Consider the following 256,978-nt stretch of genomic DNA (forward strand, 5'->3'; position numbering starts at 1 on the left):
CTCGGGGCAGTCACCCCCAAACTGGAGCAGTGGCTACAACAGATCCCAGGAACAACATCAGACATCTCAGTCCAGAAATGTGCAGTTCTAGGCACAGCCAAGATACTGGAGGAGAACCTCAAGCTCCCAGGCCTCTGGTAGAGGACCCGAGCTCAGAGGATGAAAGAGACCACCCGCGGAGGGTGAGAAGGGAATTTTTTTATTTATGGAAAATCAGTCCATATATTAAATGTTTCTTAGCCATTTTATTGCTGACATACAGACAGGAGGAGCATGCTCTCATAGAAGCATGCTCCTCCTATTTATATATATATATAAAAATTCAGCACTTCAACACTAAAAAAGTTCTTGATGCTCAATAATGATTCACCAAATCGGAACAATTGCAGTAAACACTCCTGGTTTGGGAACTAATAGTTCACAGTGTAGCATAAAGACGAAGTACACAAACAAAATGGAATTAATGAAACACATTTATCTTTATTCTCGTGAGCACAGAGCTTTATAAAAGCCACAGAGCTGTGAAATGTGAAGCTACAGGTATATTTTTCCTTTTTGTTTGACATAAAATACAACATGAGATAATTCATGAAAACACTGAGCTCCTCCACCTCCTCCCATTGGTTCTGCTGCCATCTGGAGAAACACAACGCTCCAAGTCAGAAACAACCAAACAGAGCCAGGAGGAGGGTTTTAGTGCTGCCAATCAGACTGGTGTATACACTGCTGCTGCTCAATGTGCTAAGGTCGGAGATACAACGTACCATTACAGAAAAAGCTTTATCTGCCATCATCAGTGGCTATGCTAACTAGCATTAGCATTCATGTGGGGAACTAGCTGTAAAGTTGTCAAGTTCAAGTTACCAAACCAGTTTTTTTCTCTCTGTAAATGTCAGGCCACAGAACAAAAGACAGTATATGCATTGTTCCCACAATGACTGAGGTGTTCTGTATTCACAACTGTTAGTTATTTTTAAGCAATTTGAGTGTTTAGTTTCCAAATGACTAAAGACAGATTTCCCTGCTTCCCAGTCATGTTATTCTGATCAGAGTCTCAGCTTTGAGGGAATATACATGTTGTGTCAGAAGTTATTTTGTTTTGAGTGTGAAAAACATGATGCAAGACAAAGCAGCTGGATGGACAATAGAATTTGTTCTCTGTCGTAATTAGCAGCAATTATTAAGTTGCATAATCCAATTGCTCTGTTTCTTAACGTATGTGATGTCAATAAAAAAGCTCCACAGGATACAAACTTGTACAAACCTGCTGGCACCATTCTAAAACAAGTGAGTGGAGAAAAATCCTCGACTTTCTATTCAACTAAACTAATTTACCTGATTTGCTTGATAACCTGATTTGCTGAGTTATGATGCAGCGTGGAACCAACAACCCCAAAATGATCTTTAACAACAAGAAGAAGAATCCAGGTAAGTATCTCATATCTAATCCTCTCTGAGATCACAGAAGTGTGTAGAATATGCAGAATATGCAGCCAGACAAAGACACAGACTGCTATAGTGCTTTTCTAGATCAAATAATCCATCCAAGTGAGTCAATGACTCAAAAGATGGACTGGCACCACTTTCTACATCTACAGATTTTATACATAATGGCCAAATTATGGTTTTTAGAAAACCATTCTGTGGTAAAATCTATATAAAACAATCAGAAGCAGATTTACTTTAGTAACATTTTGGGAAAAATATACTTTTAGGAATAGTTTTACTACACCATATTCTTTACTTGAACTTAAATAATGTTTTGTAAAATATACTGCTTGAGTAATATTTGCAAATATTCTAACCCTGTCATGCATGAATTATGATCCTTTATGTCAGGATTTTCTCCAAATGGAAAGTTATTCGGAAAATACATCAGTAGAGTTAGTCTACAGGGGTTTCTTGATGTCACAATATTTTTATTTTTATTTTTTTTACCTGCAAAAGCTTCTACAGTAGAGGGAGGGTGGGATCATGCCAGCATGATTTTTCGGCTGTCTGCCATGTTAGATTTAACAAATATTTTCTTGCACTAGCAGTGGACGACCAGAAGTTAATAGTGTATGATGCACTAGTGTCCACTTCAGAGGTCTGTGTGCATTTATAACAGAAAAATCAACAAGAAACACAATAAAATGGTTTTTGATAGCCGTCCACTGCAGTGACCACTATGCAGGAAAGGGCTAAATACTGTGAGTAATTTTAAAAATGAAGAAACAAGCAAAAAATGATTGGGATACAGTCCTACCTACAGGTTATGTTGAAGTGAGACTTCTTGTTTCTGCACAAGCTTTGTTATTCTAAAGTTATTTTGTACCTCCTGAGCCTGACGTGGCATTAGAAATGTTCGTCAGGTGATGAAAGGCTGATTTTGTAACTGTCTTTATGTTTCTCTGAGGGTTCAGGTCAGAGTTCATCACTGCTCCCAGATTTCAGCCTGATCTCTGGTTTCTATCTGTAATTGAAGCTGTGTGCTGACTCTAGATCATTTCTCTTCATGCCCAAAGATTATAACTTCAGTTTTGCTTAAAGTTATGACACACTAACCATAACTACGTATGGATCCAGATCAGGTCAACTAATCACTGACCTGATCTGGTGTGTGATTAGCTGCAGCAATTCTGGCTCAGGTTCAGAGACTTTTGCTGGATTTTGTTTTCCACACAGCGTCTGCCTCCTTTTTATTACCAAGTTGAACATGATAGACATTATTTAACCCACATTAGCATCATTTGGGTGATGCTAACATTTTTCTCACTTGAAGCAGTTTTCACACCGTGGCGACTGGAACTCATCATCATGTTACCTCTAATCGCTTCCACCCTTTTCTATTGATAATCCTCCATAAAGTAAACCGCTAAAAAGAAAAAAGGAAAATGTGGTAATATAATCCATTATGCTATAGCTGACTTTGCAGATTTTAAGACTTGTGTTACATCTACCCACGGTGTTGAACAAAAGAACCTCCCCTGATAAAAATCAGACTATGAGACTGAGTGGAATGATTAAACCTGTTGAGTCAGTACCTGTACAGTTTGTGGCTGATAGTTGTTGAGGAAACTTTTTTTTTTAAAACTTTTTTCCCCCCTGTGCTTCTTGGATTTTAATGCTTTGACATTCTTTTGCCAGCATTCAGCATGTTGCTCTAACACTGATGGCAGGAGAGTTGTGGTAAGACGGCCAATTATTTTCTGCTCAAGGCGACGTTTTTGTTCTTTGTCAAACTGCTTTTCTTCACTCTGTCTGACCTATTTTTTTTTCTTTTTGTATTGCGGGTGATGGTATACTTCTCAGAAAAGTGAATCTTTATCTTTTCTCTATCACTTGTTTGTCATGTTACCAAGTGTATTCTGTGAACTTTTCTTAGATCATAAGCGCACAGATCGTTTTGAAATCAAATTAATTTACCTTTAGCTGTAATGCACCTGCAAACCGAACCAATCTATGCGGCTAGAAGGGGATGACTTGAGAATTTAAGCCTTTTTAATATTAAAAAAATATAAAGATATGTCATTAATATCTTCACTGACAGCATCAGGGGGATAACTAAGACAACCTGTGAAGGTTTGGGTGACATAAGCAAATAAGCTTGTTGTTGAGCCTGTTACAAATAAAATTGTAAACTAGGATGAGATTCCATGACGTAAATATTACATTTTGTTAGGAATTGATTCATGATAGACACCTGTTGTCTCAGCTCAGATCATCTTTGGGATCTTTGTTTATTTTTGTTGCTAAAAATGCAAGAAAATGTGAATTGAAAACATCCACGCCGTTGTTTCTGGCATGGATGACACAAACAGCCATTTTTGTGGGCCTGTTTAAAATTTGATTAATGGAATTCAAACTGGAAACTGATGAAAACCATTTTTCACAACTGCTTTGGGTCTGGTTTCTGTATTTATACGGCTTTTGGTAGAAAGTTAGAAAAACGTTTAGATCTTTTTTATGTTTGTTTTTTTGTCAAGGTACTCTTAACCCAAATTGACTTTTCTAGAAAATTGAATAAACCCATTATCTTAAATTGTTCCAGCTTCCACATGATGATGAAACTAAGCAGGTTTAGTTGTGTTAACTTAGTATGTCGGTACTGGTTCTTCTTTTCTTGGAGCAGCTTTGAGCAGAAGTGGTTCAAATATGATTTGATGTTTGCATTTTGTCAAACATCAAGTCCCGTCTCTTACATAAAAGTCTTACAATGAGAATGTTCTGATGACACAATCCAGCTGACCTCAATCCACTGCACAAGTCCGTCTGCTTACATTGATGAAATGAAGAACTTAGTCCAGTTGTTTGTTAATAACTTGATTTTAAATGTCTGTCCTCACATCTACAACAGAGATTTTACAGTTTAAGCAGATTTACAGTCTTAGGTGTGGATCAGAGGGTAATATTTTAATTTTTCCAGCTGCACTCCAGAGCAGTTAGATTTGTTCTTGCAACAGCAGCTTCACAATTACAGAGAGATTTAAACAGGCTCTACTGGTGCAGACAGACAGTCATTCAGGCCAGCTTAAAGGCAGACAGAACGTGCAATACTTCCAAAGTTTGTGCAGTGAATGTTAGAGAGATGTTCTTTTAAAATAATCCCTAAACCCCTAATTCACATGCTAAATATGTTTATTTTATAGCTCCCAAAATAAATATTTTGATAGTTAATTTCTTAGTTTGCAAACGAAATATTTAGATCCAAATTAGATATTTTTCAAGATAAATATTTACCTAAGACTTTATTTAGCTTACTAAATAAAGACATAGCTAGCAGGATAGGTGTTTAGGTCGCCAGCTAAATATTAAGCTAGCTAACTAAATATTTAGGTCCAATATTAATATTAATATTATCACTAATTAGCAAATTAGCTAATATGAAAAACTATGAAATCTATAAATGTGTGAATAACATGGTGAAAATATGACTGAAAAATGAACACATTTTTTCTTTCTCTGACAGGATAAATCAAAACATTGCTCTTAATTGTTTACTGTGTAACTTTACAAGTGGAACGCCATATAGCAGGAGGGACTGGTGGGCTTCATGAAAATATGGAAAAAAATATGTGGCAATGCTGAAGTAACCTTTGGCCCAAATGGGTCATTTAAACACAGAATGACTCCATGTACATCACTAAACTAGTGATGTGTTCAGAGGTGGTCATCACAAATGTCTGATCTCAGTCCCACAGGAAATATGAGCAAATAAGGTGTGTGACCCAGGTGACCTAGAAAACCCACTGGCTTACAGGAGTTCCCTCTGGAGGATTTGGACAAAATTCCCAGCAAGCTGTTTGAAGAAGATTCTGGAAGGTAACCTGAAATGTTTGATCCAATTCATGAGCTTAAAGAGCTTTTGTCCCAAATGCTAAAGGAAACATACAGTAGATGACTTTTGATATGCACTGTAATTTTTGTTTCTTTCTTCTTATACTTATACTTAGCCAAATACAAAAATTCCGGTTAATCCAAATGACCTGAAACAAGAAATGCTTAACATATATTAATATCAGTCAGTGAATCTTTTTTTTCCTCTTCACCCCATGTAATGCAAATGAAGAACAGATAGGATAAAAATCAGCCAATGTGTCAGAGCACACGTATGTTGGAATGTGGCACACATTTGATAAACCCAATCAGTAATCTGTTTCCATCTGAAACCAGTTTATATGTCCAGCAACAGAGATCAAAACGATAAAACAAATGAAATGCTCATGAGAATTCTTAGGTTTTGCTTTCTTTATTACACTGTCCGACATTTGATTCTTATAATTAATCTGTAAACTCTATTTTTTTATTTTTTTATTTTTTAACAGAAGTTGTTCAGAGTTGTATATCTCTTTGTCCAGAGATATAAATGCTCATTAGAAAACTTTGGCCCGGCATTATACATCTTTATTTGATTTAGTTCAGGGATTCCCAGATTTTTCCACACCATGGCTCCCAAACCTCTGGCATTATTTTCTAGCCGGAGACAACTTTTACAAACTCACAGAGGATGCTATAAAATAGGTCAACAAAAATAAAAAGACTTTTATGGGGGATTTTTCTTGCACTTTTATTCACTATCCAATAATTTGTTTAGTTTTGTCACACATTTTGGTTTTAGTTGGCCATGAGGTCTTATTGTTTCCTCCACAGCTGTTCAGGTCCTTTGGTATTTTTGTTGACAGAAACTTTTCCAATTCACACTTGCCAAGCTAACTTAAGGAGCAAAACAGCTAACAGTGCTCATCAGAAAAATTAGCTTTAAAAATACAATCTTAAAAAGTTGTTTTAATTTAGATTTTATCATAATGAATGAAAAACAGATTAGATTTTATAGTAAAAAAATGTGAGTAAAAAAATTATTAGATTCGTTTCTTTCCTCCTACTTTGAGGCCACTCTGACGCCCCCTGGTGGCCACCCCGTTGAAAAAACGTGCTTTGTTAAATATGGCCAGTTTCAGGCTCATATAGCTTCGAACATCCTGAGTGATTAAATTTAAATAACCTGTTACACATGCAAAGAAAACAACAACAAAAAACAACAACATTAAAATCAGTTGTAAAATTCATAATATAATTGTTTTTTATGAGTCAAAAATTTTGACAAACTCAGTTATATTTCGAACTACGGATCTCTGCAGCTCTTACATAGTGTGTTCTGTGTTCCTGGGCCTTTATGATTCTATTTGTTCTCTACTGTTCTTCAGAGAACAGCTGGACTCGGACAGAGATTAGCTCACACACATCCGGACTCTTTATTTCTGATTTGGTGACTACTGAAGTGCAGAGGTGATCAGAGTAAATGTCACACATTTAAAACCAACCAAAACTCCATGAGATGATAACATGACTTCATAATGAAAGTTAAGATCCTGGACCTTTTTTGTGAGGTTTCTTTCAAAGGTTTCTTTATGAGATATCTTGAAGGAAGTACATTGAGTTATTTCTGTTCATGTTGGAGAAAGGTTGCTGCTTAACTTGTTGGACTTATGTAACCATCTCAAAGAAGGGTATATTTTTTACAGTGCAAAGTCCTCTAAGTGTAACACAAAACCAATATTTCTACTATTTACCTAACGGAGGGAACTGAACAAATGTGTTGCAGGCAGGACAAAAGGCAAAAATAAAGAGATTTACATGCACTTGTCCACCTATACCTTGTCAGATGTTGACTGAGTCATTGAAGGTTTAGTCCTGTTCTGTCAGGTGTAACACTGGAACCGGTTTGGTGGGGATTCCTCGCAGACTCTCAGGGACTTAGAGTTACCATCAACTCTTGACATGCGAGTGTGTAGAGAGGAAAGCTGAGAACTTGTGGGTTTTCCCATGACTCCGGTGTGTAAACTCCACCCTGGAAGGTCTCACTTTCCAGCTGGAGCTGATCTCAAAACTGTTATGTTTTATTTCATAGGTTAGAAATTATGCAACCTATTTCAACAGAGACTATGTTATACAATAAATAGCCACAACAATATCACATCTAAAGTCGAATCTGTCTGAATCACAGATGTACTAGACTTCAGCAAAATCCAAAGTGTCAGTTCATCTCTGTGTTAAATTTAACACTTTTCCTGAGTTAAAATATTTCTAACAACTTTTGAGTTACAATAAAATTTTGAAAAGTGACCTACATTGTTAATTTATGGTACATTACTGTGCATTTTTAATGCTAAACTACGGTGGCCCTGAGGTGCAAAACACTACAACATTAACGAAGCACAATTACAAATACAAAAACACTTCAACATTACGGAAAACACAACAACATTTAGGAAAACACAACACATTAAGAAAAACACAACACATTTAGGAAAACACAACACATTTAGGAAAACACAACACATTTAGGAAAACACAACGACATTGAGAAAAACACAACCTGTAGCCCCTGCAACTATAAACGTGTTACATTTTACGACGAGCTAATTAAAAGTGATGCTTAGCTATGGAAAGTAAAGCTAAAAACTATGCTTGTAAGAGATACTGACAATTATGTCTATGGATGTTGCTGCCATGTTGAATCCCGACTTCTTTTGAATGCCGTTGTCTCGGTTCTGACGTTAAACTAAGCTCCGAGTTCCGAGGTAACTGGAACGCAGCATAAATCACAGGTGTTACCATTTAACTCGCTTGATTGAAAACGCTCGCAGAGATTTTTTGATAACTGTAAGTGTTAAAACAACTCCAAAATTAGCACCCACAAACTCAAAAAATATTAACTTTGAAACACCAACATTACAGACCTGTGTAGTTAGAAAACAAACCGAGGTAGGTGTGTGAGCAAAAATACGTGACCATCTGACTCTGTAATTGGTAAAGTCAAAGTGTGGCGGAGACCCCAGTATTAGGTGAGCTTTTCTCAAGTGTATTCTTACTCCAAACTTCGTTCATAATTCCATTACACAGTAACTGCTTCAACACGGAGCTTTTAAGGTGATTTAGAAACAACTAACCATCATTTTTTTCAAAGTTACAGCACCAGCTTAGACTTTTTCTGAGGTTTTGTGTAGCTAATATTAGTTCTGGTTATTCAAGGTCATATCACCTTAAAAACGTGAATAAATCATCATACAGGTGGAAGCAAACCGTTTTAGCTGACCCTATAATTTCTAAGTTTAAATTCAGATGTTTGTATCAGTGGAATCCAAGTTTATGTTGGAGGATATTTTTAGTCTAAAATGTTAGTTTTATTTTTATAACATATAGGAAATTGTATAATTAGATTACTATTATGTGTAAGTTGTTTTTTTTTTTTATGAAATGAAAAACATTAAAAATTAAAAAAAGGTCCACTCAAAAGTTATTGATATATTACGAAGATTAAACTATTTTTGGCTATGGAGTTCATCTAAGTAGTAAAACAAAACAATGCATATTTTTGCGGTCTTAAGAATGAGGTGAAATGCAAAGTTTATGCATTTCTAGGATTTATAACATTTTTCAACATTATTATAACATTATCATTTTAGTTTTCACATCTGAAGGTTTCAGAAATCAAGTACTATGTTTTTAGGAATCTGTAGCATGTGATTCCAGTCCATGCCATAATTGGAAAGTTGTTTCAATAATGCTGAAATAGCTTCTTAGGATTCATGTTACATTTTTAATTAGAGGTGACTAGTTAAAAATGTAACTAGTCCTCTCTGTTGATGAGTCTGTTCAGCCCAGATTCATGAACACATTTTCACAAACAAATTGAAATGTTTTGATTGCACAAAAAACTGAAGAAGTTACATGTCTGATAGTTAAAATTATTTATTATTTATAGATAATAAAAGAAAAAATATGACACATTTTAAATTTTAAAGTAAAAGTTGTTAGATTCTGCTACAACAATTGTATTTTAGAAAACTACCAAAAATAATAACATATCATATAATCTCACCACAATGCTTTAATTTTAGATTCAGGAACTCATTTGAAGAAAATTACATCTAAACTAAAAATGTCAGTGTATCATAAAACAGGATATGTTTCTGTCTGATTAAAACCTAGATGGCTTTCTGAAGTTGTATTTGTTTGTTGTTTTTTTATTGATTGTCCTCCTGTAATTTTCTCTGAAGGAATGGCAATAACCAAGAGAACCTTGGCCATCTTTGTGCTTCTAGCAACACTGCTGGCTTTGGAAAAAAGAAACTTCAACTTTCAGTTTCACTTTACTGTTCAGGATTTTCTAGTAAGGCAACTTCATTTATTTATGACCCCAAACACATAATATGGGACTTGTTGATGACTGCAGAGTTTCCATGTTATATATAAACACCTTGTGTATTTTTTTCTTCTTAGGAACCACATGGTGAACACTTTCTTCCTCACACAAGGGAGAAAAGAGATGGTTAGTTTGTTTCTATTAAATGACCAAAGTCTGATCTTGAAGACGTTAATAAATAAGTCTCAAATTGTGGCATTTAGCAGATATACAGGTGCTGGTCATAAAATTAGAATATTGTGATAAAGTTCATTATTTTCCATAATGTCATGATAAAAATTAAATTGTCATATATTTTAGATTCATTGCACACCAACTGAAATATTTCAGGTCTTTTATTGTTTTAATTTTGATGATTTTGGCAAACAGCTCATGAAAACCCAAAATCCCTGTCTCAAAAAATTAGAATATTATGAAAAGGTTCTCTGAACGAGCAATAAAAATAATCATCTGAATCAACAAAGTAACTCTAAACACCTGAAAAAGATTCCTGAGGCCTTTAAAAACTCCCAGCCTGGTTCATTACTCAAAACCGCAATCATGGGTCAGATTGCTGACCTGACTGCTGTCCAGAAGGCCATCACTGACATCCTCAAGCAAGAGGGTGAGAAACGGAAAGAAATTTCTGAACAAATCGGCTGTTTGCAGAGTGTTATATCAAGGCACCTCAGTGGGAAGTCAGTAGGAAGGAAAAAGTGTGGCAGAAAACGCTACACAACGAGAAGAGGTGACCGGACCCTGAGGAAGATTGTGGAGAAGGGCCGATTCCAGACCAAATTAAATTTTCATCTCCATAAAACTTTTCAGCAGATGGAAGCATGAAGTGCTCCAAAATCTTGTGATAGCTGCTGCATTGATCCTGCCCTTGATAAAACCCAGTGGACCAACACCAGCAGCTGACATGGCACCCAGACCATCACTGACTGTGGGTACTTGACACTGGACTTCTGGCATTTTGGCATTTCCTTCTCCCCAGTCTTCCTCCAGAGTCTGGCACTTTGGTTTCCGAATGACATGCAAAGTTTGCTTTCATCCGAAAAAAGTACTTTGGACCACTGAACAACAGTGGTCCAAAGTGCTGCTTCTCTGTAGCCCAGGTCAGGCGCTTCTGCCGCTGTTTCTGGTTCAAAAGTGGCTTGACCTTTGACCTGGGGAATGCGGCACCTGTAGCCCATTTCCTGCACACGCCTGTGCACAGTGGCTCTGGATGTTTCTACTCCAGACTCAGTCCACTGCTTCCCCCAAGGTCTGGAATCGGCCCTTCTCCACAATCTTCCTCAGGGTCCGGTCACCTCTTCTCGTTGTGCAGCGTTTTCTGCCACACTTTTTCCTTCCTACTGACTTCCCACTGAGGTGCCTTGATATAACACTCTGCAAACAGCCGATTCGTTCAGAAATTTCTTTCCGTTTCTCACCCTCTTGCTTGAGGATGTCAGTGATGGCCTTCTGGACAGCAGTCAGGTCAGCAGTCTGACCCATGATTGCGGTTTTGAGTAATGAACCAGGCTGGGAGTTTTTAAAGGCCTCAGGAATCTTTTTCAGGTGTTTAGAGTTACTTTGTTGATTCAGATGATTATTTGTATTGCTCGTTCAGAGAACCTTTTCATAATATTCTAATTTTTTGAGACAGGGATTTTGGGTTTTCAAGAGCTGTTTGCCAAAATCATCAAAATTAAAACAATAAAAGACCTGAAATATTTCAGTTGGTGTGCAATGAATCTAAAATATATGACAATTTAATTTTTATCATGACATTATGGAAAATAATGAACTTTATCACAATATTCTAATTTTATGACCAGCACCTGTAAATAATTCTGGTCTGATTTATCTTTAGAAAGTGAGATAAGTCAAGCATATTTATCTCTTTACACAGTGCAGGTAAACGTTTGATTTCAAGTGTTATATTTTGCACAAAAAAAACAACAAAAAAAACTGCAAAATTATGTTGTCATCTCTGAAATATCAGGTCAGTATGTTAATATGGGAAAATTGACACTATTCCCTTTCAAATGTTAATCTTCGCAGTGCTTTCAGACTCCGAGATTTACTCAGCAAACATTTTATTAAATGCATCGAACGTGGAAACCTATGAGCAGCTGCTGTCAACCCTGAACACCACCAGTTATCCTCTCCAGCTTGATAACACCACAGAGATCCAGGATATTACTGTTACAACAGGTGAGTGACGGCTGTAACACAAACAGCAGCAGTAACAACATTACATAGTCATCTTCTTCTCATCTCTCCTCACACAGTTTGTGTCTCCACTGAAACTGGTTTCCAGTGTGAGTGTGAAGAGCAGTTTGCTTGGCCGTACAGCACCTGCATCGCATATGGAGCTTGTGATTCCATATCCAGCGGCATCTGCAAATGCATCTCAGCGATCCCAGCTGATGGCTCTTCCTGTCAGCTGATCTCAGGTAATCACAGCTCGGTTAGTGGATAAGAAGGAATCATCGTATTTAATAAAAAAGTTGATTTGTTGCAATATAAGTTGAAAATGCAAATGACTTTGAACTAAACATGTTAAAGTGTGTTGTGCAAGAAAGGACTTGGTTTGACTATAATTAACCCTTGATAAGTGCCAAAGACAATTATTAACACGATTAGTAATTTAGATCAAAATTACCACCTGATTATTGGGTAATAATAGCCAAATAACTTTCTGCATGTTGTTTTTCTATGGTTGCCTGGTGAGGTGTAGTTTTAATGAACAATAGATGGAGTCAGATTGTGCACTAGTGTTATCAAACGGTAAACCCTGCACTACAGAATGAACAGACAACTTCTCAATAAAACATAAAAATTTATGAATACAATACTCCAACCTCATGTTAAATTGTGTCAATTGCTTTAGGTAGCCAAGAATATAAAACTGAACGGCAATGTAAAACTAAGAATAAAGACGACTAATTGTGATGATGTCGCACATTGAATTAGTTGCTAAACTTACCAATAAGGAAATTAGCACTGTTGTGCTATTTAGTAATCCATTTAAGTCCCACATGTACCTTTAAGCACCATTTTGTGTGTTTATTTATGATGGTGGTTATGTTTTAATAAGTGTAACAGAACCATTAGTGGCTAACTTAGCTTGAGCATGAGCAGAATCTTTACCTCTAGCATTCACAACTGAGACAATATTATGCAGGTTAGTGAGAGGAAAGGAAAAGAAAACTCTGATGTATCTCGTTTAAGATCTTGGCCATTAGAAGTAAGTTTATCTAGACAAATTCTACAGCGGTGTGGAACAGGAATGTTTTGTGGCGGAAAGACAGTAAGCTAAAACAAACATGAGGTGTTGCATACACGGTGGTACACCCTCCTTGATTTCCTATTTTTATTACATGTTCATCACACTTTAGTGTTTTCACTTTATCACACCACTGTGTTTTCATGTGATTGACCAGCTCCCTTATCTGATCTAAAGTTACAAAATAGAGAAACTGGTTGTCCAACTTTACATTATCTAAAGACTGCTATTACTCTGATGACTGCTCAAGACTAAAGGGCATATAATCGTTTAATAATAATAATTTGGCACAGACAAATTCTGTGTTATTTTTATTTATGACTTCTTATTTTGTGTATCTGGAAATCACCCACCAAGAAAAAGGAAAAATGTTTTCTTTTTTCATTATCTTGCAGAGCTGCTTGTTCAGTCTGAATATGAGGTTGAAGTGGAGCTGAACCTAACGGATGCTGAAACAGTGGAATTCCTCAGGAGCCTTCTGAACAATGGCAGCTTCTTTACCTTAAACCCCACAGTGAATGTCACACAAATCGACCTCACCACAGGTAAGAACTCACTGCTTGAAGTCCAGGTAAACCAAATACTGGAGAGAATTTATTCAAGGACATCCTTAGGGGATGTTGGTAATGGACTTCCTTAATTGTCTGTTTTGTCTGCAGTCTGTTCTCCAATCAGTGGTGATTACCAGTGCAGATGTGAGGATCAGTATCGTTGGCCATGTGACCAGTGTGTAACATATGGATCATGTGACAACATCACTGGTGACACATGTGGATGCATCAGTGGCATTCCTGCTGATGGACAGTACTGCCAGGCTGAGGATCAATACAGTGAGTATCAGATGGATTCATGTGAATCTGAAATGTAACCATCAACATTCCTCACATACTGTCTCTGATTTTATAAAAGCTCAACTATTACACACATTTTTCACAATCAACCCTAGATGTCATACTGGTAGCATTGGATAAACACTAGCACACACTAAAATTTGTGTATACAATGTATTATGGCCCTTAATTGGAGGTCCATGTATTGCTAAAAACTCTGTATTTTACATCCGTATGATTTTCTATTGTGAGCCTAATTTGACACACACAACAGTGGACACTTGGCAAAGAAACAGCACTTTCATTCAGAATAAAAGCAACATTCTTGAATTTCCCTCCCCAGTTACTCCTAAATTACTGGATTTTCTATTAAGCACAGCAGTTTCCCCCCCCCCATCATCCTTCTGCAATGTTAGATCTTTTTTTAAATGAGCTAGTAAACTGATCAATCAATGCCTTCTTAGTGTCTATATTTCATTTACTAAAGGCTTTTCTTCATCTTTACAGACTTTACAGCCTGCCCTCCAACAACAGCAATAACTCTAACACGTACAAGTAAGACTCAAAAGATGCTTAATGCAATAAAAAGAAAGCATTTAATGGTATTATTCTGGTGATAAGCATAGGTTCACGTTTTCCTTTCTTCTTTAATTGCAGTCTCCACAGCACCAGCAGTCATCCATCGATTCATTATTTCTGTTGAGCTGATGACCACAGATGCTGGAGTCGTAGAGCAGCTGAGAAACATCAGCTACCCCATCAGCCTCAGTGAAAGCGTCCAGCTCTCTACTGTGAACATTTCTACAGGTAAAACTGTGTGCCCCATTACAGCATTGGAAGCAATGTTGTGAACGTTAACAGCCTGTCTCGTTTTCAGTGTGCTCCCCCTACAATACCAGCTACCAGTGCAGATGTGAGGATCAGTACGGTTGGCCTTGTGACATGTGCTCCACTTATGGCCAATGCAACAATGTTCTGGACAGTACCTGTGGATGCATCAATGCACTTCTTCCAAACAATACTTACTGCCAGCCACTGTCAGGTAGGTGGAGCACATCTCTCAGAATCTTAAATCATTTTTTCAATGTATTTACTTGATCTTATTTGTTATTTTTCTTAAAATTTCCCTCCATCTCATTTGAACAGATCTTGATGGTTGTCCAACACCAACTCCTAGTGGTATGAAAAACTACAACACTTCTACAATCAGTATATTTGATGACTGTGCTAGTCGATTATGTGAAAGCAGTTGGGGGGGGGGGAGTGTGGGGGGGGGCGGGGGGGGGGAGTGTGGGGGGGTTGGGTTGGATTACTGCCGACGACATATTCGCGTTTGTAGATAGATTTTTATCCAGAATGCAAATGGAAAAAAACTGTGAGCGAAACGGTGACTGGGGGGGGGAGTGTGGGGGGGTTGGGTTGGATTACTGCCGACGACATATTCGCGTTTGTAGATAGATTTTTATCCAGAATGCAAATGGAAAAAAACTGTGAGCGAAACGGTGACTGGTACTGACTAGTATATATTCCATTGAGGGAAACTAAGTTTCATATCTGCTCAAGAGCCCCCCTGGTGGTTGAAGAAAAATCCACATATATATGGAAAAAAACCACAGAATGCTCTCTGGTATTGTTCAGGGGGCCAGACCAAATGAGGAGGCGGGCCGGATCCGGCCCGCGGGCCGTAGTTTGGGGACCCCTGAACTAAACTGACGAGTGCTAAAATGCTGTTGATAGCATGTGAGTAGTAACTAGCATATTGATTAGTATTGACTTTCTCCATTCATACATTAGTGTATCAGCTAAAATGCTATGTGTGCCATCACATGTTGACTAATATTGATTTACTCCATCCAGCATGTGAGGTAGAGTTCATATCAAAGTGAGCGAAAATGGTAATGTTAACATTACGCTAACATTAGCATCAGTAGAGACTTGACAAAAATGTGTGATGTCCAAAATATTGACACCTAAAAACAATCCAAGTAATCTAAGGAATAAGTGTATCCTCCTTAAATGTTGCATTTTAAAATTCATTTTGAGTATCTTAAAGAGTCTGCAGAACAATAAGAAACTTTCTTCTGGGATATAATAAATTAATCTAGTTTTTGTAAACCTGCGAGGTTAAAAGGATACACATCCAGTTTTTTTCTGATTTAATACCAGAATGTGCAGTAGTTGGATTGCTGGGACAAGAGCATGTCTTATTGAGCAGCACTAATCCTAAAATTCTCAACCAAAATGCAGATTAAAATAAATGTAGCTGGAGCTAAGGGATGTGTCAGCGTAACCAGTCAGAAGTTGATCACGCCGAAGCATGAACAGTCTGGACTTTAAAAATACAGTGATGTGTTTTTTCATTCTGTTTTTTAGATTCAGTACCAGCTGCCTCAACATCCGCAAACATTACCACGACTGTACCAACAAGTAAGGCTTTCTAAGCTACTGGAAGAATTAGAATTTAATCAAAATTGGCTTTTTAATGCTGTAACTCAGTTATTCAATTACAGAAAATTATTTTTATTCAACTCTGCTTCCTAAAACAGCCTTAACCAAACCCAAGAAACTCATTTAATTAATGCTTGGCTGTTAATTAAATTAATAAATAAAATGTGATTTATGTAATCTGCAACTTTAATACCTTTAACACAATTTGTTTTAAAATGATAAACCCACTTAATAAGGTAATGCAAATCTGGAGAATATTGATATCAGTGTCTTTTGCAGCTAATGAGACGGCTCCGACTCCATCTGCTCCTACTACAACCTCAACACTTGTAACAAGTAAGTCTTTAACTTTAACTAAAAGACTAATTAGCTACACTGTTAATTCTTATAAATTTGAATGTGTTCCACTGTATTCTAGCACACCAGGTTTAACATTTCTTTCTTTCCTATAGATTCAACACAAGCCACCACTAATGCAACAACACCATCTATGACAACGGCTATGACAAGTAAGGTTTTCTACAAAATGTCACTCTATAGCCTCTGAATTTAGGCTACAGATGATAACTTAAAGTATTTGCTCTGTGAGAGTTGGGGTTAATAACATGTTAATCTATCTACACTGAACAGCCATTGCTGCAATAGACCAGTCGTTATCTGTCATCTGCCAGGTTTTTGCTGCAGTTTAATTCATTTAGGGTGGCGAAGGCCTTTTTATTGTCTCAGACACTTTTGAAACTGGAGAACGTAATCTTGGCTGCACTTCGTTTCCTTCAGATTCAGCTTTTACCAATGGAACAACAAATACAACAGCTCCAGAGACACCACTTATTGCAAGTAGGGGATTCTGTATTACGATACTTTTTTCTAACACAGATTCAGCACCCATTGTCACAAATTCAACACCTGTTACAAGTAAGGGCCTCTATGTCAGTGTGGCTCTTTGTTCTCTGGTTCATAGAAGGCTGCAACTTAAAAATGGGAATCTGTAGATTTATGGTTTTTGAGACACTTTTATTATGACTGTGCTGCTTGTGGGGAGGTTTTTTGAATTTCTGGTAATCCGCTCAACACAGCAAATTTGGAAGTGTTCCATCTAGGCCTGTCGCGATAAACGATATATCAATTAATCGCACGATAAATTAAACCTATCAACCTCATTTTAATTATCGGCTTTATCGCCTCTTCGTGCCTTTTTTTCTTTCTGTTGATGACACTGAATGAAAGGCTCAGCTCCGGATGCTCTCTACTGACCCTCCCTTCCTATTTCCTTAGTGTAATGTCTAGTGCACACTACACGAGTTGTCAGCCGACTGTCGGCCCATTTTCAAAACCTGAGAGACACATTAGCCGACAGATATCCTAGGTATAACGGTTCGATTGGGTTCGTTGTGCTGTGTGGTTTCCAGCCACGTGGGCACAAAATAATGGCTACAAGTCCAGTTAACTAATTTTAAAACCAGGCATTAATCAATGCTTTACTAGAATCTACCTGTGATGCATGTGGCTAGAGTCAGCGTAAAATCCTGACTGAATGAAAATCATTGTAACCTACTTATGTCACGTTAACGAAGAACCGCTGAAAACCTACCGGGTTTATCAACTGTGGTAGCAATTTGGCTCCGACTCCTCCCTTTGGCATTTCTATATTCTTGTTGAATAAATATTAATGTCGTTTCCACATATCATCTCCGATGTCTGCTGGACTTCGGGTTGCGCCATGTCAGCTGTTTGGGATTCCCCTCCGTAATTTCCCCTCAGAAAGCAGGAGGAGAATCCGCACTTTCTGATTGACTACCTGTCACATTCAGCATTAAGCTCCCAGTCGGGGAAAACCCCTGATTTAGATCGGACTGGCCATGACGATCTACCGTAACACATCACACACTGCAGGATGATCGGTTACGAAATCACCAGCGACCATCTTGGAACGCCCAACGTTCTAAGATTATCATAAGGGCAAAATGGGGACAAAAAATCGTGTAGTGTGAACTACTGCATTAGGTAGTCGGATGTGCCCATCTTCTCTATTTAAATCTAGTGATTACTGAAGGGCAATATGGTATTCAGACTTTATAATCTGCACTCTTTTGGTTGACTGCAGTATTTATTTCCACTTTGACTTTATGTTGTTTAGTTTAGTTTTTATTTAAGTAAGTTCTTTGTTAATGGAGACTGAGAATTTTATTTTTATTTGTGATTGTTTTCGTTATTTAGTTTATCAGTTCCAGTGTTATGTGTTCTTTTGAAAATAAAGTGTATCTATCTATGGCAGGAAATCGCATGCATTATTAGTCAATATTATCGTTTATCGCAATAATTTTTTAGACAATTGCTCAGCAAAATTTATTATCGTGACAGGCCTAGTTCCATCAACTCCTACAGAGTTAAATTCAACACTTTGAAAGTGTCTATATTGGTCCACTCTGGATGGTGTAAAAGTTACACTTTTGAAAGTGTTATTTATGATAGAGTTGAATCAACACTCACAGTAGTTGAAATCAAACACACTTCAGTGTTAATCTACCCAATACTAGTGTATATTGTCAAAAGTTAACACTATTAACGTGCTAATCTAACACAGAACGGTGTAAAGCAGTGTTTCTCAACCTTTTATGGGCCAGCGCCCCCCTAGCCTTTTTCCAGGTCCCTCACTGCCCCCCACCAAAGAATTTGTTGGCTACTTTGCACTGACCATTATTTTATCATTAATATTACTATCACTATTGTAGATGTTTTGATTTATGCTTATTTCTGTATTTATCATCAAAAATAATTTCCCAGAGAACAAAAAAATCTTGGGAATAGAAATTATTTTCACAGACGTCTATGAAAAATGCAATGAACATCCAAGTTAAAATTGGTAGGCCTAACAGTAGCCAATCAATGGAAAAAATATTCTTATTTTGTGCCATTTTCTAGTTGTTAAATCTTGCACAAAGTGACCAGATAAAAGATGTTCAACATGCCAGTTTAAACTTTGAACTATTTGCAAAACGACTGAGCTCTGCAACATTAAAACATGGATAGAACTGTAACTACATTAATCATAGCTCTTCTTGTAGATTTCTGGTGGTGCAGCTCTGTGCTGCCTTCAGGAGAATGGGACATCAGAGTATCATCCATAAAATTTCACCCACATGGCATTTAATGTGTAAACCAGAGCTGCCAGTGGAAAAACAAAAGTTCCAGGTCCTTTTAATGCCATACAATTATGAGACAGAAACATGAATTATATCTTTATATAGACCTGTCTCTTGATTTATAGATTAATAGTTTTACTGGACAGAAATTACAAAAAACAAATCTGGTTCTTGATCAAATCCTAATGAGTCAAATTGAAAGTGTCATGGAGTCATCAGCCTCATGACATTTACACTGACATGAAAAATAATATTGAAGAAATAAATATATCAAATCTAATAAATAACATAAATAAGTGATAAGTTATTTACTGTTATGGTAAGTAAGATATATTTATTCTCAGTACTAGATATGGTCTTAACAAACCCATGGCACTTCAACAATATTATTTTACCTTTTATCTGGAAATGGTATCCGTTTATTCTTGCCATACACTCTCTGTATTAATTATTGCTCTAAAGGTCTTGCCATACCAGTTTATTCCTCTGTATTTACTTTAGTTTCTTAGTTTATTCTTGCATTTTGTTTTTCATTCATTTCCATTTAGTTTCCTTAGATTAGTATTATCCTCTCTTGGTTTATTGCTATGTCCACTTTAGTTTCTTTCCTGTTGCTAGATTTATTTTATCGTTTACCATCGCTCACCATCTTCACTCATCACCTGCTGCTCCGTCTAATCGTCATGTTTCACATCATGTGTTGATTTTTTCACTGTTCAACGTTGGATTCTTTGTTTTTATGCCATAATTCACATCTAGTTCGTCGCTCCATTTTATGTCCCGTTTTCTCCTGTTTCAGAGTTTTGCGCAATGTGTGCGTCTTTTTTTTATTTTTTTTTTACCCCCTAAAGTGCAGGGCGGTCGGGAAATGTGTCGATGGGGAAAAGGCAGACTGACATAAGCCTTTTAAAACAACGGAAACAATTTCTGCATTCTGATTATTGAAATTTAAAAGTGCTGTGTTGTTCTATCACCCACGTTTCATACCAGATCACTTACAGCACCAGTGTTAACGCTGTAAAATGAACACTCTCTATCGTGCTATCACCCATGGAGGGATTTCTTTATTTCTTTATTTAAATGGGTTCATTTTTCAGAGGGATACACAGTGAGGGTATCGTGATTTTAGCTACCAGTAGCAGAAGAACAGAACTGGGCCAAGAAGCTAACAGAAGCTAACAAACACTGAATAGAAGAGCTGCCATCGATACAGTTGCAGCCAAGCATGATTTAATGTTACACAATACAGTTTTACCAAGTTGCTCAAAGTCTAAACTGGCATTGTTGTCCATTTAAGGTGTAAAGTTTACCTTCGACCAAATGCCCCCCCAAAGCCATTCCAGCGCCCCCCTTTTGTAAAAATGTCCGCCAGCGCCCCCTGCCATCCTCTGAACGCCCCCTGTGGGGCGGTACCACCCACGTTGAGAACCGCTAAGTGTAAAGTATATATTAACATAGAAATCTGAGTTTTGAAGTACTACTGGCAGGGTGTGCAGAGGTTAAGCACAACCCACATATGGAGGCTCTAGTTTTCAATGCGACTGCCGTGGGTTCGCTTCCCGGTCTTCCCCTTCTCTCATTACTCACTTTTTTTTGTCAATTTACTACCAAATAAAAGCCACTATAGCATTTAAAACCTTTTTTTTTCAGCAGAAACTATTGACCATCAATAATCCCCAAATTAATTTTAAAAGACATTAGATGACGCATTAGATGCTATAAAAACACCAGCACCAGTTGCAGTATGTAATCTACTTTTATTTCAAAACATCAAACAGCACTGACAGCAATATACAACAAAGGTCATACATTCATGGTACTTTGCACTGAAGGTGAAGTGTGCTTTGGAAGTTCATTGGAAGCGACCATGAGTGGTCCTGTGATCACTGATGGTGAAGTGTCTTTGGTGCTGATCTTGTTTTCACCAACATGAAAGAGGAAGACTTCCAGCCTGGAAGGAAAAACAAGAAATATAGCAGAAACATTAGGATAATAAATAAATATTTTAAAAAGTAGTGTGAGCAAAACTAATCAGATTCACCTGTGTGTGTCACCATCATATTCATTCAAATTACTCTGCCCACCTGGTTTACAAGATAAAGCATAAAAAAGTCAGAAATAATTACTAAAGAAATTAGTCAAATGATAGAAAAAAAATTGGACAGCATTAAAAGTCGTGCCAACCTGTCTGAAGAAATATGCTGAAGTCATCATAACAGGCTTCAGTCACCAACATGACATATTGACAAAAAAACAACAACATTTTGGCAGTTTTTAGATGTGCCACAGGTACAAAACACCAGAGTCAAATGGCTTAATTGCCTTCTTATTGTGTAGATAAGTTCTCCAGAGTCCTGCTAATCACCTAATTATTGTATTTAGGTGTGATACAGCAGTGGCACATCTAAATGTTGCAGGACAGTGGCCCTCCAGGTCTGGAGTTTGACACCTGTGGCATAGATCAAGCCAATGGTCCAGCACAGCCACTCCCCCATTTTGCAGGCTACAGCCAAAAACTTAAAGAAAATGACCCCGCAGCTAAATAATGTTAACTCAAATGGCCTCCAGATTGTCCTGACAGTTTTAATGCTCGGTTAAAATGATAAACAGTCGTATATATCGTGATATCCAAACAAATGAAACAACACATTCAAAACATGTTAATGTAGTCCTTAGAAATGCTCTAGCTAGTTTGCCATTTGTTGCCAAGTGACTGATGATGACGTTGGTGACAAGCTTTACCCAGAATGCACCTGGAGACAATAAGGATGATTCATTTGTAGTTTTGTGTGTCATAAAGTTAAATATAAGAGCAAGTCATGTGGCACAACATTTTATTCAATATTTTACACTCACTATGTCACTAAAAATAGTCATTCTGGTAAGGTTTTTAGCAACCGTGAGTCAACAATGGGGCACCCTACTATATAACCTACTGGGGTATCATACACAGTTTTCAACGGGAGAGGGTTCTTGTTTTACAGTTTTTGTCAGATGTAATTAAAAAAAATGTATTCCTGAAGACATGTTCTGCCTCCCATGTGGGCCCCCTGTAGGTCCAGGCCAGGGTTCTGCTGCAACCCCTACCGTATCTGTTCCTCCTTCCCTATCTGTTCCTCCTTCCCTGATGTGATGTCAAAAATATGTTACAATTGTGGGAGGAACTGTCTGATGTTGATTTCTAAATCAACACCAAACTGAGTGTTGATTTAGACTGTTGGAGTTAATTTAGAAATCAACACTGGACTGGATTGCTTTTTGTTTAACTCTTTGGAACTCTTTAGTGAGTGTTAGAGAAACTAACACTCACTAACACTCATGTTGTTGAATTAACGCTGTATTTTTAACATACAACACTTACACTGGAAATCTGACACTTCCGAATTTGCTGTCAAGTAGTTGTTTCATTCAACAACATCATACACAATAAAAAAAAACTAATATTTATTCTTTTTTAGATTTAGCTTCTACTAATGCAACAACAACTACAACTTCTATGTTTTTGCTTGTCATTTTAGTAATGTGTAATACATGAATTTCAAACCGGGTCCCAAATTCAGTTCAAACTCAATATAATGCTACTGAACTGCTATTTTCACTGTTTATAATTGTAAACATTTGATTTTCGGAGTTCAGCACATGAAACTACAAATTTCTATTGTAAATGTTTCAATGTTGTGCGGTCCGAACTTTGTATGATACACAACTTATTATCTTAAACATAATGAACTATTATCTGTAAATCTTAAGTGTATGCTTGATACATAAAAGAGAAGGGAACACAATGATTTTCTATTGTCAACATTATGGCAACTAGAAAACAAGGTCCAAGGGTATCATATTTCCACAGACAGTGGAAAAAATGGGTACCCTAACACTGACTCTTACAGATTATTAGTAGAACAGGTGTGTAAAATTTAGCTAATCAACCAAAGCTGTGTTCAAGTAATCACTTATTAATAATTAATATAAACCTCAAGCCTGAAAACACATAACTGTAACAATCTGAATGTTCTAGATTCAATATCAGGGACTATCAGTGCTATTAATGCAGTGATGCCATCAGCAACACCAAGAGTTCACATGAAACTAATTGCAATTGTTTCTTTTTCAGCTTCAACTCTACCTCTTCCAACTTCAACAGCTGTAACAAGTAAGTCTCTAAGAAGTAGCTAAAAGATTATCTGTTAATGCCTATAAGAGCTATAGGCATTAAAACTATATGTTAAAACTGAGAAAAGTGTCAGTTTTAACACTTTTCTCCTCTAGATTCAACACAAGCCACCACTAATACAACAACACATCCGACAACAGCAGTGACAAGTGAGGTTTTCTACAAAGCAGTTACAGAGTAGCCTGTAGATTAGTTGAATAGATTAGACCTGAGCTCAATAAATAAATCAAGTTTATTTGTATAGCACATTCAGCAAGAAGGCAGTGCGAAGTACTTTAGATCATAAAAATACAAAATACACAGTTATAGAAGAGACCATAGTACATTTTACATTACATTACATTTTGCCAAGTCCCATCATTACACATCAAAATGTTGGTCAGTGTTTCACTTTATTGTTCAAAAGCAACTCTAAGCAGGTGAGTCAGTCAAGATTTAAAGCAGGGGTCACCAACTCCAGTCCTCAAGGGCTACCATCCTGCAACTTTTAGATTCACCTCTGCTCCAAAATGTCTGAATTCCCTCACCAACATTCATTCCTCTCTGCAATAGGCTGGAAACGAGCAGTTCATTTGATCCAGGTGTGTTTGAGCAGAGACATATGGAAAGCCATTTGCGCCAAAATTGAATAAATAAATAAATGGGTTAAATAAATAAAAAATGAGTAAAATAAATCAAAAAATGAAGTAAATGAGTGAAATAAATAAAAAATTTGTTAAATAAATAGTTTAGCTTTTTCATTAAACCAATTTTTAATTTATTTATTTTTCATATTATCAATTTCCCAATTTCTCTTTTTCATTTATCTATTTGTCATTTATCCCTTTATCCATTTACCCATTTTTCATTAATCTATTTTTCATTTGTCCATTTTTCATTTATCCCTTTATCTATTTACCCATTTTTCATTAATCTATTTTTTAATTTAACCGTTTTTCCATTTCCTATTTCCATTAACCCGATTTGCTATTTCCCACTTTCATTAATCAATTTCTCATATATCCCTTTTCTTACTTACCCATTTTCTTTTATCTATTTTTCATTTACCCATTTTTCATTAATCTCTTTATCTATTTACCCATTTTACATTAATCTATCTTTTAATTTAACCATTTTTCCATTTCCTTTTTCCATTAACCCGATTTTCCTATTTCCCACTTTCATTAATCAATTTCTCATATATCCCTTTTTTTATTTACCCATTTTCTTTTATCTATTTTTCATTTACCCATTTTTCATTAATCTCTTTATCTATTTACCCATTTTTCATTAATCTATCTTTTAATTTAACCATTTTTCCATTTCCTTTTTTCCATTAACCCGATTTTCCTATTTCCCACTTTCATTAATCAATTTCTCATATATCCCTTTTTTTATTTACCCATTTTCTTTTATCTATTTTTCATTTACCCATTTTTCATTAATCTCTTTATCTATTTACCCATTTTTCATTAATCTATCTTTTAATTTAACCATTTTCCATTTCCTTTTTCCATTAACCCGATTTTCTATTTCCCACTTTCATTAATCAATTTCTCATATATCCCTTCTTTATGTACCCATTTTTCTTTAACCTATTTTTCATTTAACTTTTGTTTGAAAAACTTTTAATTTTCCCATTTTCCAATTTCCCTTATTCATTTAGTATTTCCTTATTTTCTTATTTATCACATTCTATTTTCCCCGCTAAACTTAGGGGGGAAAATAAATGCAAATGAGGAGTGGCACGTCATCAGGCTACAACTTCCCCAATTGGTTGGTTAGCGTCACACCTACTTTGCTTTCAAGAAAGATGGCGACCTACTAACGGGTTATCTATAAGCATAAGCTCATTAACTTCATTAGAAAATAGTGTTATTACTCCTGACTTTATTTTTGTGTGGCCGCTCAGACAGAACGTGTTTCAGCTGGCGGCTCTGATGGACTCAGAGCTTCACCGTCGGGGGTTTTTATAGTTTGGACGAAGCGGCCGCTGAAGTTGGCTTACGATTGAAGGTTCAGGACGCCTTCGTAGCTACCAGCTGCGATTCAACTATAAGGAGCAGACTTGACTGTACATCGTAAGTGAACTGCAATATCCAGTGGCAGCTCTACGGAGCATCGAGCTGAAAGAATGACGGTGCCAAGCCTTGGAGATCTGCATCGGAGGCCATCTTTCAGACATGCACCGCTGCTGTCCGTCCAGGATCCTCCGGTTGCCCAGACGGTAAGCTAACGCTGATGTTTTCCAACTATAGTCATATTTGTAACCAAACTTGAGGCCAACAGGTGTACTTTTGACCGCCACCAGGTCAAAAGTACAGCTTGTTTTTGCAGCACATTCATTAATGTTTCTATCGTGTTTTTTTTCAGATGCTAAGCTGTCACAGCAGATCATCCTGCAGGCCTCTGGTCTCTGTTTCCAGTGGGCTCACAGCTTCAGGGTGACCAGAGACCTTCACCTTTCTGGAGCAGGAACACCCGGCCAAATGCACTGGTGACACATTTAATTTAAAAAATGTGGCTGTTCTTATAGCATTGATATGCAAGAACCATCTACTGTTTTTAATAATAAAAATATATATATTATGAAATCTGTGTTCCTTCTCATCTGTGTAGTTCTAATTTAATCAAATCTCATGTTTTCACATCCCAGAGACAATAAGATGGATAGTTTGTTTGTGGCTTTAACCCATTCATTCCAAATTTTTCCCAAACATGTAAATATGAAAATCCGATGTCATTGATAGCCCTTTGAACTAATCAGGGAAATAATTTTAAAAATTGTGGAAAAGTATGTAAAAAAGTGTGTTTTATGTTCGGTCACAATTGTGACCGGTGGGATAATATGGTGTTCTAATACTAAGATGAGCTAAAAGTGCTTTTTCCAAATAGACATGATCATAATATGTGAACATTGTTTCTTTAGTAGAATATATCTTGCCACAGCATTACTTTAGTGCAACATTTGCTCTGTAAAGTACAAATTTGACTATCAATATATTCTAAACCAAGGTAAATTTGAGTGCTTGAGTGTTTATGCATAATTATATTGAACTTCAGTCAGTTGTAGTGTCATCACAGTAACATAGATCATAAAGATAACATCTACAGTAGAGGCTTTCATTTATATTTCTGAAAATTATGAACATTTGTCACACTGTCATAAAGTAAAACTCAATAGACTTAGTCCAGGGGTCTCCGTCTCCAGGATTTAGGGCCTGTGTCATGCATCTTTTCCATCCGCCTCTGCTTCAGCACACCTGAATCAGGTGATAAGCAGGACTCTGGAGAACTGGACTGCATACTGAAAGGGTGATCCATTTAATTCAGGTGTGTTGGACCAGGAACACACCTGAAAGTTGCAGGATACCGGACCCCAAGGCCTGGAATCAAAGGAGAGTAGTATGGCTCCTTCTCACCATTTGGTGACTTTGGTTTTCTTCAATTTTAGGTTATTTCATCTCTTTCTTACTTTCCATGTTCTTTCTTGAAGCACTCAGTGTGCAATAAAACCTTGAATTTCTCCAACACATGGGTGGTGCAAAAGCAACAACTGGAACAACATCTCTGGAAACGACTCTTGCATTGACTGACCAGAAAGTGTCTTGGTTACATCTCGTCATAACTTGAAGAGAAGTGTCCATTTGAGATCTATTTCCATGACCTGCTGGCCTTATACCAAACCTTTGCATAAGATAATAAGCCATGATGAGCAAATCAGTTGCTCCTCCTACGACACATTTGTAAAATAATATCTGAAAGGTAAATGGCCTGTACTTGTGTAGTTCTTTATCAAGTCCAAATGACCTGAAAATGTTTTCACCACATTTAGTCATTCACCCATTCACACACACATTCACACACCGACAGCAGTAAGCTACTATATTGTAGCTACAGCTTGCCTGCCACAGTTTGACAGAAGTAAGGCAGTCATACACCGGCTCGTCCACCAGGGTCCTCTGAATACCACCGGCTGGCATGGTGGCTGAATTGTCCTCTTGATCAAGGTCACAACTACTGACACAAACAAAGTGGGGGTTCCAGCAGGCAACCCACCAGGTACAAGATAAACTCCAACCTCCTAGGCTACCGGCACCGTTTCAGGTGTGCTTTTGGTATGGACCATGTTGAGAACGAGAATCTCAATCGATGAATCATAATTTGTATTGACACACGGAGCATAAAATCAGCCAAGAAAAGCATTCAGACTTTACTTATTTTATTAACTTTCAGCGCTGAAAGGAGACGCTTTACCATTACATTAGAAGAGTTTCTAAAAAAGTCTGTGCAGCGTCTGAGGAGAAGGAGGAGGGTAGCTGATTATATGGACTGAAGACACTGCCTGAAATCACACCATGTCTCTGTGGCCTGATAAGTTTCTGTTTCTCGTGAGAAATGGACCTTAGTGTCTAACAGAATCAAAAATGTAACTCTTTACTATGGGCCCTTTGTCTAACAGCGTGTGACTCTTTCTCGGCCTTGGTAAAGCATCTCAACAACCACCATCACTTCTTGGACCTGACCATGACATTGAACCTTGAGGGGGTTTGGTCATAAAGGTCTACACCTCTCATGTGCTCATTGATCTAGTTGACATCAGTCTCTATATAATTCTTCATCTTTGTTTCCATTAGGAAAATATTGTTGTTTTTCTAGTGGATCAGCAGTTTCTCATCTTGTGTTGGAACCTCATTTGGATCCTCTTTAAAGGGTACATCAAAGAGACAGCTGTCCCTTCGTCATAAACTTTTGCAGGTGGTAACAGAGTACCACATGCCTGATGAAGGGTCAGATTATCCTCTTTTCCCATGAACTGATCATATGCATTCAAAATCAGGCATGGAAAATGGCCCATCTTCCCCTTATAGTCCATGTCTAAGCCATCACTATCAAAATCAGTAAGGGTTCCATTTTTCTCACAACTACATTGTTGTATGCTTTGTCTGGCTATAACAAAGTCCAACAAATCAAGAACCAAACTCAAAATTAATCTTAAAAAGGAAGAAGTTAGGAATTGGAAGAATATGGTATGTATTTAAATAAGTGGACCTATTGGTCAAACGTATTCTCCCACCTGTCACTATTATGACCGTCAACATGTTTACACATCCTGCTCACACACCTAACAAATTTTTATAAATGCAAAGGTGAATATCCTAACTAGACACTTTAAAGATGATGTGCACCAAAAATCTTTGTTGTATGTTTATTTAAACACACATTGCTATCCTCTTCTTTGGGAGGTTTGTGGCACTCTTTTTCTCGCCGAGGTGCAACCAAGATTTAATCAGCTCTAGTCATGTGATAATTTAGTCTAAACATGTGATACTGCATAAGTATTATCCAAACACTAAACTTTGAATGTTTGCTGAACATTAACTGAAAATTTAATCAGCAAGCTTTTTAGAGTCCTTGAAAGTGAAAAAAAAATTCATTTTTCCTCTGATGTTTGGGTGAACTCTTCTCTGCGGAGGTCGGCCATCTCTCTGGTTCTTCCTGAAGGAGATCCATCAGGAGTTCTGGTGCTGCTCACAGTGCAGACGGTTCTCCTCCCTGTTTGCCGTTGTCCCTCTCTCAGCCAGAATCTCCAGTCATTTTTCTTGATCCTTGAATAAACATAACAGAATATGTTCTGGGTGTTATTTATGATTCGTTTGTTAATTAAAACAATGTTTAATATAAAAATAAGATTAATTTATTTCCTTAACAATTCCTTCTCCTGTTCCCTCAGAAGGAAAGAGTTTAGGACTCACTAATTACATTTACTCAAATATAGTTGAGTAACTTTTTGAAACTCAAATGAAGTTTTAGGAGTACCGTTACTATGCTGAACTTTTTACTTTTACTCAGGTCATTTTATTATGAAGCATCACTATTCTTATTTAAACAAATTTTTTATTTTGTCTTTAAAAAACTAAAAATTCCGCTGAACTTTATATTTTGAGCCCTCTAATTGTGTAATTTTTTAAGATATGAAATAATTGATAACTTGATCAGTTACTCAGTACTTGTATACTTTTTACCAAATGCTTCTTTACTCATGTGTAATTTCTTATTCAGCTACTTTTTACTTAAACATGTAAGTAAGAGATAAACATGAGTAAAAACATGTTTGGAGTACAAATTATGGAACAGTAACCAAATGTTGAGGCACATATGTTGAACAAAAACAGGGAAACTAAGGTGGCCAAGTTATACATCCACAAAGAACTACTGAAATGAATAGTCATAATTACTTTATATGAATACGACATGTATGCATGTGGGCCACACTTGGCACATTTCAGGGATGTAACCAATAGGGACAGATTTTAGCAGGAGTTCAGCTTTTATCCATTCTGCATTCTGTACCCTCACTAAGGTCACTGTATTCAGGTAGTCTGTTTACAAACATCAGCGTTAATTTACCCCCATATTTTTTAAATTTTCACTGATTTCAGGCAGTGTCTTCAGTCCATATAATCAGCTACCCTCCTCCTTCTCCTCAGACGCTGCACAGACTTTTTTAGAAACTCTTCTAATGTAATGGTAAAGCGTCTCCTTTCAGCGCTGAAAGTTAATAAAATAAGTAAAGTCTGAATGCTTTTCTTGGCTGATTTTATGCTCCGTGTGTCAATACAAATTATGATTCATCGATTGAGATTCTCGTTCTCAACATGGTCCATACCAAAAGCACACCTGAAACGGTGCCGGTAGCCTAGGAGGTTGGAGTTTATCTTGTACCTGGTGGGTTGCCTGCTGGAACCCCCACTTTGTTTGTGTCAGTAGTTGTGACCTTGATCAAGAGGACAATTCAGCCACCATGCCAGCCGGTGGTATTCAGAGGACCCTGGTGGACGAGCCGGTGTATGACTGCCTTACTTCTGTCAAACTGTGGCAGGCAAGCTGTAGCTACAATATAGTAGCTTACTGCTGTCGGTGTGTGAATGTGTGTGTGAATGGGTGAATGACTAAATGTGGTGAAAACATTTTCAGGTCATTTGGACTTGATAAAGAACTACACAAGTACAGGCCATTTACCTTTCAGATATTATTTTACAAATGTGTCGTAGGAGGAGCAACTGATTTGCTCATCATGGCTTATTATCTTATGCAAAGGTTTGGTATAAGGCCAGCAGGTCATGGAAATAGATCTCAAATGGACACTTCTCTTCAAGTTATGACGAGATGTAACCAAGACACTTTCTGGTCAGTCAATGCAAGAGTCGTTTCCAGAGATGTTGTTCCAGTTGTTGCTTTTGCACCACCCATGTGTTGGAGAAATTCAAGGTTTTATTGCACACTGAGTGCTTCAAGAAAGAACATGGAAAGTAAGAAAGAGATGAAATAACCTAAAATTGAAGAAAACCAAAGTCACCAAATGGTGAGAAGGAGCCATACTACTCTCCTTTGATTCCAGGCCTTGGGGTCCGGTATCCTGCAACTTTCAGGTGTGTTCCTGGTCCAACACACCTGAATTAAATGGATCACCCTTTCAGTATGCAGTCCAGTTCTCCAGAGTCCTGCTTATCACCTGATTCAGGTGTGCTGAAGCAGAGGCGGATGGAAAAGATGCATGACACAGGCCCTAAATCCTGGAGACGGAGACCCCTGGACTAAGTCTATTGAGTTTTACTTTATGACAGTGTGACAAATGTTCATAATTTTCAGAAATATAAATGAAAGCCTCTACTGTAGATGTTATCTTTATGATCTATGTTACTGTGATGACACTACAACTGACTGAAGTTCAATATAATTATGCATAAACACTCAAGCACTCAAATTTACCTTGGTTTAGAATATATTGATAGTCAAATTTGTACTTTACAGAGCAAATGTTGCACTAAAGTAATGCTGTGGCAAGATATATTCTACTAAAGAAACAATGTTCACATATTATGATCATGTCTATTTGGAAAAAGCACTTTTAGCTCATCTTAGTATTAGAACACCATATTATCCCACCGGTCACAATTGTGACCGAACATAAAACACACTTTTTTACATACTTTTCCACAATTTTTAAAATTATTTCCCTGATTAGTTCAAAGGGCTATCAATGACATCGGATTTTCATATTTACATGTTTGGGAAAAATTTGGAATGAATGGGTTAAAGCCACAAACAAACTATCCATCTTATTGTCTCTGGGATGTGAAAACATGAGATTTGATTAAATTAGAACTACACAGATGAGAAGGAACACAGATTTCATAATATATATATTTTTATTATTAAAAACAGTAGATGGTTCTTGCATATCAATGCTATAAGAACAGCCACATTTTTTAAATTAAATGTGTCACCAGTGCATTTGGCCGGGTGTTCCTGCTCCAGAAAGGTGAAGGTCTCTGGTCACCCTGAAGCTGTGAGCCCACTGGAAACAGAGACCAGAGGCCTGCAGGATGATCTGCTGTGACAGCTTAGCATCTGAAAAAAAACACGATAGAAACATTAATGAATGTGCTGCAAAAACAAGCTGTACTTTTGACCTGGTGGCGGTCAAAAGTACACCTGTTGGCCTCAAGTTTGGTTACAAATATGACTATAGTTGGAAAACATCAGCGTTAGCTTACCGTCTGGGCAACCGGAGGATCCTGGACGGACAGCAGCGGTGCATGTCTGAAAGATGGCCTCCGATGCAGATCTCCAAGGCTTGGCACCGTCATTCTTTCAGCTCGATGCTCCGTAGAGCTGCCACTGGATATTGCAGTTCACTTACGATGTACAGTCAAGTCTGCTCCTTATAGTTGAATCGCAGCTGGTAGCTACGAAGGCGTCCTGAACCTTCAATCGTAAGCCAACTTCAGCGGCCGCTTCGTCCAAACTATAAAAACCCCCGACGGTGAAGCTCTGAGTCCATCAGAGCCGCCAGCTGAAACACGTTCTGTCTGAGCGGCCACACAAAAATAAAGTCAGGAGTAATAACACTATTTTCTAATGAAGTTAATGAGCTTATGCTTATAGATAACCCGTTAGTAGGTCGCCATCTTTCTTGAAAGCAAAGTAGGTGTGACGCTAACCAACCAATTGGGGAAGTTGTAGCCTGATGACGTGCCACTCCTCATTTGCATTTATTTTCCCCCCTAAGTTTAGCGGGGAAAATAGAATGTGATAAATAAGAAAATAAGGAAATACTAAATGAATAAGGGAAATTGGAAAATGGGAAAATTAAAAGTTTTTCAAACAAAAGTTAAATGAAAAATAGGTTAAAGAAAAATGGGTACATAAAGAAGGGATATATGAGAAATTGATTAATGAAAGTGGGAAATAGAAAATCGGGTTAATGGAAAAAGGAAATGGAAAATGGTTAAATTAAAAGATAGATTAATGAAAAATGGGTAAATAGATAAAGAGATTAATGAAAAATGGGTAAATGAAAAATAGATAAAAGAAAATGGGTAAATAAAAAAAGGGATATATGAGAAATTGATTAATGAAAGTGGGAAATAGGAAAATCGGGTTAATGGAAAAAAGGAAATGGAAAAATGGTTAAATTAAAAGATAGATTAATGAAAAATGGGTAAATAGATAAAGAGATTAATGAAAAATGGGTAAATGAAAAATAGATAAAAGAAAATGGGTAAATAAAAAAAGGGATATATGAGAAATTGATTAATGAAAGTGGGAAATAGGAAAATCGGGTTAATGGAAAAAGGAAATGGAAAAATGGTTAAATTAAAAGATAGATTAATGTAAAATGGGTAAATAGATAAAGAGATTAATGAAAAATGGGTAAATGAAAAATAGATAAAAGAAAATGGGTAAGTAAGAAAAGGGATATATGAGAAATTGATTAATGAAAGTGGGAAATAGCAAATCGGGTTAATGGAAATAGGAAATGGAAAAACGGTTAAATTAAAAAATAGATTAATGAAAAATGGGTAAATAGATAAAGGGATAAATGAAAAATGGACAAATGAAAAATAGATTAATGAAAAATGGGTAAATGGATAAAGGGATAAATGACAAATAGATAAATGAAAAAGAGAAATTGGGAAATTGATAATATGAAAAATAAATAAATTAAAAATTGGTTTAATGAAAAAGCTAAACTATTTATTTAACAAATTTTTTATTTATTTCACTCATTTACTTCATTTTTTGATTTATTTTACTCATTTTTTATTTATTTAACCCATTTATTTATTTATTCAATTTTGGCGCAAATGGCTTTCCATAGAGACACATCTAAAAGTTACAGGATGGTATCCCTCAAGGACTAGAGTTGGTGACCCCTGATTTAAAGGAACACTGTTTCAGCTGTTTTGCAGTTTTCCAAAAGTTTCACAGGGAAACACTGACACCAAATATTCTCACCTATAATGCAAATTAAATTAAATTCAATTAGCTGGATGAAAGAGATACTTCAACTTGACCAATCAGAAGATGCCATATACTCAGTGTCCATACCTATATTTTTCTGCTCTTTCTCATAAGTTAATCAGAAATTAAGTGAGTGCCTGACTGTACCTGAAAGCTGTGAGAATAAACACTCGCCACACAATCATAATTCTTGCATTTCTCAAAGCTGGATATAGTCACTAGCTAGTTAAATTGGAGAGGATAATCTTGGTTCTAACATTTTTTCTCCTCTAGATTCAACAGCAACTTCTACTAATGCAACAACTACTACAACTCCTGTGACTTCACTGTTTACAAGTAAGGGATTAGGTGTTACTTTTGCTTGTTGTTGTAGTAATATGTAATACATGTAAAACTGGATTCAGTTCAATCTTAATATACAATTCTACTAAATAGCTCTTTTCACTGTACAATTGTAACAGTGAATAGATTTGATTGTCAGAGTTCTGCACATCAAACTACACACTTCTAATGTCAGTGCTTTAATGCTCGTGTTAGTCAGTTCTAATACTTTTTTTCTAATAAAGATTCAACAACCCCTGTTACTAATGCAACAACTACACCACCTGGTACCACACCTGCCAGAACATCTGCTACCACGCCTGCAATAACACCTGCAACTACAACACCTCCTACCACAACACCTCCTACCACAACACCTCCTACCACAACACCTGCAACTACAACACCTCCCACCACAACACCTGCAACTACAACACCTGCAACTACAACACCTCCCACCACAACACCTCCCACCACAACAACTCCCACCACAACAACTCCCACCACAACACATCCCACCACAACACCTGGAACTACAACACCTGGAACTACAACACCTGGAACTACAACACCTGGAACTACAACACCTGGAACTACAACACCTGGAACTACAACACCTAGAACCACAACACCTGGAACCACAACACCTGGAACCACAACACATCCCACTACAACACCTGGAACTACAACACCTGGAACTACAACACCTGGAACTACAACACCTGGAACTACAACACCTGGAACTACAACACATCCCACCACAACACATCCCACCACAACACCTGGAACTACAACACCTGGAACTACAACACCTCCTGCCACAACACCTGCAATAACATCTGCTGCCACACCTGCTGGAACACCTCCTACAACAACACCTCCTACCACACCTGAAACAACACCTGCTACAAGTAAGGGTCTCTATATTAATGTGGCTCTTTGTTCTCTGGTTGATAGTGGGCTGCAACTTAAAAATGGGGTTTAGTAAGGTGGTGGAGCAGTTCTTTCTGAAAATCCTGTACATTTGTCTTCAAACATAGTGCCAATGTCAGTTTGCAGTATTAACTCTTTGTTTTGCAGTTTTAACAACCGAGTCCACAACAAGACCTAACACAACAATCCCCTCAACAACTACAGAGATAAGTAAGGCCTGCTTTCCAACCTCCAAACTTGTTACAAGAATGGAGCTTTAATTGGCATTATCTGAATTATGTTTGCTTCTTCAGTACTTGTGGTAAACTTGCAATAATGAAAATTCTAACATACCATTCTTATTCTTGTGCTTAAATGGGACAAGATTGTTGAGAGGACATCAAATATGTCCCGATAGGCAGGCAGAACAACAGCAGTTACACATGCCTGTAAGATTCTGAGCATATAAACCAGCAAATCTGAGAAACAAATCTGACCTGTGCTTTGAGAAAAATTTATGTTTTTAAAATCTATTTTGTATGGGTCAGATTCTGGGGGTTCTCCATTCTCTACATTCTTCTTCCTTTAGACAGAAACCTGAAAGTGGTAACTGTTTTCAGGTTCAAAATGTGATAACTGCTACAGTTATCACATTGTCCCTCCTGTTTTTTCATTTCTTTTATTTCTCTCTTTGCAGTTCCAGTCTTGCAGTACCAGCTTTCCTTTGTGCTGACAACCACAGATTTTACAGCTGTAGAAGAACTGAGAAACATGACCTACCCCATTGTCGCCTCCAGTCTTATACAAATCGATGATGTAGAAATCTCTACAGGTACACAGCTTAGCATCAGCACTGTTGATAGATCTCATTAGATGATATTGTTTTACTGATGAAACAGCCTGTCTCGTTTTCAGTGTGCTCTCCCAATAATACCAGCTACCAGTGCAGATGTGAGGATCAGTATGGCTGGCCTTGTGACATGTGCTCCACTTACGGCCAGTGCAGCAACGTTCAAGGCAATACTTGTGGATGCATCAATGCACTTCTTCCAAATAATACTTACTGCCAGCCACTATCAGGTGGGAGTAGCAAGTTTTATTTTACTTGGTTATTTAATTATTTGATCAGTTTTACTTGATTAAAAAAATTCTCTTTCAACAGATCTTGGTTCCTGCCCGACACAATCACCAACAACTGGTGAGAAATACTATACTCTTCTTTATACAATATTGTTTTCAACCTGTATGTTAGAACTAATTGGAAACTTTATTGGATATTGTCTATTTTAACTAATTTAATATAACATAGTACTGATATATTCTTTGTTGTGTAAATGTTCCAACAAGAAAATATTTTTGACAGATATTCACATATGCAGTTTGTAGAGTAAGTTTTTCAACTGAAATATATTTCTTCGTGTATATTTCAATAATATTAATTTTATTATCATAATATAATAATATTAATTATAATAAAAGCAATATTATTATTAATGATAATAAAATAACATTATTATTTATTATTACTGTTATTATTATTATTATTATTATTATTATTATTATTACTATTATTATAAACAATAATATTTAGGCAGTATTACTATTACGTTTTTGAGGAGTTATTTAGCAAAACCATCAAGTTGATCAATATCTCTAATGTATCTATTTTTGTAGCAATAATAATGACTCCAAATACATCTTAAAATTATTTGAGGTACACTTTATTGACAATGGGAATGTCAACTGAACTTCTGTTTGTTATAAACAAATACATGAATATTTCAGTCCATTATTTGTTCCAAATGCAGAGCTGAGTGTTGCATTAACAATCATCACATATGCAACCAAGGAATGTCTTTTTTTGCATATATACTCTGCAAAATTCTATTGATGCAAAATTAGTCACAACATTTACATTAAAATATTTTTTATATTCAACATCAGCTGCAACAACAATGATAGATACAACAACAGCTGGAACAACGTTGCCGAATACAACAGCTGGAACAACGTTGCCGAATACAACAGCTGCAACAACGTTGCCGAATACAACAGCTGGAACAACGTTGCCGAATACAACAGCTGGAACAACGTTGCCGAATACAACAGCTGCAACAACGTTGCCGAATACAACAGCTGCAACAACGTTGCCGAATACAACAGCTGGAACAACGTTGCCGAATACAACAGCTGGAACAACGTTGCCGAATACAACAGCTGGAACAACGTCGCCGAATACAACAACAGCTGGAACAACGTCGCCGAATACAACAACAGCTGGAACAACGTCGCCGAATACAACAACAGCTGGAACAACGTCGCCGAATACAACAACAGCTGGAACAACGTCGCCGAATACAACAACAGCTGGAACAACGTCGCCGAATACAACAACAGCTGGAACAACGACGTTGAATACAACAGCTGGAACAACGACGTTGAATACAACAGCTGGAACAACGACGTTGAATACAACAGCTGGAACAACGACGTTGAATACAACAACAGCTGGAACAACGTCGCCGAATACAACAACAGCTGGAACAACGTCGCCGAATACAACAACAGCTGGAACAACGTCGCCGAATACAACAACAGCTGGAACAACGACGTTGAATACAACAACAGCTGGGACATCGACGTTGAATACAACAACAGCTGGAACATCGACGTTGAATACAACAACAGCTGGAACAACGGCGTTGAATACAACAACAGCTGGAACAACGGCGTTGAATACAACAGCTGGAACAACGGCGTTGAATACAACAACAGCTGGAACAACGGCGTTGAATACAACAACAGCTGGAACAACGGCGTTGAATACAACAACAGCTGGAACAACGGCGTTGAATACAACAACAGCTGGACCAACGGCGTTGAATACTACAACAGCTGGACCAACGTCGCCGAATACAACAACAGCTGGACCAACGTCGCCGAATACAACAACAGCTGGACCAACGTCGCCGAATACAACAACAGCTGGACCAACGTCGCCGAATACAACAACAGCTGGACCAACGTCGCCGAATACAACAATAGTTGTATTAGGTAAGGGACTTTTATTAATCAATAGATAAGTTTTCTTAAAATGCATTTGTTTTATGAAATTTTAAATCAGGGTCGAAGGAGATCTTCGGCAATAACGAAACCAAACGCTGTTTCTGCTAGAATTAAATGTGCTCGATTTATTCCCCACAGAATACAGTACAAAACACTCTATGACTAAACACGTGATGCTCGATTCATTCAGGTTACCAGCGCTTACGTCGTGAAACTTGCCGTTAGGTCCAAAGATAACTTCAGTTTTGTTTCTGTTCAGCTCGACAAAGTTTTGGCACATCAACACATTTATCTGCATCTGTTCAGTGATTGGATGGGTTCAGTCACCTGGTGACATCGTAATGTAGAGCTGTGTAGCATCTCCTTAGCTATGGTAGCTAATCGTCTTCCCTTTTATAACCTGAGCAAGTGGGAGCATAGAGATATTAAATAAGGATCTTAAGATTCTCATCGAAGTTCTCTTTGATGAGAAGGTTCCTATTGAAACAAAGAAATCTCTGTTCCATATGTAAAATTCGAATCAGTTGAGTACTGAAGTACTGAACCAGAGAATCCTACCCAACTCTCCAGTCGTTCCAATATAATGTCATGGTTAACAGTGTCAAAGCTGCACTGAAGTCCAACAGAACCAGCACTCTGGTTCTTTCACAGTGTGGGTTCATATGAATGTCCTTAAACACTTTGACGAGGGCAGCCTCAGAACTTACGTCAGTGTTTGGGTTAGTAATTATTAGTACGTGTAATGAATAATTCATTAAAGATTGAACTATTAATAAATTTATAATTCTTTAGTTAAATCATGGCACCAATTCCAGCACATCTGCAATCAATAAGCTGAAACAATGAATTCAGATCGTCGGCAGAAGAAACTCTTCATAGAACAGGGAATGATGCAGTAATTAAGAAAATCCCCTCTATCTGGTAATACATAAACCCATTGCTCAACTGTGTCTATGAAGGCTGTGCTGTGGTGGCGCAGGGGCAAAGCCACGAGGCCTTAGTCCTCATGGCAGTGGTCGCAGGTTTGATTCCCGGCCTGGCAACATTTGTCGCATGTCTTCCCCCTTCTCTCATTACCCACTTTCCTGTCAGACTACTTTCAAATAAAGGCCACTAGACCCGACAAAGCTTTTTTGAAAAAAAAAAAAACAAAAAAAAAAACAAACAAAACAAAACTGTGCCTATGGACTCAGATTTATAGAAATGTCTAAAATGTCTTTGTATCCAAAAAAAGTTAAAGTTCCTTTTAATGTTTGTTTTTAGCCACACAAATTAGCATAGATGGAATCAAGACAAGTACTCCAGATACCAAGACCAAAACCAAGACTGAAAGTTCAACTTCGACAAATATTTCAGGACATTACCTTTTGTATACCACAAAATGCAAAGATTAATCGAAAAACGTTAATTGCTCAACCAAAAACTACTTATTGATATTGGTCATAATAAACTGTTTTAAGTTAAGAGCAACAAATTGTTGATACATATTATCTAAGCCAAATTACTTGCATTGCACAATGGTTGCATGATAAATGTAAAAAACTGAAAATATTTAAAGTTGTCTTATTGTATATGATCATAGATGTTAAAAAGCGTATTGTTCCTAAAACACATATCCTGTACTTAGCAATAAACTATCAGGCACTTTAATATTATTAAAATATTAATATTATTATTTAGGGCTGTGTAATAATATCAATATTGCGATACATATCAATATTTTCTTTCCTAGAAAAAAATCGATATTCATCCGCAAGTATCGTAACATCCAACTGCCATCTTGCTCACTCACTGCTTGCTTCACCAGGAGAGTGATTAGGTCATCAGGCTTGGAGTGATTCCTTCAGATGTTAACTGTCAAGGTTAAAAAGGTATCAAACTATTCAGAGCAGGGTACTTGGTGCACTTTCTTTACTTTACAAATACATGTAAGCTACAGTTTGTACTGTTTCAATTAAAAGAAACATGTTTTCTCACCACTTCTTTGATTTTGTCCAGCTGTCGACTTTAAGTCTGTGTCCATGTCCAACCAGAGCCAGGTGTATTGTGTAGTTGGTGCTTTTAATCAGTTTTCTGTTAAATTAATTCAATCCAACTCTACAACAGTCACAATATGTCACCAAAATCACTCTGTCCCTCTAAAATCTTTCAGAAAATCGCAAAAGTGTATAGAATTGTATCATTTGCTGAATATGCAATATATATCGTACCGTGGGCAGAATATCGTGTATCGTATCGTGAGATTATTTTATCCTATTATTATTACTCCACGCAGTTACGTAAATTGCCTCACAGGGTGAATTTACCAAACCATCAAATCCGTGGGACCTAGGTCACTAAAAGGGGCGATACAGACCACAGATTACAGAAGCCTGGTGGAACCATTTTTGCTATCTGGTATTTTGACCATAAAATAGAACTCAAGATTGAACGTATGTTTTTGGCTTGATAAAATTAGCCTTAGTTTTCCTCTTCGTCAGCTGCTGGTTAAATGAGTTTTGTATGGAGCACCCAAGAGGACATGCAAATTTCTAAAAATATTGCATTCACTAGCAATTTAGCAAACACAACCTGGTCTATTTTTATACAGTCACAGTGATGATGTCAATTTTGTAAAATGACAAATACCTTAAAGAACCTTACTGAAAACTTGTTTACACATACTTAACTTTGGTGCAAAAAAACTGATTGATTACTGCATGTAATCTCAAACAAATATCTGATGTTTGTTTGAGATGGGACTTAGGCATGTCATAACAAATTTTGCTGAACAAAAAACTGTTCCACAACTTCTTGCAATAAGAATAATGTTATTATTCAACATTATTGAATAATAACAATGTTATTATTGTTATTAATAACATTATTGTTATTGTTAATAACATTATTGTTATTATTGTTATGTAATGGCTACATTACTGCTACATTATTAGCAGTAATGGCAAATTATCATGCAAGAGCACATTCTAAAAGATCTGTAAATTTAAAATTATAATGAACATTTAATGCTGGAACTGGAAGAAGTTTTAAATATTCAAAATAAATAAAAAAAACAACAAATAAATTTAATTTTCAACTTTTTGTAAACAAAATTGGCCTTCAAAATAAGGGCTAGTTGAGACCACAGCACCAAACTGAAGACTTTTATCATCCAGTTTTTGGAAGAAAGACAGAAAAAGAGAGGAGCGATAAATCATACCAATGGAAATTATTGAGCTTGTTTTAATTTATCATGAAATTGATTTATTGATTATTGTGACAGGCCTAGTGGGACTGTGCATGAAAACTGAACTTTATTAACTAGACTACCACCACAAAAAAAGACATAATCAAAGCTGTCAGATGACTCTTAGCCCATGAAAATAACTCAATAAAAGCAATTGGGAACAATAGCACAGCCCTCCAAACTTCATGTGTTTTCAGATTAGCCAAACAGCTGCATCCAAATCTCTCATCACCAAGAGTAAACCAAAGCAACAGCTGTTACAGTTCTGGAGCACAGTTTTTCTCTGAAATGACTGATAACGCTTCCCTAAATGGTGATAAAATAGCTTTGTAATAGCCAGAAGAAAGACACTTGCCTGACTGCATTGTGTTGTGTAAAGTTTGCTGCAAAGGGGTTTATTTTGGGACTATGTATTTCCCCTTAGAGTGGTAGCCTGTGGTGATGGTAGCTAAAGACTGTGTTACAAATATATATGGATCACACTTCTGAGCCTTCTTGGGAAATTCTACTTTGGGGCTTTTAAGGGGAAGCTGACCAATCATGCAAATTCATATTCAGGAGCAGTGTGGTTTTAGTCTTAGGCCAGTGGTCTCGAACTGCAGTCCTCCAGGGCGAGAGTCCTGCAACTTTGATGTGTGTCCATAGTGGACAGATGGAACAGTGGATCAGATCTTTGCCCTTGCTAAGTTAATGATGGGGGTCATGAGACTTTGGTTGTCCAATCTACATGTGTTTTGTCAATCTGGAAAAGGTTTTCTCTGACGCAATTTGTGAGGAGTGCTACAGGGGTGGAGGGCGAGTCAAAAAGCAAAGCTGTTTTACTTTTTCATCTATGACCCAACCCTCATTTATGGTCATGGCATATAGGTCATAACTAAGAGAAGAATGTTCCAGAAATAAGAAGCTAAACTAATCTTGCTCCATAGAGTGAGATGGGGTGAGGTGATTGATCTTTCCAATGATCTTCCCCATCAAAAGTACCCTATAAAAGTGGTTCAGGCATCTGATCAAGATGCCTCCTGGTTGGAGGTTTTCCAAGAATGTAAATTGGAAGGATATTGGAAAGGGCATTGGGCCTCATTATATTTCAAGGTTTCAGTAACATATCTAAGATCAGAGCCTTTATGCTAGGAGGGAACCAGATAGAACGTTCCAGGAGCTTGAAGTTGATTCCAAGTGGTCGGCTGTAGGCCACCGGCGTGCTGTTAAAAAAATGATAGCATAAACTTACATAAATGGTTTATAAGTATGTTTATATTATTATATGAGTTCATTATAAGTTTAGCCCTGTTAGGAGTCTGAATTCATGACAGTGAATAGACAGATGAATTAATGTATGAATTAATGTTTTATTAGAAAATGGTCTTGGTCCCTCACTGTTTAATTGTATAATAACACACCTGGTATAAATTAAATTTTTAGCTATACATCAAGTTATATCATAAATATGTGTGTATCCATTCCATCTTAGATCCAGTGCATACTAGTTTCTTTACTGCTTTTACTACCATTATGCTACACACATATAGCATATAATGTAAACAGAACTGTCAGGGATGCAATGAGTTTATAGTTGGTGTGTGAATGATCTAATCATCTGCTTGGTGACCACAGCAATTCACATTAACATAAATAGAGGCCCCCAAAACCAAATTTTGCTTAGGGCCCAGGGAGGCTTAGGCCAGCCCTGGTTGTCAATTACATTCATGTACGCTGCTTACACCCTTCCAACACACAGGGCATGCAGTCATTCAGGTTCAAGATGGCTGGTGTGCTTCAGCTGTATAGAGAAACAACCTAATGTTACAGGACAACTGCCAATTTCTCAAGTTCTCAGTTTTCTGTGTTGTGGCATAGGAGTTATGGAGGGCTATAGCGCAGCAGAGATCAAGGAGGAGGGTCCTGTAATGTGTGCTTGTTTAAGTCTGGCAAGGTCCACTGTTTTGTGAGAACCCCCTAAAGTAGCTTTAATTCTCAGGATCGGCTTTAACATCTGAGGTTATGCTATGTATCAGTCTTTCTCAAGCTGTAGTTCAGTGGTCCCCAAACTTTTTCCTGTGAGGGCCACATAACTTTTCCCTTCTCTGGTGGGGGGCTGGAAATTGTTGAGGGGGGTGGGGGGGGTTGCATATCTCGATTGATTTTTTTACCTAGAAAGCACATGGGCAAAACCCATGAGTGAAACGGTCACTGGGACTAACTAGTATATATTCCATTGAGGGAATGTAACTATAATATATTAATTTCTAAATATGTTAACATAAAGGCTTGTTTTGAAGTATAAGTTGCTACTTACAGGCATTGCTTCGAAGAATTCAACCTGGAATGCGGGGTTCATAACAGACACGTGTGTTCATCTGCTCTACCGCTAGCAAACAACCGTACTGATTAAATAACATAAAAGTCAAGCAGTTCCCTAAAAGTCCAACAGATGGCAGCAATACGCCATGCAAAACAAAACACCCACAGTCTACAGGACACACTTCCTGCTAAAGAGCCCCCTGGTGGTTGAAGAAAAATCCACATATAAACCGGAAAATACAATAAATGAAAAAAAAAAATCTGAATGCTCTCTGTTATTGTTCAGGGGGCCGGACCAAATGTGGAGGCGGGCCGGATCCGGCCCGCGGGCCGTAGTTTGGGGATCCCTGCTGTAGTTCCTGGACCACTGGTGGTCTGTGGGCACCCCCTAGTGGTCCACAAGGTACTGCATGTAAGCGACTATTTTAAAAATAATAATGGGGTAAGTGACTTAAAACCAGGTCACTCAAAAGAAAAATTGAAGATACTGGTGGAAAGAAAACACCAGGACTATGTGATCAGATGGTAAACTTCACGGTAAACTGTCGTTTACATGCAGTACCTCATGGACCACTAGGGGGCACCTGCGGCCCACCACTGGTCTGGGGACCACAGTTTAAGAAAGACTGAGTTAAGAGACTAATATTTTCATTTCAGATTTTGCATATTAATATGTTGTATTATTCGAGTTAGGTGGTCTATGAGTGTTTGTTAAATGGGTTTTTAGGCCTGAAAAGTTTGAGAAACACTGCTACACATTTATGTCTCAACTGTCTCCTTTTCAGGTACAAGTGTGACGCCACAAAACACAACAATGACTCCACCTACTCCAGTCCCGTCAACTGTTCTCCCGACAACAACCAGTGCTACAATTACTACCATCCCCACTACTACTATCCTTATTACAAATCATACCACCACTGTTCCCACCACACACCAGACAACAACTACCCCATCTCTCCCTATGAGTGCAACAAACATGACTACTGCCATCACAAAAACACAAAGTACTTCTGCTCAACCCACTACAACTGTTATATTTGATACAAATACTACCATGAACTTGACCAATATTATTACTACCAAGGCCCCCACACCTGCTACCAGTGTTGCTGTTACCACAGTTGCTTCATCTACTGTCTCGACCACCACTGTCACCTTACCTCCTTCACCTACACCAACAGGTAACATTGCTGTGACAAATTCTGCTTGTTCTTTGATTATTTACCTGGGGAATTTCCTGCGATTGCATTTTTTATAGTCATGGATAGCTGACTTGCTAATGCTTTAAAATAACTGAATAAATAATAATTATAAGTGATTCTTTATAAATATTTATAAATTGTGATAAATTTATAAATAATTAAACATTTTTGTCCCCAGAAATACAAAAAGATCAATAATTTCTGTGTAAAGTATTCTCTGTGAACTATTTGTCTTTAAAGAGAATGATGTGACTTGTTCTACTGTTTTTATATTTTTATCCATGAAGTGTTGTTTTTTTGTTTGTTTTTACTAAATTGCATTCAGCGAGCAACCAATTATCTAATTTTTGTTAATTTGTTAATGCAGAGATCTATCACAGTTGACAGTTTTTCTTCCTAGACCTGAGACTGCTTGATGCCTTTCTAGTAAATACTCTTTACCATGTGTGTGTGTTTTGAATGGATGCTCATGTTTCTATGGTGCCCAAATAAGTAACTTTCCGTTTTCCACAAACAGCAACTGATATTAAAAGGTCAATGAGATTAGAGAAGGATTTTATACAGGACTATAATAATAAGAGCAGTTCTAAATACAAAGAACTTGAAGAACAATTTAATGGCCTGGTAAGTACATTCTTTGCTCAATATGATTTCATATTTTCAGCTGTTTGTGTTTTGATGCTTATAATTTCACCCACATCTATTTCCACAGCTTTCACAACAGTATAACATCAAAAATGGAGTCATTGCTGCTTTTGTGACTGACATCAGGTAATTAGCTTTAACAGTTGTCTCAAGTAAAATGTGTTACTCTGAACATGCTTCTGATCATAGTTTTGGGTTTCATTTGTTTTACAGACAAGGAAGTGTTATTGTGGACTTTACTATCAGGACATTTGAATATAACACTCAGATGGCTGAGGCAAATGATAAACTCATTACCGCCATTGAAAGGGAAATTGCTCCTGTTCTGGATGGAAAAGTTCCAGAAGTCCAAAGTGAGTGCCCAGTGCTTTCTTCATTCTGTATTTAACAGGAAACCCCAAAAGGTTTGATCCAAGTCATGCCGTTTAGAAAATATTTATCCCAGATACTGAACAAATGTATGTGAACCTTTGAATTCAATGAAAGTTACAAAAATGTTCTCACTAAGTTTTCTGGCGTGAGAAAACAGAAATTATTTTATGTAACTACCTGGTTTCAGCTGTATTTGACTCTCTCTGTAGGTGACACACCATTGACCTTAAGCCCTGAGGTCATCTATACTGATGAAACCATGACACTGACATGTGCCCCCCCTGGTTTTAATTTAGAAGACGGGTTTAGTGTTAAATGGAAATTTAAAGGGTTGGTACTTTCACCATCACGGAGACATACAATTTCTTCCAAATATCCATTCACACTGGTTATTGCCCAAGTGATTCCTTCTGATGCAGGTAAGTTAAAGCCAACTTTATTTTAAAAAGCAATAAGTGAAAAGTTCTTGTACATTTTAAATATTGCAGTATGACATTTAGGCAAGTTTATAACTTAAACTTGCATGTGGTCCTTTATTTTTTCCACACACATTTTCGTTCATTAGAATATTAAGAATACTTGATCACATTTTCTAATTTCAAATGTGCTTGTAGGTGTGTAGAACAAATTCATCTGAATTTGAGAACTGAAAAAAAAAAACTTAAAGTGATGCATCACCTACAACTGTGCAAAAATAGAAATATTTGCTATATTAATCTATGAGACAGGAACACTATCACACTGTGACATGGCTGTATTAAATTAGTTCTTTTAAAGTGTTTTAACTTGTTTCACTTATGACCTCATGAAGACACAACAAGAGCAACACTGCAGAATTAATTGTTGGTACAAGTAAATTAAGGGATTACAGGCATACCACAACATTCTTGTAAAAATTCATAATCAGTGATATTATCCTGGAAGAATAGTCAGTTATATGTTGTTGTTAGGATGCAATTTACAGTTATAATCAAAACTGAGTTCAATAAGACACCAAAATTTGTTTCCTTTTATGGCTTTTATGGCTCTAATAAATACATACATCTTTTACATACAACAAACTTTCAGTTTATATAAGACTTTTGGTTCATGCATGTAATTACTAATTATGATTTCCTTCATTTTAGGGACTTATGAATGCACATCAACACGAAATGATATTATTGTCCATCAGAATAGGACTGTGTTGCCTAGTAACATCAGATCTGCTCCCATTATCAGTGTCAGTCGTACAGTTCTTGCTAAATGTGACCAAGGGAAGAGTGTACCACTCAAGTGCTGTGTCCAGTCCCCTTTCAAACTTAAGTGGTATGAAGGAAATACACCATTACAATCAGGTATGCAGTAAATGATGAAATACACAAATTCCAAATACTCAGAAGCTTAGGACTGTCTTAATAATGTTAATCACAATTCAAAACGTTTGCAGGTTCAACCCTGAACTGCATCACTTATCAATATCCGATGCAAAGCTGCACTCAAGAACAGAAAGCAACATTCACCTGCAAAGTTGACAATCTGCCGGGTTATGAAGAAAAAACAGTGTTGACTGTTTTTCTCAGTCGTAAGAGCAGAGTGAAATTTTGTTAAATTCATGCTGTTTTATTAGCATTTTGACTTGCATGTTTTTAAATTTTTAGCTATTATCTGTAAGGATGCTGAGTATGGAGAAGGAAGAGAAAATGACATAAAGGAAGGAAACTGTGAAGAAGGACAAACAGGAACCAAGACTGCAGTTTGTTTGGCTTCAGGAACCTGGAAACTTGTGAAAGACACCTGCATTATAACCATAATCAAAGATTTGCTAACTGAGTCAGTGGTAGGTAGTTTCCATTTTACAAATGTTGTGGATCCCAGAATCTAGTGATGACTTAGAATCATGTCTGTTTCATTTACATTTATAGTATGTGGAGACCTCATATATTCATGCATATTGACCAAGATGCTTTCCAGAGTAAAAACAAATACAGAACACAATGAAACAGAAACAGAAGCAGTGCTCATAAAAACACTAAAAAAATACAACAAGGTTAAAAGTGGTCAAACTTCAAAAGCCTGTTTAAAGGCATGGGTTTTGTTTGACCTTGAACAAAAACAGATCAGAGAATGTCTTGCAACTCATAGGGAAGACTATGCTAGACTGTTGGGCCAGCAACTGAAAAGGACTAATGGCTTCCACCTATGGAGGCCCCTCCAGCAGATATTTACTAGCTGACCATAAAGTTCTGCTGGGCTGAAGGGTTTTCTAAAGTGGTGCGAGAACATTCAGTGCTTTAAAAACAAGTTCCAACAATTTAAGTTGTATCCTGAGCTGAACTGGTGGATAGGAGTTATATATTTTTGTTTACACAAGTTAGTCAACAAGCTAACGGCAGAGTTTTGGACAAGCAGATGGAAAACTGCTTGATACAGTCATATAAAATATTACAATAATCAAACATCGAGCTAACAAAGGCGTGGAGGACCTTCTGCAGGTTACTGTGGCTAAAGAATGTCTTTACTTTAAAAAAAAATTGAAAAACGGTTATTTTCCCAACACAATCAACCTCTTTGTCAAATTTGAAGTTACGGTCGAGTTTCACTACTAGTTTGTTTTACCACTCTGTTGAAGTGGAGGGTGAAAGATCCAGACTGAGTGGAATGACAACTTACCGGAAGCATCAAACAAAGTCCTTCTGGTTTTGCCTCTCTCTCTCTCTCTCTCTCTCTCTCTATTTATCAAACATGGTATACAAAGCATGGAATCAGACTATAATACATCATATGATACCTGTGTGTTGAGGTCTATGGTTGTGCCATTTTTGCAATATGTACATGTTTTTTATAGACCTTATGAAGTTTTAATTTTAAGTCTAAGACTAAGACCAGTACAACCAGACAGTTGTCTTTGTCTAAGCTTAGTGCATGCATATGTGTGTTTTTGCATGTAAGCAAAAAATAGCACAAGTATAAACTTAAACTCAGAGATATCTTCATTTGATGTATTTTAGTCTGATTTTATGATTTGCAGTGGAGGACCTGAACTTGACCTAGTTTCAGGAGGTTTTCCACTGGAGGACCTCTAACTGGTTCTGCTTTAGTCCACCCCTGCCACATTTATCTCCATTAGCAGATCTGGCGCTGCTCTATGTGGCTGTTCTCAGTTTTTCATACCTATTTCAGGAGTAGTACTAGCCCCACCCAGCCAAGTAATGTACAGAAGCCATTTGATTGACACCTGACCATTTGATTGACAAGTTGATTGGCTTGTGATTACCTTACTGGAAACCCCAAACAACATTACTCGTATAGTTTAGTTGTGGGCAGGTGAACATGCTGTCTACTATCGCAGAGCTCCTCAGTCTGGAGGAACAATTATGAGTTTAATCATAAGCAGAGCCAAAAACGCGTGTTAAGTTTTGTAGCTGAATGACGTGATATAGCAGCTCTGCTAGCAGTTCATCGCTTTGAAAAGCTGACTTAAATAAAAAAGGCAAACGCTGTGGTCAGCTTTCTGACGGAGCTGCAGTTTTGTCCCAACAGTGCAAAACAGCAGAACTACATAATACCAACTTGGTGTGATGTGACCCTGAACCTCAAGGTTTTTCAATGCTGAATGTCACTCCAAACATTAGTGGAGAGTTGACCCCAGCTGCTGTGCTCACTTCTCACCTATAATCTGTCAAACGTTTCCAGCTCTCTTTTTATAACTCAATTTTGTTTTACCAGTAATTAATACAAAGCAGCTTACTGTAGTTCATGGTTGCTCCTCTCAGTTCACACATCTGCCTCTATGTTCATACAAAAACATAAGACGTGAGACCACAGACGATGACCTGGTTACAAAATCGATCCCTATCTTTCAATCTTTTACCACATACATTTCTATAAAACTTATTAACAGTAACCTGTGCTTAGCAACAAAGTCCAACAACCAAACTAACCAACCTAACCAGACTATTCCAGGTGATTCCATCTTTGCTCACATGGGCTGTGGCACTTGAGTACAGACAACAGTGAAAATCTTTCTTTTTGCACCTCAAAGCCACAAAAATGTGACTTTTTGCCTTTCTAGGATAGAACCAATGTTCTCAGCTGGTAGCTTGTAAATGTCTCAGCATTCACATGGTACCTCTTTGCCTTTTCAAATCTGAAGTGGGAGAAGGTCAAGCCTCTTTTCCTCATTCTTGTCATCTTGGTCAGATGGACCTAACAGTGATCTATCTTCCAGGCACTGAACAGTTAATTTTCCCTCCCATGACTGGCTTAACTATCCATTTGGTTAACATTTAAAGGCTTAAGATAATAATTTATCAGACTTTAGGTGACTGGTCAGTTACTACAAATCTGGTTTGCTTCTGCTGAAAAGGAGCTTATCTGATTCTTAATATTTTTGCAGTCTTTGTTTATATTCTCCTCACATTTATTCAGGATCTGAAAAATGAAGAAGTTCCAGAATTTACAGGGAATTTAACTAAAGCTGTCAACGAGAAACAACAACAAGTCACTCAATCACCTGCAACAATCTCTGCCATTGTCAATATATTAAATACCATTGCACAAGTTTCAAATGATGTAGAAGAAGATGTCATGCAGGTACGGTGAATATGCTACATTTTATATATAACAACTTTGTAGCCAAGGTTTGAGGATGTTGTGGATTTTTATAACATATCTCTTCATCTACAGGATGTACTGGAAACTGTTGATGTCCTCATTAGTGACAATGCAAAAGAATCTTGGAGCTTTCTGAATACAGGTGAAAACCAAAATTCCAGCTCACTATTGCTGTTTTCAATGGAGACAATTTCTGAAAGACTGAATGGTTCATTTACAATAACTACTCAACGGATTCAGCTCAAGAGAACCAAATTTACAGACTCGTTCAATGATGAACTGAACTCCACGGTTACCATAGAAATTCCAGAAACAGGTTTCGACAATACATTTATCACCACTATTCTTTTCTCCTCCTTGAATAATGTTATGCCACCACGGACCTCTGCATTTAACTTGAGCCTTTTTAATGAAACCAGCAATGAAACTTACCCCGAGAATGTCATCAATGCTGCTGTTCTGCTTGTCAAAATAAATGAAGCAGTTCACAATGTCAGCTTAAGCTACAACAAGCTCAATACCACTCTGGAACTGAACCCTCAGTGCGTCTTCTGGAATTTTACTCTCTTAGATAATCTTGGTGCCTGGGATGACAAGGGCTGTAAGTTTGTTTCTGATATAAACGATACCGTGACCTGCACCTGCAACCATCTCACATCGTTCTCAATTCTGATGTCAACTGGCATCCCTGAAAAACTAAGAACATTACTGGATATAATGACATATATCGGAGTTGGAATATCAATGGTCAGCTTAGTTATTTGTCTCATCATTGAAGGAATTGTATGGCGACCCCTTACCAAAAACAGCACTGCCTTTATGCGCCATGTTGCCATTGTTAACACAGCCCTGTCCTTGCTGATTGCTGACATCTGTTTCATCATTGGGGCCGCTATTTCAAAGAACCCCAAAGAAAACCCAGACGAGGACTACACAGTTCCAGTTGGACCATGCAGTGCAGCAACCTTTTTCATGCACTTTTTCTATCTCGCCATGTTCTTTTGGATGCTCGTTTCAAGCCTGCTGCTCTTGTACCGGTCAGTCATGGTCTTCTCCCAAATGTCCAAATGGACCATGTTCGCCATTGGCTTGACTGTGGGATATGTTTGCCCTCTGATCATTGCTGTTACTACAGTAGCTGCCACTGCACCTGGACGTGGATATGTAAGGGAAGATCAAGCTTGTTGGCTAAACTGGACAAAGACCAAGGCCCTCCTGGCCTTAGTGATCCCTGCCTTGGCCATAGTTGTGTTCAATATTTTGGTCATTCTGGTGGTTTTGTACAAGATGCTCAGAAGACGAAGCACTGGAAACCAAGCCCAGGCAGATGAGAAAAATGCCCTGCTAGTCATTTTAAGATGTGTGGCTATACTGACTCCATTATTCGGACTGACCTGGTGTTTGGGAATTGGAACCATGGTGGACCCAACAAATGGAGGGATTCATGTTGCTTTTGCTTTCTTCAACTCATTGCAGGTACTTGAATTTAATCAGAAAATGGATTGCAATTTGTTGCTGGCATTTCAGTATTTTTATGTTTTGTTTTTTTTTTTTTTTCATTTTTCCTGTACTCTGTTAATGAGGTAATTTTTGACCTTCCTCAGGGTTTCTTCATTTTAGTGTTTGGGACATTATTCGATGCCAAGGTAGGATGATTTCTTAAAAGTTTTACAATAATTATTTCCTTTGCGTTTTTTTTTTTACTATGGATATGCATGTACTAGTATTTTCTCCAAATGAAGGGGCAGACAGGTTTTCACACTAATAGCTGTCATGAACACAGAAAAAGAAAAATCTAAATTAGTCATATTTGAATTTAAACTTCATATTAAATGTAAGGATAAGCAGTTTGGATGTGAAGGTGCCTGTCTGAAACATTCATTAATTTTTGATTGTAGAGCTTAGTAAGGCAAGTTGACACTCATCTTACAGTACTCAATACGCGATAGAAGTTTCTAGTGGCCGTTTTTGGTGAAATGAAGTAGACCTTCCAGATGGTCCTTCTCCACAAACTACCACAAACATTTGTGTTTAACTTCCATAAATTAAACTTAGATGTCACATTTTTTAAACTGTTTTTTAAACTGGTTTTGTCTCTCATCCAAACTATGTGACTAGTAAATACAAGTTGCTCAAATTTCTACAAAATCTAAGTCACCACAGAAAAGGGAATTAGCTTAGCTTAACAAAAATATCAAAATTAGTTATGTTGTATGCTGGACAGTTCACACACCATTTCCCCCAAACTTATAAGTTTTTTCTTTAACAAATGTATTTATTTTCAGATCCGCTCTCTTGTTTTGCGACAAGTCCCTGCATTAAGCACTACTTCTAATCGCACAAGGGTAAGTTCTAATTTGAAAACTAAAGAACACCAAAATTATAAAAAATCTATAATTTGCTCAGTTTTACATTTTGGATTACTGATATGTCAAAGAGCCTACAATAGACCTGTGATTTAATTAAATATACACAAAGCAAACTTTTAATTTCCACCTATTTCCTGCTGTAGAGCACTAGTGCAGGAACTTCCTCCAGTGGTGCAGAAAACGTCATAAACCGAATTTTTCGGAGAAGGGGTAAGTTGTTCTCATGTTCATTGTGATCCTTTTTGAAATTGAGTTCACTATCATGATTGACATGTTGTTGTTTGTCTTCCAGGGGTGTACCGTGTATCACCAGTTCCAAACACAAGCAGCAACACTGACTCCTCACAGTCATACAGCAACATCTAAATCAGTTCAAATCATGTCTGCAGATTTACACACAAAATTCTTCATTTTTTGTTGTTAATTTATTTGCAAACGCTGTTTTTAAAGATAGAAAATGTTATGATGCTGCAAATAGTCCATGCTCAGTTCCACAAACTTATGAAGGAAACTGAATTAGTATTTTAACCCAGTGGTACATCTCTTGTTTTTACTACATGTCCCTTTACTGCTGTTTCTGTCTTGATATTGTGAAGCCTACAGTTTCACAGTCAGTGTATGAGAGTTTTTACAGTGCAATGCAGAGAGATGAAAAGAAGGAAAATAATAATTTCCACCCCCCTGAACTTTTCCATTAATGTTACACAAGATCATTTCATGGATGATTGAAATAAAAGTTATATAAAATATGACGACATAAAAACAGTCACATTAGGGATTGCACTTAAAACTAAAGCAAAGATACAATGGTGCCCCTTTAGAACATGGAGCTAAAAATAGTATTTTAAAAAAATGTTGAAGGCTAATTCAAAAGCTGAGTAAAATTTTAATCTCTACAGAAATTCACATGAAATATGGATATTGGTTTGATTCCTATGCAAAGATGTGGACATTAGATGAGTTTGACTTGGGTGATGATTAAGAACATTTTATCAGAAAAGCTGCATATCCCAAAGGGTTGAAAATAAAACAGTTAATGAAGTGAAAGCTTAATGAACAAAAAACTTGTTCTCTTTTATCCCACACTGAATGCACACAGTATGATCTACTGGGCAGTTGTAGCAAATGTTTGACTCAGTGGCTGCAGTAAATAAAGTTACTTTTCTTGCTTTCAGTTGGATCAGAGTATTTTCCTCAACCTCTTTTTTTATGAAAACTATATAGCGCCTTTTTCTATAATGCAACTTTTATGAGAAAACTTGCAGAAGAACTTTTCCCATAATATATTAACATGTCCTAATGAAAATTTGTTACAGTTGCATCTGCTTAAAATATTATGTATTTTTTGTGGAATCATAAATTAAACACTTTGAAACAACATTTTTAAGTGTGTGTTTTCTGTCATGTCACACAGAAAGGCATCTTTAAAGCTGATATTTCTGTTAGAACTAACAACCCAAGGCACAACTAACCAACTAATCAAAACTATACTATAAATTAGGCCCATCAATTTAATAAGTACTAAAATAACTATTAAATTATGACAGTTTGAACATAATTTTGTTATTTAAAATATCTCTCAAGCGTGTGGGGAAAAATATTCTAACTGAGGTTTAAAAGTTAGTTGCTAGTAATTTGTATCCCAAATTTAAAACTGTGTCTTTCACCTGTTAACCTCATTTTTTAATTACCTATGTTGGTAAAAATTGCTCAATTGTTTTGCTGCAGTAGTTTTTTTTTTTTTTTTGCTGTTGTGTAAATAGTTCACTCCTACATGACCAAATGAATGTTGGCGCTTTCATTACATCAACACAAAGTTATTTACTTATTTTAAGCTTTTGAAGAAAAGTGCCCAAGTTTTACAGACATTCATACTCGGGTTGTTTCCACTCACACATATTTCCGTGATTGTTTCTGTCAGTTTTGGAAAAAGTTGTTTTCATTTTCAACATAAAGCCTGTAAGTGATTCAATCTTTGGCTGATGCTTGTTCTTCATTAATTTTGAGGTCATTTTCTGCTGCAGACTTTTCAGCAATCAACAGAAATCTGTCTTCCAGCAATATATGCAATGGACTGCTTTTGGATGGTGTTATTTGACTAGAGAACTTACCCTGTCAGGTTTGATGGAGTGTTTTGATTCAGTACTGCAGACTCCTCCTGGCTTTTTAAGATAGATTTTTTCTTTTTGCAACTAAAGTAAACATCAGCTGTTAGAAGGGTTTAATTGCTTTAATGCTGTTAACATTTTTTTATTATTGGGAAGAGTATTTCACCTTCCTAAACAGGTAACACACCTATTTAGGAATAGGTATTTCACCTATACAAATAGGTGAACAAAGGGTAAATGAAAAAAAATAAAATGTAAATTAAAAACTGAAAAAATTATTTTCCAAACTAATACTGATTCTACATAGTTTCAGAGCCTTTTCTTTGTCAAATGAAAATGATTTTATTTCTAAATCCAAGTGAGGTTATGCATAAATTTGGTCAGAACTGTAGAAAGTTACGCATTGTCCCCCTCGGCATGCGGAGAATGAACAAAAGCCGTCACCATCAGGACCTCAACTTGTTGTTGTGTCCGTCTGATTTGCTGAGTCATCATGAGAGCTGTGATTGCTTGTAAAGCCAAATCAGTAACAATGTGTTTTGGTCAAAGAGATGTTCCTCTGAAATGTCTGTTTGATGCTCGTGTTCAAAGGTAAAGTGAAAGGGATCGCTTTTAGGAAGGCAAATAACTTTAAAAGGGAGGTCAAAAACAAAAAAAACAAAACAATGTAACCTTTCAACCAAAGCATACCTATTTTCACTTCCACATTGAATAACACTTAAAGTTGCATTATCTAACTTTTTGTAAAAAGCAAATACTGTTTTATTTTTTACATATTTGTTAAAACTATCGTGACAGTATAATATGAGAAAGACCCAGAGCAGGTTGAAAGAGAGCGATTGGGGACAGAGAATACTTCTGTCCCCAAGCTCTCCTCTACAGGTACAATTCCAATTTGAGATTCTTATCCTATACGAGATAAAAAGATGAAGCTCAAGACGGCTGCAGTTAAGATGGTGATGCTGTGGTAGATAAGGACTCGCATTATTTGATAAAATGTCACAAATATAAGAGGCTAATTCAAGGAACTTCCTGTTAGGCCATGACGAACCTTCTCAGTAACTCAGTAACTCAGAGGCGGGGCTTGAGCATGACATGCCAGTCAACTGGAATTACTGGAACATTGGAAAGACTTTAATACAGCAATGAGAAAAAAAAATCTTTGGCATCTGTAAAAAGAAGCATAAAGAAAAGAAACTTGGCAGATCTCAAAGCTCTATAGCAGCAGAAACATAGGAACAGCTGGAGCGAAGCAAGCACGGCAGCATGCTTTAATGAGGTTAGATGACAGGATGACATTTGAAACCAGATATTTACACACACTCAATAAAAAGATAAGCAAGCATTTTTTTTCTCATGGTCTGAAGTTGAATCAGACCAAACTTCTTTTTAGGTCTGTTAGATTTACCAAACTTATTTCTGTTTGCTAAATACCAGAAAACTTGGTGAGAACATTTTTAGAGATGGTTTATAAACTTTCCTTAAATTCAGAAGTTTACATATATTTGGTCAGTATTTAATCAGGGTTAGCTGTCTTTTAGGCTGTGTTGTGGGAAGCTTGTTAAGTGAAATCTAAAAGGTTTGACCCAAGTCATAGTTTACTCAAGTTCTGGTCCATTCCTCTTGAGAGAACTGGTATAGCGTAGCCAGGTTTGTAGGCCACCTCAGATTTCATATCTTCCCACAGCTTCTCCACAGGACTGGGGTCAAACTGCCATTTGGCTTTTTATTTTTCTGTTGAAGTAAGAGCTTCTGCCTCGCTGAGTGGCCTTTCAGCCCATGTTGGTACAGGACCATTTGACTGCAGATATGACTGTTTTACCAACTACAGCAGCATCTACACCTGGTCTGTGGGTTTTGTTCTGGGTTCAGTCTGCTCATTTGAGGCCAGAACATATTCCTCTTTGGGACACAGAACTCATCTCCTTTTTGAGCGTTATGATGGTTGTACGTTCCCATCATATCTATTCTTGCAGATAATTTTTTGAACAGATGAATGCCTTCAAGCATCGGCAAATTGTTCTCATGGATGAACAAGATTTGTCTTCCTGATATCTTGGCTGATTTCTTTTGACTTTCACATCGTGTCAAACAAGAAAGCAGTGTGTTTAAGGTCTGGCCTTAAAATGCATCGTCGTTCTAACTAACCTAAAACAAAATAAGGTTGATCTGATTTAACTTCAGAGAGTGAGAAAGAATGCATGAGCTTTTTTTATTCAGTGTATGTAAACATCTGGTTTCAGCTGTATACTTTAAGCCGATTGTGCAAGTCTCAATCAATGTGGAATATTGATGACCCAGTCTCCCCTCTGCAATTCTGCCTAGGCTTGAACCCCCTTTTCCAACTAATCAAAATGGCTGCCTATGAATATTGACTTTAATGGAGCCACCATTAGTCACCACTCTCTGATCCCCCAAATCCACACCACCAGGATCCACAGCAGGGACATCAGTGTTGAGGAGAGCTGCAAAGAACAGGGAAACAAGGAAAGCGGAAACAGCCAGACACTTACAGTTATTAAGGCAAGTTCTGAAAAGTCAGCTTAGTGGCAAGAACAACATAATTAATCTATTTGTGTTTCACTTGGTGAAGTTCCTGAAATAAATTGATTTTTTAATATTCTGATTTATTGAGTAAATCAGAATATTAACTACAAATCTGTAGTTAAGCATTCCAAACCTTCTAAGTTCTTCATCTCAATTTAAGCTCTCAGTCATTCTATGCTGTCTTCAAAGGAGAAAAAAGTATTTAGGAAGGCATGTATAAAAATTAACCTCAGATGGATTTTTTTGCGATAATTTTCTACTTGCAGGTAATTAAAAAAAACATGACAGTTTAATACAAACATGTAGTTTAATACAAAAATGTAGTAAAATGTATGAAAAGTATGTTTAACACCTGGTTAAAGGTTAAATTTGTAAAGGTATTTTCAATCTGACAAAACAAGACTAATGGTAATAACTGCAGAGGCCCAGATCTGGCATAGCAGGCTGGAGAGGCCCAAGAAATAACCCAGCTTCTCTGCAGGCTGGAAGATACTAGCAAGAAAGGGATACATGGAACGCCACCTCAAAGTAGCCAGTCTAGTGTACAGAAACGTCTCTGTGGAATATGAACTGGAAACTCCAGGGTCAAAGTGGGAAAAACTAACCAAAAAAATTCTCACTATGTTTTCTGGCATTTAGCAAATAGAATAATTTTGGGAATTCTAACTAACCTAAAACAAGAGAATTGATCAGATTTAACTTCAGACAGTGAGAATAAAAATGATGTGCCTTTTTTCCACCATTTCCCAAGGTGATGGAAAATAACTGGACTCAAACGGACAAAATGGTAATGGGCAACCAACTCAGGGCCTCGTAGTTGTCATCCTTTCAGAGGAATGTTAATCTACAAATGGAATAGCATTCAGCAGAGACTGTAGGCCTTTAAATCACTTTTTAGCAGATTACCGTGCTAACTTACCTCATTTCACGGTTGACATTAGCAAACCATGTGGAGCGATGGAACCTGTTGTGTCACTGTCAGTGCACTGACTCTTCCTGGCTGTATTCCAGGAAGCTCTTTGTTGGCTGTTATTTAATGTTTTTATTGCTCTACTCTGCTGTCATTCACAGTGTTGCCTCAACAAACAGTACAGGCTGTAAGACCGAGAGAAGAATTATGGTAAGTAGGCTGATTATTTTCTGCTGTTTGATTCAGTCTGGAAGGTCTTTATGCATAATGTGGTTTATGTGAAAAATATTTTCTTTATGCTTTCCTTTATATATGACTGACACTGGAACAAAGAAAATCCATTTAATTTGTTTTAGGAGATTTACTTCTGCAAACAGGATTAAACTGAAGAGCTTCATGGCAGTTTTTCTTACTAACCTCTTTTCAGTTAACTCAGTTTATGAGTGTTTTGTTTGCTTAGGTGATATTTTACACTGATGTGTGTGAAAATGTAACAGAAAAACAAAAAATAAGGTTAGAGCTTGTTGGAAAGTAATTAATTTTGCTACATTACATGAAACTTTATGAAGGGAAAGAGAAATGGGCATGTCTGCATCTCTTTGGAAGGATATTCTTTTTCTGGACATTTTCTGCTGTTAGTAGCTGCTGCTAACAAATATGTTGCTGCTTTAATATAAATTAAAAAAAATAAAATATTCATCTCTACTAAATCAAAGTAAATAGATTTTATTAAAAGTCGTAGGATAATGGAATTTATTCCTAAAATATGCCTGGAATCCTTAAATGTGAATGAAACTAAACCATCTAAATGTTGTTTCTTTTTCAGCATTTGGTGTAATGTTCTCACTAGGACCCCTTATTGCTTCGTTTGTTCTTATAACCTAAGTTGCTCGTAAAAGAGTGAAGTGTCAGTTCGATCGTGAACAGAGTTTTTATACGGCATCTTCAGTTTAACTGTCAATTCTAGATGTTCCAACATTACAGATTTCCCACACAAGGTCCTGAATTGATTAGGTCTTAATGTCTCACAGTCATTTATTACTTTATTATATATTATTTGTAACTTGTCTTTTGCTCATCTCATGTTTTATAGTTTTGGCTCAATAATTTAGGCAATATCAAGCTTAAACCAAACTATAAAACTGCTTGTCCTGATGTTTTTTTTTTTTGTTTTTTTCAAAACATCATCTTGAAGTCATTGTTATCTGTAGCTGATCAATACTAGGAACTATTGCTGTTCTATGTTGTGCTGGTTTCATCAGATAAAATTGATCCCACTATCAGCCCTTTGGTGACTTGCTAGATAAGTTTTTTCGTTTTTATATTTTTGTGTTCAGCTTTGTTTTCCCAGCACTTTGCTTAAATAAGCAAAAGTGGCTTGTCCTTATAAAAAACCGAAACAGAAAAAAAATATTTTTATAATTTACACTTTCATTTCTGACAAGATCAAAATCCCCCGTGAGATTAATTTAGGATGTGAAGTGAAAATAAATGCAAGATTTGATGAGATGTTATGACTGGATCAAGAAAATTTCCGTCATGTTTTGGTAATCCATCACTTCTGCCTTGTGATGATCATAACATGACTGGTTTAGCCCGTCTAAACCCAGAAGCTCAGTTGTCTTCAATACATTTTCTCAGAAATATCTTTTACTTCTTCCTTAGAATTTTACTGATCCTTTTTCTGACTGTAATCAAGAAAAATCATTTTGTGTCTGAAGTTAGACACAAAACATACATTTAAATAAAAATGTAATCAAAATGTAAATTTATTTCAGTAATTAAATTTTAAGGTATTTCCTTCATACATTTTAGTTAATTTCATTCATTATGCCTTTGAGCTACATAAAACTTTTGAGTATTATGTACTTATTGGCTTGCTTATTATCTTTAGTCTTACCAGCTCTTTGTTTTTGATTTACAAGTTTTGTGCTTTTTCACCTCCATTGTTTGAAGCAGTGAAATTTAGTTCCACACCCTATAATTAAATATTAATCATTGTTAGTGTTTTCATTGTGACTCTCTATTAAATGAATTGCCCATTGAGACATGAATCAAGATTTGATTCTGGATCTGAAGGACCTGCTGTGGTTGATGAAGCCTTGGATTCTGCTCTCCGCCTGAAATCCTGAAGGAATTTGTCCAGCAGTTTATAACTTCTTTACACAGGAATTCATAATCTGAAAACTGCATTTTAGTTATTTTTTTATTTACTCTTTACCTGTATGACATACTAAGCAGTAAAACAGTAGTTGGTCTTTGTCAGTATGGGAATCTGATGTGACGGTGTCTGTAGTGTGACATTGGGTCCCCTTCGTGAAAATGCATTGTTGCTTTTGGGAAAAGATTGCCAAGCTTGACAGTCTGGTACATTCATTCTAAGGCATCCTGTGACATTTAAACACAATGACAAGCAGGTATGTAAACCACAATCTGTCAAAGTTTGACAGGCTGAAGAAATATTAGACCAAAGTACATTGAGGATTTCTGCCCATGTAAAAAGGCATGTTGAGGTCAAACCGGTTGGAACAGGTTGACGGGTAATCATGTAAGATTCTTGTTAACTTCACACTGATATTCTTTCAGTGGAATGAATTTCAGGTCAGGGAGTTTTAATAAAAAGTAAGCTATTTGGTCATCTGAGAATTTAATGTGAAGAGGTTTTTAAAAAGCTCCTGAGTATGTCCACATTTCTCTGTTATACTGGAGCAAATCCTGGCTAATAACAAATATGGAGTTATTATTGTATATTTTTAACTTAAGCAACCTAGGGCAATCCAAAACAAATGTAAATGATTGAATGTTAAAGAATTAAGGGGGAAAATCTATAATTGGGAATATTCACTGAAAGGCGTTAAGTTTAAGTTGTTTTTGTAAAATAATGTGGATGTAGATCAGCATGTCATCATAAAGTAGGAATGTTTACCTGCAACTTCATAAAATATGAATAAAAGCTTAGCTTCAATTCCAGGCTTAGTTTCATTATGTGGAACAATATTCACATTCATACATAATATGCAACAAATTAGCATTCATCACTGTGGACCCTGGTTCCTTTGGGTATTTTGTTAAGAATTTAGACCATTAGCCTAACCCTGAGCTTTCCTACAGGACTAAAGGCTGACAGTTAAAAGATAACTGGAGAAACTTTGTTTTTAATTTCTTTATAAAGTAGTAGCTTTTATGAATAGCAGACATATTAAAAAATAATTTCTTTATTTTTTTCTTCCACCTTTTATGCTTGCTCTGACTCTGATAGTATAACTTCTTTAACACCTTTCATACTCGAGACTGTTGCTGCTAGCAAAACTACCTTTTTTCAGAGCAGACAGAAACCCAGAGAAGGGTGAAAAACACTTTTATGAATGCAAAACTCTGGTTACACGTTAATTGGTCAGAGCTACTCTTTAAACATAACATAAATGTATGTATTTTTTACCCACTTCCTCTCAGGTTTCATTCTGACAGCAGAAGGATAATATTCTCAGACCCAACATGCTGTTCAGCAACACTGAATTTACTGGAAACACTGCGTGGCATCTTCAGCTGAAGTCATTTTGAAGAGTACAAGTCACTGAAGGTGTGTATAATAATAAAACACTGTGAAGTTGTCTGAAAATGTACCAGCAACCATTTGGATTGTCAGTTTTCATAAGACTTACTATTCAAACCTGATGTATTTCATAGATATAGAAGAAACAAAATCTAAAAGGACATTTTAAACAGTGATGTGGTGGTCACTTGCTGTTTTAATGTTTTTAATCCTGAATATGGGTCAGAATTGATCCTAAAATTTCCAAACATAACTTAAATTTAAGCATCTTTTCAGCGGTGGGTAGCTGGTTGAATTAATTTTAAGAGCCAATGTATTGCATTTTTCAAATCTCCCTGTCGCATATCCTGGATCTGCCTAGGAACCTATTAATAAATGACTAATCAGATAGGGTTAGGGTAGGAAAAGCACTAAAACATCTTATACAGTGACCATCATAGATCAGAGCTCTCCACTTCCAAAAGTATGTGTACCCTTAGGAGTGAGCTTATTTCTATTTATTTTGTCAGAATAATTACTCCTATGTTAATCAATGACAATACTAGCGTTTGGAAAGTGTATTCACAAAACCTAAATGGATGTCCTTTTTCCCCCCTTTGTCCTTCTCTCATTTCCTTGGAAGGAATGGCCTTAAGCCTGAAAACCTTGACCGTCTTTGCCCTTGGAGTGACTGTGCTTATTTTGGAAACAAGGAACCGTAACTTTCAGTTGCACTTTCCTGCCCTAGATTATCTGGTAAGACCACTTTATTTATTTATTTCACTAAACAGAAAACATGGGATTTGAGCGTTTCTATTTTTAGATAAATAACAGTTATTTATACTTTTCATCTGCCCTAGGTGCAGGAAGGAGAACACATTCTTCCTCACATACGGCAGGAAAGAAGTGGTTAGTGCGATGAGAACATGAATTAGTTGCTCATACTCAAAAAAAAAAAGATCCAACATTGACATGAATCCTTTCAAATGTTAATCTTCGCAGTGCTTTCAGACTCCGAGATTTACTCAGCAAACATTTTATTAAATGCATCGAACGTGGAAACCTATGAGCAGCTGCTGTCAACCCTGAACACCACCAGTTATCCTCTCCAGCTTGATAACACCACAGAGATCCAGGATATTACTGTTACAACAGGTGAGTGACGGCTGTAACACAAACAGCAGCAGTAACAACATTACATAGTCATCTTCTTCTCATCTCTCCTCACACAGTTTGTGTCTCCACTGAAACTGGTTTCCAGTGTGAGTGTGAAGAGCAGTTTGCTTGGCCGTACAGCACCTGCATCGCATATGGAGCTTGTGATTCCATATCCAGCGGCATCTGCAAATGCATCTCAGCGATCCCAGCTGATGGCTCTTCCTGTCAGCTGATCTCAGGTAATCACAGCTAAAGAAATGCAGTGGCATACGTGGTGTGTATTATAATGCATTTTATAATTTATCCTGCATGAGTGAACAATTAATAGCCCTGTGAGCAGTTAGTTGTCATTATTCGCCACCAACTGACTCTTAAAAGTCAAAATTACTCATCTGTCAGAAGAGTGCAGTACTCTTGAAGTTGCAAATAACATTTCAATAAAAAAAGGAAATAAAGAGAAAGATTTGAAAAGAATCAAATGTGAGAATCCCACTAGGAAAATGATTGAGAAACTGTGGTGCTACTATTTGTTGTTTGTCATGTTTATCCAGACAGACTGACTTATGTACGGAAGCCGAGAGCTTTATGTTCTCTGCGTAATTTTTTTCCGAAAGGTTTTCTCAAGATAATGAGCTTATCTCAAGAAAACAAACTTTGTTTTTGCAAGATGATTGGTTTGTGTGTGTGCGTGTGTGTTAAGCTTGATTCCATCCTACAAATGCATACGACAGCAGAGGGATAGGACTAATACATGTAAGTCATGGCATGTTTGTTTATCAGTGTCAGGTGCGCCATGATCTGACATTTTCAGCTTGAGTCCCTTCTTAGCCAGGCTTTAAGAACACTGAGAAACCGATCATGTTCATTCAAGAGAAGATAATCATCTCATTATTTCAAGTAAGCAGTCAGAGTTATTGTGTGATAACATAAATATGTTATATCGATTAAAAATGAGTGTGACTGCTCTCAGTGATTCTTGAGAATAGGGACAAAATGGGTTTTAATTTTCCCATATTTTTTTTTAATTATTTCTCAACCTTATGTATGCAAATATGACAAATAATGTTTAGAAAATATGAAGATGCTAAGGTACAGGCTCCCAGTTGCGAATTTTTTTTTTTTAAAAATTACATTTTTAATCGACCTGACCCAAAACTTTGTCATCACCATCTGACAAAAATAAATCTAAAATGATTTTTAAAATACCCCATTAGTGATATTTTTACTCAATTTACAAACAAATGCTTCTCAAGAAATAAAATAAATATTATTTAAAACAAAAAACAAGAAAAAGTCCATCTGATGGAGTTGACAGTGCATGACAGAGTTGACACAGAACTGAAGGTGGTGACAAACTAGTGAATAAAATGAAAAACTTGGTACATGTGAAGTAATGCAATTCATGTACAATACATTAAAATGAATTAGTTGCACAATTAAGTGAGATTTGACAACAATTTCACTGAAAGAGTCAGAAAAACTCTGACGGAGTTGACATCTGACGGAGTTGACGAAATGCCAAACTACCTCAATTTATATGATGTTATTCTGAAGGAGGCCATATTGTAGCTCGTCAGGTCCAAGAAATCTTTACAGTTTACCAAAATTAAGCTTTTATTTCGCAAAATTTAATCAAAGTTTTGTAAATTGTCAGTTATGGAGTTGACACATCATGGTTGTGACAAACAACTTAGGAATAAAACAGAAGAAAAAACTAAAGAATAACTTAAGCTAACCAGAGCTAACTAGCCCTCCTAGCAAAGGAAAAGACAACGTCATGGGGTCCTCAGAAGTTCTGGTGCCCCCCAATAATGCCTGATTTTTTTACATTTTTTCATTTCTGACGGTGTTGACAAAAACTAAGGACAAATTTTAACGGAGTTGGAAAATATCTAAAAATTATTTTTAATTCAATTTACCGATACTTTTATAATTATTTATATGACTACTTATATAATATATAATTTTAGTATTTCTTTAATTGTTTTAAACTATAAGAATGTATTGAGTTCTGCTCCTGGACAAGGGCTTTTACAGGCATCATCCACCGACTACAATGTTTAAAATAAAAAAAATATTCAGCAAAAAAAAAGAAAAATATACATTGTTGTGCTCACATGACCCAGGTTAGTTTAGTTAGATATTTGAAAAAAATATATTTTGTGTATATTTTATTCAAATTTCATGCTTTATCCATAGGACCTGTTTTGTCCCTATTCTCAAGAATCACTGGTTGGAAAAGTGGCTAAAAAATTGTGTCTAGATGTACATACAATCACCATCAGACTTCAGACTAATAGCATCACCATGCATGCTGCACTTTTTAGACTGTTTTGGTGAAAGACTCAATAATCAAGAATAAGTATGCTGTCAGTTTGCAATTATGCCATATTGTGTTGTTCTATAAGTGAACGTAACATTTTACTGTCGCAATGCAAACAAAGGCAGGTCTTAGTCATAACATGGCCCTTTACAATGCACAGCCATTTGAAATTTGCATAAGTTACACTTTACTGTATTTAGTGACGTAAAAGACTTCCAGACACTGATCGATATCTTTACTGCAATTCTTGTGCTAAAGTGCAAACTTAAACAGAACAAACGTAAAAAAAATTCTGTAAACAATATAATCCGAGAAATTTGAGGTTCAGCTCCGTCTTATTTTAGTTTCCTAATTTTAATGCTACTCAGACAAACAAAACCCAAATCACACATAACTCCTGTTTCCACTGCCTTCCAGAGCTGCTGGTTCAAACTGAATATGTGATCGATCTGGAGCTGAATCTAACGGACATCACAACAGTGGACTTCCTTAGACGTATCCTGAGCAATGGCAGCAATTTTCTAACCCAGAGTCCGACAGTGAATGTCACACAGCTTTACCTCTCTACAGGTAACAGAGGAGCATCATGGGAAACCCTGGAAAGTCCCCCATTGGAATCTTGATTCATTAAATGTTTGTTTCCTGCAGTGTGTTCTCCAATCAGTGGTGATTACCAGTGCAGATGTGAGGATCAGTTTCGTTGGCCATGTGACCAGTGTGTAACATATGGATCATGTGACAACATCACTGGTGACGCATGTGGCTGCATCAGTGGCATTCCTGCTGATGGACAGTACTGCCAGTCTGAGGATCAATACAGTGAGTTGTTCAATACAACCTTCAAATCTCTTTATTTGTTTTTACTGTGTTGATCTGCTAAAGAAAAGCTCGCTCATTTTTATTTCGCTGCTTCATGAGGTTCATTCATAATGTGCATTTGAATTATTTTCTTTACAGACTTTACATCATGTCCTGCTACAACACACACTCCAGGTAAGATTGAAATGCAGCACAGCCACAAACAAAAACAAAAACACATAATGGACAGGAAAAGTGTGGGATTGTCAATATGTGTTCATTTAAATTAACTGAAGAATGCATTTAAAAATGTCATCTCAAATTTTAGGTCTATCTAAAATGTCTTTGTCTTTGCATAAATCATATTTCCTAAACAAACTAGTTTCAGCAATGTTGCAGAGAATTTAAGGAATGTCTGTATCTGAATGGGTGCCAGTAGAAAGCAGAAATGAAAAAAATAAAGAACAATAAAATGTTTTACTGAAACTGGCCTCACGTAGGCCAATATCAGCAAAAATGAAGATGTGGGGAAGGTTTTTATCAGAAAATCTTGGACGCATTTTCTCATTGTTTAAGTTGGCCAGCATGCACCAGTACCAGCACTTTTCAGTGCGTAGGCCTTCTGGGAGTGTTTCCAGTGTTGTAACAGGTGTTACATTAGATCAAGGGAGGTTTCCCTTACACTAATCTAAGGAAACTCAATAGAAATGCACACAGAGCAAAATACAGGAATAAACTAATAAAATAAATACAAAGGGATAGACTGATATGGGAAGATGGTCATAATAATTACTCGACATGGCAAGACCTGAAATGAAATAAAAACACAGATCATGATATATATTTAGGTAAAAAATTATATATTTTATTTTTCAGAAGAAAGACAAGATATTGTTGCCAAAGTGCCACGGGTTTGTTGAAACCAGGCCAAATACTGAGAAGAATTTTCTTTTACACTGAATGCATTTGATAAATCCATGAATGCCAATGTGTCAGACAGTTCATATACTTGTAGCTAAACAGGTTTCTCATGAGATCATGTGATGCTTCCCAGCCAATGGCATGCAGACATTATTGGTAAAAATGTGTTTGCTTCCTTTCATTAGAACTTAATGACTTTTCCAAATGTGTTACTTTTTTTAAATTCTAGATACCTTTGGTTAAACAAGAGCGAATGTGTAATGCATCAAGTTTGTTCTTTTGAGGTCTATTAACGAGCATAAAAAAACAAACATAACTCCTGTTTCCACTGCCTTCCAGAGCTGCTGGTTCAAACTGAATATGTGATCGATCTGGAGCTGAATCTAACGGACATCACAACAGTGGACTTCCTTAGAAACCTCCTGAGCAATGGCAGCAATTTTCTAACCCAGAGTCCAACAGTGAATGTCACACAACTTGACCTGTCTACAGGTAACAGAGGAGCATCATGGGAAATCCTTTAAAGTCCCCTGTTGGAATATTGATTCATTAAATGTTTGTTTCCTGCAGTTTGTTCTCCAATCAGTGGTGATTACCAGTGCAGATGTGAGGATCAGTTTCGTTGGCCATGTGACCAGTGTGTAACATATGGATCATGTGACAACATCACTGGTGACGCATGTGGCTGCATCAGTGGCATTCCTGCTGATGGACAGTACTGCCAGGCTGAGGATCAATACAGTGAGTTTATCTGGAGTTTCTTGGATTGAAAATTTAGGATAAATCTTTAGATTCAGGTTATTTATGGGAGGCCTTGTTCTAACAAGATGTAGCAATTTAAGCTAATTGAAGTGTTTTGTTTCAGAGTTTTGTGTTTTTAACTTTGCACAGCTATGTTTATTTGTTGACTGATTTAAAGGCATACAAACAATAACTGGTGCCAAAAGCATGTCGTTGTGTATGGCAGCCATATTGGATTTTGATAATTGGTTTGATCAGCTACTTGGTGGTTTTTAAATAGGAATTCTGACACTGGGTGCCTTTCTCCTAATACTTATAACTTGGAACGTTGAAACTCAGGTTATTGATGGGAGGCCTTGTTCTACTGGAGCTAACTGAGAGTGAGAGCAAAACCATTTCCCTCAGGAATGTCAGAGAATGGATTCGTGTCAAGCACTTACTCCTTTACTGTCTTCATCTTTACAGACTTTACAGCATGTCCAATCACCACAACAACTCCAGAACCAACAAGTAAGACTGAAAGCATGGTTCATGTTGATCAACCACTCAGCAGTACATATTTGAAAGGGTTACATTGGTATTCATCCTATTCTTATTCATTTCTTCTTTCATTTGTGCCTCTACAGGTCCACCAGTCTTCCGTCAGTACCTGCTTTCCATTGAGCTGAACTCCACAGATGTTACAGCTGTAGAAAAGCTGAGGAACATCAACAACACCATCAGCATCAACAGGAACTTACGAATCTCTGATGTTAACATTACGACAGGTTGGACTAAACAGATTTCAGTGGATTCTGAGGCTTAAACAGAAACATTTGAACCAATTTCAATAAAACAAACTGCTGCATGTTCTGAAACTGATCACATATTTCCTTTGTTTTGTCGGCAGTGTGTTCTCCAATCAGTGGTGATTACCAGTGCAGATGTGAGGATCAGTTTCGTTGGCCATGTGACCAGTGTGTAACATATGGATCATGTGACAACATCACTGGTGACACATGTGGCTGCATCAGTGGCATTCCTGCTGATGGACAGTACTGCCAGGCTGAGGACCAATACAGTGAGTTTATCTGGAGTTTGTTGGATTGACAATTTAGGACAAATCTTTCTGTATCATGTAATGTCCAGGAATGAAGAAACAGGTCAGATGTGCATGAAACAAAGCACAAAGTGATAATTTTTACACATTTAACACCAATGAGGAAAATCTAATCTTTGAAGTATTTGAAGAAGTAAAATGGTGGTATCCTGACTGTTGTCAGCACCTTTCCTTGAAGCTTGGTCTGTGTCTGATGGTTTACCCACCATCAGACTGGTTTGCTGTCTAGACATCAAACTTATTGAAACTTTAGCTTCAATTATGCATTTGAGTTCTTGATAAATACTATTCTGTATCATCATTTCATTTTTCTTAGTGAATGAGCATTTTTAGTTCTTTAGGGTACAATAACTTGTTGCATCTTTAGTTGTTTGGTGTACAATGACTTGATGCCAAATCAAACTACATTTCTGCATCAGTACCTCTTAAATTTCATGGTTAGATAAGCACATACATCTAAAAACAGCGCCACCTCTTATTAAAGTCTTGCAGTACTATTGGATAATAAAAAATACTTGTAGATAAAAGGATAGGCTTCAACTAATTAAACAGCTAGCTTAAAGGCCAGATGGAAAACTGGCTACTTACCATAGTAACCATCTAACCAGAAGTTGTAATTTAAGCTAATGGCAGTGTTTTTTTCTGATTGTACATTAAATTTGCACAGCTATATATATGTCTTTGACTGATTAAATGGCATACGTACAATAACTGGTGCTAACAAAACATAACTGCAATTCTTCCAGTCGTTGTGTATGGCAGCCATATTGGACTTTGACAATTGGTTTGATCAGCTACTTGGTGGTTTTTAAATAGGAATTCTGACACTGGGTGCCTTTCTCCTAATACTTATAACTTGGAACGTTGAAACTCAGGTTATTGATGGGAGGCCTTGTTCTACTGGAGCTAACTGAGAGTGAGAGCAAAACCATTTCCCTCAGGAATGTCAGAGAATGGATTTGTGTCAAGCACTTACTCCTTTACTGTCTTCATCTTTACAGACTTTACAGCATGTCCAATCACCACAACAACTCCAGAACCAACAAGTAAGACTGAAAGCATGGTTCATGTTGATCAACCACTCAGCAGTACATATTTGAAAGGGTTACATTGGTATTCATCCTATTCTTATTCATTTCTTCTTTCATTTGTGCCTCTACAGGTCCACCAGTCTTCCGTCAGTACCTGCTTTCCATTGAGCTGAACTCCACAGATGTTACTGCTGTAGAAAAGCTGAGGAACATCAACAACACCATCAGCATCAACAGGAACTTACGAATCTCTGATGTTAACATTACGACAGGTTGGACTAAACAGATTTCAATGGATTCTGAGGCTTAAACAGAAACATTTTAACCAATTTCAATAAAACAAACTGCTGCATGTTCTGAAACTGATCACATATTTCCTTTGTTTTGTCGGCAGTGTGTTCTCCAATCAGTGGTGATTACCAGTGCAGATGTGAGGATCAGTTTCGTTGGCCATGTGACCAGTGTGTAACATATGGATCATGTGACAACATCACTGGTGACACATGTGGCTGCATCAGTGGCATTCCTGCTGATGGACAGTACTGCCAGTCTGAGGACCAATACAGTGAGTTTATCTGGAGTTTGTTGGATTGACAATTTAAGACAAATCTTTCTGTATCATGTAATGTCCAGGAATGAAGAAACAGGTCAGACTTGGACAACAAAACAAATTGTGATCATTTTAATACATTTAACAAATGTGGAGAGGAATGACTGTTGTTTTCTTTCAACCTTGTCTGGATATGGTTATTTTGTCTGTCATAGACTGGCTTCCTGTCCAGTTCTGTCTCTTAATTAGTAACAAACAGAGGAAGAGTTGGTGTCTTTTATTACGTGAAATAAGTGATTTTTTGCTATTCACTTTTATTTATTTGAAATCCTCCTCAAAATCATACTCTATCATCATTTCATTATTTTTCTTAATTCTTCTTAAACTTTGATTTCCACGAATTTAATGCCTAATCAAACTACATTTCTGCATCAGTATCTCTTATGTTTGACAGATAAGTGCATATATTTAAAAACTGCTCCACCAGCTATTATAGTATTGCAATAAAATTGGATAATACAAATACCTGTACATTAAAAGAATACGCTTCAACTAATTAAACATCTAGCTTAAAAGCCAGGTGGATAACCAGCAGGGTTTACTATGTTAAACAAGGCTAACAAGATGTAGCAATTTAAGCTAATTGAAGTGTTTTGTTTCAGAGTTTTGTGTTTTTAACTTTGCACAGCTATGTTTATTTGTTGACTGATTTAAAGGCATACAAACAATAACTGGTGCCAAAAGCATGTCGTTGTGTATGGCAGCCATATTGGATTTTGATAATTGGTTTGATCAGCTACTTGGTGGTTTTTAAATAGGAATTCTGACACTGGGTGCCTTTCTCCTAATACTTATAACTTGGAACGTTGAAACTCAGGTTATTGATGGGAGGCCTTGTTCTACTGGAGCTAACTGAGAGTGAGAGCAAAACCATTTCCCTCAGGAATGTCAGAGAATGGATTTGTGTCAAGCACTTACTCCTTTACTGTCTTCATCTTTACAGACTTTACAGCATGTCCAATCACCACAACAACTCCAGAACCAACAAGTAAGACTGAAAGCATGGTTCATGTTGATCAACCACTCAGCAGTACATATTTGAAAGTGTTACATTGGTATTCATCCTATTCTTATTCATTTCTTCTTTCATTTGTGCCTCTACAGGTCCACCAGTCTTCCGTCAGTACCTGCTTTCCATTGAGCTGAACTCCACAGATGTTACAGCTGTAGAAAAGCTGAGGAACATCAACAACACCATCAGCATCAACAGGAACTTACGAATCTCTGATGTTAACATTACGACAGGTTGGACTAAACAGATTTCAGTGGATTCTGAGGCTTAAACAGAAACATTTGAACCAATTTCAATAAAACAAACTGCTGCATGTTCTGAAACTGATCACATATTTCCTTTGTTTTGTCGGCAGTGTGTTCTCCAATCAGTGGTGATTACCAGTGCAGATGTGAGGATCAGTTTCGTTGGCCATGTGACCAGTGTGTAACATATGGATCATGTGACAACATCACTGGTGACACATGTGGCTGCATCAGTGGCATTCCTGCTGATGGACAGTACTGCCAGGCTGAGGACCAATACAGTGAGTTTATCTGGAGTTTGTTGGATTGACAATTTAGGACAAATCTTTCTGTATCATGTAATGTCCAGGAATGAAGAAACAGGTCAGATGTGCATGAAACAAAGCACAAAGTGATAATTTTTACACATTTAACACCAATGAGGAAAATCTAATCTTTGAAGTATTTGAAGAAGTAAAATGGTGGTATCCTGACTGTTGTCAGCACCTTTCCTTGAAGCTTGGTCTGTGTCTGATGGTTTACCCACCATCAGACTGGTTTGCTGTCTAGACATCAAACTTATTGAAACTTTAGCTTCAATTATGCATTTGAGTTCTTGATAAATACTATTCTGTATCATCATTTCATTTTTCTTAGCGAATGAGCATTTTTAGTTCTTTAGGGTACAATAACTTGTTGCATCTTTAGTTGTTTGGTGTACAATGACTTGATGCCAAATCAAACTACATTTCTGCATCAGTACCTCTTAAATTTCATGGTTAGATAAGCACATACATCTAAAAACAGCGCCACCTCTTATTAAAGTCTTGCAGTACTATTGGATAATAAAAAATACTTGTAGATAAAAGGATAGGCTTCAACTAATTAAACAGCTAGCTTAAAGGCCAGATGGAAAACTGGCTACTTACCATAGTAACCATCTAACCAGAAGTTGTAATTTATGCTAATGGCAGTGTTTTTTCTGATTGTACATTAAATTTGCACAGCTATATATATGTCTTTGACTGATTAAATGGCATACGTACAATAACTGGTGCTAACAAAACATAACTGCAATTCTTGCAGTCGTTGTGTATGGCAGCCATATTGGACTTTGACAATTGGTTTGATCAGCTACTTGGTGGTTTTTAAATAGGAATTCTGACACTGGGTGCCTTTCTCCTAATACTTATAACTTGGAACGTTGAAACTCAGGTTATTGATGGGAGGCCTTGTTCTACTGGAGCTAACTGAGAGTGAGAGCAAAACCATTTTCCTCAGGAATGTCAGAGAATGGATTTGTGTCAAGCACTTACTCCTTTACTGTCTCCATCTTTACAGACTTTACAGCATGTCCAATCACCACAACAACTCCAGAACCAACAAGTAAGACTGAAAGCATGGTTCATGTTGATCAACCACTCAGCAGTACATATTTGAAAGGGTTACATTGGTATTCATCCTATTCTTATTCATTTCTTCTTTCATTTGTGCCTCTACAGGTCCACCAGTCTTCCGTCAGTACCTGCTTTCCATTGAGCTGAACTCCACAGATGTTACAGCTGTAGAAAAGCTGAGGAACATCAACAACACCATCAGCATCAACAGGAACTTAAGAATCTCTGATGTTAACATTACGACAGGTTGGACTAAATAGATTTCAGTGGATTCTGAGGCTTAAACAGAAACATTTGAACCAATTTCAATAAAACAAACTGCTGCATGTTCTGAAACTGATCACATATTTCCTTTGTTTTGTCGGCAGTGTGTTCTCCAATCAGTGGTGATTACCAGTGCAGATGTGAGGATCAGTTTCGTTGGCCATGTGACCAGTGTGTAACATATGGATCATGTGACAACATCACTGGTGACACATGTGGCTGCATCAGTGGCATTCCTGCTGATGGACAGTACTGCCAGGCTGAGGATCAATACAGTGAGTCCTTCTCTAATGTTTTTTTGTTTCAGTCTTCAGTTTGTGTGTATATTTATACACATATTTCTTTCTATCGTTTTTGTGAAGTTTATATCTCCATTCCCAAGACAGTGAGATTTTGCCATTACCTGTGTAATGATATCCATTAAATATATTAATGGATATTTTAAATCGCTGGGCATGTGACCAGTGTGTAATATATTTGTCATATGACAGGCCCACCAGTCTTCCGTCATCACCGTTTATTCCACCAGCTTTCAGGGTTTATATTTACTTAATCTGATTAACATTTTCTGTATATCAGTCCCTTAACATATCTTTACCTTTTTTTCATTTTTTCCTTCATAAATCTTTAATTATTTTTTTTAAAGTATTTTGAGATGAGTTTGCTTTACGCTAACTCTCTGTGGTCTTGCTCTTCATATGTATGGGGCATTGTTACTGTGCCGATCTACAAACACACCCTGATCATAAGTGCTTGAACTGAAGCCACAGGAGCTTCTCTTCAGTTGCCCTGGCTTCTGTTCAAGAATGTAGGAATTCCTCTTTCAGAATGACAGGAAACCTTTTAAAACACACTGAAGAATTAGCAATAATGACAGCACTGTTTGCCGGTAATGAGGTGTGTGACATACCATCACCCTGCCTACTCATGCCCTTATTCCTGAGTAACAAGTTTGCTAGTCACACCTGTTCAAATCGCTTCTCCTTAAGCCTTTTGCACTACATTAACGCAATACTCTTCTTAACTAAACACAACCAATTGTTAGATTTCACATCATTTTTTAAGACATTCTTCAATCCACATGAACATTCATATGTGCACTTGTGCTATTAAGTTGTTCTACTCTACCATACATTTATCCATCTACTGTTTTCTGCTTAAACTAGATTGGATCATGATGATTAACCGGTCCATTAGAAAAACTTATTCCTCCATTTTCCCAGTGATACGATGATGCATATTTTTGAGAATTACTAGACGAGGCCTCCAACAAGTTTTGGGTCTACCCCAGGGTTCTCTTCCAGCCAAATATGCCTGAAACCCTCTAAAGCAGTTGTCTGTAACTCCAGTTATAGTGTTCCTATCCTCAGCCTTTGGATGCTTTTTCGCTCCCACACAGGTGAATCAAAAGGATAAATAACCATATCAGCAAGTTTTGCAAAGGTGTGATCATGAAAGCCTTTCTTTGTTTCAGGTCTGTTGAAGCATCGATGCATTTAGATGTTGCAGGACAGAACTTTGGCTTATCTCAAAGTTCAGTTGCGCTATGCTTTTAAAGACTGCAGTACTTTGAAACTGCCTCCTTGGCAAATTCTAAGGAATTCACCAAGGTGGCACCGTGTTCATATACCTGTATCCTTTCAATTCCCCATTGCTGATGGGGAAGCAGTGACTTAACTTCTAAGTCTCCCACCTCATGACAGAGCTCATTGGCTTATCTCAAAGTTCAGTTGTGCTGTGCAGGAAACTTGTTTTCCTGCTTTTAACCAGGTTGTTCTTTCTGTCATAATCCATACCTGATTACCGTAGGTTAAGCTTGAAACATAAACTGGTAAATCAAGAGTTTGCTTTTCCGTTGAGCTCTTTCATGAACATGATAGATCACTTCATTAACCACCCTTTCTCCATCCAAAAAAACACCTCAAAACAAGTTGGAGAATTTGAAGTCCTCCATTAGATGGTATAACACTGGACTCGAAATATGGTTGGCTTTGTCCCAAGAATCCAGACACAGACAGCTCTTTTTATTTTGTAAGACGTGATAGTCCTGAAAATTAAGCCCCCTACCACGTAGGAGCATCCCCAACAAAACAACTCAATGACTTAACTGTTATGAGGACACCCATGTCCTCATGAACCCATTGACTAACATCTAAGTGATTCGAGGGTGAGGTATAGATCTGGCCAGGAAGAAAGCCACACTGTTCCTCCTTCATCCAAGCACTGACAATCTATCAGAGCATTATTTACAACGCCCTACTGTAAGCTTCCCTACGAGTGGTGAGGAGCAGGATTCTTGACAACTCTGCCACAAATCTTGTCCCAGTTGACAATGCAACTTTGAAGAGGCCTTTCAAACTCAAAACGTTTTAGAAGCCTGGAATGTATGTCCCCTGTACATAGACTGCAGAGTCTATGTTTTCTTTATCTGTGACGCTGTCTCCCGTTGTCCAATCCTCTGAACAAGAACCCCTTCAGAACGTTCAACATTGGGATCTGAAAAACTGCCAAACTGATGCATTATAACAAAAATGGAAATTAATTAAATGTCACTGAAATAGTTGGTGGCTTTAAATCTGAATTGAACACTTCTAACTTCAAGTTAGTTCCTTCTCAAAAACAAATGATTGGATGTTGATCCATTCTCATTCCCTTCTTTAAAAGGAAGGGAATGAGAAGGAACATTCCTTGTAAACATATTGGTTTGGTTTCAAACTTATAAATGAAAAACCGATGATTATACATTGATTATAAATGTGACAATTTTTGACAAAGTTGAGTGACTTTGAAGCAGTTTCTAAGCATTCATGTTATTGTTTTCAGCTGGTTTACCGCCACACAAAAACAGTAAAAGCACTGCCGTCTGCTGTTTTGAAAAATGTATGACAGTTATTTGCTTTTGGCTTGGATTTGAGATCGCCCTCCAGAGGACAATTTGTACTCAAATAGAAAAAAGTTTCTATTTGAGTACAAATTGTGTATATATATATATATATTTTTTTTACCTCCTTTTTTGCTATTTTTGCAATCTTTTAAGTTTGGAAATATATCTGAAATATTTTAAAATACTATTCAAAAGCATGCTACAGTTGTGGAATGTGAGGACAATAGTGCATAGATGTAAATCTAGATGCTACTCTACCACTGTACAAAAAATAACTCATAACATACTCAGGATAACTTTAACTTTTGATAATATGTTGACGTCTGTCTCTTTTTATCTGTTCAGACTTTACAGCATGTCCACGAACATCAACAACGGGGGTACCAACAAGTAAGTCTTAAACCATATTGTGTGAGGTTAACCCATGAGACCATGTGAGCTTCAAAAATATGTAAATTCTGTACGTTATTGTTATTTTCAGCTGACACAACCTCACCAGAGATCCGTCAATACCTGCTTTCCTTTGAGTTGAAAACCACAGATGTTAGAGCTGTAGAAGAGCTGAGAAACATCACCTCCCCTATCGGCTTCAGTGGCCGTCTACTGATCTCTGATATAAACATCTCTACAGGTAATAACTGTACCTTTAGCAATATGGACAAATTACATTGGATGTTTTATTAAAAACTTAAAATTAGCCTGTCTCGTTTTCAGTGTGCTCCCCCTACAATACCAGCTACCAGTGCAGATGTGAGGATCGGTATGGCTGGCCTTGTGACATGTGCTCCACTTATGGCCAATGCAGCAGCATTCTGAACACCTGTGGATGCATCAATGCACTCCCTCCAAATAATACTTACTGCCAGCTTCTGTCAGGTGGGAGTAGGAAGTTTTATTTTACTTGGTTATTTAATTGTTATTTGACCGGTTTTACTTGATAAAGAAAATGTCTTTTTCAACAGATCTTGGTTTCTGCCCGACACAATCACCAACAACTGGTAAGAAATACAATACTCTTCCTTCTACAATATTGTAACATTTTCTGTTTTCAACCTGTATGGTAGAGTTAATTGAAAACTTTACAAATACACAAATATTTTTAATTAATTTAATTTAACATAGTACTGTTACATTCTTTGTTGTGTAAATATTCCAACAAGAAGATATTTTGACAGATATTGAAATATGCAGTTTCCAGAATAAAAGTTTTTCCAACTTACATAATAATAATAATAATAATAATAATAATAATAATAATAATAATAATAATAATAATACACCCGGAACAACAGCCATGAATACTACAACACCTGGAACAACAGCCATGAATACTACAACACCTGGAACAACAGCCATGAATACTACAACACCTGGAACAACAGCCATGAATACTACAACACCTGGAACAACAGCCATGAATACTACAACACCTGGTACAACAGTCATGAATACTACAACACCTGGTACAACAGTCATGAATACTACAACACCTGGTACAACAGTCATGAATACTACAACACCTGGTACAACAGTCATGAATACTACAACACCTGGTACAACAGCCATGAGTACTACAACACCTGGTACAACAGTCATGAATACTACAACACCCGGAACAACAGCCATGAATACTACAACACCCGGAACAACAACCATGAATACTACAACACCCGGAACAACAACCATGAATACTACAACACCTGGAACAACAGCCATGAATACTACAACACCTGGAGCAACAACTATGAATACTACAACACCTGGAACAACAGCTATGAATACTACAACACCTGGAACAACAGCCATGAATACTACAACACCTGGAACAACAGCCATGAATACTACAGCACCTGGAACAACAGCCATGAATACTACAACACCTGGAACAACAGCCATGAGTACTACAACACCTGGAACAACAGCCATGAGTATTACAACACCTGGTACAACAGTCATGAATACTACAACACCCGGAACAACAGCCATGAATACTACAACACCCGGAACAACAGCCATGAATACTACAACACCTGGTACAACAGCCATGAATACTACAACACCTGGAACAACAGCCATGAGCACTACAACACCTGGTACAACAGCCATGAATACTACAACACCTGGAACAACAGCCATGAGCACTACAACACCTGGTACAACAGCCATGAGTACTACAACACCTGGTACAACAGCCATGAGTACTACAACACCTGGTACAACAGTCATGAATACTACAACACCCGGAACAACAGCCATGAATACTACAACACCCGGAACAACAACCATGAATACTACAACACCCGGAACAACAACCATGAATACTACAACACCTGGAACAACAGCCATGAATACTACAACACCTGGAGCAACAACTATGAATACTACAACACCTGGAGCAACAACTATGAATACTACAACACCTGGAACAACAGCTATGAATACTACAACACCTGGAACAACAGCCATGAATACTACAACACCTGGAACAACATCCATGAATACTACAGCACCTGGAACAACAGCCATGAATACTACAACACCTGGAACAACAGCCATGAGTACTACAACACCTGGAACAACAGCCATGAGTACTACAGCACCTGGAACAACAGCCATGAGTACTACAACACCTGGAACAACAGCCATGAGTACTACAACACCTGGGACAACAGCCATGAATACTACAACACCTGGAACAACAGCCATGAATACTACAACACCTGGAACAACAGCCATGAATACTACAACACCTGGAACAACATCCATGAGTGCTACAACACCTGGGACAACAGTCATGAATACTACAACACCTGGGACAACAGCCATGAATACTACAACACCTGGGACAACAGCCATGAATACTACAGCACCTGGGACAACAGCCATGAATACTACAGCACCTGGGACAACAGCCATGAGTACTACAACACCTGGGAAAACAGCCATGAATACTACAACACCTGGGACAACAGCCATGAATACTACAGCACCAGGGACAACAGCCATGAGTACTACAGCACCTGGAACAACAACCCTGAATACTACAGCACCTGGAACAACAGTCATGAGTACTACAACACCTGGGACAACAGCCATGAATACTACAGCACCTGGAACAACAGCCATGAGTACTACAGCACCTGGAACAACAACCCTGAATACTACAGCACCTGGAACAACAGCCATGAATACTACAACACCTGGAACAACAGCCATGAATACTACAACACCTGGGACAACAGCCATGAATACTACAGCACCTGGGACAACAGCCATGAATACTACAGCACCTGGGACAACAGCCATGAATACTACAGCACCTGGGACAACAGCCATGAATACTACAGCACCTGGGACAACAGCCATGAATACTACAGCACCTGGGACAACAGCCATGAATACTACAGCACCTGGAACAACAACCCTGAATACTACAGCACCTGGAACAACAGCCATGAGTACTACAGCACCTGGAACAACAACCCTGAATACTACAACACCTGGGACAACAGCCATGAATACTACAACACCTGGAACAACAACCATGAAGACTACAACACCTGGAACAACAACCATGAATACTACAACACCTGGAACAACAATGGTTAATGCTACAATAGTTGTATTAGGTAAGGTACTTTTATTATTCAATAGATAAGTTTCCTTAAAATAGATTAGCAGCAATAAATAATTATTCATTTTATATATATTTATATAACAATATACTATATACAATATACATGACATTGTGTCAAGATGTGGTTTGTTTTAACGCTCAGTGACACAAAAGACTGGTTTAATGATATTTAAAATAATATTTGCAACATTGGTTTGGTTTTTACACTTATGAGAGAATAATGTGCAGCTTTGTTGCTCCACCAGTTAACACATTTATCTCAGAGTTTGAAGGGCCCAATCAAATCTCAGCTGAACTTTCTGTGTGGGATTTGTATTTTCTACTTGCTGTTGGGAATCAGAATTCTGGAGACCAAAAATGTTGTACCAACCTCACAAGGTGGCATCAAAGTTGTTGAGAATCAACCAGTCAATCAAATTGTATATGTATATCACCTTTCAGCAACAAGGCACTTCAAAATGCCTTTCATAAAAACACAAAAATACAATGCGATAGAACACACAGTCAACAATTGAATCATTACATTTTGTCAAGTGCCATTGTTATACATCAGATTGTTGATTAATGTTTCATTGATTATGTTTTTAAAGTAACTGTAGGTTTTTAGTCTAGTGTTAAAGCCACTCAGTACCTGAGCTGTTTTTCAGTTTTCTGGAAGTTTGTTCCAGATTTGTGGTGCATAGAAGCTAAATCCTGCCTCTCCATGTTTGGTTCTGGTTCTGGGGATGCAGAGCAGAACCAGAAGACTGAGTGGTCTGTGAGGGTGATGCAACAACAGCACATCATTAATGATTGCTCATTTCTATCTGTAATAACTGAAGCTATGTGTTGACTTTAGATCGCTCCTCTTTAGGTCCAAAGATAACTTCAGTTTTTTTTTCTGTTCAGCTTGACAAAGTTTTGGCACAGCAACACATTTATCTGCATCTGTTCAGTGTTTGGATGGGTTCAGTCACCTGGTGACATTGTAATGTAGAGTTGTGTATCATCTGCTTGATTATGGTAGCTAATCTTATTCCCTGTTATAACCTGAGCAAGTGGGAGCATAGAGATATGAATTAGAAGGGGTCCTAGGACTGAATCTTGGGGTTCTCCACATGTGACTTCTGTCCACTTTTAGAAGTTTCCTATTGAAACAAAGAAATCCCTGTTCTTTTTGTAACATTCATACCATTTGAGTTCTGGACCGGAGAGTCCTATCCAACTCAGAACTTACATCAATGTTTGGTTTACGGGATTATTAATTGTAGTGAATAATAAATTACAGTTTGAACTATTATTAAAATTCTAAGTTTTTAATTTAATTAGGACACCACATAGGAATTTGCTAATCTACTGTGAAGGGCTGCATGGTGGTGCAGCTGGATTTCACATTTTCCCCTTGCATGTGTATGTGCTATCCAGGTATTCTGACTTCCTTCTAGAGTCCAAAAATATGGCTGTTTATTTTGTGCTTTCTTTAATTTGTTAAAGTGACGACCTGGTTTTAACCCCACCTCTGGACCCAGACCCCCTGTCTTCTCGTAGTGGGTCCGGGTCACACTTGGCAGATGTTAGAATAAAAGTTCTCAATGCTTCCTAGCTGACTTTGTTAAAACACAGCAAAGAAATGGTTGAACTAACTCAAGAAGGAAAGAAAGAAAAATACATTAAAACTATTTGGAATATTTTTGAGTTATTTGTATGGAGTAAGAGTCCTTTTGATTGTGTCTTTTTTATGTTGGTAGTCTAGATATTTATGTCTTAATTTTCTCCTTTTTAGATACAAGTGTGATGCCACAAAACACAACAATGACTCCACCTACTCCAGTCCCGTCAACTGTTCTCCCGACAACAACCAGTGCTACAATTACTACCATCCCCACTACTATCCTTATTACAAATCATACCACCACTGTTCCCACCACACACCAGGCAACAACTACCCCATCTCTCCCTATGAGTGCAACAAACATGACTACTGCCATCACAAAAACACAAAGTACTTCTGCTCAACCCACTACAACTGTTATATTCGATACAAATACTACCATGAACTTGACCAATATTATTACTACCAAGGCCCCCACACCTGCTACCAGTGTTGCTGTTACCACAGTTGCTTCATCTACTGTCTCGACCACCACTGTCACCTTACCTCCTTCACCCACACCAACAGGTAACATTGCTGTGACAAATTCTGCTTGTTCTTTGATTATTTACCTGGGGAATTTCCTGCAATTGCATTTTTTATAGTCATGGATAGCTGACTTGCTGATGCTTTAAAATAACTGAATAAATAATAATTATAAGTGATTCTTTATAAATATTTATAAATTGTGATACATTTATAAATAATTAAACATTTTTGTCCCCAGAAATACAAAAAGATCAATAATTTCTGTGTAAAGTATTCTCTGTGAACTATTTCTTTAAAGGGAATGATGTGACTTGTTCTACTGTTTTTATGTTTTTATCCATGAAGTGTTGTTTTTTTGTTTGTTTTTACTAAATTGCATTCAGCGAGCAACCAAATATCTAATTTTTGTTAATTTGTTAATGCAGAGATCTATCACAGTTGACAGTTTTTCTTCCTAGACCTGAGACTGCTTGATGCCTTTCTAGTAAATACTCTTTACCATGTGTGTGTTTTGAATGGATGCTCATGTTTCTATGGTGCCCAAATAAGTAATTTTCCGTTTTCCACAAACAGCAACTGATATTAAAAGGTCAATGAGATTAGAGAAGGATTTTATACAGGACTATAATAATAAGAGCAGTTCTAAATACAAAGAACTTGAAGAACAATTTAATGGCCTGGTAAGTACATTCTTTGCTCAATATGATTTCAAATTTTCAGCTGTTTGTGTTTTGATGCTTATAATTTCACCCACATCTATTTCCACAGCTTTCACAACAGTATAACATCAAAAATGGAGTCATTGCTGCTTTTGTGACTGACATCAGGTAATTAGCTTTAACAGTTGTCTAAAGTAAAATGTTTTAGTCTGAACATGCTTCTGATCATAGTTTTGGGTTTCATTTGTTTTACAGACAAGGAAGTGTTATTGTGGACTTTACTATCAGGACATTTAAATATGATAACACTCTGATGGCTGAGGCAAATGATAAACTCATTAAGGACATTGAAAATAAAATTGCTCCTGTTCTGGATGGAAAAGTTCAAGTCCAAAGTGAGTGCCCAGTGCTTTCTTCATTCTGTATTTAACAGGAAACCCCAAAAGGTTTGATCCAAGTCATGCCGTTTAGAAAATATTTATCCCAGATACTGAACAAATGTATGTGAACCTTTGAATTCAATGAAAGTTACAAAAATGTTCTCACTAAGTTTTCTGGCGTGAGAAAACAGAAATTATTTTATGTAAATACCTGGTTTCAGCTGTATTTGACTCTCTCTGTAGGTGACACACCATTGACCTTAAGCCCTGAGGTCATCTATACTGATGAAACCATGACACTGACATGTGCCCCCCCTGGTTTTACTCTGGAAAACAGTTTTAGTGTTGAATGGAAATTTAAAGGGTTGGTACTTTCACCATCACGGAGACATACAATTTCTTCCAAATATCCATTCACACTGGTTATTTCCCAAGTGATTCCTTCTGATGCAGGTAAGTTAAAGCCAACTTTATTTTAAAAAGCAATAAGTGAAAAGTTCTTGTACATTTTAAGTATTGCAGTATTACATTTAGGCAAGTTTATAACTTAACCTTGCATGTGGTCCTTTATTTTTTCACACACATTTTCGTTAATTCATTAGAATATTAAGAATACTTGATCACATTTTCTAATTTCAAACGTGTATAGGTTTGTAGGTGTGTAGAACAAATTCATCTGAATTTGAGAACTGAAAAAAAAAAACTTAAAGTGATGCATCACCTACAACTGTGCAAAAATAGAAATATTTGCTATATTAATCTATGAGACAGGAACACTATCACACTGTGACATGGCTGTATTAAATTAGTTCTTTTAAAGTGTTTTAACTTGTTTCACTTATGACCTCATGAAGACACAACAAGAGCAACACTGCAGAATTAATTGTTGGTACAAGTAAATTAAGGGATTACAGGCATACCACAACATTCTTGTAAAAATTCATAATCAGTGATATTATCCTGGAAGAATAGTCAGTTATATGTTGTTGTTAGGATGCAATTTACCAATGTAATCAAAACTGAGTTCAGTAAGACACCAAAATTTGTCCCTTTTTATGATTCCAATAAAACTTTTACATACAATAGTTTTCGCGAGTGCTTACAAATTTACGTAAGACTTTTTGTTCATGCCTATAATTACTAATTATGACTTTCTTCATTTTAGGGTATTATGAATGCATATTCACAGGATACACTATTATTTTCCATCAGAATAGGACTGTGTTGCCTAGTAACATCAGATCTGCTCCCATTATCAGTGTCAGTCGTACAGTTCTTGCTAAATGTGACCAAGGGAAGAGTGTACCACTCAAGTGCTGTGTCCAGTCCCCTTTCAAACTCAAGTGGTATGAAGGAAATACACCATTACAATCAGGTATGCAGTAAATGATGAAATACACAAATTCCAAATACTCAGAAGCTTAGAACTGTCTTAATAATGTTAATCACAATTCAAAACGTTTGCAGGTTCAACCCTGAACTGCATCACTTATCAATATCCGATGCAAAGCTGCACTCAAGAACAGAAAGCAACATTCACCTGCAAAGTTGACAATCCGCCGGGTTATGAAGAAAAAACAGTGTTGACTGTTTTTCTCAGTCGTAAGAGCAGAGTGAAATTTTGTTAAATTTATGCTGTTTTATTAGCATTTTGACTTGCATGTTTTTAAATTTTTAGCTATTATCTGTAAGGATGCTGAGTATGGAGAAGGAAGAGAAAATGACATAAAGGAAGGAAACTGTGAAGAAGGACAAAAAGGAACCAAGACTGCAGTTTGTTTGGCTTCAGGAACCTGGAAACCTGTGAAAGACACCTGCATTATAACCATAATCAAAGATTTGCTAACTGAGTCAGTGGTAGGTAGTTTCCATTTTACAAATGTTGTGGATCCCAGAATCTAGTGATGACTTAGAATCATGTCTGTTTCATTTACATTTATAGTATGTGGAGACCTCATATATTCATGCATATTGACCAAGATGCTTTCCAGAGTAAAAACAAATACAGAACACAATGAAACAGAAACAGAAACAGTGCTCATAAAAACACTAAAAAAATACAACAAGGTTAAAAGTGGTCAAACTTCAAAAGCCTGTTTAAAGGCATGGGTTTTGTTTGACCTTGAACAAAAACAGATCAGAGAATGTCTTGCAACTCATAGGGAAGACTATGCTAGACTGTTGGGCCAGCAACTGAAAAGGACTAATGGCTTCCACTTATGGAGGCCCCTCCAGCAGATATTTACTGGCTGACCATAAAGTTCTGCTGGGCTGAAGGAAGTTGTATCCTGAGCTGAACTGGTGGATAGGAGTTACATATATTTGTTTTTTACAAGTTAGTCAACAAGCTAATGGCAGAGTTTTGGACAAGCAGATGGAAAACTGCTTAATACTATCAAATAAAATATTACAATAATCAAACATCGAGCTAACAAAAGCGTGAAGGACCTTCTGCAGGTCACTGTAGCTAAAGAATGTCTTTATTTTAAAAAAAAATTGAAAAAGATTATTTTCCCCACAGAATCAACCTCTTTGTGAAGTTTGAAGTTTCGGTCGAGTTTCACTACTAGATTTTTTTTATCAACCAGTTGAAGTGGAGGGTGAAAGATCCAGACTGAGTAGAATGACAACTTACTGGAAGCATCAAACAAATCAATCAATCAATCAAATTTTATTTGTATAGCACATTTCAGCAGCAAGGCATTTCAAAGTGCTTTACATAATTAAAATAAAAATAGCATGTGAGAAAGAGATTTAAAAAACATCATTAAAACGCAGTGAGAAAGAGAAATAAACTGTCTCCAACCCTTTTGACTTTAGTCAAAACGCCGTTTGACAAGGACTCTAACCTCTCGGAAACAGTGAGAAAGAGAAATAAAAAGAAATGAATAAATAGATAAAAAGAAAAGATAAAAACATTAAAAACATCAGATAGAAACATTAAAAACATTAAAAACATCAAAAACATCGAAGACATCAAAACCGACACACTAATCCTAATTTAGCCATAAGCAACTCTAAACAGGTAGGTTTTAAGTTGAGATTTAAAGGCTCTCAGTGTTTCAGCTGTTTTACAGTTTTCTGGAAGTTTATTCCAAATTTGTGGTGCATAGAAACTGAATGCTGCTTCTCCTCATTTGGTTCTGGTTCTGGGGATGCAGAGCAGAACCAGAACCAGAAGATCTGAGGGGTCTAGATGGTTGGTACAGCAATAACAGATCTTTAATGTATTCTGGTGCTAAACCGTTCAGTGATTTATAAACTAACAACAGTATTTTAAAGTCTATTCTTTGAGCTACAGGGAGCCAGTGTAGGGACTTTAAAACTGGTGTTATGTCTCTATCTTCCTGGTTTTAGTGAGAACGTGAGCAGCAGCTTTCTGGATCAGCTGCAGCTGTTTGATTGATTTATTAGTCAGACCTGTGAAGACGCTGTTGCAGTAATCAATGCAACTAAAGATAAACGCATGGATGAGTTTCTCTAGATCATGCTGAGACATTAGTCCTCTAATCCTGGAGATGTTCTTCAGGTGATGGAAGACCGACTTTGTGACTGTCTTAATGTGACTCTGAAGGTTCAGGTCAGAGTCCATCACTACTCCCAGGTTTCGGGCTAATCGCTGGTTTTTAGTTGTAATAACTGAAGCTGTGCATTGATTCTAGTTCGCTCCTCTTTAGGTCCAAAGATAATAACTTCAGTTTTGTTTCTGTTCAACTGGAGAAAGTTTTGGCACATCCACACATTTATCTGTTGGCATCGTGATGTCACCAGGTGTCCTTCTGGTTTTGCCAGAAGGACTTTGGCTTAAGATAATAATGGCTTATTATCTTAAATTATTATCTTAAGCCTGTAAATGGCTTAAGATAATAATTTATCAGATTTTAGGTGACTGGTCAGTTACTACAAATCTGGTTTGCTTCTGCTGAAAAGGAGCTTATCTGATTCTTAATATTTTTGCATATTTTTGCAGTCTTTGTTTATATTCTCCTCACATTTATTCAGGATCTGAAAAATGAAGAAGTTCCAGAATTTACAGGGAATTTAACTAAAGCTGTCAACGAGAAACAACAACAAGTCACTCAATCACCTGCAACAATCTCTGCCATTGTCAATATATTAAATACCATTGCACAAGTTTCAAATGATGTAGAAGAAGATGTCATGCAGGTACGGTGAATATGCTACATTTTATATATAACAACTTTGTAGCCAAGGTTTGAGGATGTTGTGGATTTTTATAACATATCTCTTCATCTACAGGATGTACTGGAAACTGTTGATGTCCTCATTAGTGACAATGCAAAAGAATCTTGGAGCTTTCTGAATACAGGTGAAAACCAAAATTCCAGCTCACTATTGCTGTTTTCAATGGAGACAATTTCTGAAAGACTGAATGGTTCATTTACAATAACTACTCAACGGATTCAGCTCAAGAGAACCAAATTTACAGACTCGTTCAATGATGAACTGAACTCCACGGTTACCATAGAAATTCCAGAAACAGGTTTCGACAATACATTTATCACCACTATTCTTTTCTCCTCCTTGAATAATGTTATGCCACCACGGACCTCTGCATTTAACTTGAGCCTTTTTAATGAAACCAGCAATGAAACTTACCCCGAGAATGTCATCAATGCTGCTGTTCTGCTTGTCAAAATAAATGAAGCAGTTCACAATGTCAGCTTAAGCTACAACAAGCTCAATACCACTCTGGAACTGAACCCTCAGTGCGTCTTCTGGAATTTTACTCTCTTAGATAATCTTGGTGCCTGGGATGACAAGGGCTGTAAGTTTGTTTCTGATATAAACGATACCGTGACCTGCACCTGCAACCATCTCACATCGTTCTCAATTCTGATGTCAACTGGCATCCCTGAAAAACTAAGAACATTACTGGATATAATGACATATATCGGAGTTGGAATATCAATGGTCAGCTTAGTTATTTGTCTCATCATTGAAGGAATTGTATGGCGACCCCTTACCAAAAACAGCACTGCCTTTATGCGCCATGTTGCCATTGTTAACACAGCCCTGTCCTTGCTGATTGCTGACATCTGTTTCATCATTGGGGCCGCTATTTCAAAGAACCCCAAAGAAAACCCAGACGAGGACTACACAGTTCCAGTTGGACCATGCAGTGCAGCAACCTTTTTCATGCACTTTTTCTATCTCGCCATGTTCTTTTGGATGCTCGTTTCAAGCCTGCTGCTCTTGTACCGGTCAGTCATGGTCTTCTCCCAAATGTCCAAATGGACCATGTTCGCCATTGGCTTGACTGTGGGATATGTTTGCCCTCTGATCATTGCTGTTACTACAGTAGCTGCCACTGCACCTGGACGTGGATATGTAAGGGAAGATCAAGCTTGTTGGCTAAACTGGACAAAGACCAAGGCCCTCCTGGCCTTAGTGATCCCTGCCTTGGCCATAGTTGTGTTCAATATTTTGGTCATTTTGGTGGTTTTGTACAAAATGCTGAGAAGAAGAAACACAAACCAAGCAGATGAGAAACATGCCTTGCTAGTCATTTTAAGATGTGTGGCTATACTGTCTCCATTATTCGGACTGACCTGGTGTTTGGGAATTGGAACCATGGTGGACCCAACAAATGGAGGGATTCATGTTGCTTTTGCTTTCTTCAACTCATTGCAGGTACTTGCATTTGTGTTTGAGTTGGATACAAATTTAAAACTAGCATTTTAATATTTTTTTTTGTCTTCTGGACTTTTAACAAATGTTTCACTCTCTACAGGGTTTCTTTATTTTGGTGTTTGGGACTCTGTTTGATTCCAAGGTATGTTTTCTTTAAAAGACTAGCTAATACAAAAAAGAATAAATAAATAAAAAAATTAATAATAATAATAATAATAATAATAATAATAATAATAATAAAAACATTGTTATTTTGTTTTACATTACTCTATCAAAAAATATGCCTTAACCTTTTGGATAACTTGCCAAGAATCTAACAGTAGTCTGTATAATAGTTTGCTATTTTAAAAAGGTAGGAAACAAATATTACACAATTACAATTTTTGATTGAAGTGTTAGAAATGCATATTTTGTTTTATCAATTTGTAAAACTGTTTGTACTGGATTTATCACTAACATGTTTGTCTGTCTGTAGATCCGTTCCCTGATTTTAAGAAAAGTACCAGCTCTAAGCACGACCTCCAATCGAACAAGAGTAAGTTGTAATTTGCCGAAGCACTGCAAAAATGTTGCAGACAATCAACTTGACCTGGCATTAGATCAACAGATAGTGTGTTTTACTGAAGTGTTGCATCATCAAATTAAATTCAAACAATAACTTTTTTCTTCAATTGCTTTTTTTTTTTTTTTAACACGTTTATTATTTTTAGAGCACCAGTGGTGGAACTTCAGCTCTGAGTAGCGTTTTTGGTCGACTTCGCAGAGGAAGGAGTAAGTCGTTTAACTTTATCTATCTTTTTTGCTACTTTAAAACCACTTTCCTTACAATTTATTGTTTATGTTCCAGATGGCTACAATGTTTCACGGGTTGGAAACTCAAACACCAGCAGTAGTGGATCAGATTCATTTGCCAACACCTGATTCTGCACAAATAATCTGTTCACTTGTAAAGATGAAGTGTATCTTATCTTTCAGTTATTTTCATTCAGTCACATATGCAGATATGATATCTTGAATGTAAGGTTCAGTGGCAATAATTTATGAAGGACACTGTGCAGTAGAATTTTAATTAACTTGTATGTCTTTAAATACACAATGTTGCTGTTCATTTTAATTATAAGTGTAAAATCACAGTGTTATGGTTTGTATGTGCAATTCAAAGGGCATTCTAAGGGGAAACCTCACAAAAATAAGATGATTATACAAGAGTTAATTGGGAAATGTATTTACTATTCTGTGACATCACAAGAATATCAGTACTTTAAAATATTTCTGTGCAGAAATAAATGGAGTCTTGCAAGCAAAGAGATCTATGAATCTTCTATTAGGAGTAATGGGCCAAAGTTCTAGCAAACTCTTACCAGAAGATTGAGGAAGGAAACCCAAAACGCTTGACTCAAATCTTAGAGTTAAAAGAAAAGCTGCCTAATGCTAAGGAAATACACTGAACAAAAGTATAAATGCCACATGTCGAATACAAGAGTTTTATGAACATTTGGGTTATGTAATATATAGAGAAATTCAAAGTATATTTTCATTAATTATCAATCTTCATATTGGCATTAATAACACCGTGGTCTTACCATTTGTAGTGGATTGGGAGTCCTTTGAACATGATAGGGGTCGGGTTGAGGAATTTGATTTTGACCCAGTTGACTTCTCTTAGGCGGTTATGGACAGTCTGAGGTGTGATGTGTCTGTTGTGCAGATCAATAGTCTCATCAGCTGTGTGTGTTGCTGGTCTTAGCCAATTCTGCAGATGTGGCGGTCTTGTGTTGGAGTGGTCACATGGCTGTCGAGGATGAGGTCGATGTGCAGTAGTGCTGGTCTTTTGGAAACAAACTCTTAAAGGCCTATGGTCCGATAATGGACATTGAGCCATGCAGCTACTGCTCTGCTGGACATCCCTGCATCCAACATGCTGATGGCACCCTTCTACATAACTAGTGACATCTGAGGCAAAACGACTTGTGACCAAATTTGACATTTTGGGGCCTTTTATTGTCCCCAGTCCAAGGATTGTCCACTTGTTGTTCATTTTGTCTGATCACCCACTGGACATGCCCAACCCATCCACTGAGTAAAGCTCACTGACGGCAAATTGGATTAAAAATTATTCACAAATCAAGAGAAATATTACTTTTGTACAATAAAATGTTAGCCAATGCTAATTTACAGTTCTTAACTCCACATGGCAACAATATTGTACATGGGGTGTTTATATTTTTGTTCAGTATATATGTGAGCTTGTGACTTTGAAGAAAGTAATAAAAAAATTCAAAAAATGTCCCCTCTCTCTTTTATGTCTTCTATTTATGTAGCAATAGAAATGATTGTAGTAATTCTGACATGAACAGAAAAGCTTAGTCATATTAAACATCATGGTGACATGAAAAATAATCTTTTCATACACTGCATTTAAAAATCTTATTTTAGTTGTATATATTGTAAAAGAAAGGAATATCTTACTATTAAAACTAAGAAAATAGTTTAACTTAAAATATGCCTTGCAAATTTAAAATGATTAGTTACTTTAATTTCAGAATTGTCATAGATGTAGCTCAACAAAGGTCCAGATGACTGTATGCTCTAAAGATTGCTACACAAATTAAACATGCTGAAAGCCTTTACTTTCTTGTTTTTGTGGAACAAACTGTTTTAGTAGTTCTGCAAGATATGTTTTACTTGCAGAACTACTTTTGCCAGCCTGTGTTTTTTTTTGTTGTTTTTTTGTTTTTGTTTCCACTTTGTTCCGTCTCCGTTCCCGCTGGATTTGTGTTCACTTACTGTCACTGAGTAGGTTACACTCAGGATTATGATAGTGGGCCATATTAATCAGTGTGTTTCAAACACAGTGTGGCAGATTGTTTTAAATCCCCACATCCCTGGGTGTGCTGTGGTGGCACAGGGGTTAAGCACAACCTACATATGGAGGCCTTGGTCCTTGACGTGGCCGTCACAGGTTCAATTCCCTGCCTGGCAAAATTTGCCGCATGTCTTCCCCATCTCTCATTACCCACTTTCCTGTCAGTTAACTATCAAATAAAGGCCTCTAGAGCCAAAAAGACCTTTTAAAAAAATCCCCACATCCCCAAATACAACCATCAGTCTTCAAAATAAAATTATTCCACCTTTCTTTATTCAACATAGAAATAAAAAATAGTGGCTTTGACATTTTTTGCAGTACAAAAAAAATCCATATAGCTAAAGTGAAGCTGCAGTCATTCACCAATGTAGATTGTATGAAAGACAAATTGTGATTGTTTACATGATAGATTATGTGACACCAATAATTCACAGGTATTTTTCTTACGTGTGACGGTGCCTGAGAGTCATAAAGAAAAATGTTAAAAACAACTGTAGGAAAACACAGTGGCTCTTACTGAAACCGTTCTACTGTAAATAGCTGATTAATAGAATATTCATTTTAAAAGACTTTCATTCAAGCAAACCGCTGACAGTGGTTATCCACTGATTTCTCATGCAGTCAAAAATAAATGACATCACTTTCTCAAAATAATGTTTTTTCTTCTGCATTGTGAAATGATGTTTGAGATCCACACCGAGTGTCAATTTGTCTCAACTAATTCTTAATTTTGAGCTACTTGGCCTCACCAAGAAAACTTGTCAATACAATCCTTGATCTTTAATCATGCACATTCATACTGGACTGTAATATTACTTTAAATCATGTTACCATGGTTATTTCATGTTTCATTTGTTTCATATTTCTGGTATTGCTGTGTAAAGAATCAACAGGATATTTTTGCTGTAAACAAATCTGAATTAGTTCAAACTAACCAACACACTCCAAATTCCTCATGAAATGAATATAGTTTTTCAATATTCACTATTCATACTGAACTGTGACATGATTGGCTAATTTTATTGGATCCGTTTTTATTTCTTACGAATTTACTGTTTTACCTTTAGAAGATACATTGTCTTTTTATTCCATATATGTGTAGTGTGTTGCTATTGAAATGATGCCAATGCTGGACTTATTTCTTCATTTGTCACTTAAATCCTTAGTCTTACCAGGCAGGCGTTTCGAAATGATGACTGAGCTTCAACTATTTGACTGATATTTTCTTGTGAATCAAGTGGTCAGGGAGTGTCAACGGAGATAAAGCACAAGTTTAAAATGGAAGATGTACACAGTAATAAGTCAAATAGGCCTCGCACTTTGCAGAGAAAATCACTTGAATAGTAACATGAACTCAGAGACAATATTGTGCTGAAAGGTAAAACTAAAGCCCCAACCAGCAGGTCAGTCACAGCCAGAGAGAGGATGAGGTAGTTTGTTGGAGTGTGGAGCTGCTTGAAGTAAATGACAGAGATGATTACAAGAAGATTTCCACATGTTATCAGAAGTGACAAAGAAACAGCAACAACATTTAAAGCATAAGAGGTCACAGTCTGTCTGTGAGGCTCTGCTGATTCATTACAGAAATGCTGGTCTTCAACCATATCAGCTCTGTAAAAATTTCTGCATTGTTGATGAAAATTTGAAATTTCAATACAGTGTGTCCTTCATTCTCCACTAAGCAGTGACTTGGGAGTGATGTCCTTTATGGCTGAACAGTTCTCCTCCATCAGATTTATTATTCCATATATGTCTGTTCATTGGCTGCACAATAGTAAGACTGGGGCTTCCTTGGTACCCAAGGTGATGTCCTCCCTGGTGTCCCTTTGAGGAGTGATACACATACTGTTGTTGTACTCTTGCATTGAAGTGTATTTGTAATAGAATGTGATTACTTGCAAGTCAATAGATGTAGATTGTCACAATTAAGGCTGAGTACTCTTTGTATTTAGCAGTTTCTTACTGTGATTTTCCAGATGGAAAACCAACAAGAACACCCCTCGAGTTGGAATTCCATCTGAGAGAATCTGTATGTACCTGAGCCTTTTTACCACAATGTTTAATCCAGGATCAAATGAACGGCTCATTACCAGGCCTGTTCAGAGCTGCTGAGGGAATTTAGCCATTTGATCCCAGTCTGTTGGAGCAGGGATGCATCTGAAAATTGCAGGATGGTAGCTCTTGAGGACTGGACTTGAGGACCCCTGGATTAATCTGTCTTCTGTTGTGCCTCAGGGCTCTATGTTGGACCCAATTTTGTGTAGTATTTATGTGGACACACTTGGTAGAAACATACTGATTCTAAATTGTATCTCTTTGCTGATGATACAGTCTTTTACTGTTCTAAAAGCAGTCTGTAAATAGTAGTATTTACAAACTTCTTTTAATGTTGTGGAACATCAGCTTATGGATTTGAAACTTAGTTGATTTTCTTTTCTAAAGGCAAGAAAATACCTAAGATGTATCCAAGGGAAACTCGATGTAGAGCCTTGTTCTACAAGTACCATGATGTTGATTGATGATGGCTCTCCTTTTATTTCATATAGAGAATTTGATCAAAAAAATTGTGCTTCTTTTATTGCTCCAGCAGAATTTACACATAGTATGGAGAACAGTTTGAAAGGCCTGGGTGATGTCATCTGTATTTGCCCTCGTTTGAAATGCATGGGTGACATAACTGTGATGTGCAGCAGATACCAAACACAGTGCCAAACGTACTCCTCATAAAGGTGATGTTTTTAAAGAGGCAGGTCCAGCGCCGAGGTCAGATGGTGTCTGAACAAAAATACACAGTGGATCCAGATGAAATGGCTCCTGTCCACCAGTGTTGTGGTACTCGAAATTGGTCTTGGTCTCGAGACCGGTCTTAAGACCATTTTTTGATGGTCTCGGTCTTGTCTCGGACTCGACCGCATTTAGTCTCGGTCTTGTCTCGGTCTCGGGCGCTGAGGACTCAGCATTTTATTTCAAGACCAGTCGAGACCGCAACTGTGAAAATACCACTAAACGTGCAGCATACTGTCCAGTTTATTTGTTAACATCTTTGTTTTCAGTGGATGCAAAACGCACCGATTAAAATCCAACCAACTACGTGTTTCTCCCCCTTCCCCTCCCCTCCTCACCTTTCACTCGCACGCGGCGCTCTGAGACATGCGCAGTGGTTTTCTCTCAGCGGCAGAAAATGTTTGTCTAATCTATCGCTGCATAAATCATAAGAAATCCGATGGCCACAGCTAACTCAGCAGCCCTTCGCTTTCACAGACGGTGGAGACAATGTCTAACTTTTTTCGTCACTTAGAAAAGTAGCTCAAAGAAGGTAAGATCCATTGACGTGATGTTAGCAAAGCTAGCTGTATAGACACACATAAGCATTGTGATGAAAAAAAGTTGTCACTCACTGTGCTGAATTATTGTGCGGAGATGTTGACTGACTTGTCGCATACATGGGACAACGGCGCTGTGTCCAAAAGTCTGCAATATAGTGATGTGACATTCAGGAACAGTACGATTCATCTGCTCGTCTCTTTACTTATTAGATAGGACTGGAGTGTCGCTGAGAGCCGTTGTTCTATCAGATAGCCATACGCTGTCAGAATAGCATACATGCAGTGAGTACCATGCCTGCGCATGCGCATTAAGAAGTCCGACGTCAGAGGAGTTGTCAGTTCACCATACGCAGCAAGTTATGACGAAAATAAGTCATTAAATTGTTTTCAATGATAACTATATAGATATACATGTGTTGTCATGGTTTCAAAGTGTATTTAAAGCAGGTCTGGCTGCTGCTGGAGTCAGCTACAACACACACCCGTGTAAAACTCACTTAACCGCTAAGTCAGGATGCCATACAACTGTTGATAACAAAGTGTATGACGATCTACGTCATGATTCTGTGTTGCTGATTAAATGAAATCTTATGGTAATGACGTGTCTGACAGATATTGCCGGTGTTCTATCAGATTACCATACGCTGTCAGGATAGCATACATGCAGTGAGTACCATGCCAGCGCATGCGCATTAAGTCCGACCGTCAGTGGAGTTGTCAGTATACGCAACAAGTTATGACGAAAATAAGTCATTAAATTGTTTATAATATGACATAATATGATAACTAGATAGATATACATGCGTTGTCGTGGTTTCAAAGTGTGTTTAAAGCAGGCCTGGCTGCAGCTGGATGCCATACAACTGTTAACTGTTAATAATGATCTACGTCATGATTATATGTTGCTGATTAAATAAAATCATATGGTAATGACAGCGTATGCATGTCTGAGCTAAGCGTACGACTATCTGACAACGTATGCTGATCTGACAGAACACAGTGAGTTCGTGCTAAGCGTACAACGATCTGACCTGACAGAACACCCGTTCTTTGTTCTTGTAATGCTCTGTGTACACTGCATCATTATTTTATTTAATTATGTACATTGATATTTAAATGAACAAATAACTAAAACACAAGAACAAAAGAGCACGCAGAGCATGCATATTGCTCTTTGATTGTTTTTGTTCAAAGTGGCAGCTGTAATGTCTGCTATGGTGTCAGACTACCTGGCTTCATGTACTGGGATAGAGAGTGAAAACAGTCACAATGAGCGCCTTCTCTTTGGTTACTTCTTGCTTGTTGCTCCTTGGTCAGTGTTCATAGTTGAGCGTTATTTACCGTCAGGGCATTGCCTCAATTGCTATGTCTAATGGTGCAGACAGTGGTGGTTTCTTACATGAGCAATATGGGCAAATGCCCAGGGTGTTATGTTTTTAGGGATGGCACGAGACCATCACACATTGTAGCACAGAAATGGAATATTTAATATTGGTAAAATGTATTAAGTATTTAATATCTAGGTGTTTTTATGGGAATATGGATCTTTCAGATTATTTTGAGAAGCAATTTTGATCATATTTTACATTTTATTGTGTCATGTAGCGCGGGCCGCTGGTCTTGGTCTTGACTCGGTCTCGACTTCCCTCGGTCTTGGTCTTGACTTGGTCTCGGACCCTAAAAGTCGTGGTCTTGTCTTGGTCTCGGATTAGGTGGGCTTGAACACAACACTGCTGTCCACCAATGTGCGTGAGCTGAGTCGAGTCCTGAGTAAAAGCCTGTGTGGCAAGATAGAGCTGCATGTTTTCATATATACGTTATGGACGACTTTATTGGATATATTTAGTGTTTTAAGAATGTTATGCATTCTTCTGTAGCCGTTTTTTATAAAAGTATTTGGACATGAGAAGATATTCAGCATGGTAACTGGGTTTCAAAATTGCTTTTGCAAATAAAAATACTCAGAATTTACAGTAAACCAAAAATTAAGGATGGATTCGAGACCAGGCCTTCCTAGATCAAGCCAAATGTTTAGAAAAAGCTGACTGTTCCTATAAACACATATCCTGGATATATTGATAAATTAGGCATCTTAATAATAGTATTATTATTAATCACATCACCTCACAGGGGGAATTCCCAAAACCATCAGAGCCAATAGAATCTGTGGGATTTAGGACACAGGGAGAACAGATTACAGGAGACAAAGGGAAACATTTTGACACAAAATGCTGCGATTGGTGACCAGTAAGAAATGCTTCCTCCCATCACAAGACTCCACTTTGGATATATCCCAAAAAAAAAAAAAAAAATTCTCCCAGGGAATTTCATATATTCAGGTAATTTCCTGGCCCACATGTATACTCATAAGCAGGACACAGCAAGAAAAGGAAAAGGAGTTTATTTATAACAGTAAAATAATATGCACAATGGAGGCTCGGGTTTCTGAGGTCAACAGCTTTGTTTTTGAAGAGAGACGCCACAGATTCTTAGATAGGTGAATTTACCTTCACCTATCTTCAGGTGAAGGTAAATTATCTCACAGCTCTGAAATCCTCATCAGGCAATCAGATGATTGCAGGCAGGTGTGTAGGCAGCTGCAGGATAGCCACACCCTCCATCAAAGATCCTTTGTTCAAGGAAAGATCTCACACACGCACACGTGCACACACACGTGCATGCACACACCAGGATCCTAACAGGGAAATTGAACTGGACTGCAGTGAACAACTTAGTAAAAGAATCTGGCTTTAAACTTATGGAAAAATACACCACATCTTAAATGTAAACTGGAAATCTTCTAAGAAAAATATAGATGGCTACTGTATACACTATCATTGCTGTCTTGCACAGAACACTGTGCATAATGAAAGCCACAGACTAACTCAGGTATTTCTACATTTTCTAGTTTATTTTGTGGCTGGGTTATGTAGGCACCAATGTCTTAGTGAGGTGCTCCAATCATTATTATTATTATTATTATTATTATTATTATTATTATTATTAAAGCTTATAAATATCTGGGTTTATAAAATAAAGATTCATTTTAAGCATATGGATAAAGATTTCAAAAGATTTCATGGAGTGAACTTAAAATGCAATGCATGTAAGTGATTTATATGTTAATTATTTTTACTCTACATAATACACTTCTATACACATAACATCAAATACATACATGCATTGTGACCTAAATGTTTAGACAGAAATAACAGAAACAAAATATTGATAAAAACCCATTAACATAATTACACATATATCACAATAATTTTGTATTAGAAAAGTCTCCTTGAAATATTTGACCAGAAATGATCATAGTAAAAGCTCGTCTGAACCACCTGTAGAAAAAAGCATAAACCAGAGGATTTAACATAGAATTGGACCATCCTAACCACTTAAATGCTTCAATGGCTGCAACTGGTATTGTGACTATTCCCATACTGTGAAAACCTATGGATAAAAAGAAAGGAGTCCAACATATCAGGAAGACTCCCAGCACTATAGCCAGAGTTATGTTGGCCTTATTCTCCATCTTACTGAGAGCTGCTTCAGACTTCATAGTGTTCTGGATTTGTCTTGCCTGCTTCTTTGCCACCATGAAAATCTTAAGATAGATTGATAAAATTATAATAGCTGGAATGTAAAATTCAAAAATGGTTTCCGGACTGAATTGTTTTGTAGCTGTAAATAAATTACACCTCCTGCTGAGATTTTCTTGATTTATCCCACGTGCTGTGATGCTTATAGCAAGCAGAGCTGAAAGAGTCCAGCTCACCAGGATCATGGCCAGAGTAACGCGAACATTCATTTTACTTCTATATGTTAGAGGATGACACACTGCATAATATCTGTCAATGGATATACAGCACAAATTTAAAATAGACGACACACACAGTAATATATCAAACAGGCCTCGCATTTTACAGAGTAAATAATTTGAATTCCAGCATGAACTCAGAGACAATATTGTGCTGAAAGGTAAAACTAAAGCCCCAACCAGCAGGTCAGTCACAGCCAGAGAGAGGATCAGGTAGTTTGTTGGAGTGTGGAGCTGCTTGAAGTAAATGACAGAGATGATTACAAGAAGATTTCCACATGTTATCAGAAGTGACAAAGAAACGACAAAAACATTAAATGCATGAGAGGTCACAGTCTGTCCATCCAGCTCTGCTGATTCATTACAGACACGATGATCTTCAACCATGCTTTCAGTTCTGTTATAAAACAAATTAATATAGTAAACAGTGATCAACAAAAACGAATTCACTTGCTTTCATCGGTAGACATAACAGACAATTCAGTGCTCTCTGTGATTCAGTGTGTCTTTGGTGTCTTCATGACTGAAGTGCATCCATGTGTTAGATTTATTGTTCCATGTTCATGTGTTCATTGGGTTCATATTGTGGATGTTGCCAGGAGTTCTTTTGTATCCAAGGTGACATGTTCCCTGGTGTCACAATGAGGAACAATTCACATGTCAGTGCTAATGCTGTTCTGATATGCTTTGTATTTTAACTACACTTATATGAATAATCTATTACCATAAAGCAAAGATAAGCAAGTTGTCGAACTGAATTTCTATTTTATATATTTTAAATGATGTGACACACAATAAACCAGATGTATTATTTCTTTATTTCTGGATTTGATAGCATTTGCTACTTTGGAGGAAAGAGTAAGTCTCACTGAAAAGTGAAAAGGAAAAGACAGTGGTGGCATTTACTGACACAGTTCTACAGTCAAAGACTGAAGTCATTTTTTCCATTTAATGATGAGAAAATGACTGTCATTAACGATGAATAATGGGTGTTAATTATTTTTATTAAGAAAAACACAAATTGGCAATATATTTTGCCAGTTTTAATGGGGATCAGCAGTCAACAGCACTTTGCACCCACATATTTTCTATCAGTTTGAGGTCTGGACTTTGACTGGGCCATTACAGAGCATCTACCATGTTATCTTCAAACCATTTCTGTGTAGACTTAGCTGTATGCATTTGGGTTTCAGGATACTGCAACCTAGGCTTGTTGCAATAAACAATAAATCAATTAATCACATGATAAATTAAAAGAAGCTCAATAATTTTCATTTGCATGATTTATTGTTTTATCTTTTCTCTCTATATTTCTACCAAAGACTGGATGATAAAAGTCTTCAGTTTGGTTCTTTGGTCTCAACGAGTCCGTTTTTGTGAAGGACAGCTTTTTTATTTTTAACAGAGACTCTATAATTATTAACTGTATTTATTTTTGTTTTGTTCATTTATGTTGGATATTTAAAATGTCTTCCGGTTCCAGTGTTAAATGTTCATTATAATTTCAAGTTAAGTGATCTTTAAGAATGTATTCTTGTATTATAATGTCATCAGCATTATGTTACTAGAAATTGGTCTCAAAACAACATTATCGTTTATGACGATAACACCAAACATAGTGTTTTGTCTTATAGTCTTAAAGTTTAATTTTAGACTACCGTATTTTCCGCACTATAAGGCGCACCTAAAAACCTTCAATTTCCTCAACAGCTGACAGTGCACCTTATAATCCGGTGCGCCTTATATATGGACCAATATTGAGCCACAACAGGTCTAGCAACTACAGTAAGCAGCCACCGACTTCATTTTCGCCTGTAGAAGAAGAAGCTCGTGGTGCATGCTTTGTTAATAAAGTTTGACTGACCTGTCTATCTACTGACCGTCTAGAATCAGGTCATCTGCAGGTCATTTAGCATCACGTTCTCCACGAACATGCTGTGCGCGAACGGAGAAGGATGACCATCGTCCGGCCACGCCCCGGCCCAGTCGCGGAAGGCTCTCCTCGCCTACCGGAGTCGGACTGTTTTGTTGATATTCACTTTAGTGCAGCTCCATCTAGTGGATGCATAACGTAACTCCAGCCTCGACTGTAGTGTCTATTCCAGGAGTCCCCAACTCCAATCCTCAAGGGCTACCATCCTGCAACTTTTAGCTCCAAAATGTCTGAATTCCCTCACCAGCATTCATTCCTCTCTGCAATAGGCTGGAAACGAGCAGTTTATTTGATCCAGGTGTGTTTGAGCAGAGACGCATCTAAAAGTTACAGGATGGTAGCCCTTGAGGACTGGAGTTGGTGACCCCTGGTCTATTCTATGCGCCTTATAATGCGGTGTACCTTGAATACGAAAAAAGTTTTAAAATAGGCCATTCATTGAAGGTGCACCTTATAATTTGGTGTGCCTTATAGTGCGGAAAATACGGTAATCAGACCAAATACATTCCTTTCAACTGACAGTGGAGTCTCCTGCATGCTTTTTGGCAAATTGTAGTCAAATCTTGATATTAGTTTTTTTCCTCTGTCCATAAGGCCTTAACTGGTGAAGAACAGTTGTTTTAAATCAAGTCTTCCCTGTAGTCCCTTCAGCGTTGTCATGGTGACCTGATGGCCTCTCTCACTTCTTATATGTTACTCGGTTGGTGAGAACAGCCTGATCTAGGCCTAATTTACAAATTGACAGTATTCCTTTCATTTATTGATGATGCATTTAACTGAACCCCATTGGATGTTCAGTGCCTTATTCTTTTTGTATCCATCCCCTGATCTTGTCATTATCGAGGTATTTGAGCTTTAGGGTTTCTGTTATGATCATATCGTTATTTTATTTCAGGGTTCTTTGTATAGTTTCCCCTTACCTCAGCTTTGTTTTCTTCTCTCTGTCATGGACTGTGTCAGTCAGCGCTTGTGTGAGTTATTGCTTTTGGGGGGGAGAAAACTGCTCTACTTCTACTCCTTATTGTGATGCAGCTGTAGCTCCTCCTTGGGGGCAACAGGTCAAACAGATTAGTTCTTGAATTAGGTTTATTGCTCTGCTGAGGTGTGGGGTGGTGGGGTGGTGTAAATGTCCATCAGTGACGAGAGAAACCAGCCAATGATCTTCTGTGCTGCCTTTACTGCTATCTGAAACTTTTCCCTGCCTGACATGGTTCAGTTACCGTACCACGCTGTGACACAGTACGGTACCATCACGCTCTAGATGAATGAGTGGTAAGAGAATAGAAAGTTGGAGTCCAGGTTGTACTTCCTGAGGAGCCTTAGGAAGTGTAGTTTGGTGTTGCTATGATACTGTCTGTTCAGGAGACGTCAGTGGACACGGTGAGAAAATGGAATGTATCGCACTCTCCACACATTGGCCATTGGAGCAAAGGTTGCTGTGGCTAAGTTGGTACTGTGCATCCTGAAGTCAACAGTGATTCCTTGGTTTTCTTGGTATTCAGACCCAGATTGTTCTTTAAAAACCAGGCTACCAGCTTCAGGACCTTCTTTCTGTATGCTGCCTTATCTCTCTTTGGGATGGGTTACACTACTGAGATGACATCAGCATATTTGTAGGTGAGGTGGCTGTTGTGGGACGGACTGTCATCGTAGGTGTAGACACAGTACACAATGGGGCTCAGCACACAGCTCAATAGAGAACTGATGCTTGGTGTCCAAATGAAGGACAGCTGTGGTCAGGTCTCAGTCTGGTTGCCTTTCGGTCGCCTAGGATTCACAAATTGCGAGTCTCCCTCAACTCTGCAACTTGCTCTGGACTCTGAGCCAGATATTATTTGGTGACTCATATGCAGCTCCAGAGGTGTTGTTTTACTAACTTTGAGCTTAAATTAACCTTTAAAAACTAACTATGATTGTATGAACCATATAACAGAAGAATTTTACCACCACTGTAGAACTTATGATTAAAGATGACTCGAATAATCGAATGTTCGTAGTTTTTCTAAAGCTTTACATTCTTCTTTAATTAGCAATGTTTTGCAAAAACCAGTAACGGCTTTAATTTAGCAGCTGAGAACATTCAAATAATGACACATATTATCAATTTAATCTAACCTTTATTTCCCGAATGCTGAAACAGAAGGTGGAGGCTTTGGGGATGGGATAGCTTTCAGATCCTAATCTGATCAGATCTTCTTGAAAAATGACTGAGTGGGAGGCAGGCTGCAATCAGCAACTCACTTTATTGGTTATCAGCTTGGGTAGATGGTGATCTCAGCTTGTTCATGCAGTCGGCATGATGGTTGTGCATCTTTCAAATCCCATCCGTTTAGTCGTCACCATGTGCGGACAGCTCACCTTCATTTCCATAAACCTACATGATTAGTTCCTTATCGACTTATCTGTCACATTTCATTCTATTACCTTGGTAATCATACATTACACAGTTTAAATTCTCTTAAAAGTTATTGTAAAAATCTCAACTTTCTAAAGTACAACTCTTCCATTTAATAAGCAAATATTACCATGGCTGATGAAACATTCTCCTGGGATACAGTCTTCACAGTTTGGCTCACTGCAGACTTACTTCTGTAAAAGAAAACAGTAAACATCTAAATATTTGAACTCAAAGTCATAGTTACTCACTTCTGTAAGAGAAAACAATGTCAATACATGGCTTTCCCCTAAACTGTTCAAAGTGTTTTTCATATAAAGTGGCTTTATTCAACATTAAATCTTTGTCTGAAGTCATCCCTAATGAGTATTTAAGTATAGAGGATAATCTTACTGTTGTTTTTAACAGAAAAAACATAGTTGGATGAAAAGAGTGAGACACCAATACTGACAGTAAATGCCTCCATATAGAAATTTCCTAAGCGAGAGAATGAAACAAATGTGGGAAGTTGAGGATTGTGGGGAGGTTGTGGAATTTTACTCCATTTCATATTTCAGTGAACTTTACGCAAATTTAACTCTCTACAATATCTGGTCATCCAGGCAAACGGCCCAGTTCAACTCATGTTTTTAACTTATAATGTCCTTCCAACAAGAAGATTCACATTCATATATATAAAAGATGCGAAAGCAACAACATTAGTACTCTAAAGGTCTGACGTATTAAATTGAAACTTGAAATACACACAAAATAAAATAATTTGCATGTCCATAATGCCATTGGTTTTACTTCATAGGCATGTCATGCATGGTATACTAAATATTTAAGACAGAAAAACCAGAAACAAAATAGTAATCATAACACAATTATTTATATATCAACAATTTCGCATTGGAAAAATTTCCTTGACATATTTGACCAGAAAATATAATTGTGAAAGCTTGTCTGAACCATCTGTAGAAGAAAGCATAAACCAGAGGATTCAACATCGAATTGGACCATCCTAACCATTTAAATCCTTCAATAACTACAACTGGTATTGAGAATTTTCCCATACTGTACAAACCTACTGATAAAAAGTAAGGAGTCCAACACATGAGGAAGACTCCCATCACTATAGCCAGAGTTATGTTGGCCTTATTCTCCATCTTACTGAGAGCTGCTTCAGACTTCATAATGTTCTGGATTCGCCTCGCCTGCTTCTTTGCCACCACCAGAATCTTAAGATAAATTGTTAAAATTATGACAGCTGGAATGTAAAATGCAAACACAGAACCAGTTGTCGATTCCTTTGTAGCTAGAAATATCATGCACCTCCCGCTAGGACTCTCTTTTCTTATCTCACGAACTGTGATGACAATAGAAAGCAGAGCAGAGAGAGTCCAACTTACCAAAATCATGGTGAGAAAAACACAGACATTCATTTTATTTCTATATGTCAGTGGATGACAGACTGCAAGATATCTGTCAATTGATATACAAGATAAGTTTAAAATAGACGATGCACACAGTAATATATCAAACAGGCCTCGCATTTTACAGAGTAAATAACTTGAATTCCAGCATGAACTCAGAGACAATATTGTGCTGAAAGGTAAAACTAAAGCCCCAACCAGCAGGTCAGTCACAGCCAGAGAGAGGATGAGGTAGTTTGTTGGAGTGTGGAGCTGCTTGAAGTAAATGACAGAGATGATTACAAGAAGATTTCCACATGTTATCAGAAGTGACAAAGAAACAGCAACAACATTTAAAGCATAAGAGGTCACAGTCTGTCCATTACAGAGATTCTGGTCTCCTACCAAATCATTACTCCTGTTAACATATAAATCATTGGCCATCATCTTTGTAATTCTCTCTCTAGCCTTAGCAGTAAATGTGTGAGGTAGAGCGTCCGTCATGACTGAGCAACATATTCATGTTAGATTTGTTGTTTCACCATCATGTGTTCATTGGCTGAACTGGTTTGTGTCTTTCGTATCCACAGTGAGATGGTCCCTGGTGTCCTGAAGGGGCCTGATCTGCATTTGCTGCTGGGCTTTGAGTTTTACCTGTTTATGTTTTTGGAAGAAAAAAAAGAGTCCACTTGATTAAATGTATTAGAAATTATAACAAATGCCACATTAAGTGTTGAAGTATGACTCAATTGTTCTACTTTAACAGTAAACAATATTGAGCTCTATGATTTTGTAAAAATATTGAACTTAAAACTGACAGAATTGATTATAATGTCTTAAGAAATCAAATCTTAAGGCATTAAAGAGCTATATGCATGTTTCATTAAAGAGAGAGCTACCATCCTGTTAATGTTAGAACATCACTGCTACAACACAAGTAAAGCAAACAGCTGATATTTGATGGGCAGTCAGATGCTTATGAAGATGCCTGATAAATGTATTTATTTGACTTGGGTTTGTTGGAAAATAGATAAGTCTCAAAGTTGTGGGATGATTGCTCTTGAATACTGAACTCGGGCTCCTCTCCTTTACACACAAGAACAACCAAAACTAAAGTTGCAAGCACTGTGGAACAACCCTCACATTCCCCGCCTTAAGTGGGATGTGAGGACCAAAAGTCAATAGCTACAAATCCCTAGGAGGAGGTGGACATGTGTCAAAAGTCAAACTGGCCAAAAATTACTCTTTGACCCAAAGTGGCAGATTTTGTCCTGTGTTCCTTGTTCCAATACAGGGTTAACTTAGTATAACAACGTTGTTGCATTATTTGAATAACATGTTACCTAAAATATGCTTTCAGTTATTTTTTCTTTCTAAATGGCGACCTTAGTGAATGTGAGTTTGACTCTTCTGACTCACAAACGACTCTTAATTTGTTATATATATATATATATATATAAAATTCCCTTCTCACCCTCTGCGGGTGGTCTCTTTCATCCTCTGAGCTCAGGTCCTCTACCAGAGGCCTGGGAGCTTGAGGGTTCCTCCAGTATCTTGGCTGTGCCTAGAACTGCACATTTCTGGACTGAGATGTCTGATGTTGTTCCTGGGATCTGTTTGAGCCACTGCTCCAGTTTGGGGGTGACTGCCCCGAGGGCCCCGATGACCACAGGCACCACTGTGGTCTTCACCTTCCAGGTCTTTTCCATATATATATGTTTTTTTTAAGAAAGTGGGAACAAAAACAAGAACAAAGAAATGTAGACAACAAAATAGTTAGACCTTTACAACTTTGATGAAGTTAAACATATTTTATATGAATAATTTCTCTTTAATGTCATTTTTACTATAACTACATGTTGTACAAAAAATGTGGACAGAGATAAACAATATAATGACATACATCGAATCATATCATCATAAATGAATAGTTATTCATTTATCACAACAATTTCGCATTGGAAAAATCTCCTTGAAATAATTTTCCAGAAATAATCATAGTAAAAGCTCGTCTGAACCACCTGTAGAAAAAAGCATAAACCAGAGGATTTAACATAGAATTGGACCATCCTAACCATTTAAATCCTTCAATGGTTGCAACTGGTATTGTGACTATTCCCATACTGTAAAAACCTTTGGATAGAAAGTATGGAGTCCAACACATGAGGAAGACTCCCATCACTATAGCCAGAGTTATGTTGGCCTTATTCTCCATCTTACTGAGAGCTGCTTCAGACTTCATAGTGTTCTGGATTTGTCTTGCCTGCTTCTTCGCCACCATCAAAATTTTAAAATAGATTGTTAAAATTACAACAGTTGGAATGTAAAATGTAAAAATTGGTCCAGGGCTTGATTCCTTTGTAGCTATAAATATCTTGCACCTCCAGGTGGGATTCACTTTACCTATCCCACGGACTGTGATGCTTATAGCAAGTAGAGCCGACAGAGTCCAGCTCATCAGGATCATAGTCACAGTAACGCAAGCATTCATTTTACTTCTATATGCTAGAGGATGACACACTGCATAATATCTGTCAATGGATATACAGCACAAGTTTAAAATGGACGATGTACATAGTAATATATCAAACATATCCCTTATTTTACACAGCAAATAACTTGAATTCCAGCATGAACTCAGAGACAATATTGTGCTGAAAGGTAAAACTAAACTGCCAAGAAGCAGGTCAGTCACAGCCAGAGAGAGGATCAGGTAGTTTGTTGGAGTGTGAAGCTGCTTGAAGTAAATGACAGAGATGATTACAAGAAGATTTCCACATGTTATCAGAAGTGACAAAGAAACAGCAACAACATTTAAAGCATAAGAGGTCACAGTCTGTTCATGCAGCTCTGCTGACTCATTACAGACACGCTGATCTTCAACCATATCATCAAACCTGTTCAAATATAATCAATAATGAAAATACAAATGCACTTGTTTTCAGATTTTAGTCCTGTATGTGTTTCGTTCTAAGCTTAGCAGTATGTGTGAAGAGCAGTGTTTTTTACTCTGGTCCTGATCAAGCAACATGTTGATACATTTATTGTTTCATCTCTATGTGTTCATTGGCTCAACTGGTTTGTGTCTTTGGTATCCACGGTGACATGTTCCCTGCTGTTACTGACAGGAGTAATTTACATTTTAGAGCTAATAGAGTTGTGTGTTTACTTTGGATCTTCTTTGCCCTTTAGATCTCCAGACAGAGAAATATGTAACCATGATTCAATAACATTTTAATTATTTAGAGTAGATAAAGGGGTAAACATCAAAATAACAGAATGTTTCTAAAAAAGAATTGTTATTGTAGCAAAATAATGCTTTCTAACAATATTTTTTGTGTTTTCTTAATATTTTACTTATATCTAATATTTCTTTTGTGTGACTTATGTATCAGTTTGGTAGATCTTTAAATGTTAATGTATAGAATATACAAACCGGATTCCAAAAAAGTTGGGACACTAAACAAATTGTGAATAAAAACTGAATGCAATGATGTGGAGATGGCAAATGTCAATATTTTATTTGTAATAGAACATAGATGGCAGATCAAAAGTTTAATCTGAGTAAATGTAAAATTTTAAAGGAAAAATATGTTGATTCAAAATTTCAGTGTTTACAAATCCCCAAAAAATTGGGACAAATAGCAATATGTGGCTGGAAAAAGGAAATTGAACATATAACAAACAGCTGGAAGACCAATTAACACTAATTAGGTCAATTGACAACATGATTGGGTATAAAAAGAGCTTCTTAGAGTGTCAGTGTCTGTCTGAAGCCAAGATGGTAAGAGGATCACCAATTCCACCATTGTTGCACAGAAAGATAGTGCAGCAATACCAGAATGGTGTTACCCAGCGTAAAATAGCAAAGACTTTTAAGTTATCATCATCAACCGTGCATAACATCATCAAAAGATTCAGAGAATCTGGAACAATGGCTGTGCGTAAGGGTCAAGGCCTTAAAACTCTACTGGATGTTCGTGATCTCCGGGCCCTTAAACGTCACTGCACCTCAAACAGGAATGCCACTGTCAAGGAAATAACAGCATGTGCTCAGGAAATACTTCCAGAAAGCATTGTCAGTGAACACAATCCACCGTGCCATCCGCTGCTGCCAGCTGAAACTCTACAGTGCAAAGAGGAAGCCATTTCTAAGCTCCACAAGCTCAGACTGTCTGGCACAGTCTGAGCTTTAAATGGAGTCATTTAAAATGGAGTGAGGCAAAATGGACAACTGTTCTGTGGTCAGATGAGTCACAATTTGAAGTTCTTTATGGAACACTGGGACGCCATGTCACCCGGACCAGAGAGGACAAGAATAACCCAAGCTGTTATCAACGCTCCGTTCAGAGCCTGCATCACTGATGGTATGAGGTTGTATGAGTGCTTATGGCCTGGGCAGCTTGCATGTCTGGAAAGACACCATTAATACAGAGAACTATGTTCAGGTTCTAGAACAACATGTGCTCCCATCTAGACGTCATGTCTTTCAGGGAGGACCCTGCATTTTTTAACAAGATAATGCCAGACCACATTCTGCAGCAATCACAACATCATGGCTACGTAGAAGAAGGATCCGGGTACTGACATGGCCACCCTGCAGTCCAGATCTTTCACCTATAGAGAACATTTGGCGCATCATAAAGAGGAAGATGCGACAAAGAAGGCCCAAAACGATTGAACAGTTAAGAAGTCTGTATTAGACATGAATGGGAGAGCATTCCTATTTCTAAACTTGAGAAACTGGTCTCCTCTGTCCCCAGACGTCTGAGTGTTGTAAGAAGAAGGGGGGATGCCACACAGTGGTAAAAATGGTCTTGTCCCAACTTTTTTGGGATTTGTTGATATCATGAAATTTTGAAACATATTTTTCCCTTAAAATGATACATTATCTCAGTTTAAACTTTTGATCTGTGATTTGTGTTCTATTGTGAATAAAATATTAGATGTTGGCACCTCCAGGTCATTGCATTCAGTTTTCATACACAATTTGTTTAGTGTCCCAACTTTTTTGGAATCCGGTTTGTATTATAGCTGTGCCACAAGCAAGCGTACACTCCGGATTTGATGGCCGTACTCCTTTCTGGTCCAAAAGGTTTTGAGTTTTGGGCCTCAAAAAGCCAGGGGCACGCTGAGCACCGTGAACTTTCCTGAGCCTGTGCAAGTATCCTAAAGCTAATCTCTGAACAGTCTGGGTTTCTGCTTCTGAGCTAGTTAATTATTTAAATTTTTTTTAAATAATTAAAGCTAATTCTTATTTACTAACCGCTGTTAGCCATGACTAATTTAATTTCTCAGTACTATAAAAATAAACTAAGGCCTTTTATGTTATTGAATTCATTATCCACCTTATTCCTACTCCCCATGATGCTTTGCGTGAATTATGGGCGCGACTTCCGCCGCAAACCAGGACTGCCATTTGTTTACATGTTATCCTAATGCTAACCGGCTTTCATCAGAGCTTTTAGGCTATAAATATGTGGGAACACCAGCTATCAAAGCTTAAATGTGACAATATTGGTTTACCACAACCTACAGCTATTGCGGGAAGGGATGACAACTTGAAGAAATAGTCTAATATCTTCAGGTCTCACTAGCATATGTAGCTACCCGCACTAGCATATGTAGCTACTTCACTGACTCAGTTGCTCCGGATGCAGATGTGGGTTATCTTCCGTTGGCTTTTTGTCCACACAATAAAATGAGCACACATAAACCATTTTGGGTTCTCTCTTCAAGTTTAGAATTGTTGGCCAAATTCTTTTTGTTTGCTTATCTGACAGAAGGCAATGAAAACTACCACTTTTGTTTTGGGAGCACGTTCAAAGCACACTTGCTGCAGCCACAAATTAAACGTGATCTGATTATTAGAGTACAGCCACGAACAGCACAACAGTTGCCCGAGCTCCACAAGGGCATCTTACGACACTTTCCAGAGGAAGGTCGCTTTCCACCGAATCACATCACATATTAACACAGGTAAATGTGTGATTCGGTTCAGTTCTAGTCCAGTGGGGAGATTCTCCGTATTATGGTCTGGAACGCAGCAGTTGAGGTTATTTCTCTTCTGATTTGCAGCAACACTCAGCAACAGAGAACCTCAAGATTCTGGTTCTGATGGATTAAATAAACCAGATATTTTGTCTTATAAATAAAATTTCCTGGCCCAATCATAATGATGAACACTCAGATCATGAACTTTATTATTTTTTAAATTCAAACAAAAAAATAAAATTTACATCACACCAAGCTGCTAATGTGTAGTTCTGGTGTTTTACACCGTCAGCACAAACTTGGAGCTCAGATCTCTGACCAGTTTTTCTGCTTTTCTCTTTATTACTGTCAGTTCTTCAGAGAAATGAGCTGCTAGCAGCGCTGCTAATTCACGGTCATTCCATAACAAAACGTAACGATCGTGTTCCTGTCGCTCCCCATGATTAAACTCACAAATCTGTACTGAGCAGCTCTCTGATAGCAGACGGTGTGTCTGTAAACATGCTTTACTAAATATTGTATTATAACCGAAAAGAGAGATGTAACGTCTATCATGAATATAGATTAGCAAACAACCCTGCAAATTACAATGAAATCTAGCCGCTGGAAGTAACACCTATAATCGCTTCCCCAGTAAGCCCCCCAGGAATAAGGTCAATAGGTGTGCCTCATGGTCAGCTAGCGCTGTTCTGTTATGATGCTGCAAAATGTTATGCACTGATGTTGAGAGAAAAAAAATATGACCCTTATTGGCATATTAAAGAAATGACCATGAAGTTGAAGGGTCATTTATTGTCTTACAATGTCAAAATTTGTTTTCAGCAAATTTAAAGACAATAACAGCAAGTTTGACAAATGATAATCGAATACATATGTAACAAAGTAGAAACAGAAACATCCTTTATTGACCAATGTATCTAAATAGCTTGATTAATTAATGCGCGTTTTAATGGAATTATGAAACAATTCATTTTTCAGCCTTTGTAAAAGCAGCTGCATATACAGTGTAAGTAAATTCCCTGTCTTTTACTCTTTCTTTTAGGTGGAGCTGGCCTCACCTGGGAATGACAGAGGACCTTTCCCCAGGTGACATGTGAGGGGATGTTTAGCTCTACGTATAAACATGACTCAAAAGAAAATTGACGTTTAAGAAGTTCCTGTTTGACTTCATAACTGCTCACTTCCAGTCTACATGTCTTCACGGCTTCCGAAGGACCTATTCAACGTAGTCCTTCGTAGGATACAGCCCCTGAATTTTGACACAAGACATTGTAGTCCCAGATGCTTAAATAAATTGGCTGCCATCTTCCTTGCTTAAACCAACTTAAAAATGTAATGAGAACCTACATTTTGATCTGTGTTCCTTTCTCCTTGGTTTAAACTTCCTTTTGATTTTTGACCAGCTTCTTTATGTTAATCATTTACCTCCACTCAGCCTGCCAGCCTGTTCACTTCCACAGCTGTTACCAATCACCTGATTACCGCAACTGCATCTTATTTCATTTTTCACTCTCGGTTTTAATTTGTTTTAACAATTTCCATTTCCTTGTTTATTTAGTTTCTTTTTATCTTGTCATATTCTGTTGATTTCCCCGATTTTTATTATTTCTTTTAAGGTGTTGGCATATACCATAATTCAGAAAACTGGCACAAAGTTTCTTTAAAACGTCTAAAAACACCAAGAACAGAGTTAAGACAAGTATAAACAACATGGTTATTAAAATGTACTACGACAACATAAAAATAGATCTGGCAGGCCTCACTAATTTCTAATACAGAGACTTGCTACTTATTTAAGCCTTGTGTTTACAAATGGGGTCCAACCGACCCCTGACCCGTAAAGCTTGTATCATTTGCCACAGTCCTCTACATTTGCCTCAGTCTTTGCACGCACAAGGGTTCATTAGCCCAATTCACAAGGTGAACCAATAAAACAATCAATAAAACAGAATGATGTTTTCAAGGAGGCTCTATTTCTGTTAATTATGATGAATTTCTGCTTAAAGCTAACAAAAATACATTAATTTGATAAATTAGCAAAATACAGTTTTAACATTTAAATATAGAAATTTGAGCCCAATTAAGTGTTGAAAATCCTGCCTAAACATTTTTATCGTCAAAAGCAACTTTTAATCTAACAATTATTGTAATGCAAATTTCAATTTAATAATAATTCAGTGATGAGGAATTAAGAGCCAAAAGTATTTGAAACTATTAAGGTAGTGTAGGTTTTAACAAACTACTCTGTTCCCAACTTTCCAAAAGAAAGAAGGTTTCAATTGTGACTAAAATGGGCTATCAAAATATATGAGTTTCATTATGTTACAGATCAAATCAAAAATATAATCACTTCTAATTTTTCGAATTTGTAATATTTCAAAGTTGAAAGTAATGAAAGTCAGCAAGATGTGTCTTGTAACATTACAAAATTCTACCATGTTAAACTAAAATATTGTGGACAATAAAAAGATAACATGTTAAACTGGACCTCAGCACATACAATCAAAATATGTCACAAAGTTGCATTGGAAAAATCTCCTTGAAATATTTTACCAAAAATGATCATTTTAAAGGCCCGTCTGAACCACCTGTAGAAGAAAGCATAAACTAATGGATTCAACATGGAATTGGACCATCCTAACCATTTAAATGCTTCAATAACGACAACAGGTATTGTGAGTTTTCCCATACTGTATAAACCTACAGATAAAAAGAAAGGAGTCCAACATATGAGGAAGACTCCCAGTACTATAGTCATTGTTATGTTGGCCTTATTCTCCATCTTACTGAGAGCTGCTTCAGACTTCATAGTGTTCTGGATTCGCCTCGCCTGCTTCTTTGCCACCACCAGAATCTTAAGATAAATTGTTAAAATGATAATTGCTGGAATGTAAAATTCAAAAAATGGTCCAGGACTGGTTTCCTTTGTAGCTATAAATATATCACACCTTCGGTTGAGATTTCCTTGAGTTAAACCACGTCCAGTGATGCTTATAGCAAGCAGAGCTGAAAGAGTCCAGCTCACCAGGATCATGGCCAGAGTAACGCGAACATTCATTTTACTTCTATATGTTAGAGGATGACACACTGCAAAATATCTGTCAATGGATATACAGCACAAATTTAAAATAGACGATGCACACAGTAATATATCAAACAGGCCGCGCATTTTACAGAGTAAATAACTTGAATTCCAGCATGAACTCAGAGACAATATTGTGCTGAAAGGTAAAACTAAAGCCCCAACCAGCAGGTCAGTCACAGCCAGAGAGAGGATCAGGTAGTTTGTTGGAGTGTGAAGCTGCTTGAAGTAAATGACAGAGATGATTACAAGAAGATTTCCACATGTTATCAGAAGTGACCAAGTGACTACAAAAGCATTTAATACATAGAAGGTCACAGTCTGTCCATCCAGCTCTGCTGATTCATTACAGAGACGTTGATCTTCAACCATTTTTTCAGTCCTGTTGAAAAAAAAAATCTTTGAACAAAATCTTGCTTGCTTTTATGGAGTTGTAGAGATGGCAGATATTCAAGTGTTCTGTGCTTCACTGCAAGTTTAACACAAAGCTGCAAGTTCTGTTCTCCATGACTGAAAAGCACACTTATATTAGATTTATTATTCCATGTTCATGTGTTCATTGGCTTAAAAGGTTTGTGGGTGTAGCCAAGAGTTCTTTGGTATCCAAGGTAAGGTGTTCCTTGGTGTCACATTAAGGAACAATTGACATGCTAATGGTATTTTACTTGTGCATTCTTATTTTTACTTTTTTGGGGGGGTAATGTGAAAATACATGTGCACAAAGCAACAATGCGCAAGCCGTTTATGGTAGAACCGATTAGTCCTGAAAGCACTGTATGCTAGCTTGACTTTGATAACCTTTACATGTCATGTTTGTTAAACCGACTCGGGGACAAATTTGCAGTTAAAACTAAGTATATGTTCACACTGCATCAGTTCAGATTTTTTGAGAGGTTGAATGCAACCTCGCCGTACAGTACCAGGTCACATTTGAAAAGATCAGACTGGATTTAGGACCACGTATCCAAGTGGCTTTGGCCGCCTTTGTAAAAATCTGATTTGTGTTGTACTGTCATAAAACAATAAAATACATGTTGCATAACGTAAAAAATATGATTTGGCTTACTTCAGACTGCAGTGTCTGAAGCCAAATATAAAATATAAACCTAATTCTTACATTTTAATTAGACTTGAGAGGTTAAAGTGCTGCAAAGGCCTACTGTAATTACAGGATTTCTTATCCTGTTCTGCATGAAAATAGAAACTTGGAGGCCAAGCTTTATATAAAAACTCGTCAACCTTTGCCCAAAATTGTCCCCTGCCTGAAATAACATTTTAATGGAATCAAAAGGGAGAGTAGAAAAACCACTCTACAACGCTCCCTATTCTGAAACAAGCCATACCTTACATTGTAGACATGTGAAATTTGGTACTGTTAAGAAAATAAATTTAAAATAAGCTAATTTTAAAACTTAACATGTCTTGATTCAAATGGCCTAATTGTGGTTTTAAAATCAGTAACGTATTCTGGCCTATTGACCTTTATGTTACCTGTAGTCCCAGCAGATGGTTTGCTAGGATCGTTTGAATTGCCTTTTGTCTGTGTGGGAAAACAATACAGTGGAAGTTGTAGCTTTTCACACTCATCTGTGAAAAGCCGTAAACACAGCAGGAGTTCCTGGCTTGAGATAAAGGGTCAGAGATAGCTCCTGGTTGGATGAGCAAAGATACGCCTTATTTGAATAAATTAAAGATAAGAATGCGCCTTCACTATAAAACTTTCTACACAGAAGTAACAAATTAGATTTGCTCTTGCAATTCTCCAAAGACGTCTTTTGACGTCTTTGCTTTTCTTTCTTTCTTTCTTTCTTTCTTCTTTCCATTTATGTCAGGTAAATGAATGTATGTCTCTGTTGTTCTGCAGTGTCTGTTGTAATTTTATGAGTTGTCTTCTATTGGATTAAACTGCAATTCTGTGACTTCAACACGCATTGCTGTTTTCTTCTGAGTGACTACACGTGGCCGTCGCGAGAGGACCCGGGATCATAAAGGAAGAGAGAGAGCCAAACTTTTTCCAAAATTAACTAATTCATAAAAATCTTCCTTAACAGTACATAGATTCCCCATATGGGGGAATTTTTCTGCCATATTTCGAGAGCACACATTTTCAGTCAGAAAGCAGGATTTCATGTCTTTCTTCTTAAAACTTGTAATGCTTGTACTCAAGCAATAGTTTTTTTTGTTTTTTTTCTCCATTTGTTTCTTTGTATGTTCTCCCATGTCACCAGACTGGCTCCGCAAGAAAACAAAGGCAAAGAAACTAATGACATAGTGGCCAACTTAACTATGCCTTTTGAATATTTTCCCAAGATGATTATTCTGAAAACAGATCTGAACCTGCTGTAAAAGAAACGGTAAACAAATAGATTAAGCATTGAATTTTACCATTCAAGCCAAACAAGAATTTCAGTCACAGGTGATTAAATAACTCAACATTGAGTTAAACGTTAAAGAAAGAGACTGCCATAACAATGACCAGAGTGGTGGTGTTTTTTTGGTGACACGTTTAAAAAGAGTGTACATTTGACTTTGTCTAATTCCTTCTGTAGCATGTTCTTCTCTGCGTGGAGGAATTTGACTCTTACCAGTCCTTATCTCAACTTCAGCATGATGATATTTCTCATCCCTGTGCTCCTGCTCACTGTTTCTATTTCTTCCCTAAGGCTTAGAATATCTGGTTGGTACTAATTGACCATCTCCAGACTCGCATTTTGGACTTGCTCTAGCTCTTTCTGGATGCATCTCTTTGCCTCTACGGAAGTGTTTTGCAGGGATGCTATTTTTTGACAGATCTATAAACATTCTCTGTAGATCTGTGTAAAGCATTTTGTTCATCTTCACCATCTCAGCATGAGATTCTCTGTCATCTTTCAGCTCCCGCTCCAGTGTACTCACCCGCTTCCTAAAGGTTAAAACATTTGTTTCATGCTTCTTGACCATTTCCAGGTTTTCCTCAACTTGCTCTACCTCGCTCTGGAGACATGTCTCTATCTCTCCAGAGGCATTTTGCAAGGACGACCGTTTTTGATGAAGATCCTCATTCTCAGCTTCTAGGCCTACATACAGTGTTTGGTTCATTTTTGTCACCTCAGCATGAGCTTCTTTGTCGTCATTTAGCTTCTCCTTTAATGATTCTGCTTGTTGTATCAGGGTTTTAACATCAGTTTGGTAATTGATGTTTAGTCCCTCGTGATTCTTTCATCTCTGTCTCATCAGATGTCTTTTTCAGCAGTGCCATTGCCTTCTTCAGTTCTGTACATTTTTCATTAAACTCGCATTCTTGCAGCTTGAGTTTTTTGTCAAGCAATTCTTTTTCCAGGTAATTGGCTCTTCTGGCTCTTCCTGCATCCAAAAGAGTTTTGAGCCTGTTGATCTCCTCCTCAAAATAATTACCACATTGGGTATTTTTGCCTTGAATTTGACCATCTTGATTTTGCTTGTTCTTCCAAATCATTCTCCTGGAAATGAGCTTCCTTCTTGCCAAATTCTTTTGTCTGACTTTCCATTTTCGTCAAATGCCGTTTAGAAAATACGTTGAAATGCAAATGATCCAACCCTTTCTTTTTTCTTTTGCAAAAGCAATCCTCCACACAAAGAGACAATTTAGAGGATTCATTTTTGAAACATTTTTGTAATGTTGTCAGACTTGGAACACAACCAAAAAATCAATATGGAAAAACTACATTTATGCCATTTGTAACCATGTTACCTATTAATGGATGGTTTTCGTAAACTATTAACATGTCCTCATAAGACTACTTTTTCCTCCTTACTTACCAAAGTACGCATCTCTTTGTTCACTGGCAAAGCAGAAGTTGCAGAGAAGTGAGGTCCAGGCTATTGGTCATATTTTTGTGGATATGTAGGAAGAGGTGGTGATTAAGGCGCTGCTCCGACAACGGAGGCTGGAGAAGCTTTGCTCAGCCGTCGTATTTGACACGAGCACCGTCAAATACAGCCAAAGAAGCCTCTCAACTTCACTAGGGTTTGAGTGCCTTGTCCCTGGGCTGCCAGCATGTCCACAGATATCTTTGTGACCCAACTAGGAGGCCTATCAGCAGCGCTGTCAATCGGTGTTCGAACATCTGAATGATGTATTTTGGATCAAAATGGCATACCTTGCTGACATATTCAAGCTTTACAACAACAAAAACAAGCAGTTGCAATGTTGGCACTATTCACATCGTCTTTACACATGGTGTTTATCCAGCACATGAAGCTGCTCTGCCAGGAGATCAAAAGCCGCTTTGCCAACATGGATGAGCATCTGTCAGAGAAACCTGGGTTATGGTCCCCGACATTCCCACTGTCAAAGACGTGGAATACCTAATCTACAAAGATGAGCTTTGTGACCGCCAAGGTGATTCTGTATCCAAAAAAATATTCCCAAGGAAATGGACACAAAAAGTTTTGGGCTGCTAAAGGACAAATCCTACCACCTAAATCCTAGACTGGCCTAACACGCACTGATGGAAGGTCTTCTTCCATCCAGCACTACTGACCCATCTGAGAAGCTTGTTTCAATAAAAACACAGGTTCTCTAGATTTTAAACTGCCCCAGAAAATGGCATTGGATAAGTAAAGTGATTTGAGTAGAAAACGATTCATTTATTCTTATTCCATAGGAAAATAAAGGGACTTTTTTTTTTTACTAAATCTGTTGAGGCAGTTAAATTTGAACATCTCAAATTAATGTTTTTGGTTTCTATTAAAAATATGTTTTCATGATGCAGCAAAGTTGCTTCAACTCAGTATGACAAACTTAACAGTTTGTCTTCTGAAGCAAAGACATAATGCAACCTAACACCTTTTGTCATTAGAGGTGTAAATGACCACAGAGTCTTCAGTCCCTGTGCTGATGCTGCATGGGGTTTTTCTTCTCCCCAAGGTCTGCATTAGGTGAGCAAGCCAAGCAAACTGCCTCAATGCAATTATGTCATGTTGACAAAGTTTTCAGTAAAGTTAGAAAATAAACAAGGAATACTTGGGTAAGGCGCAGATGGTGTTCTTTTTTGTGATTACCTCAGCCACAAGGCTTCAGAGAAACAGAAGACTTTGGTGTTAAAGTTTTCTGAAGTTTTTTATATCCAATCAGTAAGGGTCATCAATTTTTTTCCCGCTACTGTGAAAAGTCGCAAGAATTGTGCTTAGAATATGCGGACTGACTTCAATATCAGTCCAGCATTTCAATCAATGTTGATCAGGATTATTCTCTGTAGGGGTTGAACGACTACATATTTTTTAAGGCCAACTACATCATGATAATAGTCGAGTCGATGTCGACTAGTCGCGGTGACATCAGTGACATAAGCGCAAAAACCCTTCACAACTACTTGGAGGCTTTATCAGCTATTTTCACGGCAAATATTGACACCCCCTTCTCCCGCTTTTACTAAGTCTATTATGCAGAATTAAAAAAGCAATAAACAGATCATTCTTGAGCAGCGGAGAAAAATCCGTTGCACAAAGTCGGGTCTGACTTTTTTTTTCCAAACACCGGCTGATGCTGATGATCTCTGGATAACTATTGGTATAGGAGTCAAATTATCACACTGACCACAATGGTGCTTTTGGAATTTCACAAACCAAACTTATTATGAACGGATCTCGTTTGGTTACAGTTGAGTTCAACGAAGGCTCTGCTGACTCAGTCAGTTCGGCTCTCTGAACCGACATGCAGACGGCAGCCGAGATCGCCTCTATCAGATACTCAGGATGAAGCTTGGACTTAGTTTCCAGATGTAGTCAAATCATATCTTTATAAGAGCTTAAAGCTGCCAGGTTAAAAGCTTCAATACGCAGGGTGACGCTGATCAGTTGGGGGTAGTTGAGGGATGGAAAAGCCTGACATCATGACATGTCCGGTAGTCTTTTTTTTTTTTTTTGTAAGGATTTTTTTCGGCACTAGTTTATTTGACAGCAATCTGACTGTAAGGGGGCAGAGAGAGCAGAGCGGGGGAGAGAGGCATGGGCCCAGCGAATGGAGGACGGGAGTCAGACTCCTGACTATCCGCGGGCTAAAGTCTCTGTATGCGGTGCGCCGCACTAACCACCGCGCCACGCAACGCCTCTATTGCGGTAGCCTATGCTGTAATTTACAGTTTCTCTTTGTTAAATTATTTACATTTTTATACAATTTGAGCTTTCTGACGAACTCACCTAGCCCACCTTCTTTCATTTCCTTGGAAAAATCTGTTTTGTCATGTGATTGCGACTAGTCGACTGGCCCAGAAAAAAGTTATTGCAGAGAAAAGAATTGACTAGTCGACTAATTGGTGCAACCCCTAATTCTCTGCATAGAAAATGGGCTATTTTAGCTATATTATTTTATCAGGTGTGGGTGTTTCAGCATCTTTGCAGCTTTCTGGAAACTTGTTCTAATTTAGAGGAGCATGGAAGCTGAATGCTGCTTCCCCTGCACTGACATGTTACGGAGGACATGTCCTGTGTCCGTACACACAGGAAAGGTAGAGGCTGATGAGGCCAAAGAATTTCCAGATCAGATCTCTTGACGTATCCGTTTCCAGTGGGTCTGAAGACAGGAAAAATGTAGAAAACACAATGAAAAACCTGGAATGATTATGAATGCAAGGAATTTGAGATGACACAAGACGTGGCAAGGACTCTTGGTATCTCGTTGGACCAGAGATGTTTCTTGGGAATCAGTTTCATCGACTTTGCCCTCTTGATAGAAATTTGCCGCATCACTGTGTGCCTCCCAAGACGGGACGGTGACGCCGAGATGGCACGGCTCACTCCAATCAGGGTCTTCCGTCAAACCTCTAGACGTTCCCGGAGAGGTCTCCCTGAAGTATCCGATGAACTCATTTACGTTCACCAGATGCAGTTTGACAGTCGACACTGCCTTTCCCTTCTTCAGAAGGAATTCTGGCCACCTACTCAGAACAAAAATGGTATAGCTTCAATAAGAAAACACAAAAATTAGCTAACATGCATTAGAGAGACACTTACTGGTAGACTTACTTTACATTCATTTTGTTTACATTTTTGGTTGGTGGTGTGCCTTGTGATTTTTTCAATTAAAACAATGTGTCTTGGCTCAAAAAAGGTTGAAAAACACTGGCGTAGAGCACTCAAACCAGCTGGGATACACAGTGTCAGGTCCACATGCTCCTTGAGGAAGATGTAACTGTCTTGAAGCATGTGAACCTGAACACGTGGAAGCAGAAGGTAATGTAGTGGAGCTAAAAGCGCCATTGCTTGCGTTAGCTCCACCACCAGTCCGTCAGTGTCAAACCAGAACGTGATGTCACTTTAAGATTCGCTTTATGTAGGTTGAGTGGAAGCACATGTTTATATCGGCTGCCAGAAAGTCAGACACGTTACCATATTGCGATACAGCTCGGCTAAGCGTTTGACAATTGAGTGAGCCAACTTCACACAGGTCAGAATGAATTCCAGCCATGATGTGCACAACTCGGAAGTCAAAAAGGAAATGAGCGAAAGGTAAGTTTAATCTTACTTTTCAATCCACAGTACAAACTGTTATTGATGTGCATAACTCAGAAGTCAAACGGCAAATGAGAGAAAGGTAAGTTTAAACTTAATTATAAATCCACAATACAAACTGATATTAATTTCATACTTATACTAACTAATGTAATGACTTCTAAGTTAAAATGCTCTTTGTATGTTAACGGATAAATAACAAAATTATGTTTACATAGTAACCAGCTGTGAGTAGTCCATGTTTATTGGTTGTATTTTTATTTTACAGGATTTTCAGCAGGTGAGCAGACTACCTTCTTCAGGAAGACATCTAGGACTTTCAGGTAAGTGGAGTAATTACTATCAGGACACACCACAGCTTCCCAGGTAAGTAATTAACATTTTATACTAACCTCTATACTTACTTATACTTTTTCAGTTACTGTATTTTCCACACTATAAGGTGCACCAGATTATAAGGCACACCTTCGATGAATGGCCTATTTTAAAACTTTTTTCATATATAAGGCGCACCGCATTATAAGGCGCATAGAATAGACGCTACAGTAGAGGCTGGAGTTGCGCTATGCATCCACCAGATGGAGCTGGACTAAAGGGAATGTCAACAAAACAGTCCTACTCCGGTAGGCGAGGAGAGCCTTCTGCGACTGGGCCGGGTCATCCTTCTCCGTTCGCGCACAGCATGTTCGTGGAGAACGTGGTGCTAAATGACCTGCAGACGACCTGATTCTAGACGGTCGGTAGGTAGATAGGTCAGTCAGACTTTATTAATGGATTACAAACCAGCGTTCTGACAACTATCCCAGCATGCACCGTGCACTTCTTCTTCTACGGGTGAAAATGAAGTCGGCGGCTGCTTACCGTAGTTGCTAGACCTGTTGTGGCTCAATATTGGTTCATATATAAGGTGCACCAGATTATAAGGTGCACTGTCGGCTTTTGAGGAAATTGAAGGTTTTTAGGTGCGCCTTATAGTGCGGAAAATACGGTATTTTGAAAACAACCCCTTACCCTTACAATTTACACTAAACCTAACCACAGAACCCTAGCAAATTCACCCTAAAACTCACATTTCACTCCACCCAGAATCACTTTCAAACGACTCGGGACTCCAGAACACACACTGCTAAGGTTCCCATATGTACCTCCATACACAACACTTAGAGCGATTTTTGCATTTTGGACAAGTTCATGAATTGGGATAAATGGCATGTCTTCAGTCTCAGGGGACTCAAGGGAATGAGCCACACCCACTAAACTTGGTGGACATGTGGGGCCCCTTCCACAGACTCTCTGGACTATGTTTGGTTCCCATAACCCTTATAGTTTTTCAGCTATTTTGAGTGATCCAACTCAACTCTGGTTTTCATCTTATATCCCCTAACCCTACCCTACCCACTAGATGACAAAATGCCATCAATAGTATTATCAATACACATCAAATATGTTGGTCAGTGTTCCAATTACTATGGTTCAAGATCAACTTGAACCATAATAATGATGCCTTTAAATCAAGGGATGTGCTCTATCTCCCTGATTTTAGACTCAAGTCTTTGGGTTCATCAGAAATGGAAAAGACCCTGATGAACCCTGGTGGAGCTTTGTATCATGGCGTAGGACCATGTAATGTGAACAGAACAAAGAAGGCGACTGTCGATTTTGGAAGAAATGATTTGTTCAAACACTAGTCCCATCATGGGAGACAAAGCATTGGTGGTTGGGGAATATAAATACCTCAGTGTTCATCTAGATTTGATGGCGCAAAAATAGATTCTTCATAAAATCAGAAAATTTACAAACAACCCTGAGCATCGTCTTCATCAGTGTTATAGACAGAGGCTTCTTCAGATTTGATGTTATACAGACTGCTACAGGAATTTCTTCCTGCTCTCTGTCATCTGTATCTGTCATAACTCTTTGAAGAGTTATGGCAGATACAGATGATATGAACTGCAACATTAATTTATTTCTGTGTTGAAAACAGTGTCTTTGATTTTGGATTTTAGCATTTGTCCAAATGATAAAAAATCAGGTTGAATCAGACTGTTTAATGTACGTGACTTTGACCGGATATGTACCACACTTGTGTTTGAAAAATGTATGAGACCTAAAAATATTAATAAGTAAAATTAAATAGTGGAGATGTGCAAAAAAATTGGACAGCAAATGAAAGAAGTGCTTTATTGATGTAATGCGCGATTAAAGGTTTTTGCACTGATAATTGAGAAGGGACAAATAGTTCTTGACAGGCTGCTTCTTTATACAAATAAAAACAGATTAAATATTTTTTCAAAACTTTACCCCTGTTACATGGCTTTATCATTAATCATTTTTAGAAAAATCCCAATATGTAAAGTGCAACAGTATATAAATATCAAAATAATCTGGAGTTGGCTGAATTGCTGTGGAATATCTTTCCTGAGACGACCGTCCTGACAGCTGATCGGAACCAGCTGTAAAAGAAGGCATAAATCAAAGGATTCAGCATTGAATTTGACAGCGTAAGCCAGTTCAGTGTTTCTATCACAGGAAGTGGTGGCGGGTTGTAGTATAATGGCTGGAAGACGACACAGATAAAGTAGGGAGAGAGACACAAAAGAAACACTCCCATCACAGTTGCCAGGGTTTTGGTGGCCTTCCTTTCCATCCTGCTGGCTATTGCTCCAGACTTCATGCTCTGGCCATTTGTGCTCTGGATGCTGTTCAGTTGTCTCTGAGCAACCAGGAAAATCTTAAAGTAAATGCAGAGCATTAGGACTGCTGGAAGGTAAAAGGAGAAAACAGGTCCCATAGTGTTGGCCACTATAATGTCAACAGAGCATATGTCCTCACATGCACCTTGGCTGAATCCCGCAACAATGATGCCAATTCCTATTAGGACAGAGACGCCCCAACTGAACAGGATCATCACCCCGGTTACCCGGACGTTTATTTTCGACCTGTATGTCAGGGGCTCGCACACTGCATGGTATCTGTCTATGGAGATGCAGCACAGGTTGAGAATGGAGGACGTGCACATTGTGACGTCAAAGCTGTCGCGTATTTTGCAGAACAAGCTTTCATAGTGCATGCATGAAGTCACGGTGAAAGCCATGCTGAAGGGGAACACCAAGACCCCGACAAGCAGGTCAGCGACAGCTAGAGAGAGAATGAGGTAGTTGGTAGGAGTGTGGAGCTGTCTGAAGTAAATGATGGAAAATATTACAAGAAAGTTTCCACAGACAGTGATTACAGACAGTAATCCAAGGAAAATGTACAAAGATACACATATAACAGAGGGGTTATGTGCAAACATGTAAGTGCCATTGTCTGAGATGTAGCAGGGATGTATGGGGTCAACACTGCTGCTGTTGACCACAAGATCTACATCCATGCTGAAGAGTTTACTGCATCAACCTGTGATGATGAGAAAAGCAGACAGGATTCAGTTTAATATGTTGCAGGTTTGCTGTAGGGCCTGTTTTCACACACCCTTACCTTATGATGTGTCCAGAGCTCAGCTGTGTTCACCTAGATAATAGGATCCACTTTTCATTACCATATTCACCACATGATTTGATTAGCCAATTAGATCTAAGCTCCTTTATCACGTTTGCATAATCTATGCATATTAGTGTGGGAACAAGTACCCTTATTGGGAAAAAATACAAATGTGAGCAAATAAAAATTTTCAAAAACAGTTATATCTTTATACAACCAGCTAGATTTATGAATACCATTTCGAGAAATATATGTACGTTTTAGTGAACACTGCTCACAGCAACACTATTCCTGACTGGCATTTCAGAACTCCAATGATTGTTGATATTGAAACACCAACAGCGTGTCTCAACGTTGCACAATGGTGTTTGTAGATTTTACTGAAATTCTGATGATGATCACAGTTATTCCGTTCGTAATCTAACTTTTAAAATTAACTTTAAAGCATCAAGTTGTTTTTGCCTCAATTGTGCAGATTAAAAGTGAAACTAAGTCACACCATTATATTTGCATGCATCTGCCTTAGGCTGCGGTTGAATCAAAACTAAGATAAAACTGGTTTGCCCGGACCACAGTCAGTACTTTTCTGGTGGAATCAGGAAGAATAGTTTATCGCACCAGTTTAGTGACGGGACTGGTTAGAAAGGAAACAGAGTAAAAAATAAAAACAAACTAAAGTATTTGTTTCTTATTAGATTAAACACCCAGAATTTCACCATTCAGTGTTTAGTTTCAAAGTTGAGGTCATTTTAACACATAATAGGGTAAAAGTTTGTCCTGAAACATTCATGCTGATTCTATTAAATACTGTAGAAACTGATTTGAATACCATGCAGTTACAGGTAAGCAAAACAATAAAAACAAAAAAGTGTCATATCTCATGGTCATATAGAAGGCTACATTTCCTCTGTGGGAGTTGCCACAACAAACAACATTCCTTGAACATTTATAGAAACGCAAACGCTCTTCATCTCATACTGTCACATTCAGTTGACTATGTCACTGACTAGCCTTTTTTCAAACTATGCACAGATATCAGAAACAGCTGAAGCTGAAAGGTCAGATGATAAACATCAGAAATCAGTCAAAGTTGAAGTCTAATCTGAAAGAGTCAGATGTTAAATCCAAGACAGACTGAGGTTTAATTCAGTGGTTATCTAGAGCAGGACTGGCAAACCTGAGAGAAAGAGAAGAACTATGCTTTGTGACCCCCAGTGGGAATCAGATTTGTGGTTTCTTGTTGAATCATCTGAACAAGCTTAACTTAGATCTTCAAGGAAAACTTAAAGTACTACCTGACCTGGTGTAAGGTGTGTTCACATTTTTCTGGGTTGATAATTGGAAGTAGATCAACAGAACTAATTTATACAATGACTTACTGGAGTGTATGAATAATTTAAAACCATTTGGACATTTATTGTAAGCTATGGCAGACAGAAAACATCAATTAAGATGAGCTTTATATTTTTCTCATTACTAGTCTTTGAAAGAGGCCTAATTCTAAATCTGATTCATAGAATTTGGTCTCTTTTGTTGTTGGTATCTTGTGTAAATGTGCTGTAAATAAACACTCCTTGTTATGGAAACAATGTTTATTGATTTCATAAACATCAATTCCCCATGAAAGTTACATGCGCATTAAAACATAAGGTTAGAAGAGCTTTGCGTTTGCAAAGTCTCCTTGAAAAATCTTTCCCGAAATCATCATTCTGACAGCTGATCGAAACCAGCTGTAAAAGAAAGCATAGATGAAAGGATTCAACATAGAATTTGACAAAGTTAGCCAGTTTAGAGTTTCGATAACAGAAATTGGTGTCACATCATATGTTAAAGGCTGAAAGATGATGCACAGGAAGTAGGGGCTCCAGCACAAGATAAAAACCCCCATCACAACAGCAAGGGTTTTTGTTGCTTTTCTTTCCGTCTTGCTAACCGCTGCAGTAGACCTTTTGCTTCGACAGCCAGTACTGTGGATGCTGTTTAACTGACTCTGCGCAACAAGGAAAATCTTTAGATAAATACCAAGCATTATAATGACTGGGATATAGAAAGAAAAAATACATGCCAAAGTGGTCGATATCAAAGCATCAATTACACAGTCCCCTTCACATTTTCCCTGATTGAATCCTGCAATGATGATGCCAATTCCAATTAAGGCCGCCGTACCCCAGCATCCCAGAATCATCATTGCAATGATACGATCAGTCATTGTACTTTTGTAAGTCAGCGGCTTACACACAGCGTGATACCTGTCAATAGAAATGCAACATAGGTTCAAAATCGAAGCTGTGCTCAGTGTCACGTCAAAGCTGCCTCGCACTTTGCAAAACAAATCTTCATCATACCAGCATGAAGTGACGGTGAACGCCATGCTGAAAGGGAAAACTAAAACGCCGACAAGCAGGTCGGCCACAGCGAGGGAGAGGATGAGGTAGTTGTTGGGAGTGTGGAGCTGTTTGAAGTAAATGATTGACGTTATCACAAGGAGATTTCCACACACTGTTATGAGAGACAGAGAGCCAAGGAAAACATACAATGCCACACAAATAAAAGAAGGGTTGCTTGTAAATTTGTAAGACGAGTCGTATGATTCATAACAGGGATGTATGGCAGCTCTGCTGACATTCACCTCTGGTTCCATAGTGGATGGTATCTGAAATATCACAATCAATACAAATATACTTTACTGCTAAAATCCACAACATCAACACCAATATGGATCGTACACATCACCGTCAAAAGATCAGAATAAAGCACATGTAGTTTACCAAGCATGTCAGAATTCACTCACACAGGCGTCTTCCCTCTCTGTGCATAACCTGACAAATAAATAGGGGAGTCCATCTAATTATCATAATGAATGTAAACATTCAGTCACCAAGTCAGATGGGACACACTACAATTTGTGCATGGTGTTGTGAATATATTAGTGTGTGGTGTGTCTGTATATGTGATAGAGAGACAGACAGATTTGGTTTAGGCTTAATAACCACTGAAGCAAATACAGCAGAACATCTCAATGGGCTACATAGCTGTCAGCTAAGAACAGGAAACTGAGGCCTCGTCCACACGTAGCCATATCTTTTTAAATTGATGTAGTGGAGATATTTGTTTTTATAAAATAATCTTGTCCACACCTCATCGGTTAAAGAAAAAATTTTCATCCCCACAAACCTGATGAATTATACTACTGAATGTTGTCTTAAACATGCCAAACCCATAGGACAGGGGTGGGCAACTCCAGGCCACGAGGGCTGGTGTTCTGCAACTTTTAGATGCATCTCTACTTCAACTCACCTGAGTCAAATAATAAGGCTGTCGGGGAGACTCTGGATAACTTGACTGTACTTAGGAGGGGATTCAGCTATTTGATTGAAGTGTGTTGGACCAGGGAGACATCTAAGAGTTGCAGGACACTGGCCCTTGAGGACCAGGATTGCCCACCCCTGCCATAAGGTGCAGAGTAGGGCAAAGCTTAAACCTATCTAAGCCAATCACAGTCCTTCAAAACAACGACAACTTCCTGTTATAAGCATGGCACCAGGAGATGTGTGCACAGACAGGTTGAACCACTTTTAAAAACCGGGTTAGAATCTAAGCCAGGGAAAGGTGCTGCAAAGATGTTTCGAGCTTCGTGAGGAAATGTCTGGTCATGGAAAGCAAGGGGAAAGACACAACAGAGCTCCGAGATGAAACTTTCCTGTGTGAAATTGCGTTTCTCTGCAACATCACTAGTCATCTGACTGTGATGAATCTGTAGCTGTAGGGATGGGCACATGTCATCTCTGATATGTACAGTACAGTGAAGGCCTTTAAAACCAAGCTGAGTCTGTGGGAGATGCAGGTGCAGAAAGAAAACTTTAGCCACTTTTCCAGCTGCCAGACCATGAAAGAAAAACTCTCTACCGCTGAATTCCCGAGTGCACAGTTTGCTGATAAACTCAACATACTTGCTGCCAACTTCCGACGCCGATTTGCTGACTTTGAAGCCCAAAAAAAGCAGGTTTGAACTGCTCAGCAACCCTTTTGCAGTTGATGTAGAAAGCACACCACCAAATCTACCAATGGAGTTGATTGAGCTTCCTTCAATGACACACTGAAGGAAAAATACGAGGGAGTGGGAGCTGCTGAGTTTGCACATTTTATCCCAGGGCTGCTTGGACGCTCTCTGTTTGGCAGCACATGCCTGTGTGAACAACCTTTCTCTTTAATGAAGCTAAACAAAACATCACACAGGAGCCGTCTTACTGATAATCACCTTCACTCAAACCTGAGGATTTCCTCAGCTCAGAGCCTAACCCGGACATTGATGAACTTTTACAAAAGATGAGAAACTACCAAGTATCAGGCTCAGCCTCAGACAAGTGAGCATCACAGAGCAGTGACGTATTTTCAGCTTTTAATTCAGTTCAATTTTTACATTTGTTTGTACAAGACATGATTTTTGTACAAATAAAAATCACGTTATTTTTTTGTGATTTTTTTTTCAATACTTGAAGGAAGTATTGTTTTGTCTGTGTGCCATAGATTTATGTATTTTATTTTACTTTATTGTATTTTATTTATTTATATTTATTTTTTCAGTTGAATGGACTCGGGGGGTGGGGGGGTTTGTAGATAAGAGCCATGAGAAAGAATACAACTAATTTGATTTTTTTTCTTATTTTACTATTTGAAAGCAGTGATTGGTAGGATCATAGTGCACAATAATGCATTTTTTGTTTATAATGCATGCACTTTTATTTATGTATTTATCTTGATATTAAGAAACATATTTTGCTTTTAAAAACAATTCAGTTTTTTGCTATTTGCCTGTTGAAAATGTTTTCCCTTGAGGTTACTGACAGAGCCATAACAAAGCATTGCTTTATTCCGTTAATGTACAGGACATGTGATTTATCTTTGAAGAAGTTCGTTTTTGTCTTTTTGCCTGTTGAAAAATGGTTTCACTTGAAATTACTGACAAATCCATAAGAAAATATTGCTTTATTCATTTAATTATTAGATAATATACACTGTGTTAGGTCTTGGTTCAATAGGCTATGTGCAATCATTTCAATATGTTTTAATAAACATTGTACCAGTCCGGCCCTCAGCTTGTAGCAAATTTAGGTTTTTGGCCCTCTGTGTATTTGACTTTGACATTCCTGATGTAATCCATCTGACATTGCCTTGTTACTGAAATGTGCTATACAAATAAACTTGCCTTGCCTTACATCAGTTCTTGAGAAAGTCTGTCACCATTGCACCCATGCTTTGTATTGCACTGATAAGGCTTACAATCAGCTTCGTGGACATGGATGTCCATCTTTATTCTTGTTCTCAAGCTAATCTGAAGGCCACATCCTAATTGGAAACTTGTACAAGTGGGCATGGATGTAAATGGGGCACCTGAATGAACACCTTGGGTTCAACAAGCAAATACTTTCAACTTCCTAGGATATCCCTGCTGTGTATGTGTTAAGGAAACAATATTTGAAAATGAATGCACGATTGACAGACAGAAAAATGAGGGCATATAAGTGTTTACATGATCTTCAATAATAATAAAAAAAAACTGCTGGATGCTGGAAAATGTAGAATCATGTTTAACAATTATGTCTGCAGTAAGTCCTGCTTCCTGTGTCTATACTAGTTTAGTTTATTTAACAGACAATGTGCAAAAAAACATGAATAATAAAATGCTTTGCACCAGACTTAAGCTAGTTTCTATCTGTTGAGACTAAGAGAAAATGGAATATTTCATAAAACATATTGGACATATTAGATTGAAAGTCTCCATATACCCCATATATAATCATTTAATATGTGTGTGTAAATAAGACATGACTGAAATATGGTGGAAGTCTACAAAAACAACAACACATGAACATAAAGGAGTTGAATTTAATTAGTTTTACATTAATAAATTATTTTTCCATGTTCACTGATAAAGATTTTGCTTTGACTAATCATTCAAATCTGGCTTTGTTTGCAGTGAACATATTCTTAAGCACATATAAGCACTCATAAAGCTACAGGTGCTATCATAATTTCAATTAGACATTATGGATTTACTCTAATAATAACTTCAAACATCAAAACAGTTTGAAGTTAGTGAAATCTCCCAAAATAATTTTTCCTGAAATAATCATTCTGAACGCTGACCTGAACCACCTATAAAACAAAGCATAAATAAACGGGTTGAACGTTGAATTGGACAGTGCAAGCCAGTTGAGTATTTCTACCAGAGGGCCGGGCTGGGAAGCGTTGCTAAAAGTAAGAACTGTTGTACATAAAAAGGAAGGCAGCCAACAGAGCAGAAAAACTCCCATCACAATCACTAAGGTTTTAGTGGCCTTCCTCTCCATCTTACTGACAGATGTCCCAGAGTTTTTCATGCTCTGGATGCTGTGTGCTTGCTTCTGTGCCACAAAAAAAATCTTTAGGTAGATGCATATCATTAGCAGCAGTGGGAAGTAAAACGTAATCAGAACAATCAGAATTTTTCCCAGCACCACGGTAAAAAAACAGTTTTGTCCACATTTTGCTCTGTTAAATCCCACTAGACTGATTGCAACCACACCTGGAACGCCCCAGCTCACCAAGATCATCACCACAATAACATGGCTGCTGATTTTAGTTCTGTATGCCAGCGGTTGGCACACTGCGTAATATCTGTCAACAGAAATGCAACAGAGGTTCAGAATGGAGCATGTGCTGAGCGTTATGTCGAAGCTGCTTCTCACTTTGCAAAATATCTCCTCATGATACAAGCACGAGCTTATAGAGAACTCCATTGTGAGAGGGAAGACCAGGGCGCCCACAAGCAGGTCAGCCACAGCCAAAGAGAGGATGAGAGCATTGGTTGGAGTGTGAAGCTGTCTGAAGTAAACGATGGAGATTATTACCAGGAGGTTTCCACAAACAGTTATTACAGATATGGAACCAAGAAAAACATTCAAAAATACACACACAATAGTAGGCGTTTCTGTCGGTAGATAAGAAGCAATTTTAAAGCAAGGGTTTACATTAGACACATCAGTATTGTTAATTCCAAAACTACCAAAATCAAATTCCATTTTTAGTCACAGTACACAGTGACTAAATGTGCACAGAAATAAAGTTAAAATATAAAGATCTGATCAGTCATTTAAACCAAAGTCACCAAGTCAGCAATCACTTCTCTCTTCAACTCATTCCATGTACATGACAAACTATCAGCATGACCTCAGTACTTCCTCTACTCTGTTCACTATGATTATGCATTCTGAACTCTCTATTTTCTACCTCTGTCTTCATGAATTAGTAACTCCCTACATAGGTCCAATGAGGTATCATGTACCCAAGAGATACCCTAGCAACAACCATGAGCAACAAATTACCATTTGCCATGTAAACTAAGATAAGCTCATTTATTAGTCTCCCATAGGAGATATTTGTCTAGGAAGTAGGGGGAAGGCTGTAGTACAACAATTAACAATACTTCAAAAAAGACAATAACCATAGATACATAAAAATAACATCATTGCAAAAAGTAAAAAATATATAAAAACACAAACGCCAGATTGGCAGTACATCCCCATAGCCATCTCATTTACATTCACACACAATACATTCCCTTCATGCTAGTCTTGATCACTGTCTGGGCCTCCTATTAGTCTGTACAGGCCCTGCTAGGTGGCCATGATTTATCAGACTGATGGAGAGTGGTACAAACGAATATTTAAGACGGTTATATTTACACAAAGGAACCCCGAACCTTCTCTCTCAACTATGTGGACTTCTGTTTATTTCATCCAGTAGACTAACTCTAGTGGAGTATTTCTCAATTTCAGTTCTCAGGGACCGCTGCCCTGCATATTTTAGATGTTTTTGCTCCTCCATAACACCTGATTCAAATGACTGTATGATCTCCTCGTTCTGGAATTTGAAAATATGACTAGGTTATTGGAAACGACTATTAACTCTCCCACGATCTCAGCTTGACACCCAGGAGGAGCACGGCAAATGTCACGATCAGACACCGAGGAAATGGGGGGGGTCAGTGGACTGTCCCATCAGACTGTCAGTTTCCAAAGTCCCACAAAAAAAAAAAAAAAAACCTTGTAAAAGAGCACACAGGATCAGCGTAAGAGTAGAAAACTCTTGGAATACCTAACTAGAAACACTAAGAAGTTTTTTTTTTTTAAAGTAAACATAAAAATAAATACAATGAAAATGTCTTTTTCTTTGCACTTAAATTGTTTCATCCTAATTAATGTGTCCAATTTTTTTTGTCACTTAATTTGCTTAAATTGTTAGCATGTAGACCAGTAAAGACAGGCAGTGGTTTCAGAGTTCCAGTGAATAAAAAGTAAAACCTCAGTCTCCCTGTGTTTACATTCTGACCATTGTGCTTCCAAAAATTTCACCAAAGAGACTCTGTAACCTGTCTACACCAGTCATAGCAGCTATATATAATACATAAACAAACAATGCCCAGCCTAGTGGGGGCGGAAGTAAAACTGGTGACTCACCAGGCTTTACTTGGGGAAAACTCTGTGCAAGTACGCCGATCACTGTGTTTCAGGATTACTCAAGGTGATGAGTAAAGGCGATTGTATACAATTCTCTCTGGTCCTGAGTGCTTACTTAGCCCATGTCTCTTCACTTATATATTTCGCTAGTTTTGTCACTTAAACTATCCAAAAAGTTTGCGCAGGACACCTTTATGGAGTATCTGACATCAGACAATATTTTTAAAGCCATTAGGATCCATTCTATTCGTTCATCCTGTTTTTCAAGATCATAACCCCATCATCACCTTTATTGAAGTCAATTGTACTTTATAGCAGTTGAACAATTAAAATTGTAAAATTAATTCTGTCAGTTATTTTTGTGAGCTTTGTAAATTATAATATAAATGTGAACATCTTAATGTATACAACGCAGTGAGAAAACTGACCCAGTGTACAAGAGAAACTGAGATAAACTGTCATTCTCACCATGGCACGTTATTCTTCACTAAATCAAAACAAAAACTGCAGTATGTTTTTAATTTCTTTTATTTATTTTTTTTACATTTTTCTAAAACCTAACAACTTAGGCCATATTAAGTATAGCTTTGCAGACATTTCAGTACTTCTGAGACTCCAAACATGTCAAAGGAGCTTGGTGTTTGTTAAATCCCCCTGAAATATTTTTCCTGACATTATGATTCTGAAAGCTGACCTGAACCAGCTGTAGAAGAAAGCATAGATGAATGGATTGAGCATCGAGTTGGACAGCGTGAGCCAGTTAAGGGTTTCATACACCATCACTGACACGCCACCTAATAACTGGAAGGAAAAACAGAGGAAGAAAGGCAGCCAGCACATCAGAAAAACTCCTAGAACAATAGCCAGAGTTTTGGTTGCCTTTCTTTCCATGTTACTCACAGTTGCCCCAGACTCTACTGCAGTCTGGATGCTGCGAGCCTGTCTCTGTGCAACAAGAAATATCCTCAGGTATATATACAGCATTATGGTCACTGGGAGATAGAACGAGAAAACTGGGGCTAAAACCTTTTCAAGCACAACATCAGAAAAGCAATTTTCTTGACATTTTTCCTGATTTACCTCTGCAACAATAAAACCAATCGCAACAAGTATGGAAACGCCCCAGCTCATGAGGATCATAACCAGAACAATACCAGTGTTTATCTTAGATCTGTATGTTAGAGGCTGACACACTGCATAGTATCGGTCCACAGAAATACAGCACAAATTAAAAATAGAGGTCGTGCTCAGTATGACATCGAAGCTGTCTCGTATTTTGCAGAATAAGTCTCTGTAATACAGACAGTAGCTGAGAGAGAAAGACATGCTCAGAGGAAAGACTACGATCCCAACAAGTAGATCGGTCACAGCCAGAGAGACGATCAGGTAGTTAGACGGGGTGTGGAGCTGCTTAAAGTAAATGATGGAGATTATTACAAGAAGGTTTCCACACACTGTAATAACAGACAGTAAGCCAAGGAAAATGTAGAGCAAAGTACATATTGTAGAAGAAGTCCTTCTCATTATCTTAGAGACGTTGTTAATTTCATAACATGGGTGGAAGTCATAACCAACATAGAAACCCGTTTCTTCTTCCATTGCTCTTTGTAATTACTGTAAATATCAATAACATTCATATACCTAACAGAATACAAAGCCACCTTATTTTAAAAAGTAATACCTTAGTTTAATTTCTTAAATCAGCTGGTTAGCACATCTACGTCACCTAAACAACGTCAAGTCTTGCTGTCAGGTCATTGTGCTGCTGAATCACCTTGTCTTGATACTTATTATGCTCAAACATTATGAAATCCAAAACTCATCCAATAGGAAGGGAGGAACCTGCTGACCAATGAGAAGTTTTTATTGACCTTTTGTTGTTTTCTCAGGGTAACTATTTACTCAACTATTTACAATTTTTTGTGACGAACCCTTCATTCACATAACATCATTTGGTATTTACAACTGAAAGCTTGTTAATAGTGTTTATGCTCTCAAGCACATTTAACAAAAGAGCACAAGTAGAGGTTCCTCGTGTGGATGTCACCCATGCAACAGATGTAGATTTCAGTCTGATGCAAATCATTGACACAAGGCATAATTTGAAATAGTAGTAATTAAATGTGCGCTAAATGTTTTCATATTAGCTTAAGAGCTAAAGTGCTAAATAAAAAAATAGCCGTGTTATATTACATGGGTCGCACACTCTACCTCTGCACTGCTGATTCTGGATTCAGTTCTTTTCAAGAAGGACAGTTTTAAAATTATTTGTGTAGAAAAATAACAAATGACTTAATCAGATTTAAATGGAGAATCATTTATTTGGAGAAAGACAAATTGTGGTAAAATAGTTTAAATATGTTTATTGTTTAAATTAACAGGTGCCACATATGTTTTCATGATGGAAATATTTTCCTTCACAACATTAATAATAAAACAACAAACTCTTACCTTACATTCAGGACTTTAATGAATTACAATATAAATGTATAGATTTTGCAGTTCATAAAGCATCACAAGATCCTGATCAAATGATATGTTACATTATCAGCATGCCATAAACGAAGTCAATAAGAGTCATCTAAAACAAGACTCCATTAAACTTTTTAAATCCAATATGATACATTTTTCACAAGTATGTTCCGGACTGGAGGGTTATCTGCTGTAAAATGTATTAAAATAGCTTAGTGTTTGAATTTCCTTGAAAGATTTTTCCAGAAATTATCATTTTGAATGCCGACCTGAACCAGCTGTAAAAGAAAGCATAGATGAATGGATTGAGCATTGAGTTGGACAGTGCAAGCCAGTTAAGGGTTTCATACACCATCACTGACACACCACCCAACAACTGGAAGGAAAAACAGAGGAAGAAAGGCAGCCAGCACATCAGAAAAACTCCTAGAACAATAGCCAGAGTTTTGGTTGCCTTTCTTTCCATGTTACTCACAGTTGCCCCAGACTCTACTGCAGTCTGGATGCTGCGAGCCTGTCTCTGTGCAACAAGAAATATCCTCAGGTATATATACAGCATTATGGTCACTGGGAGATAAAATGAGATCATGGGGGCAAAAACCTTTTCAAGCACAGCATCAGAAAAGCAATTTTCTTGACATTTTCCCTGATTTATCTCTACAATAATAAAACCAATCGCAACAAGTATAGAAATTCCCCAGCTCATGAGGATCATAACCAGAACAACACCAGTGTTTATCTTAGATCTGTATGTTAGAGGCTGACACACTGCATAGTATCGGTCCACAGAAATACAGCACAAATTTGAAATGGAGGTTGAGCTCAGTATGACATCGAAGCTGTCTCGTATTTTGCAGAATAAGTCTCTGTAATACAGACAGTAGCTGAGAGAGAAAGACATGCTCAGAGGAAAGACTACGATCCCAACAAGTAGATCGGTCACAGCCAGAGAGACGATCAGGTAGTTAGACGGGGTGTGGAGCTGCTTAAAGTAAATGATGGAGATTATTACAAGAAGGTTTCCACACACTGTAATAACAGACAGTAAGCCAAGGAAAATGTAGAGCAAAGTACATATTGTAGAAGAAGTCCTTCTCATTATCTTAGAGACGTTGTTAATTTCATAACATGGGTGGAAGTCATAACCAACATAGAAACCCGTTTCTTCTTCCATTGCTCTTAATATTTACTACAAATATCACTAACATTTATATATCTAATGGACTGCAAAATGTTTTTTAAGTAATGCAAGGTAAATTTGTTAATTACAAAAAAATAGCAGTTTAAAGAACTGTATACAAGCAGCTTCTTTCCACATTAGATTACCTACACCTGCCCTGCCCCATGTAGTCAAATTACCCTTCCCTTTAAACATATGCCTTCTCATTACGTAATCAAAAGCATGTCCAATGAAAAGGGACGAAACTGAAGACCAATGAGCAGTATTTTGATTTTTATCTGCAACATGTGACATTAGGAAACAGCATGCTTCTTTTTATTACATTGTTTCTTATATTGTTTTCATGAGCTGGAAATTAAAGTAAAATAGACTTTAATTGAGCATGGCTAGAAGCAGGCATTAAATATGCTATAGCAGTGTTACATTCATCATCTGAAATCATAAAAAGACTATCACATGTTCAAACCTATCAAGACATCAACATCCACCTAAAATGAAAGGCTGTACAAAGGCCTATTAGAAGAAGCCAACAGTAAATTGTGGAGTCACTGCAGAGATTGACAGCTCAGGTGAAAGACTCTCGTACAGGATAACCATTAGTCATCCCTTTAAAAATCTGGCGTTTCAGTTGCATACAGTAAAAACTTTATTAAAGGTTGTATTTGCATAAGGTTAAAAAACTTGTTGGGTTATGTTCCTTCAGCCCTTTTGGAGCTGAAGGAATGTCTTTTTTAGGCTTTTAGCATCATATGGAGGACTGGGGTATCGGTTGGGCCCACAGCGGTCTGCTGGATCTGTAAGCAGTTTTGCACACATTATGGTGTCTTCAAGTGGTAGAATATTCGGTAACACTTTATTTGAAGGGGGGTGAATAAGACTGACATGACACCGTCATAAACATGACATAACAACTGTCATGAACATGAATAAGCCTTCATGAATATTTATGACTGTTGTCATAAAGCGTCATTCGGTAAATTATGACACTTTTAATACAAAGTTGACATTATTCAAAATATCTTTGTTATGACAACTTGACATTAACCAAGAAATCATTACTGATATAAATTTGGTATAAAAGTATTACTGATTGTACTTTAAAAATTAGGTAACTTTATGTTATTAAAGGTAAAGTTTAAACAGAAATTGCTTATTTTCCCATGCAGTGGTCGTCAGGTCTATTTCTGGTCATGGACATTTTCCTGCATGGTTTCCCCTTCTCTCTCTGTTCACCTACTGATGAAGAAAGGCTACTAATGTCACAAAAAATGTAACCTCCACACCCTCCAAAAACTGGAAATATTTCTTCCATTGCTTTAACAGTAGACCAGGTTGAGCCTTACCTGTATTTTTTACTACAGGTTATAATCACAGTTTAACTGTTCGCTGTTTAAGAATGTGTCAACAAACACAACAAATCTGTGCTTTGGTTCATCTAACAAGATTTTTAAATGGAACATAACTTAAATTCTCAAAATTTAATATATTGGAATGAGTTCACGTTCATTTAAAAAACCTCTGCTGCTTGCATATTGATATTCAATGCAGTCTCAATTTAGTAAAATTGCCTCGTAATATTTTCCCAGAAGCAATAATTTTAATAGCTGACCTGAACCAGGTGTAAAAAAACCCGTAGATAAATGGATTAAGCATTGAATTGGATAATGTTAACCAGTTAAGTGTTTCAATCACTGGAATTGGTACTGGATTACTGGTAAAAGGCAGAAAAGTGATGCAAAGGAAGAATGGAGACCAGCAAAACAGAAAAACTCCCAGAACAATAGCCAGAGTTTTGGTGGCTTTTCTCTCCATCTTACTGGCAGTTGCTCCAGACTTTATGCTCTGGATGCTTCGTGCCTGTCTCTGTGCGACAAGGAAAATCTTCAGGTAGATGCAAAGAATTATGACCACTGGGAAGTAAAATGATAAAATAGGTCCAATCGTGTTTGCCATCAGAACATCAATAAAACAGTTTTCCAAACATTGTTCATTTTTTAATCTAGGAATTGTCACTCCGATGCTAACGAGAGCAGAAACACCCCAGCTCACTGTGATCATGATGGCAACAACATGACGGCTGATTTTAGATCTATATGTGAGAGGCTGACACACAGCATAGTACCTGTCAACTGAAATACAGCACAGGTGCATAATAGAGCATGTACTAAACAATATATCAAAGCTGTCACGGACCTTACAAAATAAACTCTCATTATAGGTACATGAACTGAGAGAGAAGGCCATGCTGAGAGGAAACACTAAAATCCCAACCAGCAGGTCGGCCACAGCCAGAGACAGAATGAGAGTGTTGGTGGGTGTGTGAAGCTGTTTGAAATAAACTATTGATATTACCACAAGGAGGTTTCCACATACAGTTACAGTAGATAATAGCATAAGAAATCCATATAACATTACACATATAACAGAAGGAGTCATGGTTAGTTTGTAACTGAAGTCAATCATTTCATAGCATGGGTGTAAGTGAGTCATAATAACTGTCCTGTTCACAGTCACATCTGGGTTCATGACCTAAAAATTGAAAAAAAAAAAAAAAAAAATCTCTGAAACATAAACATAACATTAAATACATCTGACAGCACATCAGAAATACGTCAAGTACTTACTTATTTCAAACTGTCAATTACAGGCAGTCAGTTCACCAGCAGTATTTGCTTTGTGCCATGAGTCTTTGTGCAAAATCCTTTATAGAAACTCCTTGCCAACCTCATTTACACCATCATAATTACTGTCCAATGAGATTTTTGTAACTTTCTTCCATCAGACAGGAGTTATGACCAGTGAGTCTAAGAGTATGTGTGTCTGTACATCCCACCTGTTGAATAATATCGCGAGTAGGGTGCACCGATTGCAGTTTTCTGGCCAATCGCCAATTAATGATCTTTTAAAATGCTTAACCTTCCAATTCCAATTTTTCATGTCTGAAATGTTACTCAAGATAGCAAGAAAGTTGTAGAGTTGGCAACAACTCTACAACTCTTTGTAGAAACTTACTCTACAAAGAGTAAGTTTCAATTAACTATTGTTAATTGAAAATGTGCAGACAGAATTTGGAGCACCGGTCTGTCAGTCAAACATTTCTCACCAGAGAGCAAAAGAGGACAGTGGTTGATTCTTAGATCTTTCTTAAATAAGATCGGTGGACAAGCTCGGCTTCCACTTGAAAAAAATCGGCCGATCACCGATGTCCCAAAATGAAAGAAATTGGCACCAGTAAATCAGCGGGCCAATAAATTGGTGCATCCCTTATTGCTAGTCCTCCTCACGCTCACTTAGTCTCTGCTCGGACTCTCTGCTCTCTTACGAAACATTTTCTGCTTGCTTCTGGAACAAAAATGGACCGTTGCATGGCAACCTCTCAGCCAATAGAATGAAAGTTGTACTGGATGTATTTGTTTCCTTCTAGCGGGTGTGCCTGTACGGCTACTATTGATTGTAGGAACCTGTGTTGCTGTTTTCATCTGTAGTAATTGGGTCAAACGTTGGTCCCATCTTGTGACGTAATGAGGGTAAGTCAAAACATAAACAACTAAGGCTGGGTACGCAGAAGTGGAGGAAGTTGTGAGCGATTTCAGCAAAGACTTTAGCAATTGGAGGAAGAAGCTAGATTGAGTGATGAAGACTGAATAACTACAACACTATTTTTGAGCCATATAGTTCAACAATGATGCCTCCAACAATGTCGGACTCTTCCTTCTGGGGAGGAAGGGTCCGACAATGAGGCCGTTGGAGCTGGACATCTGTTGCCTCCAAACCACCCAATGGTAATAAATAGATATATATAATAATTATTTATTGTTAATTCTGGTTGAATTCCAATAATTCACTTACATTAAAGTCAAAAATTTAGTTTACACTTGTGACCTTCCTCACCATGTATACATTTTTAGAGGCACTTGACGCAAAAACAGTAAGACATTGGCGGTCCCTCTGTGTTTTCATTATTTTGGCTAATCTTGTTTTTTAAAATATTCTTAACATTCTGTGTGCAAGTCCTTCTAAGAATAAGAGGGTAACACTTTATTTGACAGGTTGTGAATATGACTGTCATGACACCATCATAAACATGAATAAGCCTTCATGAATATTTATGACTGTTGACATAAAGTGTCATTTGGTAAATCATGACACTGTTGATACAAAGGTGACATTATTCAAAATGTCTTTGTTACAACAACTTGACATTAACTAAGAAATCATGATCTGACATAAATTTGTTACAAAAGCATTCCTGATTAAACTTTTAAAATTATGTAGCTTTATGTTATTAAAGCTAAAGTTTAATCAGTTGAATACAGAAGTTGCTGTTGCTTTGGAGTTATCCAACAATCTGCTGACTGAAAAAGGAATGTAAAAATTCTAGGAAGTTTCTTAGTAGAAATGTGAACGGACTGAACAAAGGGAGTGGCTTCAATAAATTCCAAGAACGATATCTTAGATCTCTAATCAGTGGAGTGTTGTGGGAAACGTGTTAACTTTGTCACTTCCATACATCTGGTTTTCAGAAGAAAAAAAAATAGACTTTTCTGATTAATTGGTGAAAAAATGGAACTGGAAAAAATGAAGGCATCTTGACACAGCATGGTTCAATTAGGTGCATTAATTCAACCTTATATGGGATCCAGGCAGAATCCCATATAAGGTTGGCATCTAAAAGCAAAGGCAAGACAAACTACTATCAAAGTTAACAGAACAACTGTATTACGGTTCCATCAATTTCAAAAGGTGAAAAGTTGTCATTTAGTTTGTACTTTTTAAGATCATTTTTAAAATGAAGGTGACATCATATTTGCAAAAATTATATCATATTACACTTTTTAAAGCAAACACAAACTAAAAACAGTGCATGTTTGGATGATGTCTCTGGATAGAGAGTCTTCAATTAGAGGTGTGAATGTGTGTGGTCTGTTGACAGTCCCTCAGCTACCGTTGCCGTAGAATACTCAGGCACACTGTCAACTAATCTTTTCCACAGGGGTTTATAAAGCACACAAGATGTAAAGGAAAACAAAGTTACGGCCACTGAAGAATAAACGTGGTGAAAGTGGACCCACAGAGTTTAGGGTGATAATGAACCAGAAATGACACCAGCCAACAAGGGACTTGTGTGATGAAAGAACTGCATCCTGTTTATTTTCAAAGTAGAGAAGTTGGTGGCGACTAAAGACTACTGACTAATTTGTCGGTGTAGATTTTTATCAAACCATGAAGTAATATAACAAAAACAGAGAATTCTTTTTTGACGACTTTTTGGGTCTACAACAAACCTGCTCATGAATGTTATTCAATCTTGTTTACAATGCTCTAACTAGACTAAACTTCAACAATTCAATCAGATAGTATCAGTTCATGGTCAAACTCAATCTTATTCATTCACAACCATTGGTTTTCATCAAGCTACTATATATGAATATTGCAAAATGAAATTACCTTTGAGATTAAACTATGAATTCTCATGGGAACTGATGAAGAATTTTTCCATTCTCTCAGGGTACTCCTTACGTCCTGATATTTAAAAACGCATTCCAGCTCTTGACAATTCTTCACTGCCAATCATCATGAGCTTGTGGATTGCTAAATATCTCATAAGAAGAAGCTAATTTTAAAGTAGAATACTTGTTTGAATTTTACTCTGATTTAGATTTGGCTTATTTTAATTAGTTTTCTTAAAAACCTGTTAACAAGTTGATTGTATAGTCTTGCAAGAAGATGACAATCTGTTGCTTAAAGTGCACAGACCTTTACCATAAGTTTAAACAAAGACTGCAAATTCTTCTGTCTGCCTTGTGAAACAGGTGAGGGCAGTTAACCTGCTTACTTGGATGTTTAAAATGAATGAAAAGGCCTCACTTTCCTTCAGGTAAAAACATGTGGCTTTCAACCCAGTATTTTTAAGCAATGTGATGTACTTTATTTTCTGAGAAATAAAGTGTTACACACCAGAGCCTATTGTAGTCCTGAAGGAACTCATCTGAAATTTTTATAACTTGTCAACTGTTAAATCTTTTAGAGCTCTTAGTCCTTACTTCCACTAGACTGTCTCCTGGAGACAGGCCAGTGGTTAAGACTTATCATAGTTAGCTTGTGACGTCCTGGCGTGGTGCTGTGTGGTCGTGATGTTTTTGCCGTGGTCTTGCTCTGTGTGGCCTCTCTGTCAGTCTCGTGTTGATAGCCTTAATGTCCTGGATCATTTCCAACACCTGTGCCTGGTTAATGTTTCTTTGAGGCTTCTTTGATTGTTCAGCCTTCTCATCTGTTTAACTATTACGCACTTCCAGTTGTCAAACTCACACACCCATGTTCTAAGTCTTATATTTCTGTAACGCAAGACAACAAAACGTCACTTACTAATCACAAAGCCCTTCCAATTGTTCTGTTGTTCAATCCCCTCCTTTGCCTCCACACCCCAACTTTTCTAGAGTCTATTTCCCCTGCCTGACTACTTTAATCCAGTCTTTCTAGGGAATTATTTTAAAAAATTGAGGTGACAACCTTCTAGTATTGCCATTACCCTCTGCTGGATGGGTGGGGTCTGTTTCCTGTTATTCCTTTTCAGTTCTCTGGTGTTTACCTGGTTGTGTGACTTTGCTCCTACCATACCTGCATGTCCTTATCTCATTAAGAGCAGCTTATAAGGCACTTGTACTAATCGTGTCTGCAGCTCATCAAAGAGCTAAGTCTTTGTGCTATTTTAATTTTTAAAGAGTTTCATAGCTTAAGTCTCTTTGTGTTCCAGACACACCAACCAGACTTTTGCCTCTATTTGATAGAACCTGCAATGTTCTTCTAAATCACCAATCTTCTTCTATGAACATATCCTCCTTGAGCCACTACCTCTGATGCCGTAATTATCCTCAGCTGCCGATCAACAGACACCTTTGCTTGAAAAACCATTTACTTCAGCTCAAAACTTAACCTCTCTCCAGTAAATCCTGATAAGATCCTTAGAGAAAAAACATATTTTAAAATTCTCAAGTAACAACTTTTAATTTAACTTTTAATTTAACTAACTTTAACTTTTAATGCTTGTTCTCCTTTTCTCAAAAGTTCTTTGGTTGAAAATCTTGAGCTTATTACTAGCTCTAGCTATGCAATGTCTAACTACCCTGCAGGTAAAAGGCTACATTTCATAATCTAACTTTGTCTTTCATCCTGTGGAAGAGGTTTTGTTGCCTGATCTGATCATTGAATTGACCAAAACATCTGCCACATTCAGCAGCATTTTTCTGTGCATAATGATCAGATTTAACTTTCATGTCACACATGAATTTACATGGCTTCATAGAGTCAATAGTTGAATCTATTAAATGACCAGCAGCCATCATGGAAACATTCGCTGACATAAAATCAATCTGTTCATCAGAATTAGCTGGTTGCCTCTTCAGCTGAAGAAAGGATCAAAACCGAAACAACCTTAGCAATGTGTGAAAATATGACCTCTTGTCAATTGTAACCCAGGAATTGCTACAATCTGAAATCAGATACGTTAAATCAGGTCAGAGATCAGATTGTACTTTACATAAGTCATAGATGCACTATATGATTTAAGAAAGTCTGAATGTTTCTGAAAGATTTATGAAATCTGTGAGCCTGCTTTGTGTGTGTTGACAAAAAGACAAAGATGATGAGCGTAGCATAAACACAGAAGCAGTTCTAAAGGAAATAGGCATGTCCTCCAGCGACGTAGTGGTACTCTGAAAAGACATGACGCAGACATTTGTTTTCACAGGACAATCCCCACAGTCAAAGTGAATAGACAGTCGCCTGAGTATTTGTTAAAAACCCAGCTTGCTCAACAAGCCTGACGAGTTTGTTTTGAGGAAGTTGAATCAAAGACTTTTACTTGACTGGGAGCATAAATCAGTGTGTCGGAATGAAGAGCAGTAGGATGAAAGTACGGTTTTGACGAGCCTTTTAGGAATCAACAGGACAAGAGTAGGTGAGTTGATTATAAGGTATTTTTACATCTCTGCGCCTAATGTGATCCAGGAGATACTTTTAAGTTCTAAGCATCCTGTTTACAGAATCCTTTTCTTGACCATCCAGCTATACTTTGTAATTAATACATTTATGCATAACCATTCACATGATTTCATGACACCACTTGGTGTTTAATTGGTGTGAGGTATTTGATTCGTTACTTTTCAAGATGGAGTAAGAAATGTATTGAAGTACTGATTTAATTACATTGTAAACTGACTTTTTGAAACTCATTGCGACGAGGACAAAATATTTCAGCTTGGTTTAAATTTTGGGAGTCACAAAAATGCAAAAAAAAGAAAAGAAAAAAAACAAAAACAATCATAAATCTGAAGGAATCTTTAAAACCTAACAATGCTTGTTAATTGTGTAATGCTAAAACTTTTTCAAAAGTTATATCCTTCAAATATTTTTACTAAGAGATAACTCTCACTCATGCCTTCTTCTGAGTTTTAAGTAACAAAGTACTTCATGTAGTTGGGTAAGAAAGCAAGGAGTAAAACGTTTAAAAAATCTCCTCTAGCTCAAATGAAAACATCTTCAACCTTCACAGGAGCTACAATAAATAAAGTGGAATCACTGTTTTAGCTTGTAGTTTTTAAAAGATGACATTAATGTACAACTGGCTGGTACTTTAAATATATCTTTAGTGTTGTGAGTTATTAAAATTCAAAGTGAATTTCTGCTGCACTGTTGCTTTGACCAAATCTTTTTAGTCAAGTTTGTAAGTCACTGTTTGGCCCCAGAGTGGCGCACACAGTTTTGAGAAACATGTATTGAATGGTGTTACATTTAACAAGGTGAACAGACCACAGTGCATCCTAGTGACATTTGATGCTATGTTGGGGTTAGAACAGGGGTTTACATTGTTTTTTAGGGACAAACATGGAATATTTTATACAGAATGAGCTGAATAACACTGCTGCAGGGTGATGCAGGTGTTTAGAGGACTAATGGAAACCTTTGTGTGTCAAAGATGATTTCATGAAGGTTATCCACAGTTTGGAAATTACATACATTTTTTATTAATTATCTTTTCCATCATACCATACAGGCTTTCTGTGAGTTTTAAATGAAAGTCAATTCAGTTTATTTATATAGCTCCAGTTCACAACAAATCAGTCATACATTCCAATTGATCCTAATTATCAAACATTACAGCAGGCCCAGTTTAATATTCAAAGTAGTGTGATTGTTTGTATCTAAGGAAACCCAGCAGATTGCATCGAGTCATCGACTTGGAGCATTCACTTCTCCTGGACGAGTTTTTTGTAACAGCAGAAAGCGCAGATAAACAAAAAGAAACTTGATCAGCTGATGTGGGGTCTGATTGAGTGCATGTTTGTGTGTTTTATTTGTTTGCCTTCTCGATTTTTCCTCTTGCACTTTGAAGCTTGCAAAGTTGGATTGTAATGCAGAAAACGTGAATAATTTTAATTTCTTCATCGGTCGTAAGATTTAGTTTGAGTTCAAGAGTTTTCATTCCATCACTGAACAGTGAGACTAGTGATGAACAAGTCATGAGGAGGAGCAAAATATCTCACTTTTATTAGTGCAAGGTTTGGCATTCACATCAGTTAGTAGCAGTGTGCAGAGTCATCTCCTCTAAGTCTGAAGGCATAGGTCTTAAGAGAAAAAACATTCTTAAGTGGAGAAGTTTAAATATTTTTTGTGTCTTGTTCACAACTAATTGTAGAAGTAAGTAGGAAATGGACTGAAGAGATTTAGCCCTTGCCTGCAGCAATGTGGGTGCAGCTGGAGTACATCATGAAGTCGAAACTAAGACAAAAAGCCTCTGGATTTACCTGTTTAACTGAGGCCAAACCCACATCTGTGAGGTCATGAGACATGGATCATGACTGTAAGATGAGGGTCAATCTTTGAGCAGCTGAAGCAAGGTTCCATAGAAAGACTAAAATCAAGATACATTGACATCCTCCATTTTCTGCCAAAGGTTAATTTGATGTGGATGAGCAGAATGAAATGGAGTGTGTTATAACTGAAAGGATAATGGGTGGATAATGTATCTCTAACAAAAAGCTAAAAAGCTACAGGAAAGGATCCTTTGATGGGAGACACACTACAGATAGTTTGGCCCAATTTTACCCCTGATTTCATTAGGAAAGTCTAAGTCAGTCTGCAGTAGTTGTGGCCATTTTGGGAGGGAGATCTGGCAAAAAAATAAAAATAAAAATAGCGTGAGATGAAGCAAAAACTGGAGTCAGAAAGTGTTTCAGAGGACCAGACTGGAGCATTCAAACAAACACTTTATGTTTAGTAAAACCTGAACAAAGTCAGTTACAGTAAACTTACTGTCAGCCCATTTGCAACTGTTGTTGTCAACAGCCAATGAAAAAGAGAGACTGAGACACAACAAAAACTCTGAGCATTTATTCCCTTTTTTCTTTCTAAGTTCATTTGCAATCATACAATATTGCATCAAACAAACACAAAACAGCACCGTGCATACAACAAACACACTCTTACTAAATAAAATAACATTCAATTCAGTCTTGGTTTATTTATGTAATGCCACAACCCTTCTCACGTGTCAAGGCACATTATATCAAGTCAATTCAGTCCAATTATAGAGACAGATTCCAAGTCAATTACATATATACAATAATGTAATAAGAATCTGAAATACAGACAGAGATTTTGATATCAAGGACTGTAAATAATGAAGGACCTTATTGGTATTTAATTAAATCAATATTTTAAAATTAATTAAATACCTAATGGAAGATTTTTACAAACAGAACATGTTTATTTACAATAAAGTCTTCATGCTGATTAGTCCTAGAGTCCTAGATTCTACAGTCCTAGATTAAATTGTTTTGTCAGATAGTAATGTAAATAATTATATGAACATTTACAGTCATTCCAACATCAACAAACATATTAACAACCTCAAATAAATGTTCCAAACACTTTACATGAATAAAACAGAAAATACAGAATACACTGTCCATATCTTATTTACTTATGAGTTAGACTTGAAAGAAGTAAAAACTTCTGAGAATAATTTCTGCTACTGCCACCTACTGGTGTGTGGTACTTCAAACTAGAATTCTATAAAGTTATGTTTTTATTCATAATTCAGATATACCAGTACATTAACTTTTTTCAATCAGGTGTTGAAGAGTACCTGTATTTCAGAATGACATTACCAATTACAGCAGAACCCAGAAACCATTTACTTTACTTATTTGAGATGTTAAGAACTTCGAGAACTGGAGAACACCATTTTGTAAAGTCTAGAATTGTGTAACTTTGTTTTAGTTATTTGCAAAAAAAAAAAAAAAAAAGTGGGAGACCTTAATGGATGATAAATAACATGTAAGCTATTGTCATTTCAAATGTTTCAAAAATATTAAATGGAAATAAATTGTGTTTTCTGCCATAAGGATATCAGTTAAGTATTATCTTTGTATGCGTGAAATGAAAAAAACAACTGGGAGATGAGCAGCTGGGATGTCAGAAATCTGTTCGCTATCGTTTCTCCAACCTTGTAACCAAACCTTTTTAAAAGCAGATTAATTGTAGTAGTCTCTTTTAAAACCAGAGTAAAATGTAACTTGTAGCAAAAAAATAAGTTTTTACTTGTTTACAAAGAAACTAGCATTAGATCTGGACCATAGCTAGCCACTACACAAAATGAAAATCAGCCATTTAAGTCTCCCACATCTCAGTGTTTTAAAATAAGGGAAACATTTTTTATTCTTCATTTTCATTGTTTTGTTTTGTTTTTTTGGCCAAGTGGAAATTGTTGAAAAGACAATTGACACAGATATTTTTGTGTGTTGTTAGGGATGTTTATGTGATTACGTGGCCACAAAAAGTCACCAAGAAAAAACGTTCTGTGTCACTTTCTGCTTGTTTATGAACGAAACAAGTCTGAGAAGGTCAATTAAGTTGACCTACCTCACATCTGCTGTTATACTGAAATATGACGTTCATTTTTTAACTCAGTGAATTAATAGTTAAGCTTTTGGACAGCCTCACCCATATGAATAATTGCCTAGACAATGGAACTCACACAGTCAGCTGTATTTTCTTTAGTGTATTTACAGAGAAACCAGTATTACAACTTGTCAAGAGTTACATAAGTAGTAGGTTTGTTTCACTTTAGAAATGCATCATTTATTGTGGTCAATAACATGAAATGGGACAATTTTAATGGATAAAAATCAATGTGGTTAATAACAATGACTCTATTACGATTGAAGGTCTGAAACTGAGCATTTTTATGTAAAGTAACTATTGTGTCTGAGGAGTTAGCAGATAAAACAGGGTAGCTACACTCTGGACAAGTGTCAGTGTACTACAGTGTGATATTGCAGCAACTAGTTGTCCTACTTAGTCTGTCCTCAAAAGGCTGTAGTGTCGCTAACTAAGCAGGAAACACCATAATTAGTGGATTCCACATCAGAAATGTTCATACACCTGAATTTTTTAAATAATTAAATAATGGAATATATATCTACATAAAACTGTTGTGCAACTATATTAGAGAGTACAGTTGAGATTCGAAACTGGGTGTAGCTACTTATACTACATTCTGGAATTCTTTGGGACCTGTTTGTTCCAGAACTAGACAAAGCAAGCATGAACATTCTGGAACAGAGCCATACTTTCTGTATCATCATAAAGATACAGGCGGTTAAACTGCATTAGTTGTCAGGAATTTAAGTACGTGCTGGTTACGCACTAGGTTATATACAGAATAGTCTATTGGAGTTAAACACTTGTATCTGTGGTTTTGTTAGTTTTGTTCACATACATTATCCTTTGGTTGACTTACATTCACTCATCTAACAGGTGTGTTTCTGGGATTGGGCAAGAAACTAAAGCAAAAATGCTGACAGTTGCACTTTCGTGAGGAGGTCATCTATGTTCATGTAGCAATAAGCAGTTCTTGCATAACCTGAACACACTGGCTTCCATTACAAACTCCAAAGCATTTTGTGTCCTAATGTTGTTGTCATAATGTCATTTATAAATCTATGACTGGTCCTCTCTTGTCTTCAATTCTCCGTCAGCTGGAAGAGTTCTTAAAACGTTTTATTCCCTGCTAAGATTTTAGTACTTTTATCAGATCATGGCCTCCATAACAGTTTTGGAAAAACTTGTAATCATTCTCCATCTATAGTTGGAATTAATTCCAAAGGCATTTAGTCCTTTATTTGCTTGTTTTAATATTAATTATAACTAATCAAAATATTTCTTGATATGTAAACATCTGTGTTTATTTAATCTAAACTGACAATAATTGCGATTATTGCTGTCATTATGCATTAATGTCTTTGTAATTTTCTTATATTAGCTTGATTGGCTTTACCAGCACGTTTGCAAAGGCTTTGTAAAGTTTTCCTAAGATAAATAAATGTTTATGCTCAATCATTTGGCCAAGTTAGCACAAGGTTTGCTTACCTAGTCAATTTAAAAGACATGGCGTGGGTTTTGTATTAATCCTTGCATTTTGAAATCATGCTTGAAATTATGCATTGCACAATCTTGTTCTTTTTGGATCTTATAAAGTGCAAAATGTTAAATGTTTTGCTACTTTTTAACATTGCTCATCGATTTGCAAAACTGAAAATGTTTTTAGAGTCTTGGTCTGTGAATGGTCTAGGACTCAGGTTAAACTCAGAGAATCAACACCTTCAGGTAAAAGACCTCAAAATAAACTCTTTGTAGGGGTAAAACAGCACTCATTGTTCACTTTTGTGTCAGAAGAAGTAAGAGAAGAAGAAATTATAAAAACAAGGTAAATTCTCAACAAGAAGTCAGAGCAGCTTTTTCCCCTCAATGTTCTTAAGCAATAAATGAAACTCCAATAAACTGGAGAGCAACAGATCTCTCAACAATGAATCTATTAAAAATGTTATGGATTTTTCTTTTCTTCTTTTACTCATGATCTGACTATGCTTATCTATCTGATGGGTGTTTGGCTCCGTGATTGAATTGCTTTTGTAAATAAGAGTTGTCGCAAAAATGAGTTGCACTGAGAAAGTCCTAGAGGACCATAATGGTCTGGTACAGAGGATCTTTGCATCAAATGAAAAGCAATGTGGATGTAGTGTTATGGTGTTGGCTTTCTTCACCTGAAGAAATCTGTGAAGCTAATGTTTATTATTCTGATTGGGAGCAGCCATCACTTGGTGACAGTGATAAATGTCAGGGCCATTGTTCCCATTTAAGATAATATCTGCTGACGTCAGAGAATTTAGTTGACCACAATCTGATATTCCCTTAAAACACTGAATGAGGAAGACAGTAAAAATTCTGGGGGGATAAAAAGTTTGTAGTACAGTTTTGCTTTAGCCAAACAAAGGCATAAACAAAGCAAAACAATGTGGTTTCGCTTTCTCTTTTGCTGCACTAACATTAGCTGCTGCCAAGACAAGTTTTTCATTTGTTTGTTTAAGTTTGATCTTTTAACAAACTACTGGAACTATAAACCATCACCATTTCTAAATGATTCTGCCAACCCTTTTTAAGTAAACACTGATGGTTGAACCCAAATATGACTGGTCTCTTCTGAAATGGTTGTAGCATTTATGTGTATTTCTGGGCAGGGAACATTTAAAAGCTTAGTTTACATGATTAAGTACATGGAATGGCATCATACAGGTCCAACAACTACAAGTCTTTACACCATTAGACCAGTAAGATTGTATATATGTAATTGCTGGTTTTCTTGTAGATGTTTTTAGGAACACTTAAGCTTGGAAGGTATTTACCTTTATTCTCTCTTTAGTGAGGATGGCTTTACCAAAGGCCCTGCGGTTCGGTGTTTTGCTGTTGTTAATATGCTTCACTCTCGACCAACCAGGATTCAGACAGTCTGTGTCCGTGTTCTTTCAGGTGAGCCTGGCATGTTACCAACCTTATTGTAGCGTCACACCATGTGAGATTGTCCTTTCACAGTGTAAAACACATAAATAGTTACTTTCATTGGTCAAAATTGCAAAGATAAGCAGAAGTGCTGATGCTTTACAGGATCTGAGGGATTCCACATCATCCATCCTTCATACCAGAGAGAAAAGAGAAGGTGAGTCACTGTAGAAAAAAATGGCTCCTTTCTGGATACACTAAATGTCTCATTAATGTCACTGTTAGGACAGTCATTAAAGGAAGTTTTTCTTCCAGCCTCTTCTGCTCTCTCAAACTTCACTGAACACGACCTCCAATTTGTCATAACCTTCTCTGACCTCGAGAGTCTCCAAAGGATTCTCAGGAACTTCAGCTTCCCCGTTGTGATCAACAACACTGTGGAAATCAACAGCCTTGAGACCACAACAGGTATAACACGGCTTAGTGTTGTTTTCATTTTTGACAAACATTAATGCTGTACCATGTCCTCCTGTTCTGGGAACAAAATTAAGTCTTTGTATTGCGTTGATGTTTTTTTTTTTTTTTTTTTTTCTTCCCACAGTGTGTTCACCAAACATAACTGGGTACCAGTGTGTATGTGAGGAGAACTTTGCCTGGTCTTACAACAACTGCATTACATACGGGGTCTGTGACGCCATCATTGGTGGCACATGTGGCTGCATTAATGACCTGCCAGCTGATGGTCAGTTCTGCCAGTCAAACAGCAGCCAAACAGGTAGGCCTGAAAAACCAGCATTCATCAGTCAGTAGAGCAAAAGTTCTATTCAAGCTCTATATATATTGAACTAAAAACTATAACAATTTAAAATACATGTCACTAATATGAAGTGACATGTTAGTGGCATGTTTTTGCCTCTAACATGTTCCTTATTATTTTTGCTGTAACATATTACTGCGAAAATAATAAGAATTAACGCATTTGTGAATGGTATTATAAACACTGACCGAGCACAGGCTGTATACAGAGCTTTAAGAGAGACTTTAAATGTATTTTTGGTTAAAATAGTGTGGATATATTTACTTCCTTAACCATTCAAGTCTAAGAGATGAGGTGAAGAGAGACCAAGTATGTAGGTATGTTGCAGGCAGATGCAAGATAAAAACCACCATACTGATATACTTTACTTTAAACCTGTTCGGGTGGGGGAGGTGAGAAACAGATGGTGAAAAGGGAACAAAGAACAGAGGTGCCTGAGGACATCTAGTGGCTATGAAAGTACAAGAACAGCACAGGTCAATCCATGAATGAATTTCAGAACTGCACAGGCTATTTTCATAAAACATATACAGTATGTCTGAACAATGCATTGTTATATAATACTGCATTGTTATAGCAAAGATGATAATCTATTTTTGCAAAACCATTGATAAAGGAATTGATTTTTCTCTTCTAATGCCAGTTTTTCCTCTATTTGTCCTGTTTTTTTTACAGGACAAATAGTTTTTTGTCCAAAGTTTTTTACAGGACAAAACTTAATTCTGAATTGTTAAGTTCTAACAATTCAGAATCCACTGGCTTAACCAGGGTTCAGAAACACAGTCAGTAGAAATGAGATATAAAGTCTTCACGAGATCATAGTGTTAAATTCAAATATAATGTATATATTTTGTTATATACATTATATTGTTGGTTTATTTTTTTTTCCTTTTTTCTTGAAAATATTATGTCATTTCTGTTTGTGGACTCATGGTTTTACTAACTTGTGGAGTCAAAGATGAAGGTTATTTCAAGGTGTGAACCACAACCAACAACAGAAGGTTTTTTACTGGAACAAATGTGCGAAATAAAGATATTTGTGCATATTTTTAATATAACCCTCATTTGCTGTGGTGGGCCCCATTACTAAAAGGTTAGCTGCGCTAACCCTGAAGCACTAATCATAAAAGGTAGTTTTAACACTACAGCAAATACCACACTAACGTGGTCGTTAGTGCTAAGGCTAAATGCCTACATTCAATTCAAAAGATGTCTATGAAAGACTACAACAATCAAACGCTAATTTAGTTCTGATATGTTAATGTACATGTTATTAAATGCCCTTAGATAATGTTTCTGTGTTCATATCTTGTTCTCCACTGTCTGTGATTTATATGGTAAAGTTATTGGGGGGGGAAAAGAAAGAATGGCAGAATAAGAAACCTAACTGCTGCATGAACGATCTTCAGTCACTTCAAAATAAGAACATAAATATAAATCTCTAACTACTTGAAGAATTCTTAAGTTGATAGTAAAAACATCGATATGGATCTCAAACTTTGACTGAAAGTTTTATAAAACAACCAAATACATTTATCCAGAAACATTAATTTGGGGTAAACTAAGCTGGCTAAATGTTTTCAAAGTTAGCTAGAGCGTTTAGCAAAAAAGACAAAAAAAAAAACAAAAAAAAACAATGCACTGTTGGATAAACAATGGACTTTTAGTGCAATGTTTATCTAGGAGTGAGGCCATCATATTTGGTTTTGAGTATCTTTTTTCCCACTTGTTTTTTCCCCTCTGGAAAATTTTAACCAATGGCATTTTCTAAAAATGTTGACAATGTTATGTCAATTTCCAAAATGTTAAATCACTGTCAACTTTTTAAAACTCGTAAAGATGCAGTTACTACAAGTAGTAGGTATAAAACTAATAACCTCGGCGTTTTATTTGTGACTAGTATGCATTTGGAGATAATCGCCCTTTTCTTTTGTTTAAACAAAGTAAACACTTTGTTTAAAGCAAAGTGTTTTACTTTAAAACACTTTGGTAAGTTAAGCATATGTGCTTAACTTACCACTCTATACCTGACAAAAAAATTGAAACAAGGAAGTGCATTCTGATATGCCTGCAAGAACAACGAAGGTGCTCCGACCAGTTTTCTCAGAACCCTCATAGCTGTTTGGAAGAGTTCCCATTCCTGCTATTTTAAGAAAACATCATGTATCTGCTGCATCAGCGAAATGTGCTGGTGCTATGACAGCACTGAGCTGATAGACTCCAACCTAAACTCATTTTGTGTTTCGTCTCCACAGTGACAACGACTGCAACACCATCTTCTACACAAGCAAATGGTATGAGAGTTTATTCTTGCGTGCATGGGGCCAAATTAGTTTGGCGGAGAAAATAATAAATAATGTGTAACATTGTGCTCATGCAAATCTTAGTATTGTTTCTAAATGTGACTGGGCCTCTTAAAGCTGAAGTATGCAACTTTTATACTTTTTTTTTTTTTTTTTTACATATTTACAAAAAACTGTCATTATGACCTGACAGAATAATAAGAGACAGATGGTGTGTGAAATAATCAAGCTCCTCCCAGTGGTTCTACTGCCATCTGAAGAAATACATTACTTGGTCAGAACCAGCCAATCAGAGTCAGGAAGAAGGTTGTAGCATTTCCAATCATCCTCGTGTACGTGCTGCTTACATCCTCCTTCTTACTATTTGCTAATTACCACAACAGAGCCTGCCGTGAATGCTAAGGCTAGTTAGCATGACCACTGATGATGGCAGATCAACAGTTTTTCTGTAATGTTAGGTTGTTCTCCACAATTAGCACAGCTGCTCCAAACCAGCAATCTTGGCAGTCTTATGAATGCTGTGTGCAAGAGGCAAAGTGTGACTGACAATTCTAAGCCTTTCCTGCTGGCTCTCATTGGTTGTTTCTGCAAATAGCACTAAAAGAACAGGAAGGCCTAGTTTTTTTTTCTCCATGTGACAGTTTTGACAAATATGTAAAAAAAAAGAAAAATACCTAATGCAGCTTCAAAATGCATGTAGTTTGACTTAACTCAAGATTTTGTAAATTTGAAAGCAGTTTTTAATCATCATAAAAACCACACTATCATCTTAATGCAGTGAACTCTTCTCTTACCCCCACTCCATCTAACCGCTGCAGATCTAGTGGACATCGATGTGGTCATTGTCTCGTTCATCCCAACCTCTAGTTTTTCATCAAGTTTATTCAGCTACGTCAGAAGTCGTCTGCAAAGTCTTACCTTCCCAATATCCATCTCTCAGTCTCTGGGAGTGAAAGAGATCTACTTCACCACAGGTAAGAGAGTCTGCAGGTTGAGTGGTTTACCTCCTGAGTCAGATTTGATGTGGATGAGAATTAAAAAACTGTCTGTCTGTTTTTGAAACAGCCTGTGATCCAAACTCTGCTAATGGGCTCCAGTGTCAGTGTGAGAGCGGCTTTTCTTGGCCATGTGACACATGTAACAGCAGCAACTCATGCAACAATCAGACCTGCACATGTTTATATGGACTTCCTCCCAATGACGAGTACTGTCAGCCCGTCTCAAGTAAGAATATTGTTCTCTTACTTTTTAAATTAATATTCTTAGTAGTATTCAATTAGACATCTGCACAGGATCAGATAACTTGTTTGTTTAGCTGCAAATATGTGATGGGATGCAACATTGGTTGCTTTTAATTTAGCCTTATTTCTTTTCTTCGTCTCCAGATGCCACTATATGCGAGCCAACTCCTCCACCTCCCACAGGTATGTGAAAACATGAAGAACTGAGTTGTAGCTCAACAGTTGAACTTTGCTTCAGCAGAATCTGCACATGTTCACTCAGATCTTAAGTAAAATCACATCATGAAAAGATGGATGTTTCCAATCGTAATCAGATGTTGAAACTACTAAAAATGTGTTTTACAAACCAACTTTTGTGTATTTTCTTGGAATTTTATGAGATAGACCAACAGTATTATGTTAATGTAAAGTGAAAATATACATGGTTATTTACAGGTGGAAAGATTTTGTCCTCATGACAACTGTTCACCACCATAAATCTGGTCTTTATGTCAACAGAATGGCTGGACATTGAAGTAGTCCTTGACCTGCAGATCCCTTTGGCCACTGCACCATCAAACTTACTTAATTTGCTCAGGGCGGCTCTGAGAAATGAAACCTTTCCCATTGAGCTCTCACAGACGGTAGATGTTTTAGATGTAGAGTTAACCACAGGTAAGAGCTTTGGCTTAACTAACGATTAATCCGTCTGATTAGGATTGATGCTTTTAAAGTGTTTACTTTCTATCTTTTATAAAACCTTTGCCAGCTTGCTCTCCAAACTCCACCGATGAACTGCTCTGTCAATGTGAAGAGGGTTTTTCTTGGCCATGTGACATGTGCAACAGCAGCAACTCATGCAATGACCCCAGCAATCCGTTCTGTACGTGTTTAAATGGACTTCCTTCCAACAACGACTTCTGCCAGCCAATCTCAAGTAAGGAAACTAATTTTTGTATTACAACTTAAAAAACTTGCAAGTTCTCCCTGAATGTTCAGTTCTGGCTTTCTGGCTGAAATATAAAAACTGTTTTCTACGTTGCTCCACAGATTCCTCTGTGTGCCCAACTCCTACTCCAGGTATGTAAAACGTTTTGGCTGTAATTTAACACATTTGTGATCTGCTCCAGGAACCAGGTTGAACAAAAAAAGAAAGAAAGAAAAATCTACTTGATTTACATCTCAACAAACTCAGGAGAAAACAGGGGGCTTTGATTCAAACATGCTGCTATGTTGCATATAATACATCAGCAGGTTCATTACATCTTTGAACTCAAACCTAGTGATTAAATTGTTTCTGGTCTGCATCATGCTGGAAAGATGAGAATGCAATTTATTCCCATTTACCAACAAATCTTTTGTACATGGATAAAGTAATTTATTTACCTTAATGAATGTCGGACCATCTGAACATGAAAGTTCAACACTCTACAGTCTTTTAGTGCCCTGTTGCAGCAAAATAGTTGTTAGGTGAAATAATTAGAAAACAGGTTGGATTGTATTCGGTTGCAGTCTCTCTGGGTGCTGATTGCACAGTGGTGTGCTTTTTTAGCAGTGCAAACAGAAGCCAAGATGTACTAACACCATTATTGGGTCAACGTGACTATATTTTTTCACAGTGTTTGTGTCGGTTTTATAAAAGTCATAGATATGTGAATATCAGTTGAGTTGCAAGACTTGCGGCCCGTATGTACGTTCACTGAAACAACAGAGCCATTTGTTCTCCTCTCCCACAGCTACAAGAGCAACATCTCCTTCTGGTATTGCAGCTGTTTGTGTTGTTCCTGGAATGCGTTCTTAACACATTGTCTGCCATTGTGTGATGTCTAGACAGCTTGTAGACACAACCTGAGAGGAGATAGCAAGAGTTCTACTCCTGGGTTCTTGCAAAGTATTATATTTTATGATCAGAAAAAAATTTGTATCTGGATCATCCCCTTCACAATACAACTACTCAACAAGAGTGTCTTATTCTACAGATTTCTTTGAAGCCAGTACAACACATATTGCTACACTAGATGCTTCCTGCTTCTAAAACCTCTTGACCATGATCGCTACGGCTTTGCATTTTGTTTAACTGAACTTTGTGCCTGGATCATTTTGGCTTGATGTTATGTTTTGGTGTCATCTCTTTTTATGGGTTTCTTTTTGTGGTGTTTTTCATAGCTCAGTGTTGAGTTCTGTTCTTTGTGTATCACTTCAGATTCTCATTTCAATACTTATCTTGATGGTTTTGTTTGGTGAGAATCCTTTTTACCAAACTCCAGTCCTGGAGGGGAGATCTTCTTCAACTTCTGCTTGTGTCCCAAGTCACACACAGGAAACAAACTCAAGTCCTACAGAGCCCTACTAGTGACTGAGTTATCCGATTCAGTTGTGCTGACACAGTACCACATCTAAAGGCACTGTCAGCAGTGAGGACGGGAGTTTTACATCTGTGTTTTAGATCTATGTGTGTGCATTCCCATGTTCATTAGTCACCTTTCCTTCGGCTACTCAAAGCTTCTCACCCAGCTGATCTGCATTCCACTGATTGGTTTCGCCGATTAGTTCTCATGTCACTTAGTGACGTCTGTTGTCATCCTTCATGCATGCGTGAGTTCAGTCCAGGTAGATTCCCAGATTAACTGTTTGCAATCTTGTACGAATTAGAGAAAAATGTGGGGGTAAATGGAAATGCATTAGGGTCTGAAGAGGTCACATTTCTATAGCCTACAAGTGGCTTATTTGAATAAAATAGAATAAATTTAGAGGTTCCTTGCTCTCTGGTATACATCTGTAAGAATTATTAGAATTTAAATATAAGGCAATTTTTGTGAATGCCCGTGTTTATTAAATTTTTTTGTTTTTTGTTTTCCAGTGACAACGGTCTTAACAACTCCTTCACCAATTTATGGTATGACAACATACAACAAATACGATGATAATAAACAACTATTTTTATTGTCTCTCCCATTTTCCCTCTTTTGCTCAGTGGTCAAAGATTATACGGTTTAGTTTTGTGAATGTTCTATCAACTTCTAAGTAGTCCTAATTCTGTTGGAATTTTCATCTATTTGCCTGAACAGAGATTGATTTAGTCCTGGAAGTACACATCCCGTTCTCAAGCTACCAGTCTGATAGGCTGGACGAGTTTAGAGAGTCTCTGAACAACAAAACCTTCCTCACAACGTTCTCAAAGTCTTTAAACATTACAGAGTTATTCTTAACCACAGGTAAGAGTGTCTGCTTACTAGCTGTATACTTAATCATTATTTGTTTTCCTTATTTTGGTTTGATCCTGAGAATAAAACGGTGTATGATTTTTATTTTTTTTTTTATCTTTTTAAATATCTTCAACAGTCTGTGATCCAAACTCCACTTATGGATATCAGTGTGTGTGTGAAAGCGGCTTTGCTTGGCCATGTGACGTGTGCAGCAGTAACATTTCATGCAGCAGTCAATCCTGTACCTGCATATATGGACTTCCTTCCAACAACGAGTTCTGTGAGCCAATCACAAGTAAGGAAGACAGCTGAAGGAGTAACCTGCACAGAGTCAATAAGATTCTGATTAAACTGATCAGGTTTTATTTTCACATTGATTATAGTCACACATTTAGAATTTAATCTCTGATTGGTCCACAGATAATTCCATATGCCCAACACCATCACCAACTCCAGGTATGTAAAACATGTAGACTTGTGTTGAGGTACAATATATGCTGACTGTTTCAGAAAGCAGGTTCAGCAAATACTCAACCTCCCAGAATTCTTTGCTGCAGAGGCCAAGAGATGCTAGAAAGACTTTTCATGAAGGGTTCCTTCTCATATCTTTTTAGACTTACAATCATCACTTTTATAAACTAGAAGGATGTTCATGAGGTGCATAAATATAGAGAGAGTGAGTTAATGTATTCATCAATTAGCCTACTAATAACTAACAATAGGAAATTGTTCCTATTTAAAAACAATTTCCTATTGTTTTTAAATAGGAAATCCAGTTAGTAAAACTGCTAACCTCCAAATTACAGCCTGAACGTTTCCCTGCTGTGACTTGACGTCCCCACACTGCCTTACCCAGACAACTCCCTCTCTGTTACTCTAAACACAAAGTGGTTAATTTGCAAAACTCTTAGTTTGATGATATATGTGAGGGATTGTGATGGTATAAAGGCCTGCAGAGACGGGCTTGCAAGCCCTGATGATCCACCTCTGCACAAATACAGGCCAACACTGGAGCTGAGTTTACAGTATTAACAGTTTTCTCAGTGATCTACATTATCATTAAAGGTATGACTGAGTCTCTTCACCTCAACAGAACCTGTTTACATTGAAGTGGTCATTGATGTGAGGATTCCTGATACCATCATTCAACCAAACATACTGGCATCATTCCGAAATGCTCTCCAGAATCAAAGCTACCCTATTCCTCTCACTCAGTTAAACGTTTTAAAAATAGACTTGACCACAGGTAAGACAACCTGGTCCCTTTTGCTTTCTCTGCATAATAACAGCTAATGATCTACAGTAAAGGTGAATGACTTTCCTGCTTTGATGTGTCTTTAACAGTCTGCTCTCCAAACTCCACCGATGGACTGCAGTGCAGATGTGAGGATGGTTTTGCTTTACCATGTGACATGTGCACCAGTAACATCTCCTGCAGTGATGTCTACAGTCAAACGTGCACATGCATAAATGGACTTCCTGCAAACAATGAGTTCTGCCAAGCAGAGACCAGTAAGTTTTCTGTTTAACTTCTTTTCTAACAAATTATTTAAAGGATCTAAATTCCAGTTCAAGATGGTGAGATTTAATCTCTCATTGGTCCACAGATACCTCCATCTGCCCAACACCTACTCCAGGTATGTAAGACACTTAGACTTGAGTTGATATTTGTTCTTGCCTGTTTCAGAAAATGGGTTCAGCAAACCCTGAATCTCCCAGAATTCTGTGCTGCAGAGACCAAGAGATGCATAACAGGGAAGCATAGAATGTAGTATTCCAATGTTGACATTTGCAGAGATCCTACAATCTGAAACAACCAATCAGAGCCAGGAGGAGGCTCTGAGTGGTGTCAGTCATGTTCGTGTACATGCTGCTCGATGCGCTAGTGGTAGAGAAGCAACTTACCATTAGAGGGAAACCGTTTATTTGCCACCAGTGGTGGCCATGCTAACAAGCCTGAGCATTGATGGCAGACTATGTTTGGGGAACTAGCTTTAGTGTAGCGGAGAGAAATTAGAAGGGTGTGAATAGCGTGTACATGAGCTTGATTGATGGTGTTAATCAATCAGAGACCTCCTGACTCTGATTGGATGTTTCTGACCAAGCAGTGTATTTCTTTAGAGAAGGCAGAAGAGGCCTTTTTTCACAACTTACTTTTCTTATAATAGGTAAGTTATAAGAAAGATATAACTTTCTTATAAAAGATACATCTTTTATAAGAAAGTTATACCAACTGTCACAACATAGTGACAGTCTTAACAAATATGTTAAAAGTATATTTTTATCAAAGTTATGTAAAGCAGCTTTAGATATTTTAAGTTACATTTCTGATGGCCCTAATTTATTTTACACACAAGAATTAATCAAAGTTCCTTTTGTTCACAGACATAACAACAACCGTCCCAACAACAGCTCCTCTACCAACCTATGGTATGATACAAGCCAAACTGTAGAATGAAAGGTGGAAGCATGCAAAGAGTTCAGTCTGGAAAGTCTGCAAGGATTGTAGATACATTAAGGATGTAGAAATTATAAATTGTAAATGATCAGTATGATAATTTACATCTTCTGTTCACTTTACTAGAAACCGATCTGGTTCTTGAAGTGCACATCCCAGTGAACAGTTTACAAGACGACACACTCGATACATTCAGAAGGAATCTGCTAAATAAAACCTTCCCTGATGTACAACAGGCTTTCACAGTGTTAGACATAACACTGACCTCAGGTAAAACTTTTAGCTAAATTAATTAAAATATCATGCTTTTTTTGGAAAATTTGTAATTTTTTATCTTTTTTAAATATATTTAACAGTCTGTGATCCAAACTCCACTTATGGATATCAGTGTGTGTGTGAAAGCGGCTTTGCTTGGCCATGTGACGTGTGCAGCAGTAACATTTCCTGCAGCAGTCAATCCTGTACCTGCATATATGGACTTCCTTCCAACAACGAGTTCTGTGAGCCAATCACAAGTAAGGAAGACAGCTGAAGGAGTAACCTGCACAGAGTCAATAAGATTCTGTTTAAACTGATCAGGTTTTCTTATCACTTTGATTATAGTCACACATTTAGAATTTAATCTCTGATTGGTCCACAGATAATTCCATATGCCCAACACCATCACCACCTCCAGGTATGTAAAACATGTAGACTTGTGTTGAGGTACAATATATGCTGACTGTTCAGAAAGCAGGTTCAGCAAATACTCAACCTCCCAGAATTCTTTGCTACATAGATGGGCAAGGAGAATGTAGGATGGGATGATGTGCAAAGCAGAAAAGAATCTTACTGAAGTAAATAAGAAAGCTGAGCAGTATCTAATTAATGACAAACAATCCTCTGGAACGATGAAGGTGGCCACATAATGCTGGGTCCAAAGTCTCAGCACCTAACAATAAGTCAGAGGTTAGTGATGAGGTCACACATTCATTCAACAACCAACACCTGAAAAGAGTTAAGCAAGTTAAATGGCCAAGCAGGGCGGAGTGGAAGTGCATCAAAACTACATAACTGCTCTATTTATAGTGGGTATTGTAGCTTCCTCATCCATTTCCATACTTTGAAAATGATTGATAAGAATTTAACATTTTAGAAATACAATAAAGACACAGATGTGTCCTCATACAACTTTTATTACCAATACCTTAAATCAACAGTCATTACATTACAGATCAGTTACTGTAATGCACAACTCGAAAGAGACACTGATGTTAGATAAACGATAAAGCTTCCTTCTGTTCTGAAAGTCTTGTTCATCAAACCTCTCATAACCTGCATTATCATCATTACAGTCAGATCTATGAATGTCATTTTCAGAAGCTGGAAAACTTCCTTTTAAAAAAAAAAAAAAAGTTTTCCTGTGTTTGCTTTCTTACTCCTAATCTTTTTTAGTACTACTTATCTTTCTCTTGTTGTTTGGTTATCTACATCTTCCAACCTGAAAAGTGTTAACGACAGCATTTTTTCTTTAGCAATAATATGATTTCGTTTAACTTTGAATAAACTCCTAATACATCAGCACACCTTCAGCACACAACAGGTCAAATTATTCATTTACTTTCTAACAGTTCATGTTGTTGTAAACATTACCAAAGCTTCATTTTAAAATGAATTGTTTTTGTAAATCTGACACAGCAAAATTCTGTGAAAAAATAACATTTACAGCTGACATAAAGTGCTGTGCATGAAAAAAAAAGAACTCTTCTTACTCCTTCCTCCACCTAACCACCGCAGAGCTAGTGGACATCGATGTGGGAATCGTTGTGTTCATCCCAACCTTTAGAGTTCCGTCAAGCATATTCAGCTACGTCAGAAGTCGTCTGCAAAGTCTTACCTTCCCAATCCCCATCTCTCAGTCTCTGGGACTGAAAGAGATCTACTTCACCACAGGTAAGAGAGTCTGCAGGTTGAGTGTCAGATTTGATACAAATAAGATAAGAGTAGATTAAAATAATATATATATATATATATATATATATATATATATATCTGTTTTTGAAACAGCCTGTGATCCAAACTCTGCTAATGGGCTCCAATGTCAATGTGAAAGCGGCTTTGCTTGGCCATGTGACACATGTAACAGCAGCAACTCATGCAGCAATGAAACGTGTACATGTTTATATGGACTTCCTCCCAATGATGAGTTCTGTCAGCCCGTCTCAAGTAAGAATCATGTTTTGTTGCTTTCTAGATAAAGGTTGTTAGTAGTACTAATCCATTAGACGTCTGTACATGATCATACAGACCTTATTTGTCCAACTGCAAATATGTATTTAAGTTTCTAGACCTGAAGTTCCAACATTTTGTTTTATTGGCCCTCTCGCTCCACAGATGCCACTACATGCCCACCTCCTCCACCCTCCACAGGTATGTAGACCATGGAGATCTGAGGTGTAGTTCAACAGTTTTCTTTAGCAAACAGGTTGAAGTTCTTAGGTAAAAACCTGCACATTTTCACCCAGAGTTTTGGTAAAGTCATGCCATGGAAAAGGAACGTTTTACATCCCGTAGCCATACATGAGAGTTCAGTATTCGCTTAAATTAGATGTCAGGGTTTTGCAGATAAAACCTTGACAGTCATTTCTAGAGAGAAATGAGTGTCAGCTATTGAAGGCCTCCCAGTAACCAGGGTAGGTTGTGTTCACACAATCACCATGACACCATAATCACAGTAATGAGCTCAGAGTTTAAGTTATCTTGTAGTATGTCATGTACAACAAGGTATGCTGAAATTTCTGATTCCAACCACAGCTGCCCCGACAACTACCACGGTTGCCCCGACAACCACCACGGTTGCCCCGACAACCACCACGGTTGCCCCAACAACCACCACAGTTGCCCCGACAACCACCACGGTTGCCCCGACAACCAACCCGTTACAAGGTATGACAAAACCCGTTTAAGTTTGTGCACTCATTTGTGGAATGACAAATGAGTGCACAAAAGCCTTTTTGTTCAGTTAGCTGAACAGAAATGGATAATTGTTGTATACATCAGCCTGTGTTTGTTTTAGGACACCCTATTAATGATCAAATTGCTTCTGAAATTGATCAAATTTCAGAAGCAATTTGATCATTGATAGGTAGTTCCAGGAACTACCTCCAGGAGTAATGAACATGAAGTCCCTGAGCGCTTCTTAAACTTGAAGTGTGGAAATGTGATTCATTCAAGGAGGCTATAAGCTGTTAGTGAAACCATTTATGTGGTCTTTCTGAGCCCTTGATGTCCACACAGTCAGCATCAAGGAAGGACATACAGTCATGTGGCTGGTCATATAATTTCCGCTATAAGTACTTAAACCTCTCATCTGACCCTCTCTTCCTCTTCATCATCCAGATCGTTTAGCTGCTGTTCAAGCTGCTTTCCTTTTGTCTGCTCCTGTTGTTGGTTCCCTACTGTCTTTTAACAAACTCTCTTTCTTTCTAGACCAGTAAATATTTCTTTTCCTACATTCTGCTTTTATATATCTGCCTCAAAAGGACCAATTTTATGTGTCTAAGAGTAACTTAGAGAGTTTCAAAGCCAAACCTTTGGGTCAGCTGGAATGAACTAAGTTACTGTTCTTGACTAGTTTGTCCAACATACATTAATGTAGCTGTTATTCAACTACTGGTTTGCTGTAAGCTTGTTGCAGAAGTAGATGTTTTTATATATGTCTAATGTTTGGAATATGTTTTTATTCTGATGTCCAGCCAGTGGCGCAACTACACATTATTCAGGTGGATGCGAAAACATAAATCGGCGCCTCCCCAATCCCCCTCTCCCCAGAAGGAAGGTTGAAGGAGCGTGGAGAACACCCCCCCCCCCCCCTCCCAGACGACGTTACGTGAAGGATAAAACTCGCTACATTTACCTCGTAAAGTGCACGAGGTGAAGGAGCGTAAGGCGCTGAAGTGTATGGGAAAACATAATCGGCGTGCCACCCCCTCCAGACGGGGTTTTGACGCCCCCTCTGGTGCTGCGTCCCTTTGCGTTGCATATGCTGCATACCCACTTTTTGCGCCACTGTGTCCAGCAGATAAATCCTAAAATGAGACACATTTTAGGATTTTTTTTTTGCTCTTGCATCCCAGTTATGAAAATCTAAGCATTTTAAAAATGTTTTCATTAACTTTATTTTGTAGGAAAATCTGGAAAAGGGGTTAATGATCACCACATCAGACTGCTTTTGCTAAAAGTGTTAACAGTTTTCAAAATATGACCACAGATTGGACAAACTCCTGGTAGGGACGCCTTGATCTTTGGGTTTGTGTTTAGTTCTCTTCTATTTCTATTTAGATAATTTTGGTTACTACTGTATTATCAGAAAGTTAGATAATTTCTTAGGCTACATCCATTTTTTATTACCCATATGCAACCCCTCAACCCCCACTACTGGGGGAGGTAAACAATGGCTGAAAATTATAAGTATGATATCATAAAAGAAGTTTGAGTCAGTGATCCACCAGTCTTGGCTCTGACTATACAACCAAAACAGACGTCTCTACAGAAGCTGCAGTCAAGGCTCCAAGCGACCATGTTGCATTAGTTGTGTTTTCTTTTTATTAGCTTCCTCAGTCTTGTTACTGTCCCATCCTGCCATTTATGAGTAACTTTAAAATGGATCCACAGGCGGCTCCATTATTACTTCTGTAAACAGTCTTGTGCTGTGTCACGTCAACATTCTTCTTCTGCGCTTCGGGGACGAAGGTGTTCACACAGACTACGGTCAACCTTAATGTGAAGCACCTCCAGTCACCTTTATCACTTTTGTATCACAATCTGAATAGTAAAGTTGACCAGTGATTACTTGAAATAATGGCCTTTTTTATATTCCTCCTAATGAATTTTCCTGTTTATTTCTGCAAATCCAGACACTGAAGTGACCCTTGTCTTCCGGATCCCAGCCTCCATTGTGCAAAACTATACACTTCCACTACTCAAAAGCAAATTGGACAACTTTACCAGCTATGTAACTCTCCCAGCATTTTTGAAAGTAAAAACAATAGACTTGACTACAGGTAAAATAAATAAATAAATAAATAAATAAATAAATAAATAAATAAATAAATAAATAAATAATAAAAATGAAATAAAATATTGCATGACTTTCATCTTTTCAAATACCTTTTAAAGTCTGCTCTCCGAACACACCGGTGCAACTGCGCTGTCAATGTGAGGACCGTTTTGCTTGGCCATGTGATCTGTGCAACACCAGCAATTCATGCAATGACATCACCAGTCAGCAGTGTACATGCAGAGATAGACTCTCTTCTATCAACCAATATTGTCAACCAAACCTAAGTAAGCATGTTGTTCTGTGACTTTAAAAAGGTGATATTATCAGCAACTAAGGTAATTAATTAAAAAAGAGGCACATTAATCAAAACTTTTGCTTGTGTTTGCTTCACAGGTAGTACACCATGTCCTGGTAGGGAAAAACATTTTCAGTTTTCCTTTTCATGTGTTTAGTTGTATAGATCTAAAACATCTGAGAACCTTAATCTGGTCTTTTTATTTGTTTCTGGTGATTTCAACCACAGCACCACCACCAACCACAACACCACCGCCAACCACAGCACCACCACCAACCACAACACCACCGCCAACCACAACCACAACACCACCGCCAACCACAGCACCACCACCAACCACAACAACGCCGAAACCTACACCATCACCTAAAAATATACCAGGCATCATTACCATGGACATGACGTTTGAAGAGTCATTCAATGACAAGAACAATCAAGTTTACAAAACCATTGAGAACGCTGTAAGTCATCATTACTTAATGTGCCTGTCTTTCTGCTCTCATAAGAAAGCACTGAAATTACAGGATGTGATTTTATTTATTTCTTGTCTTTTACCATTCTCTCAAACAGATTTTAAGCAAGTGTACAAGTATTTTACAAACAAACTGTACAATCAAAAATCTGTCTTTCAAGTAAGTGAAATTTTATTTTCATTTTTGCTGTGAATTCTGTTAAATTGTCTATCAACATTAAACAGAAGAATAATTTGCATTTACAATAAATAAAAGTTAACTGAAACATTATTATTTTATTTTTACTTTGTGGTTACACCATCGGATCCTTTAGTTCAGTTTCATTTTCATGGCGGCACAAGTGCTGCTAGCTGCTTGTGCCATCAGTACCCATTGGACTCAGCTAGACAAATATGCATTTCATGTATTTTTACTTAAAGTCAGACCATATAATGTTAAAGAAGAGTGACAGATGGAGGAGTAAATATGAGGGGAGATGAAATTCAGCAGCATATGAACTTAAATTATTGCAATAATTTGTGGTGCCCTCCTCTTTGTCTTATTCGGTAATGTGTTTCAAACAAATTGTAATATCAAAGAAATATAGTTTTAAAAAAGTAGCTTCTTTTACTCAGGAAATAATAAACTACAAACATATTTTCTTTATTTTACAACCAGGTCTATAGAAACATCAAGAAATAACTTAAATAGAACATTTCTGACAGCATGAAGTTGGCAAAAGAAAGCAACATAATATTCCCCAATTTAAAAAAAGTTGATGATAAAATAAACTAACTCACTGACATCTAGCTGTCTGGAAAGAGAATCTAGAAAACATCTATAGAGCTATGAAATATGAAACCAACATTTTGCAAGATGTGAATCCTGGCATATGAGAAATAAAACAAAATAGCTTTTCAGAAAAACTAATCATGCAGCCACTCAAACATGGTGTTAGTGTGATTATCTGAGTCTGCGTTTCTTCATCAGAAGATGCAATCCTAAGAAATAAAAAGACCCCCTGGGTTTTCCTGTACCATTTATGTAAATGTTTATCTGCAACAACTTTGCAGATAATAAATAATATATTCTCAGTAGAATTAAATATTTCTCTTTGTGATTTAAATTAAGATTTTTTTTTCTTCTTTCATTGCAGGGCTGGGAGTACAATTGCTAATTATGAGCTTAATGTTTTTTCATCTGAAACACCAACAGAGATCAAAGTTCAGATAACAAAAAATGAAATATTATCAGAAGTGGCATCAAAATATCCCATCAGCATTGTCAGTAAGTAGACCTTAGGAAGGCTGGGGAATATTTAAAATGTGTATTTAATATGAAAATGTTTAAGGATAACTGATTAATGATGTTCGTATCTCTATGAAGGTTCGAAGCAGTTGTCGGTTGATGGAGCTCTACTCTATGTCGGGGACAGTATAAAAGTGACATGTGACCCATCTGACCTCACCTCAACTGGCCTCACCATTGGAAAATATTCAATATTGTGGACACGAAAAGAAGGAGCCCTTCCCAAACAATCTACTTTTGATCAATATTCAATCCTAATCCCTAAATTTTCTAAATATGATGATGGTAAGAAAGAAATCTAGTAGTTGGTAGCTAACAGAAAAATCAAAAACTGGAAATAATGTCAAGACATTTTGCTAATGTCCTTCTGCACTGTATTCAAAAAGAATATGGTTTAGTTGAGGATATTTGTTAAACTGCATTTTTCCCCCATCTCCTTCTACACTTTACCCATAAATACAAGAACTCAAGGAGAAATGGGAAAATAGTGTATCTTACACAGCAAGAAACAGCAAATATTGTTTATATTGTGTTATTCAATAAGCATAGATAACAATGGATCCTGAGTGATGTGTGGTATGACTTGATTTAAAAGAGGTCAGAAAATAAGGGAAAACTTTTGTTGTTGCGCAACATCCCCTCCCCTTCTCTCTCTCTACTTCCCCTTCTGAGAGGAGGGAGATGTGCTACCAGCTCTCCGTCTAATGGGTGAATTGAGTTTCCTAAATCTGCCGGGATTTACCCTACCCAGAACTGAAGTAAACTCTGATTAAGCTGGCGTCGAGAAAAACTAGCCTGGTTTCTGATGACCTCCATCCAGATGTCCCACCCTTCTTCACCCTGTGAATTAGCCAGACTGAACAGCCTGCAGCTAACTAGTTTCACAGAGCACACCTGTTAACATTCACTCTTTCTCTTTATTACAACTTGCACTTGTTACTGAACCAGGTTGGTTTTAGTGACTCGGGCGAGTCCCAAGGGTGTTGTTTACATATAGTGTTTGGCTAAAAGCAACCTATAAGACATTTTCCACTTTTTCCTCTCCAGAATCAAACTTCATAGCTATTTTGTGACCATCAAAGAACTTTAAGGTGACTCATTAATTGAATGTCCACAACATCTTTTAGATTTTCTTAATGCTAATTATTTTATTAGTAAGGTAATATTGCAAGGGTCAGTACAGCTTAATTCAGTAGCAGAAATAATCAAACAAGTAAAATCAATCATCTAGGCTATCTTTCCCTAAACCTGACACTGAGAATTAAAAAAGGGAAACTTTGAAAGAGACGGACAGAGTTTGGCATCTTGAACCCCAGAACTGGCCTGATGATGAAGAAGGTGTTGCAGCAGCAAGAGGCTCACAGCGCTGATAGATGAGGGCAGACGTCCCTACAGGTCTGATGAGCTTCCATCTCTGCTTTGATGCTGAGGTCACACAGGACTTGGGTGCTGGCAGGAAGAGTACTGACTTAGAGCGGCAGGTCTCGGGCCTCAGGATGGTTTCCTCTTGTGCGTAGCGGTCCTCAGCTTCTTGTCTTGCAGCTCTGTAGCTCCCTTCTCCTCGTGTCACGATCTTTCTGGTCCACTGAGATGTAGACGAACTGGTCTCAGGGAAAGAACGCACCAGTTCTTCATCTTTGCCTTTGATCTTTGGCTTTATCTTCATCTTTGCCTTGCTCTTTGGGGTCCGAACCCAGCTGATGAGAGAAGTGCAATTTGAAGCCACATGTTGCAGGGCTAACGGATTGGTTCCCATGTGCAGAACAGTCTTCGGCTCTGTGGCTCCGGCTCTTCTTCAGCTGCAGAGTTCTTTGTCCATCTTGGTCTTGGCTTGAAGCTGCCTGAAGGATCCAACCCTAGATTCCTCTTTTGCACCCACCTTACAAAGGATGTATCCACCCTTTTGGTGCGTTTGCATTGGCTAGCTTTGTTGCTATGCCTGTCTCATTGACTGACTACTTGGACAGATGATCTCATATCCATCACCATCTTGGAGACATGATGTCTGTTCTAATGACCCTGGTTTTCTCAACAGTCCTACGTCTGTTGCCTGCCCAACATTTTCTTAGGAAGGTTTAAGTTCAACAATAAGGCCTTGGTCACCTCTGCTCTCCCATCAGTTCCTCTTTTCCCCTGACCTTTCACCTACCATCTACCTCCAACACAACATCAGTGATCTTTAATTAGTTACACATTTTACACCATTTCCAGTTCAACGTCAAATCACATTTATAACCTTTTAGTTTTTTTAGTTTCTCTGATTTAGCATTCATTTATAATATCATAATAAGCATAACTTATTAGTTACTCTTATTATAGTCATAATGTGAGTTATTACAGACATTTCTGAAAAGAAACCAAGAATAATCCATTATTTTAATTATTTGATACCAAGTTACAGTTACTTGTCTCACCTGTAAGTACTTCCACAAGTGTAAGAGTAAGTGTAAATATTCTTATAATCAAACCAATATCAACCATTGGTTAAACCAATATTAATTATTGGCCTAATTATAAGTTATTATTAATTTAAGTATTTTACTCTGGATTTTATCCAATTACTCAAAATGTTTAGATTTTATTCTTTAAACCTTTAATGATTTGAAATAAGGAATATTCTGAACTATTTTTATACACATGCAGGCTGAAAATTTACCTCCTCTTTCTTCAGGAAACCTGCTCTTCCTGTTTCACTCTCTCTTTCTGCCTGACTGTGATTTTTTATGATTAAATAGAAAAAAGTAGAATTAAAACAAAGTTTGCAGGACAATAACAACCAGATTAATTGTATTACCATCTGACTCTACAGTTGGGTCCTGATGTCACCTGTGTAATCAGTTTTAAAGATAACTTTATTTATTGTTACTATTAAACTAAAATCTCCAGCATGGGGAAGTGGGATGATCTCGGCTTTTCTCGACACTTTATTAAACACAAAAACATGAAATGCATGTAAAAAAATGAATAATAATAAACCAGATAATGTTTCTAAAGTAACTGCTGTTACTTTACCATCAGCTATTATTTTACTGCCATATTCAGTCTTTTTTAAAGAAAGATTTTCATTGCGTTTTTAATATTTCTGAAAATTCAGCTTGTACATTTTTTCTGTGCAGTGCCATGTGAAAGTATTCGTTATGAATTGGTGTTATGTATTGAAACTCATTTGGATTGGCTGCTCCTCTCCTACAGCTGTGCTGCAGTGTAGCAGGTCATTGACTTGCTGTGAATTTAGTAACATCTAGCATTTCTTTACTTCACATATGGTGGAAACATGGTTGGAGAGTGTTGGAGCCAAACTACATTTGTAAACCTTAATTGTTTTTTTCTGGTTTTTCTATTTTGCCTAACTTAGTCAAATGGATAAATTAAATCTTTTCTACTTCAGAGTGAAACACATCCCAACTGTCCTGTGAATATTTCACCTTTTCTGTTTCTTGTTATCACTGTTTGGGAGTTTTGTTTGACTGACTTTAATGTTGCCACATTATGGCACTGAAACTCAGGAATAGATGTGCTATTGATCAGGCTGTTCCTAAAGATCTAATTAAAATGAAATTCACTGTATTGCAAAAAAAAAAGTTTTCTAATAGATTTTCTATAGGGAAAAAAAACTGTATGTTTTCCTTTTTATTTATAAAGTGAATTTTTAACCTTGTGCAGCATCTTAAAATATATAAATTCAACCAGTTATTATGAATTGTTAACACAACAACTAAACCCTGAAAGTTATTTGCACCGTCAAATCTTTTGGTATAACATGCATTATCAAGCTATTTCTTCACTAGCTTTTTATTTTTTTACCCAGGGAAGTATGAATGTACGATAACCTGGGGAGCCGGTTCAACTTTCAGACAGTCGGGGCAGCTGACTTCCAAAACACTCCCTCTGATCACTGTGAGTCCAATCAAAGACACGGTGAAGTGTTCTGGGTCAAAGGAACTGACCTGCACAGTAAATGAATTAAAAGCTACATTGATCAGTCCAAGTGGTGAAGGTAAATGTGACACAAAGACATGACCTAAATATTTCTGACACTCTTCGCAATACAAAAAAATAATAATTTGGGAATTTATCATTTTTTATTTACTGATAGATTTAGGTGTAACGTCCTACATCTACACACCGTCTCCGTCATGTGCTGATGGTGATGTGTTGACGTTCAAATGTAAATTGAAAGAAAGGGACAGTGCAAAAGAAATCACACTGGTACTAACCACAAAGCGTGAGTATGAAATGAACAAGAGTATTTCCCTGCAGTTTTTAAAAAAATATCTAGTTGTTTACTAGCACTCATAAATTATGACCTTAAACATGTTTTCTTTTTCTCCAGTGGAGTTTGACTGCACAAGTGACATATATGGAAATGCAGTGATTGGGGATATTGGTGTTGGAAAATGTGACCCTAACTATGAAGGAGAAAAAACAGCAGTTTGTCAGCCAGATGGTAAATATGGAGATGAACAAGACTACTGTGTCCTACAAGTGATTGTGGAGCTGCTTGATCGATCACAGGTGATCTATTTTTTTTTTAGCATTTTCTGAGCTTTTCAATACAGACACTTGTGTTGCTTTATTTTGAACCTACTAGATTTTTTAAAAATGTAAGCTATTTTTAAAAAAAAAGTCACATAGGAAGCATGTCTATGTGCTGTCGTCAGTCACAACACATCACTTGACACCTAGTCAAGGACAGCTTAAGAGGGTCTGAAGCTGAGCCATGCTATAATGAATAATAACTTATTATAAACATAAATAAGTGCTAAAAGAATGCAGATTCTGTTTTCAGTTTTGTCAAATAATAACAGGTATAGTACATTCATTCCAGAGACATTATACATAAACAACTGCATAGAGCAATGTGATCATAATTAACAAGAAAATCTCTTTTCTTTCTTCTGACAGAACTTGAATGAGTTGACTATTCCAGTATTCTTGGAGGATCTCAAAAATGCGACTGTACAGAATAATAATGATATCATTGAGTCTCCGGCGACCCTCATTGCCATGATTAAGATCTTTGAAAATGTCGCCAACACATCCACATCTTTACAAATCAATCTAGAGAGAAATTCCACGAGGGTAGGTACATGTGTACATTTAAACATCATTACATCCAAAGAGGTGATGTGCTTCAGGTATGAGTTCATACGCCCGCAACACAGCACAGCATAGAGTCAAGACACAATTTATTAACAAAGCCAACACACAAACCGAGCTACAAGAACACATCATTCAAATGTCCTAATTAAACCTCCAAACTCACTCAAACTGTGCCAAAGTGCTCAGAAAAAACAAAACATCATTCCCACAAAAACCATAATTACTGCAATAAAACCAACGGGACACGACGAGTTGTGAAAGGCAGACTTTGTTTAAATGAGCCCCCATAAATATGCTACGTCCAAAAAGGACACAGCTTGTTTGAGGACACAGACTCATAAATAAGGGTTCAAATATTCGTCATCGAAACCAGGACAACCAGTCCCACTAGACCAAAATCACAATGAAAGAGCAAACAAAGCCTAAGAGAAGCTGCCACATGTCAGGCTGCATGTCAGGTGGGACGCATCCTGGCAGTGGTGGAGAGAGCGGAAGAGAGAGAGATGAAAGGCGGGTGTCTACACACTCCCTAAGGTCAGCCTGTTTATAGGGGGGCGACAGCAGCGCCACAGCTTTAAACAACCAGATATTAATTACAAAACATATAGAATTAGCAAAACCTCAAAAAATGTTAAAAGGGCAGAGAATATCATCTAACCAAAGTCTATAAACAATAAATAGGCAAACATAGCTAGAATGTGCCCAAAGCACATAACATGCGTACTCACAATCACAGGCTACATGTATATTTCTGTGTTAAAATATTAATACATGCTGTTTGTGTTGCTTTTTTATTTTTTTCCGTAGAACTTCCTAGAAAGTGCCGGCCTTCTCACGATTGACGATGCGAGGGGGTCTTGGGGTTTTCTAAATTACAACGACACCAGAAATACAACAGAAGATGAACTATTGAGAAACAGTTCCAGCGCCTCTTTCTTGAATGTTTTTGAAAACTTACCAAAATTTATTGGCAATGATTCACTGGACATCAACACAGATTTCATTATCCTGAACAAAACCAGGCTCACAGACCCTTTCAACAGTGTATATAACTCCTCAGTGGAAATAGAAATACCACAGGTTGGTGGAGAAGAAAAATTCATCACCATAATAATTTTTGCTTCAATGTACAATGTGCTTCCTGGAAGAGATGAGCTCAACACCTCCTCCAGCCGCGTCCATGGAAGGGTTGCCCTCGTTAGTCCTGAAGTTGAAATCTCAAATATTTCATTGACATTTGATGTCATAAATTACACAAATTTCACCATAGGAAACCCTAAATGTGTCTTTTGGGATTTCAATCTCTATGACGGTCTTGGAGGATGGAGCGATGATGGCTGCTCGTTAGTTTACTTTGAAAATGAGACGGTCAGCTGCAACTGCAACCACACCACCTCCTTCTCCATCCTTATGTCACCCGACAGCCCCAGAAGCCTTATTCTGGACTTCATTACCTACATTGGAGTTGGAATTTCTATGGCCTGCCTGGTCATTTGTCTCATCATTGAAGCAGTCATATGGAGAAAAATCAACAAGAACGCAACGTCGTACTTGCGTCACGTCTCCATCGTCAACATCGCTCTGTCCCTACTGATTGCAAACATTTGGTTCATTATTGGAGCAGCCATTTCAGATGCAGACCAGAAGAACCCTCCGGCCTGCACAGCCGCAACCTTCTTCATCCACTTTTTCTACCTGGCTCTGTTCTTCTGGATGTTAGCGTCAGCTCTGCTGTTGCTCTACCGGACTCTCAGTGTCTTTGATGGAGGGCTATCTAAGCTAGCCATGCTGATCATTGGATTCTCTTTGGGATATGGAGCGCCGCTGATCATTGCAACTATAACTATAGCTTCAACTGCTCCCTCAAATCAGTACATCAGAGAAAATGTCGTCTGTTGGCTCAACTGGTACGAGTCCAAAGCTCTGCTGGCCTTCGTGATCCCTGCGCTTATGATAGTGGGGATAAACTTTATCATCTTAATTGTGGTGCTGTACAAAATATTGAGAAGAAGAGTTGGAGGAAACGCATCCCAAACAGGAGAGAAGCACGTTCTGTATGTGATTGCCAGGAGTTTGGCTGTGCTCACGCCGTTTTTCGGACTGACTTGGGGTTTGGGAATCGGAACCATGGTTGACCCCAAAAACTTTGGAATCCATGTTGCCTTTGCTTTCTTCAATTCATTGCAGGTAGGAATTTTACTTTTATGCCCACTAATCTGTTGCTCTATGTTCTGGTGTTTGAGTGTTTGATGCTGCAAAATGATGGACTGAAAAGATGAAACTATAAAATTATTCCTTTGTGTTTCTAAAGGGTTTCTTTATTCTGGTGTTCGGAACACTGTTGGACAAAAAGGTGAGTTTGTCACTTAAAAAGAAGCTGACAATGGAGGACTCTCACATGTCATGACGTATTAGCAGCAGTGTGCTAACCTTTGAGAATTAACCTTTCAGGTGTGGTCGGCAATGAACATACGATCACTGACGTCACAGGGTAGAACACAGGTAAGAAAAGTTTCTCTGTTAAAGGTTTTGTTCTCATTTGTATTGTTCCATTCGGTCTCTTTTACAAATTCTTACTGAGAATTTGATTCTGCTTTCAGAGCACCAGTGCTGGAACATCATCTAGTGGACTGAGCAACTTGTTCCGGAGAATAAGAATAAACAGAGGTATGTCACGTCATTAAAAGTATGTCTTTTAAGAGAACTTCAGAGAAACAATCCACCTCTTGACCGATTAGCAAGAGATTTTGATCTTTTTTTGTCACTTTTTGTGCAGCAAGTATAATAAAATCAATCTGTTTTAATATGAGCGGCTTGGAAAATGTTTTATTTTTATCTTAACAAATCTGGGTTTCCCTACAATATTCTTAATAGTTGGGATTATTTTACTTAAAGCACCGAATGACAAAAAAACTGACATCTCTGTCATTAACTTTTTTCTGTTTTTTGCAATGGAGAGTATAAAAAAATGAGAATATGCTTAAGATTTTATAAGCATGTGGATATTTAAATATGTGTGTGTTTGTGTGTTACAGGCTCCAGAAGTGGGTACCATGTGTCTTCTTCTGGACAAAGTGACTCATTCAACACTTAACATGTGCAGGAAACCATGCCCATATAAGGAAAACAACAAACAAATCAGTTTTTTCTCTCATTACTACAGCCTCTTTAAGTTATAACGTTATAATCTGAAAGAGTCCCGCTGCATTCTCTTTTTTGAAAAATGAAGCAAGCATTAATTCTGCCATCTTGTAAAGGCAGCATATTAGAAAGCTTTTCAAAGGTGTGCAATGCAGAAAACTAAGTACTTTAATATTACACAGCCTTTGTTTTGGGGAAATACACAATAATGTAATACCACATAATACATTTTTTTTAAAGAATATATTTTATTTTCCTTAGATGGAATGGCATTTTAAGTAAGTTTAAAGAAAAAGTATTTTGTTTGTCTTTAGTTTACATGTCATGTTTTATATCCACAAAAACTTTGGAAAATATCTTTATTTTTTATTAAACTGTGTAACTTGCAGCAAAAGAGATCAAATTTCCCAAATGGAATAGAGTTATTGATTGATGGTAATTATTGTATTGAACAGCTACTTCACTTTGTTTGCATAACTTCTCTGTAATCGGAGTGTTATGTAATGACAGCCATTTATAGAAGCATTTTCTACTGTTTTGGTTTGTTTTTTGTTGGAAAAGCAGTATATATATATATATATATATATATATATATATATATATATATATATATATATATATATATATATATATATATATATATATATATATATATATATAGGCTTGTTAGAGTTAAGGTTAATACTATTTACATGTAAAACCTTGTACTGAGTCTTTCTAGGTCACAACAGGATACTAAACATGTGTAACATTTACTGTTCCTACATTTGCATTAGATCTGCAAACACTTTAATTCAGGAAGGATTCTGGGATTTCTGTTTTTGTGTTGAGCCCTTAAAGGACACAACACAAAACTCAGCTTTAGACACAAACACTCTCAAAGCTAAATCTCACCCCTCTAAGAAGTCCTCTTTAAACCTTTGGCAGCTGAACTCCAGAGAGCCTGTGAGATTTGAAGATGTGGAAACATGTTTATCTTGCTTTACAATCAGTGCTTTGACTGTAAAGTAAGGCAGACATGTTTCCTTTGTATCTCAATGAAATGTTCACAAGCCTATGATTAAGATTTTGTTTGGAAATTATTATTATTTTTGTGTGCAGTCACTTTCTTAAATATATCACATTATTTTGAAAAGTAATTTAACAATTACTTCACATTATTGAATATTATAATAAAGTCTTGTGACAGAACCTCTTCTTTCGACTGTCTGCAGTTGGTCATTATCCATCAATCAAGTTTATTTGTGTGACTTTAGAACAAAGCAGTTCAAAGTGTTTTACATCATTAAAACAGAAAAATAAAAAGTCTTAAAAGCATCATACAGTCACTGAGAAACCAGCAATAAGGTTGATACAACATCAGGTCCTTAATGTATTGTGGTGCTAAACCGTTCAGTGATTCATAAACTAACATCATTATTTTAAAGCCTGTTCTCTGAGCTACAGGGAGCCAAGGAAAGACTGTAGAACTGGGTGATGTGCTCTATTTTCCTGGTTTTAGTCAGAACGCCAGCAGAAGCATTCTGGATCAGCTGCACTGTCTGATATTTGTTTAGGCAGACTTGTGGAGACACTATTGCAGCAATGCAACTAAAGATAAATGCATTGATTAGTTTCTCTAGATCTTGCTGAGACATTAGTCCTTTAATCCTAGAAATCTTCTTTAGGTGATAGAAGGCTGACTTTGTAACTCTGTTTATGTGGCTCTAGAGGTTCAGGTCATTGTATTATATTGCAGTGTGTATAATATTACACACTGAATAATAATTATATGCAATAGATGATAGATACCCATTCCCTGCCAGGCATATGTTCTGGTAATTTTTCTGTTTGCCACTAGTTGGCAGCAAATACTTTGGCATTTTAAAATTTCGGAAATCTCTACTGCAGTTTGGCGGTCACAGTACTTTGCAGTTGCGATGCATTTCAACCTTAGTCTTGAACAGTATAAGGTTAACCGTCTAAACTGCTCTCTCAGTCCGGGTCATTTACTCCTAAATTTGATTTCTTAAGAAGTCCTGTAGGTTGTGGTCAGACTCCAAGAAAATGGAGTCCTTGTTTGCCAAGCTAAGCCTTCTATATCCTCATTGTGCTCAAAATTGACATCATAATTCTTAACGTTTGGTTAAGAATATTGTTTTCAAAATAGGTCTTCAAAAAGATAGAATAATCTCTATTGTTTCATGGGGTGAAACAAGCAGTAAAGTGACGGGACATGGAGGCACGCAAATTCACACAAATGACCCCGTCTCTGAAGATCGCGGGAGGGTTAAATATTGTAGCTTTTCTTGTATCCACAAAGGTTAAAAATTATACTTGATCACAAACACATACCCCAACTTGACAAAGGCTCTTCATCATCAGACATCAAGACAGTTTTGAATTAGTAAAATCTCCCTGAAATACTTTCCCAGAAACTATCATTCTAAAAGCTGTCCTGTACCAGCTGTAAAAAAAAAAAAAAAAAAAAGCATAGATAAAAGGATTAAGCATGGAATTGGTCAGAGTAACCCAGTTAAGCGCCTCAATGACAGAAACTGGCACCGGGTCAGCACTGAATGGAACCAGGTTATGCAAACAAACAGGGAAGTCCAACAGATGAGAAAAACACCCATAACAATAGCCAGAGTTTTTGTGGCCTTTCTCTCCCTCTTGCTTGCTGTTCCTCCAGAGTTTTTATTGATGTGGATGATGCGCGCCTGTCTTTGTGCAACTAAGAAAATCTTTAGGTAGATGCAAAGCATGATGAGAGCCAGAAGGTAAAAGGAAAACGTCGGACCTAGAGTGATGGATAACAGAACCTCCATAGAACAGTTTTCTTCACACGGTTCATGATTTAATCCAGCAATAGTTATGCCGATTCCAATTAACCCGGAAATACCCCAACTCGTCAGAATCATCGCCACGGCAATATTGTTGGTCATCCTGGTTCTGTAGGTGAGAGGCTGACACACTGCGTAATGTCTGTCAACAGTAATGCAACACAGGTTCAGAATAGAACAGGTGCTCAGGGAAATGTCAAAGCTGTCCCCCACTTGACATTTAAAGCCATCATGAAGCAGACAGGAGCTCAGAGAGAACGCCATGCTGAAGGAAAGACCAGCACGCCGACCAGAAAGTCCGTCGCAGCCAGGGACACGATGAGAGCGTTGGTCGGAGTGTAGAGCTGTGTGAAGTAATCCACGGAGACTATTATCAGGAGGTTTCCACACACTGTGACGACAGCTACAACAGTAAGGAAAATGCATAGTAAAACACACAGCTTGGAGGAGACGATCTGAAGGGAAGAAGAAATTCATTGCAAGGATGAAGATGATCTACAGCTCCAGTTCTGTTCAAAGTTTCCATATTACTCAGCAGAAGCAACAGATGTTATTCAAATGAAAATGTCTAATTTCTGCTGCAGCATATCTTTTCAGAAAATAATTTTTGATTAGCATCACAGCATTACTGCAGCTCTCATAGAGTGTCTCTGACGTCTGGACAAGAACTTTTAATCTCATTCTTTTCAGACTCCATCTCATTACCATCATTAGGCATCAATAACCACCTCCTCCTTGTATCTAGGCGACAAGCAAAACATGTTAAACATTAACTTTCATCCCTGACTACTCTTTCCAGTTCTATAGAAAAAAAGCACTATAGTGTTTTAACAAAGCTGTTATTTCATATTAATCAGGTTTTAGTGAGCAGATTCTTACTTAAAGTAAAGCAGAAGACAGATTAAATATTAGAAGATTTAACAAAAGCAAAATGAATGAATTTGAACAATCAAATCCACCCGTATTGACTCAAGAGCCGTTGGGGTACTGATAATCAGAGATACTTGATTATTTCTTCATAACAGATTGTCTGTAAATGTGAAAAGTTAAGGTATTTAAATCTACTTACAACTGATTTTTCAGTCCATTATTGCACAATAAAAAATTATGTATGCAAGTAAAATAAAAAGTAAGCCTTCAAGGACTTACAGCATCCTTAAACAAATCACAGCTAATTCTATAAACCTTGAAATCTTCCTTGAAAACTTGGTCCACAGTGAAATATGAAAATACTCTCCAGTTCTCCCTCTAGTTTTTATTTAACATAACGTATATTTTATAAATTCATTATCGCTGTGCACATCCACACCAGCAGAGGGCGCAGTAGCGGCACCGTATGTGGGCATAGAGGACCAACACGCAGATACAACTCAGAAATAAAATGAACTTTGGGCTGATGATAACGTGCCCACTCCCATCTTGTCAAAAGGTATGTGTTTTAGCAATTTAAGATTGGTTGTAATATACTGAAAAATACTGTTAAAAAAATGTTGAACTGCTGAAAATAAACTTTGACTACTCCAATGAGCAATATCAGTGTATTTTTATATTGTACATATGTAACCCCACCTTTTTGTGAGACTGCCATCATAGTGTATAGATAAATGACTATGGGAAAAGGTTGCTTAAAGATGCAGTATTATGTCATATTGACTTTTTTGACCTTTACATAATGTCATAGTGTTATTTTCCGCCAGACTAGCGGAAGAACCAATTAGCATTCATCTGGTGGAAGTGGAACCGCATTGTCTGAGCTCGTCTTATATTGCTAAAGGCTTAATGGAGAAAGGCAATGACATGCTGAAGGTGGGGTATCAAAAGGAGCAGGAGCTTCTTAACCTTCCTGGTCTTTTACCGTGACACTCAGGTGGCGCGGGGCAGATGTCAGACAGCGGGGAAGCAGTGTGTGTCCCGTCAGACTGTCAGACCCTGAAACTACACAAAAATAAACTTTGTAAAAGTACATCTAGTGTGACCCCACCTGATCACCCATAGGGTATAAAACTTGCAGAGTCCATTGGACCCTGTCTCTTAAGACCGCGTGAGAGTTCATTTCAAGCCATTAATGAGCGAAGTCGAATTTGATATAGTCAGCATTTTTATAACAACTGAAGGTAACATAGTTACTTGATTGCGCTACAAATGTCACTATGGGCCAGGAAAATACATAATCTTCAAAACCAGTAGTAAACATTGTGATGTCCTAATGAAAATCTTTAGCATGTTTGAGTGTGAACATGCCCCCAAATCAACTTTATTTTGTGTAATTTTTTTGACATTTTTATATACATTTGTTTAGTTACACATAATTCCTTTAGAATGTGTGTATTTTATTTTCCCTTTGGGATCAATAAAGTATTTTTGAATTTGAATTTAAAATGATTCAATTCCTGAAATAGAGACAGAAGAACAACTATGCTGAACTACAGCAGGAAACGAGCATTTGACTGGAGTTAGATAACGCTTGTGACTCCTGGGAAAATACTCCAGGAAGCTCAGTTTGTGTCTGCGTTTGAATGTGAGCAGGAAAAGTAATGATCAGTTCTGACACAACTTGTTTGGACGTAGGACAAGGTGACAGGTAATCATCTTATTTCACACTCTTTTCTTACAGCATGTAACTATAGTAGCACCTTATGATGTTTAGTGGAGCTTGGTATTTAAGAAATGATTACATATTTGAACTCCAGCTATATTGTTTTTATTTACAGAACAGACAAAAATATAATATCTCTTTAAAATAACAGCAGCTCTTCTTTTCTTTAAATTCTTTTTGGATTTTTTTTTAGGTTTATACAATTCAACACAAAACATTACTGGAGACAAGAGATTAGATACTAAAAGCAGACAATCTAAAACAAAGATAAAAGATTCCCCTTTTTTTGGAGTCGGTTAATACTCAGTGAAGGTAACAATTGTGAATTTCGTTTGAATAATTCCAGAAATGTATTCTTTCTGAGATGAAATTATTGGTTTCTCTTTTTTCTGAGAAAGCAAAGAGATCTGTGGTTACTCAGCAACGTCTGGTAGAGAGGACGGCGTAGGAACCACTTTACCGATTAGTAAAGGACTGGAGTTCTACCCACAAAGAGTATCTAAAATCATCGTGGAAACTATTGTCTCTTGGCTTGGTATTGCATTCCAATGGACAGTTGACTATTCAGTTACAAAACGACAAATCAATCATGGTTAAAAGTTAATTAGAAATGATCAAAATCTTTGAAAAAGAGTATTGGAAAAAAATTCTAAATACACAGATTAAGATTGTTGACATGAGAGACACTTCACAGAGTTTGCAGGCATTAAAATGAGCACTACTTCTTTAATATTTTTAGCATTCTGATAACAATAATTAAAGATGTTGTCAGTGTGGGAGGTTTTGCTAACTGTAAGAGTCCAGTGAGAGCATTTTCAAGGCGGTTAGAGGAGAGCAGTGATATGATAAATATAAATTCTGCCTTTATGGTCACAGAAACAGGATTTAAACATTCTGATGAAAAAATATGCACACAACTTGTTGTGTGCATATTTTTTTTCCTGATAGTTCAATATTGATTTCGGCTGACATTTTATTTACATGTACATGTACAACTAACCTTCATTTTCCTAAGTATAGTGGCTTATTGTATTATGAGATGCAAATCATTCAAACAAATTCATCTCAAAACTCACGCGAACAGCTCTCTGCAGGTGAACCATGTTTCCATGCCTATGAACATAACATCCTTTATTTATGCACAGCGAAGTGTTGCTATTACAGGCAAGTAGGCGGATGGTTAGTGGCCTTGACGCCAGGTCAAATGAAGCAGTTCAAAAAGGGAATATGTTGTTCCAGCTAGCAGCACCGGTTCCTGTTCGTCAGCCGAATAGGTCAGTGAGAGCAGAAGTGACATTATCTGTCCAGATTGACAAAAACCCCAATGAAAAATAAGACATCTGTAAGAAGTGAAGACAGAAGTTTACTTCAGCTTATCCAGTGGAATAACTTGTTTTCATTGTAAGGACAACAGCATTACCACCTTAGATGGACAGAACTCCTACTTAATAAGGCTTTGTCCACCTAAATTCACCTGCTAAGTCCTAGAATAGGCAAGAAATGTATGAAATGTTGGATAGTCTGGGGATCTGTGGACACTTTCTGCCTCAAATGGCCTGAACCTGAATGGAGCCTTTTCCTATCCACAGGACTCCTAACCACTTCACACTACATCCAATCATTCATGCATTCACACACACATTCACACACTTATGGAGGCAAGCTACATTGCTGTCACAGCTGCTAAGCTGTGGCACCACCAGCAGGAGACAATGTGAGTGAAATGTTTTTCCCAAGGATGAGACAGACGGGAATTCAAACCGACAACCCTCCGGTTACAAGACAAACTGAAACCACCGATCCCCTGGAAATGGATTTTTACAAACCTTTAGACCTCACAGCCTTCTTTGTACTGACCAAGTTGTATTAGCAGAAAACTTTGAGATAGTTGGAGAAATTTGTCATTTTCACTGATCAGAATTTTGCATAAGAAGGAAACATAATATTTGCTAAGAAATGTTGATGATGATAATCATCATCAGCTTTATTAAAGACACAACTAGGTCCACATGAGAAAAAAAGAGAAAATAGTAATAACCATAATAATTAAAAAAAATAAAAAATACAATTAAAAAATAATAATCACAAATATAAGTCACTGATTTACAGAAAGGCTAAATCACCAGTGGTTCGACATTCTGGACTTAAACCTGACTGAGCTTTGTGTAATATCTGTTACTATAAGGATGATGTTATTTGTAGAATTAATTATTAAACTTCATTTTGAATCAGCTTTTCTCTAGTAAGCTTAAGTAACTAACTTAAGCCATTTAGTAACTAACTTAATATTTTTGACAAGATCTCAGGGAATGATTAACTCATTGCTTTTCTTTTTGCCTAAGCCCTTGGCAGACCGTAGAATCACCGTTGTGTCTGTAAAATAAGACACACCTGTCGCTGTGTTCAAGGAAGTTGTGTCAGGATTGAATATTCCATTTCCTGCTCATGTTCCAATACAGAGACGCTGAGCCGTTTGTGAGCTTCCTGGAGTATTTTCCATGAATACATGTGTCACCCACTAGAGCTAGATTCTTTTATGAGAGTTTTTATACAAATGTATTCAGCCATGTTGAACCAGTTAATGACAATGGTTCTGTTCTTACTACCTACTCGCCAGTAGGACTTTCAAAACCAGCTATGTGATCACTTCTAGTGATCTTTCTGATTATTATTTCACTGCCCCATACAACTACGACCTTACACAGGTTAAACCAGGAGCTCATGAAGACTTCTCAGTCCATTCTCAGAGTACCTGGAGAATGGTGCGAATGACCCTACAGTCATTTGAATTAGTTTAATTCAATCTTCTGTTATTTTGTCTCGAGAATTTACTGAGTACCAGTGTAACTTTGTGTGCCGACAACTGCAGCTAATATGAAATCCCCAACAAGGGACAAGTTAATGAAAACAACGTTGGAACCACTAAATTGCTTTATTCTTCTCTCCTTTGTTTAAAACTCACATTTTTGTTTCTGTAAATCAAACAGTTTTAAAAGTGTACAGGAAATAAGATCTTTAATAAGCGAGGAGCCAAAGGTAAAGACGCAAAAGGTTTTTTGAGTGAGAAGGATAAGTTAAATATGACCTTTAACATTTTCTGCTCTTCACCTTTGAGCTTTATTCTAAACTGTATTCTAAAAGGAAAACAGTTAAAAATGTTCTATTAGAATACTTTGCATTTGCTTTTCTCCCTTTTCTCTTTCCACACATGTTTATTTATTACTTCCTTGTAGCTTTAAAAAAAAATGTGCGAAACACAGTGTGTCGCTAGTGATAAATGTTGTTGTTTTTTTTTTTTTTTTGTATTTTTATTCTCTCCTAAGTGAGAATGGTTTTCCCTAAAGCAGTGTGGTTTGGGTTTATTCCTCTGGTTATTTGCTACACTGAGAGCCAGCCGGGATTCACACCCCTCTATGAGGTAAGCATACAAACAATATTTTGTCTCAGAATAATACCAAAAACAATCATTGATCAGTATTGATTTCACAGTTGGATTAATCTGATGATTTTTACAGGACATGATGGAAATCAACTCACTGCTTCATGAGAGACAGAAAAGAGAAGGTGAGTCACTGCAAAACACAATGGTCTTTATTTACTTATAAAATATGCCTTATAGAATCAACATAAAGGTTTTGACGTCTGTATCTGTTTCCACTCTAGTTCCAACAAATGATTATGAGTTCCAAGCTGTGTTGGGCCTTCCTGAGCTGGAGGCTCTTGAACTGTTTCTGAATAACCTCAGTTTCCCCATACTGATCAACGGCACAAGTCAGATTTCCAGTATGGACACCACAACAGGTATTTTTCAGTTAATAGATTAACATATGAAGTCTTTCAGCAAGTGTTGCATTAAACATTTCCACTGTGTGCTGATGTTTTTTCCCCACAGTGTGCTCACCCGACATAGATGGGAACCAGTGTGTGTGTGAGAAGAACTTTGCCTGGTCTAATAACACCTGCATTGCATATGGAGTGTGTGACGTCATGCGTGGTGACACATGTGGCTGCATTAATGACCTGCCAGCTGATGGTCAGTTCTGCCAGCTGAACAGCAGCCAAACAGGTAGGTTTAGAGAGGGTTTAAAAATGCATATGCTGACATTTGAATAGGTACAACTTCTAGAAAATTTGCCCTCTGGTGGAGAAGTTAAGTAGGAGCTGGGAGAAGAGTAAACAACACCCGTAACACCAGTGTACCAGATCCTCCTGCACCACAACATGATGCTGCAGGCCCTCACAGTTGGGATACCACTCAAGAAGACAGGTTCTGTGTCCCAGAACCTGTCTTCTTGAGTGGTATGATGATTGGACATTCCCATCATGTATATCTGGGTGTAATTGTTTGAACGGATTATTGCTGCAACTTTAAGCATCTGGAAATTGTTCCCAAGGATCATTCAGCTCTGCAATCAATTCTACTTTTGATATCTTGGCTGATTTCTTTTGATTTTCCCATGGTGTCAAACCAGAGAGATGTTTACTGGTGCTATGGCCTTAAAATACATCCGCAGCTGTGTCTCTAATCAACGCACTTAGGTCAGGTAACATGGAAGAAGTTTCCCAGGATATAATTGAAGCAACATCTAGACTCCACCTGGATGTTAAACCTTGGGAGCAAACAGATGATGACCTTAAGCACACAGGGAGAGGGGTTACCAAGTGTCCTAAGAACAAGAGTCGATGATTTGGCGTGAAATAAATCTGTTCAGCTCTATACTGAGCTCATGCACAGTTTTGTCTTGTTTCTAAAAGTAACTGAGCCTCTTAAAGTTTGCCTGAAGTTAATATGTTAATGTGGAAAGTGTTTCTCATCAACAAGCTTCATCAACTCTCCTCTTACCTCTCACACACAGACGCTGCGGACATCAATGTGGGCATTGTCTTGTTCATCCCAACCTCTAGTGTTTCGTCAAGTATATTCAGCTCCTTCAGAAGTACTCTGCAAAACATTTCCTTCCCATTAGCCCTCTCTCAGTCTGTGGGAGTGAAAGAGATGTCCTTCACCACAGGTAAGTAACAAGTGGTTTACCTTGTGAATCAGATTAAATGAGAATTAAAAAACTGTCTGTCTGTTTTTGAAACAGCCTGTGATCCAAACTCTGCTAATGGGCTCCAGTGTCAGTGTGAGAGCGGCTTTGCTTGGCCATGTGACACGTGTAACAGCAACACCAACTCATGCAACAATCAGACCTGTACATGTTTATATGGACTTCCTCCCAATGACGAGTTCTGTCAGCCCGTTACAAGTAAGCATTCTGTTTTTTGTTTCTCTTTTTAATAAATGTTGTTAGTGTTAATCAAATAGACATCTGTCCAACATCAATAGTTGCGTTCGATTGATCATATTCACACAAATTGGAATTGTGAAAATAAATTAGCTTAATGAAAACACAGCAATTTAGAAAAAAAAACAACAAAAAAACTCACGTTATTTATAAAAAAGTTTTGCATTAGGATGAGTGAGTTTTCCAGTCATGTTGAAATTTGTGTAGTTTGTACAATTGCAATGGAAACACTTTTTCACATCACGAGTCACTGATCAACAGCTGAATGTTTCTACTGGTGGAAAAGACGAAGAAGACGACAGGAAGTGACAGGAGGATGACGTTAGCAGAATATCAACAAAGTTTAGCAAACATTCGTAATGGAATAGCAGCTGTAGAGACTTTGAATGCAAATATGGATTTCAGACTCTAGTCCTAATGATCCTACATCTGTTGCTTTTATTTAGTTTTGTTTCTTCTCTTACTTCACAGACGCCTCTAAGTGCGATACAACTCCTCCACCTCCCACAGGTATGAAAAACATGAAGATCTGAGTTGTAGCTCAACAGATGAACAGAGCTTAGAGTTTGTTTCAGCAAACAGGTTCAGCTTCTAGTCATAAATTCTGACGTTTCATGTGCAGATTATGTCATGAAAACATATTTTTACAAAGCAAACTTTTATTTTGTCACATCAAATCACCAAGTTTAGTGTATTTTCTCTGGTTTTTATGTGATAGTGTGATAGAGCTACATGAATTTGTATGTCGATGTAAAGTGAAATTAAACAAAGTGCGTAATTGTGAACAGGTGACAATTTGGACAATTTGGATGTCTTAAGTTGCACAGCAGAAACAATAATTCAGCTCTTCAGTTTCACACAAATGTTTTGAATGTGTGAAAGATACTATATTTTATTGATTTAACATTTAAATATTTTTGCTCTCAAATCCTTAAAAACAATTAAGTCCTTCTGTTAGCTTTTTAAATGTATTTTTTTTTAAACTTAATGTTCTTTGATTTTTTTTCTCTTTTTTTACAGTGACATCAACACCATCAATAAATTATTTAACTTCAGACAATAAAGTTACAAACACAACATTGTCAAAAGAATTGGAATCTAGTAAAGCCATGGAAACAGCAACAATACAAATAATACAAAATATAACACTGGTCAGTGGTGTAACAACAGATACGCGAGTGATGAATGAAACCACATCAGAAAGAGCAAATGACACAACAATTGGAGATGTTAGCATAGAATCAAAAAAACCATCAAATGTGAACACACTAGAACCAAGTCAAGACACAATAGTTTCTTTAAGTAAAAAAAACCCTCTCACAACAATGACAAATGTAACCACAACACAAATACCACTTGAGACAACTTCATATGCAGCTACAGCAAAGACACTGGGAAACACAGAAACAGATGCATATTCTACGGGAAGAACTCTAAATATGGGATTACTAGATGGAAACTCACCAGGAACTGTGACAAACGTAACCACAGCAAAAATCACTGTTGAGACAACAGTGGTAGATGCAGTTACACCAGAAACAGTAACACATGCAACCAGACAGGGAATAACCCTAAACACAACAATGCCAAATGCAATTTCAATAGAAATAATGCCTGATACCACAGCAGGTGTAACCAGAACACAAATAGCACTGGAGACAACGTCAAATGCATCTGAACCAGAGGCAACACATGCAACCTCACCGGAAACAACCCCAAGCACGACAGACACACACACAAATTCAACAGAAACAGCTTTGACAACAAGATCAATAGATGAAACCTCATCAGGAATGGGCCTGAACATAAGAGTAACAAATGAAACCACAAGAAACACAGGCAGTGAGACAACAGTGACATATACAGTTACACCAGAAATAAGACCAAGTTCAGCAGTAACACATGTCACTGCACTGGGAACATCTCTAAACACAACAATGTCAAATGCAAATGCAACTTCACCAGAAACAACCCCAACCACGACAGACACACACACAAATTCATCAGAAACAACACTGAATACTAGATTAACAGATGCAACCTCATCAGGAATGGGCCTGAGCACAAGAGTGACAAATAAAACCACAATAAACCAAAGTCAAAACACAACACAGGGAATAACCCTAAACACAACAATGTCAAATGCAATTTCAATAGAAATAATACCTGATACAACAGCAGGTGTAACCAGAACGCAAATAGCAGTGGTGACAACGTCAAATGCATCTGAACCAGAGACAATGGTAAAGACAACAGTAACACATGCAACATCACCAGAAACAATCCCCACCACGACAGACACACACACAAATTCAACAGAAACAACCCCAACCATGACAAACACACACACATATTCATCAGAAACAACACTGAATACTAGATTAACAGATGCAACCTCATCAGGAATGGGCCTGAGCAAAAGAGTGACAAATAAAACCACAATAAACCAAAGTCAAAACACAACACAGGGAATAACTCTAAACACAACGTCAAATGCATCTGAACCAGAGACAATGGTAAACACAACAGTAACACATGCAACCTCACCAGAAACAACCCCCACCACGACACACACACACACAAATTCAACAGAAACAGCTTTGACAACAAGATCAACAGATGCAACCTCATCAGGAATGGGCCTGAGCACAAAAGTGACAAATGAAACCACAATAAACCAAAGTCAAAACACAACACAGGGAATAACCCTAAACACAACAATGTCAAATGCAACTTCACAACAAATACATAAGAGCATACTGACCAATGTAACCACAACACCAATAGCAGTTAATAATACAGTGGTAGATATAGTTACATCAGATAGAACATTAATATCAACAGTAACACAAGCAACCACACAGAAAATAACTCTAAACACAACTATGTCAAATGCCACCACACCAGAAACAATACCTGACACCACAATGGCAAATGTAACCACAAAACAAACAGTGGTTGAGACAACTTCAAATGCACCTAAATCAGAAATAATGACAACAGGAATGGTAAATACAACAATAATACAGGTTAATGGAACCTTCACAATTAACATGGATTTCGATGACTCATACAATGATCCATCCAGTAAAGTTTATGAAGATGTCTATGATGCGGTAAGTATTAATTTATATCCATCTTTATTGTTGTAACCCTATTGAAGAATTTCTAGATAAAGAGAGACATTTTTATTTGTGGTTTGACTTTCTTTTTGTCTTAAACAGGCTAAAAACAAGTGTCAGGAGTTTGTGTCAAAAACATGTACAGTCCAGAGTTTGACCTTCAGGTTAGTCTGTTTTTATATACATTTGAAATATGCACGTTTGGACACCTGTGTACACACACACGCACACACACACACACACAAACACACACCCACACACCCCCCCACACACACACACACACACACACACACACACACACCCACACACACACATACACATAATATTGCACAAACTTAACAGTTTTGAAATTTGTCAAAACTTTCCAAATAAAGCCATTCAGAGTGGTCATCTTTGGAGACAGAATATTTTAAGTATATAAAGTCCTATATAAGTTGATATATAAGATATAATTAACATTCCCAGATATGCCATTAGTTTCATACCAAACACATGTAGGCTAAATATTGTCAGTCACAGCACTTCACAATTTACATATAAATAATTAGTAGGACAAGTTCACAGGCTTGTGAAACGGCTTGTCAAACGTAGGAGCAGACAGGACTGATTGGATCGGTGCACCTCCTCAGCTTTTCAAATGTGTGCTCATGTCACGTGCAATCGTTGGTTGATTTATAACCAAAAATGTTGATTATAAACTATCTTAGAATCAAATTTGAAATTTCTTCAAGTAAAAAGGATTCAACAAGAATTCAGTCAGTTAGCTTTCCATTCCTTCTAGCATACAAGAGCATTTTTTAGGGATTATACAAAATTAACATTGTAGTCTTTTATTAAAAAACAATAGCCCCCATTCATTTTTGGAGGATATAAATATTAGTATTGAATATTTATCCTAATTGTTTCTAATGCTTTTTACATCTCCGACTGTTGTTTGCAGGAGTGGAAGTACCATCGCTTACTACACCCTCACTGCCTCTTCAGGTGATGTTTCACAAGTTAAATTAGCAAAAGATGAAATGTTAAAGCGCCTGGCAGAATCATACCCAGTGGAGTTTGTTGGTAAGTAAACTGGAGAATGTGTTCTTCTGTAGTCTTCTAATGAATTACCTGCATGTAATGAGGATCGTCTAATTATTTTCTAATATTTTGCTTATGTAAAAAGATGAAGAAGTTAACACCACGACTGTATTTGCTGGGGAAGAAATGACAGTAACCTGTGGCCCTCCTCCTGAAGAACTCAGTTTTGGTTTGGTCAAAAGCGTAGAGTGGACACACATGGGTACAGTCATTGAGAAAGGGTTTTCTTTGAAGAATGGACAGTCAGTCCTAAAAATGCCTTCTTTTTTTCCACTGAATGATGGTAAGAATGTTTTTGTATTGTTGACAATAATGATATATATTCCTAGTTCCATAAGATGCTAAGATATTTTCTTATTTTCAACATAACACTGCAAAAAATGCTGATGTGTAATGTTTTGCAAGATTTTTAATAGGTTACAGGATAATAGAAATATATTTGTTGAATAATCCGTTCATATATTTGAAGTTATACATATTTCATTTTTCCGAGTCACACACATTAAGACTCTGCACATTGCAAAGTGAACATGTGGAGTTAACATAAAGAGAGAGAACCAACAGAAGAGCTTGGAGTTGATTTAAACTTGATTGAGCAATGAGGAAGATCAGGTGGGAAATTGTTGAGTGTAGAACCTAGAAACTGGAAGATAGGAATTTGTTCTGATGAAGGATATCAGACAACATGCAATCACTTGAGATCACCTCAACTGAACCGAGACCTGGGTTTGTAAGTTTTGTTTTTTTCATTCATTACACATTCACATCTCCCCAAACGAACCCGACTTTGTCAAACAAACTAGAGTTTGATTGAAGCCGACCAAGCAGGGCTGGTGTGAATGAACCCTTAAACCCAAAAACACTTTCAGGCAGAGTCTGGGTTATCCCAGAGGAGAAACTCTCAAACACAAACTCAGTTTTGTGCCGTCTGCAGTCCAGTGCATCAACTAATGTTTACGGTACCGACTTCCACAAGCACATGCAGTCTGTATTTAAATGAAGGGATGAGTGGATTCACATATTGCCGTGCTGTATTCTGTATTAAGTTATTTAATGTTTGTTGTGTTACTCTGCCACCATAATATCTTAATCACAATGTTAACAGTGAACTGTTTTGTTTTTGTTTTGTTTTGTTTTTTTCCACCAGGGATTTATGTCTGTAAGTTAAAACGGGGAGATAATTCAACTTTCAAACAGAGCATAAATGCCAAAGCCATTCCGATCCCTCAAATCATCGTGAATCCAGTTAACATGTCAGTGGAATGTGAGGAACAACACTCTGTGTCACTGAACTGCTCTGTCAACAATGGCTACACGGTTACATTTCTGAACACAGGTAAAATCAAACAAGGAAAAAACCTGCCTGGCTGTCACAATGATGTGACATACACAAAGAAACCGTCTTCTAATTGAAACTACAGCAGTGTATACACATGTTAAATACATTGACTTGCTGTATTTTCTAACAAAAAAATAAAATCTTGCATCACTTTCATTCATCCTTACATGTTGATCTACTTTCTCTTGGTCTGCCACAAAATCCCACTAAACATTGGAGTTTGTGGTTTATTGTGACACAATGAGAAACTTAGATTAGCATCAATACTTTTTCAAGGCCTGCGCTGTAAAAGTTTCTTTAATGAATATGCCCTTTTGCCCTTCAGTAGCATCTAATGTAATGTTGATAACTTTGTGCTTCAGATGTCAAGGAAGGATCTCATGTCACCCATAAGTATACAGTGGAAAAGTGTTCAATTACAAAGATCTTCACCTGCGAATCCAAAATCTCATCAAAATTTACAAAGAATATCACACTGATGTTATATCCATCAAACAGTGAGTTTTAATTAAGGCCAAATAACATTCAAATACATAGAAAAAATACATGTCATTTTTCAAATGGTAACCTTAACCACAACTAAGCATTTTTCTTTCTCCAAAGATATTACATGTAGAAATGACACGTTTGGTAACGGACCGCTAGGTTTTGTGGCTAAGTTGGGCTGCACAGAGGGGAAAGTGGGAGAAATAACGGCAGTTTGTCAGGAGGCTGGTAATTATGGACAGATCCAAGACAACTGTGTCTTAGAAGTTGTGAAGAACCTGCTGGATCAGTCTGAGGTGATCATCATCTTGTTCTCTGGACCTTTCTCACTCCCAATCATTATATTGAAACAAATTGCTCCTCTGCTAAACTACATATCATTGAATGAACCATAATCCAATAATTTCACAAAATGCTTCTGAGAATTAATATATATATATTATAACTTGGACTTGTTCAGTTTATATATAGTACAAAATAATATACTAAAATTTCAATATCTTTTCAGATCATATTAAAAATATATCTTTTTAAAAAGACAGATTTTTTTATATATGTTACAGGTTTTGGATGAACTCACTCTTCCACAGTTCTTAGAGCAACTCAGCAATGTGACTGTCAACTTCACTGATGAAATAACTGACTCTCCAGCCAACATTGACGCCATCGTGAGGATCCTTAGTAATGTAGCAAATTTATCATCATCATTAGGAATTAAAATAGAGCAAGATTTGATGAGGGTAGGTAAATGTCAGGTTTGTTTTTAAGAGAAATATACATTTCAGCTTTGATATGTTGATTTTCTGTCATTCCAGAACATCCTGGAAACTGCAGGCACTCTCACTATTGGCAAGGCAAAGACATCGTGGGAATCCCTCAACAACAACACAAGAAACACTGATGAAACAAAATTAAAAAGTGCCAGCTCTTCACTACTGTACTCCATTGAAAACATCACATCCCATCTCGTTAACAAGTCCTTCAGCATTGAAACACCCCATATTTGTTTGAACAAATCTACATTCGTGAACACCTTCAGTGGCGACTTAAACTCCTCTGTGAAAATAGACATACCTGACACTGGTGGACGAAGTCACTCGATAACTACAATAGTATTTTATTTCATGGATAATGTGCTTCCTGCAAGGGATAAAAGCAATTCATCATCCAAAGTTATCAATGGAAAGGTTGCACTTATTTGGCCCGAAAACAAAATCACAAATATTTCTTTAGCATTTGATGTTCTACACGATAAATTGAGAAATCCTGAATGTGTTTTCTGGGATTTCAGCCTCTTTGGCGGTCTTGGAGGATGGAATGATGATGGCTGCATGCTAGTATTTAATGAAAACGGAACGATCAGCTGCCACTGCAACCACACCACCACGTTTTCTATTCTCATGTCACCCAGCAGTCCTGATAATTTTATATTAGCCTACATAACATACAATGGAGTTGCGTGTTCCATTGTTTCCTTGATTATATGTCTCATCATTGAAGGCATAATTTGGAAATCAATTGGGGACAACATGACATCATACTTTCGTCACGTCTCCATCGTCAACATCGCTCTGTCCCTACTGATTGCAGACATTTGGTTCATTATTGGAGCAGTCATTTCAGATGCAGACCAGAAGAACCCTCCGGCCTGCACAGCCTCTACCTTTTTCATCCACTTTTTCTACCTGGCTCTGTTCTTCTGGATGCTAGCGTCGGCCCTGCTGTTGCTCTACCGGACTTTCAATGTCTTTGATGGAGGTCTGTCTAAAAGAGCCATGCTGATCATTGGATTCTCTTTGGGATATGGAGCACCACTGATCATTGCAACAATAACAGTAGCAGTTACTGCTCCCTCAAATCACTACACCAGAGAAAATAATGTCTGCTGGCTCGCCTGGGATACGCATAAAACGTTACTGGCGTTTGTGATCCCTGCCCTTACAATAGTGGCTATAAACTTCATAATCCTGACTCTGGTGATATCCAAAATTTTGAGAAGAAGAGTCGGAATGATTGGAGCCCAAGCAAGAGAGAGGCATGCCCTGTTGGTTATTGTCAGGTGTTCGGCTGTACTAACACCAATTTTTGGTGTAACTTGGGCTTTGGGATTCGGAACTATGGTTTCCCCAGAAAACTTTGGACTCCATGTTGCATTTGCATTATTAAATTCACTTCAGGTAATAATAATTACAAAATTTTTAAACTTTGATTTCTCAGCAATGCCATTCTGATGTATTGAAACTGCCTTATTTATGTGTTTCTGAAGGGTTTCTGCATTCTGTTGTTTGGAACACTGTTGGACAAAAAGGTTAGTGTCTCTTGGCTGTCAGACTTGTTGTAGCCAAAAATACTTTGCGCAAGTTATTACACTCGAATATGATCTAATCTTTCCATTGCATTAAACATTTTATGCAGTGTACTAACTTATGACTAACTTTTCAGGTAATGTCAGAGATAGCAAAGAAATTCTTCTTCCAGAGTAGGACAAAGGTAAGAATAGTTTGATCAATCAACTTTTATTTCTTTTATTGTTTGTTCTTCATGTGAAAAATATATGGTACTACTTTGTGTCAAATTTTAATTAATCGAGTTTGATGGATTAAAATGCCACGCCCAAATCAAAATCGATGTTATCGCACACAAACATCTGTTTATTTACGTCATTAAATGCTTATCGCACACAAACACCTGTTAAATCTGCGTCATAAAATGCTTATCGTATAAAAACATATGTTTTGATTTAAATTAAGTTCTTATCAATAATAAAACAGGCAGCATTCTGGAACATTCTCATTCTGGAACATTCTCTCTTGCATCACAATAAATTAAGTTCTTATCAATGTAAAGCAGGCAGCATTCTGGAACATTCTCCCTCTTGCATCATATATGTTCTTATCAATAATAAAACAGGCAGTATTCTGGAATATTCTCTCTCTTGCATCATATAAGTTCTTATCAATAATAAAACAGACAGCATTCTGGAACATTCTCTTTTGCATAATATAAATCAAGTTCTTATCAATGTAAAACAGGCAACATTCTGGAACCTTCTCTTTTATATCAAATGGTTAATAAGGGGTCAGGACCTCTTTGTGACTTTTGACCCAGTTATACCAATGCAGCTCCTCCTCAAGCAGAGAATAAGGGTCAAGGAGCCTCTTTCAACATATAAATCTAAGTTCTTATCAATGTAAAGCAGGCAGCATTCTGGAACATTCTCTTTTGCATAATATAAATTAAGTTGATATCAATGTAAAGCAGACATGATTCTGGAACATTCTCTCTCTCTTGCATCATATAATTTCTTATCAAAATAATACAGGCAACATTCTGGAACCTTTTCATTCTGGAACATTCTCTCTTGCATCATATAAAATTAAGTTGATATCAATGTAAAGCAGACAATGTTCTGGAATATTCTCTCTCTTGCATCACAATAAATTAAGTTCTTATCAAAATAATACAGGCAACATTCTGGAACCTTCTCTTTTGCATCATATAAATCAAGTTCTTATCAAAATAAAACAGACAACATTCTGGAACCTTCTCATTCTGGAACCTTCTCTTTTGCATCATATAAATCAAGTTCTTATCAAAATAAAACAGGCAACATTCTGGAACCTTCTCTTTTATATCAAATGGTTAATAAGGGGTCAGGCCCTCTTTGTGACTTTTGACCCAGTTATACCAATGCAGCTCCTCCTCACGCAGATAGACTCCACCCCCAACTGCTTTTATCTTCCTGCTCCTGGCAGATTCCCCAGCCCACTTTTATGAATGAGCCAATAGAGATAAAGGGGTGGGATTTCTGTTTTTTCTGCTTTAAATAATTTTTCGGAGGCCCTGTCATTCTACTCGTTGCATTTGTTAGAGGAAGATCCACTTTGATCTGACAGAAAACAAACAAACAAACAAACAAACAAAAAATGGTTCGCATTAAAAGAGAAAAGCCTCAAAAGAGAAGACAGCAAGAAGCTAATCAACTAGCATGTAGCTCATCTGCTCCAACCTCACAGACTACAGATGGACAAACCATCACGAGGCCCTGCTCCATGGCTGATGCTCCATCCTCTGCACTCCTGGATACAAATCTGGTCTTACCTCCATCAGCAGCGTTTGAATCCTCGATTCAGCATGAGATTCCCACCTTCCAGGACTCCCAGCATGCTCCGCCTGATTCCAATGAATCCCACTCTGCTGAAGCTCCTTCATCCGGTGTGGGAAAAACCAACACCACCCGGTGTTGTCCAGTGGGACATCCCTTCTCTGTGAGACTCCAGGCTCGGTCTATTCAATTCCAGTCCATAAATTGGATGCTTCCCAGAAGTCCTCCTTTTTTTGTGAAAGAGGAAACCTGAAGACAAAAGGCAGCAGGTTGTGAAGTGAGGTGGAGAAAAGCTAGTCTGCTAACATCCAACTCAACTGCTTGAAGATCCAAAAACAATCAGATGGGAATCCCACCACCTGCTCCATGCATCATCCCAAGAAGTAAATCATTACAGTTGGACAAAGTTTCCTCTCTATTTTTTATATATTTATTTATTTTTATTTTTATATATTGCTTCATTCATATAAATTTAATCCAATAAAGAACTTTTATCTCCACCTCCAAGCCTGAACCAACTCTCAGTCACTTCATCCCAGTCAAGGCTGATGAAGAAATTTAGGTCAAGGAAATTATAGTCACTATCTACTCAATAGTTAAGCATTTAATAAATCATGTTAATTGTTATATTAATTTCAAATCATAATAAAAACAGAGAATAGTTTATTTCATAAACAAAAATGTATCTGTGTTTAACTTCCTCACCGTTTCTTTCTCTGTGCTGCTCTCAGCTGGTATCTGATGAACCGTCCTCCACTCTGTCACTTCAGCCAACCGACTTGCCTCGGGGTGAATGAAGATCCAAAATAATGTCGAGTCATTATCTACTAAATTGTCAAGTATTTTATTGACTAATATTTTGTTTTTTTACAGTAAATTTAAAAAAAAAAAAGCAATTTAAATAAAAAGAGAATGGATTAATTTTGTGGACAACTGATGTATATTTTTTACTTTGAGAGCTTTTCTTTCTCTGTGCTGCTCCAGCTGCTGAGCTCAGCCTGCATCAGATAAACCAACAGCCCCTCTGCAACGGTCACTTTACCCCAGCTAGGGATGGGAAATAGTAAAAGTCAAAGATATGTGGAACCAGTAAACTGTCAACCATCAATACATTTTTAAGAATAATAATAAGACAAGCATACTGTTACAATTAATAGCTTAATCCTATGAACAAGTTTTTGCTGTTTCTTTCTCTGTGCTGCACTCGGCTTGTATCAGATAACCCAGCAGCCTGTCTCCCACAGTCACTTTAAGCTGTTGCTTATTTTAAAAAAAAGTCAAGGAAATCTGGTTCTACTGTTCCCTAACTCAACAAGTATTTACTAAGCCATCAAACATGTACAAAATTATTAATATTAGCACAGGTTAATCATTTTAAATTAAGTTAGAATTGCTTACCATGTCTTTAGTTTTTTTGTTTTCTATTTATCATTTTAAACTCCTCTCCTATCTAGAGATACCAAAAGAAAAAAAAAACACCGTAGCACTAGCACACGATTAAAGAACATACTTTTTCATAGAGATTAGGACAGAGCACAAGAATGACAGGATTGAGTGGAAGTTTGATATCTTGGCCTCTAGTCAAACCTGAGCCCATATAAAAAATAAATGCATAATTAAAGATTAGCTTTGTGCATTTCATCGTAAACCAAAATGAACCAGCTTTAATAAAATTCCTCTTGTTCATGTGTGTCAGGCTTAAACACACACACACACAAAAAGAAGAGTCTCTTATTCAATATTAGTTTATGGAAAACTATTTTAATATTTAGTTGTTGTTTTTTTCTGACTGAAACAAGCCTGACCTCTACTACGTTTACACTACATCTACCGATACCTGCACAAGACATATGAGGAACATTTTTATCATCCTGTCTGATTATGCATTGCCCATGCTTGTTAGTGATTCTATTCAATCGTTCAATCTTATTTTTCCTCAATATCTTTCCTAAAACCCATTTAGTACCATCTATGGTTCAATTACTGGTTGCCATCTTCAAAACACCAGGGCAAGAACATGCATGAAGTTAAGTGTTGTAGGAAATAGACCTCCCTGAAAGGAGAAAAGTTGGAAAGAAAAAACAGGAAAACATGACCACAGAAGCAAATCCACTCAGAGCTGGTCTCCAAATTCAATTCTGAAGCAAAACTGTATCAATAGATCCACAAGTCCACCACACTTTTCAGATGTTTTTTTTTTTTTTTCTAATCCTTAACTTTATAAACCATGTATCCCATATAATTGTCAATCTATTGGGAAAAAAAGGAATACACTGAAATATGTGGTTATTTACTTTCTTACATTTGTTACGCTCCTGCCCTCTACTTTCTTTTTTCTCTCTAGTTGAATGTCTGAATCTTTTAGCTCTTTGAATTCTCTCGTTACTGAAATCATCAGTACAGACAAAGTTTCAAAAAGGAACATTTATCATTTTCATATTGTTTTTTCTTGTAAGCTAACAAGTGAGCCATTCTTTATAATAAATCCCTCTAGTCAATATGTCATCACCAACAGTTTACTTCATTAGGATGAAAAAGGTGATTGGGCAGTTTAGCTGAAATGTTAATTTAGTTGATTTCTTTTATTACCTCAGAGGCAGGACTTTGATTAGACCCTAGCCTGCTAATGACCACACAGCAAACTTCCTTCTGCTTCATCTAATGTAAGTTTTTGCATCAGTGAAATAAGAACATGTTTAGTTTATGGTCAAGGATGTACTTGCAGCCAGACCCGAGCCATACAGGACACAAACTTTCATCTTTGTTACCTTCTCCCTTTTGCAAGTAATAAGCTATTTTTTTAAAAAGTAGTTGACAGTCTTTTTTTTTTTTTTGCTCGTCAATATGTGATCACAGTAAAGTCAGAAACACAAGCATTATGCTAACAAAGTATTTTTTTTCTCTCTACTAAAATGTACGATCTTTCAAATTCATCTATGTTGTGAATTCGTACTGTTAAATTCTGTGCTGTGTAATCGAAAAGATGGTGACCAAAAAAAAAACCCTGCAAGACATGTTTTTGACAACCTTGATTTGAGTTTTAACTCTGTCTGCTAGGAAGGGTCCAGTGAACATTTTAGTTTATTTTCAATTGCATCTGTTTGGCTTTCCACAAAGAAAATTTTTGTAGTCCTCCACTTGATGAAGTGTGGAAATGAGTTAAGCATGAAAATCAAGGAATGTTCAAACTGTTTAAATCATGATTTCAGCAAATGGTCTTCACTGCACATCAATATAAAAATAATCTCATAGTTGAGAATCTCACTTTAGTCAAACTGCATTTTGCTCTCCTGTCTGATAAAAATATGAAACTTCTTCTGGTTCCTCTAGAATTTACACACAATCTGTCTTTAGCAGATTAACTTTTCCTTTTCTATTTTTCTACTATGGGTGACAGTATGAGGTGTTTGACACCTACTGTAAAGTCCTGTTACAATGCAGGACTTGGTGTGAAAAACTTTTGCAAGTTTTTGCAATGTGGTGCATTTTATTTGGTTTTATTTTAATGATGAACACAAAACAGCACATTTTAGTGAAGTGAAAGTTTTTTTTTTTTTGGTTAATTCTTTAATTTAATAATGTTTCCAAAAAGCAAAGGTGATCTATTACACCAGACACCAGAGATGATCTTAAATGTGAATCTGTTACAGTTATACAAAATAATGTTTGCTATGTGAACATCTGTTTAAGGCTGAAGACTTACACTTTTATGCAGGATGGTGATAATCTTGTAATGTAGAATTCTCTATTCTGTTTAAAACAAATTTTGTCTTTGAAGGAAATTTGCAGCACATTTTATTCACATTTTTATTAGCTCTAGTTACTTCAAATGGTAGTTTGTGTCCCATACTGCTAGAGGTGTAGACTGTCCTTCCCCCGCAGTTCTTAAATGACACATTGGGATCCTGCTGCCACTGAAAAATGGGTGTTCCTCCATTAGGACCAGCTACTTACTATCTCTGACTGGCTGGTGGCTTATCTTTAAACAACTATTGGTGCACCAAGTAACTGCTCACTCTAATAGACAAAGTCTCTGTTCTTTTGAAAGTTCAATCAGGATGTGTTCTTTATCAATGAACTGCACAACAACTGTCTATAGAACATAAATGAGGAGATAACTTGTACAAATAAAATACAGAGGAAGGTGTATGACACCTTTGCCTGACTATTGCATTCTGTATTTTTCTTACTTTTATTGATGTTACAGTCTCTGCGTATCAGAGGAAAGAAAAACTTGATGAAAGTACATCATATATTTTTTTTAGATACTTTTTGCATGACCTACTGAACTTCTATGGTAAACCTTGTAACTTTTAAGCGTAAACTTAGATCACTTTTAGACCATGTTAACCAGTGTTGTGTATAGACTCATGTCTAAACAAGGGTTACATGTAGCACTAAAGTTCATTTTTTGAGGCAAAAGAACCTAAGAATTTTTAAAAAATGTTTTCCAATACATTTCTCACATACTGCAGCCTTGTCTGAGCAGGTACAAGTCATCCCCTCGCAACAATAAGAAGCTGTTGTCAGAAACCATGATCTTAAGTTTTATTTAAAAGCAATTTTCAAAGACACAACATAATTTACAACATAATTTACAGAACACACAGTCTAAAAAGTCTGAAAACAAGCTTATGAATCAAAATAAAGTCATGACAAAAAACCTTGTGAAAACATTTTTGTTCCTTAATTTGGGTCAGGAAATAGAGGAGGAAATTCTTCCACAATTTCAATTTACATATTTATAGGAAAGTTTCATTTTCAACAACTATATAATTTTAGAATTTAAAAAAATGTAGTGACAGAGTGCAACATCAGTGTTTGCAATACGTTTTTGCATCTTATATGAATCAATGGCAGGAAACTGAGTTTTCATCGTGGTACTTTTATTTGAACAATATCGCTTTTATTCCTTTGATAAAAGTGCTTCAGAAGTTTCTATATCTAGTAAATATGAATTCTATGTTTCAGGAAAAAAATACATAAAATTATTTCACCATGAAGGTAATATGAGTTTAACTATATTCTGATATGAGTGGTGAAAAAGGACACAATGTTGTATTTACCCCTGTTTTCCACCCTCATTTGTTTATTTTACATCAGTGGGATGTTAAAAGTTTTGCATCTAAACATCTTATGGGGATGTTTTTATAGTTTCCTTAGTTATTGTTTCCTTAAAACTGTTTAAGGAGTGTTGAGTTCATTCATAATTTATAAGATTATAAATGATTTTAAGCAAAAGAAACAATGAAAATGTACTATATGGCATGCATCTGCAGCTTTGACCCAACGCAGGGCAGGCTGTACACAGTGATAGAGATATTTGTCTCTTTAAAGACTTGTTCCAGGATCTTTGACACCTTTGACCACTGCAGCTTGTCCAGGCCACAGCCAATTCTGAGAGACACGATACAAACAATTATTCCCAATAAAGAAGAAGAATGAAGGGTATTTATTATAGTTATGTAGTAGTTTCTACAAACCGGGGTATTGATATCCTATTGACACCATTTTGGAAGCAGTGAGACTTCATGTCTTCCAGACTCTGTCTCAGGCTGGCATATGTCGGTTTCTGGCTTGCTTTTTTCTTTGTGATCTAACACAAATAATAGGAAAGATACAGTTACCAGATTGAATAATGAACCAACTTTAGTCCTATGCAGTAAAATTGACTGTGGTATATTTACCAGATAGTAGATGAAACGTTGATCATGTGCCAGGACAGCACACTGCCCTGGCATCTTCTCTATTTGGACATACATTAAAAATGCAAAACAGGACATGAGTTAGCACTTGATGTTGAAATAAGACATTTGAATGAAGTGCATAAGCATGAAACATTTTTTACCGAACAAAGAACAAAGACTAGTCTGACTCACTCTGCTCCTTTAACTCTGAGACTCGGCCAAACTTCTTCTTGAACATCACCGCTATGCCTGCTCCCATGCGACAGTCTTCACTGATGCAGTGGGCCAAGGATTCATCCCGAGGGCAGGAGAACAAATCTCCAGTGACATACTTCAATGTACAGCTGGTTGATCGATGGAGTTTCTCAGTTTTGCACATGTTGAGGTTTTCTCCAAACGCTAGCTACTTGGAGAAAACTATAACAATAAAGTGCCGAGTTGATAACAACGCTTACTACAGCCTTGCTTAACTCCCAACACTTGGCTGAGTCACTCTGTGCTTTGGCTGAGTCACTCTGTGCTTTGGCTGAGTCACTCTGTGCCTTAAAGCACCACCCACTTTAGCTGAATTTTTTATTTTTTTTCCAAATTTGTCAAGGGGGATTTCAGTCCAAGTTTATAGTAAACTACAATAAGCTGGATTTTCTGTTTGCCTCAAAAATGAACTTTTGATGTTACCAAAAAATACCAATCTTTGCTTTCGTCAACCTATAAAACATTGCTAATCATTTAACATCTTCTGCTTGAGACTGACAGTTCCCTCACAGTGAAGCACCTCCTCACTGGGAGGGAACTGAAAGGATAACATTGATCATTTATAAGCTTATCAATTACAAGAGGTGAACTGTCTGTTGGTGAACATTAGTGAACAGATAGTATGTGAATTTGTGCAACAAACATTGAAAGGAAAAAAAAATATATTTTTTCACATTGATGTGCAGTGAAGACCATTTGCTGAAATCATGATTTAAACAGTTTGAACATTCCTTGATTTTCATGCTTAACTCATTTCCACACTTCATCAAGTGGAGGACTACAAAAATTTTCTTTGTGGAAAGCCAAACAGATGCAATTGAAAATAAACTAAAATGTTCACTGGACCCTTCCTAGCAGACAGAGTTAAAACTCAAATCAAGGTTGTCAAAAACATGTCTTGCAGGGTTTTTTTTTTGGTCACCATCTTTTCGATTACACAGCACAGAATTTAACAGTACGAATTCACAACATAGATGAATTTGAAAGATCGTACATTTTAGTAGAGAGAAAAAAAATACTTTGTTAGCATAATGCTTGTGTTTCTGACTTTACTGTGATCACATATTGACGAGCAAAAAAAAAAAAAAGACTGTCAACTACTTTTTAAAAAAATAGCTTATTACTTGCAAAAGGGAGAAGGTAACAAAGATGAAAGTTTGTGTCCTGTATGGCTCGGGTCTGGCTGCAAGTACATCCTTGACCATAAACTAAACATGTTCTTATTTCACTGATGCAAAAACTTACATTAGATGAAGCAGAAGGAAGTTTGCTGTGTGGTCATTAGCAGGCTAGGGTCTAATCAAAGTCCTGCCTCTGAGGTAATAAAAGAAATCAACTAAATTAACATTTCAGCTAAACTGCCCAATCACCTTTTTCATCCTAATGAAGTAAACTGTTGGTGATGACATATTGACTAGAGGGATTTATTATAAAGAATGGCTCACTTGTTAGCTTACAAGAAAAAACAATATGAAAATGATAAATGTTCCTTTTTGAAACTTTGTCTGTACTGATGATTTCAGTAACGAGAGAATTCAAAGAGCTAAAAGATTCAGACATTCAACTAGAGAGAAAAAAGAAAGTAGAGGGCAGGAGCGTAACAAATGTAAGAAAGTAAATAACCACATATTTCAGTGTATTCCTTTTTTTCCCAATAGATTGACAATTATATGGGATACATGGTTTATAAAGTTAAGGATTAGAAAAAAAAAAAAAACATCTGAAAAGTGTGGTGGACTTGTGGATCTATTGATACAGTTTTGCTTCAGAATTGAATTTGGAGACCAGCTCTGAGTGGATTTGCTTCTGTGGTCATGTTTTCCTGTTTTTTCTTTCCAACTTTTCTCCTTTCAGGGAGGTCTATTTCCTACAACACTTAACTTCATGCATGTTCTTGCCCTGGTGTTTTGAAGATGGCAACCAGTAATTGAACCATAGATGGTACTAAATGGGTTTTAGGAAAGATATTGAGGAAAAATAAGATTGAACGATTGAATAGAATCACTAACAAGCATGGGCAATGCATAATCAGACAGGATGATAAAAATGTTCCTCATATGTCTTGTGCAGGTATCGGTAGATGTAGTGTAAACGTAGTAGAGGTCAGGCTTGTTTCAGTCAGAAAAAAACAACAACTAAATATTAAAATAGTTTTCCATAAACTAATATTGAATAAGAGACTCTTCTTTTTGTGTGTGTGTGTGTTTAAGCCTGACACACATGAACAAGAGGAATTTTATTAAAGCTGGTTCATTTTGGTTTACGATGAAATGCACAAAGCTAATCTTTAATTATGCATTTATTTTTTATATGGGCTCAGGTTTGACTAGAGGCCAAGATATCAAACTTCCACTCAATCCTGTCATTCTTGTGCTCTGTCCTAATCTCTATGAAAAAGTATGTTCTTTAATCGTGTGCTAGTGCTACGGTGTTTTTTTTTTCTTTTGGTATCTCTAGATAGGAGAGGAGTTTAAAATGATAAATAGAAAACAAAAAAACTAAAGACATGGTAAGCAATTCTAACTTAATTTAAAATGATTAACCTGGGCTAATATTAATAATTTTGTACATGTTTGATGGCTTAGTAAATACTTGTTGAGTTAGGGAACAGTAGAACCAGATTTCCTTGACTTTTTTTTAAAATAAGCAACAGCTTAAAGTGACTGTGGGAGACAGGCTGCTGGGTTATCTGATACAAGCCGAGTGCAGCACAGAGAAAGAAACAGCAAAAACTTGTTCATAGGATTAAGCTATTAATTGTAACAGTATGCTTGTCTTATTATTATCCTTAAAAATGTATTGATGGTTGACAGTTTACTGGTTCCACATATCTTTGACTTTTACTATTTCCCATCCCTAGCTGGGGTAAAGTGACCGTTGCAGAGGGGCTGTTGGTTTATCTGATGCAGGCTGAGCTCAGCAGCTGGAGCAGCACAGAGAAAGAAAAGCTCTCAAAGTAAAAAATATACATCAGTTGTCCACAAAATTAATCCATTCTCTTTTTATTTAAATTGCTTTTTTTTTTAAATTTACTGTAAAAAAACAAAATATTAGTCAATAAAATACTTGACAATTTAGTAGATAATGACTCGACATTATTTTGGATCTTCATTCACCCCGAGGCAAGTCGGTTGGCTGAAGTGACAGAGTGGAGGACGGTTCATCAGATACCAGCTGAGAGCAGCACAGAGAAAGAAACGGTGAGGAAGTTAAACACAGATACATTTTTGTTTATGAAATAAACTATTCTCTGTTTTTATTATGATTTGAAATTAATATAACAATTAACATGATTTATTAAATGCTTAACTATTGAGTAGATAGTGACTATAATTTCCTTGACCTAAATTTCTTCATCAGCCTTGACTGGGATGAAGTGACTGAGAGTTGGTTCAGGCTTGGAGGTGGAGATAAAAGTTCTTTATTGGATTAAATTTATATGAATGAAGCAATATATAAAAATAAAAATAAATAAATATATAAAAAATAGAGAGGAAACTTTGTCCAACTGTAATGATTTACTTCTTGGGATGATGCATGGAGCAGGTGGTGGGATTCCCATCTGATTGTTTTTGGATCTTCAAGCAGTTGAGTTGGATGTTAGCAGACTAGCTTTTCTCCACCTCACTTCACAACCTGCTGCCTTTTGTCTTCAGGTTTTCTCTTTCACAAAAAAAGGAGGACTTCTGGGAAGCATCCAATTTATGGACTGGAATTGAATAGACCGAGCCTGGAGTCTCACAGAGAAGGGATGTCCCACTGGACAACACCGGGTGGTGTTGGTTTTTCCCACACCGGATGAAGGAGCTTCAGCAGAGTGGGATTCATTGGAATCAGGCGGAGCATGCTGGGAGTCCTGGAAGGTGGGAATCTCATGCTGAATCGAGGATTCAAACGCTGCTGATGGAGGTAAGACCAGATTTGTATCCAGGAGTGCAGAGGATGGAGCATCAGCCATGGAGCAGGGCCTCGTGATGGTTTGTCCATCTGTAGTCTGTGAGGTTGGAGCAGATGAGCTACATGCTAGTTGATTAGCTTCTTGCTGTCTTCTCTTTTGAGGCTTTTCTCTTTTAATGCGAACCATTTTTTGTTTGTTTGTTTGTTTGTTTGTTTTCTGTCAGATCAAAGTGGATCTTCCTCTAACAAATGCAACGAGTAGAATGACAGGGCCTCCGAAAAATTATTTAAAGCAGAAAAAACAGAAATCCCACCCCTTTATCTCTATTGGCTCATTCATAAAAGTGGGCTGGGGAATCTGCCAGGAGCAGGAAGATAAAAGCAGTTGGGGGTGGAGTCTATCTGCGTGAGGAGGAGCTGCATTGGTATAACTGGGTCAAAAGTCACAAAGAGGGCCTGACCCCTTATTAACCATTTGATATAAAAGAGAAGGTTCCAGAATGTTGCCTGTTTTATTTTGATAAGAACTTGATTTATATGATGCAAAAGAGAAGGTTCCAGAATGTTGCCTGTATTATTTTGATAAGAACTTAATTTATTGTGATGCAAGAGAGAGAATATTCCAGAACATTGTCTGCTTTACATTGATATCAACTTAATTTTATATGATGCAAGAGAGAATGTTCCAGAATGAAAAGGTTCCAGAATGTTGCCTGTATTATTTTGATAAGAAATTATATGATGCAAGAGAGAGAGAATGTTCCAGAATCATGTCTGCTTTACATTGATATCAACTTAATTTATATTATGCAAAAGAGAATGTTCCAGAATGCTGCCTGCTTTACATTGATAAGAACTTAGATTTATATGTTGAAAGAGGCTCCTTGACCCTTATTCTCTGCTTGAGGAGGAGCTGCATTGGTATAACTGGGTCAAAAGTCACAAAGAGGTCCTGACCCCTTATTAACCATTTGATATAAAAGAGAAGGTTCCAGAATGTTGCCTGTTTTACATTGATAAGAACTTGATTTATATTATGCAAAAGAGAATGTTCCAGAATGCTGTCTGTTTTATTATTGATAAGAACTTATATGATGCAAGAGAGAGAATATTCCAGAATACTGCCTGTTTTATTATTGATAAGAACATATATGATGCAAGAGGGAGAATGTTCCAGAATGCTGCCTGCTTTACATTGATAAGAACTTAATTTATTGTGATGCAAGAGAGAATGTTCCAGAATGAGAATGTTCCAGAATGCTGCCTGTTTTATTATTGATAAGAACTTAATTTAAATCAAAACATATGTTTTTATACGATAAGCATTTTATGACGCAGATTTAACAGGTGTTTGTGTGCGATAAGCATTTAATGACGTAAATAAACAGATGTTTGTGTGCGATAACATCGATTTTGATTTGGGCGTGGCATTTTAATCCATCAAACTCGATTAATTAAAATTTGACACAAAGTAGTACCATATATTTTTCATGTGGTGTCCTCTAATTTTTCTTCTGGTCCTGGTTTCAGACCACCTGTCCAGCATCCTTTTTCACTCTTGGAAAGTTGTTCTGGAGATCAAAAGGTACATGAGTTTGCGAAGCTTATTGACTGCTGCTACTCAGATGTAGACCTTTTTACAAAGACACCAGCAGCTGGTGTCTTTGCAGCTCTAGTCAACTGTAGAACCCTTTTGGTGAAATGTCTATAGGAAACTATTTTTAGGCCCATCCATTCTTCCTTGATAATCTTAAGACAGGCATGTCAACATCTGCACTACAACATTAAATATACCTCTACACCTAACTTGTAGAGTGCATTCCAATTGAAAAAAGTGAAGAGCAGGGAAATGTCATCTCTTTCCACAATGGCCTCTCTTTGTTGGTGAAAAATGTTACAATGGTCCTCTCTGTCTTCTTGTAGATAGATACTACATAAACATGCAGTATTTGTAGCTATAGAAAAACAGGATGTCCTGAATGTGTTCTCAGTAACATTCAGGACATATGCTGTTTTCTATTTTGCCCTCTGGGTGGCACTACAGGAACAAAACAAACAAACAAAAAAAAAACAACAACAAAGCAAACAGACTTACCAGCTTGTTTTTTGTGGAACATTAGAACATTTAGCAATGATGCAAGAACATCAGAAATCTTAATTCATACTTTGTAACTTTAAAATGCACTTATGTCTGTTTGTTTGCACTGTACTTGAATTAACTTTTTATGTACTGTCTTTAATCAGTATTCAGATATCTCTGTTTATATGATGTTACAGGTATCTGTCAGTAATTGTTTTTTTCTCCTCTGTCACTTCACCGTATTGATTTTGCAAACATATTTTTATTAAAAAATAAACATTTTGTTGTTACAGTTTCCCAAAAAGGTTATCATTGGTCTTCTGAAGGATCCTGTGACTGATCCTCCAACAACTGGTATTTGCTGATGATGCCTCCCAATTTGGAAAGTTGACTGTCTGAGCAAAACAGCCTCAAAGTCCCAGTGATGGAAGAAGTAGTTTGATTTTTGATATGTTGTTAAAGCGTTAGGCTTGATGTATTTTCTTGTTGTTGTTTATGTTGAAGGTTACACTAAAGATGACACATCAGTGTTATATTTGCTTGTTTGTTACAGTCTGTCAGAATCAGTTGTTTCATGTTTGATAAATGCCAGGGTCCCTCAGCTTTTACAAAATGGGTTGAGAGTGAATGCTGCTGTTTTTACAATTTCTATGTTTGCATTCTCTTACCTCAACATCATGGAAATCTGAACTGAAAGTCGGGTACTTAATATTTATTATGTGCTTTCTTTTGTTTGTTTGTTTTTTCTCTTTTTTTTCCCTTTGTGATATTTTGGAAGTTCAAGCAAATGCTACTTGAGGTTTTGATGACATACTTTGTTGAAGTAGTCTGGTATTACTTAAAGCATGTGAGCTTTGACCCATTCATTTCTAACTGATCATTGTTTTTCTTTTTACAAACTGTAACCATTTCATTTTACTCATAAAAATGTTTCATCCAAAACTACTGATCCTACTTTAGTAATGCAAATCTCTGCAAGAGCAATAAAGTCTTTCTTGAAATAACCTTGTAACCCATTTTGAAAGGATCTAATGAAACAATCTAAAAGATCTGTTTCCATAAAGTACTTCTTTTTATTTTCTACACTTACATAATCCTGTTCAGGATTTTTCAAAGGGAGTTTTATTCCTTCCCAGGGATATGATGCCATTTTATAGCACAATCAAGTGACTGTTACCTTTAGTTATAAAAATGCTGTATATATCAAATATGGCTTAAAAGAAACTTGATGCCTTGAAGTTGTGCCTGTTTCTTTAAGTTCCTCCTCTTTCCTACAGCCCCTTGTCATCACAGTGTTCCTCCATTATGTTGTTTGCAACTGTTCTTGTCAATCAATCAATAAAATTGCTTGGCTTTGTACTTGTATAGTCCCTTATCAAGTCCAGAGGACTCCAATGTGCTTCACAGTCATTCACCCATTCACACACACGCATCCAGTAGTGGCAAACTACTGGATAGTAGCCGCAGCTGCCCTGGGGCAGCGTGTTGGGCTCTCTGACCATCATCAAACAAGTTTATTTTCATAACATATTTCAGAAACACAGCAGTTTAAAGTACTTTACATAGAGAACACCTAAGAACAAACATTATAAACATTTTAAAACATTATATAGTCAGCAGTTCAGAAAACCAAAAACAAACATTATATTTTGTCATCATCAACACACATCAAATATGTTGGTTAATGTTTCATTTCTTAGGAAATTTGCATTGAGAAATAGTTTGTATAATGAGATCAGCAGACACCAGCACAGCAAATTCTGCAGAGTTAAATCAACACGATGCTAAGTCTATTTGGTCCTTGTCAGAACTGGTGTTAATTTAACTCTTTCAACAAGAAATTGAGTAATTTTAACACTTGAAATAACTACTCAAACTATTGTTGAAATAACTCTATTCTTATATAACTTCTAGAATTCCTCAAACATGCAAGAAAAAATCCAAACGTATTCCAGGTATGATTTTGATGAGGGAATAATATCACAACATGAGATAAGACTCCGAACACTCGATTATACATAGTGCCTTACTCCTCACCTCCAGCCCTCCTTTAAAGCTCTGCCAGTTTTTACAGAAAAGTCAATTAACCATCTCTCCTCGTCCAGACCTGAGTCCACTTACTCTTAAGAGACACTAGATATATTTGCACCAAAGTCTTAACAACCAAACCTCTGAAGAAATTGTCTAAAAGAAACAATAGCTATAGTTTATGCAGCTATTGTAAACTTTATATATATTCATGTGTCTCTTGCTCCCCTGAAAGTCAGAATGCTAAAATCTGGCTCAAACAAGCATTAGAGAGAGACATAAAAACAAAGATCTCTCTGAAATCGTCTAAAGGAAGATCATGTTTACTACATGGAACCAGTTTACATAAAGTTGCTCTTCAGGTATAGAACTACCTGACAGCTTTTTCTTGTTTTGATTGTTCTGATGCATTGTAACTTTGGTGGACAGATGCTATGCAACATTCTTTATGTGGGTGGAGAATCTTTTTCTTTGTTTTGCCTAAATTTGTGTTAAGGGTTTTTGTGTTTGTATATTACAAGAACATAAATTGACTAGAAAATGGTGCAAATATGGATGCAAACTGAAATAAAATGTCACTAAATGTTATTTTTGGACACCACAACTAATCAAGTTGCCAACGTGGGTTTGGCAGAGATCGTGCATTCATGCAAAGTACTCCAGGAAGTTCACAAAAGGTGTTTTCCCTGTTTGGAAGATTTTTGGTCTTTGTCTTTAAAGAAGAGCAGCAAAATAAACGTGCACTCAAGACACCAGCCTCTTTGGAAGCCAGGGTGCCTGGAGAGGTAAAGTAATTCATTTCCTATCCAACAGAACTCTATTCTACTTTTATATCTTAACGCCCAGTTTAGCAGAACTTTATATTCAAAAATTGATTTCTTTTAGCTTCTCAACTCCTAATATTAATTTCCTGCTTTAGTACAAACAGTAGCATTTTGTGCACTTACTAAATGCAAAATAAAATCCCTCTACTGTAGATGTGTTTTCAAAATTTTCACTCTCAATTAGCAGACAGGGATGCATAAAATGTCAAGCACTTATCCATTTTTCGAAAATCAAAAAGGAAAATGTTTGAAATCAAAGTTTCTGATTATGTGAAATGCTGCTTAAATCACCAGTAACATTTAGGAAACTTGGGGAGTTTAGGGAACTCTTAATTTACTGTCTTACTGTTTTTGGTCAAATTGTTAGAAGCTTTATGTCAAACCATCTCCGATTGCAGAAACAGCTTTCATCTACAGATTGATGACAGAGTGAGGTAAAAAGAAAAGGGAAAACATCAATAAAGTGATGAATGCTTGTTTGCTCAACAGGAATTTGTAATTACACTGTGGGACATTTTATCTATGAACTAAACTGTTAGATGGCTAATATTGTGAAATGCTAATATTGTGATATATTTCTCTTCCATAACATTCATATCGTATTCTCAGGCCATACCACAATAATGGAGACAATAGTTTGTCTCTAACTCTTGACTAGTTGGGTCGGACTCTACAATGAAACAGAAAGCTGTGTAGTTTTGCTTAGTGTACTTTATGTGTCTGGCTTTTTAGTGCTTAAAAAGTTATAGCGCTTTTGTTAACAAGTGACCTTATGTCTCAAATTCTTATTTATTAAAATGTTACTGACACCATCAGAGGCTGGTAGGAAACAACATTCAATCAAATAGGTGACAGTCTTTAAGTCTTTGTCTTTCAACAGTTGGCGTCTAACTTTGTAACTACTTACTTACTACGTGGCTACCTCCATTAAGGCTATTAGAGGTAATAATGGTGGGTCACCTCAGTGCCCCCATACTGCCCCATTCCTTCCACTGGTCAAGGTGGCAGGTCAGTAAAAAGTCAGGGTTATAATTCTTGTGCCAGAAGGTTACCACCAAGCTGCAGCGAAGCAGCACTGATGGAATATACCTTCATACAAAAGAGAAACCTTTTGAAAGCTGAGCTTGCAGTGCTGTCTGAGGGGAATGTTCTCAAACGGGATAAAGAACCACTGCAAGTGTTTTGTTTCTTTTTTTTTGGTGATGATTTCCTTGTAGCTTTTCCTAGAATCAGCTTTGTTTTCAAATATGAACAGTGTTTCACATATTAGATATAGTGATATATGTTTTTTCAGTAATGGTGATGTTTAACTTTTTCGCAGTGAGGATGGCTTTACCAAAGGTGATCCGGTTGGCTGTTGTTCTTTTGGTTATATGTTGCGCTCTGGACAAGCCTGGATTCAGACACTCTGTGTCCGTCTTCTTTGAGGTCAGCATGAAAAATAGTTATGCAACAAGTTGTAGTAACACACCTGGAAAAATTAAAATATGGTACAAACCAATTATGTTTCTTTTTGATACCGCAAATAGTTAGATGTTGATATCGTTTGGACTAATCTGTGTGTTTTTACAGGAACTGATGGCTGTTAAATCACCCAGCATTCATGTCAGAGAGAAAAGAGAAGGTGAGTCACCCCAATGCAGAATGTTCTGTTGTCTACGTATCGGTGTAAGTTTTGTGAAGAATGATTGGCTCGGATATGTCATGGTCTTTCTTTGTCTGTGTTCACTTTAGCTTTTACGAATGTCACTGATTACGAGTTCCAAGTTATTTTAAGCTTTTCTGAGCTGGAGATTCTTCAGACGATTCTCAACAACCTCAGTTTCCCCATAACCATCAACAGCACCAGTGAGATTTCCAACATCGACGCCACGACAGGTACAGTATAGTTTAGCACAGACGTCGCCAACCTTTCTAAAGCAATGAGCCATTGTTCCCCACTTCTCCTAAGTAAAGCATCTCAAGAGCACCAAGTCCAGGTAGACAACAGAAGATTTTATATGTATAGGTTAAAGTACATTAGTCTTGGTACACATTTTAATTGAGTGAAAGAAATGGGTGTTTTGGGAGCCAAGTGAGTTATTTCATATTTATGGATATTCATTGTTCTCTCAGAAATAACATTTACAATTTCCACTGTGTGCTGTTGTTTTTTTTTTCCCCTCCCCTCCACAGTGTGTTCACGAAATATAAGTGGGTACCGGTGTGTGTGTGAGGAGAACTTTGCCTGGTCTTATAACAGCTGTATTACCTATGGAGTGTGTGACGCCATCGATGGTGACACATGTGGCTGCATTAACGAGCTTCCAGCTGATGGTCAGTTCTGCCAGCTGAACAGCAGCCAAACAGGTAGGCTTAGAAGCTCTTAGAAGCGTATTGTGTAAAATCGACTTTTTTGAGCTTTACATCATGATGTTATTTCCTCATCAGAAACACACCTGGAGTGTTGCTTTGATTCTTTCATGCATGTTTGACAAATCCTTTAATCTCCATGGCAACCATTCAGCTGTGCAAAACGCATGGGTGGACATAGCTCCGCTTTTGAGGACAAAGCTCCTCCTCGGAGCTGCAGTTTCCAAACCGAGCTTCTGCCTCACAGAACAGCCCTCAGCTCTCTCAGTTCCTCCAGACTAGCCAGTACCAATTAGCAAACACCTGGTGAACTTATCATATGAGCAACTTCTCAGAATAACACTGGTAAAAACATTGTTAAAGGGTTAATAGAGGAGCCATGTTGTGATGACTTCCTGAAGACAGACTTTCAGAAAGAGGAGATTTTAAAGAGACAGAGGCCTGATTTCAAGGCACTAAATTAAGAAGTCAAATTTCTTTTAAGTCATATTTGATATATGCAGTACTTTTATAACAACTGAAGGTAACATAATTACTTGATTGTGTTATAAAATAGCTCTATGTGTCTGGAAGATGCCCAGTCCTGCCCCTTTAAATGTGACCAAATTCTGTTTCTGTAGTTAATTTGTATTTGCTAAATGCCCGATTAATAAATGTGAAGTGAAAGACATTTTTTTCTTACTTGCATGAACTTTTACGTACATTAGGATGACTTTACTTTCTAACAATTTGGGAAAACCCAGATGGCGATCTAACTGCTTTGTAAGCTTCTGAGAGATGAAATGTAAAGTCGACAGCAACATCTCTGGACATCCAACCAGGAAGTCAAAGCTTTCCCACAAATGACTCTTGGCTCCAAATGAGCATTCCATCAAATTAGTTACAAGATGGTTAGAGGATAACGAGGTAGATATTTCAGAGTGACTGGTTATCACAAAGTCTTGATTTCCATCCCATGAAAAATATGTGTGCAGAGGTGAAAAAGTTCGAGTTAGTTACACCTGACTCTTACATCAGCTCTGTTCTAATGTAGGTAGATTTTGGAAGGAATCTTAAAACGTAGAACCTCAGATATTGTTTAAAGGTGGTTCTAACAAATATTAAGAAAGTGTATGTAGACTTCTGACTACTCTATAACATGTCATTCATTCTGGCATGTAGTTTTTGTGTTTTTATGATGTGAAGCACATTGAACAGAGTTGTTGCTGAAATGTGCTATGCAAATAAATGTGGTTGATTGATTAACTTCAGTGGGGATAAAAAAGTCATGTGACCTTTCATACAGTGTCTGGAAATGAGTTTCTTTACTTGATCTGCAGTCCTTAAGCAAGCTTTTTTTGTTTTTAACTCAGCGGGTTGTTCCAGTTACAATTGATTCAAATGACATTTTAATTTTTTTTTTACCTCCAAACAATTTTTATCCTGTTCTTCAGATGCTCGTTAATGAGGAATGTAGTTATATCAGCTGTGCCAAGGTGAGAGCTGTAGCTGTTTCCCTGTTCAGTTCAGTAGTTTTCGTAAAAAGACGATACCTGAGGCATTCAACACACTGTGCCCTGATTTACACAAGCAGGAAACAGGAAGGAAAATGCTTCCATGCCTGTGTGGGCAAAAGAAGAAGGATGTGTTGCACTCAAACACGTTGGACTTGTTTTCTTGAAACTGCTGCGTTTTTAATTTGACTGCATTAAGAAGCAGCAGAGTTTATACAGGCCTTAGAGAAGGTCTCATTACTCTCATCTCCTCAAACCTGACAATGAATGAAGCAGAAATGTTTATGCACAATGTTTTTATTTGAGCTGCAATAGAAAATTGTTTTACTTCAGATTTTGATAAGTGTGTCTGTCTCTACTAATAATGTTTGTTAAATTTTCAGTCCCCACCCAAACACCATCCTCTACAACAGCTCAAGGTATGAATATAATGGATAATGTGTTTGTGTATTTTAAACTCCTTTTCCATTTAATAGTTTTTAAACTTTTTCTAACAAACGTTATGTAATACAGTTGATCAGAACTAATAACTTTATCCATCTACAGACCTTGATTAGTTAATGCAGTGTTACTGGGGAATTCAGCAGTTTTACTCCAAAATTATATTTTCCAGGTGTGAAAATGCAAAAATAACAAAAGGACTAAACATTTTTAGTGTTAAATTCTAAGGCTTCCTAAGTACCAGTCTCTTTAAATGTTTCATTTACATTTCTGAGATTGGCTTTGGGATCAAACCTTCATACTGCTTCTTTCTGTTGTTTAGAAATGAAAGGGATTTAATGTTTCCTTGTATTAGTAATAGTAGCTTGCATGGTCAATAGAAATGTCAATTCCAACTGGTTTCCATTTGAACTGGACAACATTAGTAGCTCTCTATGCTTTTTCCTGGTTTATTTTTACTTTTATACGTTTGTTTTTAATGGCAAATTATTCTCATCAGCATTTCTTCTGAGTTACACCAGAGATCCAATATCTTTGGTAAAACTGAATCATTCAAATTCCTGGTAGATTTAAATTTAAAACCATATTTTTCTTTTTTTCTACTTTTACCAACATGTTTCTAACTGGAAGCAAAAAAACATTTTCAAGTCATCCAACTTGAATATGACAGAGAATATAGATATGGAGATAGATTCAGATTTATCAAAAATCATTAATCATTAACCATATACCTATAGAAGAGTAAACATTGTTTTTGACATAACTTTTTTTCTTTTTTAGATTGGACATTTAAAAGTTTCGTTGTATTTTGACGGTGCCATCATTTTCATTCAAGGACAAATGTTCTGGTTGAATTGAAATATTTTATTTTTCTATATTTACCAGCATTATGAATAAACTTGGGCTTCACTGTCCTTACCGTGGCTCACGTAGTGATGTGTATGCTGCTGTAAATCTTTGTTCTGTATGATTGTGTCTTCTTCCTTCACATCCACAGAGCTGGTGGACTTCGATGTGACCCTTGACCTCCACATTCCGCTCTCCGGCGTTCCAGACAACATACTTGAGTTGATCAGAAGCGTTCTGGGGAATGAAACCTTCCCTGCAACCATCTCACAGTCTTTGGAAGTGAAAGAGTTGCTACTAACCACAGGTAACACTTTCAACAATTTGTCTTTACAGTGTGTGAATGCAGTCCTCGCCAACGTCTTGATGTTTTTTGCTGATGAAATAATTCAGCGTTTTGTTCACTTGGATCGGAGAAAAATCTAAAAGTAGCAGAAAACTGGTGGCCTGTTTGAACCTTTTTCTTAACCAAATGTTGCACAAGTCAGTGGTTGAAGTGGGTAAAATTATAAATTAACTGCAATCCATTGATGTCAATAATCTGACTCCTTTATTCAGTAACGAGTAATCTAACGTGTTATCTTTTCCAATCCAGTAATCAGATTAAAGATATTTATTGAAGCCTTTTTATTTTTTGTCATTTTCCTTAGTGCAAAGATATTTAGTTTCTTTCCTCTTGCGTCTCAGGGAGTGATGACTGAACGATTCTCTGATGTTTTCAGCGTGAGGGAAACTTACACTGATAGTGTGGACTCAAACATAAACAATGGAGGGAGGAGAAAGGTCAACGTTTTCTAGATGGAAATACAGGCGACATTTTGACTTTGTCAGCTAAAAGAGACAATATCAAGGTTCACTGTACCCTGTGCTGGCCACCAACTTTTACCTACATAAAGAAAAACATGAAATTTGACAAAACATTTGGAGTCGCAGTGCGGTAGTCAAACTGACAGAACAATCTCAGCAGGTGTTGGAGACCGGAGGTCTCCCACCATCCAAAAGACAAAAGCTGGACTTTGATACAAAACCAGGAAGTGGAGGAGAGTTGAAGGAGTTGGTTGGACCAAATGTTGCAGATGAAAGTCTGCCCTTCCACACAGTACACTGTCCCTAGTTTCATGTCATAGTAAGCAAGATTCCTCCTACTGTCAGTTCCTCTCAGAACATGTTTTTCTTTTTTTCTTTCCTGGTCAACGTAACTAATAAAATAATTTGTGACTTAACTAAGTTACTTTTAAAATCAGGTAATCAGTAACTAGGTTACTTTTTCAAGTCATAGTCAGAAATCAAGTTTCTTTTTCAAAAGTAATGATACCTATTTACATGGTCTGATGACTCCGAAGCACTTCACCAGACACCCACTAGCATACGGATGGTGATAAACTACAGTATAGCAGGCAAAGTGTATAAAGTGTCTTGCCCAAGTGGGGTTTTGAACCGGTAACCCCCATCTCCTGGGCCTCTGGCCCCCCTGCAATCCATTATTTAATAGTTCTTCTACAATCACAAATTTAACAACAGACTTAGGTTCTAAATGGTTCAGAAATGTTAAACATGTCATGTTAAAAGGTGATTGGATAGTATTTCCTATGCGTTTTAAACCTGTAACAGTCACTTCTAATCAGAAGTAGCAGAAAGCGGTTCACCTAAATCTGTGATGCTAATAATAAACAATTCTACGACGCTCCTTGTCTAAAACACACAGCCTGCTCTCCAAACTCCACTGACACACTGCTGTGTGATTGTGAGGATGGTTTTTCTTGGCCATGTGACAAATGCAACGCCAGCAACTCATGCAGCGACGTCAGCAGTCAAACCTGTACGTGCATATATGGACTTCCCTCTGACAACGAGTTCTGCCAACCAATCACAAGTAAGTGAAATCTTGTTGAGTTGATATTTATGCAATTTGATTTAAGTTGTGTAACTGTGTCTAGGTGATATGATTTTAATTATGACTTAAGGTTTTGTATTTTCTTGGGACTAAAACACAAACATGTCATCTCCTGTTGTTCCACAGATAACTCCTTCTGCCCAACTCCAAATCCAGGTATGTACAGGATAAAGACGTCAACAAAGTTTGCAGTCTGCTCCTGAAAACAGTTTAAACAAACTCTGAAACAACGTGAAACAGACTTGTTTGTTTTTAAACTAACAGGATTTATATATGTTATGGAATACATTAGTATTATGTCACATGAAAGGCAGAAAAAGGTCTGAAATGATTAGCATTTTAACAACTATATGAAATTTTAAATAATCTTACTTCAGACAGACAGCCTCTGCAAAAGTTTGCTTTGTAGAAAACAGTTGTCACACTGTTTGTATTTTTACTTAGGAAAGAATGTAAGGTCGATGATCTGCTTTTTTTTCTTTTTTACAGTATTGACAACGATGACAACAGCCATGCCAAGTACAACAACACCATCTCCTCCAACAACTTCTGGTATGACCCTAAATATGCTACAAATCAAGTTCTGGGTGCAAGTTTGAGAAGATCGCTGTAGTTTTGTGGATGAAGCAGCAGGCGGTATGAAGAAAAAATGAGAGAAAAGGATCAAAGTTTTATGTTTACATTTCTGAATGTGGTTTTCTGTGATCATATTATTTGTGTAAGTTGAAAATGAAGTATAGATGTGTACAGAACAGTGAAGAACAATGAAGTGTTTAAATGTCAGCGACTGATGTGGGAAAATTAAAGAAATAAGTGAACTACCAGAGGTAAAAACATGAAGCAAGACATTTTAATTGATCTGAACTAATTCCAGGTGTGAAGGTTTCTCTATTCCTTTTATTAGAATTCCAAGTCTAAAGTTCCACTCTTCTATCTTATTTAAATGGTTTGGCTTTTTAGTGCAGATTCCTATTCATGTCTTAAGCACCATGCTTCAAAAAGTAGGTATAAAATTACACTATATTGCCCAAAGTATTGGCTCACTTGCATTTACACACACGAGAACTTAAATGACCTCCTTACTTGTTCCAAACACTTTAATATGCCTGTAGCCCCTTATTGCATCTAAAATGGCTCCAACTCTCGTTGAGTGGCTGATTACAAGGATTAAGGATATATGTTCATTAGATTTTTTAAAAACCATTTTCCTAAAAAAAAATAAAATAAAATAAACATCCTTAATTGCCTGTTTTTTTCTGTAAAACAGATCTGTATCAGAATCCCGTTTGCACCAGCGTGTATACTTGACACAATGCAGTCAGACAAGTGTCATTCTCCCTGCGGCTGCCAAACCCAGATTGTTTCATTGGATTCCCAGAAAATATGATTCACACTAGAAAGCATGTCTCTCAGCTCCAGAGTTCAGTGCCTTTAGTGCACCACTGCACCTGATGCCTGGCATTGCAAAGAAGGTTTGGTCATTGACGTCCATGAAGCTCAGTATGCACGTTTCTGGATCTAATCTGAAAGCCAGGTTTGCTGCAAGTGACAATGCAGGAAATTGTCAACCTATGTGCACAATGCCGCCCTCTACTGATCCAAGTCTTTGATTATACACAGCCTGTCACTTTGTGAAGGAGGTGCGTTCATTTCTCTCTTTGATGTAATCCCACTAAGACCATACTGGAGTTCACTATGTAAGTCTTCTTGCCTAGCTGTTGGGTTTCATACACCGTGGCCAAGAAAGTGATTTGAACACTGAATTTAATATTTTGAAGCAATGGCTCAAAAGAAAAATCTGGAAGAAAAGAAAGTCAGAAAATGTTGACATGAAACGGGTTGAAAATTTTTTTTTATTATTTTACAGATACATCAACCATTCTGACAACCACATCATCTCCTCCAACACTTTATGGTACGATACATTAAATGTTTGTCAGTAACAATTAATTTCTCTGACTTGGATCTTGAAATTCAGATTTTTGAACGTAGGGGAAAAAAATACCAAAAACGACACCTAGACAGACCAAATGTGTAGCCTTGGGAAAGTGAGAACTCAGAATAAGCAAGCCTTTTACCATGACAATTTAACCAATTGTTTAAATCCTAAACAGACCTTTGAAAGTGATTTGAGATGACTGTAATATCTTTTTATAATTACAGAAACACCAATCATCATCTCAACTACATCATCTCCTCCAACACCTTATGGTATGAAACAGATTGCAAGGTTTTTTCCAGGTCAAGTAAGAAGAAATGATGATTATTTACATTTTGCTCACATAATCTGACAATGTGTACACTAGTATAAATACCCACATAAGAAGCTCTACATTGCACCATAAAGAACTCTCTCTTTTTCCCACCATTGAGTAAGATGTTCTATGGTAAAAAGACTGTTGATTTTGACACAGACCGGGAGCTCTAGCAACTTTTTAGTAATGTATATGCAAATAGTGATCAAGTATCTCTTATGCAAGTGCTAAGAGGTTTCTCTGGATGACAATTTGCATGATTAAAAAAAACAATGATGAGTTGTCATCTGTTCGCCTCAACAGAATTAAAGGACATTGACATTGTTCTTGATTTGCACATCCCGTTCTCCAACGTTCCGCCCAATATCCTTGATTTGATAAGAACAGCTTTGGAAAATGAAACATTTCCTGTGACAGCCTCAAAGTTTGTAGAAGTGATAGAATTAAACTTGACAACAGGTAAGAGAGTCTGTTCATTCAAAGCTTAATTTGTAAAGTTAGCTTTGCTATTTATGACAATGATGATTTTATCCTTTAAAATGTCACCAGCCTGCTCTCCAAACGCTACTGATGGACTGAGGTGTGAATGTGAGGATGGCTATGCTTGGCCGTGTGACATGTGCAATGGAAACAATTCATGCAAAGATGTCAGCAGTCAAACTTGTACATGCAAATATGGACTTCTTCCCAATGAAGAGTTCTGTCAACCAAACACAGGTAAGCTTGCTAATTTTTGTTTAAGGCATTATTAAAACAAGGAGATTCTGCATTTTTTTAAATAGATGCAATTATATAATTTTTAACTGGAGCATTTATGTTTTGGCTTACAGACATTGATTTGTGTCCCACAAGTTCTCCAGGTATGGAAACACATAGCTCTGGGTTGTAGCTTATGATCTGCTCCAGATAGTATTGTACTTTAACCTTTGTTTCCTAGGAGGACAAAAAGATTACAGTTGACTTAAATGATTTAACCACCAAAGTGAAATATGTGTTTCATAAATACTTTAGCACAAGTAACATAAAAGCATTTTATAAGTGTCACATGTACAGCAAAAGTGACAGTGTTCTATTTTATCAGTAATGTTCAGACGTTTGCGTCTTTCTGATTTTTCTGCTTCCATCTTGTCTCACTGTACATATAAACATATGAGGTCTAAAAAGCTTGGTTGGTTAGGGAAAACGGTCACATCGATGTGTCATCAATATCCACATGCAAAATCCATGCTAATTTTTCTGTCTTGGATAGCATTGTGAAAGTTATAAGGGGAGAAAGTGAGACAGAATAATTGTAATTGGTATTGTTTTGATCATTTAAAGAAGAAATCAAAAATTGAAAGACAAATGTGATTAATTGTACCGCTGACATACTTACCAGTAATGACAAGGATGTTATCTCTGTCAACAACTACAACACTAATTCTAACCACTTTAATTGTCATCAACCATAACATCCACGACAACAGTCATTCCAACCACTACAACTGTTATGGCAACCACTACACCTGCAATGGCAACCACAACAACTGGCATTCTAACCACTACACCTGCAATGGCAACCATAACAACAGCCATTCAAACCACTACAACTGCCATGGCAACCACTATACCCGCAATGGCAACCACTACACCTGCAATGGCAACCGCAACAACTGGCATTTCAACCACTACAACTGTTATGGCAACCACTACAACTGCCATGGCAACCACTACACCTGCAATGGCAACCATAACAACAGCCATTCAAACCACTACAACTGCCATGGCAACCACTACACCCACAATGGCAACCACAACAACTGGCATTCCAACCACTACAACTGTTATGGCAACCACTACAACTGCCATGGCAACCACTACACCTGCAATGGCAACCACTACAACTGCCATGGCAACCACAACAACTGGCATTCCAACCACTACAACTGTTAAGGCAACCACTACAACTGCCATGGCAACCACTACACCCACAATGGCAACCACAACAACTGGCATTCCAACCACTACAACTGTTATGGCAACCACTACAACTGCCATGGCAACCACTACACCTGCAATGGCAACCACTACAACTGCCATGGCAACCACAACAACTGGCATTCCAACCACTACAACTGTTAAGGCAACCACAACAACTGTCATTCCAACCACTACACCTGCAATGGCAACCACTACAACTGCAATGGCAACCATAACAACAGCCATTCAAACCACTACAACTGCCATGGCAACCACTACACCTGCAATGGCAACCACAACATCCACCCCAAACACATCAGCTGCCATCCCAACCACATCAACTGCCATGCCAACCACAACATCTGTCATGCCTACCTCTATGACTGCCATGCCAACCATGGAAATAGGCTATCCGAATACATCAACTCCTTCATCAACTTATGGTATAGCATTCAATTCAATTTAGTGCTACTAAGTCTTTATTACTAAGATTACTCACAAGTTTGATATTCATGAAGTTTTTCTTATAGCCGTCAGTTCTGATGACTCAGCAAGGGTACTACTAATAAGGATAAATATTAAAACCATGAGCTCGTTTTTAAACATGTTGGCCGTTGATTGTAAGGGAAATGTCTCATACCGTACACCTTAATGCATGTCCTAAAAAAGTATTTTTAAGAAAGGTTGAAAAATATCTGGGATGGAAATGTTCTGTTCAGATAACACACTGTATTAATGAGTCATAAAAAAATTACATCTGTAAAACATTTCTATGTTTTAGCATCAACACTGAAATGCATGTGGTTTTCTCACATTCTAGTGGAACTTTATGTGCTCCATGAATTGTTCATCCCAGTCGCCAGTGTGGAACCAAACATAGTTGACTTATTCATAGCAGCACTCAAAAATGAAAGCTTCCCTGTAACCCTCACATCTTCTTTAAAAGTTATAGAACTAAATATAACAACAGGTAAGTTACTCATTACATATTTAACAAGATTTTATGCAAATAAAAAAACATACTGTAAGATAAATTTGGGCAAAATATCTTTAACAGTCTGTCATCCAAACTCCACTTATGGCCTGGAATGCAAATGTGAGGATGGTTTTGGTTGGCCATGTGAGATGTGCAATAGCTACAATTCATGCAGTAGTGACAGCAGTCAAACTTGTACATGCATTTATGAACCATCATTTGTACACCAGTACTGTCAGCCAATCACAGGTATGGTTTTAAAAAGTTGCTTTCTGCGATCTGCATAAACTACGCAAACAATAATTTTGGATTCCTCTCATTGCTCCACAGATATCGCTCTGTGTCCTGGTATGAAGTCTACGTTTTTGACCAAAATTTTCAATTATGAGAGTTTTTATTGACATTTGAAGTCACCATTTCATTTTCTTTTTCAACAGTGAAAACCACAACAACAATACCAGAAATGACAACAGTGGCAAACGCGACAACGCAAGAAATAACAGTGACAAACGCAACAACGCCAGAAATAACAGTGACAAACGCAACAACGCCAGAAATAACAGTGACAAACGCAACAACGCCAGAAATACCAATGACAAATGCAACAACACCACCAGAAATACCAACAGTGACAAACGCAACAACGCCAGAAATAACAGTGACAAATGCAACAACGCCAGAAATACCAATGACAAATGCAACAACACCACCAGAAATACCAACAGTGACAAACACAACAACGCCAGAAATAACAGTGACAAATGCAACAACGCCAGAAATACCAATGACAAATGCAACAACACCACCAGAAATAACAGTGACAAATGCAACAACGCCAGAAATACCAATGACAAATGCAACAACACCACCAGAAATACCAACAGTGACAAACGCAACGCCAGAAATAACAGTGACAAACGCAACAACGCCAGAAATACCAATGACAAATGCAACAACACCACCAGAAATACCAACAGTGACAAACGCAACAACGCCAGAAATAACAGTGACAAATGCAACAACGCCAGAAATACCAATGACAAATGCAACAACACCACCAGAAATACCAACAGTGACAAACGCAACAACGCCAGAAATAACGGTGACAAACGCAACAACGCCAGAAATAACGGTGACAAACGCAACAACGCCAGAAATAACAGTGACAAACGCAACAACGCCAGAAATAACAGTGACAAACGCAACAACGCAAGAAATAACAGTGACAAACGCAACAACGCCAGAAATAACAGTGACAAATGCAACAACGCCAGAAATAACAGTGACAAACGCAACAACGCCAGAAATACCAATGACAAATGCAACAACACCACCAGAAATACCAACAGTGACAAACGCAACAACGCCAGAAATACCAACAGTGACAAACGCAACAATGCCAGAAATAACAGTGACAAACGCAACAATGTCAGAAATAACAGTGACAAACGCAACAACGCCAGAAATACCAACAGTGACAAACGCAACAACGCCAGAAATAACAGTGACAAACGCAACAATCCCAAAAATAACAGTGACAATCGCAACAATGCCAGAAATACCAATGACAAATGCAACAACACCACCAGAAATACCAACAGTGACAAACGCAACAACGTCAGAAATACCAACTGTGACAAACACAACAATGCCAGAAATAACATTGACAAATGCAACAATGCCAGAAATACCAACAGTGACAAATGCAACAACACCAAAAATACCAACAGTAACAAACGCAACAACGCCAGAAATACTAACAGTGACAAACGCAACAACACTACCAGAAATACCAACAGTGACAAATGCAACAACGTCAGAAATACCAACAGTGACAAAAGCAACATCGACAAATATAGCAACAGTAATCTTTGCCACAACACTAGAAATAACAGTAACAAATACATCAAAAATGACAACAGTGACAACAAAAAACATGCCAACAGTAGCCACAACTGTAGCCTCTGTTATAAGTAGGACATTTACTCTAAACATGGATTTCGAAACGTCATACAATAATAAAAACAGTACTGTTTATAAAGATATTCATGATGCTGTAAGTCATATTTAATTTTTATTGCTAAGTTTTGCAACAACATGGATGAACTTATGATACAAATTGTAATATTTACTTCTTGTTTGACCATATTAATGTCCCAAACAGATTACAACGAAGTGTCAGGAGCTTGTGTCAAAAGATTGTACTGTGAAGAGTCTAACCTTACGGTGAGTCACAATTTATAGCTTGTCATAGGCTACTACAGAAATATATTTTTCAGAACTACATGGCATTAAAGTGTGAGTGTAATATGAAGAACTTTGGGGTCTTCTGGACTTGATAAAGCACTATAAAGTGCTTTATAAGTATAAGTCATTTACTATGTAAAGTTAATGTGCTGGTTCATATAGGTAATTAGGATTAAATGTTTATAGCCAGTTATTTTGGGGCGACGGTGTCAACATTGGTAGGAGTTTGTTTTATAATAAGTAGGTTGTGGGTTTGAATCCCTGCGCAGTCTGTCTAGTTGTTGTTTCCTTGGGCAAGACACTTTACCAACCTTGCCTGCTGGTTTGTGGTCAGAGGGCCAGACAATAACTAATCAATATAAAATAACCATAGAATACTCCGACGTTAGTAAAAAAAAAAATAAATATATACAATTTACTGTATTTTCTGCCACAAACTGTCTAAAACTCTGTCAGACTTAGAAATTGAACTAGTAAGTGTGTGAAATCTCACTTCACTTTGTGACTGAATTTCAATTCAGATATAATTTTGTATTCCAGGCGTGGAAGTACCATTGCTGACTATACTCTCATTAGTTCTTCTGGGGATGAAAAACAAGTTGATTTAGCAAAATATGAAATGTTAAATCAACTGGCAGCAAAGTATCCTGTGGACTTTGTCAGTAAGTGACCCTCAACAAATTTGGACCATGTTTCAGCTGCCTTAATATGTCCTCAAATAAATTTATGAATAGCATGGTGGGAAAAATGTTTAGCTTTTTGTGCTTTTTTTCCCCATCTTTTTGTCATACAGGTGTTAAAGAATTAACTTCATCAGTTAATCCCAAGACAATAATTGCTGGGGTTCTAGTCACCCTGACATGTGGACCGCCCCCGACTAATCTGGGTTCAGACCTGAAGGTGGAGTGGACACGTTCTGGAAATCTCTTGGCCACAGACACACCCAGCCAAGAAAGAACATCAAAATACACAATCCCAAAGTTTTTGAAAATTCATGACGGTAGGAATCCACTTCATAGTGTTGAAACGTAGCAGCTTGGATGGTTACATGTAATTTAACATCCGTCTTTAGGAAATTACAGCAACAATGATGGTTTTGGTTTTGTCTCTCAGGAACATATGTGTGTAAAGTGAAGCGGAAAGACGGTGCCATTTTCACACAGAGCCTCTCCTTAACGTCCAAAGCAGCACCGCAGATTACCGTGAACCCAGTCAGAGGAACGGTGCAATGTGGTGGTTCTGTGTCAGTGCAGTGTTCTGTTAACTCTGGCTACCAGGTTCAATTTAAAGGCCTGACTCCTTCAAGTAAATATTCAACAAGCATATATTTTAATGCTTTATTATAATAACCTACAGCATGTTAAAGTTTCGGTCTGTAAGTATTTGTTATGAACTATACTCAAAAACAAAGTGTTATGATTCTGTTGTTTAGCTCCTGGTTTGGAAATCAAGTATGATTACAAAGCCCCTGATGGATGTACCCAACGGGAAGAGACGATAACCTGCCAAGTGACAACAAACCCACAGGATTATAAAATAATAACTCTGGAATTAATCAAAGATGGTGGGCATTGATCCAGACAACAGAACCCTGAAAAACTAAATAAAATACAAACCAGGTCACATGTACAACTGCTCCAAAAACTATTCAAAACCCTGGTTGATTTAGATTTAAAACTATTCAACTAATAAGTTTGTTTGTGATTAGAAGTGACACAGGCCTCTCCAAAAATATATTGGGATGAATGCAAGGGTATTTTTTATTTTACAATAAGTAGCTTTTCAGTTTTTATTTACATTGTAAATAGGAACTTGTGTGTCAAAATACAATCTTAATTGTAAAAATGTTTTTTTTGTTTGTTTGTTTTTTGTTTGTTTTTTTTTGGTATTCCAGCAGTCAAATCACTTAAAATCTCTGAGCAACTTTTTGCATGTTTTAATTGGTTGGTATTCTGAGTGGACCTCTCAAGAAACAATAATATTGTTTCAATCAGAAGATGTTGGTAAAATTAACACAATGATTTACTTGTAAATCTGCCAGGGTTAGCAGCATTTTGGGGCTGTACAGTGACCTGGATATTGATTAGAAAATATGTTAAAAAATCAGCTAAATCATTGTATCTTTTTGTTTAGTTTTTTGTAAAGCTGACGGTGTATTCAGTGCCGGATCGGAAGGTTTTCAGGCTGTTGCATCCTGTGAAAAGGGCAAGGTGGGAAACATAACTGCAGTTTGTAAGGCAGATGGCAAATATGGAGATATCCAAGACAACTGTGTTCTAGAAGTCATACAGAATCTGCTCAATGAGTCCGAGGTAACCTGGTTCATCTCATGTCTATACTCTCTTCTTCATAACACATTTTATTTACTAAAATGTTAGGTACTCAAAAAGAAATATTCTGGGAAATGGGGAGTAATACATGACAATGACTGTCAAAAAATATGAGAATGACATTCTTTAACAATAAAATTACCATTTTATGTAATTCTAATAACATTTTATTCAAATCATACCATGTCCTGTTCTTATTGCATATATTCTAAAGCTGAGAAAACCTGAACTATCATATTAGACTCTTAAATCCAAGACCAAAAAAACCCACATTTAGCAAAAGATAATCTTGTATGTCTGTAACACACAACACTTCATGATACATTCATGAGCCTATAATTTGGATTGATATACTGTAGTGATACAACTTCTGCATTTTATGCTCTAAGTGATTTAGATGTGAGTATTTCTATAACTTGCAATAATAACTTTGTTTTTGAACCTCGGCAGGCATTGGATGCAGTTACTCTGCCAGCATTCTTGGAAGACCTCAAGGGTGCAACTATCAACAACTCTAAGACCATAACTGATTCTCCTGCCACCATCAGCGCCATGGTGAAAATCTTTGCAAATATTGGCAGGAGGGCCAATTCTTTACAAATCACAATATCTAAGGCCTCTACACAGGTAGGCAGTGTGGGTTTATGTGCACAGGTGGTTGTTGTGCAAGACTGTACAGGCAGTTGCCCAGGCCAGCATTAAAAAGGGAGATGCACAAACACCAGAGAAAAGTACAACTTATCCAGATTTTAGATGTTTTTAAAAAAGTATTTTGCTTGTAAAAATATTTGTTCTTTTTCTGTTTTTTAATCTAGAATATCCTGGAAAGTGCAGGCATTCTTACCAGTGATGCTGCAAAAGACTCATGGAATGAACTGAACAATGACAACAGAAATGAAAGCTCAGAAAACAAAAATTCCAGCTCTTCATTTTTGAGCGCCTTTGAAGGGATAACACCCCATGTTGTCAACGAACCTTTGAACATAGTTACGCAGTATATTATTTTCACCAAAATTAATTTCACAAACAATTTCCAGGATGACTTTAATTCCTCCGTGGAAATAGACATACCAGAAGCTGAGGGAAGCAGGCAGTCAGTCGCAGTAATATTATTTGCTTCCATGGACAACGTCCTTCCTGCAAGGCAAAACGTGAACACATCAGACAGCGTCATCAATGGAAGGGTGGTGCTTATTAAGCCAGAATCAGACATTAACAACATATCAATAGCATTTGATGTTCTGAATGAGACCCTGGGAAAGCCTAAGTGTGTTTTCTGGGATTTCAATCTGCTTGATGATCTTGGAGGATGGAGCGATGAAGGCTGCTCCTTTGTACTGAATGAAAATGGAACAGTCAGGTGCAGCTGCAACCACACCACGTCCTTCTCCATTCTGATGTCACCTGACAGCCCTCAGGATCCTGTGTTGGACTTTATAACCTACATTGGAATTGGCATATCCATGGGCTCCCTGGTTGTATGTCTCATCATTGAAGGCATCGCATGGAGAAAAATAAGAAGACATTCAACGTCATACTTGCGTCACGTCTCCATCGTCAACATCGCTGTGTCTCTCCTGATTGCAGACATTTGGTTCATTATTGGGGCGGCCATTTCAAACACAAACAGTGCGCCGGCCTGCACAGCCGCAACCTTCTTCATCCACTTTTTCTACCTGGCTCTGTTCTTCTGGATGTTAGCATCGGCTCTGCTGTTGCTCTACCGGACTCTCAGTGTCTTTGACGGAGGGCTGTCTAAGCTAACCATGCTGATCATTGGATTCTCTTTGGGATATGGAGCGCCGCTGATCATTGCAACTATAACTATAGCTTCAACTGCTCCCTCGAATGAGTACATCAGAGAAAATGTCATCTGTTGGCTCAACTGGAACCAGTCCAAAGCTCTGCTGGCTTTCGTGATCCCTGCTCTCCTGATAGTGGTGATAAACTTAATCATCCTGATTGTGGTGTTGTACAAAATACTGAGCAGAAGAGGTGGAGCAAACGCATCCCAAGCAGAGGAGAAGCACGTTCTGTATGTGATTGCTAGGAGTTTGGCTGTGCTCACACCGTTGTTCGGACTGACTTGGGGTTTGGGAGTTGGAGTCTTGATCAGCCCAAAAAACAGAGGAATGCATATTACGTTTGCATTGTTCAATTCAGTCCAGGTAACTTTTCATGTACATAATCACTTTTCATACTCTGATCCTGCTTCTTAATGTGAAAAAAATAATAAGGATTTCATTTGATGTTTCTCTAAAGGGTTTCTTCATTCTGGTATTTGGAACACTGTTGGACAAAACGGTGAGTTTGTCTCATCTGTAAGGATTTTGTTGACAATACAGTAAAAAGGTGGATTTGAAGCACAGAAAGTGTGTAGCAAATATCTACTTTTTATGTTAAAACTGTGTAATCAGTCATAGGGTTTGTATTACAGAGATTTCCTTTTCCTACATAATTTCTCAGGTTTTCAGTAGCATGCTAACCAACAGAAATAACTTTTTAGGTGCGGTCAGCGATGACCAAATCTCAGGGATATTCCTCGCAAAGCAGGACAAGAGTAAGAGGTTTTCTTAATTCATTCATCCCATTGTTCACCTTTCAGGCTCCTGACATTTACTGTTGTTCTTGTTTCAGAGCACCAGGGGTGGAACTCTTTCCAGTGGAGTGAGCAACTTCTTTAACAAGCTGAAAAAACCAAGACGTACGTCACTTTTGTTTTTCATGATGTACTTCTTTAAAGTTCTATTTTGGTCATACTACATACATTTTAAAATCAATAAGTTCCACAACATTTATATATATATATATATATATATATATATATATATATATATATATATATATATAGAGAGAGAGAGAGAGAGAGAGAGAGAGAGAGAGAGAGAGAGAGAGAGAGACTTACTGTAGTCTCTATTGTTAAAGAATCAAATTCCTAAAATAACTTACCTAAATTATGTTACATTCTAAAGAGCTTTTAGATAAACTGTTCTTGCTGTAAATGAGTCAAAAAGACATTAAAATCATCATTTTTTTTTTGTTCAGGTCTTTGTAGTTTTTCATCAAATTTTCAAACATGGTGTCACATGTTCACACGTTCCAGATCATTATTCCACAAAATTTTATTTCAGATTTATTCAGTGTTATGATAACTGGAAAATGATTAAATTGATTTTAAATTTGTCTGAATAAATACAGTAATTAAAATTTATGTGTATTATTACAACCCTGTATTGTTACAAGCCACTGTATGTGAGTCTATTCACATACAGTGGTTTGCAATATTTTTATGTTACTGTATGTGTTTAAAATCATATGCAACATACTCACAAATGGTCATTTTAACATTTTCCTATTCATCACAAGGTTATAACAGCACATTTCAGAATATTTTTTTCAAATGTACTGTATATACATGTATGTATAATACAAAATATAAAACCAAACAAATAAAAGAATAAAAGAAATTCAAATTACATAAATTTAAAAATAGAAATTTAGAAACTAAATACAGTAAAATCTATCACGACCAGCTGCCTTCTGAAGTCACCTAATCAGCAAACAAAGCACTTTGAATTGCGTTATTGTTGAAAATGTGTTATATAAATGAAATTATCTTACCTTATATCTTTGTGGGTTTAATTTCAGAGGATTTTTTATGAAAAAAAAAAAAGAAACAGTTTCATGAAGACCGAGATTAGTTTGTAAAACAGCTTTAAAGATCTCTCAGAGCCAGACGAGGAGATTATGAAAACCCTCACGGTAACTCTGGACGATATGCTGTAGAATATGTTCACCTCATGTACTTAGTCATGTGCTCCTAAAATAAAATATTTTGTGCTTAAATCTGCTAAAAGCCTCATCAGCAGCCAAAGTATTAGCACATGAGCTGAATACACAAGATTCAGGTTTTCACCAGAAAACGGTTTTAAAAGATTCTGTAATATTTTCTTGACTTTACAATAATGGAATAATTTTAATGGGCTACCCTAAAAAAATCCCAATAATATAAATTTAGGTTAAAATGTGGTAAAGGTTGCAAATTACTATCCATTTATGCTTTTTGACAAGACCGTATGTTTAACCCTAATCACTTTGAAAGCTCCATGAACTTTCTACTCTAATCTGTACCGCATGTGGCTGAGATGTTCACCTTCAGGTTGTACAGTTAAGTGTCAAATGTGTCTTAAATGTGTCTTAAATTTTAGTAATATTAGTCATCTTCAATAAGGACTGACTCTAGAGTTTAAAAGTATTGAAGAGTATATTTTCTAAATACTGCATATCTTGCTGTACTGCGCACCTGGAACTAAATAAAACATATTTTTTGTTGCAGGTTCTACCAGGGGCTACCACACGTCTTCTGATGCATCCAACACTTAATCCAATGCAAAGTCAAGCAAATCAGTATTGTTTTTTTGTACAGAAATTTGTTCTTATCAAATCTGATTTGGTTTTTAATAGATTGTGAACAAATGAAGGAAACTGAATCCACTGCTTTTAGCAGCTGCTACTTGTAATAATAAATCTTTCTTCAACTAGAGTCTAGTTGGGTCACCCCGATGTCTTGAATTTGAGGGGGGCAAAAAAAATCATATTTTATTTATCACTACAGAAGGGTTCAGTGAATGCGCATATGAAACTGGTGGGTTCGGTACCTCAAAAAGGTTAAGAACCACTGACGTAGCATATGCATGTCTTTTCAAAATGTATAATAAACTGTTTGTAAACAATTTTCATCCCAACCTTTGATCAGAAGATTTCCTTTATTTTTTTATGGTCTGGGATTTATTTGGTGGAAAAGTGCAAATTATGTTAAACATTGCTTATATCAGATTATTTTAAATTAACATGTAATATACAAAGTAGATGCAGAAAAGTCACATTTTTGCAAAGCAAATTATCCAAATCACTTTAGTCCAATAATGATTCTAATGTTGCTGTAATATAACACTTCTAATATTAATGTGAAGTAATGAATTGTATTATTTTGTAAGTAGCTGTTGACACGTCCGTTTTGTATAATGTGTGTGTGTGTGTGTGCGTGCGTGTGTGGGGGTGCGTGTGTAGGTGTGTGCGTGTGTGTGTGTGCATGTGTGTGTATACTGGAATGAAGAGTGTAGAAATCTGTAGTGACAGGATGGTGTGTGTTATACTTTTATAACAAAACTGTATATTTTATTTATTAATGTTTTCCCAAACCTAAAGATTCTAAAATGTCATTGTAATACTTGTACAGAAATGATGTTTTCTGCACCTTTCTCCTGTCATTTTGTTTTTCTCTTTAATAAATTCCTCGATATTAAAGGCCAGACTCAGAGTTCGAAGAGTAAACTCGTAAAACTGGTTACAAGCAGTTCTTGACGGGGGAAAAACAAGCTGGCACCTTGTGTCTGAAAGCTGCTGAAGGCTAAAATACCTGTGGTGTGAGTTCAAACAGAGACGCTGAAGAACTTTCAGTATCGCATGAAGGAAATGAAAATGGTTTCAGCCCATCTGCTGAATGCTGTTGAGCATCAGTATCTGGTATCCTCCATGTGGTTGGCAGTGAGTTTCTATCTGTTTGTTCTCTTCTTATCTCTGAAATCAACACTGAATACTTTCTGGTTTCTAGACAACTCTATAAACCTGAGATTCTTGGATATGATGATCCTAGTAAATGTTTTGAAATACGTAGACCAGCCCATCTGGCAGCAATGTCTGTGCTACATTTTAAGATCTATAAATCCTATTTCCTCCCCATTCAGGAAGTAACTCTTCATCTCTTGACCAAATGCATTGAGTGACAGCCATGTGATTGACTAAGTCACCAGCAATTGAACATCCTACTGTACTGACTTTAAAACTACTAAGGTCAGTTAGTAGATTCAATTAGTTGGAAAAATGAATCCAAATGAATCTGTAATAATTTAAGTTAAACATGCATTTGCATGTTTAACTTAAATTTTGTCCCACTGCAATACAAAAATAACATATCGCATGTAACCCAAGAAAGCATGATGGATTATTTAGACATTTTATAAAAATTCAGCCATAGGAGAAAAACAAAGTCCACCTTATTATTGCTGCATCTCTCACAGTTCATGTTTTTTTGTCACTTAATTGCATGATGCAGTAAGTCAATGCTTAACTGTGTTACTGATGTTTGGTTTTGTCTTCTCTCCAGTCAGGATGGCTTCACCAAATGTGGTCTGGTTCAGTTTTATGTTGCTGGTTCTGTGCTGCAGACTGGATGAACTGGGATTCAGACAGTCTGTCTGTTGTGGAGGTGAGCATGAAAATCATCCTGACTGTGTCGTGCCATGTAACACTAAATGTACTTTGATTTAGATGCACATCAATTCCTGCTACTTTTATTGTTAGGTATAGTCTGCATTCTTAGCCAACTTCAACTTGTTGGAGGACGGAGACCAGGTGACTTGTGCTCTGATTTGATTATTTCCCCCCAAAAAACTAAAAGCAGCTATTAGAGTGGTCTAAACAAATTCAAGATTTGTACAGTGATATTTCCTCCAACTGATATTAAAACGTTCTTGAGTGAATGTTGCAGGCGGGGTCACCCTGGACAGGTCGCCAGTCTGTCACAGCTTTGTCTTATCATCCTGGTAATTGGTGAAACATTTCATATTGTTGATTCTGTTTTTAAATTTCTCTTTTTAAATGAGACAGAACTGATTATTCTCCTCATTAGATGAATGAAGATAAAAAAAATTATACCTTCCCTCATAATTGCCACTTTTATACTTTTTTCACCATAACCCATTTTTTTGTATATTCAGTATAAATCTGAAAACCTCCTCGTCCACAAAAGACTTATTTTGGGTCTGGATCTAGACTTTAGATACCCAATCAAAGAGCTGCAGTAATAATAATCATTAAAACTACTTTCTGTGTATTTTCTTTTTTTTTTTTTTTCCCCAAGTATCCATGACAACCTGCTGTCCAATGTCCATGGAGTACTTCACACCTCTGGGTGTTACTGACAACTTCCATTCTGAAACCCGGTTTAAAAACATGCTGGTGTCACAGACTCTGATAGTTTTTAATAACTTTTCATTTTTTATGGAAACACAGCAATTGCAATATTGTGTTTTCTTGATATTAGCAGAATATCAAGCATACATTTGGTTATATTAGCATATAACCAAATGTTTGTGTAAACATTTGGGAAACATGCTGGAAGAATTAACCCAACATACTTCTAAACTTTTTACTGAAGTGGACCAGACACAGAAGAAAATAAGTTTTTGAACATATTAATGTAACTGTTAACAAAAAGGATTTCTCTGCATTCCTCTGTACTGTTGGCTATTCTCCTCGCCTGATGTTCATTTTCAAATCCCACTTCAGACTTCATGTTGTTATGTAGTCTACAGCTGTGGAAAAAATAGTATACAATACATACACAGCATGTCCCAAATGTTAGAATTATGCAATGTTTTTTTTATTTATTGCATTTCTTTGTCACGTATTTCAATTTCACAAAAGATGTTTTTATTCACTTCTGTGTTAAAGTGTATTATATTTTATCAAGGTTCTGCTTTTTTATATATATTTTTTTATAACTGTTTTGCTTCAGAAGAAGAAATTGTACAAATTCAGAGAAAATGGAAAAGTTATAGTCAAGTTTCAAAAAGTAGCATTTATTTTGGTTTCCTTTGATGTTGCAAGTTAAAAGAGCTTAATTTGATTCAGTTTCCATAGAAACGTCAGCATTAATATATTTTTATAAGTTTTATTATTATACACCTCAAGAAACAGCTCAGTGTAATTTGAAGTTACAATAGTCACCAAAGAATATTTTCCCAGAAGCAATCATTTTAAAAGCTGACCTGAACCAGGTATAAAAGAAAGCGTAGATAAATGGGTTTAGTGTAGAGTTTGACAGTGCAAGCCAGTTAACAGTTTCAATCACAGAAACTGGGATAGAAAAGAAAATGCAAAGGAAGAAAGGAGACCAACAAAACAGAAAAACTCCCAGAACAATAGCCAGAGTTTTGGTGGCTTTTCTCTCCATCTTACTGGCAGTTGCTCCAGACTTTATGCTCTGGATGCTTCGTGCCTGTCTCTGTGCGACAAGGAAGATCTTCAGGTAGATGCAAAGCATTATGACCACTGGGAAGTAAAATGATAATATAGGTCCAATAATGTTTGCTGTGATTACATCAAGAAAACACAAGTCAACACATCCATCATGGGACATTCTGGGAATTGTCACACCGATGCTAACGAGAGCAGAAACACCCCAGCTCACTGTGATCATGATGGCAACAACATGACGGCTGATTTTAGATCTATATGTGAGAGGCTGACACACAGCATAGTACCTGTCAACTGAAATACAGCACAGGTGCATAATAGAGCATGTACTAAACAATATATCAAAGCTGTCACGGACCTTACAAAATAAACTCTCATTATAGGTACATGAACTGAGAGAGAAGGCCATGCTGAGAGGAAACACTAAAATCCCAACCAGCAGGTCGGCCACAGCCAGAGACAGAATGAGAGTGTTGGTGGGTGTGTGAAGCTGTTTGAAATAAACTATTGATATTACCACAAGGAGGTTTCCACATACAGTCACAAGAGACAAAAGTGTCAGAAACGCATACACCATTATACATGCAACAGAAGGAGTGGTGGTTAGTTTGTAACTAAACTGATTTATCTCATAGCAGGGATGCAGTAAGACAGTCACACCCGTCCTGTTTTCCATGAAGACCTGAAACTGAATTCAGGTTACATTAAAACTAAGACAGACATTTAAAATTAATCTAATAAAAGGTTCAATTACATACATGTAAACAAAGAGTGGCTTTTCTAATACCTGATACGGCTGATCAACCCTTACACGCTCTGCTAGCTGCTTACAGCAATGTGAGTCTCAGTGCAATGAGGCATCATGTCAGTGCTGGTTGCTCTGCGGCATGATGGTCTCTGTGCACAAGCTTTTATGTCTTACTTACCAACCTATCTTTGGATCCAGTAATGAAGGGCAAACTGCATGTTGCCTTACAGCATGGCAACGTGTGTGTGGGTGTGTAGGGCCCAGCACAGTTGGACTGACGTCAAACTGTTGATGCATGGTTATATGGTTCTCAGATGTCTGGTTTCACACAGGCCTGTAATTCTCATTCCAGGCCACTGTGTGGTGCTGTGATTTTAGCATGTTGTTTGAAATGCAGCCACGCTTTTCAAACTGACCTGTACTCGTCAATGATGAACCCAGTGCTCATGTAGCACGTATACATTCCTTAAGAGAGCCTGTTTTAAACTGAGCGGTTTACGTTGCACACAACACAACACTATCTGCCATGGATTTTATTGTTATCTGCCTGTCTGTGCGTAAAACAAACCCTGCAGTCATGCATTCTGCACATGTGTGCTTTCACAAATCATGGAGTACTTCACACCTCTAAGTGTTACTGACAACTTCCATTTTGAAATCCGGTTTAAAAACGTGCTGGTGTCACAGACTGATCACCAGCAACGTGTAAACAACCAGCTGGAAAACTGGGGCCTTATACGGCAGGGTCAGAATCCTCAGAAGGTCCTTAAAACATTTGGACTGTGGGTCCCCATCAATGCAAAGAGACAACATGCGAAGTCTGTGGAGAGAAACCTCAGGCCACATCACAAACCCAAGGAGGTTTTGCTCAGGGCAACAGTTTTGGCAAGTGCTCCCTTTGGATACAATATGTCAACTTTCTCACCCCATCCTCTAACTCCTCCTGCTCCATACCAACTCATAATATAATAAAAACTTTTATAGCTACTGCAGTATGAAATATAGCATCATCCATCAGTCTGGACCCGCTTTCTTTCTGTAACCTTTACATTCTTGTTGATCATTCATCATCTACAGCAGGGGTCCTCAAATTCAGTCTTCGAGGGCCAGTGTCCTGCTAGTTTTAGTTGTGTCCCTGGTTCAACACACAACAATCAAATAGCTGAATTACTTCCTCAAAAAGCAGTCAAGTTCTCCAGAGTCCTACTAATAACCTGACTATTTGACGCGAGTGTGGTGAAGCAGAGACACTTCTAAAACCTGCAGAACACCGGGCCTCAAGGCCTTGAGATGACAATTCCTGGTCTAGTATCAAAAGGTCATTTCAAGAAGTAGCTGCCACTTCTACCTCCAGGTCTGCACAGCAGCAAACCTTTCCTGAAGTCATTAGACCAAGATTAGGCAACTGACTCACTATCAGTTCCTGTTCTCTTAAAATGACAATGTTTGACTGTTCACAAGTTCTTTGTGGAGGTTGAGGAAGCTGGTCTTTGCCATTATCCAGTGCTATTGTCAAACTTGCTCCCAGTGGCAATCAAGATAATCTGCCTCTGCAGCTCCTTCATAGCCTCATGAGGGTCAAAGGGACCCAACTCAACCAAAGATAATTAATGTGCTCCGGCGGGTTCCCATAGTTTACACAATACGGCCTTCAAGTTATGGACCTTTCCCTAGCCTGGAAGGCAGGCATATCGGAAATGTATTATCATGATATGACTGCAGGAACTATAAATGTTACTGAAAACAGTTCGGAGTGCAACACTTTGAGGAAGTTACTTTGTGTAGGTGAAATATTTGGTAAAGTTTGTTATTTAGTGCAACAGAAAAGGGTATGGAGATATTCCACCAGAGTTGTTCAGAACTACAACTAAGTTGTTTGTCAAACGTGTATAAATTGTTTTCAGTAGTACCATGTACTCAGTGAGTCATGAGTACACTCAGTGTTTGTATTGAATCCAGAGTAAAAGGACCTTTGCACAATGTAAAGGAAAATGTAAATAGGATTTACTTTACCAGGCATCACTAAAATTTCATTTGATATTTGTTAATCTTTTGCAAGTCATTTAATTTTTCTCAACATACTGTATGTTTAGCTTCTATAACATATACTGCTGTTAGGTTAGCTAGCAAGTTTATTCTTCCTGTATTTTGATTGACTGAACCATTGATTTGGCAACTTCAAGCCTCAAAGCATAAACTTTGTGCCACTTCAGGATGGCCTTGAGGTCATGCACGTGCGATGGGGTTTTGTTTATATTTCATTTCTTTCTTTGAAGATCTACTTCACCCACCAGATCCAGGGTTGTGTTTTTTGGTGAATGTCCTCCACGTTCCCTGACCCAGGCCTTTTTCAAATTCTTTTTTTTTTTTTAAATCACCTTTCTGCAGCCATGTCCAAATCTCAATAAACATTTAAACTGACATGTTGAATGTTAAGCTACCAATCACTCATTGAACATTGACATTTTCATGAAAAATAAAAGTATTGATTGTCTAGTCCCCAGTTATTATTTGTACCAACAAAGTTCAATGAGAAAATCTCTCATGGACCCACTGTGATTCTACATCAAAGACTGAAAGAAGAATCAGCCTAAGTTATAGAGGCAAAAGCTAAAAAACCTAATATGTTTTGAATTAACGTACAAGAAGTACATTAGACTGAGACTCATCATTAATTATGACATTGTTTTTATTACAGAAGATGAAACTTATTTCAACATTATGTCAAATTTTTTGCTATTATGGTGCAAAAACAAAAGCAAGATTTATTGTAGTTTCATAAATCAATCAATTCAAGACATTTAGTTTGAAACTTAAACTTTATTGTGGAAAACAAAGAAAAGCAGACAATCTGTAAAACAAAAAATAATTTATTTCGCATTTAGAGTGTCCTTGAAGTATCTGACAAAGTCAAATATCAGTTGATTTTACAAGTTTAATAATGCTGGTATCAATGGAATCACCCAAATGCAGAAGGTTTCAGTGTTATATACTTTATAGTTCAGTTATTGCTTAAAAAAATAAAATAGAGAAAACACGGAAAAGAAAATCATCATCGCAACTTCAAGTTAACCAAATCTCCTTTTAAGATTTTTCCAGAAACAATCATTTTAAAAGCTGTCCTGAACCAATGGTAAAAGAAAGCGTAGATGAGTGGATTCAGGGTGGAGTTGGACAGTCCGAGCCAGGTAACAGTTTCTATCACAGGAACGGGAGCCAGATTATTTCCTAAAGGTTGAAAAGTTAAGAAAAGGAAGAAAGGAGACCAACAAAACAGAAAAACTCCCAGAACAATAGCCAGAGTTTTGGTGGCTTTTCTCTCCATCTTACTGGCAGTTGCTCCAGACTTTATGCTCTGGATGCTTCGTGCCTGTCTCTGTGCGACAAGGAAAATCTTCAGGTAGATGCAAAGCATTATGATCACTGGAAGGTAAAATGATAAAATAGGCCCAACAAAATTTGCCATGACAACATCCATGAAGCACATGTCCTTGCATTCATCGTCGTTTGATCTAGTCGTCACCACACTAACGGCGATCAGAACAGAAACGCTCCAGCTCACAGAGATCATGACGACAACAACATGGCCGTTGATTTTAGACCTGTAGGTCAGAGGCCAGCACACGGCGTAGTACCTGTCCACTGAAATGCAACACAGGTGCATAATGGAGCATATGCTGAGCAGCGTGTCGAAGCTGTCTCTTATCTTGCAAAATAAACTGACGTTGTACATGCATGAGCTGAGAGGGAAACACAAACTGAGAGGAAAAATGACCATCCCAACCAGCAGGTCGGCCACGGCCAGAGACAGAATCAGAGTGTTGGTGGGAGTGTGAAGCTGTTTGAAGTAAATGACAGAGATGATCACCAGGAGGTTTCCGCACACCGTGACGAGAGACAGAAGCGCTAGGAAACCGTATAAGATCGCACATCCAGCTGAGTAGGAAGCAGGCAGTTTGGAACTGAAAGCATCCGCCTCAAAGCAGAAAGGAGAGAGAGTCTCGTTCACAGTGACCACTGTGACCATGATGAGCAAAAACAAGTCAGATTTAGTTAACATTAAACAGAGACAACAGTACAGACACTGAATTGGTTCAGTTCACTACCAGGCAGATAAAATTCAGGCTGTGTCTCTGTGAGCCTCTGGATGCTCCAACAGCCTGAGGACTTCTGGAAACACCAGCCTCCATGAACGCAGCTTTATCATCTTCTCATCGGCCTCTTACAATGTGGGAGTCACAAAGATCGACCAATAACAAGCAGGGAACCACATTCTGACTAGCATGGATAATCTGCTATGATAGAATCATCATAGAACAACTTCTGCCTATTCAAAGTATTTCAGTCATATTGACCTGACCCTTAGATTTTTCTAAACCTACTCAAATCAAGTGTAATTAAACACACATTATAGGCTGTACCATGTCTTTATTATTGTTAACAAATATTAATGTGATAGTTAATATTTGACTGGTAATGCCTCCCATAGCACAGCAATTCTTACAGTGGAAACATGCAGCTCTGTTGAGGGTTTCTAAAAATATTTAGAATGTTCCTTTATAGTTTGCAGCTAATTTATAGAACATTTTGCAATTTTTGTTTTTAATACCAAAACCAACATGCTACTTTGAAATTAGCAGGTCTACCATGCTCAGTTTAAGCTACTTGATACAATATTTCTGTAGTTTCTTTGTTTGTACAAATCAACAGTGAGAAACAAAATTTGGCTGTTATTTTTTACATTTATTTATTTTAAATAAAACTAAAAATGGATTTCCACAAAAAAATGACAAATAAGTAGCACATGTAATAAGTGATTGTAATATATCGTCTCTTTTTAATCCAGTGGGCTCCTTTGGTTTGCAGATGAACGTTTTGACTGCCAGTCACAGATTATCCATCACACTGAGGTCTGGGCTTTGACTGGGCCACTCCAGAACATTCAAATTGCTGTCTTCAAACCATCTGTGTTCCTTCAGCTCATTCCAACATTTATGGATTATTCACCTGTTGATCACCACTTTGTGTGACTCAAGTTGTCTTTGTGTCATTAAAAATATTTTTCTCTGGAACGAAAAAAAATAATCCAAAACAGAAGAAATATTTTCATTTTAATTAGTTCTAGTGTTTAGACTGTGCTAGAATTATATAATAATAATAATAATAATAATAATAATAATAATAATAATAATAATAATAATAATAATACATTTATAATTAAAGTCATAAGGAGTATCAGGCGAGCCAAGACTTTCCTCGTGGGAGATAATTTTAGGTGAAGTTTGGTGAGTTTTGAACATGCTAAGGCCTCTAAAAAGTCGCATAAAGAGTGAGAATAATAATAAATAATAATAAAACTCCTTATTATGATGGACCTCCGCAGTACTTTCTCTGCTCTGGTGTAACGAAGCCTCATGGTGGATCAATTAAAGGTGCGGAGTCCCCGAGCTCCCTGAGTCTCCTAACACTCACACTTCACCCGAACGCAGCATCACACACTGCTCACACACACCTCCACACACCTGGTTCCCTACAGCTTTAGAGAAACAACAAAAGCTTCAGGGCCACCTGATGATGTAAACAAGGATAAAGTTAAACCCACAGAGCTTTATTAGATGGGAACATTACAGCCTTCAATGTAGTCAAGAGAATTAATACTCTTTTTTTCTTTACAAAGAAACAAAACTTCCTGCTCAATCATGTAATCTATGAAACAACATGTGTAACTTTATGTTCCTTCAGCGTCTAATGAGGAAAATGGCTCAATCTGAGTCTTTTATTTAAGATATAGAAAACATTTCCAGAGCTGGGATGTTTAACATGAATTTTATGCACATTATATGCCATGGCCCTTTAAATCAGGGTGAACAGAACCACAGCTGTGATTGGCTGGCAGGATGTGAATGACAAAATGAAGCAGAAACTGAGGTTTATGTGAATCATCAGGTTCCGATTTGTTGATTCTCATCATGCAGTTCCTTCACCTACAAGTACAGTCCAGAAAATTAGAATATTCTAAAACACTCATCTCAGAAGTGAAACTCGTATCTTTTCTTGATTCATTTCAAGCTTTTCTTTATTGTCATTGCTTGACATTTATCGGTTACAGGGAACAAAACCCCAAAAGTCACTGCCTTACAAAATTGTGAAAAAATGTAAAAATATTACTACTCATCTAATAAACTTAAAACATTTGGTGTAATAATTTCCTGCAGGAATAATAAAGTTTATCTCTCAGTCTGGGTCAGTAGGGCTCAATCATTGGGTGAAAATAATAAACTTAATTAGAAAGTTGTTTTCTTTTTTTTGCGTAAACTCAAACTGTACCCACTTCTTTTGCAAGATAAATGCCACAGTTTCAAATATTGAAAAGTTCTACTCCTAGTTTGAACCTTTTTTACAAACAAACCGCAGGTCTTTGTTCTAAACAGGCCTGATTTAAACTGTCAAACAACATACAGTGTAATACAGAAGACACACAAAAAAAAAAAACTATTACTATTGATAATCATTTTAATACAATACTAAAGTCTAAAATAATGCTTTTTCATACAAAGTCTTCACATTTTTTCACAATATCCTGTTTTATTACTGCCATATATTAAAAAAGACACTGAGACGGACAAATTAATACAGAAAAAAATCTGTTGGTTAAATTGTTTCACAAGACAAGGGAAAAAAATAAATATTAGAAATTCCAGATAAGTATTGATCAATCCCAACTTTTTTCTTTGAAGTTTATATTGTGAGAGGTTAGAATCCACCCAGGTTATTATTTTATTCAAATGGCTCTATTAAATTTGATGCAAATAACTAAAACAAAACCAGGCTGTTGAGCAAACAGATAAGCTTGTTTATTTAGCTGAGTCACCACGGTAACCGGGCCTGATCAAATGTGTTTTGCATAATTTTCCAAAACCAAATTACACATTAGACATATTGAAATACATTACATTTATGTTCCTAAAAAATCAACTGTATTAGTATATATATATATATTAGATAGTATGTCTTCATTTAAAAATATTAATATTATAACCCCAGGTATTATTATTATTATTATTATTATTATTATTATTATTATTATTATTATTATTATTATTATTAATTTCTCAGTAGTCATTCTTCCTGTGGTTGTTAGATATTTCTCCATTACTTTGCCACTCGTAATCCAACTAGATTATGAGTGGATGAGAAACAGGAAGTGAACATTTACTTATGCAAAAACCAAACTCCCACACCAACCAGTGGAACATTACCCTATAAAACAAATAATGGTGTCATTCTTTACATCCACATTTCATCAAAACTAAATATTTTATTCAATTCTCACAAAGTAGCATTTAAGCAAATGTTCCCAAATTCACAACATTTTGTACGAAGCTGTTTGATGGTTCTGTTGTCGGACTGTATCTGACGGAAGCCATAAATGCAAATGGACTGTCAATAAAAGTTCCAATGCAAGAGAATCCTTGAACTCCCCCATCATTTCCTGACTGGCTCCATAACCCCGACAAAGACGTCCTCTCCAGCAGAACGCAGTTTTCCAGGAACATTTTGATTCCTTTTCTATACATGCAAACACTGGGAATATTTTGCTGTCCAGCTACGGAAAGTCGGAGGATTTATGTTCTTGTCTTGATTGCAATAGTGATACCAAGGAAAGGTAGGATATTTCTGTCTTGTTTTTTTTTTTTATCAAAGTCTACAGGATCACTGATGTGTAACTAAGTAGCTCAGAGAAATCTGAGCACAAGAAGTTTTAAACTGTCAAGAGAAGATTTCACAGGAAGTTGTATTTTATTCTCCAATGTATGAGTTTTTAAATGAAAGTATTTGGAAGCAGCTGATGAGGCTGGCAGGTTTTTCATTATTAAGCTGACAGTGGAATAACAGCCAACAAGCTGTGTGGGATGAGAATCTAAAACATAGATTGAACTGAAATAAAAATTGAAGTTGAAATATTAAACTTAAATTGAATTAGCAGAAAACCAAATATTGTCTCTCATGTCGTCCAAGTGTCTTCAGAGAGTCGTGTCTGGTGATCAGGCCATACAGACGGTTTCTGTATGAGACTCATGTCTATCATGATGTGCTACGTTGTTTACTTGAACTTTCGAATACAAATCAGCTGCTCCCAATTGTACAAACAATAACTTGTTTCCATAGTTGCATGTCGTATCAGCCATTCAAAAGACAAAAAGTAAAAGCGTAATTCCTTCCAATTGCACAACTTGTCCAAAAAATATGAACAAAAGTTGAATTTAGAAGAAATCAGGACTGATGTAATAGAGTTACATCAACAAGCTGCCACCATGAGTTCTAGAATACACTACAGGCAACTGAACATATTTTTCTCAGTACTGTATTGATGATCACAGAGGGTTCATCGGCATAACATTCACAACAGGTATCAGCAACAACCCAAGTAATCCATACACACTAAAGAATCGATTAATTATTGCGTAATAATGTGCAAAGGTACAAGGAATAAGAATTTAATCTGCTGACTGAAATTGGTTCAGTACTTAGCGCAGTGGTCATGACAACGATGAGCTAACCTATGGTTAGCATGGTTAGCTCATCACATTTCAGGCTGAACTTCTTTCTATTATTTGAGGACAATGCGCATGTGCATCACAGATTTTTTTTTTTTTTTTAACATTACTGTCAACAGAGTGTAATTGAGGTGGGTTTATTTGGGAGCTCCAGGCCACCATTACACCGACACCCTTCACACAGTGAAGCAAAGAAGCTGACATTCATACCTGAGGCAAGTTCAAACTCTTAACCAGGTAAAGGGGTGATCAAAAAAAAAGACAAACAAGAAACAAACACTACTTACACAAACCTAGCAAACAATAAATGATCCAACAAATATTTACATGCATGCAAATTATTAAAACTAAACTAATCTAAGGTCAATCAAAAGTAAATACAACTAAATATAAATCCTCAGAGTATTACCCCTCTTAATGGAAGATGGTATGCTCCAGGAGCATTTGTCTCCCTTTCTGCTCCACCTTGCTGAGACACACCCAGAAAGGTAATTACTCAAACAATTAACTCAAATTGAACCAATCAGAAACAAACTGACATTTCCCCCCCCCACATTCTCTGAACAGGAAAGATGGCCAGTCTCCCTACCCAAAAAGAATGTTCACTAAATGTCACAGTGTAACTGAAATAAAGAAGTGATACAAAACACATTTGGACTTTAAATAAATATTATTAAATAAATAAATAATATCAATAATCAATATGGGATGGAACCCTGGTCTCCATCACAATTACCATGCTGACCTCGGACATTTGCATAATGCAATAAAGATACAACTGTGACCTAATTGCAGTAGCTACAGAAGCTATGACAGATGTAGTGCAGGAATCTACTGTAAGACCCAACCCAACATTTTCCATCTGTTGGTCCTGTTCATCAAAGCCCTCATAGCCTATATCATCATCATCATCATCAGATTTATTACTGTCTGACATCACTGTCCTCTTCAAAAGCTGTTACCATGGCAGCAGTAGATGTGACGTCCTCAGTTCCAGGTTCCACGTCTTTCTCCATTTGTGTTTCTTTTCAAGTTCTGCTCCTCGCTTCTTCTTTCTTACAACTTAACTTTTCACTTTCATGTTTACATCTTCCAACTTGATGTATCAGTTTGAAAGGGAAAGTGTTTCTTTCTCTACCAGAAACAATCAGAATCTACCAGAGACGTGTGAAATCATAAGACATTGTTATAGATCAGAAAATATTACAAAACAAAACAAAATGATGAAGAGTTTGTGTTTGAAAAAGCCAAATAGCGTCTTCAAAGCTTCCGGTGCCTCGACCAACTAAGATGTTTGGAAGAACGCTTCATGGCAGCGAGTCTGTCATTGGAGATCTCCTATGTATGACTGGGGGAAAAAAGGTCATGTAGACTGTCAAAAAAACAAATTTTTGTTTTCCATAATTTGAATTTAAACATCTTACAAATATGCAGTATGAGTTACAAACACTGTTTAAAGAATCTTTTTTTTTTAAATAAAACCTTCAAGATGTTATTTTTGAAGGACATTTTCTATGTGTAGAAATATTAACTGCATGTGTAACTCAGGTGTAACTTTGACCATTTTTTTTTCATGTAGTCTGAAGCTAATTTGGGATCTTCCTCTCTGTCTTCAGTTCTTTTCTTTTTAGCAGTTTGATTTGTGGTTGGGACTGATTTCTTTCTTTTTTTTTTTCCCATCTTCAGGCTATTATAATTATCTGTTAGTCTGATGTTTTCCTCCTCTGTATCTTAAGATCATTGGATATTAGCTGACCATCCTAGAGTATTTTAGAATATGCAGTATTTTTTTAAATATATATCTATAAAATTTCTTTCACGTTGGAGGAGTTCACAGCTCCCTGGAGATGAACGGTACAACTAAAGTATTTTAAAGCTCCTACCTGGATGCAAAGTGATGCAAATAAGTTTGCTTAGAAAAACATAAAAATAAAAAAACAAAATAAAATTTCACATGTAACATAGCGATCACAGTGGCTAGATGTGTGTGTTTTTGATGCCAGCAGGTTCCTTTGCCACCCTGAACATGGACAAAAACCAACACATTGAAACAAATGATGCATCGCCCCCATACCAAACCAGCAGTAAACCAAACCCTCATACCAAACCTGTTAACCAAACCAGAAACAGCCAACATAGCTGAGTTATACAAAGAAAGTATCGACTAAACCAAGCAAATTACTTTGCATACAAGTACATTTAAAAAAAATAGAATATTGTATAAACATACAGTATTTTCTGTCAGTCATCTCAGAAAGTGAAAAGCATATATTATAATGAATTATCACTCAGAGTGAAATTTTCAAAGCTTTTGGTTCTTGTAATTTTGATGGTTGTGGCTCACAGTGTCTCAGAAAATGAGAATACTGTGAAAAATATCAGAAGTGGAAAATCCTGGTGTCACCCTCTAATTAGCTAATTAACTGTGAACACCTGCAGAGGTTCCCTGAGACTTTAAATGGTCCCTTATAAGGAAGACTGCTGATTGGACAGACATCAGGCAGTCATGAACTCCCATCACAAGGAGGACAAGACACAAAAGTTCAGCTGAAGAAGCTGGCTGTTCACACAGCTCTAGATCCAACCATATTAACAGAACATTGAGTGGATCGTAAAAATGTGCTAGGAAAAGCTGCAACAGCCTTGAAACTGTCGAGCAATATCCATTTCAGAATTTAGGGGAGCTTCACAGGGAGTGGACTGCAGCCAGAGTTGGTACATCAAGACTCATAGACATGGCTACAAATGATGCATCCTCCACACCAAGCCACCCCTGAACCAGAAACAACATCAGACCTGGACTGCTGCTCAGTGGTCCGGACTTCTGTAGGTTATGCATTTCATTTGGAAATCAAGGTTCCAGTGAAAGTGAAGAAGGGACTCCAGAGAAAAGTCTCCAGAGCCAGTGATAGTTTGGGCTGCCATGTCATCTGTTGGTTCTGGTCCACTGGGTTTTCTGAAGTCCACAGTCAATCCTGCTGACGGGACCAAAAGCTGCTTCAGTGACCATGGTGTTCCTGTTGCTGATTGGCCACCAGACTCTCCGAACCTTTAACCTATAGAGAATCTCTGGGCTGTTGTCAAGAGGAAGATGAGCGACACCGGACCCAACGATGAAGATGATCTGAAAGCAGCTATTAAAGCAGCCTGGGTTTCCATTCCACCTACATAGAACCACAGGCTGATCTCCTCTGTGCCACGGAGCATTGATGCAGTAATTCATGCAGGAGGAGAACCGATCTGATGTGATACTGTAATTTTCTAAGACGGTGACTTTTGTCTTTTCTGCACCTTTAAGCCAAAATCACTGAAACTGCATAAAATAAAAGTTTGAAACATTTTACTACTGCATCTCTAAAATGACTGAGATGACTGGTTAGAGGTATTGGACTTTTGCACAATAGTCACATTTTTTTAGATCTACTGTATATTTTTGGTTAAAAAAAAAGAAACTACCTTCTCCTTTTTAAAGAATGTATTTCTTTAAATGAAACTGACATCTATATTTACAGTGTTTGTAAAAAGAACACCCTCTTTACATCCTACAGTTTTACGAATTAAAAATTGTTTGGCTGGTACCAGCAGAAAATGTTGTTTGTGTATTATTTTTGCTATAATTGGATCATATTTATGTTATATTGGTTTGATGTTCTGATACACTGAAGTGTGACAAAACAAAAACTGAAATCTGGAAGAGGGTGAAAACTTCCACACCACTGTATTCATCATATTTTCAAATTTATTGAATAAGACTGTATTAATGCCACTGCGTTTTGTGCTTTTGCATCAGATTGACAATGTGGATCAGAGCGTATGTGTTTCTGATTGGAGCTGTCTGCATGTGGCAGGTACGCATTCATTTCTTTATTATCTCTATTTTATGATATTGCACCTACATGAGAACCGTTGAAAAAAATGTGCAAAGTGTTTTACATGAAGACTAATGTGGATATTTCATTTCTCTTACAGATTATTTCAAAAGGTAATAATGGCTTACTGATTTTTTTTTTTGTAGTTAATTTGATAGAAAAATGTTTTAATGTGTATTTAACTTCCAAACTCACACATCTATCTCTAATGTGTTTTAATGGAATAATCCTAGTGGAAAGCACCGTTATCGGACAACTATTCCAGATGTTTGACAGCAACGTCGAATACACATCCATCTATACATGTGAAGAAGTCGATGGTATTCTGATTTTACCTATTTTATGTTTCTGATGATGGCATTTCACCTCCATCCAGATTTAAATGGATTTAAAGGGACAATAATACTGACTCCCAGTATTATTGTCCCTACTTCACAGTCTGGGCTGCACTGGAACGTCCAAGAGAATCCAAGTAAAATTTCCATTACCCAGACAGTGGAGCAGACTGAGTCGGTGCAGAATGAATTAGGCCTGAGTGTGTGATGGTGTATCTATTGGAAAGAAATAAAGTCGAGCTGGTATTGGGAAAAAAAATGGTAGTCTGCAATCACAGCTACTAAGATTATAGCATAAATACACAAACATAACACCCTGCTTGCCAAAAGCAAGCCAAAACATTTGGTACTGCTAAGTAAAACTACCCATGTCAATATTATTGCCAGCAGGTTTTGCATTGCTTTGGTGTGGAGAGCTTTAGTTTGTCGCTCAAATTTTCTGCTGTACCACTTTACACCAGACATTAAAACCCATAATGCACCTGGTTGAGAGAGGCTGTCACCTGTCACATTCTTTGCCCAACTGTATTCTAGACATGTAATGTTTGCTGTAAAGCTGATTTAGAAAATGTAAAAGGAAATGCATTTTTTGTTCTATTTTAGGAAATGTTATAATCAGAAACTTGTCAAATGAAATATAACTAAACCGTCAGATCTTGTGATGTCCCTCTAAGTTAGTAAGCATTGTGTGGTGATGGGGTCGTGCTGTCATTACGGTGATTTGTGCCTATTAATCAAAAAGTCAAAATCATCTTATCTTGTCAGAATTTTGGGTTCAACCCACCATATTCTTTCATCTTTAGATATTACATGTACAGAGCCTCCATATGGAATTGGATTAGCAGGTCACAAAGTGTGGGCACCCTGTGGCGAGGGCATGGTGGGAAATATGACAGCAGTTTGTAATGAAGATGGAAAATATGAACAAAAGGAGGACAACTGTGTCCTCGCACCCATTCAGGAGATGCTTGATAAATCTAAGGTAACTCACTCATGTTTACTATCATTACACCAAAACACAATAAAAAAGATTCTGATATCAGTAGAATGCAACATTTGTATTTTTATTTTCAACTTTAGTAAAGAAAAATCAATTATATTACATCCTGTCATGTTTTTGATAAGTATCTCTGATGTCTGTCTCTTTACAAATAGTTTTCAAAAAGAAAATACGTGGGACCATTTTTCTTCCTGCCTCACATTAAATCATATTAAACATTTCCTGTTCCAGATCAGATTGGATGACCAAAATATTTATGTGATGTGTTTTTGCCGAATTCACCTAAAAGAAACATTTATGTGTTCAGTACAATTTTTACCAATTGTATTTACATAAAACTGATCACAAATTTAAAATACATGGGAAAATTACTTTTTGGTTATGATGATCACATAACCCCCCAAAAAGCTTAACATTTTGATTATGATGCCCCAGACATCTGAAAATCAGATGGTGTTTCTAAAAAACAGGTTTAATTTCAGAATTCAAACATTCCTACAATTGTCTTTTCATACTTGAATTGAAACATGAATGTAGAACAATTAAACAAGACTGTATTTTTAATGTATTGCATTATATTTGGTCTTATCATCAGAAATAATCTAAAGTTAAACAAATACAAACCATGACTTTAACTGTGAAACTAAAAATGTATTTATTTAACTACAACAGACAATAAACGACTCATCATTGCCAAATTTCTTGGAGGAACTCAGAAATGTGACTGTCAACAACACTCGGATCGTTTCTGTTTCTCCAGCCACGATCAGTTCGATTGTTACGATCCTTAACAATGTGGCTAGCAAATCCCCATTGTTAACTTTGCCACTAAATAAAAAGTCAACAACGGTAGGTGAAGGTGTATGTTACGTAATATCTCCATATTTCAAAATATACATGTTGTTTAAGTTTAATATATCTATTTGCTGTTTTTAAAAACAGTATATCCTGGAAACGGCTGGCGTACTCACGTCCAGTGGATCAAAGGGATCATGGGACGCTCTCAACAAAAAAGATGGCAAAGAAAACCAAAACAACAACTCCACAATACGAAGCACCAGCTCTGCATTGCTGAATCTTTTTGAGTCTGTATCGGACAATCTTGTCAATGAATCCTTCGCCACTGAGACAAGTTTCATTCAACTGAATAAAACTATGTTTGAAAACCATTTTCATCATGATTTTAACTTCTCAGTGGAGATAGATATACCAGAGGCCAGCGGAGGAAGTCAATACATTACCACAATCGTATTCGCCTCCATGGATAACGTGCTCCCTCCAAGAAATGAAGACAACTCATCATCCATGGTTATCAAGGGAAAGGTTGTTCTCGCTAAGACAGCAGCCAATATCAGAAATATATCAATAACATCAAGAATTCTGAATGACACCCTGGAAAACCCAAAGTGTGTTTTCTGGAATTTCACATTCTTTGACGGTCTTGGGGGATGGAGCGACTGGGGCTGCTCTCTGCTGTCCCACAACAATGAAACCCTAACCCTAACCCTAACCAGCTGTAACCACACCACCTCCTTCTCCATGCTGATGTCCCCTGAGATTATTGAGGATGAAAACATCAATGACATAACAATAATTGGAGTTGGCATATCCATGGCTTCTTTGGTCATATGTCTTATCACTGAAGCTCTCACTTGGAAAAAAATAAGTACCAACACCACCGCCTTCCTGCGTCACGTTTCCATCATCAACATCGCCGTTTCTCTCCTGATCGCAAACATTTGGTTCATCATCGGAGCGAACATTACAGACGACATTAAGAAGAAAAACCCTGCGCTGTGTGCAGCCGTGACCTTCTTCATCCATCTCTTCTACCTCGCCATGTTCGTCTGGATGTTGGCCTCAGCCCTGCTGCTGCTCTACCGCACCGTCTTCGTCTTCGAGGGCGGATTGTCCAAGACATCCATGCTGGTTATTGGATTTGTTCTGGGGTACGCTGCGCCGCTGGTCATCGCCATAACAACCATGGCAGTGACTGTCCCATCACATAAATACATCAGAGAAAGTAGTGGCTGTTGGCTGAACTGGGAGGACTCCAAAGCTCTGTTGGCCTTTGTGGGTCCTGCACTTGTGATCGTGGCAATAAACTTCCTCATCCTGCTAGTAGTGATTTATAAAATGCTGAGCAGAAGAGCAGTAAGTAATGCCAGCCAGGCAGGAGAGCAGCATGTTCTGGTGGTGATTGCCAGGAGTCTGGCTGTGCTCACACCGTTTTTCGGACTGACTTGGAGTTTGGGAATCGGAACCATAATTGCTCCACAACACAAGGAGATTCATTTTGCTTTTACCCTGTGCAATTCGCTACAGGTAACAACAATCACATGTTTACTATCTAGAGATATTCTAAAACTCCCTACTTTTTAAAACTCTTTCTCAAATCCTTGTGTCTTTTTTGCAGGGTTGTTTCATTTGGGTGTTTGGTACACTGCTGGACAAAAAGGTGTGCATGTCTGTGCTCCCTTTACACAAAATGTTTAATATTTTGGAAAGACCTATCATTTATGTCAAATCTATTGATTTGAAATATTTTTTGTGCACAAATCAATCAACCACTCCCATTTTGTAATAGCTATGTACTTATATAGTATATTCTTTTTTCAGGTGCGGTCAGAGATTATAAAATCACTGACTTCAGCTGATAAGTCCACCGCTGGTTGATGAAGTAACTGCCTGAAGGGTTCCTATGATGAAGAGGGAAGACCGTTGGTTTTAGCCTGTTATTCTTTGTCCTACATTCATTTTCTTGCATTTTGTTTATCATTGTTGCTATGGGAATGTACAGTAATACCTAAGCCCTGTATATAAATATAAAGCCTTTTCAATCTCTTTTTCTAATAAAGTTATGTTTTTTGTCTTGGTTGAAAAACCCAATGATGATTTATGCAACCATTGTAACCCGTCACCAGCTCTAAACAACCCCAGCAACTTCAAAACAACGAGAAAGCGTGGCAACGATTTTTTCACGATTGAGACACAGCCATATTGGAAGAAAATGGTTCATGTTTTTTTGTACAATAAACTGAAACTGATGTTCTTTTGTTTCTTTGACTTCATGCTGATTTTTATTATGTGTACATGCTGTAAAAATAAATCATTTTAAGGCTTTTCTGTATATCTTTTTTGTATGGTTAAGTTTTTTCATGTGCCTTTAAAGTTAGCTTATGTAACTTTTATTTTTTTAAAAATGTTTTTTTTTACATTTGCGACTGGTGACTACAAAACTAGAAACAAGTCTACTTTGGGGGTCTTGTGTGATATTTACAGATTTAAAAAGTGTCGATTTTAAGCTTTCCAATGATGTCAAACACGTGGAAATGAAAATAAGAAATGAAGGTAAGGTCATTTGAATCTTGGAAGTGTGAGTCCTAAAATTTAGAGAAAACAGCTTTCAAAGTTTTCCACAAACCTGCTGAACAACCTGAGAGTCTCAACATTAGCTGTTCATTTCCATCATTTTGCATCAGCCCTGCTCTGACCGTAAACAGGTAGGCAGTACCTGGGAAGTTGTGCAGAAAAAAGATCTCATAAGCCAGCTTTTGTTTGACTTATCTAGCTGGGAAAATATATTTTTTATAAGTTGTCAGACGTTGTCCATGTGAACTTCCATCTTGTGAACTTTAGTCATGGAGTCGGCTTTAGTGAACTGAGCGAGAGACACACAGGCTGTCATGTGATTTTGGTGACACCACATGTATTGTTTTCTTTGAAAAATTAAACACAATTTTAATTTTAATTCACTTTAGCAAAAGGTCTGTCACACCATCATTCTCGTGTGTGCAGTGGCTTCCTGGTGAGCATTGAACATTCAGAAAACCTCCTCTGTACGTCTGGACGACGTTCACTTGTATTAATGACATTAAAGACGACCAAGGCAAAAATAATGTTAAAAAAAATATATAATTTTATTTTGCTAGACATGTAAGTAAGAGACAGTGAAAACAGTGAAAGTTTCATTAGAAAAATATTTAATGGTAAAAAGCATTGTTTGGGAAAAAAATCTCAATAATAAAAAAAAATGAAAAAAAAATGCTAATGATGGCAGAGAGACAAGAAGTATAAAATTATTTGCAAAGTCTTAAATCAAGAAATGGAATCAAATAAATATTAAAATAAATTAAAAAAATTCAAAAGGTCCTTTTTCCAAACATACGGATTTTTCAATCTAAAAGTTATCGGACTTTACATTGAAAAATACAGTACATAATGTATATGTAGAACAGGATAAAATACTTTCATTGACAATAGAGAGTGCTTACTGTCTGCAACACCGTTGATAATTTGTATCATTTTCTATAAAAAATAAATCTTTACAGATACAACGCTCCTCAACAGGCTTTAGGCAAAATGCCCAGGAGTCGACCCAGCAGCATGATGGCGGTCTCCAGAGTAGTTCTTGGGAAAATTGTGGCTTTATAAATTCTGAAAATAATAATAAAAATACTTCTTTCAGATTATAGATTACATTAATAAGTGATTACATTAACAAGTGCTACACTGAAAATAAAAAGCCACAGTGCTGCTGTGCTGAAAGTCCAACAGCTTCATTTTTAACTCATTATTCATTATGTTAAAGTAATCTTTAACATAGCAAATTAATTGTATTTTATATTGTATAGGAGATTTATTTTTTAACAGTTTGGGTGTAGCTAATGGTGTATTATGCAAACTTTTGTTTACATTTGGAACCCAGAGTGCCACTTCAACCGCAATCGAGGCCGAATACAACAGCCAGTTTGGTTGATGGACAATAAGACCTATGAAATCCATCATACTTCTTCTGTAGGAACTTTACGCTTTTGTAGATGATGAGTACTCTCATGTCCTGCCATCATCTTTCTGCTGCAAAAGTATCCATCTGCATGTTGCACATGAACTGTGGAGAAAGTTTGCATCTGCATGAAAGCACCCAAAGTTGAGAGCTTTCTCTTCTTCAGTAGCAAACAGTCAGATTTTCTCCATTTCGTTGTCTTCTTCAAACGTTGTGAAGGCGAATCTGGTGATAGCTTCTGATATGTTGTTGCAGCTCCTCCACTGCCACTGGCATTGACATCAGCCTCGGTGTAGAAGT

The 256,978-nt window shown here is 37.2% G+C and overlaps 19 protein-coding genes, 3 long non-coding RNA genes and 1 pseudogene across 31 annotated transcripts; 8 read left to right on the forward strand and 15 right to left on the reverse strand.

Annotated features, from left to right (window-relative positions):
• Positions 1–3,035: 3,035 nt before the first annotated feature.
• On the forward strand, positions 3,036–113,382 carry LOC106908073 (uncharacterized). Of its 8 annotated transcripts, none has more exons than XM_088001814.1 (42): positions 54,936–58,617; positions 61,861–61,987; positions 62,583–62,695; positions 62,800–62,848; positions 62,942–63,094; positions 63,172–63,336; positions 65,838–65,990; positions 66,069–66,239; positions 66,378–66,413; positions 67,479–67,631; positions 67,710–67,880; positions 68,346–68,390; positions 68,507–68,647; positions 68,770–68,940; positions 69,981–70,025; positions 70,142–70,282; positions 70,405–70,575; positions 71,564–71,608; positions 71,725–71,865; positions 71,988–72,158; positions 73,198–73,242; positions 73,359–73,499; positions 73,622–73,792; positions 76,747–76,791; positions 76,883–77,032; positions 77,116–77,277; positions 77,364–77,399; positions 77,694–80,030; positions 81,801–82,196; positions 82,731–82,837; positions 82,926–82,984; positions 83,072–83,211; positions 83,440–83,649; positions 84,362–84,571; positions 84,664–84,798; positions 84,875–85,053; positions 87,199–87,363; positions 87,457–88,851; positions 88,952–88,993; positions 89,327–89,386; positions 89,562–89,622; positions 89,699–90,156. In XM_088001814.1, the coding sequence occupies exons 3-42, from the start codon at positions 62,585–62,587 to the stop codon at positions 89,770–89,772; spliced, it is 8,553 nt and encodes a 2,850-aa protein (XP_087857940.1). In that variant the 5' UTR covers positions 54,936–58,617; positions 61,861–61,987; positions 62,583–62,584; the 3' UTR covers positions 89,773–90,156. The 8 variants fall into 8 exon arrangements, 7 of the variants coding, with proteins under 7 accessions (XP_087857944.1, XP_087857945.1, XP_087857946.1 ...); XM_088001815.1 differs by having other exon boundaries at positions 77,724–80,030; XM_088001816.1 differs by lacking the exons at positions 67,710–67,880; positions 68,346–68,390; positions 68,507–68,647.
• On the forward strand, positions 24,582–26,112 carry LOC148152999 (uncharacterized). The gene is made up of 2 exons (XR_015761766.1): positions 24,582–25,745; positions 25,892–26,112. It is a non-coding gene; the product is annotated as an uncharacterized LOC148152999 (long non-coding RNA).
• Positions 31,713–33,228, reverse strand: LOC148153000 (uncharacterized). Its single transcript, XR_015761767.1, has 2 exons — positions 32,080–33,228; positions 31,713–31,933 (listed from the first exon to the last, which is right to left on the reverse strand). It is a non-coding gene; the product is annotated as an uncharacterized LOC148153000 (long non-coding RNA).
• Positions 98,084–99,822, reverse strand: LOC106912525 (trace amine-associated receptor 1-like). Its single transcript, XM_014979342.2, has one exon. It carries the CDS (start codon positions 99,245–99,247, stop codon positions 98,303–98,305), a length of 945 nt encoding a protein of 314 aa, XP_014834828.2. The 5' UTR covers positions 99,248–99,822; the 3' UTR covers positions 98,084–98,302.
• On the reverse strand, positions 102,911–104,828 carry LOC148153001 (trace amine-associated receptor 1-like). The gene is made up of 2 exons (XM_088002244.1): positions 104,108–104,828; positions 102,911–102,924 (listed from the first exon to the last, which is right to left on the reverse strand). Exons 1-2 carry the CDS (start codon positions 104,721–104,723, stop codon positions 102,911–102,913), a joined length of 630 nt encoding a protein of 209 aa, XP_087858370.1. The 5' UTR covers positions 104,724–104,828.
• LOC148153002 (trace amine-associated receptor 1-like) lies at positions 106,482–108,744 on the reverse strand. Its single transcript, XM_088001885.1, has one exon. It carries the CDS (start codon positions 107,467–107,469, stop codon positions 106,525–106,527), a length of 945 nt encoding a protein of 314 aa, XP_087858011.1. The 5' UTR covers positions 107,470–108,744; the 3' UTR covers positions 106,482–106,524.
• LOC106912522 (trace amine-associated receptor 1-like) lies at positions 113,089–115,877 on the reverse strand. The gene has a single exon (XM_014979340.2). The coding sequence runs from the start codon at positions 114,028–114,030 to the stop codon at positions 113,089–113,091; it is 942 nt and encodes a 313-aa protein (XP_014834826.2). The 5' UTR covers positions 114,031–115,877.
• Positions 115,878–123,467: 7,590 nt separating this feature from the next.
• On the reverse strand, positions 123,468–124,501 carry LOC106912793 (trace amine-associated receptor 1-like). Its single transcript, XM_014979575.2, has one exon. It carries the CDS (start codon positions 124,499–124,501, stop codon positions 123,503–123,505), a length of 999 nt encoding a protein of 332 aa, XP_014835061.2. The 3' UTR covers positions 123,468–123,502.
• A 1,758-nt stretch (positions 124,502–126,259) lies between these two features.
• On the reverse strand, positions 126,260–127,249 carry LOC106912794 (trace amine-associated receptor 1-like). Its single transcript, XM_014979586.2, has one exon. The coding sequence runs from the start codon at positions 127,247–127,249 to the stop codon at positions 126,260–126,262; it is 990 nt and encodes a 329-aa protein (XP_014835072.2).
• Positions 127,250–130,685: 3,436 nt separating this feature from the next.
• LOC106912804 (trace amine-associated receptor 1-like) lies at positions 130,686–131,669 on the reverse strand. The gene has a single exon (XM_014979574.2). It carries the CDS (start codon positions 131,667–131,669, stop codon positions 130,686–130,688), a length of 984 nt encoding a protein of 327 aa, XP_014835060.2.
• A 1,740-nt stretch (positions 131,670–133,409) lies between these two features.
• LOC148153003 (trace amine-associated receptor 1-like) lies at positions 133,410–134,705 on the reverse strand. Its single transcript, XM_088001941.1, has one exon. It carries the CDS (start codon positions 134,703–134,705, stop codon positions 133,731–133,733), a length of 975 nt encoding a protein of 324 aa, XP_087858067.1. The 3' UTR covers positions 133,410–133,730.
• A 1,075-nt stretch (positions 134,706–135,780) lies between these two features.
• On the reverse strand, positions 135,781–136,752 carry LOC106913486 (trace amine-associated receptor 1-like). The gene has a single exon (XM_014980115.2). It carries the CDS (start codon positions 136,750–136,752, stop codon positions 135,781–135,783), a length of 972 nt encoding a protein of 323 aa, XP_014835601.2.
• A 1,545-nt stretch (positions 136,753–138,297) lies between these two features.
• On the reverse strand, positions 138,298–139,583 carry LOC106907695 (trace amine-associated receptor 1-like). Its single transcript, XM_014973523.2, has one exon. It carries the CDS (start codon positions 139,282–139,284, stop codon positions 138,298–138,300), a length of 987 nt encoding a protein of 328 aa, XP_014829009.2. The 5' UTR covers positions 139,285–139,583.
• A 4,951-nt stretch (positions 139,584–144,534) lies between these two features.
• Positions 144,535–178,131, forward strand: LOC106907748 (uncharacterized). 2 transcript variants are annotated; one of them, XM_088001979.1, is made up of 43 exons: positions 144,535–144,715; positions 151,520–151,626; positions 151,762–151,813; positions 151,912–152,064; positions 152,198–152,371; positions 154,669–154,707; positions 155,535–155,690; positions 155,782–155,940; positions 156,102–156,140; positions 156,456–156,611; positions 156,706–156,873; positions 156,987–157,016; positions 158,797–158,832; positions 159,005–159,151; positions 159,279–159,437; positions 159,563–159,598; positions 160,236–160,388; positions 160,487–160,654; positions 160,750–160,779; positions 161,528–161,572; positions 161,727–161,870; positions 161,957–162,115; positions 162,241–162,276; positions 163,377–163,532; positions 163,647–163,805; positions 163,974–164,009; positions 164,394–164,525; positions 166,496–166,642; positions 166,758–166,925; positions 167,035–167,052; positions 167,165–167,397; positions 167,507–167,568; positions 168,545–168,675; positions 168,775–168,981; positions 172,505–172,693; positions 172,793–172,921; positions 173,030–173,211; positions 173,602–173,778; positions 174,607–175,986; positions 176,111–176,152; positions 176,251–176,301; positions 176,400–176,466; positions 176,835–178,131. In XM_088001979.1, exons 2-43 carry the CDS (start codon positions 151,525–151,527, stop codon positions 176,891–176,893), a joined length of 6,066 nt encoding a protein of 2,021 aa, XP_087858105.1. In that variant the 5' UTR covers positions 144,535–144,715; positions 151,520–151,524; the 3' UTR covers positions 176,894–178,131. The 2 variants fall into 2 exon arrangements, with proteins under 2 accessions (XP_087858105.1, XP_087858104.1); XM_088001978.1 differs by having other exon boundaries at positions 144,535–144,711.
• Positions 178,132–179,307: 1,176 nt separating this feature from the next.
• LOC106907701 (trace amine-associated receptor 1-like) lies at positions 179,308–180,288 on the reverse strand (annotated as a pseudogene).
• A 1,928-nt stretch (positions 180,289–182,216) lies between these two features.
• On the forward strand, positions 182,217–211,056 carry LOC106907708 (uncharacterized). The gene is made up of 20 exons (XM_088001980.1): positions 182,217–182,343; positions 185,682–185,922; positions 186,022–186,159; positions 186,251–186,424; positions 187,215–187,370; positions 187,446–187,607; positions 188,118–188,156; positions 188,667–190,762; positions 190,871–190,932; positions 191,709–191,830; positions 191,934–192,131; positions 192,996–193,184; positions 193,550–193,684; positions 193,791–193,969; positions 194,237–194,413; positions 194,489–195,850; positions 195,940–195,981; positions 196,116–196,163; positions 209,148–209,202; positions 209,991–211,056. Exons 2-20 carry the CDS (start codon positions 185,877–185,879, stop codon positions 210,035–210,037), a joined length of 5,427 nt encoding a protein of 1,808 aa, XP_087858106.1. The 5' UTR covers positions 182,217–182,343; positions 185,682–185,876; the 3' UTR covers positions 210,038–211,056.
• LOC148153004 (ADP-ribose glycohydrolase OARD1-like) lies at positions 201,323–206,482 on the reverse strand. Its single transcript, XM_088001983.1, has 4 exons — positions 203,658–206,482; positions 203,466–203,524; positions 203,262–203,374; positions 201,323–203,175 (listed from the first exon to the last, which is right to left on the reverse strand). The coding sequence occupies exons 1-4, from the start codon at positions 203,842–203,844 to the stop codon at positions 203,037–203,039; spliced, it is 498 nt and encodes a 165-aa protein (XP_087858109.1). The 5' UTR covers positions 203,845–206,482; the 3' UTR covers positions 201,323–203,036.
• Positions 211,057–219,710: 8,654 nt separating the features above from the next.
• LOC148153005 (uncharacterized) lies at positions 219,711–221,490 on the forward strand. Its single transcript, XR_015761801.1, has 3 exons — positions 219,711–219,731; positions 220,065–220,127; positions 221,443–221,490. It is a non-coding gene; the product is annotated as an uncharacterized LOC148153005 (long non-coding RNA).
• A 4,074-nt stretch (positions 221,491–225,564) lies between these two features.
• On the forward strand, positions 225,565–226,964 carry LOC148153006 (uncharacterized). The gene has a single exon (XM_088001982.1). It carries the CDS (start codon positions 225,613–225,615, stop codon positions 226,834–226,836), a length of 1,224 nt encoding a protein of 407 aa, XP_087858108.1. The 5' UTR covers positions 225,565–225,612; the 3' UTR covers positions 226,837–226,964.
• Positions 226,965–227,557: 593 nt separating this feature from the next.
• Positions 227,558–234,654, forward strand: LOC106907755 (adhesion G protein-coupled receptor F1-like). The gene is made up of 11 exons (XM_088001981.1): positions 227,558–227,674; positions 227,806–228,012; positions 228,126–228,317; positions 228,445–228,576; positions 229,146–229,324; positions 229,793–229,969; positions 230,158–231,510; positions 231,605–231,646; positions 231,849–231,902; positions 231,980–232,046; positions 233,679–234,654. Exons 1-11 carry the CDS (start codon positions 227,632–227,634, stop codon positions 233,723–233,725), a joined length of 2,493 nt encoding a protein of 830 aa, XP_087858107.1. The 5' UTR covers positions 227,558–227,631; the 3' UTR covers positions 233,726–234,654.
• A 2,450-nt stretch (positions 234,655–237,104) lies between these two features.
• Positions 237,105–238,131, reverse strand: LOC106907718 (trace amine-associated receptor 1-like). The gene has a single exon (XM_014973550.2). It carries the CDS (start codon positions 238,056–238,058, stop codon positions 237,105–237,107), a length of 954 nt encoding a protein of 317 aa, XP_014829036.2. The 5' UTR covers positions 238,059–238,131.
• A 2,832-nt stretch (positions 238,132–240,963) lies between these two features.
• On the reverse strand, positions 240,964–242,157 carry LOC106907726 (trace amine-associated receptor 1-like). Its single transcript, XM_014973561.2, has one exon. The coding sequence runs from the start codon at positions 242,155–242,157 to the stop codon at positions 241,183–241,185; it is 975 nt and encodes a 324-aa protein (XP_014829047.1). The 3' UTR covers positions 240,964–241,182.
• A 3,233-nt stretch (positions 242,158–245,390) lies between these two features.
• On the forward strand, positions 245,391–255,022 carry LOC106907772 (adhesion G protein-coupled receptor F5-like). 2 transcript variants are annotated; one of them, XM_014973625.2, is made up of 9 exons: positions 245,391–245,796; positions 250,479–250,536; positions 250,658–250,670; positions 250,791–250,877; positions 251,696–251,874; positions 252,565–252,741; positions 252,835–254,217; positions 254,309–254,350; positions 254,512–255,022. In XM_014973625.2, the coding sequence occupies exons 2-9, from the start codon at positions 250,486–250,488 to the stop codon at positions 254,566–254,568; spliced, it is 1,989 nt and encodes a 662-aa protein (XP_014829111.2). In that variant the 5' UTR covers positions 245,391–245,796; positions 250,479–250,485; the 3' UTR covers positions 254,569–255,022. The 2 variants fall into 2 exon arrangements, with proteins under 2 accessions (XP_014829111.2, XP_087858287.1); XM_088002161.1 differs by lacking the exons at positions 245,391–245,796; positions 250,479–250,536 and having other exon boundaries at positions 250,583–250,877.
• The last annotated feature ends 1,956 nt before the right edge of the window (positions 255,023–256,978 follow it).

This window comes from Poecilia mexicana, unplaced genomic scaffold (assembly GCF_051168715.1).
Source record: "Poecilia mexicana isolate PSO_F unplaced genomic scaffold, ASM5116871v1 scaffold_21, whole genome shotgun sequence".
Lineage (NCBI taxonomy): Eukaryota > Metazoa > Chordata > Actinopteri > Cyprinodontiformes > Poeciliidae > Poecilia > Poecilia mexicana.

What these genes read in the sequence shown, in the direction of transcription:
- LOC148153002 (XM_088001885.1), bottom strand. Translation starts at nt 107,469, where the DNA reads ATGGTTGAAGATCAGCGTGTCTGTAATGAGTCAGCAGAGCTGCATGAA.
- LOC106908073 (XM_088001814.1), top strand. Translation starts at nt 62,585, where the DNA reads ATGGCCTTAAGCCTGAAAACCTTGACCGTCTTTGCCCTTGGAGTGACT. An exon ending in TGATATAAACATCTCTACAG is followed by an intron (nt 77,033 to 77,115) that starts GTAATAACTGTA and finishes TCTCGTTTTCAG; the next exon opens with TGTGCTCCCCCTACAATACC. An exon ending in TTACTGCCAGCTTCTGTCAG is followed by an intron (nt 77,278 to 77,363) that starts GTGGGAGTAGGA and finishes CTTTTTCAACAG; the next exon opens with ATCTTGGTTTCTGCCCGACA.
- LOC148153001 (XM_088002244.1), bottom strand. Translation starts at nt 104,723, where the DNA reads ATGCGAGGCCTGTTTGATATATTACTGTGTGCATCGTCTATTTTAAAC.
- LOC106912794 (XM_014979586.2), bottom strand. Translation starts at nt 127,249, where the DNA reads ATGGAACCAGAGGTGAATGTCAGCAGAGCTGCCATACATCCCTGTTAT.
- LOC106907726 (XM_014973561.2), bottom strand. Translation starts at nt 242,157, where the DNA reads ATGGTCACAGTGGTCACTGTGAACGAGACTCTCTCTCCTTTCTGCTTT.
- LOC106912522 (XM_014979340.2), bottom strand. Translation starts at nt 114,030, where the DNA reads ATGGTTGAAGATCAACGTCTCTGTAATGAATCAGCAGAGCTGGATGGA.
- LOC106907708 (XM_088001980.1), top strand. Translation starts at nt 185,877, where the DNA reads ATGATGGAAATCAACTCACTGCTTCATGAGAGACAGAAAAGAGAAG. An exon ending in AGAGATGTCCTTCACCACAG is followed by an intron (nt 187,371 to 187,445) that starts GTAAGTAACAAG and finishes TTTTTGAAACAG; the next exon opens with CCTGTGATCCAAACTCTGCT. An exon ending in TCTTCCAGAGTAGGACAAAG is followed by an intron (nt 196,164 to 209,147) that starts GTAAGAATAGTT and finishes TCCTGGTTTCAG; the next exon opens with ACCACCTGTCCAGCATCCTT.
- LOC106912804 (XM_014979574.2), bottom strand. Translation starts at nt 131,669, where the DNA reads ATGGAATTTGATTTTGGTAGTTTTGGAATTAACAATACTGATGTGTCT.
- LOC148153004 (XM_088001983.1), bottom strand. Translation starts at nt 203,844, where the DNA reads ATGTGCAAAACTGAGAAACTCCATCGATCAACCAGCTGTACATTGAAG. An exon ending in AACGTTTCATCTACTATCTG is followed by an intron (nt 203,375 to 203,465) that starts GTAAATATACCA and finishes TATTTGTGTTAG; the next exon opens with ATCACAAAGAAAAAAGCAAG. An exon ending in AATAGGATATCAATACCCCG is followed by an intron (nt 203,176 to 203,261) that starts GTTTGTAGAAAC and finishes CGTGTCTCTCAG; the next exon opens with AATTGGCTGTGGCCTGGACA.
- LOC106912793 (XM_014979575.2), bottom strand. Translation starts at nt 124,501, where the DNA reads ATGGATGTAGATCTTGTGGTCAACAGCAGCAGTGTTGACCCCATACAT.
- LOC106907748 (XM_088001978.1), top strand. An exon ending in AGCTCCTCTACCAACCTATG is followed by an intron (nt 161,573 to 161,726) that starts GTATGATACAAG and finishes TCACTTTACTAG; the next exon opens with AAACCGATCTGGTTCTTGAA. An exon ending in AGACATAACACTGACCTCAG is followed by an intron (nt 161,871 to 161,956) that starts GTAAAACTTTTA and finishes TATATTTAACAG; the next exon opens with TCTGTGATCCAAACTCCACT.
- LOC106913486 (XM_014980115.2), bottom strand. Translation starts at nt 136,752, where the DNA reads ATGGAAGAAGAAACGGGTTTCTATGTTGGTTATGACTTCCACCCATGT.
- LOC106907755 (XM_088001981.1), top strand. Translation starts at nt 227,632, where the DNA reads ATGTTAAATCAACTGGCAGCAAAGTATCCTGTGGACTTTGTCA. An exon ending in ATCTGCTCAATGAGTCCGAG is followed by an intron (nt 229,325 to 229,792) that starts GTAACCTGGTTC and finishes GAACCTCGGCAG; the next exon opens with GCATTGGATGCAGTTACTCT. An exon ending in CCTCGCAAAGCAGGACAAGA is followed by an intron (nt 231,903 to 231,979) that starts GTAAGAGGTTTT and finishes TTCTTGTTTCAG; the next exon opens with AGCACCAGGGGTGGAACTCT.
- LOC106912525 (XM_014979342.2), bottom strand. Translation starts at nt 99,247, where the DNA reads ATGGTTGAAGATCATCGTGTCTGTAATGAATCAGCAGAGCTGGATGGA.
- LOC106907772 (XM_088002161.1), top strand. Translation starts at nt 250,604, where the DNA reads ATGTGCAAAGTGTTTTACATGAAGACTAATGTGGATATTTCATTTCTC. An exon ending in AGATGCTTGATAAATCTAAG is followed by an intron (nt 251,875 to 252,564) that starts GTAACTCACTCA and finishes TAACTACAACAG; the next exon opens with ACAATAAACGACTCATCATT. An exon ending in CCCTGTGCAATTCGCTACAG is followed by an intron (nt 254,218 to 254,308) that starts GTAACAACAATC and finishes TCTTTTTTGCAG; the next exon opens with GGTTGTTTCATTTGGGTGTT.
- LOC106907718 (XM_014973550.2), bottom strand. Translation starts at nt 238,058, where the DNA reads ATGGAAAACAGGACGGGTGTGACTGTCTTACTGCATCCCTGCTATGAG.
- LOC148153006 (XM_088001982.1), top strand. Translation starts at nt 225,613, where the DNA reads ATGACAAATGCAACAACACCACCAGAAATACCAACAGTGACAAACGCA.
- LOC106907695 (XM_014973523.2), bottom strand. Translation starts at nt 139,284, where the DNA reads ATGAACCCAGATGTGACTGTGAACAGGACAGTTATTATGACTCACTTA.
- LOC148153003 (XM_088001941.1), bottom strand. Translation starts at nt 134,705, where the DNA reads ATGGAAGAAGAAACGGGTTTCTATGTTGGTTATGACTTCCACCCATGT.